Source organism: Podarcis raffonei, chromosome 5 (genome assembly GCF_027172205.1).
Source record: "Podarcis raffonei isolate rPodRaf1 chromosome 5, rPodRaf1.pri, whole genome shotgun sequence".
Lineage (NCBI taxonomy): Eukaryota > Metazoa > Chordata > Lepidosauria > Squamata > Lacertidae > Podarcis > Podarcis raffonei.
The window spans coordinates 94764879-95049665 of record NC_070606.1 but is presented as its reverse complement, the minus strand read 5'-3'; the positions used below and the strand labels follow the sequence as shown (position 1 = coordinate 95049665).

The following is a 284787-nucleotide window of genomic DNA, read 5'->3' as shown; positions in this document are numbered from 1 at the left end:
GCTTGTTTCCTTGCTCTAAGCTCTCGAGTATACCAGGGAGCCAAGTGGGAGAGGTGCTCAGGGGTGATCGTGTCAACAGCCCGAGCCATTGGGATGTTCCAGAGGTCAGCCAGGGCTTCAACAGGGGTGCCAGTCTTATCAGCTGGAAAATCCCCCAGAGCCATTTGGAATCCCACTGGATCCGTCAGTCTCCAAGGGTGAACCTTCCTAATAAGTCCTAAATCTCAACAGGGAGTGATTGGGCCATGACAAGGGACTGATGTCAATGTCCCCCACTTTCAGATCACCTTGCCCTGTTGAGAAAACCATAAGTTGTTAGAGGCTGCTCTTATCCCTGACCACTGGCCATGCTGGCTGAGGCCAATGGGAGACGGGCATCTGGACAGCCATGAGTTCCCCACTCCTGATTGATGCACAGCTCCCTGAGCCCCAGTTGCTCTGCTCTCAGCCTATTGTAGGTGTGATACAGTGATTAGTATCTGACTAGGACCTGGGAGATGAGGGTTCAAGCCTGCAATCAGCCTCGAAGCATGCACCACCTCGAGCTCCTTGCAGAAAAGAGGGGGCGATATAGAGGCAATAAAAGAAGCTCAAAGTTTAATTCCTCCCATAAAGGGGGGATATAAATGGAGTCTATCAGGTGACATGGGTGGCGCTTTGGGTTAAACCACAGAGCCTAGGACTTGCCGATCAGAAGGTCGGCAGTTTGAATCCCCGTGATGGGGTGAGCTACCGTTGCTCGGTCCCTGCTCCTGCCAACCCAGCAGTTCGAAAGCACGTCAAAGTTCAAGTAGAAAAATAGGTACCACTGTGGCGGAAAGGTAAACGGCATTTCCGTGCGCTGCTCTGGTTCGCCAGAAGCGGCTTAGTCATGCTGGCCACATGACCCGGAAGCTGTACGCCGGCTCCCTCGGCCAGTAAAGCGAGATGAGTGCCGCAACCCCAGAGTCGGACACGACTGGACCTAATGGTCAGGGGTCTCTTTACCTTTTAAGGTAGTCTTTATGTGAGTATATTGTATTCAATTATGGGGTATCGGAGTTTTTAGGGGCTAACCAGGCTGGGATAGCAGGCTTTTGAATGTCTGATGTAGATTTTTTCAATTTTGTTGTTCTGCATGGGACAATGACAATAAAGATTATCGTATCGTACCCCCCCAAGGGACATCTAGTCCAGCCCCCTGCAATGCAGGAATCGCAGCTAAAGAATCCCCAGCAGATGGCCATCCAACTAGTCTTATAACCCTCCAAGGAAGGAGAGCCCACCGCCTTCTGAGGGAGTCGAACAGCTCTTACCATCTCAATCTTAGCACCCTTTTGGGGTTATCAGCAAAGCACCTCCCCCTCTCCCACCCTGTCCCTCTTTAGGCGTTTGGAAATGTCTGCAGTCCTGTGGTTAGTCATCCAGCTGCCTCCCTCGTCTTTCAGCTCTTCCAAAGATGCTCTGCTGCAGCTGCCAAGCTGATGCTGCACCACCAGAATTAGGTGTGAGGTGCCTGGCCGCCCACACAGGCTTGAGCATCAGAACGATGATGCTCCCCTTGTATTTCTATTAGCTCTGCATTACAAGGAGGGCGGGGGGAATAAGACTCTGTGTGCACAACACCATTAGTGTCGCTCATGACCTAGATTTATCTCTCTTTTGGACTGGGCTAGTGGAGGAAATGTAAGCCTCACTCTTCAGCTGCCACTTTGGGAGCAGTTGGCGTTAATTTGGTTCCTTTCCCATGTGCTCTCTGGGGATTTGTCAATTCATCGCTGAAGGTTTGCAACAAGCTCGTTTAAAAGGGGTTGGAGAAATCTTCCTCAAGGTGGGCCGTGAAGTCTCTGACAGGGAGCTTGGAGGCCGGCTGGCATGAATGTGGACCCCATTGTTAGGGTACGGGCAGGACAGTTCCTAAAAATACAAGTAGAGCCCTTCTGGATCAGGCCAATGGGCCATGTCGTCCAGCATCCTGTTCTCGCAGTGACCAACCAGATGCCAGTGGGAAACCAGCAAGCGGGATCTGAGCGCAAGAGCAACTCTCCCCTCCTGTAGTTTCCAGAAACTGGTATTCAGGAGCGTCGCTAGAGGGTCGCCATCATGGCTAGTAGCCATCAGCAGCCCTCTCCTCTGTGAATTTTTATAATCCTCTTTTAAAGCCATCAAGGCTGGTGGACAGCACTGCCTCTTGTGGGAGCAAGTTCACGATGCAATGCATGAAGAAAGGTTTTATGTTATCTGTCCTGAATCTTCCAGCATTCAGCTTCATTGCCTGCCTACAAGTTCTAGTTAGTACTGAGGGAGAGCGAGAAACTTACCCACTTTTGCTGTGCGATGCATAACTTTATAAACTCCTATTGTGTTGCTTCTTACCTCAGGCACTGCAATGTTTTATCGTAGGGGAATTGCTCCATCCCTGTGAACACTTTTAGTTGCCCTTTTCAAACTCTGTAATATCCATTTTGAGGGGAGCTGACCAGAACCGTATACAGTATTCCAAATGTGGTTGCACCATAGATTCATATAATGGCATTATGATATTGGCAGCTTTATTTCAGGTGATCCCTAGCATGGGATTTGCCCTTTTCACAGTCATAGCACACCAAGTTGACATCTTCACTGAGCTCTCCATCATGATTCCAAGGTCTTGTTCCTTGTCCATCACTGCCAGTTCAGACCCCATGAACATATATGTGAAATTACACGTAAATGATGGTGTGTTATGCCCATGAAAGACACACACACACACACACACACACACACACACGCTGGATCAGTCTTTGAGCTGGTGCACCCTTGGTGGGTGAGAGGCATATAGTGGGAACTCTGTGACAGGGAAGTCATGACCTGACACCGCCTTGCTTAAAACTCGGCTGCTGTAGTTTTCGAAGCCTTGGCAAGTGCATGCTGGAATCTTCTCCGGAACGGAAGCTGTGGGCAGCACACAACGACTTCACTGCTGTACTCCTGTGTTAAAGTAGGTCATGTGAGTCAGTCCTGACTTGGGACATCTTATAGTCTGATTGAAGCATTTTTCATTTGAATCTCAATTAAAAGGCTGTGAGAGTAGGTGGCAGATGGGGGTTGCGTTGCAGGGATGGGACTGGAATATCTCCCGGAGGGCAGGGGACTCAGAAGGTATTGCATGTGTCACTGCTTAGCCCATTTGCAAAGCTTTGCAATGGCCTTTTCTCAGACTCTTATTTAACAACTCGCCATAGGTGACCAGGAAGTTCATGCAGGTGAGTGCAAGGGATTCTATGTGGGCAAGTGAGCAGGCTGGGGGGGGGCATGGGCCACTCCATCCCTCCTCCATTAAGCTGCTTGGTGTTACATGCAAATGAAGTAATTTTGTTTTTCCTCTTACAGCAGCATGGAAAGTGAATTACTTTATTCCCCCTCCTCCAGTCTGCTTGGTGGAGGGCTTCTATTTTTTTAGGTAATCCCTTAAAACACTGGTAAAAAGACAACAATTCCTAGATTCAGGTAGGTAGCCGTGTTGGTCTGACGCAGTAGAAATATATTTTAAAAATTAAAAAAAAATTCCAGTAGCACCTTAGAGACCAACTAAGTTAGTTCTTGGTATGAGCTTTCGTGTGCAAGAACAAACTTAGTTGGTCTCTAAGGTGCTACTGGACAGGTTTTTATTTATTTATTTATTTATTTATTTATTTATATTTCTACTGCGTCAGACCAACACGGCTACCTACCTGAATCTAGAACCATGGTAGGCACCACATTGAGCCACATGAAATGGAAGTCCATCAAGGTATCTGAAGAAGTGTGCATGCACACGAAAGCTCATACCAAGAACAAACTTAGTTGGTCTCTAAGGTGCTACTGGACATTTATTTTTATTTTTTATATATATTTCAACAGCAATCCCTGCAGGCTAGTAACTTGCATGTGTTAATTTACAAAACTGGCTTCTCTAGCTGTCATTTGCCACCTGTAGGCAGTCCATGCAATTTACTGGAGTATAGTAATCTCTCTGCAGATAATCTGATGCCTGTCTTCCACACAGCTATGAGGCTCACTGGGTGACCTTGGGCCAGTCACAGTCTCTCAGCCTAGCCTACTTCACAGGTTGTTGTGGGGATTAAATGAGGAAGGGGAGAACCATGCATGCCAATATGAGTTCCTTGGAGAAAATAAGTGGTGTATAAATGCAACAAACAAACAAATAAAGGACTCTGTGTTTAACTCCTCCCATAAAGGTTGGTTGCAGGCAACCTTTGGAGTTACACAGAATGGTTCCTCAGCTTGGATGTTCAGGGAAGGAGGGGGGAAAGGGGTCTGTTTATGATGTGTTGGGGAGAAGAGACACGCTTGTGGCAGGTGATGGTGGCTGCTCAGCATTTCATGCATTCCCAAGCATTTTTCTGCCTTCTGCACTGAGAGGCTCACAGCCATAGCAGAGCATCACTGAGGTGACAGCAAGCTGAGGGAGCTTCATTTGTAAGTACAGAACCATGTTCTGTCAGATTCTTTCGAGAACGTTTGGAGGTGTGTGTCAGGACCCTGAGAAAGTGTTACTACCATCCCAGCACATGATGAAGACTTGGCTTATTTAATGACACTACGGTCCGGAGTTATCGTTGATCACAAACCAAACCCCCAGAGATGCTGTGATTCAGGACAGTCAACTTCGTCACAAGCTGAATAAATTGTGCAGCAGGTCTGGGGTTTGTGCTAAAGCCCTTTAGAAGTGTTCAATGCCCACAGCAGGAGAACAAGGTGTAGCTGTTTTGTCCTGCGTCACCCGCAGAAGAGGAAGGGGCTTTGTTGGAATGTTCCTTCAAAACACAAGTCCCTGCACCTAGAAAGCTAGCGTATTTTGGGGGAAAGCTAATCCAGAGCTTGTTGGTTTTACCTTGCTAGTTTTCTATGGGCAGGCAGGGCATGGGTGAGGTGAAATATAGGAAACTGCTTTATATTGAGTCATTTCATTAGCTTGTTTAGCTCAGTATTGTCTGCAGTGACCAGAAGTGGCTTCCCAGTGATTCAGGCAGGGGTCTTTCCAAGCCTCACCTGGCAGTGACAGGAATTGGACCTGGGTCCTCTGTACCCTTGATTCCAGATGTGTGCAGACTGGCAATGATCACATTCAGTGGCAAGGGCGGTTGCACTTTGCATATGCTCAGAGTTCTGCTTGCCTCTACTCTTGCCTCACCATGTCTTCCAAGGCTACGGTCTACCAGCAAAAAGCAAATTCTGGGGCCGAATCCTGGCTAAATGCAAGCCTTGGGCCTCGCCTGCCCAGGATTTGTTTAGCAGCTGAGGCGGAACAGAGCAGCTGGTCTAGTGAGAGTCGGAAAGCCATGAAGGGCAAATGCTGCTGGGAATATTTCTCGCCGCTGGAGAGAAGCTTTCCCTGCTGTTAACCCCGCCGTTTCCATCCTTCCTCTGCTTGCTTGCAACAGTCTTTTGAGGGTGTGCTGCAGGAAAGAGTCTCCCTCTCCACTGGCTTTGTGTGAAACGTGACCTAGGCCACATTACTTCCACTCCAAGCGCAACGGGGAACCCGGGCAAACATTCAGGATATTCCATGGAAACTGCCGGAAGCCACAGCCAAGTCAATACCATCTATTGGTGCTTGCTTGTGCGATGGAAGTCCTGACGGGTGATCTATTAACAGGGTTAGATTGGGGAGACAGGTGTGGGTTCCTGTGTTTGTGTGTGTGTTGTGTTTGCTTTTGAGACTGTGCTTATGACTTGCCTGGGTCTTGAGCTCCATTCTCAGCATTCTGCAGCATCTTCCCAGAGGGATGGAGTAGCTTATTCTCCTGGCTTTTGCTTCTTTGTCCTGCTTTGACTCGCTGCCTCCCCGATGGAAAGAGGCTGTTTAGAAATGCACTGAGTTGTGAAGAAAGCTTCCATGGTCCCAGGGTGGGGAGAGGGAGAGGAAGAGATGGAAAGGTCATGTGCGCTTTATCCCTCTCCCCCACCCCCAGTACATGCCCTGGGATAAACGGGGGTAGCTGTAACCCTCACTATTATCCCAATTTATCCCAGGGCATGTACAAGGGGGAAATTGTTAAGTGCACAAGACCTTTCCTTCTGCCTATAATGTGCATATTTCCTACCAGGATCTGTGTCCTGCCCAATAACTAAGGCTCTCTGGGCACTGAACAATGCAACTTCGAAGCCACAGCATTTTAGAAAAGTGAGTGGCAAAGCAATGATCAGAATTGAAAAGAAAGGAAGAGGCGAGAGAGAGAGAAACCACCAGCAGCAAACCATATTTTTTAAAAACCAAAGAAAAGCTAACCCAACGAGCCTTTTAGGTGGAGATTTTTATCCCAATCTGTTATCTGTATTGGATCTGGAATGATTTTTATATAGAGAGAGGTAGCATTGTTTTAATTGGTCTTTAAATATACGACATTAAATCTATGTTTTTGCAGGTTTATGTTTTTTAATTGTTTTAATTTTTATTGTTAAACGACTTTAATATTTTTCAGAGGAAGCTATTCAGAAATGAAAAGAAATTCTTCCTTCCCCTGTGTCAATAAAAATATATTGACCTGTGTGTGCTATTCCATATAATGTAGAAGACCATTTTGGCATTAAGTGGTACATTAATCAGAGGATGATGATGAAAACAAATTTAATAAATGCATCACACCCATTCCATAACTTGGGGCACCACACCTGAAAATAATGCCCTCTTCCTAATGGCTTCCTCATTTGGCAAGTGCATCCGGAGAAGGGCCTTTGAGATGACCTAGGGTTTGAGCAGCTCTTTGCGAGAGGAGGTGGTGCTGTGGGAAACACAAGAACATTCCTAGTGGATCAGCCCATCTAGGTCAGCATCCTGTTCTCACAGTGGCCAAGCAGATGCCTGTGGGAAACCCTCGAGCAGGATTCTAGCACAAGAGCAACTCTCCCCTCCTGTGGCTTCCAGAAACTGCTATTCAGATGCATTATTGTGAGGTCCACAGTTCATCTAAGTGCTGCCTTAAGACATCTAAAGCTTCATAGATTAAAATAAAAATCCACATTTTGAATTGGGCCCAGAAATGGACTAGTGTTGGTGACAGGAAAACCCTGTTGTGATATGATACCCACAGTCAGTCCCTGTTGATAACTTTTCTGTCGAGTTTTGGGCCAGCCAAAAGGGGTACCGTTTTGCCTCGTGCTAAAACACGTGGGGGAGGGAGGGATAGATTAATTTACCTTCACTAACCACTGTTTAGAATTTGGATTGCTGTTCATTAGAAGTAAAATGCAGCAGCAGGTATATTGAGATGCGCCAACAGCTGCGGTATAAAGGTTTGCCCATAAAAACCCAGGTTCTGTGATTTTTAATTTTGAAAAAAATAAATAACTAGGGCAGTATCCAGCTAAGCATTTTTGCTAGAAACCTTTGGCTACAGAACACAAATTCTCCTCCTCTCCCTATATGCCCCCTGTGAGTCCCCTAAACCTGCTCTGGAGGGCTGGGGTTAAAAAAACCCAACCTAATGTGTTTTAGGGGGAGGATTGCACAGGGAGAGGAAAGGAGAGGAAGAGGAAGTTTTATTTCACAACAAGAAGTGTTTGCGCAAGAGAAACTGTTTAGCTGAATACTACCAGTAGGTTGCGGGGGGCGGGTGGGTGTTGCATCGATGTGTGTACAATCTGCATTTCTAAACTAATCAATCAATTAAATTTATATACTGCCTTCCATCCAAAGGGTGGTTTGCAACATAAAAGCACAAATACATCACATAACAATAATGATAAAAAATACCCCCCCACACACACACGCACAAAGAGACACATTTAAAAGGCCATAGATTGTTTTACAGCCAAAGGCCTGGCTGAAGAGGAATGTTTTCACCTAGTAGGTCGATAGCATTTTTTCTGGGTGCAAGCTTAATGACAGGGCCCTGGGGCTGAGAGCAAGTGACCTGTGTTTGGCTACACAGTGAGTCTAGGCTAAACGGGGACTTTTAAGCCCAGGTTGAGGAGGACCTCTCTCAGCTGTACTTTCCTCACTGAAACTGCCCAACACATTATGAAGTTGAGATCATTTGGTAGAGCGCTTCCATGGTTCAAGGTGCATCAAAGACTGACTGCACAATCAATAATTGCAGCTTCTGTGCTTCTCTAGTTTTGGAGAAGGACACAACTCTAGACTGGGGGAGGACGGGACCTGTGGCTACTATTCCCAAAATCCCTGATCAATGGCCAGGATGGCTGCGTCTGATAGGAGCCAGAGTCCACTAACAACTGACGGTCTACAAGGTCCTGCATCCTTCCTCTAGTGGGGTGGGAGGTGTCCTGCTTGGTCAAGTTCCACCCACCACCATTAGGAACCCCTTTCAGATACAATACTTCATTTATAGGTGCCTCAGATATTTCATGTTTATACAGTGGTACCTCAGGTTAAGAACTTATGGTAATTCATTCTGGAGGTCCATTCTTAACCTGAAACTGTTCTTAACCTGAAGCACCACTTTAGCTAATGGGGCCTCCTGCTACTGCTGTGCCGCCGGAGCACAATTTCTGTTCTCATCCTGAAGCAAAGTTCTTAATCCAAGGTACTATTTCTGGGTTAGCGGAGTCTGTAACCTGAAGTGTATGTAACCTGAAGCATATGTAACCCGAGGTATAACTGTATTTTCCAATGGAATCATGAGGACTCAAGCATCATCTTCATCAGGGCCTTCATTCATTGAGACCTTTAGAGACCCTAAGTACCGTATTTTTTGCTCTATAAGACTCACTTTTCCCCTCCTAAAAAGTAAGGGGAAATGTGTGTGCGTCTTATGGAGTGAATGCAGGCTGCGCAGCTATCCCAGAAGCCAGAACAGCAAGAGGGATTGCTGCTTTCGCTGCGCAGCGGTCCCTCTTGCTGTTCTGGCTTCTGAGATTCAGAATATTTTTTTTCTTGTTTTCCTCCTCCAAAAACTAGGTGCGTCTTGTGGTCTGGTGCGTCTTATAGAGCAAAAAATACGGTACTTAAAAGATTTTGGTGCCCCCATATATATCTAATTCAAAATAATAATAAACCATAAAAAATTTTTTACTTTTTTGAAATGAAACAAGACCTACAATAGAATGGAAAATAATACTAATTTTTGTATACTTCCACTTTATTTATATTGGGGGTAGGGGCACAGATCCTACTTTTTCTAATGGCAAAGTCTTTGATCAGATCCTCAAAACTAATCTTAAATAACACCTCTGCTTCTATACTTAGTAGAGATAAGGAATCCAGCCTGCATTGTTGCATAGTTGTTCTGTTGGGATTTTTAATATACTTCCACTGAGAAAATGAACGCTCAGCTGAGCAATTTGTGACCATTAATATTAAAAATCAGGCAATGGAAAAATTTCTGTGGTGTCCCCCTTCCTTTGATGCCCTAAGCGTGTGCTTATTTTGCTTAATGGTTAATCCAGCCATGGTATTGATACCCACACATATATATTGGGAGCCATTGCACCTCTCTGCTCTTAAACCTAGGGCCTATGACCTGTTAACAATTTATAGATGAGGGTAGGCGGGGGGTGTCTCACCTTCTGAACCAGAGTGTCTACTGATCTATTCTCTGCTCATTCAACGTCTCAGTTCCCCTCTTCTATTCCTGGAAGTGGCTACTTGCGTTTCAGGCAGCAAACTCCATGCAGGGAATCTGGTTGGCCTTTGGATTTCAAGCTTAAAGATGTGCTATGCACAATGGTGTGTCCTAGTGTCTTGGAAGGCCAGCTCCGGGCATCCCCATTTCAATTCTCACCAGAAGCAGCATGGGGTGACCTTATACCAACCCTATTTTCTCTCAAGCCCACACTCACTACTCCTGTATGTATAATGTGGCAATGCCTAAAGTTTTATGGAAGGTCCGTAGCTCAGTGGCAGAGCACATGTTTTGCATGTCATAAGATTTCTAGTTTAATCCCTGGTGTTTCCAGATGGTGGCGATGGTTCGAGCCCACCCAGGGATGGCTTTGGGCAGGATCCTGCATTGCAGGAGGTTGGACTAGGTGTCTCTCGGGGTCCCTTCCTACAATTCTATGTCTCTTATCTTCTGCTAGTTCAGAAAAGGGGAACCTTATTACTTCTGATGGCAATTGGAGGCCGTATGCCAGTGGGTGACTGGAACCCATATGACCTAGACTGGTGGTTGGGGTGAGGCCATTCACACGCACACACACACTTTTTCTTAGATACAAGCTCATGAGGCAGATGTGCATGGGGAGGAGGGGGTTAACCCTCCTCACACACCGTCCTCCAGCATACAAGGTTGCCTCTTTGCAGGAGGGATTCAAGCACATAGCAGAACTTCAGGTTTGCACACTTAAAGTGGATTGAAGCTTTCTGCCATCCCGCTGCAAGAAATTAAAACAACTTTTTATGCTTTGGAAAGTGATGGAGAAATGCACCTAAAGGTGTGGGAGAAATGAAAGACCTGCAAACATACACACCCTGGACAATCAGGGTGAATGCTTCACAGTCATAGAACTGCCCCACAAACAAACCAGAATGAATGTTCAGTAAAGACCAGACATAAGCTTTGTGCAAGGAAATCTGAATAAGCAGGTCATCTGGAGGACCCTTACGGTGCATTCTCTCTAGCCTGCCCAACAATTGTTTGGTGGGCTTGGGGAGAATGCAGGGACCCTCCCTCACACCATCTTCCATATCACAGTTGTGAAGGTTGGTGGAGCACACACTCAGCAATGTCTGGTGGCAGAGGGCAGCTTGAGCCCTCCTGCACTGAGGCACCCCAAAGGCCCTACAGGGCTCCCCATGTGTGCTCAATGGACCAGTGGTCTGAAACCATCCAAGGCAATAGGTTCACATGGGGGCTATTATATTGGCCTCCTCTACAAGGCTGCTGTAAGAATTATCGAGATAATGCATGTGAAGCACATCCGTCACTTAAATGTCCTATACAGGGAGGCTAAGTACTTATTTATATGCCTAACCAACTGGTGCCTTTGGAAGGTAAGAATAACATTATAACGGCTCAGCCCAAGGTCCACTCTGTTCCCAGCAATGGCCAGGGAGACATCTTGGCACTTCTAAGCAAGGTGCGGAGGTTGATTCTTATCTCTTGTCTCCAGGATCTGTATTCAAGGGGATATTATCGCTGGACCTGAAGGTTCCATTTAGTTCTGCTGGCTAATAGCTGTTGATAGGGTCTATCCTCCCATTGGTTTATCTAATCCTTATTAGAAAGCCATCTCCGCTACCATCGATCTGTCAAAAGATGGGCTGCTGATCTTGGAAAGGTCTCTTTTCCCTTCAGACTCAGCAGCGGCCTGTGATGGGTGACTAACAGAACTTCAAAAGTAAAACAACAACCACAGAGGTTATCTAACCTCCTTATACTTTGGTAGAGCTGCTATCAGCTCCTTATTAAAGCGGGGGGGGGGGGGGGATACAAATCTGCAAATCCATGGTGTGTCTTGCAGTATTAGAAGGCTTAGGGATGTGAGGCAAAGCAGAATCCATTTAAAAGAAAACATGTACAAGTAACTGGTATTTAGGAGGAGGGGCAGAAAAAGAAGAAAGCCCTTTTAAAAATTGCACAATGTACAGATTTACACTTCATAATAAAAGGAAAAGTTTTCAAAGTAAAAAGAAGAAGAAGAAGAAACCCGCCTGCCCAAGATGAACTGCTTGAGGTGAACAACGTGATGGTGCCCTTCCCTTGACACATATAAAAATTGACTGGGTTACCAGTTGAACCAAACTTCCATATTGGTGATGGGGCAGCCCCCTCCCTTGTCATTGAGGGGAGTGGGTTGGCTTAGCAGGTGAAGGGCAGTTTTACTGGCACATGAAATTCTGCTCACCAGCATTTCTCCAACATCTTGCTCTCACCACCACTGCCATCATCTGCTGTCTGAGGCAGCTGCCTCGCTTTGCCCAACAGTAGGGCTGGCCTTGGTGAAGTGAGAAGAGAAGAGAAAGCATACACACATTATCCTCTTGCTTCTTTGACTGTCAGGACAAGCATTCACCCTCATTAGTTACTAGAAGTTGCTTATTCTATACTTTTCATGTTTTAGATCAGGGGCATGGAACATGTGACCTTCCTGTCATTGTTGGACTACAGTTCCCATCATCCCTGACCATTCATCATGCTGATGGGAGTTAGAGTCCAGCAACATCTGGAGGCTTCAGGCTCCCCATCTTTTCTTTTCATCATGAAGCAGCAGCAGCAGCAGCAGCAGCAGCAGCAGCTGTGAACCCCCAAAATCCAAGTTCTGCATCTACAGCCTCCTTTCACCACAGAGACAGCCCAAACAAAGCCTCAGGAACACATGATGAGGTCCACACTTGGCAGAGGTGGATGGCCTCACAAATTATGTGATTTCCCATACTGAAGTAGGCAGCAATGTTAATTTCCTCAAGGGAAACATAGTAAATATGTAGCTTTCAAAGTCCTGCTCCCAGTATAAGAATTCTACTAGGATTTATCAGCTGATGACCCACCAAGATTAGTGAAGGGTGACTGTGATTGTCCACAAGCACACTTCCAAGTATCTAAACAGCTGTTATGAAGACACAAGGAAGACAGATGGTTAACACAGATCTATAGTCCCTGAATGGAGGAAGTGAGTTTTTTGTAGCTGCTGTTTTGCTGAAAACAAGCAGCACAATTCTTAACCATCATTACAATCTCATTGAATTTTGTCATTAGATCAGTCCTCTTAATGCTACTGTTTCACGATGCCTTCGCTGGATCTCATGCTAGTGAATTCTACCTGCTAATTATGCATTGTGAGGAGAAGTAAGTGGGATCCTGAGTGTTAGAAGTATCACATCTTTTTGCTGCTGGTGATAGCTGCTTGCTTTAGTCATTAGAACTCCTAGGAAGAGGTGTTCAGTGGTGACTGTCTGGGGATCTCGGGTGCCAGGCAATGTGATTAATTAAATATTGCTATTCAGGAGGGGGAAACTGGCCTGTGAATAAAAATGTCTGATTGTAAAGCACATCCCTGTGCTATACCAGCTGGGGATGAGAGAGCCCGAGGCATTAGGAAAAGCATCAGCAGAGACTGCAGCATGACAGGGAGATTGGCACAGAGGCTGAAAGACAGGGGCACACTCTCGTGGAGCACACAATGACACCCCCCCCACTAAAACAAAAAAATCCTGTAGTCACAAATAATTTCCCCCAGCCTATCTGCCATATGTTTCACAGGGTCTGAAACACATACACTAGTATTTTTGGAATTGCAATGGTAGGGGTGTTCAGAGACTGCAAATATAGCTTGATTAGAAACAGGAGTGTTATGTTTGTGATTTCTTGTGGGGGGGTTGTATGTGCATGCACACACATGACTCTGTTGATGCCTATGGCTGTGTGTGCAATGCTGCACATTTGTTTGCAGGAGCGTATGTGCACACTTACTCTGACTATGAATCAGTAACCTTTTGTGTTGTTCTCAGTACCTGCATCGATGTCACAGCTGTCCAGATATGGGTATGTGTGTGTGTTGGCATATGTACCAACTGATTTGTGTGATGAATGGTTTGCGTTGCCTTGTGTGCAGGTGTGTGTGCTTGGGTCTGGCCCTGAATGGGCATGTGTGGTCAACAGCAGTATTTTCCCTCCCCGAATGCATGTATGGAGCTTAGTGGCTCACTGTGTTGCATTATCAGATGCATTGGCAGCGACTTTCTGCCTGGAGGTGTGCAGCATGAGCATTTTCGGACAAAAACAAACCAACCAAACAGTAGCTAGGTTACACTAAATAAATCAGACTGGTTTCAGTTTTGTGTGTGCATGTGTTTTGTTTTTTATGGAGACCAGATCAATCCCAGGGTGAGCAGAAGGAGAAATGAACAGGCCTTTCTCTCCCTAGAGTCCCTTCTCACTGCAAACATTTCATAAGGACATTCTCAAGGCCTCCCGCTTGGAATGGATCCATAATCTCACGAATGGCTCCAAAGGTATGAAATCCCACCTGTCCCCAAGCAAAACTACCCAAGGACCTGCTAACCATCATGATAATGTCTCCCTGCTCCCTGGGCCACCAGGTTCTGTTATGCTGCTGTCAGCCCACCTTCCTGATAGAGACTACAGACAAAAATGCAGCAGTATTGTCTTGTTGGGCATCTACTCCCTGCACAATGCAGATGCCTCTGGGACTGGCCTCCTAGCAGAGTTCTGCACCACCTTCTGTCTCCACAGAGTCCTTTTCCTCTCCCAAAGGCAAAAAGGGCAGCTCCTTTGAGAGGCTCTGCTGAAATATTTAACATCCACAAGCTGCTCAGCTGCTTGAATTTCTATTTCTGTCTATCAAGCAAAACTAGGTCATTTAGTTCTCGACATCCCAATCAGGCAACTGCAGAGATTTAGGCTTCAATAGCTGAAATATCTGCACAGTTGAATGCCTGGGTCTATCCACACAGTTCATACACACTAAGCCTCTTGCTCAAGAGAAAAACGGAGAGGTGGTACCTTTTTCCAAGGTCTGCAGCCCAGCAAAGTTCTCAGCAGGGTTTCTATAGGATTCCTCAGGAGAACACAGTAATTGCTTTTTAAACAACCTCTCTAACAGGGATCTGAGCCCTTGGCCAGTGGTAAAGTTGCAGTGGCAGGTTTTGGTCTGATATAAGCTGGCTTGTAGATCATGCACAATCTTTGCCAAGGAAGATACCCAGAACTGGCTGCTTCCATTTCAGTACATGTATGTATTTATTCATTAAGTTTTGTTCACCAGTACAGTGAAAAATGGCATTAAAATTTACAATGGGTCATTCTTAGAATGTCATGACAATAATTTTTGTTTTTTTGCTTGTCTTCATAAAATGTCGTATATTATTGAAAAGATGAAGGTTTCTCATGCACAACGGACAAGAATAAGCTTATTTTAAAAAATAAATAAATTAAAGTACAAAATTAAAAACAACTCTGAACATCCCCTTCTAATAAAGAGGCATCAAATAACCAGCAAGTTATCTGAACACATTCATAAACAGTGCAATAGTATTTTTTTTTCTAAATTCTTCATGTTCCTACAAAGTCCATCAACAAAGCCATTGATCACAGTATAAGACTCTTTAAATACATTTCTTGTTAACGATGATGTGTGCAAAACCTCAAACACATTCAAGAAGTCCTGTCCAATACTGATATATAATTAAGAGCGCCAACTATTTCTCTATATCTGCCTTCCAAGGGGGAAATCCATCTTATAAAACCTTTCCTGTCTTGCCTTTATGGGGAAGAAAAAAAATACAAACAATCTTTTGATGCAACGTTTTTGACATTAGACATTAGCAGATTGTTGTTAACAAATATTCAGATATAAAAATACAAATATGAGGAGTTTCTGTTAAAAAGAAGCGTGCCATAGTGGGATGACTAGTGGCACCAAGACGTGGCACCAAGACCAGGAAGCTCATGCAAAAAAGATGGAGCAAAAATGTCTCTCGACAGCAAAACAATCACTGTCTTTTATGTTATAGTCCATCCATGTCAGAACCTCTGTCTTCCACTCAGCACTGCTGGCTTTGGGCTTTGGGTTTGCTGGTATTTTGCAAACGGGCTGGGGTTTTACAGGTTGGTGTTATATTTCAGGGGGGGAGCTACTGTGTATTACGGGATGGTTGCCGGTTTGGAATATAGACGCCATGACTGCAAACACGATGAACCTGTTATATTTAGAGAAGTGTGCGCGCAAGTGTGTCTGTATAAGTGTGTGTATGTATATTCGTTTCTACGTCTATGCAGATGTCAGCTACACAGCCACCCCGAAAATGTGAAAGGCGTAAAGTGCATCGCTACAGGAGACCTCCCCCCACCCTTAAAAATGGAGAGAGCTGGGCAATCCAGTGGCTCAGAGCTCTCAGAGGAACAGCACCTTCAAATCGTGGCATGGAGGGGGTCGCCCAAGCCAAAGAGGGGACTCTACACTGCTGCTGCTGAGGGCTGGACAGAAGGAATTGGGAGGGGGGAGGGCGGGATGATGGAAGGTTCGGGCACATGGGAAAACAGGCAGCACCCCAGCACGGGCGCAGGGAAAGGCGCTGCTGCAATGGACGGCTCCACAGCAAGAGCCTCCAAGAGGATGGTGCTGCAATGGACAGCTAGCTCCCCGAGCTGCAGGCGCGTCGGAAAGATGGTGCTGGAGCGGACGGCTCCGCGCGTCAAGCGATGGTGCTGAAATGGACAGCTCCCCAAGGCGCAAGAGCTCCATTCCGCAACGGAGGAAGGAAGGGGCAGGTTGGGGGAGAGAGAGAGGAAGCCCCTTCAAGAAGGGCTGTTGTTGAAGATGCAACTCCGGGGATGGGCATCGTGCATTGGTAACCAGGACAGAGTTGGGTGGCAAGGTCTCTTTGTCCCTTATGCTCTCCGTTGGATGCGGAGGAGGGTGAGATGGTGGCCCCCGTCAAGTGACCTCTTCGGGCTGGGGGTCTGCGTTGGGGGTGGAGGGTGTTGCCAGCAGCCTCATCTCCTTCCTTTTGCTTTCCTTGTTGTCCACAATCCCAACAAACATGCGCAGCCAAAAGTGCTTTAAAAATTCAGGGATCAGTCTGCAGCTGGGTGCAGGCGCCTTCCGTGCTGATTTATACCCCAGAAGGCGACTTGTCTGTCATCCCCTTCAAGACCTCGTCTATTCTATCGTCTTCGATCACCACTGCAGGGACAGGAGAGCAAACGCAGAAAAAACACGCCGTCAGAATGGAAAGGGGGAACAGACACGCGGGGTGGGGGCCTCATCCTGCGTACTTAAAACCTGGCGTTGGCCACACTTAAAGCACCCCCCTCCCTCCCCAGCCTCGCCGCTCCTTTGGGGCAGCCATGGGGCTGGATCTCCCGCCCTCCCTCCTTCGACATCTGGTAATGAAACCCGCTCCAGGAAAATGGCTCCCCATCCCTCCCAGATGGTGGCTGGCTGCGGAGCGCAGAGCCAGCGGAGGTGATTAGAGAGGGAGCGCAGCCAGCGGAACGTGCGGGAGGAGATGGGGACCGAGGCGCGCCGGCTCCGGGGCAGCTCTATGGGCGCTTAGCCCTGGGGGAATGTGGAGGGGTCTGGGCTGGGTGAGGAGAGGAATAGTGATGACTGGAAATCTTATGGCAAATGGCTCAGATCGGAGCTCAGCTTAAAGAGTGCGGTGGAGGGGCGCTGAACGAGGGAAAAGACTCCCCACCAAAAAAACCACCCTTCTTTCTCCCTTTCCAGCAGATTCCGCCTGCGGCACCCCAGCTAGGATATGTAACCACAGCGACAGGAAAAAGCGGGGCGCGCGGGATGGGGGGTGGTCAGCCTTGTCGAGGTTGACTGAAGTCCGGCTCTCAGGGGTGGGGGTGAAACACTTCCCTTTTCCTTCTCCTGCGCTGGCAGCAGATGGGCAAGAGGTGGGACTGGAGAGGGAGGGGTGTTGTTGTTGGGGCGCACGGGGACGGTGCCCGGAGGTGTGTACCCAAGCAAGCAAGCAGCCGCGCGCGGACGATGCTCCTTACCTCGCTTGGCTCTGCCAATCTGGCCCAGCTTGGGGGGCCGCTTGGACTGGTTGCCCCAGGAGTTGGTGTCCTGCAGGCGGCAGCTGAAGGAGATGTCTCCGACTTCCGAGTCGGTGCCATAGCGGGCCACTTTGTCGTCGTTGTAGGGCAGGATCTCAGACATGGTGCTGGCGGCGGCGGCGGCGGCACCTGGGTCACTTTCTGCTCCACGCAGAGAGAGCGAGACAGAGGCGGGGGCGAGGCTCCGAGAGGATCAAGAGGCGCTGAGCAATTGGGGCAGGCGAGCAAAGGAGCCAGCGAGCGAGCGCGTGCGGCGTCCAGCAGCCTCGACGAGCGTCTGAGCAGAGCGCTTGGGACAACCCTACACCATAAAGGAAACCCAGGCGGAAGGATGAAGTCATGCATCCGGGGCTGAGCGCGCGGCTCGGCGGCGGCAAGGTCCTCCCTCTCCCCCCTTTCTCCCCTCCCCGCCGTGCGTGGCAGGGAAGGGAGGCGGTGACATCAGGAGGCGAGGAAGGAATGACAATGAGGATGCAGCAAACGAGCCCCCCCCAGCGGGGGAGGGGAAAGAGGAGGGGGCGAAGAAGGGTCAGAGAGGGGGAGCCCGCCCCTTTCCAGCACCCTGGGAGCCCAGACCCCCTGCGGAGCGCGCCCTCTGTCCGCCCTCCGCCGATCCCCTGGGGAAAGCCCTGCTGGGAGCCGCTGAGCCCCTGCCCCCCTCCTCCTCTTCCTCCTCCTCCCTCACCCCCCCCCCTTGGTTCCAGGCGTCACTGTGTGTTTCCCACTTTATGCAACAACAGGCAATAGGGAGCTTCGCTTTCTCTTCCGCTTGGGACTCGCTTGTCAGCAGCAAAGAAGATTCCTTGGAGCCGTAGACGCGGGCACGGCGCGGTCTCAGCCTGCAACGGCTGCAGTCACCCGCTGCTTCTGAGCATGGGCAGAGGGCTTTCCTCTCACCGATGAATCGCTACGGGTTTCCCACTCAGGCACAGTCTGGAAAGTCGTCCAGGAGTGAGGGATGAATGTCCAGGGTCAAGTGGTCTGGAGTGGAAGTGGGGGAAGGGAGTCCAAGCAGATCTGAACCCAGCACTTAATATAGTGTTATGAGTTCGGGGAGGGGGGTCAGTCTAGATGATACCCTGTGCCCCTTCCTAACCTGTGGTCCTGTGGGGGGGGGGTAGAATCCATAGGAGGAAATCAGCCCATCCAGCTCCCTTGTTAAGGTAACATCTTTGTCTGGCTTGTGAACTACCATGATGCATCATAACCAAAGACGTTGCTCTATGCCACAGAACAAATAGGTGGGACTCCCCACACCATCCTAGCTGCTACCTGCAGAACAACAGCCAGATAATTCGTCATCATCATCATCTCTCTGGTGATCACTTGTAGCCGAGTAAGATTGTCTTGCATGAACACGGTCTTAAAAGTGAGTGAGTCAGTAAGTGACTGTGGAGGCCAATTCTGGATCCACACGTCCTTCCACAGTGGGGACATAGGTTTCTGGGTGGGAGTTGATCAGGGTGAGGGTTTGCCAAAAGTGTCTTCCTCTTAGCACGTTTCTCCCTTTCGTCCTGAGTTCATACTTCGTCAAAGTCTATGACACCTTTGGTAAAAGTTGTTCTCCAATTGGAAGGCTCATACCCATAAATGAAGAGCACAAAACAATACAGTAAGACGCAATTCCCACAGCATCCAGTGATATAAACCCATTAGTATCAGCAGCAAATGAAGGCTTGGATGAACAGAAAGGTGTTCAGCACACAGGAAGCACACAGTGGTCAGCACATTCCTTATTTCAAAAGGAAACCTGTCCCACATGGCAGACGCCTTCATGCTGAAGGCCCCGCTCCAAGTATTGAAAAATGGATTTCAGGAGAATGTGGCGCCATCAGCAGGGCCTCATCAGATGAATGTAGTGGCTGCACAGGTCTGTAAGGAGCAAGGCAGTCTTTCAGGTAACCTGACTGATTTATTCAGAAAACAGAGAATATAAAACCAGCCATTTATTTTGGTGATTTTTAATACCAGTAGCCAAACTTGGTGTTAATCTTAAAGAAGGGTAGAATGGAAAGGTATGAAATAAAATGCATATAAAGTGTCTGGCTGCATCTCTGCAGGGTTTCAGACAGAGAAGCTTTCCAAAAATTACCTGGAAATGTAAGGGATTCAACCTTCTGTATGCAAAGCAGTATGGTAATTCCTGGATACCCCAATGGGATCCATCCCAAATCTTTGGGATGGGGTTGTAGACCTTTTGCCACCAGTTCAGCTCTAGTGGCATGCAAAACAAGCTGTCAATATGCTGTAGAGGGAATTGAGGGGCAGGTAGGGCTCATGCACCCAGGGAGGCAGCCCACCTAGAAGATGGGAAACTGTGGGACATTTTTGGGAGAAGAAAAGGCTAAGGGGTAACCCCTACACAAATCCAGAGAGGAGTCCCTAAGACAGTTGGATGGTGCCTTCTTGCGGCAGCTCCTTCAGCCAAGCTAGCGCCAAATGTCTTGCTCTGCTTTCCTTTGGACCACGTCAGTGTGACTGAGAGGGGAGTCTTGTTGTCTGGGCAGCCAGACACACTGACCAGGTTTGTGCCTCAGGGAGGTCACAGGTGCTGCTCACACAGAGGTTTGACTTCACCCCCAGAGGTGCACTCTTTCGAGACAGACAGATGCCAGCAACAACTGTTGGATGGAAATGTGCCAGGAGATGCACATTTGAATGCAGTGCACTGGAGACAGCTTTGCAGTCTTACTCAGGTGCAGTAAAATATGCATAAGACACCTGGGCTTGGCAACTGCATGTGACAGCATGTGCCAATTCATGCCTGTACCCCAATTCATACCTATAAACAAGCCTGTTCACATGCACAGATCTCTTTAGTTGGGTCAACGTATCAAGCAACAAAAATAAGGAGCATAAGTAGTGCTTTTTTCTGTGGGAATGTTAAGGTAGGTAGGAGAGGATATATTGTTTTCATATTATGTGTCCTCACTCACGCTAGTGAGTAAACAGCAGAGCACATTCCCTTTGCAACTTATTGGTAGCAAGTTGATGATTCATTAGAATCCTTTGATTAAGCAATCCAGTCCCAGGCAAGTCTCCCCTTTATTCCCCTCTTAAAATAATAACAATAATAACATAATAATAACATTACCCAATCTTCTTTAAAAGTAAGAATAAAGTTTTACTCACATTCAGTTCACCGCAGTGATCTGAAAGCAGGCTTGATCTCGTGGTTACAGTGAAAAGAACCCTGAGCTACATCTCAGACTTTCTGCTTGTGGGCTCCATCCTATGTGAAGCTTGAGCCATGCTCTGGCTAAGAGCCAGGAGAGTCCAAGAGTAAGAGTAAGAGAGTAGGAGTCCAAGAGAGAGGTGGTTGCGTGACAGGCCCTTTCGGTTTGAATCTGTACAACGGGGTGAGCTCCTGTTGCTCTGTCCCAGCTTTTGCTAACCTAGAAGTTCAAAAGCATACCAGTGTGAGTAGATAAATAGTTACCACTGTGATGGAAAGGTGAACGGCATTTCCACACGCTCTGACACTCATCACGGTGTCCCGTTGCGCCAGAAGCAGTTTAGTCATGCTAGCCACATGACCTGGAAAAAGCTGTCTGTGGACAAATGTCGGCTCCCTCAGCCTAAAAAGTGAGATGAGCACCGCAACCCCATAGTCGCCTTTGACTAGACTTAACTGTTGAGGGGGTCCTTTATGTTTTACCTTTTTACCTGGTCACATACAGGGTGAGGAAGCTCCAGAGCAGGTATGACAGGAAGTCCTCCCTGTCTGGAGCCACATTCCCCTGTGTGTCCATTCTAGGCAACAGGAAGATGTTGTACTTGACAGCTCTAGTAGTAATACATCCCACATTTTCTGGGGGTAAAGGTAAAAAGGTAAAGGGACCCCTGACAGTTAAGTCCAGAAGCGAATGACTCTGGGGTTGTGGCGCTCATCTCACTTCACAGGCTGAGGGAGCCAGCGTTTGTCCACTTCCGCAGACAGTTTTTCTGGGTCATGTGGCCAGCATGACTAAGCCGCTTCTGGCGAAGCCAGAGCAACGCACGGAAACCCCATTTACCTTCCCGCCGGAGCAGTACCTATTTAACTACTTGCACTGGTGTACTTTCGAACTGCTAGGTTGGCAAGAGCTGGGACTGAACAACGGGAGCTCACCCCGTTGTGGGGCCTCAAACCGCTGACCTTCCGATTGGCAAGTCCAAGCGGCACAGTTATTTAAACCACAGCGCCACCCGTGTCCCTTTCTGGGGGTACTCAAATGTTAAAACTGTGACACTGTAACAACTTCATGGTGAGTACTGGAACCTTTGTGTGTGTGTGTGTGTGTGTGTGTGTGTGTGTGTGTGTGTGTGTTTTAAGCACTGGGCATAAGTAGCAAGACAATCTGGGAAACAAAAGCTTGCTTGACAGAGGTTCAGCTCAGGTGTCTGCCTGCATGTGTATATAACACTCTTACTGTTCATTGTATTTTAAAACTTATCCTCCAAAAATAGACCCATGACAGCTTGAAATGCTTTGGGGGCATCAACCTTTTATATTAAAGCTCTGATGCCCCTTTTGTGGCTTCCCATTCCCCCAGCTTTTCCACTGCAATCGAAAGAAGCATCTCTACAAATTACCAATTTCCCTCTGGATTATTTTTATACATAAGAAGGAGAGGGTAGGGGAGAAAAGAGGGGTCTTAAAAGCATTTCCCTGTCATTGTCTGTGATGTGCCCTTAGCACCTGCTTTTTTTTGTATTATTATTATTTTTGACAGAGACACATGTCCAAGAATGAAATTCAACAGCCCTGAGATTCTGGAACTCAAGACCACTTTTATGTCAGAGATGGAGAAGCCAGCTGTTCTTTGTGAAATCTTTTTGTGAAGCACCAGCTTGAAACACAAAGGCGGCAGAGCGATGAATCAGGCCTTGCACAGCAGGGGGGCTGGGAGGGGAAGGACTTGGTGATGTCAGGAAAACTCTTGAACTTAAGCTCCTACTGTTATCATAATGTCCTCGGACCCGCTGTCAGGTGGGGAGCTCTTTGTGCTGCTTGCAGCCGCAAATGAATCTCTCCCTGCACATATTTGTTAACAGGGATGGAGGGAGAAGGCAGACAAATGCTGGGCTTCCAGAAGAATTCATGCTGATCCAGTGCAAAAATAATCTCAATGTATTTATAATGTGCTTTCATACCTAAATGGAGAACTCTGTTGAGAACACTCATCTCTAACCAACACTCTGTGCTTTGTTCTCCAGAGACACCACTGTCCTGCGATGTGGTTTGAGCTCAGCAGAACCAAAGCTGTCCAATTTATTTCAGTGGAAGGAACTGATGCACACATGTGCAATCCTTTGCACCCTTTTCCGAGCTGTTCTGATCTTTGAAATGATAGGTGCAGCAGTCTACACGTGCAGAAGTTGCAGATACACATTGACCTGTGTTCACACGATCTGGGCATCTAGCTCTGCCACTGTTGGCTTCCCTGCCTCTCTCCCGCTCCCTATGGGCACAAGCCACCACTGGCAGAGGAAAGACAATAGGCTCTATTGCAGCTGCTCCATTTACAGCAGTGATCCAATTTAATTATGACAGCTCAGGCAAAGACTGAACATCTGACTCATATCATTTACTGATTCATTGAACCAGAATCATAGACTTGTAGAGTTGGATGGGACCCCAACACTGAGTGTCATCTAGTTCAAACTCCTGCAATGCAGGAATCATACATGAAAGATGGCCATCCAAAGAGAGTCCACAACCTCTTGTGGGAGTCTGTTCCAATGTCAAACAGCTCTTACTGTCAGAAAGTTCTTTCCAGTGTTTAGATGGAATCTCCTTTCTTGTAGCTTGAAGCCATTTGAACCCTACCCTCCAGAGCAAGAGAAAACAAGCTTGCTCCATCTTCCATGTGACAACCCTTGAGATATTTGAAGAAGGCTATCATGTCACCTCTCAGTCTCCTCTTTTCCGGGCTAAACATATCCAGCTCCTTCAACTGTTCCTTATCAGGCTTGGTTTCCAGACCCTTGATCATCTCGGTCATCCTCCTCTGCACACCTTCCAGCTTGTCAACATCCTTCTTGAGCTGGGGTGCCCCACACTGGCCACAGAACTCCAGGCTGGGTGTGGCCAAGGCAGAATGGAGTGGGACTATGACTTCCCTTGATCTGGACACCGTTGGGCATTGTAGTCCAACAAGGACACCACATTGTCTATCCTTGCTATGAATTGTCACGTTTAGAAATCACAGGCGGTGAAGCCTGTGAACTTGGTGACTCGGCAGGCACCATTTGCGCCCCCCCGACCCGCGAAGGAGCCTTTTTAAAGGCTTCGGAACGGGGGACGGGGTGAGCGGCGCGGTGCTGAGAGTCGACTGCTTCTCCTGCGGAGTGAAGCCGCATGCCATGGTCGGAGAGCGCTGACTTCTTCTTGTGAACAATTGGACATTAAAAGCAACAACCCGTGAGTAGTACGGAAATTGGATTTACAAAGAAATTTTTTTTTGAATTAGGCACGATCGGGGAAGGCGCAAACAGGAAGTCCGTCTCCCCGTCTTGTAAATAATCTAAAGCAAGGATCAGCTAACTAAGATCGTGAGAATTTTTTCTTGTTTATTGGGCAAAAGACATTAATTTCACGATTTGGCAGTATAAGTAATTTTACTGGAGGATAAGAGCTAATTTTGGGAGCTGAAGTGCCACCCCCCCGGACCCGGGAGGGATCCACGAGAGAGCCTGTTGAAGAGGTATTGAAGAGTTTGACAGCTGTCAAATTAGCTGTCAAGACTGAAAAAGAGAACTTTGTTTCTGTTGTCTCTGCTGGTTATATTTGTTACAATTTGGTTATAATTTGTTGAAAACAAGGAAGAATTGATACAAACTAACTTGACTTTTGGATTTGAACTGGAAGGAATTTTAAGTAACCAAAATCCCTCTAGAGGGGGTTTTGGGACATTACAAGAATGGCTGAAGGAGGGAAAATACATGCTAAATTGGACAGAGTTTTTGTTCTCTTGGGAAAGTTACAAGGCCAAATTGATGTTTTGGCTACAAATGTTGCAACTCTGGATTTAACAGTAAATAAACTCATTGAATTTGATAAGGACTTGACTCAGGAAGTCCATGCAGCTGGACAAGAAGAGAAACTTGAGAACTTTGAGAGTGTGGAGAAAGAGATATATGTTGTTCCTGAGGAAATGGAAGGAGGAGCTGTAATGCTGCAGATGACAACGGAGAGCCAGAGGCCTGACATGATGGCTACAAAGGAAAATAAGAACTTGATGTTGAAAATCTGGTTTGAATTGGAGATTGAAGAACGGAGAGATCTCCTTATGTGGAGATCTGAAGATCCAAGGATTACAAATCTGATTAAGATGGAAGTTGGAGCTTTGGGGACATTTGGACTTGAAAGGAGTAAGAAACAAGATTCGGGCTCCACTTTTAAGTATGGAGGTCTGGCTGGAAGAAACATGGATCCCAATCGGCTAGAGCTTCTCCGAGATCTGGTGTTTAATATTAAGGACTATCAAAAAAACCGGCAGAGAGGAATTGAGAGAGAATTAAGAGCCTCAGACGTGAGATCTCCAGGCTGATAGTAGATTAAGACTGATGGACATTTGTTGGGGATTGAAACCGGGAAAGGGGGGATGGAGTTTGGGGATCCAAAGGGTGCATAATTACAATCTGTTTTTGCTTTTACTCTGTTTTGCTATTCGTATGAAAATTGGGGAAGTCATGGAAGGGAATTTGGGTCGACTATAGAAAGAGGTTTTAAGAATGAGTATTGATATATAAATATTGATGTTTATAAGGTAAAATTGGCTTTTTTAAAAATGAACTAAATAGAAAAAGGTCAAAAATTGGGGATAATAACTTGTTGAACTAACAATTTGAATTGGAATATAAGAAGGGGAGGTGTGGGGAGGTCAGGGAAATATGTTATAGAAAAATAAGGATTGTAAACTTTATGTGTTTTTAACTTTTTTGTTTTTTGATTTTTTAATGTATTAAAGTGGAAAATTTCAATAAATATCTTATAAAAAATTAAAAACAATTGTCTATATAAGGGCTTGTGGGATGCGTGTGGCGCTCTGGTCTAAACCACAGAGCCTAGGGCTTGTCAATCAGGTTGGCGGTTCGAATCCCCGCGATGGGGTGAGCTCCCGTTGCTCGGTCCCAGCTCCTGCCAACCTAGGAGTTCAAAAGCACATCAAAGTGCAAGTAGATAAATAGGTACCGCTCTGGCAGGAAGGTAAACAGCGTTTCTGTGCACTGCTCTGGTTTGCCACATGCCTGTGGACAAACACCGGCTCCCTTGGCCTAAAGAGCAAGATGAGTGCAGCCACCCCAGAGTTGTCCACGACTAGATCTACTGGCCAGGAGTACCTTTACCTTTTATATAAGGGCTTGCAGGCATGGCTCTGGGTCCTACTCCTCTCTCCTGCGTGTCGGGGAGCACCCTGTTGCAACAGTTAATAAAGATCAGGCTTACTAGCTGCTTTGCTTCTCAATATACTCTGGTTGGTCTCTGTTATTTTCTCCTACTGATAGAGAACCTACAAAAGGACTCCATATGGGCTCTTGGGTACCCCATAAGGGAAAAGGAGCAGTTTTTTTCTTATATCATCATATATTTTACCAGTGCTTTTTTCAGGGGGTACTCAAGGGTAAGCAGTACTGGTACCTCTCCCTCCCTCCCTCCCTCTCTCTCTCTCTCTCTCTCTCTCTCTCTCTCTCTCTCTCTCATTATTAAAAAGTGTGGCACTTACTGTAACAACTTCATGGTGAGTACCGGCACCTATTTTTCTAAAAAAAAGCACTGTATCTTAGTCACTTTTTGTCTTAAAAAGTGAGACTGAAAGCAACTTAGAAAAATGAACACTGAAAACAAGGATATAAAGAAGGACAAACAATCTAAAATAGGCAATATATAAACATAACTGATCCAATTTTATGTGAATGCTGTTGTTTTAATCTCTCTTTCTCTCTCTCTCTCTCTCTCTCTCTCTCTCTCTCTCTCTCTCTGTGTGTGTGTGTGTGTGTGTGTGTGTTCTCGTGCTTGGGTTTTTCATATTGTTTTTAATTTTTATTTTTTTGGGATGACTCATAGGAAGCAGTTAATAAATGAAACAAATAATTAACACCATCATCATTAATAAACAAAGGCATCCTGTCTCAGTACAGGTGCTTGAGATTCTGTCCATTCATTGCAAAGCTCTATTAATACTTTAAAACACACACTACTTTAAAAAAAGAAATTACGTAACTGCAAACTAAGCACCCTGTTGAGTTTTGTCTCTTAACCTTCCCACCTTCTTCTGTCATGTGGCATCTCCTCCAACACAGCCATTGAGAAGAAGTTTTTTTTTATTTCATTTCTTATTCAATCCAGCAAACAAAGCTATCAAAAGAATGACAAGTCTGTTGCAGGTTCCTGAGAATCTAGGAGTCCTTTGATTGCAGCTCTCCCCTATATTACCTTTGCTAGCCGGGTTGTTAAATGCACAGCACAAATAGACAGAGAATTGGATGGAGGTCTGGAAGTCAGATGCTTTTCTTCCTTTAAAGCATTGATCATAGATAAAAAAGACCGAGAAAGCAGCTGAAGGTGGGGGCAGAAAAGTACTGCAGAAAGAGTGGGAGAACCTCCGTTTGACCCTCAAAACCATTCCCAGGCAACACTCACTCCACAAGACTTGCTCCATGCCATCCTTGAGTGCTTTTACAGGTCTTGAATGTGTCCTTGAACCAGGAATGACTCTTGCTCACTTAGACAGAGAATGGAGAGAGGAGTGTTTGTTTTTGTGCAGAAAACTCTGGCTTTGCAGTGGCTGGAATGTACCTGAAATATACTCAGAGTCGCAAAGTGATTTCATGCTCTTTATTCAGCTCATAGTGGTGAGGAGGAATGAATGAAAGCCCCCTCAAAGTATCTGCTTTATATACATTATTTACACAATGGGCTGCACATGATTGGCTAATTCCGGAATTCTACTGTAAGCCAATCAGGTTGTGGATTCACTTCTATCTGGAGCATGATTGGGTAGTTCCTGCCAACCAGTCATACTGCTGCATTGTTCTAGGACCAATCAGACTGCTGCAGTTTGGATCCTACTGTTCTAGGACTAATCAGACTGCTGCCTTTTGGATCCTATTGTTCTAGGACCAATCAGACTGCTGCAGTTTGGATCCTATTGTTCTAGGACCAATCAGACTGCTGCCTTTTGGATCCTATTGTTCTAGGACCAATCAGACTGCTGCAGTTTGGATCCTATTCAACTCAGTACATAACAGTACCCTAGTGCACAAAGGTGCACTATGAGGTTCTGCATCAGATTGTGCCTAGTGGGGAGAAAGCAGGTGGAGAAAGTATTTTATCCCTCTCCCATATACCAGAACTCAGGGGCATCGGATGAAGCTGAGTGACCAGGGTGGATAAAAAGAGCAACTTTTTCATGCAGCCCATAGTTAAACTATGGATCTCATTCCCACAAAGAGTAGTGATGGCCACCATCTTGAACTGAACCGAGCTGAGATTAGACAAATCTGGGCTTAAGCTCTACGTCCGCTGGAGACAGCATGCCTCTCAGTACCAGCTGCTGGGGATTGCAGGTAAGGGTTGGGGGTGCAGGAAAGTTGAGGCATACCTAGGCTCCCCTGTGCCCATGGCAAGGAGTGTCTCCAAATCCAGAAGAGACCAAGGATCAGAAACTCAAAAAGTTGGCTTTTCGCTGCCTTTTGCACTCTGCCAGTGACTTCCTCCACAGTCACTGGGGTTGGCTTGGCTCTGCCCCACCTCCCCTCCTCCTTCTCTGTGGTTGGTCTGCCTGCCTTCCTGCCTTCCTCCATCCCTCTGCTCCCTGCTTTCCCTTCTGCCTCCTTCCTCTCTTCCTTTTTCCTCCCCCTGCAACTCTCACCTGCTCTCTGTCTTTCTTGCCTTCAAACTTTGCTGGTTTTTGCTTTGCAGACCTGCTCTCTGTCTTTCTTCCCTTCAAACTTTGCTGGTTTTTGCTTTGCAGACCTGCTCTCTGTCTTTCTTCCCTTCACACTTCGCAATAGCACTGTGGGACAATTAGTCATGGGAGGTGGCCCCTGCAGGACTGCTGCAATGACCCACTGACCTTTTGGGCCCTGAAATCACATCCCTTGAGTCATGTTTAGAACTCAGCTACGCCACTGGGTGTGCAAGGGGCCACCCACACTTAGGGACGCTACTGCAGATTTGTGGAGGGTCTATTCCTTAGCCTTTTCTTCCTAGTCAAACTAATCTCTTAATCTCTGGGATTTGTAGGGTGTGAAAGTCCCCTTCCACTATTCTCTTGAACTGTCTGCCTTAGACTGCAATCCTAACCTCACTTACCACTAAATTCAATAGAACTTACTTCTGAATGGACATGGTTAGGAATGCCCTTTTAATTGGCTGCTGCTGTGTTTTTTAGGCTGATAATTTTTGTTTTGCTAACTGGTTTTACATAACTGCCGTGTGTTTTACATTTGATGCAATGCTCTTAAAGGTAAAGGTACCCCTGACTGTTAGGTCCAGTCACGGACGACTCTGTGGTTCTGCACTCATCTCTCTTTATTGGCCGAGTGAGCCAGCGTTTCTCCGCAGATAGCTTCCGGGTCATGTGGCCAGCATGACTAAGCCGCTTCTGGCGATGCTAGAGCAGCACACGGAAACACCATTTACCTTCCCGCCGGAGTGGTACCTATTTATCTACTTGCACTTTGACATGCTTTCGAACTGCTAGGTTGGCAGGAGCAGGGACCGAACAAAGGGAGCTCACCCCATACGGGGATTCAAACCACCGACCTTCTGATCGGCAAGCATATAAATTCAAAACATATATATTTGTAACCTGCCCTCTTCTTCTCCGGAGCACCTATCAGATGCTGGTCTTAGATATTTCTATGTACACTCTCAATGCAAGCAGGCAATGTCTGATGAGGTTCTGACAAGGGAGTGAAGAGTGTTTTGTACTTGAGACCTATTACATTTATACCCTGCCCTTTCCCCACAGGGTAGGTTGCCCACAAGCCAAACGCCCCCCTCCCCAGAGGACGAAAGGCAAATGGTGAAAATTATATGGATACTCCCCCCCCCCCCGAGCTAAAAGGCATATGTTATGAAGCCTCTGAGACAGCATCAGGTTGCTTGGCTTCCGCTCAGACATTGAGACGAGTCCCATGATACGTAACTTAATTTAGCATTATAAAATCGACGAGGTAATTGCATTTCCTAAAACAAAAGAAGTGTCAGACCCTTCGTTTCCTTCTCAAGCACTGTGCCTTTGGCTGAGTTGCTGCCAGAAATAGCCCTTTTCCCTCTTAGACTTTGCCTAAGAGTGAAAGCATGCCACTGTCGCAACTGTTAGGAGGAAGCAGATTATCTGGACCCATTCCAGGCTGAATTTGGCACACACTCAGCTCTGATTGCCCTAACAGATGACTTCCTTTGAGCGAGAGACAGGGGGCATGCACTTCTGCTACTGCTGTGGGTTCTCACAATAGCTTTTGACACCATTGACCATAGTAATCTCCTGGGCCAACTCCATGGGTTGGGATATGCAGGAACTGTTTTACAGTGGTTCTGCTCCTACTTGCATGGCCGGTAACAGAGAACAGCATTGGAGAACTGAAGTACATCTTCACAGTTTAGTTGTAGGGTGCTGCAAGGCACCACTTTGTCCCCAATGCTATTTAACATCTAGATCCATTTGGGCTGAGGCTCAGGCCATGTTTCGGCACATAAACCGACTGCTTTGGTCACCCTGTCTGATGACCTCTGCTGGGAGATAGACAGGGGAAATGTTTCCTTGTTCATTCTTCTCAACCTTGCAGTGGCTTTTGATACCATCAACCATGGTATCCTTCTTGAGTGACTGTCCAGGTTAGGCGTGGGTGGCACTGTTTTGTGGTGGTTCAAGTCCTACTTGGATGGTTGTTTCCAGAGAGTGTTGCTTGGGGAGGGATCCATGGCGCCTTCAGTTGGGGGCTCCTCGTGGTTCAATTTTATTTCCCATGCTGTTTAACATCTGCATGAAACTGCTGAGTGGGGTCATCCAGAGTTCTGGAGTACGTTGTCAGCAATATGCTGATGTCATACAACTCTACTTCTCCTTTATATCTGCAGGTGAGGCAGTGGATGTGTTAGACCCTTGTCTTGGCTTGGTAATGGACTGGATGAGAGCCAACAAACTGAAAGCTCCATCCAGATATGACTGAGGCACTGTTAGTGGGCAGTTTCCTAGACCAGATGGATGGGAGGTTGCCTGCTTTTGATGGGGTTATATTCCCTATGAAGGGGCGGGTACACAGCTTGGATACTTCTAGATCCACTGCTGTTGCTTGAGGCTCAGGTGATCTCGGTGGCATGGAGTGCCTTCCATCAGCTTTGGCCGGTGGCCCATATCTGGACAGGGATAGTCTAACTTCTATCCTCTTTGCTCTGGTAACCTCTAGGTTAGATTACTGCAGCTGCTCTTATCAAGTTTGCTCCTCCTTAGCCTCACTGTTGCCTTTGTAGCACTCAGCAGAGGAAGGGACAAAGCTAGAATCAGTTGGCTCTGACTATTATTGATTCTGCCTCCACTTATCATGGACTCTGATTCCACCTACTCTTGGCCTCTCTGCCTTCTGCCCTACCAGCCCAAATGAGCACCAGCCTCCATGACGGACACTCCTTTTCTTGTCTCTTATCAACCTCCAAGGCATCTGCTGGCAAATTAATGGAATATAAGACTACCAATGGCTGCTGGCCATGTTCTACCATCCGCTGCTGGAGGCAGTATGCTTCTGAATACCAGCTGTTCAAAACCACAGGAGGGGGAAGGTGCTGTTGTGCTCAGGTTGTGCTTGTAGGCTTCCCATGAGCATCAGGTTGGTCACCCTGAGAACAGGATATGGGCAGGTTGGGCCTTTTGCCTGATCTAGCAGCCAAACTCTCCTGAAGTTCTTAATGATGAAACAGATTTTGCTTCTAACCTCAGACACCTTTCAGCTTCCAGAATTCATTGTTATTTGATTATGACACCCACCCACTGCAATGAAAAACAACAACAACAATTGGGCAAAGGTCTGTTGATTCACTGCATCCCTTTGCATAAGAAAACAGACACAGGTGTGAGATTTCTTCCCTGCTGTGGCTCTGATAGGCTGTGTAAGTGGCATTTGGAGTGGTTAATTGGAATGGGAAAATTCCAGCACTGCCAGTCCAACCGTGCTCTAAACATGACTCAAGGGATGTGATGTTGGGACCCAAAAGGTCAGTTGCCATTTTGGCTTCTTTTAACAGAAACGCCACATCCAAGATTCAAGGCATCATAGTACCTGCCTACACAGGAGCGCTGGAAAGGCATCCTTTTGGCACTCAGACCCTGTTTGCCCAGCGCAGAATTTCTGAGAGGGGGCTGACAACATGCAAAAGTGTGGATGAATGCCACAAAGAATCAGAGGAAATCAGGGGTTGCATCAAGCCTGTCTATCTAGCTATTGAGAAGCACATTGATTATCTTAAAGTACAGGATGGCTGCTTGGTTTTTTTAGTTTGTATTGAATAGTATAGTTATAAATAGTTGTATGGTTTATATTGAATGGTATCATTTACCTTCTGCTGCAGTGTGTATTATACTGTGGAGATGGCTTGTTTGCTTTTTGTTCATATTGTATTTTAACTATTTATTAGTGACCATTTAATGATTTTTTTGACCAAACTGCGGGAGGTAGTGGAGGACAGAGGTGCCTGGCGTGCTCTGGTCCATGGGGTCACGAAGAGTCGGACACGACTAAACGACTAAACAACAACAACAACAACAACAAATTTAATGATTTTGATGTAAGCTGCCCAGAGACCTTCACTGCTGGGGTGTCGTAGAAATACTGTTGTGAATATAGAGGAAGATGATACCAAGAAAAGAGAGAGAAATCACTTGAGATCTAGTGAGGACTGGGCATGTAGTTGCTTTTATTCATATTCACCCCTGTCCTGGAGCATCGCCCATTCATTCCATCTCCTTCTCCTCTCTGCCATCCATAGTTAGCACCAAGTTCAAGCTTCTCCATCCTGGTGTGTTCTGGGTGTTTTGGACTACAGCTCACATCAGCCCCAGCCACCACAGCAAAGCATGTGGATGGCACCAGGTTGGGGAAAGCCAAGCTACAGTGTACGGACCTATTGTTGTTGCTGTTGGCATCCGTCTGTCTCAAGAGGCAATGGGGTGCGCCTCTAGGGGTGAAGTTGAAGTGCTGTGGTAGCAGCACCAAAATGACCTCCCTGGGGTGCAAGACTGGGCAGTGGGTATGGAGGTCCTGGGCTGCCCTGACAACAAGACCCTCCTCTCAGCCTCACTGATGTGGTCCAATGGAAAGCAGAGCAATACGTTTGGCACCAGCTTGCCTAGAGGAGTTTCTGGAAGGAGCACACAAGGAGTCATCCAACTGCCTTAGGGACATCACTCTGGATTTGTGTAGAGTTTACCCCTTAACCTTTTCTATATATATACACACACACACATACACACATTTTTATTGATTTCTAAACATATCATTTCCAACAAGTATTTAACATAAATTCTATCTTATACAATATTTTAGACTTCTATCAACTACCTCTGAAGATTTTCCATTCTTTATCACTTGTTCTGCATTTCTTAATTTCTCTATTACTTTTAATTATCATTAACTAATAGTTCTCTTCATAGTCTTCCTTGCAATATTTCACATAATCCTCCTTACAGAACTTCTTGCAGTCCTACTAGCATAATCTGTTTATTACAATTGCTTTTTAGATAGTTCAGCTATTTACTCCAGTCTTCTAAGAATCTCTGGTCCCGCAGGTTTCAAATCCTTCCTGTTAATTTGTCTAATTCTGCATAGTCCATTAATTTCATTTGCCACTCTTCTTTCATCGGCAATTCTTCTTGTTTTCATTTCTGTGCCAGTAATATTCTTGCTGCCGTACCCCTTAGCCTTTTCTATACAGAAGATGTCCTGCAAAGCAGCAGAGGTTTATGACCAGATTTTCCTGCATGGGCTCCTCTCCCAGGTGGATGAGCCCCATCTGCCCCTCACTTCCCTCTACACTACAGCATGTGCAGAAACCACCTTCTTGACCGTTGGACCTGCTATTGGTTTTGTCCACTCAATCTGCCAGAGCCTATTTTCTCATGCAGGGGAAGTCCCTAACTCACCAAGGGTTTGAGTCCCATCAGCTACCCTCACCTGGTTTAGCCAGGCAGTCGAAGCCATTCCTGGGGTGCGGCTGCTGTCACTGGAGGCGCAATGGATCTTGGTGGGTACAAGTGCCATTTTCCAGTTTGGCTGTTAAGACAGCCACAGGCTGTTCTGGATCTGGATAGCTTGACCACCAGTTGTCAATGCATTGGTAACCGCAAATTTTGATTACTGCAGTGTGCTTCATGTGGGGCTGTGAGGTTGGTCCAGAGGCTGCAGCTACTGCACAGCCACTATCTAGGCTGCTTGTAAGAGGAAGCTGCTGCCAGCATGTAATACCTTGTTTGTGGGATCTGCACTGGCTGATCATCTGCTCCTAGGCCAAGTTCAGGAATATAAGGCCCTCTACAGTTCAGGATCAGGATACTTGAGAGACCACCTTGTGCCTTCTGTGCCCTGTTCGTCTCTGCATTCTGCAGGACAGTATCTCCTTGAAGTCCCTAAAATATCAGGAGGCCGCTAATTCAGAGCAGAGCAATTCATTGTGGCCTCCCCTGTTCTGTAGAACATCATCACTACTGAGCTACAACAGGCACCCATTATCTGTGCTTTCTGGAAATAATTGAAGACATTCTTGTTTTGACAAGCTGGGTGAAAAGATCCCTCTGCCTTAGGAGTTATTCTGTATTGTTTTCAAACCTATCCTAAGTCATTGTTTTGCACTGTTCTTAAAACTATTTTGGTTGTTTTTCTGCTATGTCTGTAAATCATCTTAAATCTTGTGTGGAAGGCGGTGACTCAATCAATCAATCAATTGTTCAGGATGGATGGTTGATGGCTTCTTACTGGGGAAGGGTACAGGAAGCTAGTATACCTTCCACCACATCTCAGCCAAGGAGGAAGGGCAGATCTAAGGCTGCTCTGTGGAATTTCCAGTTTGGGATGGAGGGTGGGAGAGAGATCAATTCTGAGTTGTAGGCTAGAAGACATTTGAGGATGTAGGCAATTCCTTCTGGGGATCTGATCTGGGCTAGGGGATCTTCCACTTGAGATATATGCTGCTTGCTCTATATGAATTGTAGAATCGACGAATTGTAAAGTTGGAAGGGACCCTGAGGATCATCCAGTCCAACCCCCTGCAATGCAGAAATATGCAACTGTCTCATACGGGGATTGAACCTGCAACCTTGGCGTTTTCAGCACCACACTCTAACCAACCAAAGAATCCCTGAAAAGTGATGCATATAGAACAAAACATTGCAATTACACTCTGAGTCCCCTTCCAAAGGAAGTCAAACTTTTGAAAGCCGTACATTGGGACCTTTCAATGCTGGAAGAGGGGAAACATGCACCAACAGCAGCAGAACTTAGAAAGTTGGCTTATACTGAATCAGACCACTGAGTTCAGTGTTGTCTACACTGCTTGGCAGTGGGTCTCCCACATTTCAGACGGGAGACATTCCAAGCCCTACCTGGATATGCCAAGGATTGAACCTGGGACCTTCTGCATGCAAAGCAGATGTCCTACTGAGCTATGGCTCTTCCCCCGTGGCTCAGAGTCAAGAAGAGATACTAGCTCCAGGATTGGGGGTAGCCTTAGGAAAGGCAACTCAGTTCCCCCCTGAACATGAAAAGGTTGGGTGTGGAAACTGAGTCTGGTCCCACAGTTCTGTTGGGGATGCTCTACTCCCTGGTAATATAAGCACAAACTGGCTGTGTAGGTAGGCAGAAAGGTCACAGCAATGGACACTGCCAAGTTTCCTCTTTTTTTAAAAAAATAATAATAATCTGCTGGCAGTTAATAAAATATGCAGAACTGAATCTTTTCCAGCTTGTCAGCAACGATATCAAATATTGAGCCCCAAAATGAGCCTATTCCACCCCCGCCTCCCGGTTCCATTCTCACGAGGCAAATCAAAAAGTCCAGGAGGAGATGTACAGAAGGCACAGCCCACATTTACGGAAGCTGCACAGACCGTCTGCAGCATTCAAGCCACAGGGGGAACTCACAGATACCGAATGTTCAGGGCAGGAAATGTCATCACAGCTCATTGAGAGGTTCTTCATTTGTCGAGCTAGGAAGAGTCAGCACTGGTGGGGAAAGGGCTTTGGAAGGTTTGTTATAGCCCATTAGCCCAAGACAATTATAGGGGGACGGGTGAGTGGACAGCATGCACAATGTATGCTCCATCAAAAAAACATTGACAGCAAAGTATCCCTGGGCAAGTACAGTAGCAGCTGCCTTCCTTTTGCTCTTGCATTCCTGGAGACAAGTCTACAGTAGAACCACCTACAACCCAGCATTTATCACTCAGTCCTGCTTAGAACCAGTGGCAGTGAATCCACTGGGCAAATGGGGCACTGCCCCGACCACCTCAGCCTTGGTTCCTCAAGGCTCACCTGCCTTTGTGCCTACAGACAGGTTTGACTCCTGTCAAACGGGTAGATTCAACTTGCATCACTACCACCATAATTCTTATTGTATGTTATCACCCATCCTTCAGCCTAAGGTCCCAACATTTTTAAAGGACTTTATAGTCGTCCAATCAACTTTTGCATTGTATACTCCCATCAAAATATCTTTGATGGAACTCTTTTCATGTGTGTGTTAAACATAAATGGGTTTTCATAACTGAAGTTATGGCTGTAAACCACTTAGAAGCCATTTTGTGTTATCTGTCTATCATCTATCTATCATCTATCTATATCACACACAATTGCTCTCTTAACTTCTGACAGGCTTGACTCTTGTAAAAGTGGCAAATCCAACTTACATCCCTACCATCATAATTCTTATTTTATTTTACCATCCACATATCATGCCAAGGTCCCATTGTTGTTGCACAGATGAGGGGTTAACTAGGGTTCAGCATTTTGACTGCTCTTACTGGAAGATTGGTTTCTAGGCTGAACTCTCAGCAGAATCATATGACCAGAGCTGATCATCTTATGAGAAATACAGACAGGGGGAAATACCATTTTTGGGCAGGAGCAAACGGAACCATGGTGTTAATTACCTGGATAAGAAAATAATTGCCTCATTCTTCAGAATCCATGTCTCTGTTTGAAGTGGGGGCTTGGTAAATAGCAACCTTCCCTTCCGCTTTGCATTTGCTCAGAAAAATGACAAATGAACAACACAACACAATGAACCTTTAATACAGAACATCCTCTAAGTGACATCAGCTTTGATGGGAAGGATGTGTTGCTTCAGGTATGTTTTAATGTTCTAACATTAGAGAGAAAAATGTACTGTGCTGTGGTGACAAATACTTCCCTTTCTTTTCTTTACTAAGTACTAAACGGTTGGCGATGAATGTCTAACGTTGAGCAATTGGTGAGTTGAGATATTTGAAGCCCTTTAAGAGAGACAGATGGGACGCGGGTGGCACTGTGGGTTAAACCATAGAGCCTTGGGCTTGGCGATCAGAAGGTCAGCGGTTCGAATCTCCGCAACGGGGTGAGCTCCTATTGTTCAGCCCCTGCTCCTGCCAACCTAGCAGTTTGAAAGCATGAAGTGCAAGTAGATAAATAGGTACCACTCCAGGGGGAAGGTAAACAGCGTTTCCATGTGCTGCTCTGGTTCACCAGAAGCGGCTGAGTCATGCTGGCCACATGACCCGGAAGCTGTACCTCAGCCAATAAAGCAAGATGAGGCAGGTCCCTTTACCTTTAAGAGAGACCAATGTGCAGCAAGACAGGGTGGTGTAGCAGGACCCCCCCCCATCATTCAGTTTGTACAAACTTCACTCACACTCACACACTACATACGCTACGCTTCTGTTATAAATTCATAGAAAATCAACCATACATCGGATTTGCACTGTTCCACTTTTATTTTACTCCATGAAGGAAGGACTACAAAATGGGGAAAGTTTGATACAGGCCAGCATAATCCCTTGAACATCCCAGCACATCCACAGGAGCCCTGCCCAGTTGCTATGCCAACCCTGATGATCCCAGACAGAAGACAATCAAGATCACAAAGAACTTCCATTTGGGAGTGGGTTCAGCATGGACTGGAACAAAGGACAATGATCAGATCTTCCCTCAGGGGGCAGGAAACTGTGACTACCTTTTGTCTTCAGAAAATGACTCATGGGGAGGGGGAAAGGAGGAACCAGCCAGGTGACAGGACACTCAGGTTACCACCACAACTCCTCCCTCAACCCCTCCTTTCTGTAATGTATGCATGATGTTTCTGGGGGTGGGCTTGACCTACAGGATGGGAATTTCAAAAGTTTTTATAAGGTCTTGCACACCATTTTTCTGTGTCTTTTCCTCTCTCCTGCAAGTGAGGGGAACACCCTGTTGCAACAGTTCAATAAAGGCCAAGCCTACAGGCTGCTGATTTGCTCCAATTTACTCTGGTTGGTGTCTTTACTTTTTGTCCAAGGGAGCCCTCGGATTTTTCCGGTAACAGTGGTACAATGCACAGCCCAAGGGCCACATGCAGCCCTCAATGCCTTTTTCATTGGCCCTCAGCAACATTTGATGCCCCCCCAGCCCTCACACTGTCTTCTCAAAGCCAGGTAAGCAAAGCACTGGGCTTTGAGAAGAAGGCGTGAGGCTCTGACAGGGTCCTAGAGTCCTTCCACCTCCTTCCCAAAGCTGGAAAAGTGATGAATAGACTTTGGGAAGGAGAAAGGAGGGCTCTAGGACCCTGCCATAACCTCATGCCTCCTTCCCAAAGCCCAGCTCCTTGCTTAGCCAGCTTTGGGGAGGCAGTGTGTGGGCTGAGGGAGGGGGCCTGAAATTTTTGCCTTCCTCCCCCCCCCCGCCCCGTGACAAAGCAGTGTGGGGCTTGCAGGTTTCCTGTCAAAGTATCTTGCAGCCCACTTGGTATGAAAATACACCATCAATAATTTCACATTTACTTACTTCAGGTTCTGCATCTGCGTGACTTCCTGGACCACTTTGGTCCTTCTCCTCCCCAAAACACATTCATGAGCAATATAAATACGTTTGGTTGACCTCCATCACTAACTTGAGGTGTCAGTCAGGGGCCAGTGTCCTTAGGGCATCAGAACATAAGAAAAGCCGTGCCAGATCAGACCAAACACCTCCCTAGTTCAGCGTCCTGCTTCTGCTATGGCCAACCAGATGCTCATGACAGGGGTGGCTAACCTGTAGCCCACCAACTCCCACCAGATCCAGCTAGCAAGGCCAATGGTCAAGGATCATGGGAGCTGTATTCCAACAACCTATGGAGGGTTACAGGCCAATCACCCCTGGCCTCTGTGATGCCCACAAGGAGGTCATGAGCACAATAGCACTCCCAGCAACTGGTATTCAGAGGTAATACAGCCATGATGGCTGGTAGTCATTTCCACAAAATTTAGAAACCTGAACTGCAGCACTTATGCAGTTGAAGAGGCTCAGGTTGTGAATGGAAGTCTGAAAAGTGATCTTTGTGCAGCCAGCAATCAAGATGCAAGGCATGATGTTTACCCTCATAAAAGAGTGAAGCAGTCCAGGACAGAGGAAGCAAATCCACCCTGCTGGACTGCACAGATTCCATTCCCCGGCCGCACACTTCGAGAGGAAGGGTTTCCAGGTGCACTTGGAAAGGCCTCCTGGATACAAGGGAGTTTATCAATGCACATACTCAAATGGCCACAATGCCACAAAATCCACATTGCAAGATAGATCCAGCGACTTGCAGTGCGGCGACAGCTGTGCAGACCTCCTTCCCTCGCAAGTCTCTCTGGAGTCACTCTCCACGCTTGGAACAGCCTTGTGGCTTAAGGTACTGATTTGGGAACGCTTGGTTCTGGCTCAGATTCCCTGGACAGTGCTTTGACTGCTGCATTGCTTTCCCGGCTGCTAAATGAGGTGGTGGTGATGAGAAGAGGGGGTGCAGCTCTCCCCTTAGCTGGCAGAGCTGCTGTGACGATGAACATCCCATTAATACCTTAAGTCTCAAAGCGCTACATTGGCAGGGACTGAATAAACAGCTGCATGCCATTCATTCCCTTCTTCCGGTTCAGACTGCAGAATCATCGAGAAGAGGCAAGAAGGCAGGACTGCCCTCGCTTAGTCCTAGTGAAGGTCACACTGAAGGCTCACTGTTAACACCCACTGCAGGAGGAGTGCAGACAGAGAAGTAGCAGCAATCACTTCTAAAATCCTTCCCTCCCCACTAATCTGCAAATTTTCTTTTTCTTCGTTCCTTCCCTCTATCGCACTGTGATTGGCAGCTGTCTGTGAACCTTCATTCTTTATTTATGTAATATTTCCTGATGAGCATGCATGAAAGTTTGGAAGAGCCACCAGCTTCCCAGTATGTGTGCAGGGACATGCTGTTTGCATGTCGATCCTCCAGTTAATAGGGGGTGGTATCCTAATTCTGCAAAACTTTGGGTCATTTTTATTAAATGGGGAGGAAACCACAACACATCCTCCCCTTCCCACCCAGGGTTTTGTTTTGTTTTTTGAATGGGCCCCCTTTTTTGGGGGGGAGCCTCATTCATCTTTTCCTGCATTGTCACCACTGCCTCTGCTGGATTTTTAAGGAAAAAGTAATTAACATCTGCATCACCTTGACGCAGAGTGAGCTGTGTGTAATAGTGATGATAGTGGATCCCTTTCCCGCACTGCTGACAGTGATCAAAATGTTGAGCCCATTATAACCACACAAACAGAAAGAAATGTCAACCAGCAATGCCTCTGATCCTCAGCATGGTTCTCCTGCCACGCCTGTGGATTTAACATGCCACTTAGGGGCTCAGCAAGCTACCCCTCTAACAAAATACAACAGAAGTCAGCATGAGTGGGGTCCAGCATATTCATGCTCTCGGCATCCAAAACAAACCTCTGCTCTTCATTTTTAGGTTGTTTCATGCTCTGCTCTAACTGCGGGCTGGTTCATTCATTTGCACAACAACATGCAGGAACTAACAAGGATGCCTCCCCACTCCCAAGAAGCTTCCAGTCTAGATTCTGCCAGTAGCAGAGACAACACAAGGAATAGGTGGGGATAGCAAAGAACAGAGAAAGGGAAGCAGTGGGAGAGGGCAACAGGAAAAAGGGGCAGTAAGGTGAGCACATGCAATTCCTCTTCCTCCACCACCCAATGCCCACATCATTTATAATAATAATAATAATAATAATAATAATAATAATAATAATAATAATAATTTATTATTTATACCCCGCCCATCTGGCTGGGCCTCCCCAGCCACTCTGGGCAGCTTCCAACAAAGATCAAAAATACATGAAAATATCACACGTTAAAAACTTCCCTGAACAGGGCTGCCTTAAGATGTCTTCTGAATGTCAGGTAGTTGTTTATCTCTTTGACATCTGATGGGAGGGCGTTCCACAGGGCGGGCGCCACTACCGAGAAGGCCCTCTGCCTGGTTCCCTGTAGCTTTGCTTCTCGCAATGAGGGAACCGCCAGAAGGCCCTCGGCGCTGGACCGTTTAGGGTCAGCACCGGTGTTATATGGTCTCGGCGGCCGCCCCCAGTCACCAGTCTAGCTGCTGCATTCTGGATTAGTTGTAGTTTCCGAGTCACCTTCAAAGGTAGCCCCCCGTAGAGCGCATTGCAGTAGTCCAAGCGGGAGATAACCAGAGCATGCACCACTCTGGCGAGACAGTCCGCAGGCAGATAGGGTCTCAGCCTACGTACCAGATGGAGCTGGTAAACAGCTGCCCTGGACACAGATTTGACCTGTGCCTCCATGGACAGCTGTGAGTCCAAAATGACTCCCAGGCTGCGCACCTGGTCCTTCAGGGGCACAGTTACCCCATTCAGGACCAGGGAATCCTCCACACCTGCCCACCTCCTGTCCCCCAGAAACAGTACTTCTGTCTTGTCAGGATTCAACCTCAATCTGTTAGCCGCCATCCATCCATCCTCCAACTGCCTCCAGACACTCACACAGGACCTTCACCGCCCTCACTGGTTCTGATTTAAAAGAGAGGTAGAGCTGGGTATCATCCGCATACTGATGAACACCCAGCCCAAACCCCCTGATGATCTCTCCCAGCGGCTGCATGTAAATGTTGAAAAGCATGGGGGAGAGGACAGAACCCTGAGGCACCCCACAAGTGAGAGCCCAGGGGTCTGAACACTCATCCCCCACCACCACTTTCTGAACACGGCCCAGGAGGAAGGAGCGGAACCACTGTATGACAGTGCCCCCAGCTCCCAGCTTTGTCTTCATTTGCAAATTTGCTTTGTCTTCATTTGATTGCTCAATACCTGGTGAGCCAAGTGTCTGACTGTGCAGAACAGTGACTCTTCCCTGTTTATCCAGTGAAATCTGTTGTCTGAAGGAAAGTGTGGTTTGTGGCGGCTTATTTACACCCAATGCACCTGAGGATGGTCCTGGTGTTTCACCCTTGCTTTTTTTGTCCTTGACCACTCTGCTTCTCCTAGGCTTCTCTGCTATTAGTGCCTCTTGTCCTGCCTAATCTCCCACTTCTGCCTCTTTGACTTCTACCAAGGCACTCACTGTACAAATGGAGCAGCCTTTCCCCATTAGTTCTCCAAGCCACGTTTATTGTGGTTCTTCTCAAGACCTTCACCAAAGACTTTGCTAGACCAACATACCTCCACCTTGCCCTTACCAGGCTCACCTTTGGTCCATTAATCAAGCACCAACTTCCTCCTCCACGTCAGATATGCCCATCCAAAGCAGGCTGTTAAGCCCTGTAATCAGGGCCCCTGTCATGTCATTGTTTCTTACAGGACCCATTGGCACCAAATATATTGTGCAGCCATCATTACGAGTTGTAGAATGTCGATTTGAGGTTCAACCACTGCTTGGCCATCAATTTATTTGCTGGCCTTGGGTGAGTCATCCTCAGCTTCATGTTTTCTTTCTGTAAAATGGGAATAGCAATGGATATCCTAGATGGTCAGGCAGGCTAGCCTTCCCCAACCTGGTTGCTTCCCAGACGTTTTAACTTCAACCCCCTTAAGCCCACACCACGTTGGGTAAGGCTGAAGACTTTAGTGCAATAAGGACAGGGCAGTCTCAAAGCATGATGATAGATAGATAGATAGATAGATAGAGATGATAGATAGATAGATGATAGATGATTGATAGATGATAGATAGATAGATAGATAGATAGATAGATAGATAGATAGATGATAGATAGATAGATAGATGATAGATAGATAGAGATAGAGATTCTCTAAATCACAGCAAATAATAAGTAAAGCAGTGACCATATGGCTGTCCAATAGATCTGAAAACCAAATCCCAAATTCTAAGAACCCTTTCCCCCAAATGTGAGCAGAGAAATAATGAGAAAGTGTTACATAAACACTTACATAATGGTATAGTCTTACATAAAAACTTTGCCAGGCATGCCTCAAACTGCCACCCAGATCACCTGTCTGATGTCATCCATCTCTTGTTTCGGATTCCTCCTCCAATCCCACCTTGTCCTTGAAACCTTTGGTATGACCCCTTGCATCATATGCTCTACTGGAACCAACTCCAAGTAGGTGCAACTGAAGCAATCCCTTAGACTTCCCAGTCTCCTCCTGCTTCCCCTCCTTGGTTATCCTTGGTGGTGTTGAAGTTCACATAGCAAGCTCCTTGGGGGCAGGGACCTTTCCTTTTGCACTCTCAAACACCATGGACATTGATGGTGCAGCAACATAGACAGGCAAACAAAGAACAAAGGCACATCGTCTTACATAAAGCTAAGAGCTAAAGAAAAAGGTCTGCCCCTTCTCAAGAAGTTGTGGTAGTGGGAAACCCATTCCTTTCAAAGCTTTCGTAGAAAAGGGCAGCTTTAGGCAGATGATGTGGAGCTCTCTAGGACAAGGGCTCCGGGTTGGATTGCATAACCTGCTTAGGTCTTTTTCTCCGTTCTGTGACTCCTTTCCCTGCAAAGGGATGTTGATGTCGCAGAGGCGGCAGGCAGGGATGGTACTAGAGCATTTTATCAATGAGAGCCACAGAGGAGGAGGAGGCTGCTCCTCTCCCCTCTCCCCCACCCCTGCCCACTTCCAGCCTATCTCCTAACCAGGACGGAGAAGCTCCAGATTTTCTTTTGCCGAGGATGCTACCTTTGGCGCAAACGGGCTGTATTAATATTCAGCACCACAGCCAGCTCCTTAACGCACCGCCGCCTCGTCTGCCAGGCTGCATTGAGAAATTCCACTAAGGCTCTGGTAGGACTGCAGCAAGGAGCTCGTTATCTCCCTATGATCTCTGTCACAGAGGGACAGAGCAAGAGCAGAAACGCCGCTGGCAAGACCACTTCTCCTCCTCCAGCTGGTCAAAGGGGAGCAAAGACAAGGCTCAGCTGCAGGGCTGTGGGGCTAGGAACCCTCCCGCTTGCTTGGTCCAGTGGAGAAGCAAACTGCGAATTTCTGGGGTGCAGAGAAGACAAAACTCCAGTAGAGTAGCCATGTGAGGGATATGTGCAGCAGCAACATGGGATGTGTCTGACATGGCAAAGGGGTAGCGCATCTGTTGTACATGCAGGGGGTGTCAGGACCAAGCCAGGGCACTTCCAGGCAGGGCTGGGGGAGGACCCGGTCTGAAAGCCTGGAGAGCTGCTGCCAGCCAGTGCAGGCAATGCTGAGACAGATGGACCAATGGCCTGACTCAGTATAATGCAGCTTCCTAGGATAACACAAGTGTGTGAGAGATCTTATGAAGAGTAGATGTGCAATGGAAGGAAAGCAGTGTATCTGTTGCTGGAGATCACAGGAGGGGAGAATAGGCAAATTCTGGAGCAGTAGCTGTGTTACTTTGCTAAATTTATTGGATCAAAAATTACACCGCAATAAAATCTGATAGTCTTTCAAGGTGCCTTAGAAACCTCTGGGGCAAGGCTGGCAGGGCCAGCCCACCCATAAGGCTACGTGAGGAGACCACCTCAGGCAGCAAGATCTACAAGGGCAGCAGATCCTGATACAGATATTTGTTCCCCCTTTGTTCCTAATGTCGATCTTCACTCCCTGCTTCTTCCCTGTCAGGGAGGGGAGGCACCATTTTGTGGTTCGCCTCAGGTGCCAAAATGTCTTGGGCTGGCCCTGAAGGTTGGGGAAGGCAAATCATATGGGGAAGAAAGAGATTCTGTCTGGGACCAAGATGCTGTGGGTTTGCAAGAGCTCGTGACTTTTTGCATGCCTGAATTGCTTTATGAAGATCAAGCAACAGAAGAAGAGCCCTGCAGGATTGTGTCCAAAGGCCAAAGGACTCAGAGTTCTCTTTCTGCCCAGGTGCATCCAGGACGTTCTCAAGCAGAGCGTGAAGGTGACAACCACCCAGCACCTGATATTGCATGGTACACTGCCTCTGAACAGAGAGGTTCGATTTAGCTAGTAGAATAAAGGCCTCCCTGGTGCCTAGCAGCTGGTTGAGGAGAGAAGCACTTGCTGGGAGTTTACGGGGCCAGGTGGGGGTGGGGGTGGGCAAGGGGCCTGAACAAGCAAAAAAATAAATAAATGTGGGGGAGGAGATTGTGCAACTGTGTGCAGCAGTGTGTCCCTTTGTTTTGTGATCCTTTGTGCGGGCGCCTTTTTCATGTGCCCGTGCCAAGGGCTGCATCTGCAGCAACTGGCACTGGAATGCCTGCAAGCGCCTTTCACTAAAACCCTGAGTGTATCCATTGAAGAGGTAGCCAGGCACGTAGCCCATTTTTATTCATAAAATCTCTTGAATGAGACTGCGACTCGGAGCCCCGCCTCCTCCTCCTCCTCCACCTCCACTTGGCATTCTGGAGGGAGGCCTGCCGCTGACACCGCTGCAGCTGTAGGGAGGAGGGAAGGCATGGAAATGTAAAGAGCTCGCTTCACCCAAAGCTGGGAGGCGTTTTGGTCCGTCCCCCCCCCCCGGAATAGCATGGATGCGGTCCAGGAAGCACTTTCACACAGACTATAGAGCTGAATTCTATGGCCTGCCCTCCATGAGAACTAGTATGGTGTGATGTGCAGTGTCAAGGTTTGAATGCAGGTGGTGCTGTTACACATCCTTGCTCAGCCAAAAAGTGTGCTGAGCTTTCCCAGCTGTGCCATACAGTAACAGAGGCAGTGTGGTGTACTGAGTGGGGTGGGGTGTCAGACTTCAACCTGGTTCAAATCCCTGCTCAGCAATGTGTGGGATATTCACAATGCAGTCAAAACAACAATGGCACATGGTAGGAAGAGTTTTCCTGTAGGTTTTCTAGAGAGAGCTCTGAGTGCCACATTCAGTGTGCCCTGGCAGGGAGAGGATGTAGCCACACATAATCTTCCTCTTTGCTCTTTGCTTTTTCACTTCATTCCAGCAACGTGAGAATGCATCTGAGCTCCAATGCTCAGACACCATCTTAAGCTAGACTAAAGTACAGTGGTACCTCGGGTTAAGAACTTAATTCGTTCTGGAGGTCCGTACTTAACCTGAAACTATTCTTAACCTGAAGCACCACTTTAGCTATGGGGCCTCCTGCTACTGCTGTGCCGCCGGAGCCCGATTTCTGTTCTCATCCTGAAGCAAAGTTCTTAACCTGAAGCACTATTTCTGGGTTAGTGGAGTCTTTAACCTGAAGCATATGTAACCTGAGGTACCACTGTATGTCTTTGTAACTGAACTGCCATTTTAAGCCTGTCTGAACAAAGCTGCTTTATCTGCTACTCCTCAGCAAGTACTCTGAGCGAGTAAATGTTATTTTTAGTGAAATATACTCGGAGTCGTGTAGTGATTTCATGTTCTTTATTGCAGCTCATAAAAACAGTGAATGAAATTTTTCCCAAACCTCTGGCTTTATATACTTTATTTACACAACGAGTCCCATCTGATTGGCTGATTCTGCTTCCTTCCTGGAGCCTGATTGGGCTGCTCCCGCAGGCCAATCAGTTGTTGCATTCTAGGATCCTACCTGCCTAATAGGCTGATTAACTTCCTCCTGGGGCCTGATTGGGCTGCTCCTGCAGACCAATCAGGTTGTTGCCTTCTAGGATCCTACCTGCCTATTGTTCTAGGATCCAAGCTTGGTACATAACATTTAGCTTTTACAAGACGGTTTGTGTGATTGTTGTTTTAAGGGGGAGAAAGGGAGGAAATACTAGGAGAATCTAGTCTGAGACATCCACTGGAGAAACAATTCACTTTCTTCTCAGAACCAAATCAGTCAATGTCAAGAATAGATCAAATATGGGTCTCAAATGAGTTGACTCCTAGAATATCACAAATTGAGATCCAACCAAAAGTAATTTCAGACCACAATCCAATAAAAATGGAAATAAAAGGATTTGAAGAAAGAACTTTTAGATGGAGAATCAATGATTACCTATTGGATGATCAAAAAGTTATAGAAAAAGCACAAAAGAAATTAACTATTTTGTTGACAACAGCAACAAAGGTACAAAAATGAGTATTGTTTGGGACACAAGCAAAGCTGTGATGAGAGGCTTCTTTATCCAACAGAACTCACTGAAGAACAAAAATAGAGAAAAAAGTAAAAAAGAAATTCTAAAGCAGATAATGGACAATGAACAAAAACTGATTAAAAAACCAAATAATCAAAAAATAAGACAAGAAATTAAGACTTTGCAAACCCAATTTGCAATGATAATAAATAAAGAAGTCGAAATAAATATCAAAATGTTAAGACAGAAAAATTTTGAATTTGCGAACAAATCAGGAAAATGGCTTGCGTGGCAAATTTAAAAAAGAAAGGAACAGAATACAGTTAAAAAGATCAATGTTAATGGTGAAGAAACTGATAATCCAAAAGGTATTAGAAAAAGGTTTTCTAGACTTTTATAGGCAATTATACAAGAACAAAGAGAGGAACAATATGAGGAAAATAGAACGATTTTTGAAAGAAAAAAAGGTGCAAAAGATCCCGACGGAAAGAAAAGGACAACTGAACGCCCCAATAAGCAGTGATGAAATAAAGGAGGCAATAAAAGAATTGAAGAGGGGAAAAGCCCCAGGACCAGATGGATTTACATCAAGATATTACAAAGAATTGAGAGATGTGTTGATGATACCGCTGAAAGAAGTCATGAATAATATCTTAAAAGAAAGAGACATCCCGGAAACCTGGAAAGAAGCATTTATTACATTTATCCCCAAACAGGATTCGGACTTAACACAAGTTAAGAATTATAGGCCTATCTCACTACTGAACATGGATTATAAGATATATGCAGGGATTCTAGCGAATAGGATGAAAAAGATTCTACAAGAAATTATACATGAAGATCAAGCAGGGTTTCTTCCTGGCAGACAGTTGAGAAATAACATAAGAAATATAATAAACACTTTGGAATATCTGACTGCCAGGAATGAAAAACAAGCTATCCTAATGTTTGTGGATGCAGAGAAGGCCTTTGACAACATTGTTTGGGATTTTATGCTTAAGAACTTAGAATGTATGGATGTGGGGGAAGAATTCTTTAATGGGATAAAAGCTATATATACAGAGCAAAAAGCAAAATTGATTGTCAACAATGTTGTTACGGAAGATATACAAATAACAAAAGGAACTAGACAGGGATGTCCTCTTTCACCATTGTTATTTATAACGGTCCTGGAGGTCCTGCTGAGGGCGATTAGACAAAATGATTTAATAAAAGGGGTGACAGTTGGTCGGAATGAATATAAAGTGAAAGCCTTTGCAGATGATCTGGTAATAACAATTGAAGAACCAACAGAAGGTGTAATAGAAGTATTGAAGGAGATGGAACAATTTGGAATTGTAGCAGGGTTTAGACTAAATAAAAAGAAAACCAAAATAATAGCGAAAAATATGGACCAAAGTATGATAGAAATAATGCAACAAAAAACAGAGATAGATGTGGTGAAACAGGTAAAATATTTGGGAATCTGGCTAACTCCCAAAAATATTGATTTATTTCAAAACAACTATATTCCGGTGTGGAACGAAATAAGGAAAGACCTGGAAGTATGGGGCAGACTGAAACTATCCTTTTGGGGTAGAATCTCTTCTATAAAGATGAGCGTCCTTCCTAAGATGTTATTCTTGTTTCAGACTATCCCTATAATAAAGGGGGTATCAATCTTTACAGAGTGGCAAAGAGTGATATCAAGGTATATCTGGCAGGGCAAGAAGCCGAGAATTAAATTTAAGTTATTAACAGATGTGAAGGAAAGAGGAGGCTTCGCTCTGCCAGATTTGAAACTCTACTATGAAGCAGCCTGTCTCTGTTGGTTCAAAGAATGGATAAAATTAGAAAATAAGGAATTATTAGACCTTGAAGGTTTTGATAATAGATTTGGATGGCACGCGTACTTACGGTGTGAGAAGAAGAAAATACAGAAAGGGTTTGGGAGCCACATATTCCGAGGTCCACTAATAAAAGTATGGGATAGGTATAAAAACCTATTAGAACCAAGAGTTCCGCATTGGTTATCTCCATTAGAGATTATGTCGGTGAAGAAGGTAAATATGAGAAGTAATTGGATTACATATGGAGACTTAATAATTAAAGAAGGAGGTAAATGGAAGATAAAACCATATGAACAAGTTAAGGAACATGTTTATGATTGGTTGCATTATTTTCAAGTTAATGAAATGTTTAAAAAAGATATTAAAGAAAGTGGTTACACGGAAAAAGATTCAAAGTTTCAAACAGATATAATAAATAATGATTGCAAAATTTTGTCAAAAATGTATAAGATATTGTTAGATTGGTATACGAAAGATGAAGAAGTTAAAAGGGTAATGATACAATGGGCCAGAGATTTTGGATATAATATACAATTTGATGATTGGGAAAAATTTTGGAAGGAAAATTTAAGATTTACTGCTTGTACCGCGTTAAAAGAAAACGTTATGAAAATGTTTTACAGATGGTATATCACACCGGTAAAATTAGCAAAAATGTATAAAACCTGTAATAAATGTTGGAAATGTAAAGAAAAAGAAGGAATGTTTTATCATATGTGGTGGGAATGTAAGAAAGTGAAGAGCTTCTGGGAGATGATTTATAATGAGATGAAAAAAATGTTGAAGTATACATTTGTTAAAAAACCAGAAGCCCTACTTTTAGGCATTACAGGAAAGGAAATAAGAAGGAAGGATTACAAACTTTTTCAATACGCAGTTACAGCAGCAAGAATTCTACTGGCCCAGAAGTGGAAACAAGAGGAAATACCGACAAAAGAGGAATGGAGGATGAAACTAATAGACTATGCAGAACTGGACAAGTTAACAGGGAAAGTGAGATACCTGCGAGACCAAAAGTTCATCGAGGACTGGGGGAAATTTGTGGAATATCTGAAAAACACATGTGAAGTACAAACAACGCTAGTGGGGTTTAAAGAAGCACTGTAAAAACTGAGGTATATTGTTAAATGAAAAATGGATGATTGGAGGGGGGACTAATGGCAACAGAGAACAGAAGAAATGCGTAAGTAAGAGTTAAATATGGATGATTGTCAGAGAAGTTGAAGGAAGTCCAAAAGTATGGAATTTGTTAAAATTTGGATTAAAACTGTTTATTTATGTTAAAAATCAATAAAAAATATTTTTTAAAAAAGAATCTAGTCTGCCTTAAAGCATCCTGGATTGCTTAAACCAACAAGCTAAAACTAGCCTATCTGAACTTCCCTTTTAACCTGCCAAGGGATGCACTCTGCTGAACTCATAAATGTGAGGAAGAAAGGATAATATCTAATACATATATCCTCTCCTAACATCTACATACATCCCTAAACCATGAAGTTCCATGGATAGCCTTAAACCAGTCAGTCAATTCAAAATCCTTTATTAGGCATAGCACACCACACATTATCAAACAAACATCATATACAGACTGTATAAAATACGGGCTCAGCGAACACAATTTATCCCAGTCCTATTCTTAACTCCAAGAAATAAATCGATGTACATAGATACTATAATACAACACAGCAACATCACCTACCATTAAGAACCACTAAGTCTCTTTATCATGGCCCATTCTTTCTTCATGGACAGCACTTAAAAATTCAGTCACTATTAAAGTAATTTGATCATCGCTGTCCGCCAGCAGGTCCTGAACAGTTGGTTGTGTAAAAATCTGTCTATTAAATTTTAGGGCCTCAAATAATTGTCTTCTGGCATAACTGCCAAAATCACAGGAAAAGAATATATGCTCTAGAGTATCGGGTTCCTGTTTTCTGCATTTGCAGAGACGCTCTGATTCTGGGATAGCTAAATATCTTCCTCTCACTACCACCGAGGGAAACATGTTAAATCTGGCCAACATAAACAGCCTACACGATTCATGTTTCTTCAGATTTGTCATGTATCCCTTTTGGAAATCTCTACACAAAGGGAGATTTAAGTGGATAGGAGAGCAGGTGCTGTGCTTTGCAACCTCAAGCATGGCAAGAACATTTTTTTCTGTAAGAGTCTTCCTGATAATTTCCCATGTATCTTTGGGATCAGAGATTTCAAAGTCAGTCAGAGTGAGCCCTATCGAATCCAGTTTTCTCCTGCAAGTCAATGATAGATTGTAGATTGCACTATCACTTAAAAGATCGTAAAGTAGGGAATTAGGGGATAGGGCTCTATAATGGAGGAAGATCCAATATTTCAAGGTCCTCAGCCATGCTCTTACTGATAAAGGCAATATTCCCAGCTCACAACATATTGTTTCATATTTTACAGAGTTTGCAAGTCCTAATAATGACCTCAGAAGGGATGCGTGAAATTTATCCAACCTCTTGAGGTCACCTGAAATCCACACTGGTGTGCCGTATAAAAGTTGGGCACAAAGTTTCATATCAATCACTTGCAATACAGCTGGAATAAATCTGTTTCCTACTGGAGAAAAAAAATAGGATTTAATATGGTGGGCTGTCACTTTGGCCTTAACTATTGCAGCACATATATGTGTATTCCAATTCATATTATTTTTGAATGTGATTCCCAGATAATTGAAGTGCTTAACTTCCTGTATTAGATGTCCATTAATTATACAGCCTTTTGGGTTCCCTCTCTTTCTGAATTGCATAATCTTTGTCTTATCATAATTAATTTTGAGATTATTGAGAGAGCAGTAGTTTGAGAAACTCTTAAATAATTTTTTTAAACCCAAAACAGAGAGTGAAATAATTACAGCATCATCTGCATAAAGTAATAAAAAGAGTGGGCTATTGTTTAAATAAGGAGTATGAGTGGTTGCATTTTGAAGAAATAATGGTAGGTCAGATAAAAATAGATTAAATAGGGTAGGGGCCAAGATACAGCCTTGCCTAACTCCTCGATTATTCAGAATAGGACCTGCTAGTCTACCATCTTTTGATACTTTAACATATATTTGGTTATTAGAATGTAAACTTTGAATCAGTGTAAGTAGATATGGGTCGATCCCAAGGTGTTCTAGTTTAGTCCATAGTTTGTTGCGGTCGACCGAATCAAAGGCACTTTTTAAATCTACAAATGCCACAAAGAGTTTTCGTTTATTTCTCATGACATATTTATCCACAAGATGACTTAACACTAGACACTGGTCAAGAGTTGACGAGCCTGCCTTAAAACCAGCCTGCTCTTTACCAGGTAGACCTTTTGTCAGCATCCATTCTTCCAATTTAATAAGCAGAGATTTGGCATAGATTTTACTTATGCATGGTAACAAACTTATAGGCCTGTAATTCTCTTGGCAATTCCTATCACCTTTTTAAAAGATCGGTACCACTATTGAGTTGTTCCACGACTTAGGTACAAGGGCTGAGTGATAGATAGAATTAAAAAGTGGCACAAGTTTAATGGCCCACCATTCTACATCTAATCTCAACAGGTCTATTGGAATGCCATCCATACCAGGTGATTTCCCTTGCTTAAACGAAAAAATTATCCTTTTCATCTCCTCAACAGTAATTTGAAATTGTGTGGTTTTTGCCAGAGAAAATTTAAAATTTTCCTTTTTACAAACTTGACAGCAGTAAAATGTGAAATCCAAGCCTCATCGCTTATATTAGGGAAATCGGTGATATCTTTTATTGAGAGAAGTGACCAAAAAGTTTTGGTATCTTTAATTTCTAATGCAGTAACAATTTTAGACCATTTGGCTAGTGCGAACTCAGATTTTTTTTCCAGGAGCATGTTCTTAAAAGCATTTTTCATTTCAAAATAAGTCTTCCAGAGACCTTGGGAGTTGGTAATAGAGGCTTCTTTTAGACAATTTCTAAGTTCTTTCTTATAGTTAATACAATCTTTATCAAACCAGTTATACTTATTTAAAGGTTTGTTGCTGAACTGAGGGTCTAAAAAAGAAGAAAATAATTCCTGGATAGTCTTATAATAACAATCATTGTCCTCCAAGGGCATCAAATTTTGGTTAGCCACAGGTTCGAGAATAACTGGGTAATTTTCAAATACTGCTAATAGATCCTCCCTATTTTTATCACTTATATAAATTCTTTTGGCATAAATAGTCTTATCAATACTAATAAGAGGACAAATATCATTATTTCTAGAATTCCTGTACATCTCTAAAACTATTGGGAAGTGGTCACTCTCTGAGCGAGGTACAATTGTAAAAGAGGCAACTTCATTTAACATTTCGACGGAAACTAGAGAATAGTCGATTACGCTCCTACCCCTTTTGGAGCTGAAGGTAAAATTTCCTGGAATATCCGGCCACATTGAGCCATTCAAAAATGAAAGATTAAATTCTAAAACCAATTGTAAAAGTTTTCCTCCCGCTTTATTAATAATGATGTCCTTTGAATTCCTCCCTATTCTCAATGGAAGTGGGGCATCTTCAGCTAGATTTGAGACATAGCGTTTATAGAGAGCTGTATTATCTGATCCAATTCGAGCATTGGTGTCTCCCATTACAATCAGGGGGATATTTGGAGATTTACTGCGTATTAAATACAACTCTTCAGAGACTATATTCCAACCATAATCTGGTCTAATTTCCAACTCTATGGGAGGAAAATATATATTTAAAAGAAGAATTTCCCTGTAAACAATGGAAAATGATAACAATTGTGCATACTGTCCAATATTTCTGATATAATTAATTTTAAGGTTAGAAGACTGTTTAATACCACAGATCAAACCGGCTTTAGGACGTCCTTTTGTTTACATTTTAGTAGCGGGTAAATTATAAGTAATAAAATTAGGAATATTTAAAGGTTTATGAGACCAGGTTTCCTGAAAAAGTATTATATCATAAGACACAAGAAAATTTATAAAATCAGAATCAGCTAATTTACATGAGAGTCCAGCTACATTCCAGGACATAATAGAAAGAGTTTGGAGAGATCTTTCATTTAAGGGTGCTAGTGAGGTATGCGTGGTGCATTCCGGATGTCACACCAAGTTCCTCTGGTTCTTACTATTAGCCCTTTCATAGAATCATAGAATCATAGAATCATAGAGTTGGAAGAGACCACAAGGGCCATCGAGTCCAACCCCTGCCAAGCAGGAAACACCATCAGAGCACTCCTGACATATGGTTGTCAAGCCTCTGCTTAAAGACCTCCAAAGAAGGAGACTCCACCACACTCCTTGGCAGCAAATTCCACTGTCGAACAGCTCTTACTGTCAGGAAGTTCTTCCTAATGTTTAGGTGGAATCTTCTTTCTTGTAGTTTGGATCCATTGCTCCGTGTCCGCTTCTCTGGAGCAGCAGAAAACAACCTTTCTCCCTCCTCTATGTGACATCCTTTTATATATTTGAACATGGCTATCATATCACCCCTTAACCTCCTCTTCTCCAGGCTAAACATGCCCAGCTCCCTTAGCCGTTCCTCATAAGGCATCGTTTCCAGGCCTTTGACCATTTTGGTTGCCCTCCTCTGGACACGTTCCAGTTTGTCAATGTCCTTCTTGAACTGTGGTGCCCAGAACTGGACACAGTACTCCAGGTGAGGTCTGACCAGAGCAGAATACAGTGGCACTATTACTTCCCTTGATCTAGATGCTATACTCCTATTGATGCAGCCCAGAATTGCATTGGCAATTTTCAGTGGGTTCAGATAATTCAGATGCTAATTTAATGATGTTTAAAGATTCAGTATGCTCACATTTGAGGAGGGTGGAATGCTAGGGTTGCAACCTGGCGCACCCATGCTGGGCACTTTATTTGGGGAGCCCAATTCAGTCTCATTTAATTCTCTCATTTTATCCCATGCTAATGTAGTGATCAGGTTTGCCTCTGGGATGGATTGCATGCGAGTTGGGTTATAGGAGGGGCGTTTCGGCTCCAAGATCTGAGAGGATAGATTCATCTTCGCAGCAACCAATTGGCCTGGGGTAACGGAGGGTTTCCCGACCCATAAATCCAGCTCATGACGATAGAAGCATGAAGCCTGATCTGGGACATAATCAGATATGTTTTGATTGTGTGGTCCCGGTTGGTCCTTCGTCAGATTTGTCAGACAAGAACGAAGGTTATTCAGTCTATAAAGTATTTTGTTCTGAGTTTCTTGGGGGAGAGCGCAGTAGGAGTAAACTAAGTTATTTTCAAAACTTTCAAACCCGTTACCTTGGCTCGCCTCATATAAAGTCCCGGGAGAGTCTGGTCTTTGTAGATCATTAATAAGTAACTCTGGGTGGTGATTAGGCGAGTCCTCAGTGGATTTTATATCAATTAAAGTGTGGTATTCAGCCTTTTGATGAGGTGCTGCAGTCGAGGTTGCAGAACTGGGGAATAGTGGGATAGGAGAGGCCTCATTTTTAAAGTACCTTGATATTTTTACACCACTTGTCTTTAGGTGTTCTCTGTGTTTATATATCAGTTTTGCCAATCTCCGATCATGGAATGTAGCCACCGCCCTGGCAAGCAAGCCATCAAAATATAGATATTCCACTTGGTCCAACTCCGAGGGATTACTCAAAGTACCTGGCATATATGCCTTAAGGAAGTTCAGTAGATGGACTTTGCGATCCTCTTGAGATAAAAATCCTGGAGGCTTAGGATAGCTTGAAAAAACAAGCTTGTTTTGAAGCAACACCAGCTTCCAGTTCTTATTTGTTGGAATGCTCTCCTTATTGGATTTGGAGTTGTCTATGGTTAAAACGTAGGACCATGGATCTTGGGGCAATAAATCTAGCTTAGAGCTTGGTGGTGGAGCAAGCGCTGAAGGTTTTAGACAATCCAGAGCTTTATCAGCACAGACGTTTGGGGGCAAATCCTGTTTAACTGACTTCTTGGCTAAAGACTTCACCAGGTTCCCTCTAGTCCCAGAGGCTGATGTGCTCTCGAGTAGGTTAAAAAGCTTTTTAAAAACCATTTTTTTTATAATGCACTGTCTTAAAATTTTTTATGTTTTTACTTTTTTAAACATTTTTTACAACTAAGGATCTCCTTTTACAAGCATTAGCTCTGCAGGCTTTCTTACCCTTCCTTACTGGGCCACTCCTACAGAGGGTGGAGGCGAGGCCATGATTACTTGACGATTCTGCAGGCATTCCGACGAGTTTTCTCCAGAGAGTTTTACAGGAGTCAGCCATGATGGTAAGAATTTTTGTGCAAATGTCCAAGTAGGACTTTATGGATTCAATGTCCTCAGTAAGGAGCACTAGCCATTTGATGATTGAGAGACCCTCTTCATTTGTCTCGTGGGAATGAGAATAAGAGTCTTTCGAAGGTTTAATATTTTCCGAGGCCAATTCTGAAATTTGTTTTAACATTAGTTCCTCCATTTTTTGATCTAACGATGGTTCGGGGGGGACTTGGGATTTGGCTTTCAGTTTCGGGGATGCCTCATCGGCTGTATCAAGGATATTTTGTGTTGCTTCCAATATGTTCAGGCTTTTATCGCTGCTTTTAGTACACTCCTTTCTTTGCATAACCAGTCCTTCACTATGGCTGTAAGAGAGATTGGTAGGAGAGAGTAGGATTTCTCTTCCCTTCTTGTTCTTGTTCTCATTCATTTCAGTCGTTTCCTCATTTGTTCCACATTTTGCTCTATTCATACAGAAGCGAGTGATTTTTGTTTGTGCTTTCTTTGGAGTGGCTCTTTTAAAGGTGGGTCTTACAGCCTTCAGAGAAAAGCCTGAGGTTTTACAGCCACTCCTGGTCGTCACCATTGTTTCTTTAAAGTTGTAAATTATTTCTTTATTGTTGTAATAAACACGCTACAATGCATTGACTGAGATAAATGGACAGGAGGTATTTGTAAAAGAGAAGAAAGACAACGTGGTGGAGAAGCAGGGGTGAGTTTACTTCTTCAATTGCTACAGAGTGATTACCGCAGAGGCTCTGGTACTCCCCCGGTAATAATCAAGAGGCTTAAAAAGGATTTTAAAATATATATATATATATATCTTCTTTCAGGGTCTCAGTACCTTAAAACTTTGAGTTAAAAACTTAATTAAGCTAAACTAGGATCATTAGCTCCGTCGCAGGACTCTCCGCAAGGCAGTTTTGGGTAAAAGGGACAGGTTCCAAGGCCTCTCCATGCCCTTATCAGGTAAGCGATTTTTCTTTCCTCCCAAGGATTTCTCTCTAGTCACGTTCTTTTCCTTTAGGGAGTTATACTCACTCAGCTGCAGTAAAAGTTCACAGCAGGTTTCCTTCAGCTATTAATCCTCCTTATCACTTAAAAAAATAATAAAACACTAATAAAATAGCACAGATAACACAATACTAACGCGGAGCTGCTGGCAGGATAGTAACCGGCAGCCATTTCCTTTTCAGGAGAGGAGGCGATGTGAGGGCGATCTGGCTGCGACATCTGTCACCCCATTGATCGCCAGGGTTGATTTGGCTGATCTGGCTGGCTAGGCGGGTGTCCCCTTCCTCCCTCACCGCTCCATGTGCGTCCCTCCCGAAGCTGCGCGCTCGGTGGAAGAGGACGACCATCCCAGATAGAAGGCGTGTACCGTTCTTTGGTCAAGGGTATACGATAGCTGCGCTCCCTGCTAGAACCTCCAAACAAACCAGTCAGTCTCTTAGCCTGAAGAGGCTTAGAGAAAAAGGATGGAAGGGAAGGGAGTCAATCATACTCCTGGCCTATTATGCCGATATGTGGAATTGATACTCAGTTTGGATGCTTACCTCCCAATGCAATAAAAAGCAATACCCCTAGTTCAGTGATTTGTGGCAAATAGGTCCTGTAGAAGAGGGATAACCAATCAGAGGGAGGAGTACGTGCTTTGTTGCACTCAGTTCCTGCTTGCAGGCTACCCATAGACATCTGGTTGTGTAACACCCTGCTTGTGGTTAACGCTTAGCTGGAATGAAATATTCAACGCAGCAATAGAGAAATTAAAATAATAATTTATTTGTCAGACAAATAAATGAGAGGCACAGTGGTATATGGTTACCAAGCTCTGCCCTGCTCCAGCCATGATGGCCAGCACTTATATTCCCTCAGCCCAGCCCCCTTGCTCCTCCTTTGGCTGCCTCTGTCCAATCAGCCTGGTTGAAATTCCTATTGGCTGTTTGCTAGAACCAATCATAAAAGATACACCCATTTCCTCTTACCTTTTATGGGAGACAGAGAGCTATATTTTCTTCTATTTATAAATGGCAAACAAGTAGCCATACATCTTACATTAGCCTCGACAAGGCACCTTAATTACCAGATCACCTTTGCCCCCTTCATTCTAAAATAGAGCAGATGGCTAAAACAGATGGTGGGGTATTTTTATCTGAACAGATCTTTTGTTCACCTTTTCACACACAGCATCAATGAAATAAGTATCTAACATAAGAATCTAACATTTATCACTTTCCTTTGCTTACTGCATTTAGACAACAAAATATCATACATAACATAAGATAAATAACTTTTTAAAAGGAAAAGACCTTTGCAGAGTAAAAAGTCTCAGTTTAAAAGGAACAAGGAACAGCTTTAAAAAACGGCTCTTTTACTCCCCCTCTTGCCAGCCAGATGCTTTGACCTTTTGGCTCTATATCTGATGAGAGGCCAAATGGTATTATTTTCTGTTAAACAATAAACCTTACTATTTACCAACTCTTAATTTAGCAGCTTTTATTACAGCTTAATTATATTCTGTAATATGTAGGGTCAGTGACCTCAGCCTTTTTATGACCGCAATAAACCAGAGGGGCCCTCTGTCTAAGAGCTTGCCAGCTGCCTGCTGGTTTCCTGCCTCGAAAGAAACATTTGTGAATTTAAGCTCATTTTTAGAATACAGGAATCTGATCAAAATATAAACCTTGATCAAGAATACAGGCTTTGATCAGATGCCTCAGCTGAACACACTGAGAACAGGATGCTGGACTAAATGGGCCACTGGTCTGATCTAGCAGCCTATCAGAATGTTGAGGGTGACAGGAGAGCATATATTGATTATTAATACCCTTCCTAACTTGTGCTAGCAATTTTCTTCACTTAGCAGAGTGCATTCCCTTCTTATGCAGCAGAAAGCTGGTTGCAAACTCATATGAGTTTCTTAAGACAACAAACAATTCAATCTGGCTTGCCCAGATTGAGATATGTTCTAATATTCCTGGTAAGACCCCTTTGAATCCCCCCTAAAAGAATAAAGACACCACAGTCTTATTCATAAGTAACAAAAAGTTGTTTTACTCAAAATCAGGCAGAGCACAGTGTGATCCCTGAAGGCAGACTTTAGGCTTAAAGTTACAAACAAGTACAAACAGGTTTACCCCATATAAGAGATAACCTAGGGGACTGCTGGTTGGCAGCCAGCAGTATAGTCCAGGTGAAACAGGATGTTTGCATGATGAAAAAGAAGACCAAAGAGAGGGAGTAGCTGTGTGACTTGGCCTTTTACCTGGTCTGGAAAGGTCACGCCCACCTACTAGTCACATGCAAGGAAGGATTCTCCAGACCAGGAGGAACAGGAAGTTTCGACTGGCTGGAACAAACATTCCCTTGCATGTCCATTCTAGCAAAACAAGGAATGTTGTATTTGACTGCTCTCAGTGGATTACATCCCACACAGCCAGGCTCTCCTGATGTTCTTGTGTAGATGTTCTGAACTACTATTCCCATCTGCCCTAGTCGGCATGGCCAATGGCTATGGATTATGGGAGCTGTAGTCCTAAACATTCTGCTGTAGAAAGAACCGAAAGGGAGAAAACTGTAACATACATTGCATTTTATGTATCTCATTTTTTAAAAACTTACATATTCTATCTTTATCACAGTTTTTCTAGATGTATGCATAGATGTGCTTTGTATGTTATGCTCCAGCATTTATTTGTTTGTTTGTTTGTTTGTTTGTTTTAATGGAGGATACAAGAGGGTATGTACACATCTGCTCCTTGATCTCCTTTCAGGGATGAATGGGCCAGAAATGTAATAAATAAATTGAGGTAGGCTAAGGAGGTGCGATTTGAGGTAGGCATGTCTGGGCTCTTGTGCTGCTTCCAGCAAAGCTGGTCTCCTAAGCAAACTAGGGTCATATGGTGGGATTTCCTAGTCAAAATCACAAAGGCATGGTTGCAAGACAGGCACGTAAGGGGCTGGCACTAATAGAATTCCTGAATCAATATGGAAAGGACTTTAATGCTTTGGTGGTGTTATAAAAATTTTAAGGTCTTGTATATATAAAATAGATGTTCATAAATGTACCAAGCAAACACATACAAATATGTAAACCACATGTCTGAAACCCACAGAAAAGTCCTGAAACCATTTTCTCTCTCACAAAATGACCTCAAATATTTCTCTGCAAGGTCAAAGGAAATGGGAAATCTCCCCATTGTCTCTTTCACAAATCCTGCCTTAAGGGCACATTTAAGATATGAATAGGGTGTGAGCCTGTGACCTGTGGCCTGGATTCAGAAACTGAGTAACAAAAGAGTGGCCAGGATACCCACGTAATCCAATCAAGCAACCTAGCAGACAAGAGAAAAAACAAAATAAAAAAATTCTTTCCAGTAGCACCTTAGAGACCAACTAAGTTTGTTATTGGTGTGAGCTTTCATGTGCATGCACACGACTAAGGCAGACCAACACGGCTACCTACCTGTAAAAAGAGAAAAAACAACGCACTCATATTTCTGTTGTAGTCAGCCCCTCCTGTGATGTATGTATGATGTTTCTGGGGGTAGTCTGGAGTTTGAGGGTGGGCAATTTAAAAAGTCTATATAAGGGCGGGCACACCTTTGTTCTGGGTCCCTCCCCTCTCCTTTCTGTGAGGGGAGCACCCTGTTGCAACAGCTTTAATAGAGATCAGGCTTACTATTTGCTTTGCTTCTCAATATTCACTGGTTGGTCTCTGTTATTTTCTCTTACTGATAGAGAACCTACAAAAGGACTCTATATGGGCTCTTGGGTACCCCATAGGGGGGAAAGGAGCAGTTTTTTCTCATAACAGGTGGGAATTTCTGACAAAGGAAATGATCCCCTGCACTTCCTTCTTGTGTGAGTGCGCTCTCCCTCTCTCTCTCTCTCTCTCTCTCTCTCTCTCTGTGTGTGTGAGCTGATGTGCCTGCCTTGGTTGTGGGGGCCACCTAGATAGGACAACAGAGCATTCATCAGAGAATTGGGCAAATATGTGACAGGCATAGGTTGCCCATTTAAAGTGGTAGGTTCTAACTTCAAATAACCCATTGCTTGCCATTATCCAACTCTAATTTGGTGGCACTCTGGAGAAGTGTGCATGCACACGAAAGCTCATACCAAGAACTAACTTAGTTGGTCTTTAAGGTGCTACTGGAAGAAAAAAATTTTTTTTGTTTTGACTCTGGTAAAGATTATTGATTCCACTCCTGGTGTCTGTGCCCTGCCCCCCATGATCAGGCATGTTCCCTGCCTCTCTCCTCCTGCCCTCACTCTCCCCAAAATGTGGAATCCTATATGGTACATTGGACATGAAGAACAAGCAAGGCGATTATCCACAGTCACTGAGCTGTGTTTCCTGCACCTTAGGCTGCCTCTTGTTCTCTAGGTGACAGGCAGACTCAGAGCTGTCCATCTGGAGTCCCCTTGGGTGCGATTTCTCAGTGGGTGGAAACTGCGCTCTAGACAGCTGGCCATCACTTGTGAGCAGAGGCACCTCAGCCTCACCAACTGGAAACCAGGGCAAGGAAGAGAGTAGATTCCGGAGTGAGTGGCAGAGGGCATTTTGTTCTGTTCAAGACAGTGGTTGACTGATGACCATCTGACACAGGCACAAACAGAAAGGCTGCAGATGTGCATCTTGGTAGCCTCCAGGTGTTTTGGACTACAACTCCCATCAGCCTCTGCTGGCTGGAGTGGAAGGGGAATTGCAGCAAAACTGGGTGAAGTGACAGCTGCAGCTTTTTACATTTGCACAATGGTAGGATTCTCCAAAGTGAAAATTCAGACAATGTCGTTGTTAAATTGTTTTGCGAACATCCCCCCCAAAAAAAATTATGGGGCTTTTGGGGGGCTTTTAAAAAGCATTTTTAAAAAATCGCCCTACTTGCCATACGTCCGAGTTTTCCAGGACATTTTGTCAATTCAGCAAAAATCTGCCCAGACGCCATTTTGGCAGCCCGATTCCTGGATGTGTCTGGGAAAACCCAGACATATGGGCAGCCCTACACAGTGTGATAGTTTCAATGCACATGCAATCCCCTCTATCATCCAACACTGATGCTGAACACTGGAAGATTCAGGCAGTCAAAAGTGCTGCACACAGCACATGGTTAAACTGTGGCATTCACCCCCACAAGAGCCAGTGGCTGCCACCAACTTGGATGGCTTTAAAAGAGGGCTAGACAAAGTCATGAAAGAGTAAGGCAATCAATGGCTGCTAAACCTGACAGCTGTGTTCAACAGTGGAACAGACTCAGGAGGTGGAGGAGTTTGGATTTGATATCCCGCTTTATCACTACCCGAAGGAGTCTCAAAGCGGCTAACATTCTCTAGGGATTCCCATCTAGAAGTAAGATCAGCTGCTAACCCTCCCGGAGGGAAATAGACATTTGTAACCAATAAAGAGAAGTTTCCACCAGAGATCAGTCCAGTAGTAGCATAAGGCGGAAATGCATGCACTAGTGAAAGTTTAGCCCGAAGTTTGAGGGAGATACCAATTGTAAGGCCACCTTTAGGGCGGCCACCATTCGTTGACGGGCTAGCAGGCAGACATATAAACTCAAAGCCATTTAACTCAATTTCCTCCTCCACCCAAGTTTCTTGTAATAGTATGATAAGAAAGGAATTAATATATTTTTGGAATTCTGGATCTAATTTTTTACTTTTCCAAACATTCTCCTTTTCCTTCCTCCCCCACAACAAACACTCTGTGAGGTGAGTGGGGCTGAGAGACCTCAAAGAAGTGTGAGACGCGAACCTGGTTCACCAGATTATGAGTCTACCACTCTTAACCACTACACCACACTGGCTCTGGCGGTCTCTCCTTCCTTGGAGGTTTATTAGCAGAGGTTGGATGGCCATCTGTCCTGGATGCCTGAGTCAAGATTCCTGCCTTGCAGATGACCCCTGGAGGCCCCTCCAACTCTGCAATGGGACTTCCATTTTGAGCCAGTTTCCGTGATGGTGGGATTCTTGCAATCATCCTGCTTTTTGATCTGCTGGCTGAGGAGGGCTGGATGGGAAGCAGCAATCAACACAGCCGTGTTCTCCATAAGGCAGAATCAACACATTCCACACAGCTCAGACCCACTCACCCCCCATCACGCTAGCAGAGTGGTGCTAAAACTGCTCTTGGCTCCAGAAAGGCTTTTCAGCACCCGACTGCAGCTCCTGCCCTAGCAAGATTCAAAGTCTGCTTTTCCCAGCCAGCAACACAAACTTCTCATCCACTGGATGTGTGTGTGCTTTTCAAAAACGTATCTGAGTAGGAGGCAATTAAGGACAAAAATCATTTGTCATCGTCCCGTCCCCCCTTTGTTTTTAGGAATCACCTGATGCTGCTCAGAGAGCTCTGGATGGAACTACAAAGCACAAATAATCTTTGGAATAAACTGTATATGGATTTTGGAATGCCTGTTTCGGGAGTTTGGCATTTTGCTTCTGTGGGAAATGAATATTCTGAAATGGGACATGGATGTACCATCTTGCCCTGCATAGGACAGAGAAAGCTGCCCTCTACTATCGGCCAGACTATTTCTCCATCCCAGTGTGGTTTGCTCAGACTGGCAGTGGCTCTCCAGGGTCTCTGGTTGAGAGAGTCCCCACCATCTCTTACTACTAATTACAAGAAAGGAGATTCTGACTAAACATTAGGAAGAACCATCTGACATTAGGCGTTGTTTGACAGTGGAGCAGACTCCCTCGGGAGGTGTGGACTCTCCTTCATTGGAGCTTTGCAAACAGTTTGGCTGGTTATCTGCCAGGGATTATTTAGCTGTGATTCCTGCATTGCATGGGGTTGGACTAGATGGCCTTTGGGGTGCCCTCCAGTTCTATGATTCCATGTCATCAGACAGATTAGACATTGCAAGTGGATTCTTATTTTTATTTTTGTAATTTTAAACCAGCCTTCGCCAACCTGTTGCTCTCCAGATGTTTTGGACCATGACTGCCACCATCTCTCTACTGGTTGGGGCTGGTGGGCATTGTTGTCCAAAACATCTGAATGGCATGGGGCTGGTGTAGGATGCTTTAAACACAAGGATTCCAGAAGGGCCAGTTTGTACTGTTGCGAGTTTGCAAGGGTGGTGGTGGTGTTAATAATAATAATAATAATAATAATAATAATAATAATAATAATAATAATAATTTATTATTTATACCCCGCCCATCTGGCTAGGCCTCCCCAGCCACTCTGGGCGGCTTCCATAGAAACAAAAAATACAGTAAAATAGCACACGTTAAAAACTTCCCTGAACAGGGCTGCCTTAAGATGTCTTCTGAATGTCAGGTAGTTGTTTATCACTTTGACATCTCGTGGGAGGGCGTTCCACAGGGCGGGCGCCACTACCGAGAAGGCCCTCTGCCTGGTTCCCTGTAGCTTTGCTTCTCGCAATGAGGGAACCGCCAGAAGGCCCTCGGCACTGGACCTCAGCATCCGGGCAGAACGATGGGGGTGGAGACGCTCCTTCAGGTATACTGGACCGAGGCCATTTAGGGCTTTAAAGGTCAGCACCAACACTTTGAATTGTGCTCGGAAACGTACTGGGAACCAATGTAGGTCTTTCAAGACCGGTGTTATATGGTCTCGGCAGCCGCCCCCAGTCACCAGTCTAGCTGCTGCATTCTGGATTAGTTGTAGTTTCCGAGTCACCTTCAAAGGTAGCCCCACATAGAGCGCATTGCAGTAGTCCAAGCGGGAGATAACCAGAGCATGCACCACTCTGGCGAGACAGTCCGCAGGCAGATAGGGTCTCAGCCTACGTACCAGATGGAGCTGGTAAACAGCTGCCCTGGACACAGATTTGACCTGTGCCTCCATGGACAGCTGTGAGTCCAAAATGACTCCCAGGCTGCGCACCTGGTCCTTCAGGGGCACAGTTACCCCATTCAGGACCAGGGAATCCTCCACACCTGCCCGCCTCCTGTCCCCCAAAAACAGTACTTCTGTCTTGTCAGGATTCAACCTCAATCTGTTAGCCGCCATCCATCCTCCAACCGCCTCCAGACACTCACACAGGACCTTCACCGCCTTCACTGGTTCTGATTTAAAAGAGAGGTAGAGCTGGGTATCATCCGCATACTGATGAACACCCAGCCCAAACCCCCTGATGATCTCTCCCAGCGGCTGCATGTAAATGTTGAAAAGCATGGGGGAGAGGACAGAACCCTGAGGCACCCCACAAGTGAGAGCCCAGGGGTCTGAACACTCATCCCCCACCACCACTTTCTGAACACGGCCCAGGAGGAAGGAGCGGAACCACTGTATGACAGTGCCCCCAGCTCCCAGCCCCTCAAGACGGTCCAGAAGGATGTTATGGTCGATGGTATCAAACGCCGCTGAGAGATCCAGCAGAACTAGGAAACAGCTCTCACCTTTGTCCCTAGCCCGCCGGAGATCATCAACCAGTGTGACCAAGGCAGTTTCAGTCCCATGATGAGGCCTGAATCCCGACTGGAAGGGATCCAAATGGTCCGCTTCTTCCAGGTGTGCCTGGAGTTGTTCAGCAACCACTCACTCAATCACCTTGCCCAAGAATGGAAGATTTGAGACTGGGCGATAGTTGGCCATCGTGGCCACATCTAAAGATGGTTTTTTAAGAAGCGGTTTAATAACCACCTCTTTCAGCAGGTCTGGGAAGGCTCCCTCATGGAGGGAAGCATTCACCACCCCACGAAGCCCATCGCCCAGTCCTTCCTGGCTAGCTTTTATAAGCCAGGATGGGCAAGGATCCAGGAGACAGGTGGTTGGCTTCACTCGTCCAAGCAGCCTGTCCACATCCTCGGAGGTAACAGATTGGAATTGATCCCACACAACTTGACTAGACAGGTCTCTAGCACTCTCCCACCCCGGCCCTGCTCCCACGGTGGAGTCTATTTCTTCCCGAATCTGAGCGATTTTGTCTGCAAAAAACTTTGCAAAATCATTGCAGGAGAACATGTGGCCCGTACTGGGCCCCGATGTTGCAGGTGGTTCCGCTAAATTGTGAACCACCTGAAAAAGTCTCCTGCTGCTGTTTTCTGCAGATGCAATAGAGGCAGTGAAGAAATTCTTCTTCGCCGTCACTATCGCCACTTGGTAGGCTAGACGTTGAGCTCTAACCTGTGTCCGGTCAGATTCGGAATGAGTTATCCGCCACCGGCGCTCTAGCCGTCTCAACGATTGTTTCATTGCCCTCAGATCCATGGAAAACCACGGGGCTGTCCGGGCTCCATGCAATCGGAGAGGGAGCTTCGGAGCCAAAGAGTCAATGGCCCTGGTTAACTCCACATTCCAGCGGGCCACTTCGGAATCAGCTGAAAGGCCATCAACATGGGATAAAGCATCCCCTACCACTCTCTGGAAACCATTTGGATCCATTAAGTGGCGGGGGCGGACCATCCAAATTGGTCCCACCTTCCTGCAGTTTAGGCAATGTCCCTGAGTCCCTTCTAATTCCTGAATCCAGCAAAGATTCAATTGTTGAATTAGCCAGGCATGGGCTAATGGCCCCCTAAGTATGGGTAAAAAAGGTAAAGGTAGCGCTGACCATTAGGTCCAGTCGCAGACGACTCTGGGGTTGTGCGCTCATCTCTCTCTATAGGCCGAGCGAGCAGGCATTTGTCCGCAGAAAGCTTCTGGGTCATGTGGCCAGTATGACTAAGCTGCTTCTGGCGAACCAGAGCAGCGCACGGAAACGCTGTTTACCTTCTTGCTGGAGAGGTGCCTATTTATCTACTTGCACTTTGATGTGCTTTTGAACTGCTAGGTGGGCAGGAGCTGAGACTGAACAACAGGAGCTCACCCCGTCGCAGGGATTCGAACTGCTGACCTTCTGATCGGCAAGCCCTAGGCTCTGTGGTTTAGACCACAGCGCCACCCACATCCCTTTAAGTATGGGTACTTAAGGTAACAAAGGAAGTGGCTCTGTGCCAGAAAGCAAATGGGTGGGGGCCCTTCCTTACCTGGCTGGTAGTTAAAAAGACAAGGGCCAGTGTTGAGATGTGTGTGTGAGCTAGAAGCAGGATGAAGGATGAAGCCCATGAGGAAGAGACATGCTTGATTTCTACTGGACTCCAAGGCTGTGGCTAAGGCAGAAGCAAGACCCTCTTGGGGTTTTAATGCTGTGAAGCCCTCCACCATAGACCCAGGCTGTAGAAATGTATAAATAAACCCTGAGTTATTTTTCTAGAAAGAGAAAAATAGGTGGTGCCACCTGAGAGGTTCTGGAACTGAGTTCCAGCGAGTTCCAGCTGGAAAAAAGCCCTATAGAAACACCACAATTGCCTCTCTCCCTCATTCGGAGGAAACGGAACCCTGAAATCTTGGAGGTTAGGATGGTGTGAAGAAGCACATTTGGTGGTGAGTCACCAAGTTTGAGTCCTTAACTGATGAGTAATCCAGCGCGGGGGTCCATCAGGCATGTCAGGAGTGACCTGCAATTCACCCGACACCTGCAAGTCGGGGGCCAGAGCTTGTAAAGCTGCCTCTTCATCTTTGAAGTCTCAACCCGGCCTCCTCCTCCTGGACTATCACATGGAGCAAGAGATGCTTCAGCTCAGCAATCTTTCACCTGCTGCTGCTTCATATTCATCAGCTGCGATCTCACCCTGTCTGTCGCCATAACTATTGTTGCCGTAGCAACAGACGGCATGAGGGTTAGCGAGGGGAGGGAGCAGCCAGACGCAACAAGGGGTGGGTTGCTGGAGGCTGGGAAGAGAGAGGGCGCAGGCTGGCACATAAACGAGGGGGGGGACAAGGTGGGGGTGGGGTAGGGACAACCCATTCCTTGTTTACAAACACAACCTGATGCTTTAGCACATGTTCTGGAAATCCCAAAAGGTTTTGTCTGCTCAAAGATGGGGCAGCCTTTCTGCTTGTAGGCTGGGCCAAACAAACCCTGAGGTGCGGCCAATTGACACATGCATTCTGCGCCAGTCCATTTCTGTACATGCTATGTGATTGTGAACCCCTTTAATTTCCCTTGCCTATGTGATGTTCATCTCCCTACTAATACTGCCCCATACTTTGTTATCCCCAAATCCAGGTATCCCCTATGCCCTGAGAATCCGAAGAGGAGAGCTACGTCCAGTGCTCTTTTTCTAGAAAAAGAGGTGCCGGAACTCAACCTGAACGCCTCCCTTGTTCTCTTAGAATGGCAATGTCGCCCACATGAGAGGTGCCAGAACCTAGTTCCAGTGAATTCCAGCTGAAAAAAAAGCCCTGGCTATGTCACTTGCACAGGGAACCTCCAGATTTAGGGAGGAGAAAGTGTGAGGCAGAATTAGTTGGGAGGAGAATCTCACATGGGTGAGGGGCAATGAAAGGAAGCACAAGGGGTTCACAATCCACATGAAGCCAGGTATGGCTGGGCCCTCAGAGTGGTCCATTATGCACTCCTAAGCACAATGGCAAAAGGGACATGGGTTTGCCTAACATGGACATATCCAAGGACATTCCCAGGCCAACTACCTGATATTCTGATGGGTGGAGATACCAGAGGCTGAACCCAAGACCTTCTGCATGCAAGAATGGGTTCTGCCGTTTCTGCCTTCCCCTGGGGAATGAGGGGTGGGGCCTGGGAGATTCTGACAGGGGAGGGAAGCAGTGTGGCGTAGTGGTTAGTGTTGGACTAGGGCGTGGGAGACCAGGGGTCAAATCTCTACTTGGCCACAAAGTTCACTGGGTGACCTTGGTCCCAGCCTAGCCTAGCCTACCTTCCAGGGTTGTTGGGAGGATAAAATGGGTGAAGTGGTTCACACCTGTACACTGCTTTGAGCTCCTTGGAGGGATGGTGGGAAACAGGTGTAACAAAAACAACCACCACCTGTTCGTTTGCCTTTTAACAGCAGCTTGATATGCAGGAATCAGCAGGTGAAGTTCTTCACGGCATGGAGGTGGACAGTATCACTGACCACTGGCTGCCTATCTCATCTGTTATTAAATCAGGGATGGAAAACTTCAGGACCAGGAGTAGGATACAGCCGCCAAGGCCTCTGTATCTAGCTTGCAGGACTCTCCCCAGACCACACCCTCTTCTCCAGCCACACCCCTTTCCAAAGGCCACACCCCTCACTATCCATGCATCTCACTCTTTGAAAGTTTTGGCCTGGCTGGAATGTGTCCTTGAACTCTGCAACTGCTTATTGCTTGCCTGGGTGGAGGCTAAAAAGGTATCTGCAAGCAAGTGTTAGACACAACCCTACTGTACAAAGGTAAAACTAACATTCCTTGTTCCAAACACTTTGAGATTTTTGACTCTGCCCACAGCTTGTGGGAATGTTCAGGGTGGCAGGAGAGGATATATTGTTTATTAATATCATTCCTAATTAGCGCTAGCAAGTTTCTTTACTTAGCAGAGTTTACATTCCCCCTTTTACAAGCACAACAGATAGCTGGTTGCAGGCTCGTGTGAGCCTCTCACCATCTCAGATTGAATTGTACATTCCTGGTAAGTTCCCTTGAATCCCTCTTAAAATAATAAAGATGCTACAATCTTATTCAATGTCAATAAAAAGAACGTTTACTCACAATCAGGCAGAGCACAGTGTGATCCCTCAAGGCAGGCTTTAGGCTTAAAGTTACAAATATGTACATGTGGAGCTACCCCATATGGGGGAATAATCCCAGTGACTGCAAGCTCACACAGTTTAGGTCACACCCACCTTCTATCACATGCAAAAGGAAGGATGCTCCAGCCAGGAGGAACAAGGAAGTTTCGACTGGCTGGACCAAACATTCCCTCGCATGTCTTCTCTAGGAATGTTGTACTTAACTGCTCCCAGTGGATTACATCCCACACAGTTGGCATTTGGCCCTTGGAAAGTTCCATAGAGGGTAATGTGACCCACAAGCTGAAGAAAAGGATCCTCACCACTGTGTCAAATGCTACATCTACAGAGGCCGGTTGAAAAGTCAGCAACCTTAAGCCCGGTAGGAGAGAAGCCTGGGAGAATTTGCAGTTTCCTGGGCTCTCAGACCCAAATATGACAGTTTTTTTGTTCAGACCAGTAAAGGACTGGCTGGCTGGCAGCCTATGCTGGGGAGTGGGCACTCAAGCACAAGGACCTAAGAAGAGCCTGCTGGATCGGGCCCATCTAGTCCAGCACCCTGATCTCATAGGTGCAAGGAGTCAAGCGTAAAGGCGCTTTCGCCTCCTGTAGTTTCCAGCAACAGGTATTCAGAAGCATTGCTGACTCCAGCTGTGGAGGCAGAACATAGCTATTGATAACCCTCTCCATCTGCCAGAAGCTTGGCTCTGCCCTCACCGGTCCTGGAAGGGTCCTTTTAAAAAGTCCCATATGCTCAGAGACTTCACACCTGTTCATTGGGGGGGATAGGAAGCCCAGAGCACTTGTTCTTTAGATGTCCCTTTTATGAAGAGGCACGTAGTGAGACCATTAATCCCCTGCTGGTGAGGCTTGCTGACCTCCGGAAAAGCAAAAAATTTACTTCTTCCTGTTAGGCAAAGATCATAAGATGACCGGGGTGGTTGCCAGATTCTGTGTACAGATCTGTAGGTGTAGACCATCCCCTGACCCAAACTAGTTCGTTAAGAAAATCCCAAAACCCTGTTCCATGGGTGACTCTGGCTCATCTCTCTGCGGCAGCTCATCTTAAAGTTTTAAGTGTCTATACGCTTATCAAATTTATAAATTTTAAATTTATTGTTGTACATTGTTTTAAATGTTTGTTTTCTTTCTGGGATTGTACCCCGAAGTGTGTTTTATAAGCTGGTCTCCGACCGTAATAATTTATCTATCTAACCCTCTCCTCCACGAATTTAGCCTAATCCTCTTTTAAAGCTGTCGAGGCAAGGAGGCACCTTGGGTCTTGCACGCTGAAAATTGGCTCCTTTGCTCCTCCTTGAGCTTTCAGTCTCTTATACTGGGTGCAAATCGGCAGAAGAATCAGTGGCTATGCATGCACAAGAGTGATCACCAGAGGCGATCGCTGCCCGCCCCTCTCTCACGTATGCACGGAGCCGACTCACTTTTTCACACATCAGACATTCTCCGCCTGTTCCTGACAATCAAGCGCTGCCTCCCGCATCTGGTGTTTGTTTCATTCCTGAAATATCTCGCGCTGGAATGTTAAAAAGTCTTAAGTGCTAAGGGAAGCGGGAGGGAGGGAGGGAATGTGTCTCCTTCCTCTGCACACCACCCTCTATCCCAGAAATCCTGCTGAACAACCCTCTATTCTGGCTGGACTTGTTTCCGTTTCAGGTCTGGCAGAGGGCTAAAGGGATATCAGAAGGGCAGAACAATTCAAAAAGGGCTGGGGATTTGGTTGCATGACAAATAGGACTCCAGCTGATTTGAAAACAACACTTCTTTTTTGACACGTTAAGAACACTTTCTTTTCTTGCAGCTGATGATTTGATTGGCACTTTTTTCTAATGGATACTTTTAACAAGGGATGGAAGAAAACCCCAAAATTAAATGGTAGGCAAGCAGTGTCTTTTAGGCATCCTTAGTCCTGACTCAAAGTCAGGCAAACGCAGACCACTGAATACATAACAATGATTATATCCTCTCTCTCTCTCTCTTTTAAAAGAAGAGTAAAGGGATTTGTACATTGTGGCCAGACAGACTTAATGCACGTGACAGCCCAATCCTTTGTATGTTTACTCAGGAGTAAGACAACTGTATTACATGGTGCTTATTCTCAGGTGTAGATTATTTCACTGTTATACACTCTTCCTCCCAAGGCTGGCATACATGACTCCACCCCCCACCCCAAACCTGTGAGGAAAACTAGGGTGAGAAAGTGTGACTAGCCCAAGGTCGTTTTGAGTCTCCAAACCAAGACGGGGACCCTGTGACACCCCAAATGTTTCAGGATTACAGCACTCATCATCCCTGACCACTGGCCATGCTGCCAGGGGCTGACGGGAGTTAGAAGTCCAAAAAGATGTAGGGCCTCAGGTTAGGAAGCTGAGTTACACACTTGGTGGATCAGAGGAATGCCGTGGACTTAGTGTATCTTGACTTCAGTAGAGCTTTTGACAAAGTCCCCCACGATATTTTTGAAGAGAAGCTGGTAAAGAGTGGGTTGAAAGGGCTTACTGTTAGGTGGATTCGTAGCTGGTTGACTGACCAAACCCAAAGAGTGCTCATTAATGGTTCCTCATCATCCTGGGAAAAAGTGCCAAGTGGGGTGCCATCTGTCATGGATGCTCTAGCTGAGATTCCTGCATTGCAGGGGGTTGGACTAGATGATCCTCAGGACCCCTTACAGCTCTAAGATTCTATGGCTCTTTGATTCAGAACAATGTTCCACCTACCTCTGTTCTTGCTTGTCCTCTCTCTGTATCAGCTGCATGGCAGGAACATCTCAGAGACTCCTCTCTCCGAGGAGGTTAAGGGGGGTCTCTGAGAAGGCATGTTGGGTCACCCTGATGCTTTTGTGTCCTCTCCCACTTCCCTAACCCACCCACCATCCTCCTCCCTCTCCAGGTCTTCCCACGAGCATCCCCACCACAGAAACCAAAACAAAACAAGGTACGAGGGCTTTGGAAACACAGAACACCCAGGGATGGGTTGCCTGGGCAACGGAGGTGCCAAAGCGCTTCAATCAAGCGGCAGAGCGCTGGAGATGATGAGGAGTGTGGCGTTGCCTTGGAAACCAGGAGAAGGAGCATGGCGCTTGCCCACATTGTTGCTCCAGAGGCAGATCCCTTTAACTCTTTGGCAGCTGGGAGGGGGGAGCACATGGACTCCTGCAGGCAAGACGAAAGAAAGAAAGAGAAGTAGCAGCAGCGCTGTTTAATGCAGGAGGTTTTGCTTTGTCTCTGCAAACTAACCTCTCTGGTTTCTTGGGTAAGGAAGCAGAAGAGGAGTCACGGGAGCATCAAGAGATGCCAACCTCCTTCCCCAATTTGTGAATAAGGAGTTTTGGGGTCTTCCCACCAGCTGTGTACAAGTATAGTGCCTGACACTGGAATCAGCGACTGTGCGAAGCAGGGGTAGTGAACCTGTGGCTCCCAAGATGTCCTTGGACTCCATGTCCCAGCATTCTTGACCATCGGCCATGATGGGCTTTGTAGTCCAACAACATGTCCCCCGTCCCTGGTGAAAACAGTTCCCAGACCAAATTTCCGAAGAACCCAAGAGGTTCACCTCAAGACCCACTGCAATGTTGCAGAGGATGCCAAAGTGAAATCCTTGGCTTGTGTGCGGCCTGTTTCTTCATTGGCACCACCACCTCATATTGGAGTCCTCAAGCAAAGGAATGGGGAACCTGTGGACCTCCAGGTGCTGATGGACTCCAACTCCCATCAGCCTCAGCCAGCATAGCCAAAGGCCTGGGATGATGGGAGCTGTAGTCCAGCAACATCTGGAGGGCCCTCATCTGAGCCTTCTTCCCTTGGTAGTTCCCCAGCTGGTTCCTCCCACCATTCCTCTGCGTCCAACCAGTCCATGACACCCGACAGGGAGGAGGAAGATGGGGACAAAAATATAACTATTGGGTTCTGCCTGTTATTGGTGCCAGCTCCACCTACTGTTGGAGTCTCTGCCCTCTGTCCCACCACTGCCAACCTGGTGCCCCCACTCCAGTCTGTACACAAAAGTAGTGTGTGCATCCGTAGGGCTCGAGTTGCTTGCAAAATCAGGCCGGTACCAAGTACAGCACGAACTTCCATGGACTGCTGCCGTCAGATGTGGGGTTTAGATTTGGAACAGGATAATGCGCCTAGACACAGGTCAATCTGCCTGCCTGCCTACATGCATATGAAGCTTGGATTCTGCAGACCTAGGAATGCATTCACAGCGGCTGCTAAAACTCCTTTCCTCTCCATCCTCACCTCGAACCCATGCCTGATTCAAGAGTGCGAAGTTGCCCTAAACTTCAGAAACCTGTCTGTCACAGCACCCCAGGCGTGACTTTGCCTTTCGTACGGCCATTTTCAGTTTTGGATGGCTTTGTGACTCAGATTCTTAGTACAGTGGTACTTCAGGTTAAGAACTTAATTCGTTCTGGAGGTCTGTTCTTAACCTGAAACTGTTTTTAACCTGAGGTACCACTTTAGCTAATGGGGCCTCCCGCTGCTGCTGCACCGCCGGAGCACAATTTCTTTTCTCATCCTGAAGCAAAGTTCTTAACCCGAGGTACTATTTCTGGGTTAGCAGAGTCTGTAACCTGAAGCATCTGTAACCTGAAGCGTCTGTAACCCGAGGTACCGCTGTACTGGGTGAGAAAACCTCCCAATACCACAGCTGCTCTTCTAATGAGTGTGTTTGGGGCTGTGTACCAGATTATAGATTTTTAGTAACGTGGGAAAGCATTCATCATGTTCCCCATTTTTGAGGAAAAGAGGTACAAAACGTCGCTCTGGCAGATTGTCCCAGTTATCAGGCTGCCTTTGACTACGTGTGTGCTGAATCTCAGCTTTCTAGGTCACATGAAAATACCTTAACAACTACAGTATATAATATCCTCCATCAGTCAGTTGCCAGTATCCTTATATTACTCGGGGAGGTTTGCCTTCTTCAAACGTCCCTCGCTGCCACTGACAACCCTCCCCAAAAGTAGTTATCATGATCCCCAAACGTTAGCTGCCTTAGTTTATATTGATGTCTAAAACGATCTTTACTAATTGTTCAATGTTACTTCAAAATGTGGGGTTTTAATTGTGGTTAATTGTATATTTGTGACATTTTAAAAACGATGCAATCTGCTTAGAGATTTCTTTGAAGTACAAAGGTATATTTATAAATCACCTGGATAAATAAACAAACAAATGCTCTGGCAGGAGCCTTTTAAGAACAAAAACTAGCCTAACCTTCCAGCCCATGTGTGGCCTGGCTTGTTCTGTGATGGAATGCTGGGCTGTCCTATGAGATAAAATTCATGCTCTTGTTTCATGATGAGATATATATAAAAAATCCCATGTTTAAAGTTTCCTGGAGATCTGTAAAGTACCAGATATCAGTTTTCTAGGTGGCCCAGAATTACCTCAAACATTTCAGGATACACTGCTTGCCCTTTGTTTCTGATTTGTCTAAATATTTACCAAATGTCAGCTTTGTGAATTGTCCGGAAGTACCTTAACATTTGGGCTACACATCTGAGTCCCTCCTTTTACCAATTATTGATGAAGATGAGTCTGTAGAAATCCAGATCTGTTAACAACAGCCACCCATTATAATACAAAGGCTGTCTTCCTCCCCCTGCTGGAAGCAGCCAGTATTGCTTCACAAGCCAACTTACGGGACCAGCTTTTTCCAACTCCCTGAACGCCACACAAATATTTATCCAGCCCCGTTCCACCTGGCCCTCCAAGTTTGCTAATGTGGGAAGCTTCTGAATGAGGAAAGGGGAAAAAAAGGTTTTCCTTTCAACCAATCATTAAAAGCAAGCCTGAAAGGTATTTTTAACACAATAAATCTGTTTGCCTTTAAGGAGGGTTTTGTGTTGTTTTTCTTCTTGCTGCCACCCATGAACACATGACTACCTTTCTGGAAGTCAATTTATACAAATGGGACCCACAACCATTCTCCATTCCTCTCCCCACTGCACCCCCCAAGCCAGCCATTCAGTGTTGTGGGACCACTAATAATGTGCAGCGCTTACTGGTCTGATTTTGCCTGTGCTTTTATTCTGGAGTGGGTTACTTTTGGGGTTTGCCAAAGACTGCAGACAGTCACCTGTATAAAACAGATGCCTGTTTTCCAATCATAGCTGAAATAATAAGCCAACCATCTCTTGCTCAGTTCTTGCTTAAGCTGGTGTTCTCAGACTTTGGGGGTTCAAGCTCCCCCTTTGAGCTCATACTGACTGGCTCCCCCAATCCCCCTAATCCCAGCCCCAAACCATCTATTCCAGAGGTGAGGGTGCAGAGACTCTTACACAAAGTCGTGTGCTTCCAGCCTACCGAGGCTTGTGGGTTGAACCAGATGACCTTTGGAGTCCCTTTACAATTCTCTGATTCTAGGACTGACATTAAAACAGGACTAGCAAAATATACCCCACATATTTAAACCATGCGCTGGAAAGTCACCATCAGAAAGCAACAGCTCACTCTCAGCTCCCTAGCTGAAATGGGAAGTGTGTTGTACCCACAAGGCCAATGGGATCAACTAGGGTTCCTATGCCGGGGATGGGGGCATTCAACCCTACAAGGACGAGGCTAAGGGGGAGGGGAAATGAAGGATCCATCTGCCTCAAGCATCCTATCATCCCCTGGAATGTCGCAAACACGCTGTCCCAAGTACTCTGCCCTGGAACTCGCTGGTGTTAATTTCTGCACTAGGTACCCTTTAAGCTAATTTTATTATTTTTAATCATTTATTTATATCCCACCTATTTCACCAAGGAGCTCAAGGTGGTCTACATGGTTCTCTTCCCCTCATTTAATCCCCACAACAGCCCTGTGAGGTAGGCTGGCCTAAGGTCACCCTGTAAACTACATGGCTGAAGCAAGTTCACAGGAGGGGGGAAGATTGCTCTTGCGCTCGAATCCTGCTTGCTGGTTTCCCACAGGCATCTGGTTGGCCACTGTAAGAACAGGATGCTGGACTAGATGGCCCATTGGCCTCATCCAGCAGGCTTTTGTGGTCCATTTTTGCTTCCAATTTCTACAATGCAAATATTTCTGTTTTAAAACAATGGCAAGCCAAGGACCCCTAAGGCAGGGACAGTGAACTCTTGGTCCTCCTAACCAGGTTAGGTTTTAGCTCCCATCAGTCCCAGCCAGTGGAGCAAATGGTCGAGGATGATAGGAGTTGTAGTCTTAACAGGCTCCACGTTCTTGTTCCAAAAGATGGGTCCTGGTGCTTTAGTACTAAACCCGGAACATCCACAGGGAGGCTGAGCCTCCATCAATTTATAGGTGGATTGGTGCCAGTACAGCTTCTATCACTGGGCTCTGCCTGGACCTACATCTATACACAAGAGCAACAGACTCCCCCTGCTTGCGGTAGGAGAATAAGAGGCTGGTTTGGGATGCCTCAGACTCAAAGTGCAAACCTCAAGCCACCTCTGCAGCTCATGAGCCTTCTTTGCCAGCTCCACCCCTAGACATCGCATTAAGCCTGTCAGTTTACGCGGTTGTGTTTGTGTGTTCTCTTTTCTTTGCACTCAAATTTCTCCACCTTCTTTCCACTTAAGAGGCTGCTGGCTTTGCTCTACAGACCAATTTGATCATGTGGCTTGGAAATTGGTGTTTTAAGAAACAAAACCCCCAGCTCCTACAAGGGAATAATTAGGCAAATTGACGCCTTCCTGAACTTGCACCACTGCTTCTTCTCCAATTGTTCTTCAGAGGGTGTTTGTTTGCTTTGCAATCGCGGGGTGGAGGCGCAGCTCAGGGACGCTGAGTCAACTCTGCGCTGGATGGACTCCCCCCCCCTGAAGCCAGCTGGGGGCATAGTGAGCTCACACCCACAGAAAAGCTGAATCATACGATTGCTTGAAATGGATCTTTGCTTCCCCTCAGTTCACCCTCAAATCCCTCTCTCTTTTCTTGGCCCCCTCCCTTGCCAAAAGTGAGCTACAAATCAACTAGAACGAAGTCCTGGATTCAGCAATCGCACAAGGAAAGTTCATACAGAAGCCTGCCACGCTCCTGCCCTATGTTGCAAAGAGAACACCAGCAATGTATAGGCAACACAATGACCATGTACATATGCAATAAAAAATCTTTTATAGAATAACTTCAAACCATAACAAGTCCAAAATGAAATATTTAGTCTTTAGTCTCAAAGTTGTAGAATTCTTCATCAGCGTGGTGGGTGGATATAGAATTGCTTCATAAACCCATCTTATTTTGAATGAATGTATGTAAATGAAAATATCAAATGCTGTGGAACAGTGCTTGTGTAATAATGTAGTCACTGCAGTGACTACATTATTACATGAGCACTGTTCCACAGCATTTGATATTTTCATAATTCATTCTATATCCTCCCACCACGCTGACGAAGAATTCTACAAAACAGTATATATCCAGAATCACTGTTTCAGTGTTGGACATCATATTTGAAGAATACACAAAGCTTCACAGCTTGTCTTTCATCGTACAAAGTCTGATACCTCGCTTCATTTAAAGATTTTCAGAGACTTTGAGACTAAAGACTTCATTTTAGGCTTGTTATGGTTTGATGTTATTCTATAAAAATTGTTTATTGCGTATGTACATGGTCATTGTGTTGCCTATACATTGCTGAGGCTCCTGCCCTAGTCAGCCTCCCCACCTGTCCTCTGGGACCCCAGGTGCTTTGGCCCACAAAAAGTAAGGAGAAAGGCCAGGCCCTTTGCTGCTTAAGAAGCTTGGAGACAAGGAGCCACCCACCAGCCAGCAGCTGCCCAGGAGTGTCTGAATTTTGGTCATTCCAGCAATTGCTGGACTACCAAGGAGAGCCGGAGTGGTTAGTTTGCTCGACTGGGAGACCAGGGTTCAAATCCCCACTCAACCTTGAAACCCACTGGGCAGCCTTGGGTGCCAGTCACTGCCTCTCTGCCTAGCCTACCTCACAGGGTTGTTGTGAAGATTAAATGAGGCCCGAGCGAATCCGAGAAAGTGCTGAATTGGCATCCCCAAACTAAGCCTTATGAGAAACGGTTGAGGGAGCTGCGTATGTTTAGCCTGGAAAAGAGAAGACTGACAGAAGATCTGATAAGGTAAAGGTAAAGGTACCCCTGCCTGTACGGGCCAGTCTTGACAGACTCTAGGGTTGTGTGCCCATCTCACTCTAGAGGCCGGGGGCCAGCGCTGTCCGGAGACACTTCTGGGTCACGTGGCCAGCGTGACTAAGCTGCATCTGGAAAGCCAGAGCCGCACACGGAAACGCTGTTTACCTTCCTGCTAGTGAGCGGTCCCTATTTATCTACTTGCACCCGGGGGTGCTTTCGAACTGCTAGGTTGGCAGGCGCTGGGACCGAGCAGCGGGAGCGCACCCCGCCGCGGGAATTCGAACCACCGACCTTTCGATCGGCAAGCCCTAGGCGCTGAGGCTTTTACCCACAGCGCCACCCGCGTCCCCAGAAGATCTGATAGCCATGTTCAAATATCTCAAGGAAGATGGAGCAAGCTTGTTTCCTCCTCTACGCCCCTCCGCCTCCCAAAGTTCTGCTGCTTCATTCTTGCTTTCCAAAGATGAGGACCCTCCCTTCAGATACTCCTGTCCGCCCTTCCTCCCCCCTTTGCTTCGATTCCAGCGGTGTTTAGATTAAAGAGACAAGGCAGGCTCTGAAAGATTCATCAATTTATCAATAAGCCTTGATTCCACATTTGCTCAGTGAAACTCTGCCAGCGCTCAGTTCATGCCCAGAGGAGAGCAAACACATCAGTCCAAACAGCCAGTAAAGAAAGACTAAGACAAGCCGAAGGACTGTTGCTAATCCACCAGGAGCTCGATGCCAATAATCCAGGGGGTGGGAGATGCCAGCCCAGGAAGGCAAGTCCCCACCAGCAAGACATCAGCCAGTTGAACTTCACATTGGGGTGCTCACCCAGAACTTGCCTGACTCTCTGCCTCGAGTGCTTCTGCATGAAACGGGAAACAGATCCAAGTCATTCCAGGATGAGCAAGGGGACTACTGGCGGATCATGACTGAGCAACAGCCTGCTGCTCAGGGATTGGGTCAACTCAATGGGGAAAGGAATTGCCCTGAGCTCCCAGGTGCAGTACTGCAACCGTAAGGGATTAGAGCTAGAGTACAGTTGGCACATTTCACCTAAAGCCGCCGGCCTGCTTTTAGCAGACCCCGGCTTGCCCCGTTCCCACCTTGGCTACCTGTGGGATGATTCTCTAGGTTAAGGCAGCTAAAATGAGGCTCCTCCTGGCTGGTGCAATGCTGAAAACCTTCCTGCCCAAACGTGAGGCCAGGTCAGTCATCCCCACAGATCCTGCAGCTGCAGTAGTAGTCCCATTGCAGAGGCCGCGACATTACACCAAGCAGGTAAATGCTCCTGTGTCCTGCTTGCTAACAGAGGGAGGTGCTCCATAAAAACAAAACTCTACTACGAAATCTAAATCCGGCTTACAGTACAGCACGAGAACAAGTGGCTCTTCCAGCAAGTTTTTTTTTAAAATGTGTTGCCTTTAACCCACTGTGACCCTTTTTCCTTGGGGGCCGGGGAGGTCAAAGCAGGGAGAGATGGTGGTCAGCTGGGCTCACAGAGGTAGCCTCAGAGTGGAACGTGGCCCAGATTCCAAGAAGTTGAAGTTGGGGGTGAAGATTCTCATCCGCTGCCGAATCTGCAAGGTCCTCCTCCTGTCTCTTGCGGCAACTTGGCACATGGGCAGGAGAGGTCCAAGTAGCTCAGGGGCTCCTTCCATGCCTCTGGGCAGAAAGTGCAATGGATCAACACAGATTGCAGCTCCTTCCCAGCCTAGTAGTGCTGAGATGATGACCTAACTATTGCAATATCATCTTTGGATACACCTTTTAGGAACAATAATTTTTGGGTGGTGGAGGAGAATGTGCATCCAGCTCAAGAGGTGGAGATTGCACCCCTCCATGGCTAAAGGACACCCTTGCTTTCCATGCAATCGCATGCCTGTTCTCTTAACCTTCGCAGGCTCTCCTGGGGGCACCTAGTGGGACGCTTTCAACATCACCCAGAGCTGTGCCCTCAGGCTTGATAGAGGGGGACCACCCGGTCTATGGGGCTCCTGCAGATGGGGCAGGTGCGGTTGGGGAAGGCCTGGAAACAGCGGAAGCAGCAGCAGACGTGCCCACAAGGGAGCAGGACGCACTCGCGGAGGCTGGTGAGGCAGATGACGCAGGCATTCTCGGGCGGCTCTTCCGACAGATCCAGGCCGGCACTCTGGTGGCGCCGGAGGTTCTCAAACTCCTGCCGCTGTGCCTCCTGCTCCTGGTGCACCTTGTGACGGTGGTAAGCTCGGCAAAGGGCACGGAGGATGACAGCCACAGCCGCCAAGCCGCACAGCAGCGAAGCCCACTTCCAGAAGCTGCTGACTGAGCGCAGGTCAGCCAGGATGGTTTCCCAGTCCCCCAGGCGCAGGAAGTAGCCGGTGCCATCCGCCGGGGGCTGGAGGTGGAGGGAGCCGTCCCGGTGCAGGGTGAGCTCACCAATGCCCGTGAGGCTGCTCCCCACCAGGAGCATCTCTTCTGTCTCCAGGAAGCCCTTGGGCTTCTCCCCGCTCAGGTAGTGGCTGAGCAAGTCCTTGAAGCCGTGAGAGGTCTGTTGGAAGCGCTCGTACACCGTCTCCACGGGCAGCTCGACGGCATGGAGGGGCGACTCCACGCACACCTGCCCCGAGGCCTTGCCGCTGGGGGACGCCAGGACGAACGGCACCGTGTGGACTTGCTCCAGTACCACCCGCTCGCTGTCCGTCCTGCAACGAGGTAGAGAGCTCTGAGGAGAGGGGCTGGGGCAGGGTGGCCGAGGAAGAGGCCTTTGGAGCGGTCTGAAATCTCCCCCAAACAGCACCAGGGGCGTTCATGCTGCAACACTTCTGCTGGGATGCAAGGCTGCACTGATCTAACCATTTCTCGTCTGGCACATTCTAGACTGCTCCACCCTGAGGATTAGGCAGGGTTGCAACCTACAGGCAATGGGCATCCGTATGAAAACCAGACTCCCCATGAGCTGCAGCCCCCAAAACCTTGTGATTTCTGCATTGCCGAAAGGGAACAAATTCTGCACCAAGAATAATTTAAATCTGTAAGGTGCCTTGGTGATGTAAACAAAGTATGTTTGCATCTGCGTCCTTAGTCATTTTTTCTTTGCAAGTTATGGGGAGGCAGAAGGACACTAAATAAAGGACACTTTATTAGGACACTAAATAAAGCCTTGCTCACTAGAAATATGGCCGCCAAATGATGCTCAATTGACTGTGAGGACGTTTACACAGCCAAAAGGGCTATATGCTTGGTTTCCCTTTTCTTTTTAAAAGCAGAGATTCTTAGGACACTGAGCTGTGGTACCTGGCATCCGACTTGGGAGGGTTTTCTGCTCCCCTCCACTGATAAAGATATACCTCGAGCCCTGCCAAAAACCAAATAGGGTCTTGCAGAATTTCTAGAAAAATGCTCAGAAGAAGGGCTTGGTAATCTTTTCAGGCTTTAAAGGCCAACTTTGGCAGGTGGGTGGATCAGCCCATCTGTCAATCACATATCATCATGATGTCACATGATGGACAGGTTGGTTGTCCCATCCTCCTGTCAACATCGGTTGTGTGGCATTCCCAAGCACTGAGGAATCTACTCCTGCCTTGATAGGCCAGCGCACCTCCCACCTGAGGAAGGACCACAGCTCTGCAGCAAAGCATCAGGTCAAAGGGTTCAACGTGCACCATATCTAGGCAGGGCTGGGAAAAGCCCTCTCTGCCTGAAACCCCTGAGAGCCTCTGCCAGCTAGAGCAGGCAGCCGATGAATCAATGGTCTGACTCGGGGTAAGGCAGCTTCCTATGTACCCCCAATGCTCTCCTTGGGCAGCCTGATCTACAGCACATGCCAGCCAATGGGGCTGCCTCAAAACAGCTGCTTCCGAGGCTCCTGTCTTGCTTACCAGCTGCGGGCCAAGCTATTCCAGATCAGTCGGTGCTCCTTTAGCACCAGCCTCTCGATCACCCCCTGCAGTTCTTCATGGTATGGGCTGGTTAGAGCCGCCTCAACGGGCTGGACTACTCCTAAAGGAGGAGAGAAGGAGACGGGGGGTCAGGAAAGGAAGGTGTTCGTTGCAGAGTCTGGCTATCAGTTTGGTATCACCAGCACTGCCCAGCAGCGCCTCTCCAGGGTTTCGGAGAGGAGACAATTCCCATTTCAAACTGGAGATGCCAGGGGTTGAACTAGAGACCTTCTGCATGAAAAGCAGGTGCTCTACTTTTATTGCAACATCGTTTTTGGACGTGACTCATAGCAACAACATATTGGGCAGGGGAGAATGTGTAATCCAGCTCACTAACCCCAAGAGAAGGAGATTGCATCCCTCCATTGTTAAAGTACAGCCTAATTCTCCATGTGATTTACAGGTGTTTAAGAACCACCCCATTCCTACCCACTTAGATGGAACCCAAGAAATGAAACAGGGACTGAGAGAAGATGAAAGAATCAGAGAATTGTAGCACAAGGGTCCTTGCAATGCAGGACTCTTTTGCCCAACGCAGGGCTCAAACCCATGACCCTGAAATTAAGCGTCTCATGTTCTACCAACTGGATCAAGATTCCAGGCAATGCATATAATAAGCCTGGGACTCCAAACAGAGATGTGCCATTCAGTTCTCCTTCTCTCTCATTTACAAAAATTTCTCTGCCTGGTCTCTGGAGGCAATTCCTGCTCACCACAGCTGACCATTTACAAACCTGCAATAAATCCCAACAGCAGAGATTTGCTGTTTCTCCTGGCAGAATTTGTGCAAAGAACTCTGAATGCAATAGAAAAGGGTTGAGGTGCTCTGATGTGGCCCTGATGGCTTCCAAAGCCAGGCAAAATAACCTCAGGGGCCCCTTACCTTCAATGGCAACATAGCCTAGGCAGCTGCTTCCTGTGGCAGAGAGGATGCTGGGAAGACTGTCGTTGACTTGAAGCTTTGGCGCTTCCTACATGGAAGAAGAAAAACGAGTAAGGGTTTAAATGGAAGAGGCAGTATAAGAAAAAACGTTAAGTCCTGAGTTCAAATCTAAGTTCTTTCCTGAGTTTCCGATTCAACCGTTCTAGTCAATTCTCTATGTCATAAGAACTGTATTTCTTATGTTCATCAGTTTTCTTGTGCAACGAGCCTCTAGGTGAGAGATGATCCAATATAGAACAAACGTTAAAATATAGCAAGACACCAGCAGATTGCAAACATTTCAAAATAACACAGCTAATCGGCAAGGGAGGAAAAAGTATCTGCACCAGTGCAATAATATCAAAGCTAAAACCCCAAATGCAAGCTAAAGCTAAACACCAGCAAATTATATGGAGGCTGAAACTGGCGATATTATAAATGTTAAAAGGCCCAGAAAGAATCCAAGCCCCCACCATCCTCCATGTTAGAGTGGGATGGATTGACATGGGGGTGCCCCTCCACCCACCTGCCATGGCAGGAAGCCTTGTCACCAAGGGCCCTGCCGCCCCAGTGCACCCGACTAAATGGCAGACGAGCAGAAAGTGCAAAAAGCTGCCTGTAACCAGCGGAAACCCCTGGAATAGGATGTGATGATGCCAGTAAAGGGTCCCTAGTGTCCTGTGTGAACTCAGATGCTGTCACCTAGTGGCAATGTGCTTGCACCAGTCCTCTTTGTCACACCAGCCTGGGAGTTGGCACAACACCTCCATCGTACAGCCCAGACACTGAGGTCCCGCTCAGGGGGCCTTCTGGTGGTTCCCTCACTGCGAGAAGCGAAGTTACAGGGAACCAGGCAGGGGGCCTTCTCGGCAGTGATGCCCACCCTGTAGAACGCCCTCCCATCAGATGTCAAGGAAATAAACAACTATCTGACTTTTAGAAAACATCTCAAGGTAGCCCTGTATAGGGAAGTTTTAAATGTTTGATGTTTTATTACACTTCTATATTTTGCTGGAAGCCGCCCAGAGTGGCTGGAGCAACTCAGTCAGATGGCTGGCATATAAATAATAAAATGATGATGATGATATAAAAAGGGGCATTTATCCACCCCCACTCTTCTGCTCTGGCCAGGGTGAGCCGCAGGACTGCAGGTGTGGTGCTGGCTGTGCTATTTTAATTTTAATTTATTTGAATGAATTTTGGGATGCATTTTAATCAATTGCTTGCTTGTTTTTATGCATATTGTATTATTTATATGATGTTAGCTGCTCTGAGCCTGGCTCCGGCCAGGGAGGGTGGGGTACAAATAAAAATTTATTATTATTTTTATTATTATTATTATTACTCCATCAAGCGGTCAGGATTGCAGCCTTGAAAGGTCTCTGTCCAGGACCAAAGTGGCATTAAAGTAGGTATCAGGAGAGCCTCTTTAGAGACAGAGTTCCATAAATGGGGGGCCAGCACCGACAAAGCCATCTCTCTCATTGCCACCCTGTGGCAGAATTAGGTGGCAATCAGAAGAGGGTCTCCACAGATGGTCTCAGAGCAGAGGTAGCTACCTAAGCAAACAGATGTCCCATTAGGGACAGGGGTCCCAAGCCATGTAGGGCTTTAATGGTTAAAAGCAGCACATTGATTTGGTGCTGTGTGGCTTGGAAACTAATGGACAATCTCTCCCTGTACATTCCTCCCCATGCCCCAAGGTCATCAACGGCAGGGATGGGGAGCATGCGGTCCTCCAGAAGTTGCTGGACTACAACTCCCATCATTCCTGACAACTGGTCATGTGGGCTGGAGGTTATGGGAGCTGGAGTCTTAACAAGATCTGGAGTGTCACAGGCTCCCCAACCCTGATCTATGCAATTTTTTCTGCGAGTGCCACCTTAAAAACTGCCCAATTCACACTTCAAAATTTCTCTGCTGATTTAGGCCAAAATCCCATCTAGCTGAGCATTCAGTTTCCAGCCACACCCTGCAAGTTGCTTGGCAGAATTCTACCCCTCCCCTGTGAATTTGACCGAACCCTTGCCAAAGCCATCAAAGCTCATGCCCATCCCAAAATCTCAGGGTAGTGAATTTTGCTCAGTTGGTGGAGCATGAGACTCTTAACCTCATAGTTGTGGGTTTGAGCCCCACGCTGGGCAAAAGATTCTTATATATGAAGACTAGATGATCCTCATGGTCCGTTCCAACTCTACACTTCTATGCTGTGCAAAGGGAGGCTATCTTGCGTCTGCCCTGAAGTGACAACCATTGGGAAACCCTTCTAACCACCCTGGTTTCTAGCACTCCACTCCCTCGAACTCCAGCTACAATATGTGGATAAATACCAGACTATCATATAGTACTATCGTAAAGATGATTGAAGCAACATAGGAAATGCTTTGAATACTTGAGACAAGCTGTACAGATGCTAAATATCACTCTGATCTGTTCTCCCAAGAGCAAGGGAGAAGCAGGATGTGCAACAGCATACCTGGATCTTGGTCACCACCTTGGCCTTCTTCCTGTGCAGGTAATAAAAGAGACCAGAGAAGGCCAGGCTAGATCCTAAACACACCAGCTCTCCTGGTGTCAAAGGCAAAGTATCCATCAGAGCTTCTTCCTGATAGCTGGAAGAGAAGCGAAATCAGATACCGACTTACACAGGAACAAGGAAACACCTCTCCCACCTAGAGTGATTCTTTGAAATGGTGTCCAGAAACACAGTGTCCAGAAACACAGAGAACAAGCACTGTCTGAATAACACCAGAGGAAGCTGCCTTCTAAAGTCACCAGACCACTGGTCCACGTAGCTCAGTGCTGTCTATTCTGACTTGAAGAGACCCAAGATCAAACATGGGACTTTCCCCCTCTATGCTAAGTCTGCCTAGCCCTTTATAGATCTGTAAAATCACTTAGATTATCCGGGGAAATTCCACTCACGGCACCACTATACTATGAAATGCCCTTCCCTCTGTAATACATGAAGATCAGACCCACAAGGTCAGGTGCTGTCTTTATTCTCTAGAACATCCACTTTCGTTTTTAGATGATTCTTTTACTGCGGCTGTTTTTAGTGGTTTCTAATTTTGTTGGTGTTGTTGTTCTCATGATATTGCCTATCACTTTTATGTTGTACACACTGCTTGGAGATTTTTTAAGCAGTTTACAAGCACAAATAAATAAATAAATGCACTGCAAAACTCTTGCTGACATGCCACCCTCCGCTTTATGCAGAAAGCTGGTCACATGACAAGGGAGGATCACCTAGGCCGAGATACCGCTTTATCAAGTCTGAACAAGGAAGAAGGCAGTGCCAGATTGATTTTTCTGCAGAGCTTTGCTTGGTGTCCTATGCTCCGTTCAGAGTTCCCTTCAGTTGTCCTGCTGATATCAAGGACACCCAAAGAGCAGCCTCTCCAGGATGAAAGCAGGATTTCTGGGAAGTGGACAGGAATGAGAAGTTCAGCACTACTGCTTCAACACCTCCACTTTTACTCCACAAAACCACCTTAGACCGGTGACCTGCCACACCTTGGATTGCATTCTACAAAGTTCAACTCGGAGCAGAAATGAATGAATCTACACAATGGTTAGAATGTGGAGTTACCCTGGGAGAGACTTGAGTTCAAATTCCCCACTCAGCCACCAAGTTCCCTGGGCTAGTCATTGTCTCTCAACCTAGCCTCCCTCACAGGGCTGTTGTGAGGACGAACCAGAAGGTACCAAGTACGCCACCTTGACCCCACGGGGGGGGGAAGGTGGGATATAATTGTAAAATAAATAAGCTGGCTGCTGACTTCAAAGGGTTTACCCAGCAGGGCTGGCCTTGACGTGTGGAATAGAGAAATCTAACTGCTGCACCAGGAAACTACTTGCTCCAGAGGAGGGCGCAGAGGGCTGGTAGGTCCTGGCAGCAGAGGAGGACGCCACAATGCTTGCCCACCCAGGGAAAAGGAAGTCCCTCCATGCCCAGCCCTGCCCCCCACCCGAAAAACACGTGCTCCGAGGCACCCACGCCCGTCCCCTCCACCCAACTCCGCGTCCAGGATCTGGGTTCAAATCCCGCCCCAACTCAAGCCACGAAGCTCGCCGGGCGACCTGACAGCCTGTCCGCCTAACTAACCCACCTCGCAGGGTTGCGGAGGGGGGGGTGAATGGGAAACGAGAAAGGTGGGGTACAAAGGCGACGCGGACATGCAGGAGCAGGTACCCGGCGGGTCTCGGGCCCACCTACCTCCTGGCGCGAGAGCGGTCACCTCCATCTCCGCGGACCTCTTTCCCAGCGGAACCAAGCAACGCGCATCAGATCCCCGGCCGAGCTGCCCAGTGCGTTACACCCACGCTGCTCCGCCCCTCGCCGCGGTGGCACACGGGAAGCGAAGTCCAGCGGCCCTCGCGCCCTGGTAGCGACGCGGCGAGCGCCTCCTGGGACGGAGACTACGACTCCCGGCATGCTCTGCATCGCCCAATGGAAGGCATCGGCATACGCTGAGTACGTTCTGATTCGCTCCGAAGTTACATGGGACTACAAATCCCATCAGGCGTCGCGGCGAGCTCAATTGGTCTGTCCAGCAAGCATTTAAATGGCCTTAACAGCGATTTGGAGGCGTGGAAATGGACGAGGGCGACGGGAAGGTTATTTTTTACCTTGCCCGGAGTTTACCCCGTTTATCCGAACTTGCACAGGGGTCTGGCAGAGGAGTTTGTTGCATTTAATTATCCTTCTCTGAGCCCCTTTCCGCACCTGCTAGAAACATTCCTGCTTAGAAAATTGAGGTGGTTTTGATCTGCTTTAGCATTTCAATTGTTTCTATGTTTTTAAACTACGCCTGCAACCCCACCAACCTTGTATTTTCTTATCCTATTTATTTTTTTTGTAAGCCGCTCTGAGGTGCTTTTTTAAATGTACTGTCAAGCGGTGTATAAATTTTATGAAATAAATAAAAACAATAAATCAATTATTGTTAAAGCCATTCATATGCCGGTTTAATGTCATCCCCTCTCTTATTCTAGACTGCATCAACAGAAGTGTTGTGTCCAGGTTAAGGGGTCCCTTCAAACTATGATTCTATCTAGTTGAAATTAATGCTTCACAGGTGGTTGGACTAAATGACCCTTGAGGTCACTTCCAACTCTACAATTCTGTGATTCTAGTGTTGCTCTACTCTGCCTTGGCCACACGCAGCCTGGAGTTCTGTGGCCAGTTCGGGGAACCCCAGTTCAAGAAGGGTGTTGACAAGCTGGAAAGTGTGCAGAGGAGGGTGACCAAGATGATCAAGGGTCTGGAAACCAAGCCTGATGAGGAACGGTTGAAGGAGCTTGGGTATGTTTAGCCTGGAAAAGAGGAGACTGAGAGGTGACATGATAGCCTTCTTCAAATATCTGAAGGGCTGCCATATGGAAGATGCAGCAAGCTTGCTTAATGCTGCTCTAAAGGGTAGGACCCAAACCATTGGATTTGAATTACAAGAAAGGAAATTCTGACTAAACATTAGAAATAACTTTATGACTGTAAGAGCTGTGGTGGACTGTCCTTCATTGGAGGCTTTTAAACAGAGGTTAGATGGCCATCCTTCAGAGATCCTTTAGTTGTGATTCCTGCCTTGCAGGACCCCTTACAACTCTACAATTCTATGATTCTGTGTACTCTGGAAAAGAAACATATCTAATAATTATTATAAGTAAAACAACACAATATGGGTCTGATGCTGCATGCAGCCTACTGGTGCCATTAAACCCTACACACAAAACTTGTAATGTTATGTGAGGAAGGATCCAGATAGATAACTGTGGGATGCTGTAATCCCCCCCAACACACCAGTGCAAAAATACCATTGAAGAGAGTGGGCATTTTCTGACCAAACGTGTATCGGGTATATGTCGTTGACTATCACCATTATCCCACCCTTTCCTGCCATGTTTTCTTACCACAAAAATTCCTTCCTCCTCACTTTTTCGGGGGGAGCATGCTTATTATTCAAGTGTATCACTTAAATGGTGCAACTTAAATTTGCCAGTATATGATTGACTCACAAACAGGGACAGGCTGGAAATGACCTAAGGCTCTACCTACCAGAAAGCAATGCCTATTGAGCATGGCCACAGAAGAAGAAGAAGAGTTTGGATTTGATATCCCGCTTTATCACTACCTGAAGGAGTCTCAAAGCAGCTAACATTCTCCTTTCCCTTCCTCCTCCACAACAAACACTCTGTGAGGTGAGTGGGGCTGAGAGACTTCAGAGAAGCGTGACTGGTCCAAGGTCACCCAGCAGCTGCATGTGGAGGAGCAGGGAATCGAACCCGGTTCACCAGATTACGAGTCTACCGCTCCTAACCACTACACCACACTGGCTCTCATACAGCTCAGTGATAAAAGCATCTGCTTTGTGATACAGGAGGTCCCAGGTTTCCAGGGCTGGGAAAGACTTTGGAGAGTCACTGCCAATCAGTGTGGGCAATATTGAGGCCGATTGTCTAGGGTATGCTCCTAATCCCGATTTCTAGCCTAAAAGCAGGAGGCTGTGCTTGCCATTTCATGAACCTCCTTTCTCCAGATTTCATTTTTCACCAGACATTATCCAGGACCACTTTGAAATAACCAAGCGGAAAGTGCTTTTAATAATTAAATACACCAACAGCATCCCCCCCTCCCCAACACACACACACACACATACACACACACACATTCTAATCCAAGGCACTATTCCCCACCAAGCTTGATAGATGGGAAGCAAAAGTTTGGAAAATCTCTAAGCCAAGCTAGTTTTGGATCAGTAATGATCCTGGAAAAGGGGTGAAAGGAAACATCTCCGAAGTGATCTGGTGGGTCCTCCCTCTCCCATCTCTCCTGGGATCAGTCTCCTTAACGCCCAGCTGCTGCTGTGGATTTGTGTGCTTTCAACAAGGTGGTCTGGATCTGCCCAAGGGATCTGGTGGCAAGAGGTGGGGATTTCTCTTTGCGAAGGAGTGGGGTGCTTGGTAGGTGCAACACTAGCCAGAAAGAGGCTCATCATTCCACAGTGATTTGGGTGGGATTGTGCGCACACGTAGGTGATGCGGCACCTCCCTTTGCTGCACAATACCGGCGAGATGGCACCATAGCCCAGGCTAGCAAGAGAGGAAGGTGTCCCCTGGCCAGAGGCTTGCTGCTGCTTTGGATATTTGACTTTGTAGGAAAATGGAAGAGCCACGTCCCTGCACTCGCTGTTGTGGCCAGGCACCCATACTATGGTAAAGGTAAAGGTACCCCTGACCATTAGGTCCAGTCACAAACGACTCTGGGGTTGCGCACTTATCTCGCTTTACTGGCTGAGGGAACCGGCGTTTGTCCACAGACAGTTTCCAGGCCATGTGGCCAGCATGACTAAGCCACTTCTGGCGAACCAGAGCAGCACACCGAAACGCCATTTACCTTTCCACTGGAGTGGTACCTATTTATCTACTTGCACTTTGACGTGCTTTCAAACTGCTAGGTGGGCAGGAGCTGGGACCAAACAACGGGAGCCCACCCCGTCATGGGGATTCGAACCGCCGACCTTCCAATCGGCAAGCCCTAGGCTCTGTGGTTTACACTACAGCGCCACCTGCGTCCCCCATACTACGGTATAGGCATACAAATCCTAGCTACATTGCACACCCTTGCGCTGCATGGGAAAGCCACTGGATGAAATGGCAATTTATTTGTGTGTTTAAAAAGAGAGAGATAACGACAATGAAGGATAGATCTGCTTTTAGTTAAGTGGGACCTCTCCCCATATGAACTGACCCAGACCCTCTGATCATCATCTGAGGCCCTTCTTCGTGTGCCTCCTCTGCAAAAAGTTCTGGAGAGCGGCAACGTGAGAACGGGCCTTTTCTGTGTTGGCTCCCCATTTGTGGAATGGTCTCCCCAGGGAGGCTCGCCTGGCACCTTCATTATACAGTGGTACCTCGGTTCCCAAATGCCTCTGTTGTTGAATGTTTCAGTTATTGAACGCCAAAAACCCGGAAGTAAATGCTTCTGTTTTTGAACATTTTTCAGAACTCAAACATGCGACGCAGCTTCCACTCAGTGCAAGAAGCTCTTGCAACCAATGGGAAGCCGTGACTCAGTTTTCGAATGTTTCAGAAGCCGAATGGTCTTCCGGAACGGATTGTTTGAGAACTGAGGTACCACTGTATATCTTTAGGTGCCGGGTGAAAGTGTTTAACTATAACCAGGTTTGCAGCTGATTAAATGATCTTCAGCCTTTTAAATGTATTTGTTGGGCTATTGGGTTTCTTTTTGTTTTAATATGTATTTGTGTTCTCATTTTGTATTTTTTTGTTGTGAGCCACCCTGGGGTCTTTGGCTGAAGGGTAATATACAGATATAATATAATAATTTCCATGTTGAGCCAGTATACCTCCATGCCAGGAATGGGTTGCTGCCTTCATGATCTGCCTGTAAGCTCCCTAGCCTGATAGAAATAAAACACTATCCTGGATGAATCCTGCAGAGGTTGGATGGCCATCAATCATGGATGCTTTAGCTGAGATTCATGCATTGCAGGGGGTTGGACTAGATGACATCTGGGGGCCCCTTCCCACTCTACAATTCTCTGATTATATGCTCTGATGCAGCCAAAATCTTCCAATGCACCACTCCCTGCTCAAGCTTCAAAGGCTCTTTTGCTATACCTGGAGCTTTCATAACTAGTCCCGCTATATGGTTGGAAATTCCTCGACTGAATCAGCATTGCCGGCCTCCAAAGAAAACCCCGCAGTACCTAGCTTGGAGGTCAAGAACCTGTAGCCATCCAGATGTTGCTGAACGACAACACCGCCCATCACCCCAGACTGTTTGGCCCATGCAGGCTTGGGCAGATGGGGGTCAGAGCCCAGCAGCATGAAGAGGCGCACAACTTCCCCACTGCTAGTCGAAGTGCATTAGTAGACGGTGGTACCCTCCTTTGCCTGGCCACCCCAAGACCCCCCACCCTTAAAAGTAGCAGTTTACAAAGACCGGGGGGTCCATCCTCTCTGCAGCTGCTGCAAGCGGTCGAGCAAAACAAAAGAGAGCGAGAAGCCAAAGGCATTGGGGCCAGCCTGGTGGGGTGTGGAGGAGGATCGGGGAGACGTTTCCTGGAGAAGCTGGAGACAGGAGAGCTATAGCTGAAGGAGGAGAGCTGGAGATCCTTCGCAGAATCCACGGAAGATGGATCAGGTAGTGGGGCGAGCTAAGACAAGCGAAGCTGTGCTTTTGCACACCACCCCATGAAGCGTGGGGGGGGGGAGTTCACGTTAAGCTCACCTTTCTCCTAGGGCCGTAAAGGGAACCAAAGCTGATGAGGCAAAACCGCCAGTAGCACCCCAAAAATGTGACTGCCGGCCCCCACCCTCCCCCCCATGGGCTGGGTTTTGAGCACAGGCAAGTTGTGTGTATGTACAGACTCCTGCCAAGGGCCGCCTCTCTCTCTCTACCACACTTCGCAGTGCTTCCCAGGGTTCATGAGGGAGCCGACAGGGCATTTAAAGTGCTCTACAAAGTCCCGCGAGTTGCTGAGGGTGCCGATGACGCGGAACTTGTCCGGGCTGTGTGGGTCGGTCACCAGGCCCTCGTGCGAGCTCTCCGGGGTGCGCACCGAACACCAGACCTGCACCAGGAAGGAGATGCTTGTTTATTTTATTCATTTGTTTGTTAGGTTTATATCGTCTAGCCCAACCCCCTGCAAGGCGGGATTATGCAGCTGTCCCATACAGGGATCGAACATGCAACCTTGGCGTTATCAGCACCATGCTCTAACCAACTGAGCCATCCAAGCTGATCATGACTGGCCCAAGGTCACCCACTGAGTTTCATGCCTAAGTAGGGATTTCGGACCTGATCTCCCAGGCCTCAGTTTGACACTCTAACCACTGCACCACACTGCCTTTCTTTACCTGGAGATGCCAGGGATTGAACCTTAGCTCTCCAGCACTGAACTATTGGGGTGGGGGGCTCTCCTGTACTCCTGAGATGGCTTTTATGCCCATTATCTTCAGTCCTGCCAGGAGGACTGTTAACACAGCGGTACTGGCAGTGGCAGACAGAATGTGCATGGATGTGGGGAGGGGGATATTGGGAACGGGAAGTTTCTGTTTCTCATTTCCCCACCTCCAAGCCATGAGTTACCTGTGCAAACCCTAAGAAGAAGAGCTGGTGGCTTGTGAGGTCCATGGATGGCAGGCGCTTCTCCTCCCCGTTCTTTTTCAGCCAGACTTTGTAAGCCTGCAAGGAAAGCGAGAGCAGAGCCTGTGCTTCCAAGCGCAGGAGGGCCCAAGCGCCTCCCTTGCCTCACGGCCACTGGGAAAAAAGACACCTCGCAGATACAACCAGCTCAAGACCTTCCAGGCCTCTTCCCCCGGGCCTGCCTTTCCGGTGGGGGGCACACAACCTTTCCCTGGACAGGCTACTTACGTTGTAGGCTGCCTTGAGCCCCCCGTTGTCAGCGATGTTCTCGCCCAAGGTCTGCTTGCCATTGACATGCTCCCCGTTGACAAGGTACTTGTTGTACTGCTCCGTCATGCATGCCGTCCGGTTCTTGAAAGCCTCCAGAGATGAGTTCTGCCACCAGGGACGCAGGTTCCCTTCTTTGTCGTACTCGCGGCCTGGAATAAAATTGCCTTGGTATACTGGGCTGAAGGTTCGTCTGGCACAACACCTGAGCTCCCACAGCGGCCAGCAGGTGCCCCCAAAGAAGCTCAAAAGAGGGGCTTGAAGGAGAAAAGAACCCCCCCCCTTTCCTTTGTTCCTAATCAGGTGTTTACTGGCTCAAGAGACTGAGTTACAAAAGAGCAAGGAACTCTAGGAAGCTGCCTTATTCTGGGTCCACCTCTTGCAATAACGTGGATTCTTACTGCCAAAGTGCCTGCGGCAACCCAGTCAGATGGGCGGGGTACAAATTATAAAATTATTATTATTATTATTGCAGTACAAGGGACTGATCCTTCATTGTGCAGATCAGGTGCTGGAGGTTCTTTAATTGGCAATGCTAGGGTTTAAACCTCGGCTACTGGCTTTGGTTCAGCTACAACAAACTTACGACCAGCAAGCTGCTGTTTGGGTTTTTCGGTTCAGTTAATGCTGTGCATACTTTGCATTTTAAAAAAATCAGAATTCCTGCTGAATTGAGGAAACCCACACTTTACACACAATCCACACGCAACCAATCTGTACGCATTTTCTTTTTGCACAATTTGTTCAGCTCCTACAAGGCACGGAGAGTGCAGAGGAACCAAATCCTGCCCCTCTCACCAATGCAAATCCAACTCAGTCACTACCTGCTTTCTGAGTTTTCTGCCAGGCATTGCCCATACACTTTCAGGCGTAAGAGGTAGAAACTTGCTGTGATTCAAAAACAAAAGCTCAGATGACCAGGAGCAGAATTCTGTGCCCAATGCTGCGCTCCATGCTTTATCTGCGCTGAAACATTGATGTGGAATGCACACAGTCTTGTCCTATGGCTCCTTGGCAGCTGGCCTCCACGAGACCTCTGAGCAGCTGCTTCTTAGTCATTCCCCCATACATTAGAGATCCTCAATTCCATTCCACCATACAGGAGGGATTATCTCGGATCCAGGAAGAGTTGTGGCTCAATGGCAGAGCATCTCCTTTGCATGCAGAAGGTCCCAGGTTCAATCCCTGGGATCTCCAGGTAGGGCTAGGAGTGAACCCTGTCTGAAACTTTGGAGGGCCAGTCACTGTAGACAATATTGAGCTAGAAGGAACACAGTGGCTTGGCTCGGTATAAGGCAACTTCCTATATTCCGAAGTTCCCTGTGATTCACACCCTCCTTCCCTCCCAGCAAGGCACAGTTGCCCTTTGGGTCCTGCACCATCTACAGCTGTTGAGCACTGCAATGCTGGAAGAGTTGAGTTGCCCCAGGCAAAGGATTCCCCAGCTTTAAAGGAAAGGGGACCTGGGGGTTGCTCCTGAAGTAGCCTTAAGCAGCTGTGAGTTAAAAGGAGAGGAATGGATCGGTGGGGTTGTGGTGGCAGCGACCTCCCTAAGCTGCCAGCTGTGGCAGAGATAATGCAGAGATAGTGCAGAGATAATGGATGCTCACCAAGCGGATGGAGCAGGAGCAAAAGCAGCACAAAGAAGCCGGGGAAGATGACTGGAGGTGTCACCTGGGGAGAAAGGATTGCAAACAGGTAGGGAAGCAAGTGGACCGCAGAAAGGAAAGGGAGGCTTGATAGCAATGGCGGAATGGAAGCTACCATGGAGATAGGTGCAAGTGGGGAGCAGGGGAAATGAATGGACAGGCCACCAACAGGAGTCTTTCAGACGGGTCAGGCTCAACCCTATAAACCAGGAAGTGGGAACCTGTGGCCTTCCAGACGTTGTCGGACTCCCACGCCCATCAGCCCTGGCCAGCTGCGTGGGATGTTTAAAGTGAAGCCAAACCACCAATTCATGTTTTGCTAGACAGGCACATGATAGGAGCTGAGTTTTCCTGTGAACTTGCAAGAGTTTTTTATTATTATTATTATTATTATTATTATTATTATTATTATTATTTATACCCCGCCCATCTGGCTGGGTTTCCCCAGCCACTCTGGGCAGCTTCCAACAAAATATTAAAATACAATAATCTTTTAAACATTAAAAGTTTCCCTAAACAGGGCTGCCTTCAGATGTCTTCTAAAAGTCTGGTAGTTGTTTTTCTCTTTGACATCTGATGGGAGGGCATTCCACAGGGTGGGTGCCACTACTGAGAAGGCCCTCTGCCTCATTCCCTGTAACTTGGCTTCTCGCAGCGAGGGAACCACTAGAAGGCCCTCGGCACTGGACCTCAGTGTCCAGGCAGAACGATGGGGTGGAGACGCTCCTTCAGGTATACTGGACCAAGGCCTGTGAGAAATGCTCCCACTGTGCCCTGACAGAGGGAGGGCATACCTATATACCTGCCTGGGAACACCCTCTTCCTCTATCTTTTCCCACTCTGCCAGCAATGTGAGAGCCTCTACATCTTAAGCTAGACCTAAGTATGTTTTTGTAAATGAATTACCCTTTTAAGCCTGCCTGAACAAAGCTGCCATATTTGTTGCTCTTCAACAGGTATCCAGAATGAGTAAATGTTATTTTTACCTTTGACAAAACTGAGTGATTGTTGTTTTAAGAGGGAGAAAAGAGAATCCAGCCTACCTTAAAGCATCCTGGATTACTTACAAGGCTAAAACCAGCCTATCTAAGCTTCCCTTTTAAGCTGCCAAGGGATGCGCTCTACTGAACTCACAAACATGAAGAAGGAAGAATTATATCTAACAAATAAATCCCCTCGTAGCATCTATTCACATCCCAGGCATGGCCAATGGTTGGGGATGATGAGATTTGGGCGTCCAACAAGATCAGCAGATCTGCAGGTTCCCTAATGCAATCTGGAAGATGTCTAGGGAGGCTCACAGCGGAAACAGTTCAAGCTTTGCTCTGTTCTGGTCATGGCTGATTTCCCAACCGCCTCCCATAATCCTCTGCGACATCAAGGTGACCTTGTCTGCCTAGGGTGGCAAAAGCCCTCAACTGCCCTTGCTGTCGAAAAACCTAGCTAAGGCACGAGATACTAGGAAGTCTAATGGGATGGAGCCAGAATAACTGGGGAAGAGATGCCCAAGGAACATAAAGAGAGGTTCATTCCACCAGCTCTATCATTTGTTACAGATCTAAAGGCGCATGCAAGGCAACACCAACCAAAGGCCTCCCTTGTAGGAGGACAGACAGCACATACATGCATGACACAAGAAGCCATGAGAACTGGTCCAGCGATCCAAGCGCCTTGCTCCTACCTTGGTCATCAAAAGCGTGGGTGAGCTCGTGCCCCATCACAACGCCAATGCCTCCAAAGTTAAGGGCCCTCGAGGGAAGAAACAAAGAGAAAGCAAGAGGTTATGACCCTAGCGGACAACCTTTGGTACACAGTTGATGAGAGGTAATGTGAGCTCATGTCTGAAATAACATTAAGGCACCTTTGGACACAGCATCAAAGGGGTTAGGCGTCTTGCATCACACATTGTGTAGCACAGGTATGGGGAACATATGACTTGACTGATGCTGCTGGGACTGCCAATTCCCATCAAAAATGGGCAACTGGCTGTTCTGGGTAGCCCTAATGGGTGCTGGTGACTAAATATAATATCTGGAGTGCCACAGCTTCCCCATCCTTTATGTAACAAACATTTCTTCGGCTCCCCCCCCCTTTTATTAAGTATGGATCACCAAATGTAGAGCCTCTCTTTCATTTTCAAGTTGCGCAACGGCGTTATTTCACACTATAAATAGATGCAAAATAGTGGAAGAAAGCCTGAAATTAAAGCCCTTCCTTCCCCCTTCCGGGAACGAGCACTGGCTAACTATAGGCCAATTATGGTGCAGTTAAGTAATGCTGGGTCCCCTCTGATCAGGAAGCAATTACTGGGGCAGGAACCACAAGCAAGAGATTTCTAGTGGAAGGCGTCAGATGGATGGGCACTGCGACTCCGCTGCAAGTCTGGGTGTGTGTGTGTGTGCCAGAAATAGCCACACACAGGAAGGCCACCATCATGTGCCCTTCTTGGTACAGATCTGATTCCCCTCCTTGCAAGCTAGGCAGTTGCAGACCAGAGAGGTCAAGTCTGAGCATGCCCAGCACACCACCACATCCTCCCCAGCCCCCCCCAGCAAGCTTTCTTTTCCTACCAAACAATCAAAAGACCCAGACATACTTGGGGTGGTTGTGAGCGTAGAAAGGAGCCTGCAGAATTCCTGCAGGAAAGACAATGCCGTTCTTGGTGGGCAAGTAGTAAGCATTGACTGTCTGAGGGGTCATGCTCCACCTGGAGAAGGAACAACAACAATAATTGGTTGGGAGGAGGCATTGTTTGTTCAGGACCGACTTGGTGCCCTCCACTTGTTTTGCACTACAGTTCCATTTTTAAAAAAAATGTTTTTATTAAACAATTTCAACATAACAAATTGTCAAACTGTATAATCACAAACATAGTTTTCCCCCCTCCTCCCTAGGACTTTCCTCAGCTCCTCTCTCTGATTTCTCTGCATGTTATAAAATTGTACACATCCTTACCTTATCTATCTGTCATGTTATCAACCAATAAATTTGTGTATGTTTCTTCAAAACCTGCCAAGGAGTCCAGTTCATTTTGTTGCCATTTTAAATAATTTGTGAAAAGCTCCCATTCTTCCTTAAAGTCACAGTTGTCCTTTTCCCACAGTTTTACACTACAGTTCCCACCAGCCACAACCAGCGTGGCCACGTTGCCCTAAAGAATGAGATTTAGGCCTCAACTGCACCATGCCTTTAAAGCACTATGATGTAGTTCCCAGGAATTGAGAGCTGTTAGGAGACCAGTGTTCCCCCTTGCAAAGTCTGGAAATCTGGGAAGAGGTTTTGACAGTTTCACCACTCCAGAAACAGTAGCTCTGTGACTCTCCACACCCATAACACACTACAGTTCCCGGCATTCTTCAGGGGGAACCCAGGGCTGTTGAAAGTGGTATGATACAGCGTTATAGTTCAGATGGGGCCTAAGAAATTGCAGAAATGACACGACAGCAGAGCTCTTTCTGGCCTATGCTGGTTGAAACTCCTTGCTTGAATGCCCTGTCCTGTGGAGAGGGAAAAACTCCCTTCATACGAAAAGCTAGCATGACAAGATGATGTTTAGCCTCGCCTCTCCCTGAGATGCTCGCTTTCCACATGCAGCGTGGGCGAGTTTGCTTGCTTTCGTGTGGGAAAGAATTCTTCATGAAATCAGCCACCTTCAGTTGGATGTGATGCAATAAAAAATGGTTATTTGATTGTGTGTGGATTTGAATTTTCTGGAAGTCTCGGCTTCATCCTGACCGACCCCTCCACACCATTCTCCTGTTCGAATTAAAACATGACCCTAAACTCAATCAGTGTAAAACCAGATCATTCCCATCTCCACCCCCCACCTCGTTTGCCTGCATTGAGGTCCAGTTCCTAGGCTGCAATCCTGACCGTGTCTACTCAGAAGTAAACCCCATTGAATTTATTGCGAATTACTCCCAGGTAAATGGGATTAGGGTTACCACCCTAGTTATGTAAGTCTAAGGTGTTCTAAGATATTTTCAGAAGCAATCATTCTGGAACAGGATCAGCCCCAAGAAGATCTGAGTGTGGACCTTCCCCTCTCTGTGACACTCTTTGTCAGGCTTGACACCAGTGACGCCATCTTGGGAGAGCTGGAGAAATTTAAAATGGCAGCAAGTGGGTGCCCAGTGCCACTGCCAGGCAAGCTTGCTGCCAGGGGGCTGACCAGTGAAGCACACTTTGCCGGGGCCTCCTCAAATATTCCCTATGCTCCACCAAGCTCTGACCCCCCCTGCCCTCCTTCTGCCATCTCTCAGTGAATGATAAGGGCAAGAAATGTATGGAGAGAAACCTTACTGGTCCCGGTTGGGGGGCTTCCTCAGCTGGTCTGCCATGAACCTGGCCGAGAAGTTGTAGAAGTTCAACATGTTCTGAAAGAAGGAGTCTTCTGAGACTTCGTACTAGAGAGAAGAGCAGAAAGGAGATGTCAAGGACTTGCTGGACAAAGAAGAATGGTGGGAGGCACCAGCTGGCGAACCCCCCAAGGGAAGAAGGCTCAGAGCCCAGGGAGTGGTGGTGGGTCGATGATGAGCGGTCACAGGGAGCAGACTGGGAAGAGGATGTGACAGAGGCTGAAGAGGTAACAGGGCTTAGTGAGCAGGGGGAGTCTGTGCCAGAGAGAAGCAGAAGCAGGAGAGGAGGAAGGCCAAGAGGCAGAGATGAGTCTGACTGGTGAAGAATCCAGGGTGTTTCCCCTTCCTGCTGCAACAAGCTCCTGTGCCCCTGGTCTCCCAGAACCAGTATAGGCATGAAGAGGGCGGAACTGAGACACGCACATTGGCGTCTCAGATTGCTTGGGAAAGACCTGGGAGAGGAGGAGATTGAGGCAGCCATGGGAAGGTGAGGCTCTTCAGCCTCCACAACTGCCCCATAGGGGCAAGACCAACCAAGAAGAGTTGCTTTGCTCCCTGGGCCTTTGAGAAGGGTGCAGAGTGGGATCAGCATGTAGTGTCATCTGGATAAGAGGGATTCCTAAGGGCTGGATACACAGGCCTGGAGGAGCACATTTGGCCCCCAGGCCCAAGGTTCCCCACCCCTGAGGTAACACGATCAACTTATTTTTTATTACTAGAACCCAAAGACCCAATGGCTGGGGAGAGATGAAAAACAATGGACAACACAAGGGGTACAGATGCCAAATGCCAGCTGCACTTGATGAGCTGCAGACAGTGGAATGCTCATGAATACCTGCCTCCTAATAATCATGAATGATAATGTTATGCTTGCACTCAGGTAGGTTCATATGGAGAGAATCAGTCCTTGAGGTAATAATTATGTTTCCTAAGATTTTTTTATTTTTAATTTGCAACTGGTGTAAGGTTTGAGTAGAGACTTGTGTAGGGGAGATGGTTGAGCACAAGAAGCTAAATCTGCTTGCGTGGCTGCCCTCCACAACTGTATGTGGGATGTAATCCACTGGGAGCAGTCAAGTACAACATTCCATGTTTTGCTAGAGTGGACATGCAAGGGAATGTTTGGTCCAGCCAGTCGAAACTTCCTGTTCCTCCTGGCCTGGAGAATCCTTCCTTGCATGTGACTAGTAGGTGGCCAAGTCACACAGCTACCTTCTCTCTTTTCGACCTTCCTGTTTGTCCTGCCTGCTTTCTGCATCACCTGGACTGTACTTCTGGCTGCCAACCAGCAGTCCCCCATCTCCCATATGGGGTAAACCTGTTTGTACACATAAGTAACTTTAGGCCTAAAGTCTGCCTTCAGGGATCACACTGTGCTCTGCCTGATTGTGAGTAAAAATACTTTTTGTTACTTATGAATTAGACTGTGGTGTCTTTATTACTTTAGGAGGGATTCAAAGGGGTCTTACCAGGAATATTAGAGCATATCTCAATCTGGGCAAGCCAGATTGAATTGTTTGTTGTCTTAAGAAACTCACATGAGTTTGCAACCTGCTTTCTGCTGCGTAAGAAGGGGAATGCACTCTGCTAAGTGAAGAAACTTGCTAGCGCAAGTTAGGAAGGATATTAATAAACAATATATTCTCTCCTGCCACCCTCAGCATTCCCACACTGTATTTTCCCATTATTCTTTCCAAAGAACACAAGGCCATTGAAATGAAACTTTGGGGACCTCTGCTGGCATGCAGCAAGTTAACAGCTACCCAGAGCAAGATGCATTAAGTGGGTGGGATAATGCAGACATCTGGCCAATGGCTATCAGAGCAGCCAGGCAGGTGTTCAAGAAATAGACAAGGCTGAGAAAACCCACACTTCTTTTGAGATTAAACTGCCCACCAGGAGGCTGCTTAGCTGCAGAGGGCCTTCTCGCTAGTGGCACCCGCCCTGTGGAACACCTCCCACCAGATGTCAAAGAGAAGAACAACTACCAGACTTTTAGAAGACATCTGAAGGCAGCCCTGTTTAGAGAAGCTTTTAATGTTTAACAGACCACTGAATTTTAATATTTTGTTGGAAGCCACCCAGAGTGGCTGGGGAAACCCAGCCAAATGGGCGGGGTATAAATGAATAAATTATTATTATTATTATTATTATTATTATTATTATTATTATTAATGTTGTCACCATATATTTTTTGGAATTGGAAATGGTCATTAGTCTGATGTGTAAGTGAGCAACCTGCAGCAACCTTTCGCTCTTAAACAGTTCAAAAACCACCAGAAAAAGGAGTCCTGGGTACTCTGTGGACAATCCAGTATCGCCTCTCAGCCTATCGGCTAAGATCAAGTGTAATGTTTGATATCTGATAAATCCTCTATGGCCACTGGTCCCATCACCTCCTGGCAAATAGAAGGGGAAGAAATGGAGGCAGTAAGAGATTTTACTTTCTTGGGCTCCATGATCACTGCAGATGGTGACAGCAGTCACGAAATTAAAAGACGCCTGCTTCTTGGGAGAAAAGCAATGACAAACCTAGACAGCATCTTAAAAAGTAGAGACATCACCTTGCCAACAAAGGTTCGTATAGTTAAAGCTATGGTTTTCCCAGTAGTGATGTATGGAAGTGAGAGCTGGACCATAAAGAAGGCTGATCGCCGAAGAATTGATGCTTTTGAATTCTGGTGCTGGAGGAGACTCTTGAGAGTCCCATGGACTGCAAGAAGATCAAACGTATCCATTCTTAAGGAAATCAGCCCTGAGTGCTCACTGGAAGGACAGATCTTGAAGCTGAGGCTCCAGTACTTTGGCCACCTCATGAGAAGAGAAGACTCCCTGGAGAAGACCCTGATGTTGGGGAAGATGGAGGGCGCAAGGAGAAGGGGACGACAGAGGATGAGATGGTTGGATGGTGTTCTTGAAGCTACCAGCATGAGTTTGATCAAACTGCGGGAGGCAGTGGAGGACAGAAGTGCCTGGCGTGCTCTGGTCCATGGGGTCACGAAGAGGCGGACACGACTAAAGGACTAAACAACAACAACAAGTCCTCTGTTTGAGGATTACACATTAAATGGGTTTTTGGAAATGGGAGATGGAACAGGGACTTCATACATTGACCAGGTATGGCAGTATCTCCAGGACTGCTGCATCTCTCTTGTTGGGGAGATTATTTCTGTTTCAAAAAACAGATGATAAATAATGGAAACCTTGGAATAGTTCTCTTTAGAATTCTAGGTCGCCTTTGTGTGTGTGTGTGTGTGTGTGTGTGTGTGTGTGTCATCTCCTAACATTAGAACTCGGTGACATCCAATGAATTTTGGAAGATTCAGGACAGAAAAAAGGAAGGACTTCTTCATGCAGCGCATAGTTAAACTATGGAACTCACTGCCACAGCATGGCCACTAACTTGGATGTACATAATTAATTACTATACCACCCTTCTTCACAGGTCCCGAGGCCTGCAGGTATAGGGTGGTATACAAATTGAACAAATCATCATCATCATCATCATCTCAGAGAGGTTTGCAGAATAAAATACAGTACAAGGTAAAAACACAAGCAACTAGTTAAAACAAAGCAATACCCCCACTTCTCACAAACACATCTTAAAGCCTGTAGAATATCACTCTTACCCCATCATAGACATCATCCAGCTCCTTGTCATCAAGGATGAACTCCGGGAAGCCGATCATGTCGTAAATGGAGTCAGCCTGTAGAGAAAGGAAAGCATGGGCAGCCAAGGCTTGCAGGCTGCACAACTGCAATAAAGGGTTAGGATGAGGAGGGGGGAACAGGCTGTGCAGGTGGCGCCACATGCAGCAGGTAAAATCTGCAGGTGCCACCTCCCAATGGCTGGCAAACATGGAACCTCCATGCTCAGAGGTAGTCTGTCTCCAAACAGCAAGAGGATTCACAACCAGGGATAGCCATTGCTTTCATGCTCTACTTGAGGCTTAGGCCCAACCTATCAGAAGGACTGCATTCTCCCACACGGACCTTCGCATATCTAAGTTCTCATAATGTAAAATGCACAGTCATAAGGACTAGAAACTTCCTTTAAAAATTAAAGCCATGATTGTCAGGAATCCGAAGTCGGCAGCAAATAAATATCTGGGGCACCTTCTCCTTAGCGGCTTGTTTCGTCTTCTCGTCCATCCAGTCCAGATGGTCCAGCGATTCCTCGAAAGCAGTGCGTATCTCAGCAATCATGTCCTCTGCCTGAAGGAAAAGACATAAGAAGTCTATGGAAGGGCATCAGTGTGTTCCCCTTCATTCATCTCATCTCCAGCTTGTCATCACCAGAATACCATCTCATTCACTATATGCCCAATGAATCACTGTGCTCTTCAGGCGAGGACATCCTGTAAATACCAGCCTATTGGGAAGTCTGTTCTGCACCATGGGTAGCCTTGCCTAAACATGAAAGCGGTTAGCAGCCGCTGAAAACAATGCAATGAAGGTGTCTGCCTAATATCAATAGGCAGGGAGTTCCAGAGAGTTGGTGCTGGGCTAGCTCTCTCGGTGGAGCATGAGACTCTTAATCTCAAGGTTGTGGGTTCAAGCCTCACGTTGGGTAGATGACCCTCAGGGTCCCTTCCAACTCTACAATTCTATTGATTCTATAAATGACTGATTCCTTGCAGGTTAAATGTCGTTCCGCGATTATTTATGCATGTAAGTTCCATCCTTCCCGAGAAGGATGAGCAGAGCAGCTATAGATGGTTTCAGGTTGAGTGACAGGCTGGCAGGTTGCAGGGAGGGAAGGAGCTGCTTAACCCTCCCCTTCCCGGCTGCGGCTACTGCATCCTGTCCCCAGCTGTTTTTCTCCCAAGGAAGAAAAATATGTAGGGGCCACATATAGCGCACGGACAGGAGAACTTGTCATCACGGGGTATTGTTAAAGGTGGGGACATTCAGAGGGCAGCTTTGTCGACATGCCTGGGGATACTCACAATCTCCTTGCTGTGCCGGTCGAAGGTGGCTTTTACGAACAGAGCCCCCAGGGCAAAGCCCAAAGTGTCATCAGTGTTGGAGATGCAAGTTTGCCAGCGGGGTGTGCAGGACTCCAGAGAAACGAGAGAGAACGAGACATAAGTGGGACAGCTCATGTGGTGTTGTGGTTAAGAGTCTTATACCTCTTCACCTAAGGGGTGTGGGTGGTGCTGTGGGTTAAACCACAGAGTCTAGGACTTGCCGATCAGAAGGTCAGCGGTTCAGAAGGTCAGACGGGGTGAGCTCCTGTTGCTCAGTCCCTGCTCCTGCCAATCTAGCAGTTTGAAAGCACGTCAAAGTGCAAGTAGATAAATAGGTACCACTCTGGCGGCAAAGTACAAGTAGATAAATAGGTACCGCTCTGGCGGGAAGGTAAACGGCGTTTCCATGCGCTGCTCTGGTTCGCCAGAAGCGGCTTAGTCATGCTGGCCACATGACCTGGAAGCTGTACGGCGGCTCCCTCGGCCAGTAAAGCGAGATGAGTGCTGCAACCCCAGAGTCGGTCATGACTGGACCTAATGGTCAGGGGTCCTTTTACCTTTATCTTAACTTTTACCTCTTCACCTAATCTACCTAATACTCTAAAATATCCTTAGAGGCAGGATATTAATGCAATAATAATAAATAAGTAAGGGGGAGCAGAGCTGGGCGTGTGTGTTGCTCTGTAAAGACACTGGTTGGGTGGTGATCCTGCCCCAACAAACAACAGGCCTCCCCCAAAACAAAGAGCTGGCCAGGTGGGCTGCAGCTGGTTCTCAGACTACCTAACCAGGAGGCCTGGGGTGCCGACAGCTCCAGAGGCCTACAAATCAAATCAATCCTTAGATGCAGCCCCAAAGGAAGATTCGCTTACCTTCTTGGTACCATACAGGGTCTCCAAAAGCTTCTCCTGGGCTGCCTCAAACCGCTGATCCAGGCTGGAAGCTGTCTTCTGAACCAGGTTCCAGATCATGTAATTGTTTAGGACGCTCAAAGAAGGAAAAGCAAGAGAAGAGGACCCAGTTGAGACCCAGGATTGGTGGCCAATGGGCTGGAGTGCTTCCTGCCCTCTGCAAAGCTCAGACACTCTCCTCCCAGCTGCTTATTTATGGGAAGGCACAGCTGTAGGCTTAGTTCCTACTTTGGCTGGGCACCTGCATGCCTCAAACCCAAGTGCGACCTGCACCATGCTGAGGAAAGTTGGAAGAAAGATACCTGCATAGCAGAGGGGTTGTACTTGGATGACCCTCGCAGTCCCTTCCAGCTATACAATCCTATGGTTCAAAAGCTCCAGATTTTTATATAATCTGAAAGGCTACACTGGGCTGACAGAGGGTGATGATTGGAAAGACTTGAGCAAAAAACCTGCTTCCACCAAAGATTTTTGTGAAAAGGAAAGTGATGGGAGAATGCACTGGGAAATGTGGGCTAACACTTGCTTCGATGCATCGTCATCTAACCTTCATTCAAGCAAATGATCAAAAAATGAATGCTCATTAAATAGCCAGTGTTGCCTAATCTCCCTGCAAACAAATCAGGATGAGTGCTCAGTAAAGAAGTCATCTGGGAGCATTTATTGTGCTTTCTCACATTACCTGCTTGCATGAGGGGTACTGAAGGGGAAGGGGAGGAATAGGACAGGAATGCAAAACAATATTTTCTATACTGCCCTCCATCCAAAGATCACAGGGCAGTTTACAACATAAAAACACAAAAATGCAAATAAAAACAATATCTTAGAAGGCCATAGGTTGTTTAATTAGCCAAAGGCGTGGGAGAAGAGGAATGATCTTGCCTGGTGCCTAAAGGTATGTAAAGAAGGTGCCAAGCAAGCCTCCCTGGGGAAAGAATTCCACAAGTGGGGAGCCACCACAGAAAAAGCCCTGTTCTCATCTTGCTACCCACCATACTTCTTTGGTAGGAGGCACACACAGAAGGGCCTCGGGTGATGGTCACAGGGTCCAGGTTGGTTGATATGGGGAGAAGTGGTCGTTGAGGTAATAATTATGCTTTCTAGGGTTGTAGTTGTTTTTTGCAAACAGCATAAAGTTTGAGAAGGGACCTGTGTAGGGGAGATGGTTAAGTACAAGGAGCTAAATCTACTTGCATGGCTCCCCTCCACACTCATTGCAAATTCCTTTTTGAGCTGCTTTTTCCTTCACAAAGAGGTGACACATAATAGCGCTCTGGGTAGAATGAAACAGAGCGTATGTTGATGTTTAGTAAAAGCTGGGTTGCCGTGGGATAAGGGCACACCACTGTGTAGAGCGCCAAAACACACTTGCATCGTGCATATGTGGGCAGGCATTGTAAACAGCCATGACGAACGTCCCATTAGCTGCAAACCTTGCCTGCGATCTAATCTGGTTCCTGAGCCTTCGCTAGTAAACACTCACAGAGCTGTGAGCTTTGCCACATTCTAAAAGAGGCCGCTGTGTCAGAGGCGCCAGAGGTTGATTCAGCCAAAACCAAAGCATACCAAGGATGCTGAAATCTGTGGCCTCCACTTGTTGTCAGACTACAACTCCCATCATCTATGACCACTGGCCACTCTGTGGTATACAATCAGATCAAAAGAAGGGTCAAAGTAAAAGTGCAGGCGAGCCCTTAATTGCTGTTCTATGGTTCAACCTGACTTGTCAAATGGAGGTTGCTGTTTTCGGATTTTCTGATAGAATTCCATTGTGGTGTTTTATTCTTTTAAATTGTACACCTGCCCTGGGAACCTATGACACGGGGCTGCTCAAACATATTCTAAATCAATCTCACAGCAGCACAATATTCTGCACCCAGCATTACAGGCAGAGAATATATCTGAGAAGAAGGCCACTGAGCCAAGGTGCAGGAACAGATTGCATCCAGGCCTTCTGGGCATGAAGAAACACACAAACGAACACACACACACACACACACACACACACACACACACAGGCATTGTGTTCCTGCTGCATCCCCACCTCCTGGTACCTTTTGTCGGTGTTATTGATAAGCTGGGACACCTGCTGCAAATATTCCCTGCCATAAACCACCACAGGCTCAGCCTCGGTTAGCTCTAGTGGTGAGAGGAAGTAGGAGATGAAGTCTAGCCAGTCAATGGCAGGGGCAAGAACCTGCAGAAAGCAAAAAGAAACCTAAAGCTTAGAAATGAATTTAGTGAAAAGGAGCTGGTGAGACTGCCTGGCTGGCCACACCCTCTGACCAGTTTTCCGCTCCCATGCTGCAGATGCTAGAAACTCATGCATTGTGAGTTATATTCCAAAAAGCAGAGGAAGCTGGAGATGCATCTGTGTAACTGCTGGATTTTGTATTTTAAAAACATCTGGTGGGGGCTCAGTCATCTGTAACCCAGCTGACCTTAATGCATAGCAGAGCTTAATCCAATGATGTTTGCAACGTGACCTGTCCGTCTTAAGTTACGTCACATCTGCAGCATACATTCTTTTTTTTAATGAAATAAATTTTTATTTGATTTTCAAAAATATAAACATACAACAAAACCAATTCTGAATCCAAATGTCGAGATTACTCTGAATCTCCTGACTTTCCCCATCACTTCCATGGGCCCTAGTAATCCTATTTTTAACTGCATATCACTACTTCTCCTGTTTTTTATCTTCCTAAGTTATTCATACATACTGTTACATTACAAGCGTATTTAAAATCCTGCCAGTGTTTTAACCTGCTTACAATAATCTTGTATATACATTATAAACTTTCCCCATTCTTTTTTAACGATCTCGTCTTCTTGATTCCCAGTTAATTTTGCCAAGTTGTCTATCAACTTGGTTTGCCATTCTTCTCTGGTCGGGGTTGTCCCTTCTTTCAATCTCTGGGCTAGTAACGTTCATGCAGCTGTTGTCGTGTACATGAACAGTTTTTTCTGGTCCTTTGGGATCTCGGTACCTATGCATCTGCAGCATACATTCGAAACACATCGCTCTCCCTAAAGAATCCTGGGAACTGTAGTTTGCTATGGGTGCTGGAAACTGTAGCCCTGTGAGGGCGTAAGCTACAGTTCCCAGGATTCTTTAGGGGAAGGCCTTGAATGTTAAAAGTGGTACAAACATGCTTTAAATGCACAGTGCGGATGCAACAAACTTTGCAACTTCACCGAACCACCACCTTAGCACACATCCCCTTCCAGTTTTGCCCAAAACCCAGGCTAATGTTCTGCAGGACTCAAAAGCTTGCTCCCTACCTGTGACACTTTGGTTTGCTGCCATATGCCCGATTGCAAACGTGATTATTTGGGTGGTGGCAGAAATGAACTCTGCACGTGCCTGATTTCCTTCACATTAGTCCTGTATATGTCCTGGCAATCAGCTCCAGCACCAAAGACAAGTTCTGGGGCCAAGTCCTGAGCGAGATGCTGGGCGCGTGAGTGAGCAGTAAGTGATTTCTCTTCCTTGCCTCAGTTTACAGCCCTGTCCTGATGCAGACCCGCCCCCCATAGCAAGGGACCCGTTCGTTGGCTCCTGGCTCCTTTCCCCCAGGGACCAAATCCAGCTCTAGTCACTAAAGGCCAAAGCCTGGACTTCCCAGAAGTGACACTTCTACAATCAGATTTTATTTGTCTCTCTCTCTCCATGTTGCCATGGCAAATAGTTGCTTGGCAACCAATGAGTGATGAAGAAGGTTGGCTTCCCGTTTCACTGGGAGGTCCAAGGGATGGGAGGGGGACAAAAAGAACAAAGAGGAGCAGAGGAACAGAACACAGAGCTGAGGGGGGAGAGAGAGAGGCCAGGGTAGGGGAGTTAAACATCAGGAATACAGTTGTGCCCAGTGGGGTGGGAATGCCAGAAGCCAGTGGACAGAGGTGCAAAAACAAGGGGTTTTTTTGGGGGGGGGGGTATGTGGAGTTTCACAAGCTAATCCAGCCTTGTGAATGGCCCTACCCTTGTCTTAAAAGAGCTTGCAATGCTTACAGCAACCTTCCGAGGCGAGTCACTATTATTTGTTTATTCATTATTTCTTTATCACACATATATTCCTCCATGGAGCTAAAGGTGGCTTACGTAGTCCTCTCCACTCCTCGTTGAATCCCTGCAATAACCCTGTGAGGTAGATTAGGTGGAGAGGCAGCAACTGGCCCAGCAGCACCCAGGGAGCTTCATGTAGCTCAGCGGGGGGTTCAAACCCTGGTCTCCCAAATCCTAGTCCAACAGTCTAACCACAACACCACTATTTGGTTGAGAGGACCTTGCCTTAGTGAACTAGTGGCAGAGACAAAATTCAAGCTGGGATCTTCCTGATTCATGCTTCAGTTCCCTAGCTAGTACATAAAAATCTAAGCAGATCCTGGATGCTGGATCAGGTCAGACCTAGCCGATCTTTCTATGATTTCAGGTGCCTCTGAAAACCCCACAAGCAGGAAGTGAGAGCCAGTTGCTGCCTCTCAGTCTAACCTGCCTCCAGAGTTGTTGCGAGGGTGAACTGGAAATGGAGAGGGCTGCTTGAGCTCCTTGGAGGAAAGGCGAGATATGAATGTTGTTGTGGACCTGGGAGAGACCAGGACTCAAATCCTCACTCAGCCACGAAGCTCACTGGGTGACCTTGGGCCAGCCACTCCTCCTCAGTTTAACCTACCTCACAAGGTTGTTGGGGGGATTAAATGAGGATGGGGATAACCATGTACGCCAGGTGGAGCTCCTTGGGCAAAAAGGTGAGATATAAACAGATAAATAAATGCAACATTTCTGTTGCATTTTTGCTGCAATGGCCCTTTTGGGAAGCAGTGATCCCCAAGAGGGTAGGTGGGGAGGATGAACTGTGTACAGTGCTCAGTGAAATATTTGCAATAGCACAAGGATCAGCACAGGTGCAATGGGACTTTGCTCCCTGCTCCTCCTTCTGTGTGTGCCCAGACTGACTCCAACTACAAAAGCTGTGCCTGCTGAACAGACTATCGGGCTGGAGTTTTGTTTAGGGTTTTCGTTGTTGCTGTTACTGATATTAATTGTTTCCATCTTTCTTTTAAGAGCTTATTATGTGGAAATTGTTTGATTTTTTTTGTGTGTGTGTGTGCACGCTTGCTTGATGATGTGTTCCATTTACTGCTGATGGCTGCTTTTGCAATTATGTAAATTGTTGAAAGCCGCCTTGAGCCTGGTTTTAACCATGCAAAGACGGCGTGCAAATGAAACGACAATGATGCGCCATCCCCAAATTTGCCCCAGAGGACTGAGGGAGCCTCCGGGACAGAATCAGAGGGCGTACGAGGGGAGGAAAGGGGGAGGTTGTCCCATGGCTGCAAGGAGGAACACTGTGCGCCGGTGCGCTTACGTCGAACACAACCCTCTTGCCTCCAGGAGCAGAACTGCATCTGAGGAGGGCCTGGAGGCCAGCCTCAGCATCACAGCTGCAACTCTGGGCTCATTGGGATGCCGATCAGCTAGCCAGGCTCATGGGCGTGACGTTCACAGCTTCACAGCGGCTGAATAGCGGCACGGAGATGGAATCCTAATGAAGGGTCTGATGACGGTGTTGGCTGCCGCCTGTGCAGTGAGGTCTTTGCTTATGCAACAAAAGCTGGTTCTCTGTTAAGGAGGATGCAGGAAACCAGGATGAGGGAGAAGGAGGAAGGTGGGAGAAGAGGGTGCTACTGCAAGGGAAGGAGAGAGGAAAAGTTGGTTGGCTGGGGACCTTTGAAGGCACTGCTGTATGTCCCTATATGTCTGGGGAACCTCCCAAAGCACCTGCACGACACAACTGCAGCCTTCAAATATCACAGAGAAGGGACCTTAGAGGCTCTCAAATCCAACCCTCCTTGCTGAGGCAGGAGACCCACTGCTGCAGCATCCCTGAGAGGCGGTCATCCAGCCTCTGCCCACAAGCCTCAGCTGGCGGAATGCTTACTAACAGGGTGGTTGATGCCCTTGTTAGAGTTTTTATCTATCAGAGCTGCTCCAGTGGAGGGTACTATGTTTTATGAGTGTCTGAGAGAGCGTGAGAAAGGAAGTCTGTCCTATCTCTTCCTTCTGAGTACTGTTGGAAGTTGGTTTTACTTCTGTATGTGTCGCAGTTCTGTACTGGGGTTCAGAGAGCACAGATGTACTGATGCAGTCTGATGTATATAAGACTGTAAATAAAGTAGTTTAGAACTACGACTGAGTCTTTCTTCTGCTATGATATACCAGAAGACTGGCGTGCTCTTTTCAGGAGAGAAGGGTCGCTTATTACCGGTCTCTCAGGACTGAGGGAGATTTACAACCAGAGAGGACCACTGGAGAGACGCTCCAAAGACTTGGGAAGTTGGCAGCCTTCCCAGGGCATTTTTCCAACAGCCCTTTGGGACTGGCAGGGCAGGGGGCTGTTGAACTACAACTCCCAGCAGCCCTGGTTGCTGGCCACACCTCCAGCAACAGTGCCTGGAAGGCCACAGGCTAGCCATCACTGGCCCAAGGAATGACCCCACCTCTCTCTGCTCAAATTACGCAAGATGTCCCTGGTTGCCAAAGAACCCCATTTAGAGCCAGGACCAAACCAAGAGACCAAACAAGACCCCTCCCCACCAGATCCGCTCCTCCCCAGGGCCTTATCCAGGCAGGTCCCACCTGCAGCCCGGCGATGTTCAGCTTGTGGTAAATTTTCTCGTCATCCCGCCGCTCGTCTTGGGGGACAGTAAGGTTGGCCAGCTCGGTCTCCAGGTCCAGCACCTGCTGCATCTGCTCTTCCGTCGAAGCTCTGGCCCCGCCCAGCAGCATCCCCAACTCCACCATGTAGTCCAGGTAAGCAGCCAGCACCTGCCAGAGAGGGTGCAAAGCACCTGGGTGATTCCAGGAAATTTCGCCAGCCAAGGAGAACAAAAAGTGACAGCAGCAACAGGCCACCTTTCCTCCCCGCTCAGCTCTTATCTTATCCAGCACCTTTTTCAAACTATGGAAGCTAAGGAGCTTTAGGCTGGGCTGCCACTGTCTCCCCCAACCTTATTGCTATTATTTATGAATCTCTTCACATGAAGCATCCCTAAGCAATCCCACAAAGCAATGAAAACAACTGCACATATTAAAAACACACACACATCCCCAATGCAATCGGTTAATGTCTGGGATAAAAATCTCCACTTCAAAAACTTGTTCTCCTCCTTTCACCAGGATGAGGAATGATGGCACACCTCCAAAACTGAAATCTTGTAAAACTTAAATCTTTTGTTGTTTGGGACTGAAGTGTCAGGAGCTGTGGGGGGTGGAATGAGGATCTATGCTGGTGCAGTGCAGGTGGCTAAAGAGATGGAGCTATGAATGAGGAAGTCACCAGTTTGAATCTTGCCCCTGCAATGTGCTTGCTAGGTGAGCTCAGGCAAACTGCTCTGAATCAACAGCCTCCACCTCCACCAACACTGTCTTGTCTTGCAGGGCTGTTGTAAAGATTACTTCTGAAGAACACAAGTCAAGCACTTTAAACACATGTGAAATGTTAATAAAATAACAACAACAATAATAATACTATAAAATTATTTTCGTTTCTGCACGTGGCTGCCTCCAGCGGTGAGCAATCAGAGGTGCTTCTCAAAGCATCTTCTCTCTGCTATGAAAACATCTGGGGGGTGGGCCTCCAAGCTGTCAGTGTTTGCAAAACGCTTTATTGCCCAACCCTTACCAGAGGTCCTTGCAGGCTCCGCCAGTTGGATGATTGTCATGTTTGAAGCCAGTGCTTTGAAAGGGGCTTCTGAAGGCCCTTGCAGGCAAAAAGAAAAGTCACCTGATGTCATTGTGACATCAGGTGTGATTGGCAGGTGGGCGGAGTTACCCACCTGTCACACTTGGCCCACGAGGGGTGAGGGAGACCCCTGGGATGGACCAAAGTGCTGTGCTGAGTTCCCCACCAGTTGTCCTGGCCTCTGCATCAATTCCCTTTCTCTTCACACCTATCCTTTCCATTTAATTTACCTTGAAATGTACAGAAATTATTAATAATATTAATAATTAATAATAACAATAACAATAATAGCAATAATAATGCTGCTGCTACAGTTCTGTTTGGGCACAGAATCTCTGCCCCAGCCAGAGAATCTAAGCAGTTTATTTGTTTGCTTAAAGCAAACTTCTAGCTTCTGATAGCTGCTGAGACATGCTAGACGGCATTTATTTCTCTATTTAAAGTACCTGTTCTACCATCTTTCAATTTAGCCAAAAACTCACAAGGCTGCTTCAAGGTGACAAAAAAACTCACACCAAGCTCCCAAAACAACAAAACCATAAAGCATAATGTTTTTTTAAAAAATCAGCACAAGGCAGCATAAAACCAGGTGAAATGCCCATAAAACGCTGCAGGAAACAAGCTCAGCAGCAGCGTAACCGTCGCCATCGGTGCTCAATTAAAATCCCAGGTAAAAATACTTATTTTGACCTGGTGCCTAGAATTGAATGGAACTGACAGCAGGCAAATTTCTCAGGGAGGGTGTTTCATAAACTGAAAAGCCCCACCACTCTGTTGCTGCCACCCACCTCTGCCCTGACATTAAGGGCACTGATAGAATAGCTTCCACAGATGATGATGATTTATTCAATTTATATACGGCACCACCCTTTATCGAAAGATTCCAGAGCAGCGTGCAACATTAAGAACACATTTTACAGAGCATCAATAATACAAACATAAGAACAAGCATAAGAACAGACAGAGCAATAATAAAATAATCATTAATAGCAGTCTCCCAACCCCCAGCAGCCGGGCAGGATTGTGGGCTTCCTTCAGATTCCCAGTTCCTAAGCTTGAAATGGCTATAAAGGTTAAAACCAGCATTTCTGAAATTGTGTGTGAAAACATACTGGAAGCCAGCAGGGCTGTTTTAACACCGCCAACGTAGTTTTAACTACATTCCATGCGTAGAGATCTGTGCACACACTGTACTTTTAAAGCACATTCAAAGCGCCAAATAATTCTAGGCACTGTAATTTACCCCTCAGGGAGCTACAGTTCCCAGAAGCCCTTAGAGAACAACAGGGCCCAGAATTCTTTGAGGGGTGGAGGGGAAAGAACTCTTCTTTGAATATGCTCTAAAGGGATACCATGAACACAGTCCCAGTTAATCATCTAGCTGTACCAGCTGAAGTTTGCAACACTTACGGCTTTGCTTGATGCTCAACAAGGCAGGCCACTGACAATATCTCACCTGTCAAATTGTGAAAAATAGGAGGGGGAAGCTGCAGTCCTCTAGATTTTGTTGGGCCCCAACTCCCATCAGCCACGTGGCCAATGGTCAGATGTGTCCCACACATCTGTCATGGATGCTTTAGCTGAGACAGGGGATGGGATAGATGACTCTTCAAACTCTGCAATTGTACTCTGTTTATGATTTTATGATTCTGTTTATGATCCCATTTTTCTTTCCCTATTTGCTGCTGCTTCTGTTTCTCTTTCCTCCTTCTGCTGGCTTCTTGTGTCTATTTTTGGATAGTAATCTGCCTGGGGCAGGGACTTGTCACACACCTGTTCTTTGTAAAGCATTGACCTTTGCAGAGCCAATGTGGCTTAGTGCTTAAGAGCGTCAGGTGGTGTCCTGGGGGTTCGAATCCCCACTCAGCCATGAAGCTCACTGGGAGACTTGAGGAAGATCAATGTCTCTCAGCCTAACCTACCTCACAGGGCTGTTGTGAGGGTGAAGGGGGGGGAGAACACTATGTGCTCCCTTAAGCTTCCTTGGAGGAAAGGAGGGATATAATAATAAATGTGCAATGTACTTACATGCGGTGCTATATAAATATTTAAAGGGCAGCATTCACTGAACCAACCCTGTCAGTTAACACCCGTCGTAAGGACCTTCCACTTGCACAATGGGGCTTTTCCTCCCCCCTCCCTGAAGTTGGCTGGGGGGTAGTTGGGAGAACAGCTTGCGGGGAGGAAAGGTCACTCTGTCTAGCAAGCTGCAATCCTTGCTCAGACAAAACATTTGTCATGGTGCGTCACCAAATTCCGCCCTGATCAATATTAATAAAACTAATATTCATGCACAGAAGCCCTGGTATACAGAAAAGAATAGGCACCTCTGCTTATCCTCAAGTATCTGTGCTTTATTTGCCAGCTCGATAAAGGAATGCCTACCAATGAGCAGCTATTCAGAATGTCAATCAAAGGGGTCTGTCCCGCCCATCCTCACCTCAGAAAGCATTTTGACATTTGCCTTAGAAGAAGGAGGCACCACCCCCCCAAAATAAAATAATTTTCAGGGTCTGAACAGAGCCAGCAGAGTCCTACTGCACAAGCAGCTCATTGGGCTGGAGAACAAAGATTTATTGGTAAATGTGACGAGCAATGACGAAAAGCAGACCATTTCAGAGTCGGTGGGAGCGGGGTATTTATTTACTAAAGCATTGGCGGAGAACTGGCTGCCCTCCAGATGTTGCTAGAACTCAGCTTTCGTGAGAGTGAGAGAGCGAGGGCTCATCCACGCTTCAGCTTTCCTTCTGCCTAGAAAACATAGATCCAAAAGGTTTTGCACTTGTCATGTGCTTCCTAGGCAAGGGCCTGAGCGGTTTTTCGTGCTCCCCACCACTTTCCCCAGGGAAATTCACTGTTTACCATTGAATTGGAGTGAGTGTTGAACCACAGAAAAACTGATCAGTGTTCATTCACCAGTAAAGAGAAGGTTTCTCCAGGGGAAAGCAGCAAGACAAGTGGAAGTGTGCATGACCCAAAGTGAGAGGCAGGGGTTGGTACCTAGTGCGGACTGCGACCACCTTACCTTTTCGTTGGCTGTCTTGTTCAGGTAGTAATCCCGCGATGGTAAGAAAAGTCCTGACTGGTCCAGCTGCCGTGTACAAAAGGGAACCAGTGAGTCTATGTGGCAGAACACCCAGCCCTTAGCTTCCCCTACAGCTCCTTCTAGCTCCCTATAACACAGGAGAGGGAGATAAGGAAGGTGCCTTGCGCAGGTAAGACCATAGGCCCATCCAGCTTAGTGCTGTCTACACAGACTGGCAGCAGCTCTCCCAGGTTTCAGGTACATTCTCAGCGCTACCTGGGGGGCTGAACCTGGGACCTTCTGCATGCAAAGCAGAGGCTCTGCTATGGAGTTATGGTGCTTCCTGATGAGATCAAGATGCCGATAGAGATTTCCCTCCTCCAAGCTCCTTTTGCACAGAAATGCTCTCTCAGGTAGCGAGGCTTACCTGGATGATGTTGCTGTTGGAGCTCTTGGAATCAGCACCCACAAAAACGGTGAAGAATGGAGAAGCCCGGTATGTTCCCGAAACCAGTTTCAGGACTTCCATGAAGTTGCTCTGATTCCATGGGCCGGTGATGTTCCAGCCTCCAATCTGGAGTTTGGGGTGGGGGAAGAGAAGGAGGATGCAGAGAGTAAGATGAAAAAGAGAAATTGCCACCAGCATCTTGCCTGCATTTTGAGATCACCTGCTGAAATTCTTTTATAAGTGCCTCCTTCATCAGAAGTGTGCAATGTAAGGCGATGGAATCCTGCATACGGAATGCCCAACCCAAATGACACTGGCATTTCCATTTTTATAGCCCCATGCTAAGATTAAAAGTAATAATATCCCCTGGCATTTTAAAGAGTGTCTTTCCTTAACTTGCTGCATGTTCTTGCTTGCTGCCTCATTTTATTGTTAAAATTATGGATTTTATTATAGATATTTTAGCGTTGTGTTATCAATTGTTTACACTTCTTGTTCACCACCCTGGACTTTGTAGGGCAAACGATGGTATACAAATTTCTTAAATAGTCATTTCATAATCTCTAGTAACAAGAAGGAAAGAGCTACGCAAGTTGCTAACAACCCAAGCTCCTGCAAATCCTCCCCTGCCTCGTTTTTCTGGCTTCTGTGATTTCACTAAATTCTGCCTCTCCTTCCCATTGTTTTTCTCCTGGACCTCTGACAACTAGAAATGAAAGCAGCGATTCCCAGGAGGGTGAATTTCGCATCTGCTGCTGTTTGGATCCATTTGAGCTCTAACTGAATTGTCACTGTCTGCACTTTTCACATTTCATTTCCTCACTTTCATCCCACTGTGTTTGTGTGTGTTCTCTCTCTCTCTCTCTCTCTCTCTCTCTCTCTCTCTCTCTCTCACACACACACACACACACACACACACACACACACACACACACAACTGCAACTCAAGAGTACACTCCAGGCATCTGATGAAATCTAGTCTATAAAGCTTATGCCATAATGATTAAACTTTGTAGTTTTTGCTGCAAAAGCAACCAACACAGGGAAAGTTCCCATTTCTTCTATCCTTCTTTTGGTGCTAACATGGAAACTGCCATTCATTGACTTCATACCCAGCCCAGCCCAGTGGCAGGAGTAAAAAGAGGGCCAGTTCTCACGTGCTGCACTGAGACCTTCCCTCCTTCTCTGTACATTCTGCTTGTACCCATTTCCCTGCCAGGCTCACCTTCTCAATGAGCTCCATCAATGGCTGGGAGCCCAGTTCCTCAATCTTCTGCTCTTTAAGGCAAGACAAGTAATAGCGCTGGGTCTTCCTCTCTGCCTCGCTGCTGGAGTTGAAAGTTGCATTCTCTGCCAAGGAAAGCACACGGTTGATGAGGGAGTGGCAAGCGCTAGTCAACCTGAAGGCGCCAACAACAAGGCACCTGTTTCCTTCAGTTTCCTGGTTCCCAGCATCTCAAGATATTCCAGTGCTTGGGGTGGGGGACCAGCACTTCCAAGTTGCCACTATTTGGGGGCAGGATTCAGTCACATACCAGCAAATCCAGATCCTGCAATTAAAGTTGATTTGGAGCACTTGAGCAACGAACCAGTTCCTTCTCCACAAAAATCAAACTTTTTTTGCAAGAAGGGAAGTGGCAGAAAAATGCACTGGAAGAAGAAGGTGAAGAAGAATAACCGCTTGGTGCAACATGGTCTCACCTACCAGAAACCAGTGTGGTGTAATGGTTGAAGGGCTGGACTAGGACCTGGGAGAGAAGGGTTTAATCCCCCACTCAGCCATGATGCTGCTGGGTGACCCTGGGCCAGTAACTGTTTCTCAGCCAAACCTACCTCACAGGGTTGTTGTGAAGCTAAAATGGAGAGGGGCAGAATTGCTTATCACACCTTGAGCTCCTAGGGGGAAAAGGCTGGGATCCAAATATAATACATGCAACAACCATCTGGTGTGGAGGTTGCATTCCTGGCCCCCGTGCATATCAGCGGAGCACGCTTAAGTGCCCCCATCCCCCTTACACCCCCCATCCTGCCCTTTTCCAGGTCCAAAAGGACCCACTTGATGGTGCATCAATTGGAATGTGCCTAAAATGGTCGGTGCGTGCAATTCAGGTTGCTCAATTAAAGGTTTGGCTCTCTTGTGCAACAAACTCACTCCCCCCCCCTCCAACCACCCCCCCACCCCGCATCAGACTCTGGGGAAATGCACTGCAAAGTATGGGATAACATTTGCTTGGCCCAATATCAGCTAGCCTCCCAAACAGATCAAAATGAGTGCTCAGTAAATAAGGCAGAACCCTGCATTCTTTGCGAAAACAAGTCAGGACAGATGCTCAGTAAACCAGCTGCCATAAAAGGGACCTTACTTCTCCAATGCTGATATTAAAAGGTGGCCCAGAGAAGAGAGATTGTGTGTGTGTGTGTGTGTGTGTGTGTGTGTGTAAAGGAGCACCTCACCTAGCAGGTGTTTCATGATGGCCTGGTTTTGGTCCCAGATGCTGTTGAAGGTGCTCCACTTGGAACGCCCATCGGGCAGTGGATTCCGCTTGATCCAGCCCCCACATGCGTACTGGTAGAAATCGTCACAGGGGTTGATCTCTCGGTCCAGGGCCTCCAAGATTTTGCCAGCCACAATGATACAAGCTTCAGTCAGGCAAGTGGTGTGCGAGGGATCTGGAAGGAGCACACAAACAAGCGCCGGGCAGCATGCCTCACCGAGAAAGAAGACCTCCTTCTTCAGCCCTTGCCATAACTTGGAAGAGCACTTGCCATGTGTGTGTGCCATGGGGGGAGGGGAGGAAGTCCTGGCACGGCCATGCATCGCATTGTGAGGATTCCCAGGGCACAACGGCAAGGGGGCAGCAATAATTTACCACGGGTGGCTCAGCTCTACTTTGGCCCAGGCAAAAACTTGCCACCACGAACGATGCCACAGATGCCAAAAGGTGTGGCCCAGTGGTGAAAAGGTTATAGCCAGCCCTGCTCCAAAGACCACCTTTGCCAATTGCCCCCTACAATTTACAGCCACTTCACGATGGTCGCTTGGTTGCAACAGCAACTCAGCCTAAGTATGTACAAATGAAGCAGCCATAAATTGCTCCTGACTCCATTCCCTGCCCTTTAGCTGTTGTTTCTCTGCGCTGAATTTTAGATTGTAAGCTCCTCAGGGCAGGAACCCATCCTCTTGGAAGTGCCGTGTACACAAATAATGCTGTATCAATAACTATTGTGCACTAGAAATTGGCTTTTTAGTGTTGCAGCTAAGCCCTCTGGAATCAGTTACCAACTGAAATGAGACAAGCGCATAGATGGCAACTAAAGGCACTCTCAGTAGTAGAAATGCTTTTATTGCCTTTAGTTTACTGAGTTGTGATATTTCCTATCTTATTTTTGTTATTATACACAGAGCCAGTAACTCTTCGTTTCAAGGGGGCTTAAAGACCTGCAAATAAATAAATATTAATAGTAACGTACAGGTCTGACCCGTGACTCTGAACAAAGCGGACGGTGTTTTTCCTGCAGCAGGAAGCAGCTGTGCAGATTCCTCAGTGGAAAGGTTAATGTCCAAAAGAATCCCTGAACGTAGGTGGTTCAAAATCCCCTGGCTTAAAGGAATAATCTTGCAGCTCTCCCTCCCATGCACTCAGTTTCTGTACCTGCCCCTTGCCATTTTGCTTCCCAGCAGACCCGGGATGTTTAATTGTTGCAGGTCCAAATGGGGTGGAGGGTGATATGCGGCTCGTGGAGGATGCTCAAGTCCTCTGTGGCCACACCAACTGACCGCCGGCAGAGGAACCAGCCCCCACGGCAGGTTGCCAGGAATGGATAAGACAAGGGAAAGTCCTCACCATCTGCTTTTATTCAATACAGTGGATGCTTGGGTTGTGAACGTGATCCATGTGGGAGGCACGTTCGCAACCCGCAGTGTTTGCAACCCATGACCCGTGTGGGTCATGATTCGCTGCTTCTGCACATGCGCAAAGCACAATTTAGTGCTTCTGCGCATGCGCAAGCCCCGAAACCTAGAAGTAACTGTTCTGGTACTTCCGGGTTCGGTGCGGTGCACAACCCAAAATCGTGCAAGCCGAAGCATCTGTAACCCGAGGTATGACTGTATTTACAGAGAGAGGCTTTGGAATGTAGCCTCTTGTCTCAAGTAAATATCCCATCCCCTCGTCTCCCACTTCCTCATTCATCATCTCTTCACAGGTGGCGCTGAGGGCCCATTGCTCTCCTACTTTTAAGGCCTGCCGGGTTCTGTCAGCCAGCTGCTCCAGCTCTGCCTCTTCCTCCACTCCCATTATCTCCCAATTTTCCACCTCATCTTCCTCTGAGCTGTGATCTCCCTCAAACCTCTGTTGTAATTCTGAACTGTCTTCTTCTTCTCTGGACGAGTCAGGCTGGAGAGACGGTCTCCACCCTTCATCCTCTGCCCAGTTCCTGAGACCACCTCACCTACCTTTCCTGTACTGGATGCCCATGGCAATGACCGAACTCAGCAGCAGCAGCAGCACCACGAAGAGAGAGACGGCACAGAGCACCAGCTTGAGTTGGGTTCGGGAGCCCAGGCGACTCAGCAGGGGGCCATCGCTTTTCCTGAAGCCCACCTGGAAAGGAAGCAAAAATGGAACCAGGAAATGAAAAGAAGAAAAGGGCAAGGAGAGGTGGGATGGGTTATTAGAATCAGCTGGAGAAGTGAACTTTCTCCACAGACAGCAAAGCCTCAGACAGAGCATTGCATCAGGGTTGGAAGGGGCCTTGGAAGTCCAACTCTCTGCTCAGCACAGGAAAACATCCCTCTGCCCTGCCTCTGCTTGAAGACCTCTGATCTCAAGGGCTGGAACTGCTGACATGCATCCCTGGACTCCTCTGCTAGGGAAAAAGACCCCAGCTCAGTGGTAGAGCCTCTGTTTTGCACGCAGAAGGTCTCTGGTTCAATTCCTGGTGTCTGCAGGGAGGACTAGGAGAGTCAACAGTGTGATGCAGCAGCAAAGAAGCTAATGGTCTTCTAGGCTGCATCGACAGAAGTATGGTGTCCAGATCAAGGGAAGTCATAGTCCCACTCTATTCTGCCTTGGTCAGACCACACCTGTGATACTGTCTCCAATTCTGGGCACCACGATTTAAGAAGGATATTGAAAGCTGGAAGGTGTGCAGAGGAGGGCAACCAATATGATCAAGAGTCTGGAAACCTTATGAGGTTTATGAGCCTTATGAGGAGCAGTTGAAGGAGCTGGTATGTAGAGCCTGGAAAAGAGGAGGTATGATAGCCATCTTCAAATATCTCAAGGGCTGTCAAATGGAAGAGGGAACAAGCTTGCTTTCTTCTGCTCTGGAGGGCAGGACTCGAACCAAAAGTAACAAGAAAAGAGATTCTAACTAAACATCAGGAAGAACTGTAAGAGCTGTTCAACAGTGAAATGGACTCCCTTGGGATGTGGTGGACTCTCCTTCCTTGAAGGTTTTTAAGCAGAGGTTGGATGGCCATCTGTCAGGACTGCTTTAGCTGACTCCTGCATTGCAGGGGGTTGGACTAGATGGCCCCTGGAGGACCCTTCCAACTCTACAATTCTAAGATTCCTGCCTAAAGCCCTGGAGAGCCACTGCCAGTCAGTGTAGACAATGCTGAGCTAGATGGATCAGTGGTCTGACTCAATATAAGGAAGTTCCCAGGACCTGCGTGTTGGTGGCCCATCACTGCCAGGGGGCAGTGACATACCTGACAACACCAGCCTTTCTCACCAGCAGCACCACCCTGGCATTCACACGGAGCACCCATGGGCTAAGGCCTCTCCAGGAAAGGGGCAAGTTGTCTGCCATCCCTTTTTCTGGAGGGGACATAGCTCAGTGGCAGGGCATACATGTTAGAAGTTCCCAGGTTCAGTCCTTGGCATCCACGGCTAAAGAGCTAATCTTCATTTGGTGGGTTGTGGACCTACGGTGGGTTGCAGGATCAATGCTGCCTTTTGAAATGAGAGAGGGGGAGAGAGAGAAGAAGAAGAGGAAGAAGAAATACTGGCAGAGAGCTCTGAATAAATTTACTGAATAATAGATCCCCCTGCCCTATCATCATCCCATACCCAGCCTTTTCCCCTCATAGGACGCAAGGCAGCTTACAGATAAAAACAAGAACCATATAGATGGTATATAACACCCGTGAAGTTAGCAAGAATGCATAAAGTGTGTAATAAATGTTGGAAATGTAAAGAAAAGGAAGGGACTTTTTATCATATGTGGTGGGAATGTAAGAAGGTGAAAGGCTTCTGGGAAATGATATATAACGAATTGAAAAAAATGTTGAAATATACATTTGTTAAGAAACCAGAGGCATTTTTGTTAGGAATGGTAGGAAATGAAATAAATAGAAAAGATTATAAGCTTTTTTTATACGCAGTAATAGCGGCAAGAATACTGCTAGCCCAAAAATGGAAACAAGAAGAACTTCCGGGGTGGCGCCATCGGTAATGGCGGACTCCCTCTGAATTGGAGGGACCAGCTCCGCATGAAACGGGTCTTTTCCGCTATGGCGAAGCGGGGACCCTTCTGGAAATCACAGGCGGATGAAGCCTGTGACCGTGGGACTCGGTGGGCACTCTTAGCGCCCCCCCCAACCCGCAAAGGAACCCACTAACGGGCTCCGAAGCGACGAGGGGGAAGTGGCGCGGTGCTGTGAGTCAATTGCTTTTTCTGCGGAGCGAAGCCGTATAGCCGTTACCGGAGAGCGCTGCCTTTTTCCTGGGACAATTTGGCATCTAAAATAACCACCCGTGAGTACTGAAACACTGAATAATTGGACTTGAATTAAGAACTGGCAAAATAGAAAGGAATTTGGACTTAAAATTTACCCTAATTTGGTACTGAAATGGGAAGGTCTAAACAGGAAGTCAGCCTTCCGTTTCCTTGTAGCCAGAACAAAGCAAAGACAACGTAAACTAGAGCTTTGAAAATCACTTTTAAAGGATTGGCTTTCATCATTTAAAATTGCTGAACCCCCCTTCGGCAGCAGGAGAAGGGGGATCTTTTTTGGGCTGTTTAAACCTGCAGAAGTGAGTTTAAAACAAAGTAATTTTCCACCGTCCTGATCCTGGAGCGGGGGGTCAGAATTGACGTTTGAAGCTCATTGACCAGAAACAAATGTCTCTGACAGATAGTTAAGAGAAGAGAAACATAGTGATTCCATTGTTTCCTTTCACATTTTAAAAGAACAAATATGGACAAAATATCACAAAAAAGAAACTTTGTTGCTATTGTTATCAAAAGAAAGAACAACTAGAAGCCTTCCCCCTAGAGGGGGATTGTGAAATTGTAACTAATTCCTGGGAGCTTGCAGCTGTCTCAGATCACAACTGTGGGAAAGGATTTGTGACCTTGCAGGACAATGTCTTCAGAAGCACTGTTGGGTGCTTTCTGTAAAATAAATGCCCTATTGGATCAGTTAAGCCAGAAGACAGATTTAATGACTAATGTGGCCAGAACCCTTGAACAGGTAGTGGGAAATTATATGGAACCCACCCAGGAACTAAAACAGGAGTGTGCCATGACAGAACAACTGAAAGAAGAGGATGTTGCTGAATCTTGGGTGCCAGAGACGGAGGGAGCAGCGGCCCAGCAGGAACATAAATTTTTGGAGTTGACAAATGAACTTGGAAAAAACCAGACTTGGAAAGATAAAGTTTGGTTAGGTTTGGAAATGGGGGGCTGGATAGACCCCCCTTTACAGGGAGATTTGGACTTTTCGAGTCTGGCAATGGGCCGTCAGATGTCTGGAGCTGTGGGGGCTCTCAATTTTGGAGGGAATCTGGAACATGTTTTTAAATACCATATGGAGTCCAGTCTGGTTTATGGAAAAGGGGCTGATTTGTTGAAAAGGGTCCAAAACATTACCAAGCTGGAGTTCCCGAGAATGAAAGGAAAATATGAAGAAGAGCTGCGGAAGGGACATGGAAGAGACTTGAGGGCCTCGGATATAAGGTTACCAGGTTAATGTGCTAGATTAATAGGTTAAAAAGGACTGACAAAGCCCGGGACCAGGAGGAAGAGACGCTGGATGAAGATTGGATTGTTTTTCCCTTTTTATATATATATAATTAAGATTGTTCCATAAAATTAATGAATGTTAGAAAAATGTTGAAATGAAATTACTTGGCTCTTGTAAAAATGTCTAAAGAATTAGGTAAGAATGTTATGGTTAGGAGAAGTTGGTAAAAATAAGATTTAAGCTTTAAACTTTAATGTTTCTATATGATAAGATGAAAACAGAATTAAGGTAATGTAATGACAGAATATTATGAATTAAGGAAAGGATTTGCTGTGATTATTATTAATCAGGATACAAGAAAAGGGAGGAGGAGGAGGTCAAAGAAAGAAGGTATTGAAAGTGGGGAATCTGAGAAATGATGGTTTTATTTTTTCTTTTTCTTTTTCTGTCTTGTTTTTTTCTTTGTGTGTGTGAAATTTTTTTAATTTTTTTTCAAAAAAACACACCTTTTTTCCAATAAATATCATTTTAAAAAAACAAAACAAAAATGGAAACAAGAAGAATTACCGTCGATGGAAGAATGGAGAATGAAGTTAATGGAATACGCAGAACTTGATAAACTAACAGGAAGGATCCGAGGCCTACGAGACCACAGATTCACTGAAGACTGGAGTAAATTTGTAGACTATTTGAAAAGTATTTGCAATGAACAATTAACATTTGTAGGTTTGCAAGAGGCTCTGTGAAAATATTAGAAATATTGTAAAAAAAGGAATAAGAGGGAGGAGGTTTTTAATAAAAGGCAATATTAGATTAAGAAATGCGGAAGAAGGACTAAAACGGAGGATTTGCAGAAGAGCTGAGGGAACTCCAAAAAATGTATTTGTGAAAAATTGTGTTATGTGTTTTTATATTTTTGTATTGTAAAATGAATAAAAAATAATTCAAAAAAAACCCCCAAGAACCATTAAAAACAATAATTAAAAAACAATGGGACGTGAATAGAATCAAAACTATATGCATACCAAAAAAACCCAAAAAAAACCCATGACCCATTTAAAACTTACAAATGATTACAGTGGTACCTCGGGTTAAGTACTTAATTCATTCCGAAGGTCCGTTCTTAACCTGAAACTGTTCTTAACCTGAAGCACCACTTTAGCTAATGGGGCCTCCCACTGCTGCTGCGCTGCCGCCATGCGATTTCTGTTCTCATCCTGAAGCAAAGTTCTTAACCCGAGGTACTATTTCTGGGTTAGCAGAGTCTGTAACCTGAAGCGTATGTAACCTGAAGTGTCTGTAACCCGAGGTACCACTGTATAATAAAAATAGTACAGCACCAGCCCTTTTAATAAAAAGAGTCATTTCCCAACAGCCTGTTGGAACAAGGAAGTCTCCACCTGCCGGCAAAAGGACAACAAGGAGGGAGCCTGTCTGTCATTTCCAGGGAGGGAGTGCCAAAGTCTGGGAGCGGCCACCGAGAAGGCCACTGCTGCATTGCTAGGGTTCAAAGCAGTGCACATATACCCTTTCGTTGGAGGGGTATGTTGGTGATGTCTGAACCAGACCAACCATCTCCTTCCTCTGTGAGCAACCCACACATACGATGCCAGTGTGAACAGAAGCAATGTACCTTTTGAGTATCAGGTGCATTAAATGAATGCACATAAAACCTCTGAAAGAGAGAGAGAAAACTCCTGTGGACAAGGCTTAAGGCAGGGTTCTCAAAAGCTGTGCTCTGTGGACCACGAATGCTCCATGAGGTTCCTTCAAGTGGTCTGCAGCACGTCTGTGAATTTGTTGCTGAAACCAGGAAATGGCACATTTCCGTCACATTAAATAATCACATAGATTTTTAATTGCATTTGTACTGCTTCTTTTAGCGCCTGGGCTGTATTGTCTTGGGACTACCGTTTGAATTCAAATTGCAATGCGACAAAATACAACATATAAGAAATAAAGAAGCAATAAACATACAACTGAAAACCAAACAACATCAGGCATAGTGCACTGCAATTGCTACAACAAGCAAAAAAACCCATTAAGTTGTTTGTCAAGACATTCCGCGATTTTCAAGTGATCCATGGGGAAATGGTTTGGGAACCGCTGCCTTAGGACTCAGGCGCAGTCCTTGTTTCAAATTCCAGGATTTAGTCCTGGAACGTGTAAATAAAAAGGGGAGGAATAAGAATGTAAGAACTGCCTTCATTGGAACATCCCAAAAGATTAGTCTGGCTCTAATAGTGACCAGACCAGCTGCCACCAATTTGGTGCCCTTCAGATGTTGCTGGATGATGGTCAACCCTGAGCATTGGCCATTCTCCCTGAGGCTGATTGGAGATGGAGTCCAAAAACCTATAGAGAGCACCAGGTTGTGGAAAGCTGGGCCAGAACCGTGGGAACTTCACAGGCCGGTCATGCGGGAGGCAAGAGTCCTCTGTGAACTGCCCCCAGCAGCCCATAATCAGAGGTAGACAACTCCTGACCACTGAAGTTTAATATGGCAAAAGCCTGTCATAAACCTCTTAAATAACTTTTATTTATGTAACCGGTAGATGGAAAAACGGCAGTCCTTTTTATCTTTCTTTATTGCTTCTTTTCGCTTTCCCTTGCACTTCTTTTTCTTTTCTTCTCTCTTTCATTTCTTTTTCTTGCTTCTTTTCCTTTCCTTTTTTTCCTGTTTTTGCCTTTGTCTCTTGTTTTCTATACCTTACCATATTATGAAAAGCTTTAATAAAAACCATAACACATAAACTTTACCTCCATACATAATCTTTTTCTTTTTTTAAAATGATTAGCTTAAAGATAATAAATTATATTTCCACCACAATTTCTTCCAAATTTCAAAGTGTATAGCTTTTCTGGGCACCATGAGACAATTTCAGTATGCGTGGTGCTACCTTTTCTAGATCCCAACGAAGATCTACTACACAATCCTGTGCAGGTTTACTCAAAAGTAAGCCCCAGTGATTTCAACAGAGCTAGCAAATGTGTTTAGGAATGGCATTTAAAAATGTTCAAGCTATTTCCCCCCAGTAGTTTTTACAGATGCCTTTTAAAAAAAGTCTATCTGTCTTCCTCCCTCCCTCCCATGCCTGCTCTGAAGTTACCTGTACCTTAAATGCAGTTTATCGCGCCCATCTGGTTTTTAATTATTTCATACATAAGCAACCATATCATCCAAAATAAGATCATTGTAGCTGAGACTATTAAATTTGCCCCATAAGACAAATCTCCCTGGCTTCTCTTGAGGATTAAAGGCATAATCATAAATCACTGGTAATACCGGTGACTCTGGAGGGCAATGAAAGGTTTTGGCAAAGCTGCTGCCTGTGTCCTTTATGCAAGCTCTTTCGAAAGAGCTTCCCTTCCCTTTAGAAATAGCCTTTTTGCTCATCTATCTCCTACCCCCCCCTTTCAGGCTCAGCAACTGGCTTTGGTACGGTAATTACGTAGGCAGCAGAGACAATGCCTTTATTATTAATTTAATATAGTAATTGTGCTGCCAGGCGGCAGCAGGGGCAAGTCCTCTGGGACGACGCAGGGATGCTCTCCAAGAGCCTTGCACAGATTGCTCAAGCACCTGGGAAAGGCCCGGTCTACCCTACCTCCACGCTGTCAGGAGAGATGCTTCCATCTCCAGCCGTGTCTGCTGCTTCGTCGTCCTGAAACATAGCTCGCTTATACTCCGCCATCTGAAGAGGGAGAGAGAGAGAGAGAGAGAGAGAGAGAGAGAGAGAGAGAGATGCTAATTGCTGGAAAAATTAACAGGCCCGACTCTCAGGCTCGCAGGCAGCACCAATTCCATTAAGGCTCCGTCGGCACGGCTGCCAACACAATGCCATTCATAGTCCAGTCTTCACCAAAGGAACCCTGGGAGTTGTAGTTTAATTACGGGGTTCTCTGTCAAGGGAACTCTGAAGTGCACATAACCAAGCCTCTATGACACTTGCTTGGCATTAAATTCTGGGCTTGAGATTCATTTTTGTTCTCCCCCCTCCCCGGTGTTCGTTAAGAAGAGTTTGGATTTGATATCCCGCTTTATCATTACCCGAAGGAGTCTCAAAGCGGCTAACATTCTCCTTTCCCTTCCTCCCCCACAACAAACACTCTGTGAGGTGAGTGGGGCTGAGAGACTTCAGAGAAGTGTGACTGGCCCAAGGTCACCCAGCAGCTGCATGTGGAGGAGCGGGGAAGCGAACCCGGTTCACCAGATTACGAGACTACTGCTCTTAACCACTACACCACACTGGCTCAAGCTTTTGCATATTGGATTGCAACTTAATTTCCCGTGATGAAATGCATGGCACATCTTGAAGCGCAGCTGAGCTCTTGAGTGCCTTTGTCCACGGGATATCTCCTTTCGCACTCCGCTATTCTGTTTTGAAACCGCTTTGTTCAGCTGAAGGAATGCAAATCTTAATGGGTCTAGAACAGGGGTCAGCAACCTTTTTCAGCCCTGGCCCGATCCACCATCCCTCAGACCATGTGGTGGACTGGACTATATTTTGAAAAAAAATAATGAATGAATTCCTATGCCCCACAAATAACCCAGAGATGCATTTTAAGTAAGAGCACACATTCTACTCATGTAAAAACACCAGGCAGGCCCCACAAATAACCCAGAGATGCACTTTAAATAAAAGGACACATTCTACTCATGTAAAAACATGCTGATTCCCGGACTGTCCTTGGGCCGGATTGAGAAGGTGATTGGCCGCATCCGGCCCCCGGGCCTTTGGTTGCCTGCCCCTGGTCTAGAATCCCATGATTTTAAGGAACAATCCAAAACTGAAAATGCAGATGTGTGGGGAAACAGTAAGAACAGCACAGGTCTGTCTACTCTAGAAATGCAGGGTTGCCACATTTTCTCCTGACAGATGTTTCACACTCTTAAGTAACAGGCAGAAATTCAACAGATGCTGAGTTTTCTGGTTTGGAGATGCAGTGATGGAGAAAGAGGCAGTGGCTGAATTTCTGCCTGTCATGCAGCAGTCAAAGGGATATAACTTCTATTTTTTTAAAAGTGGCAACTCATTTTCTCTCTGTGTTACAGACAAAGTTATTTTCTTTACACAAAACACATGCGCTTTTAAAGGTATCTAATCTTTGCCAACCATTGACGGCAGCTCAGGACAGGCATGTAGCAGAGAGCAGGGCTGTTTGGGGTGGGGGGTCACTATTCAAATTAGGTAGGAAGAAAATTCAAATTCTATATTCAAAAGAAATGACCCAAAACAACATTTGTCAATCTGTGCTTCCTCACACTGCATTCTCAGAATTTGCTGTTGCTAAATTTGGTCCTTCTGTTTGAGTAAGTTGCGCATGTAGGCAGTTCCACAGCTGCTCTTCCACTTCTGCGATCGCCAGCTTTTGAATCTGCTCCTGAAACTGTGCATTTAATAACTGCAGGAATTAGCAGGTGATCATGTCAGAGGTTTCTAAGCTGAGGTTGGATGGCCAGATATCTGTCATGGGTGCTTTTGTTGAGATTTTTGCATTGCGGGTGGTGGTGGTGGCAGGGTTAGACCCAGGGCTATTTTTCTAGAAAAAGAGGTGCCAGAAGAATTCACTATTAATGCCTCCCTTGTTCTCTTATAATGGCAATGGCACCCACCTGAGAGGTGCCAGAACTGAGTTCCAGTGAATTCAGGCTGAAAAAAGCTCTGGTCGGACCAGATGACCTTTGAGGTCCCTTCAAACTTCTATTGTTTCTACCTCTATGCCATTAAAAGTTTCCTTCGTTAGTATCTGCATCTCAGGCTGCTTCTCAAAAGAGCAGAACGTCCCACTCACACACACACATCCCAGGTCAGTTGGCAACCCTCTTTACTTCCATGGTGTCCATCACTTGCAGAACCTCCCAGAATTCCTTGCACCCCAGCTGAAACAGACACGTAATTTCTCATCTCTGAAGATGATGGTCCTTTCCAGTAAATTAAAGGCCTCAGGTGTGCTGGGAGTTTTCATTTCCCCCTGCTGTGCATGGTGGCTGGCCCAGAGGGGTCGTTTGCACCCAGTCCCTGCCAAATGCACAGGTCAGCCCCAGCCTAGGTGCCAGTTTGGTGAAGAGGGAAGCCCAGCAGGGCCTCACAAGCTGAGAGCCCTTTTATCTTCCTCAGGTTGTCATGACTGTCTTGCTGGCTCTTTTGTCTCCCTGACAAGTGTCACACTTGCTTCCGAGAGAGAGGCTTATCCTCCATTCCTTGGCAACCCAAGGCTCTGTCCCCTAGCAACACCATCGCGGCTGCCGGGGCCTCCTCCTTCTCCTCCTCTCTCAGCACCTCTCCTCAACCCACCATGCTGGAACTTCCCATATAAGCAGAAAGGTGCCACACTAAGGAACCAGCCGAGATGGAGACAGGCAAAGGTGGCTTGAAAGGGAAAGGGACCTGAGAGGGCATAGCTGAGGGGCAGCGCAGGAAATCTGCCCTCAGTGTCGAGGACATTTTAGGTCACTCCTTGGCACTAGCTTTCCACGGGTCTCAGGAGGAATATGCAGAAAAATAACCCGGTCCACGCACACCCAAGCAGTTAACCACATGCAAGCAGTGATGAGTCATGGGAAGGAGAGATTTAAAATCACCCCGGTTTACTAATATTAATGAATACGATTAACAATTTATGTTAGTGTTAATTTGTACTAATATTGGGAGGGAGGGATGGCTGTCATTCTAATTAACTACTTTTATCTCATCCTTCTTCTGAAGAAGCTTTTGCTAGTAGAGGTGGAGTTGTCCCTTTTTATCCTCCCAACCACCTAAGTAAGGGAGGGAAGAATGAGATGTAAGTGTGCTCACAGGCCCTGTCCCCCCCCAAACACATTTAGGGGAAAGCAGGGCCAGGGCTGGCCCTAACATTAGGCAGAGTTGAAGGGGTCAGCATAAGTGTAGCCATGATTGTTCCTCTGACCCAGATTCTGCTTGCAAACCACATGACCTTTTTAGCTGACACCTGTGCCTCATAGGAAAGGTTGTGCTGTTAACCTGGCTGACTTGGGTGGTTGTAAAGTTCCTATTATTCTTTGAAAAACAAAGCTCGGGAGGGAAGGGGTACAAGAAGCGTGCTTGAACCTGCTTTTAGAGGAACTAAGCCATCAAGTCCCTTTGGAGACAGACCACAAAGTTCTCCTCTTGACACCCTTTGCCTATGCTTGATGCTAAAGGGTATCAAAACAGCACATCCTCCAACATTTCTCTGATGAAAATAGCGATGTCCTATCCCATAATAATAACAAGAATAATTTTATTATTTATACCCCGCCCCTCTGACTGGGTTGCCCCAGCCACTCTGGGCAGCTTCCAACATACATGAAAACACAGTAACACATTAAAAAACTTCCCTATACGGGGCTGCCTTCAGATGTCTCCTAAAGGTTGTATAGTTGCTTATCTCCTTTGCTCAGGGGTTGGATAACTCCATACCCTCCAGTATTTCTCCGATGAAAATAGGGACGTCCTAAGGAAAAGTGGGACATTCTGGGATCAAATCAGAAACCGGGATGGCTTCTGTAAATCCGGGACTGTCCCTGGAAAATAGGGATACTTGGAGGGTCCGAGGAAGCTTTATATAGGGCCCTCAGCCTTTCAGAATGTGAAATGTGAGCTGACATGATCTGAGATCTTGCAGATAGGAGAAATTGACTAGCAACGAGAGCTTTAGGAGCTGGGGGGGGGGTTCCCAAGGTGCCATCTGACACTGCCCCATGGATTTGCAGTTCTCTCTCCAGAGATAATAAGGGCTAGGAAAACAGGACAGGCGAAAGTAAGAAAAACAACAAGTGGGTCTCAAGGTATCAAATGACATGTTTTCATAAAAAACAGGCACAGGCCCTATAACTGAGGACAAAATAGTAGCTCATCCAGTATCACAGTTATTCTCAAAAAAATATCAGGCACAAGCGAATTTAAGCATTCATAACTTGCTGTGTTTCCTGCTTCTCTACAGAAGTTTACTTAAATCAATGGGCACAAACCTGATGTCTGAAGTAGCATTATTCATAAACCAGTAGGGGGACATTTCTTTTTAACCAGGGCATTCAGAGACTGATCTTAAGTTAGCCATAATATGAACAAATGGATTTCAGAGGGAGGCTGCAGTGTGAAACTGCTGAATTACAATTCATCAAGACGTTCAGCTCCATTCGTTTGGGTCTGAATCAAGACAACGGTTTCCTTTCCCAGCACAGGTGTTCATTAACTCAGCACTGCTGCCAAGGGGATGGTTCTGTCACCTACCTCTGCTGTTGTAAAAGGGTCGCTGTGTTTGTCTTGCATGCATTCTAGCCAGGAGCGGCTGCTGCAGTAGTGTCGTTGCTGTGTAAGAGGATGGAATGCATCACACACCACTAGGAATGCCAGATTGCTTCCACCACCAGTGTGGTTGCAGAGCCCTGGTTTCACTGCTGTGCTGCACCAGCGAGTGGCAGTTCTGAATCCAGTTATAATTGAATTGCCAGCATCAGTACTTCTTCCATTTCTCTTCCCTCTGACCTCACTGCTTACAATTCACTGCCACCACAATATGCATGTAAAATACGTATTTATATTTGAGGATTACGCTTCCTGCATCTGCTGAAGTGGGCTCTTGTCCACGCAAAAACTTGAAGCTTGTCACCATAACACATTTCGTTAGCATTTTAAGACTCTTTGTTGATCTTGCTGCAACAGACTAACATGACTGGATAGTAAGAAAACTAGGAGGTTCGTAGGGAAACAAATATTCCTGGGCATCCCTAAAGGACCAGCATCAGAGAACCATCTATTTATGCATGCAGCAGTCAATGAGAACAGAGGCCCATGGAGGGATGTAATGGTTCTTGCAAGGAGGGCAAGAGCACCCAAGACTGTAAGCTAGAATTCTGTCTGCCCCAGGGAAGAGAGAGGCACATTTTTCAAGTGGGGTTTGGCTAAAAAATAAAAAGTAGAAAAAGATCAAGGATCTGGAAACCAAGCCTTATGAGGAACGGTTGAGGCAGCTGGGATTGTTTAGCCTGGGAAACAGGTGACTGAGAGAACATATGATAGCCATCTTCAAATATTTCTAGGGTTGTCAAATAGAAAATGGAGCAAGCTCGTTTTCTCCTGCTCTGGAGGGCAGGACCCTAACCCATGGATTCAACTTACAAGAAAGGAGATCCGACTAACCATCAGGAGGAACTTTCTGCTGGCAAGAGCTATTCGGCAGTGGAACAGACTACCTTGGGAGGTGGTGGACTCTCCTTCCTTGGAGGTTTTTAAGCAGAGGTTGGATGGCCATCTGTCAGGGATGCTTTTAGTTGAGATTCTAGCATTGCAGGGGGTTGGACTAGATGACCCTCGGAGTCCCTTCCAACTCTATAATTCTATGATTCTAGGTGCCCTATGGAGGGCAATTATACACTGCCCCCTTGTGCCTTTAAGAAAAGACATTGCAGCCACTGCAGTTTATTTCTTTTAGAGCAATTAGAGCCCACTGTTTCCCAGGTTCAAGGGGCATGATGCTATTCTGTATTCCAGGCATCCTCAACCTCGGCCCTCCAGATGTTTTGAGACTACAATTCCCATCATCCCTGACCACTGGTCCTGCTAGCTAGGGATCATGGGAGTTGTAGGCCAAAAACAGCTGGAGGGCCGAGGTTGAGGAAGCCTGCTGTATTGAGAGTGTTGGATTCTCTTTCATTGCAGGTTCTTAAGCAGAGGAGGGATGGCCATTTGCCATGGTTGCTTATTTGAGATTCCTGCATCGCAGGGGGTTGGACCTGATGACCCTCAGAGTCATTGCTCTGGACTAGCCTTTCTCCACATCCAGAAACATACCCAGTACCCAGAACCAGTGACTAGGGTTGAAAAACGCAACAGTTGGGTGGGGTAGGCTCCTTTGAGGGAAGGAGATTCTTACTCTTCCACACTGTAAAAGTCAAATTTGGATAAAAACTGAACAGCGGCATACCACCAGCTATAGAGAGCAGTCATGCCAGGCATAGGCAAAGTCAGCCCTCCAGATGTTTTGGGACTACAACTCCCATCACCCCTAGCTAACAGGAGCAGTGGTCAGGGATGATGGGAGTTGTAGTCCAAAAACATCAGGAGGGCCGAGTTTGTCTGTGCCTGAGTCATGCAGCGGGATGGAATCAAAAGAAGCACTGAATGCTAAGGTGGCTCATGACTGTTCATCACAGAGGTGACAACCTTCTACAGTAAACCTCTTACAGTAAACCCAAAGTTCTGCAACACACACAGCTAGGTGGTTCAAGCTGCTCAGGTCAGGAGTCCATCTGCTGTTTCTTTTAATACCAAGTTCTTCTCGATTCTGTTTCGTCCCCAAATCTAGTTGGGCGTTGATTTATTCAGGTTGCTGGTGGTGTGCAATTCTGTGCCCTGGCCCCTGGAAGAGCCGCTGGCATGTATCGAAATACCACGTCAGGCTTGCAGGGCAGCACCTGTCAGTTCCAGCAGTGTGGACAAAGGCAGGCCTTGTTAGATTTCTTCCCTGGGGTTGACGGGCCTTGCAGAGGGTAAATGAAGCCCCAGGGGTTCAAAAAGGGCATTGGAGAGGAATAGTGCAAGAAGGAGGAGGAGGAACTACGAGCCTCCGAAATAAAGGGGAAGAGTCACAGCTCAGTGGCAGACATCTGCTTTGCATGCAGAAGGTCCCAAGTTCAACTTACAGCATCTCCAGGAAGAGATGAGAGAGAACGCTTCCTAATACTATGGAGAACTGCTGCCAATCAGTGTAGACAAATTGAACTGGATGCCCATCAGTATCAGTGGAATGAAGCCACTGATGCACCTTCCTTGCCAACGAAGAATCTCTGTGCTTAATGAGATGATCCCACAAGGCAATAGTATTTCTTGTTTTTGTTTTGTTTTTACATGTTTTTACATCCTAGCGATGGTGACGAGTGATAAATGCTGATTGTATTTTGGTATTTCTTAGCTTTATTTCATTCACATCCCTAAGAATTTGGGTTGGGGGTCGATTGCAGGTTAATAAATTCATCAAGTTTGGGAAACCCTGCACCAAAATGTGGACATAGCTCTCGTCCATGTGCAGAGTTCTGGGTTTCCAAGCCTGCTGCAGCCTCAGGGATGCCGGAAGATGGAAAACATGACTTGCTTTCCTCCTCACAACCATGACCTTTCCATTCCAGTGCTGTTGTTTTTCTTTTTCTTTTCTTTTTTTTGAAAAAAAGAGAGATTACATTTTCAACCCTTGCGTCCTCAGCATCCAAATGGCAAGAAGCCAAAGCCCAAGGAAGTGTCACCTTCACGTAGCACCGTGTGCAAGGCTTTGCAAATATACAAACACCTTGCTGAATCAGGAGCCACGCTCAGTTTTCTGATGAACAAACAGTTGGCAGGCAAAGGAAAACAAGAGTCGGCGAAGGAAGGTTCCAGCGAACCGTTGGCATCTCGGCATATGCCTCGCCAATATGTTGCTAGTGGAAATGGGTATCCCCACCCTGCCACCCACTCAACCAGCTTGAGGGATGCCCATCTTCTGGGGGCGGGGAAATGAAGGATCCATTCTCCCCCTCACTCGACAAGGCTGCATCTCTCCCTCTTGCCCCTTCTCCTGTGGTTTGTATTTCTTCGACTCCTTCCTTCCCTTGCCAGTAAAAGGCCAATGAAAATTAAGCTACTCACTTTCCTTCCAAATTCCCACACCTGATCTCAATCTTCCCTTTTTGCCCCTTGTGTTTGCCCAACAGAACAGTTGTTTTCTCGCAGTCGTCGTCCCCACCCTCAGCAAACTGGGTTCTTTCAAGGGGAGCTTGTGCTTCCTTCAAAGCTCACCCACAAGAAGGTGAATCACGGCAGACAAGCTTCTCTAGAAACATGGCAGGTCTCCTGCGGCTGCCATCCTTCCTTTGCTGCGAGGAGCTGCAAGACAGCATAGGGCAGGGCTTGCCCACGCCCACAGGGATCCCCTCCCCACAGCTGAAAGAGGGCTTGGAAACATCCTGTTGTGGCAGTAGAGAAGGGTGTGGCGTGTGCTGGTTGCAGGGCTTGTGTGTGCCCATGACAGCCTCACCTTTTTGCACATGTGCTAAAGGGCTCCAGAACACTGGCAGCGCTTGGCATAGGGTGTCGTGCAAGACTCATAGGGGCAGGCCAGGCCACTGCATGAGCCAACTGTACACTCTAGGACAGGGGTGGGGCATTTCCTTGTGGCTAGCCTTCTGGGAGTCACATGACAGTGGTGGTTGGGGCCAGTGGAAAGTGGGTGTGGCCATCCACTCTCATACAGAGGGATAGCTCAGTTGGTAAAACGTGAGACTCTTAATCTCAGGGCTGTGGGTTCAAGCCCCACATTGGGCAAAAGACCCCTGCATTGCAGAGGGTTGGACTGGATTCCCTTCATGGTCCCTTCCAACTCTATAATTTCCATGATTTCTATGATTCTACACGCATCCCCATTCATACACAGGAATACCCACCAATTCATATAAATGGAGACATTCACACGTAACAACGGCACATTCATTCTCACATAGAACACAAACACACACTCATCCATCCATCCATCCCCACTCACACCCATTCATTATCCTCTCTCCATCACACACACACACACACACACACACACAGGATACTTCAGGATTTCCTACAATATACAAGAGTAGTCAAAGACTCCCTTGGGAGGTGGTGGACTCTCCTTCCCTGGAGGCTTTTAAGCAGAGGTCGGATGGGGCCACCTGTCATGTATGATCCAGTTGAGATTCCTGCATTGCAGGGGGTTGGGCTAGATGACCCACAGGGTCCCTTCCATCTCTGCAATTCTATTATTCTAATAGGTGCCAAGTGAGCTTGAACACGCATTGCATTTTACATTCCTGATGCCACAAAGCTCGTTCCCTACCAGTTGCCCTCCTTGCACCTAATTCTCTACCACTGTACCTTCCCCATTCCCACACATTCCCGGCAAAGCACACAACAACAAAGGAGACTGTTTGTGAAGCTCCCGGCCACAAACACCAGGGCAATTTGTGCTTGGGAGGAGGACGTGCCTGCGATTAACATTTGGGCGTGGGCAAGGGGGTGTGCATGGGGGAGAGCATGCTGTTTGAGATGTGGGCCATGAAATGTTGGCGAAGAGATCAAGATGCTACTTGGATGCAGAACCTGTGGTGCTGAGCTGCCAGCTTTGGGGAGGGGGAATCGAAGGCTACATACAGAAACAGCATCCCAGGCACCAATCCTCTGCACACATTTTACCTGTGAGCAGGGCATGGGTGAATTTGTCAGTTTAGGTTTCTGGGGGGCTCTCTCGTTTTCCCACTCTTAAGTTCAATTCCCCACATTCCCACATCACTCTGTGAAAGCTATTTTTTTCAGCCTTCTGGAAAACCCACCAGCATCTTAATTCCAATTTCTCCTAACATGCACAAAACAATTCCTCCCCCCCCCAATATAACGCACGTTATCTTCAACAATATTTGCATTCTTGCACGCGCTGCTTGGCTGGAGGGCCGCATTGCAAAATTCGGAGAAGAGCGGATTTCCAAGGGTGGCCACGATTCCGTTCTTGAATTGGCGATATGCAAACGAGGCGGGTTCGCCTTCAGACGAGAAAACGAATCGGACCCCCTGCCTTATCCCTTCGTAGGGTTTTTCTTTCGACCAAACCTGGCAGGATCGGTAGATATTAAGCGGCAGAGCCAGGATCGGACCGGGGTGGGGGCATGGGAAACAACCACTCAGCGTCCACCTCTGGCACCCACCTCCAGAATGAAAAGTGTCTCTCTGTGTGCGGCGTTACAGAGGATGGTGATGGAGGTTTCCCTTGCTAAAAAGGTGGAGGCGGAGTGCGGGGCTGAGGGGGGAAAGTTGAGGGTGGTTCATTTCTCCATCTCTCACCCCTTCGCCCTCCCTTCCTCGCCCCCACCCACCATCACCACCGCCCTCCCGCGGGGCTTACTTGCATCTTCGCCTGGGGAGCGCAGGTGGCGAGGGGCGATTACGCGCGGGCCGGCGTCGCCGCGGGGCTTCCTGCTTGCCCCGCCCGGCCCTCCAGGAAAACAAGCCCGCCCACCCGGGAGCGGCCAGGCGAGGACCCGGCTCTCCTTTCCCCGAAAGCAGCAAAGACAAGGCGGTAGCTGCCGCCACTACTTACGTTGCTGCCAAGATCCTGGAGCGCTACGTTCATGCTGGCGATGGGGACCCGGCGGGCGCCGCCGCCTCCTAGCGCCGGACCCAGCCACGGGCGAGCCGGCCAGGAGCTGGAATAGGAACGGCGGGGTCCTCCGCCTCGTGGGCCATGCCGAGCTGCTCCACCAGGGGGGATGCGAGCCACCGTTGGGCGGGCCGGGCCCTTCAGTCCCTCCCTGCCCAGCGCGCCACGAGGAGAGGAGGCGCGCAGTGAGCGCACGCGGAGAGTTGCTATGGCGAGCCGACCATCGCAGCAGCAGCCGTCGGGCCCGCAGCGCAAGCGGCGCGCTCAGCTCCTCCCAGCGCAAGGCAGACGCCGGGCCTTGCAGTGCCGCCGGCGGCAGAGAAGGTCAGCGAGCGCGGGCTCTGCCGCGAGGACCGAGTGGGTGGGCGAGCGGTGTTGCTCCGGCGCGCTCCCTCATCTCTCCATCTTTACGCACGGGCACACCCAGGCGGTGAGTTGACCGCCAGGCTTCCAGAGCTCTTTTTGGAAATGAGACCGACTCTTTCGGAACAAACCCTTCCTCCAAGTTGCTAGTCCTCATGGAAGCAACCCCCCCCCAACAACCCCAAACCAACAAGCCAAAATAGCCAACCAGCACAAAACACTTGGGAGCGTTCGGGCGTGGAATGGTGAGCTCCGGTTCTAGGGATGCCCAGCTAGAAGGAACAACCCCTTGCAGGCAGCCTGGTATGGCAATTTACCTCGTGTACAGCCTGAGCCTAGGAAGAGTTTCTTATTAACAGGGAGAAGACTTTCTGCACTTGCTCTTCATCTAGTAGAGTAGGAGAGCTGGAATTTCCCCCCACACCTGGTAACTTATGCACCCCTTTGGTTTCAGATAGTACATAGGTAAAGGGACCCCTGACCATTAGGTCCAGTCATGGCCGACTCTGGGGTTGCGGCGCTCATCTCGCTTTACTGGCTGAGGGAGACAGCGTACAGCTCCGGGTCATGTGGTCCGCTTCTGGCGAACCAGAGCAGTGCACGGAAACACCGTTTACCTTCCTGCTGGAGCAGTACCTATTTATCTACTTGCACTTTGACATGCTTTTGAACTGCTAGGTTGGCAGGAGCAGGGACTGAGCAACGGGAGCTCACCCCGTCGTGGGGATTCAAACCGCCAACCTTCTGATCAGCAAGCCCTAGGCTCTGTGGTTTAATCCACAGCACCACCTGCATCCCTAGTACAAGGGTAGATGAGTCTAAAAAGCCTGAGACACAATTTTCATGGCCCTCTAGCAGCTATAGTGGCTCATTGGTTGCCAGATGTGAAATATTTTGACATTATTTTCCTACCCCACTGATCTGCTCCTGCTCCCACTCAAACATTAAAAACAGGAGCTCTCTGTTGGATTGTTTAGCTGTGATTCCTGCATTGCAGGGGGTTGAACTAGATGGCCCTTGAGATTCCTTCCAGCCCTACAATTCTATTACTACAGCCCTGGGGTGATTTTGTGCAGGGCAGCTATGCATCGTCCTTTGTGTTTAATGCGTGTGCCACATGATGTTCTTGACTGATTCTTAACAGTAGGGATCTTTACCTGCAAAATCAAGACTGAAACTCTTGGTGCCTTAGAGACCAAAGGCCCATCTAGATTGGTGTTTCTCCCCTCCCCCATCTGGGTGTTTTCTGCAACATATAATTGTGCATTTTTTGGTCTTTACAGCCACAGCAGATGCTGTAACTCTCCAACAGCTTGACTTCACCCCCAATGGTGCACTCTTCCATTGTCTCTCAAGGCAGACGGATGGCAACAATTTTCCCTTAGTGCTTGGCTTATACTGGACTGGACCACACACCATTAATCTTTAGTACTTGCTCTGTGATGCTTCCCCAATGCATTATTGCTATATGGAGGGGCACTCTTGCACTACAACAAAAGCGGAACAGCAACAAACAAATCAGAACCTGGAATCTTCGAGGGGTAAAAAGTTGCGGGAAGTGAACTTCTCTAAGCCTTCCTTCTCAGGTCTCAAGGATCCACAGACTGTCAGGATGTCTCTTATCTTCTGAGGTTTTGACTAAGCCAAGGGCTTTGGGGCTTGCTGATTTAGGCTGCTTCCACCCTGCACACCTGGTCTTGGGGAGATGCCACAGCTAGGTGGTAAATCACATCCTTTGCAAAAAGTCCCAAGTTCTCATATTTAGCAAGATTTTACAATGTCTCCAGCAGACACTATTGTACACAAGTTCCAAGTCCTTGCTAAAACCAGCTCTCCTGCTAAGGAAGTTTCTCATACCCCTTCCTTTCATCTACCTTGCCTTTTATGGCTCCTCTGCGGAAACCCTGCCCAATTCCTCTTGGCCTTCCTGCTCTGTCCTCCTCCTTTCTCTCTTTCCTTGTCTGCTTTCCTCTGTATTTATGTCTCTACTTCTGGGAGCCTTTCACTAGCAACTCTGCTGATCTCCATTCCTTCCCCTCCAACCTCCCCCTTCCTGGGACCTCTCTCTGACACACTTAACAGCTGCCGGTTTACTCTGCTGCTCTTTTTTCCAGCGTGTGGCCTTGCCACACCCCTTCTGGCGCACTCCATACACAGCTCTCAGAGCGCCTGGTACACAACTGTCCCGGTACTTCCTCTCCCAGGACTTCAGTAGGAAGCTTTGGGAGATGTGCTGATTGCAAACAAAGCAGAATGACCACCCCAAAACGTTGCAATCAGTACTGAAAGCGGGATTGTGTATAACCTTCATCATGTGCACAAATAGTCATGAATGCGCAATATAAATGCCATATGGAGAGGCCCTGGCTGGTTTTGGCAGAAGCTAGTGTGGACTAGGGACCACTCTGTCAGGTGCACAATGATCTCTTCACCATCATCTCATTCGTAGTACTTCACTGTTTGTGTATCCTGTACCCACTTTTCCTCCTGCAAAATTAACAGCTTGCCTGGAGTCCTGGGTCAGAGACATCAAGCTTCTGAGAGGCTCAGCTAGAAGGCATTATTTTTTTAAAGGACTGGGGTACTTTTGTAAGCTTTAACAGTGTACTTTTATTTTGGTTATTGGATGTTCAGATTGTATAACAGTTGCTTTGTGAAGCTACTTTCCTAAAATGCAGAATACTAGTCTGTTCAATAAATTTAACAAATAAGGCCTAGGCAAATAAGAATGAAATCTCTATGTATGATGCTGAAAGTTCAGCCAACCGACTTATTTTTTTAAAAAAAATAATATTTATTAAGAGTTTCAAAATTACAAAAAGAAAGAAGAAAAAAAAGAAGAAACAGCAAAAAAAGAAAAAAGAAAAAATACATAAAAAACCAATACAACAACACAACAACAAAAAGAAAAAAATACAAATCCCATTTTGCATATCTTTACCTTTCATTTGCTTGTTTCATTGACCTCCTCACACCTCCCTTTTTGTATTCTAGCTTAATTAGTTGTTTCAGCAAATTCTTTTCATCTTTCTCAATTTTTACTAAATAATTTATCTTAACAGTCTAACCTATTACTTAACTCAGCAGATCCTTTCCATCTTTCACCATATTCTATTATTCAATTTGCCTTAATTTATTTAACCTTATCTTACCGTAAAATACCTTAGAGCTTAAAACTTAATACTTATTTATACATAACTCCTTATATCATTTCTACTAAAGCCAGATAATTTCATTCCAACATTTCCCCTAATATTCATTAATTTACACTAATTCCCAAAATAACAATTTTTCTTTATAAACTTTCTTCCAATCTCCATCCAACGTCCCTTCTTCCTGGTCTCGGGTTATGTCAGTCCTTACTGTCCATTCCATCTAGTCCATCAACCTGGTAATCTTATGTCCGAGGCTCTTAAGTCTCTTCCATGCCCCAGTTCAGCCAACCGACTTAGCCCCAGGAACGTCTCTCCAGGAGGGGCATTCCAAATGTGTGGGGTGGGACAAGTGAAAAAGCCCTTTCTCCTGTCACCTCCCACCTAACCTCAGAGGTTGGGCAGACTTGCTTCCAAAATCTGCTCCGGTGCCCACAGGACAAAGCAAGCCTGTTGCTCAGCACCAAGGAGAGTTCCTAGTGAGCAACTTGCTTTTGACAAGGCTTGGAAATGAACGGAAGTCTTTTGAGCCTCTGCATAAGAACACAGGAAACTGCCTTAGAGCAAATCAGACCATTACCTTCAGTGACTGGCAGAGGCTGTCCAGAGTTTCAGGCAGCAGTTTCTCCCAGCCCTACCTGACAATGCTGGAGGTTGAACCTGGGACCGTCTGCATGCAAAGCATAGGCTGTACCACTGAGCTGCAGCCTCTGTGACAGGAGGGAGCCAGCAGGAAACCACACTGAGAAAGTTGGCATCAACTCTTTATTTGCAGAAATAGGATCTACAAAGGAGTGCCAGGCCTACTGAGCACAGCAACTCTTCTCTGGCAGGTCTTGCCCCCATGAAACACATGCGAAGACTAAAGGTCCCCACCTCCCCACAGCTGCCTAAGTCACTGCCTTTTCAGGGTTTTCCCCAAGCAATCTGAGACCGTGCCTGAGTGAAGCCTACTTCTCCACTCTCTTCATACCTCTTCTGTTTCTGGGAGACCAGCAGGGAGGGGAGCTTGTCACTGTAGGAGGGGGAGACACCCGCGCTTCACCAGCTGGATTCGTCTCTGCCTCTTGGCCTCCCTCCTCCCTGTGTCAGCTTATGCCTCTGATTCTGGACTTCTCTCTGACACAGACTCCTCCCGCTAACTAAGCCCTGTTTCCTCTTCAGCTTCCGACACCTCCTCCTCCCAGTCTTCTCCCTCTGACCACTCATGATCACCTACCACCACTCCCTGGGCTCTGAGCCTTCTTCCCTTGGGGGATCCCCAGCCGGTTCTCCTCAACATTCCTCTGCGCCCAGCCAGTCTGTGACACTTTGCTTCTATTCCACCTCTCCTGCACTCCATGGACGCCTGAGCTGGATGCTTCCTACACTGTTGGGCTAGCAAGGTACTTTGGGAAGCATTTCCAAGGGAAGACACGCATGTTTATCCTGGTTTGGTTTTATGGACTCTGGTGCTGTGGTCTCTGGTTCAGTAGGTTTCTGCCGGCCAGCCTTGGGTTCAGTGGTCCTCTGATAAGCAAGAACATAGTTTGACTCCTTAGCTGATGACACTGTATTCTCAGCTTAGTGTCCCGTTCGCTGCTGGACTTTAGGATCACGACACCGATGATGACCAGAGAAGTCACAAGGTTATGACTTCTGGGCATGAGTGCTGCAATGGAATGTGGCTGCACTTTTTTAAAAAAATCAAAATGGGCACGGGATGAATTAGTTGCTGGCAGCCTTGTCACACCCCGAGGGGAGGAAGGGAAAAATTTAAGTGCACCATTTATTTACAAATTTATAATCTGCACTTCCATAAATATATAGCAAGGCAGAGTACCAACATACAAGAGTAATAAAATCAACGAGATGCATAAAAGCACCAACAAAACATCAATAATTCTAGCTGACAACTGTCCCCCTCTTTAAAATGGTTGTGTGACTCAGGTGGTAGCCCAGATGTAAATAATAGCTGGGAGGGAGGTTTGAGCTGCAGCATTTTTTGCCATCATCAGCTGGGAAGCTTGATGAGTGCCATCTGGTGGAGCTGCGGGTAAACAGAAGCAGATTGTGTTGTAGAGCAGAGCATCATTGAGGACAAATAAAATAGCTGAGCCAAGAACATGGGAAACCTTCTAGTGGAACCATACATGGCAAATAACTCCCGTGGCACCTCAAAGCCCTCCAGATTTATTGAGGCAAAAGGCTCTTGCAGACTTTTGTTGTTGTTGTTTAGTCGTTTAGTCATGTCCTACTCTTTGTGACCCCATGGACCAGAGCACGCCAGGCACTCCTGTCTTTCACTGCCTCCCGCAGCTTGATTAGAGTCATGTTGGTAGCTTCGAGAACACTGTCCAACCATCTCGTCCTCTATCGTCCCCTTCTCCTTGTGCCCTCCATCTTTCCCAACATCAGGGTCTTTTCCAGGGAGTCTTCTCTTCTCATGAGGTGGCCAAAGTCTTGTAGCCTCAGCTTCAGGATCTGTCCTTCCAGTGAGCACTCAGGGCTGATTTCCTTCAGAATGGATAGGTTTGATCTTCTTGCAGTCCATGGGACTCTCAAGAGTCTCCTCCAGCACCATAATTCAAAGCGGACTAGACAAAAGTACATAACCACACTAGCAGAAGTCAGTGGAATGATGTCTGCTAGTGAAACAAGACTTCCCCCCTTGCCAAAACTGCTCTGGAGAGACAAGATAAGTCCCCGAACAGCATGCAGGGGGAAGAAGATAGGAGATTGTTCCATCAGGCAAGCATAATGCAACCCTTAATTTTAAAGTCACAATTTTAATTTTAAAGCCACAGGACATGTCTGAAATTTTACTGCAGTTTTTGCTTTACTGCTCTCAACTCAGCTACTCATGTTATTTGAGATGAGTAAAGCAGCATACTGTATCCTCCAACATTTATCTGACAGGGAAGTCCCATTCCATAATGATAATTTTAGTATCCATACCCTACACATCTTACTGGGTTGCCCCAGCCACTCTGAGCAGCTTCCAATATATATAAAAACATAATAAAACATGAAACGTTAAAAAACACACCTTTCCTACACAGGATTTCCTTCAGAGAGCTTGGGGGTTGGATAACTCCATACCCTCCAACATTTATCCAATGAAAATAGGGACATCCTAAGGAAAAGCGGGACATTCTGGGATCAAATCAGAAACCGGGATTGCTTCTCTAAATCAGGGACATCACTGGAAAATAGGGACACTTGAAGGGTTTGAAGCAACAGTGGCAAATACAAAGCAGAACAACCTTATCCAGCTATTGTTATAACCTTTAATTTTTAAAAGTGTTCAGTACCTGGGGCTGTAGCAGAAGCAAGGAAGCTTTGGATGCTCAGAAGAGTTATTGAACCGAGGAAGCCTGCATTTTACCGCCTCAACATGAAATAGTGTCTTATGTTATCATTTCAGACCTTAGAATCATAGAATCATAGAGTTGGAAGAGACCACAAGGGCCATCGAGTCCAACCCCCTGCCAAGCAGGAAACACCATCAGAGCACTCCTGACATATGGTTGTCAAGCCTCTGCTTAAAGACCTCCAAAGAAGGAGACTCCACCACACTCCTTGGCAGCAAATTCCACTGTCGAACAGCTCTTACTGTCAGGAAGTTCTTCCTAATGTTTAGGTGGAATCTTCTTTCTTGTAGTTTGGATCCATTGCTCCGTGTCCGCTTCTCTGGAGCAGCAGAAAACAACCTTTCTCCCTCCTCTATGTGACATCCTTTTATATATTTGAACATGGCTATCAAAAGACACTCCTCCTTAAATTCTTCATTCTTAGGCTGTAGTCTTAAACAGTGAGTCCTGATTTCAAACAAGCATTGATAGGGTCTGAAATGTTAATGCTACTTTCATTATGTTCCAGTTAATGTGCGTTGGATCAGCAAACCAGGATCGAGTGGTGGAGAACATGACCGTGGAAGGTACTTTGAGGCAAAATGGTAGTGAAATTATAGAAGCAGGGGACTGGGGAGGTGTATGTGGAAAAGTAAAGGCATTAGGCTTTAGAAATGCTTTTCTTTTTTTGCAAACCAGTAGGTAGGATGTTTATTAAATTATACACATATAATTCAGATTTTACTGAGCTACGCCATTTGGGGGGGGGAGGGAGAAGTTGCATATTTTAATGCTCTGCAGTATATAAAACCTTGTGCACCTACAAAGGAGCATGTCAGAGAGAAAAGTCCTAGTCTAGCATTCTCACTGACATAATCACTCTGGCATGCAAAATGCCACTGCAGATGTTAGTGGGCTTCAGATGCTGCCATCGCCAGCCAGCATGGTCAATAATTAGGGGAACTAGGAGATGAAGTCTAGCAAATCTGAAGGGCCATAGGTGCACCAGCCTGGCTTTATAAATAAGCCTCTTTCCTGATAAAAATTGGCTATCAGAGCCCGTATGGAATATATTACCTCCCCCACCCCAACCAAGGCCATAGAAAGCATTCTGACTCCTGATGCTGATTATAGACCAGGGCTAGGGAACCTCTGGCCCTCCAGATGTTGCTCCATCATCCTCAGCTGGTCTGGCCAATGGGACTCAGGGCTGATGGGAGTTGTATTCCAACAATGCCTGGCCAACAGACCTGGCCTACAGGATCCTGCCTTGGAGCATTTAAAGGCACCAGGACGATTAACAATGGAGCGGTCAAGGAGAAGATGTGAATGGCCTTTGTCAGATCAAGGCCAGGAAAGTAAGCGTTTGCCAGATCTATTTCATGAGTCCATCAATACAAGCTGCCAAGGCTGGGGTGACAGCCAATTAATAAGTGCAGCAGAGCCAGACAGCCGAGCCAGCAGCAGAAAAAGGATGCCAGTGCTATGTAACAGTGTCTCGGGAAGCCAAGTCAAAAGTAAGGGCTTGCAAGGGAGGAGCTTGGGGAAACCAACTCCAGAAAGCAGGAGTTTGGGGTCAAAGAGTCATAGGATGGTGGACACAGAGGGATTAAAAAGCAGACAGGGAGATTTGAACTTGAATATATAGAAGGTGAATCCTGGGATTCTTGGGGAGTAGCCTTGGGGAATCTGCTTTGCTTTTGCCTGCCTGAAATGTGTCATTGAACTCTGATGCCTCTTGCATATTTCAACCATGTCTTCGTGCACCATCCAGATTTTCCTGAAAAGTTTCTGTGGGAAGATTAAACTTGGCTGTCCAAAGTGGGAACTTAACGCACACCAGTAGCTTCTCATGTACAATGGTTCCCAGACACTTCAATATCAATAACAGCTCTGTTTTAGGAGGAACACTCTGGGGGTCGATGCTGCCCCGACCCCAAAGCATCTGCCACCTCTGGCAGGTACTGCTTTCCAGTGGCGTAGCATGGGGGTGCCAGGGGTGCCGGCCGCACTGGGCACAACATCTGGGGGGGCGCGAGTCCAGAGGGCCCAGCCGCATCGTGCCCTCGGCCCGCCCCTATTGTCAGAGCGGCCGGCCAGCCTCCGCCTGCTCCTACCTTGCCCACCCGAGGACTGCGGCAGCGCCCGCCCCCGTGGCCACCTACCCCCGCCTCACCCATTGGCTTGCCTCCCTCGGCCCCGCCTCTCTCCGATGGCCGCGGGGGTGTCCTGCTCGGCGCCGGCGCCTTTTTTCAGGAGGTAGGGAGGCTGGACGGGGAGGTGGGGTCGGAAGCGGGCAGAGAAGGAGGGGAGCTCGTAGCCAAAAGGGCTGCGCCGGCCGGCAAAGGGCCGGGGAAAGTTTGGAGAGGAGAAACGCACCGTCATGATTTCCCGGTGGAAGCGGCAGGATTAGGGATGGCGAAGCATAATTACGCACGAATTTCGCTGGGTGAGAGCTTCGGGGATCGATCGGCGGAAATGGGAATCAATTGGAATATGAGAAAGAGAGAGAGAGAGGGACCATCATTCATAGGCATAGATTTGTAGGGTTAGGGGGCGCAAATTACTTGCCTTGTCCCGGGTTAGGGGGCGCAAATTACTTGCCTTGCCCTGGGTGCTGACAACCCACGCTACGCCGCTGCTGCTTTCTGGCTAACGGTAGGGCTGGCCCTGTACAGCTATAACATACAGCTCGGAACATACCCATAGCTTTGTGATAGCTGTATGCAGGGTGGGCTCACCCATGAGACAAGGTGAGGCAACTGCCTCAAGCAGCAGGATCAACAGGGGCAGCAAATCCTGTTGTCAATCTTTCCGCCCCCCCCTTATTCCTGAAGTAAATCTTCTCTCACCCCTTCTTCCCTGGTGGGGAGGGGGATGCCATTTTGGGGTCTGCCTCAGGTGCCAAAATGTCTTGGGCCAGTCCTGGCTCCAGGAATCAGTCTCTGGATACCAGTCACCTGTGGGCTTTCCAGGTGCACCTGACTGCCCTCTGGAGGTAACAGGATACTGGGATTGACATCATCACTGTAGTCCTTTGGCTACAATTAAACAAAGTATGGGCTTTAAAGCTGTGTGTGATTTACTGTTTCATTCATTAACAGTTTGGGGCCAGGTCCCCCACGAGATTGCCTTACCCCACATGTGCCCTCTCAACTTCTTCGATTGGCGAAATTAGCACTACTATAGGTGACACATAATACCCATTCCGCATTTGTAAGAACTCAGCTGCTTAGTGTGGCAGTGTCTACACCTTGGAACTCCCTGCCTATTGAGATCAAGCAGCTGCCCTTCACTGTACTTTTTCTGGCGCCCGTTAAAAACATTCTTGTTTAGCAGATGACCTAGTTTTGACGTTACAGGAGCCAGAATCTAGTACGAAAAGAGTATTAGAATTGATTCAAGAATTTGGTCATGTGGCAGGATTTAAGTTGAATAAGCTAAAAATCAAAGTTTTAGAGAAAAATTTTACACCAATTGAGAAAGAGAGGTTTCAGAAGGAGACAGGTTTAACATTAGTTAAGAAAGTAAAATACTTGGGGGTTAATATGACTGCTAATAATTTAAATTTATTTAAAGATAATTATGAGAAATGTTGGACAGAAGTGAAAAAAGATTTGGAAATATGGTCAAATTTGAAGCTTTCCTTGTTGGGTCGAATTGCAGCTATAAAGATGAATGTATTGCCAAAAATGTTATTTCTGTTTCAGTCATTGCAAATTCTGGACAAGATGGACTGTTTCAAGAAGTGGCAGAAAGATATTTCTAGATTTGTCTGGCAGGGCAAGAAGCCCAGAATAAAATTTAAAATACTAACTGACGTAAAGGAAAGAGGTGGATTTGCCCTGCCAGACTTTAAACTTTACTATGAATCAGCAGCATTCTGCTGGTTGAAAGACTGGCTGCTTCTTGAGAACACAGACATTTTGGACCTAGAAGGTTTCAACAATGTTTTTGGGTGGCATGCATATTTGTGGTACGACAAGGTTAAAGCACATAAAGCATTTAAAAACCATATTGTCAGGAAAGCATTGTTTAATGTCTGGATAAGATACAAAGACTTATTGGAAAATAAAACCCCAAGGTGGTTGTCACCAATGGAAGCCAAGGTTCAGAAAAAGCTCAATATGGAGGCCAAATGGCCGAAATATTGGGAAATATTGGAACAAGATGGAGACAAATTGAAATTGCAGAGTTTTGAGAAATTAAAAGATAAAGTGCGAGATTGGCTGCATTATTATCAAATAAGAGAGGCCTATAACTTGGATAAAAAAATTGGCTTCCAGGTGGAAAAATCAAAATTGGAAACAAAACTGTTAGATCCCAAAACTAAGATACTTTCAAGAATGTATAACTTGCTGTTAAAATGGAATACGCAGGATGAAACGGTTAAATCTGCAATGATTAAATGGGCACAAGACATTGGTCATAACATTATGTTTGCTGACTGGGAACAGTTGTGGACCACCGGTATGAAATTTACGGCATGTAATGCCTTGAGAGAGAATATTATGAAAATGATATATAGGTGGTACATGACACCAGTCAAGCTTGCAAAAATCTATCATTTGCCCGATAATAAATGTTGGAAATGTAAAGAGAATGAAGGTACATTCTTTCACCTTTGGTGGACGTGCCCAAAGATTAAGGCTTTCTGGGAGATGATCTATAATGAAATGAAAAAGGTATTTAAATATACCTTTCTGAAGAAGCCAGAGGCCTTTCTCCTGGGCATAGTCGGCCAATTGGTGCCAAAGAAGGATAGAACGTTCTTTATGTATGCAACAACAGCAGCAAGAATACTTATTGCAAAGTATTGGAAGACACAAGATCTACCCACTCTGGAAGAGTGGCAGATGAAAGTGATGGACTTTATGGAACTGGCGGAAATGACCGGCAGAATCCGAGACCTGGGAGAAGAGTTGGTGGAAGAAGATTGGAAGAAATTTAAAGATTATTTGCAGAAACATTGTAAAATTAATGAATGTTAAAATGATGTTGGATTGGAAATAAGTGGTATTAGCAACAAAGTTAATAAGAATATGCAAAAATGAATTGATAATGGATGAAAATATAGAGTTATAAAATGTTAAGATATAGAGTTAAGATAAATGAAAGAGGGTAAGGATTTGCTGATTTGATTATTTAAATGGGAATACAAGAAGGGGAGGTGTGAGGAGGTCAAAGAAACAAGCAAATGAGTTTTAAGTTATGAAAAATGGAATTGTTTTTAATTTTTCTTATTTTTTCTTTGCTTTTGTATGTTGTATCTTTATTTTTCTTTTTTCTTTTATTATGTGTTTTTGTATTTATGCTTTTGTAAAACTTGAATATTTCTTAAAAAATAAAAAATAAAAACATTCTTGTTTAGACAAGCCTGTCCAGACGCTTAAAAGTCGAGGCAATCTTAATCTGTTTTAGTATTTTAACGTTTGTGTATTTTAAAAAAGGGTTGTGAATTTTTTCTTGATTTTCTTGTATCTTTTTGTAAATCACTTTGAGAGTTTTCTTTGTTTACAAATGGTGTATAAATTTTATTAAATAAACAAACAAACACATGTGTTTTTATACTATACACTCCCCTATGAACCTCATTTCAAGGGCGACGTATTAATGTAATGAATGAGTATTTTTATGTCAAACTTCTTGTGGGCAAATATATACAGTGTACATCTTTTATACCTTCTAAATGAAAGAATTTTTTCTTTGCACATATGCATATGTACGCAAATAGGCTGCCGTACGTCGAGAATTTCCCGGACACATAAGGGATTCGCCCGTCGAGAACAGCGCCCGGGAGGATTTTCCGAAAGTCGGTTACAGTGTCCTTGAAAACCCGGGCGTATGGCAACCCAATTTTTGAGGCGAATTTCCTTAAAATTATCTCAAAAACTTCATTTTTGAAACATGGCAACCCTGATTATACAAAACGCATCACGTGCTTAAAAAAAATACTGTTCTCTAATTTTAGCCAATTGGAAGCGGGCAGCCCCCTGGAGGTACGGAACGATCTCCACGTGGTCTTCGCCGTCGCCCCGACCCTCCTCCCCGCTCGCCAGGCTCCTCCCCTTCCCCGCCTTACTTCCCCCGGCTTTTCTGCCTCGTAACGTAACGCGTCACTCGGCGCGCGCGCCCCGCCGCTCTTTTTCATTTTTTTTTACCTTACCGCGCCGCGGATTGGCCCGCCTAGGCCCCTCCCTCCTCCCTCGCGCCTGCGCAGCTCCCCTCCCGTCCCCTCAGAGGAAGCGTTCGGCGATGGAGGACGGTGGCGGCGGAGGGAGCAGCAGTTGCCAGAGGCGGTCTCAGTCGGGAGGAGGGTCGGGCCCCGGCGGCGGGGACGACAAGCCGGCGGCGCTGTGGAGCAAGGACAAGAAGGACCCCAACGCCTCGGCGGCGGACAAGGAGCAGGAGCTGGTGAGCGCTGCGCCGGAGGGAGCCGAGCTGAGTCACCGCCAGGCCCCGAGCCGGGAGTTAGCGGGGACGGCCGTCGCCTCGGCGGCGCGTGACGTCGGGCCCCGATCTCGCGAGGGGGGGTGGGCCACATAACCCCCCCGCAACCCCCCCTCCCGCGCGCAGTTAATTCCCTTGTGGGCAGCGATTCATGGCCAGGGAAATGTCAGCTCCGGAATGTGGGAAGAGCCGAAGGAGTATGTGCAGAGAGAGCTCTCTGGCAAGCCTACTGCTTCTGAGCATGTGCAGAGTTCCGCACAGAGCCGAGTTCTTCTGAATATGTGCGGAATGCTTTTTTTTGGGGGGGTTGCCTCTGACAGCCACAGCTGGGATGTGGATTTCATCCCTCTTTCCTCCCCTCTCCAGTTTTTAGTGTGAGTGGTTTATATTGTGCTTTTACGGCTTTTTTTGTTTTGTTTTGAGCTGCCTAGAATGACTGGGCGACAAACAAACTAAAAATAATTACAGTGGTACTTTGGGTTACATATGCTTCAGGTTACAGACTCCGCTAACCCAAAAATAGTACCTCGGGTTAAGAACTTTGCTTCAGGATGAAAACAGAAATCATGCTCTGGCGATGCGGCGGCAGCAGGAGGCCCCATTAGCTAAAGTGGTGCTTCAGGTTAAGAACAGTTTCAGGTTAAGAATGGACCTCCGGAACGAATTCAGTACTTAACCCAAGGTACCACTGTAGTGTTGTTTCCGCGGGCACTCACAACCTGGGTTTTCCTGGTATGCCAAATGAGACCACTTGCTCAGTGGAGCTAGTAGGTGAGGTAATAAAAATGCTGACAATAATTAGTGGTACGTATTTGGCAATACTTTGGGATGGGTTATGTCTGCCACAGTAAGAAGTGGGCTTGCCCTCCTTCTGCTGAGAATATTATGATTGGGAGGCCCTCCTTCTGTTCCTAGGGGCAGGAAGGCTATATCTGGACATATGAACCTGAGCAGGTGTGTTAAGAGTTTAGGATCTGATGGTTTCTTCCTAGGTGAGCAAAATTAAAATGAGTTAGATATGGCATTATTCCTTAATAGGAAAGGGAATTGCACAGAATTAAGGCTGGTCCCTCATCTAATTTAAATGAAAGTCCCCTCAAGTTGGTAGTCAGTCTAGTCCAGTGCTGGCAACAAATCTGTTTAACAACCTTCCTAGGTGTTTTAGGCAGTCTCAGTGCTTCCTGTCACTTCCCCCCATTTTCTGAAAGTGTTCATCAGCAGTTTTGCCCAGCAGCTGAGGATCTTTTGGGCTGGGAGAAAGCGAGCACCCCCTCCCACTGCATATTGCTGCAAACATCAGTTGCACTTCAGAGCAACTGAAAGGTCTAGTTGATTTTCTAGTACAGGAGGAGAACATTTTGCATGGGGGTGTTGTTGCTGGCCCCTGCACGTGTTGGTAGAGCATGCAGAAGCTCGCCCCTGTTCTGCCCTCTTCCGGGTCCAAAAGGATCCGCACATCGTCAATTGGACATGTGCAAAATGGTCTCCAACAGTACAGGTTTTCCAAGAGGCCTGAAGTTTCACATCTTTCTTTAATTCCTTACAGTCTGAAGAAGACAAACAGTTACAGGATGAGCTGGAGATGCTTGTGGAGCGCTTGGGGGTAAGTTCCCTGTTCTTGACTGGGAGCATGTGGAAGTTAAATAGTAAAGCATTATGCTTTTCTACATCAGTAGTATAGATCACTGTGCGGTGCAGTCATACTCTGGAAAGGTAGAGTGCATGGTGGAGTCTGCAGGCTGTGTTGGTCACAGTCCTCATTCTCCCCACTCTACCTCCACCAGTCAAAACAATTTCTCTACTCTTCTCTTCTCCCAGGCCTTTGACTAATTAAACAATGTATGGCCTTTGAAATTGTGTGTGGGGTTTGTTTGTTTCCTAGCTACTATATTCTGTATTTTTATGTTTTGTAAACCACCCTGTGATCCTCAGATGAAGGGTGGCATAGAAATTTAATTAATAATAAAAAAGAAATATACAAATTAGATCAAGTAGTAGCACTGAAAATGAAGCATCACAGAATAAGTGCTCAGGTAAGGAACAATGTATGTAGACGTCATCAGTAGAAAAAATTAGATTTTGCTGCATGTTGAAAGCTGCAGCAAATTAAAAGGTATAATCAACCTGTTACCTACAGTTTCAGATAAGGCACCTTGTAGTCCATAAGTGTGGTATCGTTACCAAAAAAAAAAAAGAAGCTTTCCCTGGTTGCCACCTGGATCACCAGGAGAGAGTCTGATGAAGATCTCAGGGCTTGGGCAGGTTCTTAAGAAGGTTATTGGCTGCAAAAAGTTAGCTGTGTCTGTTTCCAGTAACTCTATGTGGGTTTCTGGTGGCAAAGATGTGTGTTGACCCACGTTGACACTATTACATATAAAGAGGCGGTCTTGGAAGTGGTGTTTGGGTGTTGTTGTTGGCTCCCCTCCCACTCCTGATAGCAACTGATTTTATTGTAGGAGCATGACACCGCTCTCTATCGACCTGCACTGGAAGAGCTACGCAGGCAGATCCGCTCTTCCACAACCTCCATGACTTCTGTACCCAAACCCCTGAAGTTTCTGCGGCCACATTATGGCAAGCTGAAGGAGATCTATGAGGCTATGGCTGCTGGGGAGAACAAGGTATGTAATATTGTTTGGCCTGAGAAAGTGTTAGATGTCATCTCAAGTCTTGCTTTCATCTCTCCCAGTGCTGCACGAGCAAATGTGGATTGCAACTGCATTAAATTTATTTGAAAAGAAAGAAGGAAGCCCTTCTGGCATGGATTGCAAGCCCACTTCCTATCTTTGCTGTGGGAGGACTAGTATTTAGTGGAGTTGGTGCTGTTGTTTGTTCTTTGGAAAGAAGTGAACAACCTTTACCTTGAAGCATTGTGCCTTAGGTATTTGGTTGGCCCCTATGGGAACAGAGTAGTGGATTAGATGCAGCTTTGGTCTGATTCAGGGAGACATATTTTGAACTGGGGAACATGCAAATTATAATATTGTTTTCAATTCTGCTGTTCTTCAATTTATACCAACCATATTCATGGTTGACCATATGAATCATCTCTGACACTTGCTTTCTGCCCACAGCGATTTGCCGCTGACATAATATCAGTTTTGGCCATGACAATGAGTGGAGAGCGAGAGTGTCTAAAGTACCGGCTGGTAGGATCCCAGGAACCCTTGGCCTCGTGGGGGCATGAATATGTCAGGTAAGCAACAAATTGAGATATTTTACTTTACTGAAACTCTGGGGTGTATTTTTTTGTATTTTAATTATTATTAACTGAAACACCACCTTCTGGGTAACCCCAGGAGGCATGCATAGGGTTCCCAGGTGATCTCCCATCCAGGAACTAGGTGGACCAGCTTAGCTTCCACAGAATTGCTTCATCAAATTCTTACAGCAGCTCAGTGCTGTTTTCCATTGCCAAGCTAATATGCTTTTATCAGCTCAAAGAGTTAATTATTTAATTATAAAATTTATACATTGCTTGATTGTAAAACACACCCAAAAGCAGTCTATGAAAAGATAAGACAATAAAATCAAGATAAATTTACACTTCTTTAAAACATACAAAAGCTAAAATGCTAAAGCAGATTAAAATTACCTGAACTTTCTAAGCATCTGGGAATCTTTTTAGCAGGTGCCAGAAAGTGTAAAATGAAGGCACCTCCTTGATCTCGATAGGCAGGGAGTTCCAAAGAGTAGGTGTCACCACACTAAACAATATTTTTTTTTACAATAATTTTTTTTATTATTGTTGCTGTTGCTATAATTTTATTGGCAGTTTTGCTTCATTTGCAAACTGCTTTGAGAACAGCTGGTCAAACGTAGGTTATAAATCCTGCCAGAAACGAGATGAACCTGCCAGAAAAGAGGTGAATAAATATTGCTTCTGGTGATCGCTCAAAGATTTAAGGGATATTGCCAGGGAGGAGGACATAGCCTGTGTGAAACCTGGGTTGTTTCTGGGGGAGCAGTTGTATCGGGGTACTCCAGCTTGCTACCTGGCGGATATCCACTACGTGGAATACTGCAGACTATTTACTGCGGCTAGGCTGAATGTTCTTGACTCGGCGGTTCTGAAGGGAAGATATAGAGGAGTCCCATATGACCAGAGATTATGCCACTGTGCATTGGGTGAGGTAGAATCCACAGAGCACATTTTACTGAGCTGTCCCATTTACAACGATTTAAGACAGTACCTTATAACTCCACACTTACCCCAGCTCAGTTCCCGACAAAGAGGAAAGCAGACAGCATATCTGCTAAATAAATCTTCTGGGAAAACAACTTTGGCAGTGGCTAAATTCCTTTTCCTGGCACTCAAGTGTCGGAAACGTATAACTGATTGCTTTGATGTGGGTTATCTGTGAGAGGTCTAGTACTGTGGTCCTACCTTATTTATGTACCCCTATGATGTTATAGTTTATAATTTTTGTCTAATGTTTTATTTCTGACTATCGGTCGAATAAAGGAAATTGATTGATTGATATTGCTTCTGTTGTGACTCTTCCTGCTGTTTTTTCCTCTACAGACACTTGGCTGGTGAGGTGGCCAAGGAATGGCAAGAAATAGATGAGGCAGACAAGACCCAGAAGGACACTCTTCTGACCCTAGTGAAGGAGATTGTGCCATACAACATGGCACACAATGCAGAGCACGAGGCCTGTGACTTGCTTATGGAGATTGAGCAGATGGACATGCTGGAGGAATATATTGATGACAATGCCTATGCCAAAGTCTGCCTCTATCTGACAAGGTGAGGGAACTGTGTTGTTTGGTTCTGTGGTCAGTGTGTCTGTGAGTTTGAGTCTGAGCTGCTCCCCGGGGCTAGGATGCTAGGATGGAGACTTGGGCTTAAGGAAGTTGGTGTATTCAGAACCTTCTTGTCTCCACAGACTGGTTCAACTATTAAGTGGAGGACAGCAATAGTGAGATCTAGTTCTTTGGTTTGGTAACGTAGAGGATACCTAGTATTTTAAAAAAATCTGTGGAACTAAGAAAGCCAGCCTGTCAATCTTGAGGTCTAACTGCATGAGAGGCACCTGGTATGGCAACAAATAGTTAGCCAAGACCCTGTAGGATCACACAGAAGGACTTGGAAAATGGAGGGGAGCAGCCTGATGAAGAGTGGCGGGTATAGTATATTTGCAGGTATAGAGGAGGCCAGAGAAGAGCATTCTGGAATACAGCAGCTGAGGGCTAAAAGGAGATGAGCTTGTGCAGGGTGGGAAGTGCAAAGGTTTAAGAGAGTACAAGATGGAGAGCTTTGAAAGTGGAGGTATTGTTCTGTCACTTCACAGTCAGCTGATCTTTGCATTCCAGTTTTGATTCTGACACTGCAGTGCACTTCAAACGAAGGCTGGAACCACATGGGCTAACTTGTGTTTCCAAATGCCCACCCATCTCTCTACCTTTGCAATGTATCATTTGGTAGGGGACAATTTACAGGACTAAAAGGGCAATTGGAGGAGGGGGTTTAACCCTTGCTTACCTCTTTTCCTGTGCAGTTCATTCTATTCTCTACAGTTGAGCTTCCAAGTCTCTGTTGGCGATAAAATCCCAATGGGGGTCTTGTGGAAAGGTGATGGATGGAGGCAGGGTTAAATACCTTTCTCCCATTCACTGCTTCACCCTCTTGTAAATTGTGCCATCACCACCTTGCAGTGGAAAATTTACAGTTAAACAATAGGAAATGTAAGTTGGCAAATAATGTGTAGCTTTGGCCTAAGAGTGTCTGCAGAGTGAATTGATCTCTTTTCTTGGCTCACAGAACTGAAGTTCTTGTTGAATATTCATTGTGGTGTAGCTAATCCATCTTTAAGTAAAGTGTTTTATTGCCACAATTTGAACTGGGATGCCCCTTGAGTCTGGTAACACTCATAAACGTGGATCTTATTTACTAGCCATTGAGATTTCTGGCTGCTTCAACAATGGGTGTGGGTGTGTGACGGCAAATATTTTGCTGTGCATACAGTTACGGTGTCCCCCCGAATGTTGTAGTGTTTGCCTTCTCATCCATTACTGAGGAAAGGGTTTGCCCACCATGTTGATACCACCCAAACTTCATTATCTCCTTCCCTGTCTCTTGCAGCTGTGTTAGCTATGTCCCTGAGCCGGAAAACTCTGCCCTCCTCCGCTGTGCCCTCAGCATCTTCCGAAAATTCAATCGCTACCCAGAAGCCCTGCGCCTGGCTCTTATGCTGAATGACATGGAACTGGCAGAGAACATCTTCATCTCCTGCAAAGATGTGTATGTGGGGACCTTGTCTAGGGCTGGGTGTTGTCACAGAGGTCCAGGTTGCTGGAGGAAAAGGAGAGCAGATAAGTAGTGAGAAGGCCAGATGCAGTGAGCAAAGCTGTTGTGGTTATTCTCACTTAAATCACAGGTCAGGGCAGGGAATGGCCTTAGAACTGATAAGCAAGGAGTGGATGAACTGCATCCCACAGGCCACATCTTGGTTCCCAAAATGTTTTCTATGACCCTACCAAAGTTTTCATTTAGTTTTTTTAATTGCCTTTATTTTTTTGCTGACCACTGACATTGGTCCCCTGCTGTGATTTTGTGATGCCAAAAGGTTTTTGTGAACCTTCCCCTCAAAGTTCTTCCAGAATTTGATTTTTAAAAAATTAAAAATTGGCCATGACCACTTAAACTGGCTATACCTGAAAGGTCCTAGTTTAATGGTAGAGCAACTGATTTGCATGCAGAAATTCACTCGTTCCATTCCTGGCATCTCCATGATGCCTTAAATACACAAATTGCTTGCTCTACTCCTGATCTATAGTTCTTTTGTTGGCTGAAATCTAGGAAGATACTAGTGAGGTTTCCGCAAGCCTTGTTATGTGAGAAATGGAATGTTGCATGCACGGTTCCTTGTGCTCATATGCTTGCATTTTCTGCACTTTACTGCAGGGTTGTTCAAAAGCAAATGGCCTTCATGCTGGGTCGTCATGGAGTCTTTCTGGAGCTAAGTGAGGATGTAGAAGAGTATGAGGATCTCACAGAAATCATGTCTAACGTCCAACTCAACAGCAACTTTCTGGCCCTGGCCAGGGAGGTGAGTGCCCTGCAGACTGCTATGAGCTCACTCTCATGGATGGATTGGATCATGAGGGGAGCAGTTGTCTGTGGTGATTTGCAGAAGACACATTTAGAATGGAGCTGATTGGTGAACATTGATTGGAAATACCAAATTTATTAGAGATGTCTGGGAATGCTTACCGAGGCAGTGAGGTTTAATTCAACAGAAAACCATGTGAACCTTTGTTTCCTTTGTCTTTTGCAAACAAAAACTGAAATTTATTGTTCTAATAATAATAATAATTAATGATAATAATTTGTTATTTATACCCCGCCCATCTGGCTGAGTTTCCCCAGCCACTCTGGGCAGCTCCCAATCAAATGTTAAAAACAGTACAGCATTAAATATTAAAAACTTCCTTGAACAGGGCTGCCTTCAGATGTCTTTTAAAGATAGGATAGCTGATTATTTCCTTCACATCTGAAGGGAGGGTGTTCCACAGGGTGGGTGCCACTACCGTGAAGGCCCTCTGTCTGGTTCCCTGTAACCTCACTTCTCGCAATGAGGGAACCGCCAGAACGCCCTCGGCGCTTGATCTCAGTGTCCGGGCTGGACGATGGGGGTGGAGACGCTCCTTCAGGTATACAGGACCGAGGCCGTTTAGGGCTTTAAAGGTCAGCACCAACACTTTGAAGTGTGCTCAGGAACATACTGGGAGCCAATGCAGATCTAGGAGTCAGATCTAGGAGTCTTGGTTGACCACAAACTTGACATGAGCCAACAGTGTGACGCGGCAGCTAAAAAAGCCAATGCAATTCTGGGCTGCATCAATAGGAGTATAGCATCTAGATCAAGGGAAGTAATAGGGCCACTGTATTCTGCTCTGGTCAGACCTCACCTGGAGTACTGTGTCCAGTTCTGGGCACCACAGTTCAAGAAGGACACTGACAAACTGGAACGTGTCCAGAGGAGGGCAACCAAAATGGTCAAAGGCCTGGAAACGATGCCTTATGAGGAACGGCTAAGGGAGCTGGGCATGTTTAGCCTGGAGAAGAGGAGGCTAAGGGGTGATATGATAGCCATGTTCAAATATATAAAAGGATGTCACGTAGAGGAGGGAGAAAGGTTGTTTTCTGCTGCTCCAGAGAAGCGGACACGGAGCGATGGATCCAAACTACAAGAAAGAAGATTCCACCTAAACATTAGGAAGAACTTCCTGACAGTAAGAGCTGTTCGACAGTGGAATTTGCTGCCAAGGAGTGTGGTGGAGTCTCCTTCTTTGGAGGTCTTTAAGCAGAGGCTTGACAACCATATGTCAGGAGTGCTCTGATGGTGTTTCCTGCTTGGCAGGGGGTTGGACTCGATGGCCCTTGTGGTCTCTTCCAACTCTATGATTCTATGATCTCTCAGGACCGGTGTTACGTGGTCCCGGCGGCCAGTCCCAGTCTGTTCTTGAGATGAAATGCCTCTTAATTAAGAGCCAAGTGCCACATAGGCTATTCAGTTATCCCCTGTGACTGGGGGGTTTTACTTGAGAGACCACCTTATCCTTTAAACTCACAATAGATTGCTGTGATCTGTGGGAGAGTTTCTCCTGCAAGTTTCCAAGGTCTCAGGAGCCTGCTCTGCAGTAATTCAGAGCACGGCTTTTAGTGTGGCTTACCCTGTTCTGTGGAATAACATTATTTGTTTTATGTTTTTAGTTATTTTCAATGAACATCACCTTGAGATGGTTCTTTAGAAGGCAGTTAATAATTTGAGGATAATAATTATGGTAATGATGATAATGCAGCATGGGCTGCAGTGTTGTGTGGGCTGGGCTGGGATGCAGAAGTCAACTTCAGGGACCCAAGCTCATTAGAGGCAGAAATCTTTCTTCTCAATCCTTTTTACATACCTTGGTCTCTGGATTGGAGGTTTTGCTGTGGTGTCTTGAGGAGGAAGAGAAGGCTAAGACAGGCTTGCAAGTAGGTTGCTTGCACTGCAGAGCGACTGGGGTTAAAGGACTGACAGCTTGGGAGGTCAAGTGAAAGTTTGCTTGGGTGGGGTGGAGTGGGGTGGGTGGGTGGAATGGGGTGGGCTGAACAGGAATGGCTTCTGAAAAATGGCATACAGTCTTTTTTGCAAAATGTGTATCATGCCAACTGATTGGTCCCCAGTGGAGATGAGCTATACAGTGGTACCTTGGTTCTTGAACATAATCCGTTCCAGGTGTCTGTTCAACTCCCAGAATGGTTTGAAAACCAAGGCACAGCTTCTGATTGGCTGCAGGAGCTTCCTGCACTCAATCGGAAGCCGCATTGGGCGTTGGTCTTCCGAAAAATGTTTGCAAACCAGAACACTTACTTCTGGGTTTGCGGCGTTCAGGAGCCGATTTGTTCGGGAGCCAAGCCATTCAAGTACCAAGGTACCACTGTAATGCTTTCCTGTAAAGTTAGGAAAGCCATGTTATGATGCTGTGGCATCATATGGCTAAGAAGAATAACCTCTTCTTTTCCTTCCAGCTGGACATCATGGAGCCAAAAGTGCCAGATGATATTTACAAAACCCATCTAGAAAACAACCGTAAGTGTTCTACTCAGAGCAGTGGAGTAGCCATCCAGGCAGCTTCATCAGGGTCCTGATGGCAGAACCAAAGTTTATTCAAGTTACAGTAAAGGAATTTCACTTATAAAGTAAATAAAAATGGTTTCATGCTATGTTACATATCTACAGTGATACCTCAGGTTACATACGCTTCAGGTTACAGACACTGCTAACCCATAAATAGTACCTCGAGTTAAGAACTTTGCTTCAGGATGAGAACAGAAATCGTGCTCCAGCGGCGTGGCGGCAGCAGGAGGCCCCATTAGCTAAAGTGGTGCTTCAGGTTAAGAACAGTTTAAGGTTAAGAACGGACCTCCGGAACGAATTAAGTACTTAACCCGAAGTACCACTGTATTAGATTTTGAATGAAAATATACACATTAGCATGTACTTTATATGAATAAAGTAGATGCTAATGTGTATATTTTCATTTGTATACTGCTATTGTCTTTAGGCACTCAAAGCAGCTTAGATACCAGTATCTATAGCATATTGAGACTGATATCTCGATCATCATAGCAATTTCTAAAATTCACACATTGTAATATGTAGCACCTATAACACGGCATCAAATCAGTGAGCTTTTATCAGAGCTAGAAGAGACCTTATGAAATAGGCATGCTTCTGAAGCTCTTAGTAGAGTGGGCCTGGCAAACTTCCCTTGGGAGGGAATTCCACCACACAGATATCACTGCTGAAATGGCTCTGTTCTTAAGTAGATGCTAACTGTAAGCAGATGGTCTGGTTGAGTTTAGCTATTGCTACTGTTCATTGAGTTTGTATCCTGCCCTTCCTCCCAAAGGAGCCCAGGATGGCAAACACACCCACAATTTAAAAAGAAAAACAGTCTACTCTACAACAGTTTAAAACATTTAAAAGCAGATTCAGTTAAAAACATAACTTTATCCAGTGATCTTGGGGTTGTCAGGAATAGTATGATTAAGCTGCCAACAGGTGCTTGCTGTAATATTTGCACATTTATTTTGCGACGACTGTGGGTTTGGAATAAAAAAACCTTAAGAATTAACTGCAGGCAGTGGTGGCACCTGGAGCAATGTCTTGCCTGCTTAATTCATAGGGATGAACTGGTGTTATATGTAAGAGCTGGGGTATTCCAAACTTTTCGAGGGTTGTCCACGTGCAAGGTATTATGATAGTCCAAGTTGATAAATAAGTAGTTCTGCCCGAGCTCTTAGACTCACCAAATCACTTGTGCTTTACTTCAAAATGCTGTGTCTTGTCTTCATTGTTGCTTGCAGTTTTCTATATTAATCAAGCAATCATTCAGCTAGAAAGTGTAGGTGTCTTTAATAGCTGGTGAGTGCTCATCCTGCAAAAATGCTGTCTTTCCTTGACTGCCACGTGAGATGAATGGGAGAAGTGTGAATGGAGCACTGGCTGAGAGGAGGACCTGTTTGAGTAGTTCTAGGCTGACACTGGAGTCTGTCATCCTCAACTGGCTCCCTCTTGTGCGTTCTGCTCCTTCAGGGTTTGGCGGCAGCGGCTCTCAAGTGGATTCGGCTCGCATGAACTTGGCCTCGTCCTTCGTTAATGGTTTTGTGAATGCTGCTTTTGGGCAGGACAAGCTGCTGACAGATGACGGCAACAAGTGGCTGTACAAGAACAAGGACCATGGTGAGTCAGAAGAGCAGCAGGCAGCAGTTGGTCTGCTTGGGAGCGTGGGGGGTGGGGGGATGGGGGTCAGAGAGCTCTCCCCTACTATTTTTCTGTGGCAAAATTTGAATGACCTTCTTGACAAGGGCCTGGTGATAATTTTGTATGTTATACTTTCTAACTTGGTGCTCTTGGCCAAGGACTTCATTCCTGAGGTTTGAATTCTTTTGGCTGTTATGGGCTTGGAACATTTCGTTCATTGGTCCTGGGAGTACTGCATGTGTGACATTCGCCCAGTTAAATTGTTTGCTTCAGGCCAAACTAGGGATGAGGGGTTAGCCACTTTTGTTCATTTTCATATTTCATTCATGGCATCTGCATGGATGATAGGTGCCCAGGAATTGCTTTTAATTATAGATCGATCTGGCATAAAGCAGAGGGTGGGAAGCAGTTTTTTACAAAGAAATGTGTGCATAGGTGTGGAAGCATCCCCTGCTTTGTCTCCCCATCCTCTGTCACCTCAGGCACTTTACTTCCCCAGCCTGGATCTCTGAACGTGGTGCGTGATGGTGCCTCACACCTTTTCATTTTAAGACTTAGGACCCCTCCCCGTACTTTATATGTGAACAGGAAAGGCATAAAGGAACGAGATTGCTGCTGCCTTGCCAAGATTGCTCACTCCAACCTAGGCGTGAGCCATGTTTTCCTCTGGGTTAGTTCTTCAGAGTGTGAAATCCTCACCATTTGATGTGGGGTTGGTTTGACTTTGCACAGCTGAGAGTATTCGAGTTAGATCATGTCTTAGCTGAAAGACATCTCATTACTGTGCCAAGCAGTGTCTTGATGTAAAACACCTAGCTTTGAAATAAGAGCTAGTCTCTTGACCTTTAAGGCTCTTTGACTTTAACACAAGGTGTTCTCTGAAAGCCTGGAATATTTTTGGTTACTGCTATCATCTGTTAAGCAGCCTTTGCCATAGCTGCTTGCCCCTCCTAGTTGTCCTGAATCCCTTTCTTCTTCCTCCCCGGTGTAAACTCCCATAACCCCAACAAGACATGCATCCTCTCATTCTCTTATAAGAGTGTCCATCTTCACCCTAAGCAGCTTTTACATTTATTTTATAGGGATGCTGAGTGCTGCAGCCTCACTGGGGATGATCCTGTTGTGGGATGTGGATGGGGGGCTTACACAGATTGACAAGTACCTGTACTCCTCAGAAGACTACATCAAGGTGGGTGACCTTCCTTTCAGCCTGAGTGTTAACTGCTCACAGCAATCCAGTCATATCAAAATAACAAGACAGACTCTTTTTAAGAGTATAGGAAGTTTCTTTACACTGAGACCACTAGTCCATCTATCTCTGCATTGACTCTTATTATCAGGTTGGCATGTGAGGCATCCGAGTGACAGATCATCTGCCCTGATTCATCCGGGCAAGGACTACATAACTTCAGTATTTAACATAATGCCACTGTCCAGTTACTTTAACCCTTTTAGCTTACTAGATACTGTATGACATGTGTTGTACTTGACAGTGCCTCCCCACTTCCTATTTTGTGTCCTGTAGTCGGGGGCTCTTCTGGCTTGTGGTATTGTGAACTCTGGCGTGAGGAACGAGTGTGACCCTGCCCTTGCATTGCTCTCGGACTATGTCCTCCACAATAGCAACACCATGAGGATCGGCGCCATCTTTGGGTGAGGACCTGCCTAGGCTTCCATTTCTTTCTCCGCAGAGCATCGCATATATCATTCTAAGTGACATGGTATTCTCTTGCAGGCTGGGGTTGGCATATGCTGGTTCCAATCGAGAAGATGTCCTGACCTTGCTGCTTCCTGTAATGGGAGATTCCAAGTCCAACATGGAGGTGAGGGAGCAGTGCCACAGCTATCTTGCGCTTGGGTCAGCTGCTTGCCCAGAGGTGGATGGCTGGGGCTGTGTCTTTCATGGAGTGTAGATGGCAATTAGAAGCAGAGTTTCTGTGTTCTAGCTTGGAGTTTGTCTTTGTGTGAATGGCTGAGGGCCATTTAGTTGACTCAGACTTTTATGTTGTAATATTGGGGTGTGTTCTTCCCAGAGTCCAAAACAGAATACTGGATCTAAAAAGTAAGTAACCTAGTAAAAGCCTGTTGGTCTATCCTATTGATAATGAGAAGGCGGGTGGACCAAGACCTCTCCAAGTGACCTTGGGGAGGTTCATATCTCAGTGCCCTCAGCATGTTGCCCAGCAAAATCAAATTTTGATAGGAAGTTAGTACAACTTTAAAGATGCACAGGACTCCAAAAGCATCCATGTGGAGAGTCTTCTGCTTGACTCTTGGCTTGGGAGGATTAGTGAAAAGGTTTATCCATTTCTTAAGTTTGCAGAAACACAGACCCTGAAGTGTGAATGTCATCGCAAGCCACTTAAACATTTTTGCCATGCAGTAGGCAAACAATGCTCAAGGCCAACCTAGGAGTTGTGTAACCTTGAGGTTCTGAATGTCAATATATGTCAAATCTAGGTTTGAAAGATGATCTTGACACTCTTCTTCTCATGTGGAATGTGTCAGAGTTCTTGGCTACCTGAAAATCCCATCTGTAGTGGTTTGTTCAGGGGCACAGCAAAGCTATATAAACCTTGAGGAAACCAGGGAATGCTGAACCCGTGAAATGATGTGTTTCCTAGTTTCAACTGCTCAGTCTAGTAAAGTGTGACTAGTTTTAATGGCTGCTTCAGACCTTACCCTGATAGATTGGTGGCTATCACTTGGAAAAAGGGGAAAGTTGCCATGCATATTCTTCCCTTTGTGTGCTGCAGGAAAATATCAATGAGCAGGTGTTTCAGTGATTTGACTCTTGGGAAGTAGCACCGTTTTGCAGGAATCTGGTGGATAACTTTCACTCTGTGGTCTCCTTCAGGATGCTGCTTACAATATGCCTCTGTCAGAAGCATTATGCATCTGAATTCCAGTTACTGAGAATCATAGGTGGGGGTAGGGCTGTCCTGCTTTGGGGCTTCCCACAGGCCACTGTGAAAACAGGATTCTGTAAGCCTAGCCGAGCCAGTGGCCTGATCTAGCAGGCCCTTATTGTGTTTTCCAGCTGCAAGGATTTTGGTGTGACACTATTTTTCTCCCCAGGTGGCTGGTGTGACAGCCCTGGCTTGCGGAATGATTGCTGTGGGCTCATGCAATGGAGATGTTACCTCCACCATCCTCCAAACCATCATGGAGAAATCTGAGACGGAGCTGAAGGACACTTATGCCAGATGGCTACCTCTTGGCCTGGGCTTGAACCACCTTGGTAAGCACATTCACTATGGCCAGATCTGTCAGGCACACACTTGTGTAGTGAGGAGGAAGGGTCTCTGGTCAGTATTTTGGGCTTCTCTTGAGCTGCTGTTGTGATGTTTCCTACAGGAAAGGGTGAGGCCATTGAAGCAATCCTGGCAGCACTGCAGGTCGTGTCGGAGCCTTTCCGCAGCTTTGCCAACACACTGGTAGACATCTGTGCCTATGCAGGTGAGTCTGGGCTCAGCATTGTTCTGGCTGCTTGTGAACTGGGTGTTGGAGGCCCCAGTCCCATTTTACTTGTGGTCTTGGGTTTTTTCTCCAGGATCCGGCAATGTGCTGAAGGTGCAACAGCTTCTCCACATCTGTAGTGAGCATTTTGACTCCAAAGAGAAGGAAGAAGAGAAAGAGAAGAAAGAGAAAAAGGACAAGGAGAAAAAAGAGAACTCTGCCGACATGGGGGCTCATCAGGTAGGGTTAAGGTTCTGGGTCTAAGAAAAGGTGAGAGGTCTCTCTCTCTCTCTTGGATGCTGTGAGTGGGAGAACACGAGCTTGTGGGCAAGGCAAACATGTGGCATATGCTGTGTGTGCAGAGGTTCCTAGGCTCAATCCCTGGCATTTTTACTCGAAACATCAAATAGCCAATGATGGGAAAGAGCCTCTGCCTGAGACCCTGGAAAGCCACTGCCTGTCGGAACTGATTCTACTTGGTTGTTCAGTTTGGCTTTGGTATACGGTTGATTCTTGTGCTCCCAACCTAGGCAGATGGGCTGACAGCTGCATAGACAAAGGTGATTCTGCTCCTTGGCATTGGGATTGACTGTGCAACAAGACACACACACAAAAAGTCTGGTTAAACAATTTTAAATTGTTGCCTTGGGTTTGTGCGTGAAATAAAACCACCAGCTTAGTGATAAGTTCAGAAATGATGAAAAAATAAATCCTGAACAAATGTCATTGGTTATTTGCTTGTAGGGTTGTATAATTGTATATGCATAGTAACAATCACCACCAAAAGCTGGTCTTAAAGTGCAGTTTTGGTTGTACCAGCCCAGAAGTCTGGGTCTTTGTTCCTAACTGAGGAGAAAATGTGTTTCATCCATGTCACAAGGTATCCTGTGGTTTCAGAATTTTTATTTCCCTCTGCAGGGCGTAGCTGTACTGGGGATTGCACTCATTGCTATGGGGGAAGAGATTGGGGCCGAGATGGCTCTGCGCACCTTCGGTCATTTGGTGAGTAGGATAGTGTGGGGGAAATGCTCTCTCCATTTGGGGGCAAAGATTGCCACTTGGGATCCAGTGTGCAGCCAGGGATCGTTCTGTGTCATTGGCCAGCCCTGCCGTAGTCTGAACGGAAAAACAGAATAAATTTGCCTGCTGTTCCAACCCCTTGTCTAAATTCCTTTCTCAGTGAAGCCAAGTTTACCACAATTTTGAAATAGTTTTGCAGGACCAATGGAAAAGCGAGAAGACCTTCCAGGATTACAAGCCATATTCTTCATTTAGCCCTAGAAATAAGGGATTGGTCTGCTCTTAAATTTGAGCAGCACCTACCATTAAGTCATGACAAGGGAAATACTGTTTGTTGGAACGGTGGGGTAGAGGAGAGCCTTTTGACTAAAAAGAAAAAAAATCTGTCTTGTGTGAATAATGCAGATCAGACTAGGTCTCTGGAATGTCCCTAGCTGCCTAGGAATGTGTTGCTTCAACATGCCTTTTTTTTGGTGTTTGTGTGTAATACAGCTAGATATATTAAGTCTACCCTGAGAGAAGAATTCTGAACTGGAAATGTGTCTCCTAAGGGACTGCACTGACACTGGGGAACAAAGTGAAAGTCTGTCCTATCCCATTCATTGCCTGCAAGTTCCAAGATCTACATTCCATGTATTCCAAAACATTTCTTGGCCCTGGTTCACATCACAATTTATACAGGCTTGCTGGGTGGTCTACACTCTGGTGCACCACTGTAAAGGGAGGGTGACCTCAGCCAAGGAAATGCTGCTGTTGCCCCTGTGAGCTGCACTGCTCCCACCCCTAGTCTGCCAGCCGTATGCAGGGTGTGAGCTGTGAACCTAAATGAACATTGCATTCCTGAGAATTTAGGAGGGGCAGGAGTTGCAGTTTGAAACTACAAAGCTTTGCACTAACACATTTTGTTTTAGGGTTTGTTGAGACTTTAGCTTTGCTTTCTCTGTGGATAAACTGGGTGGTTGCTACATATTGTCTGTGTGAAGCCCTTCTGCTAAGAGTTTGGAGTTACTTTTTGTTACTCTTGCAGCTGGTGGATGCTCTGATGCCTCTTGGACTGCTGCTGCAACGCTCAGAAAGGCTGCATTTTTGTCTTTGGTTGCGTGTGTCAGAGTGTGCGTAGTGCTCTGCAATCCTGGCCTCACCTTCTCCTCTTCCTTCTACAGTTGCGGTATGGGGAACCCACTCTTCGCCGAGCTGTCCCCTTAGCCCTGGCCCTCATCTCTGTCTCTAACCCCCGCCTCAACATACTTGACACCCTCAGCAAGTTTTCCCATGATGCTGACCCAGAAGTGTCCTACAACTCTATATTTGCCATGGGCATGGTAGGCAGCGGTAAGCATGTTCGAATCTTGGATGACTGTGCAGGCCATGGGCCAATGAGGAATCCCTGCAGTTGGTCTGAAATGCCTTCTGACGATCCAGAATGCTCTGGTGTTTAGAATACAGCATTGACAAGTGCAGAGGAGAGGTTGGATTCATGCAGGCGCAGTCTCCAATTGCTTGGGGGAAAGCCCTGGAGAGGAGGTGGCTATAGGGAGGTGGGGACTTTCAGTCTTGGCAACTGATCCATGGGGCAAGACCTACCAGGGAGGAACCACTGTGCTCATTAGGCACGGCAACCCGCCCAGTCTGTGCAGATCGTGTTCTTGCTGATAAAGAGTTAACTCCAACTTTGAATGGTGTGATTTACTGTTGGCTCGCTTCTGACACAGTGTTAAGTCTATTTCGGAGAAAGCGGGAGGAAGTATTTTGTGGCACTTTAAAAACCTAAGAATTTATTTTGGTACGGCATCATAGGAAGCTGCTGTACACATGGTCAGACCATTGGCCCACCTGGCTTGGTCTTGTCTGCTCTGGCTGGCAGCGACTCTGCAGGGTTTCAGGTGGAGGTCTCTCCTGGCCATACCTGCAGATGCTGGGCTCTTGCATGCGAAAACAAACTAAAATGAAAACTGAAAATATGTGGACCACAGTGCCCCTCTATGCATTCACTTCAGTTTTTCTTCTCCCCCATTAAGCATGAGTTAAAATATGTGCAATAACAAAGCTAAAATCTTTTGGATCTTTCTGCGATGGGAGATTAAGGGCTCTACCACCCTGCAGGCTCCTTTACATGCCCTAAGTTGCACTCCCTATGGAACCTCCCCGTGCATACCTTTTCATTTTGTCTAGTGGTGGGAGGAATCCCCCTTGTTCGCAACAGCAGTCCTGTCCTACCCAGAAAGTGATTGTGGGAGCTTGGACTTTTTTAGTTGCATCCTGATCCCTCCTTTCCGGACCTCACAGGTACCAATAATGCTCGCCTGGCTGCGATGCTTCGACAGTTGGCACAATATCATGCCAAGGATCCCAATAACCTCTTCATGGTGCGATTGGCCCAGGTAAGTGGCTCAGCTTAAACTCTGCCCCATGCTAGAGGGTAGCATTGTTAACTTTAGAGTTGTTAAACAGCTAGATTAATATACCAAATATTATTAGGCTGTATCTGTGATTAACATTCTCAGCAGAAATAGTGACTTTTGAAATTTAGTATAGGTGGGTTTTTGTTCTGCTTTTGTGCTGTGCCATTATTCCTAGGCAGAGATTTCACAGCAGCAGGACTATGTTAGGGTTGCTAATGGGCTTGCTTTGAAGTATGGCTGCAGGGTTTTGCAGCAATGGCAGAAGGGGGGCAGCAGAGGTGTGTATTCAGGGATGTCTGTATGGGATTGTTGTGTGTTTTGCTGTGCTGATGTTCATCTCCCTTGGTGTGCTTCCATCCCCACTAAATATTACCAGAAGACAGATGCATTTTTTTCCTCAGAGGAGAGAAATGTATTTGAAAATCCCCCCATCTCAGTTTTGCCTCCATCCTGTTGTTTTCCGAATACCGTATTTTTTGCTCTATAAGACTCACTTTTTCCCTCCTAAAAAGTAAGGGGAAATGTGTGTGCGTCTTATGGAGCGAATGCAGGCTGCGCAGCTATCCCAGAAGCCAGAACAGCAAGAGGGATTGCTGCTTTCACTGCGCAGCGATCCCTCTTGCTGTTCTGGCTTCTGAGATCCAGAATATTTTTTTTCTTGTTTTCCTCCTCCAAAAACTAGGTGCGTCTTATGGTCTGGTGCGTCTTATAGAGCGAAAAATACGGTAATATTTTTCCAATGCTGTCAGTGCCCATGGCATTTTAAAGAGTAACTGCAAGAAAAGGCAGTAAAATAATAATAATGCATCGAGGCAGTCTGTGACTTGTAAAAGATTGGGCAGATTGGGCAGATTTACAGTATTTTTGCACTGTGTAATCTGCTTATGTTCATCATTGGGTGGAGCAAGGGCTATGCAGAGCACCAAAGCCCCTGCTCTGAATCCTGGGGCCCATATTCAGCTACACCCTTCAGTCTTTCAAGATTTCCACAAACATTGCCCATGCATCAAGCACTTACAGGATCATGATGCATTTGCAACCCTGAATGGGAGTTCAGGGGGATGTATAGAAAAGAGCAATTAGAACTCAAGCAGCTTATCAGCTTTCTGAGAAAAAATGGGATTTGGGGCTTTGCAAAAATAATAATAATGATGCACTATAGTACCACATGAAAGGTTTTCAGTCTGTGAAAATTATTTGGAGTCTTGGGACCTGCATTTCCAAACAGTCCCTGCTGTGACCTGTATCTCTGTCATGGCGAGGAGGGTTGTCTTCCTGTAGAAGGAAGGAAAGCTAGGAGAGAGGGTGGAGGGAAAGGGAGCAGGTCTGCAAGGGTTGGTGAAGCACCACCACCGGGCACTCGGAGCAGATCTATGGTAGCAGTTTGGAATGATAATGCATATACACTGCTGACTTCTTACACTCCTCACATAGTGACAGCAAGTTCCGAATAGCCAAATGTTTGGTGTTTATTAAATGTTAGGTTTATATCACACATTTAAGTTGAATGAACCTCAAGACTGATTGCAAGTGGTCCTTTGGTCCCAGCCATGGATTTCCCCATCACCAATATATTTTCTGCTTGCTATGCAGGGCCTAACACACCTCGGGAAAGGGACCCTCACTCTCTGTCCTTACCACAGTGATCGGCAGCTCATGAGCCAGGTGGCCGTGGCAGGCTTGTTGACTGTGCTGGTGTCCTTCCTTGATGTCCGTAACAGTAAGTATTGGCCCCTGGAGTTGGGGAGTATAATTGGCTGGCCCCTCTAATGGTGAACTCTGGAATTAATTACTTTTCAGTGGTTAAGAGACTTAATTCATTTTTACTTGAGGCAGGTGCCATCATTAATGTTTTTGGCCCCCGTTTTTCAGCCATCATTCAGATGTGAACAGTTGAGAGTAAGTGGAGGAGTTCTAGGTGTCTAATTCTGGAACTCCTTTCCTCTAGAGATCCACAAAGCTTCAAGGGAGAAGCCTTAGTACACAAGATCCTTAATTCGGTGCTCCTAGAATTCTCCTTTCTCTTTAGCGTGAGATCCTGGAGAGCTTTTGTAAGTCAGGCTTAACAGTTATCCAGTTCGGTGTGTCATTGTTCTGACATACATAAAGGATTCCTTCGTATGTGTCTGAGCCTAGGCTTCCGGGCCATAATCCTGCTTTGGTTTTGTACTGGAGTATAGATGACAAAGAGCAAAATTCATGTACCCAGTGGCAGTAGAGAATAGCACATGCACATTTAAATTGCCACTTGGAAAAAGACAGAGAAATATGGTAAGTGCTCTCCTTTGTCTTTTGCTGAAAAGAGCTTGCTTGGCTGATGAGGACTATGTCCTTTTTGTGTTCTAGTTAAATAAAAAGTGAGAAAGTGCTGTTGATGATCAAAGGACGATACAGTGGCACCTCGCAAGACAAATGCCTTGCAAGATGGAAAACTCGCAAGAAGAAAGAGTTTTCCGTTTTTTGAGGTGCTTCGCCAGACGAATTTCCCTATGGGCTTGCTTCGCAAGATGAAAGCCCATAGGGAAATCTCCGGGGACAGCGGGGAAGCGCAGCACGTCTTCCCCACTGTCCCCGGACCTCTTCCGAAGGCTGGCGGTGGGGCGGAGAGACCTCCTCCCTGCGCCAGCCTTCAGAACAGGTCCGGGGACAGAGGAGAAGCGCAGCGCACCTTCTCCTCTGTTCCCGGACCTGTCCTGAAGACTTGCGGTGGGAGAAGGGTTTTCCTCCCCACCGCCAACATTCAGAATGCTGTTCTGAATGTTGGTGGTGGGGAGGAAAAACCCTCCTCCCACCGCAAGCCCTGGGAACAGAGGAGAAGCTCTGCGCGCCTTCTCCTCTGTTCCCGGACCTGTTCTGAAGGCTTGCGGTGGGGAGAAAAGCCCTTCTCCGCACCGCCAGCCCGGCAAGCGGTTTCCATAGGAACGCATTAATTGATTTTCAGTGCATTCCTATGGGAAACCGTGCTTCGCAAGACAAATAACTCGCAAGAAGAAAAAACTCACGGAACGAATTAATTTCGTCTTGCGAGGTACCACTGTAATGATATTTCTGTTCTATATTACTGTGCATCAAAATGGTGGCTGAATCAATAGACAAGATTTTTTTTTTTTAATGTGGTTCATTGATCCCTTGAATTCTGTCTCTGCCTTCTACTGGTGAACAGATTTAATCAAGTATGAGGGCAGCTTTGGATTGGATAAGGGAAACTTCCTTAGTGGACCAGTCTCTGCAGGCCTTGACTTATGTTTTCCTTTCTCTCCTAGTAATTTTGGGGAAGTCCCACTATGTACTGTATGGCCTTGTGGCTGCCATGCAGCCACGCATGCTTGTGACCTTTGACGAGGAGTTGCGCCCCCTGCCAGTGTCTGTGAGAGTGGGGCAGGTAAGTAGGCTCTGAACAGTACCTGGGAGGGTCCCTGCTTTGCTTGGGGATCCCATGGGGACTTTGGCTGTTTATGGGTTACTAGGGGTAGCCTTAGTGGAGAATGGGGATCTGGGGCTCTTTTGTTTCCTGGCTTCCTTGAAGGCTTGAGGACCAGAGGGTTGGGGGAACAACTTTCCTGTTCACTAGCACTAACCTCTGGCCTTCCTCTCAGGCGGTAGATGTGGTAGGCCAGGCAGGCAAACCGAAGACTATCACTGGCTTCCAGACCCACACAACACCAGTGCTGCTGGCCCATGGTGAGCGGGCAGAGCTGGCCACAGAGGAGCACTTGCCAGTGACACCCATCCTGGAGGGCTTTGTTATTCTTCGCAAGAATCCCAACTATGATGTCTGAATTGCCTGAGGTTTTGGGGTGGGGTGGGAGTGGGGAGTAGGATGTGGCACTGTGAGGAGGGACTAGCCTCCTCCATCTTTTTTGTTACAGAAGGAGCTCTTCTTAGGAAAATAAATTGACCGGAGTTAATTTGGCTTCCCGTTTGTTCTGTTCTGATCTTCCTATCTGTAGAATGGCGGTAACCAGAAATCCCTTGGCCTTTACTTAGGAATAGGGAAGGTAGGTTGTAAACTTGTTGGGCTGTGCATAGGCTGCCTGTAGTCTCCCAGGAGCAGCTGCAACCTGGACACTGTTATTAAGAGGTTTGTGTAGCTGACATCTATTGATGACTGAACAAAGTGTCTCATATTCATCACTACACTTGAAAAGGGCAAGGAGAACTTAGGTGGTTTTGACAGCTGGAAAACTATTTGGCGAAGATTGTAATGCTTGAAAAGAAAGTATTCCCTCGAGAACACAGGCTACAGAGGTTTATAGATTACAACAAACTGGGCAGAGGGCTGAAGGCCCCTAGCCATTGGAAGATTCCAAGTCTTACTGTGTCATATCCTGTCCCCCTGCTTTGATTACAGGGTCACTCCACGTTGCCAGCATGCCTTCTAGCTTGGTGGTAAGCGCAGGTCTTTAAAAATGCAAGACTCTTGCAGAAATTGTTCTGCTGTGGCTCCCACACTACCCAGTATTAATTCACAGAATACTGCTAGATCCTTCCAGACCAATAAAGTGGCTGCATTTCTCTAGTAAAGAAAGGCAGCAGTTCAAGGGAAGGATGCAATTTTTCAGTCACTTTGTTTTCTAAGATGAATAATCAAAGAGATACAGAACGGCAGAATCACATTTCCAACCACGGAAAGGTATTTGGGGCTGAGGAGCTGGAAGAAACAGTGGGAGACCATGTATGGGTGAGCTAGTAAACTGCTGTAATCTTTTGTGTGCTGGATAGAAACTCAAGGGAATCTTCATATGATAATCATATGGTGCTGCTGTGCTATCCTACATTTTTACAGAATCAGATGAAGTAGGTTTGCCTGAAGAAATGTTTCAACTCAAAATGTGCTGGACTACAGCAGGACTCCTGAGCACAAAGCCTAAAGGTCTTGCCTGGCCCTTGGTTGCCTCTGTAGCCTATGGCATCCCCATCTCCACATTAATTCACCAGAGAAGTGTTGAGGGGCTGATTTGGCATCGGCTTGTCCCAGCATTAACAGCACAGGTGTCAAAATGAGGGCAGAGTGCAGTGGGTGGGAGCTGGCATCTTGGGAGGCTGATAAAGGCAAGATGATGCAAGATGGCACATCACATAAATGCTGCTGTGCCCCCTGGACATTGGTTAGATGTGTGTTGGGTCCTCCAGCCCCTCTGAGGTTGAGACAGATGCTGTCTCTGAGTCTACAAGCATCATATAGTATTTATAAAACTAATTCGGTGAGTTAGTTTTAAACAGATTGGCCAAACTTGGCCCTCCAGATGTTTTGGGACTACAACTCGCATCATCCCTAGCTAACAGGACCAGTGGTTTGGCCATGTCTGGATTAGACAATGTAAATGGGTGGGCACCACCACATCTTTGAGAATACCAGAGTTTAACTGCACCATGTGAAGAAGTAATTCCTTCTGTCTGTCCTGCATCTCCCACCATTCTGCTGTACTGGATTCTAGCTTTGGAAGAGGGAGAAAAAGCTACTTTCTCCATGCCATACGCTTCTATTGTGTCTTCCCTTCCCTTGCCTTTTCCCCCTAAACAAAATAGCCCCCAAATGTTTTAAGTTCTCCTTGCAGGGGAAGTTGCTGCACGGCTTCTGAGTATTTTGGTTGTTCTTCCCTGCACCTTTTCCAGCGCTGCACCTTTCAAGCTTAATATGTTGTAGATTCATTTGATCAGGGAATACTATTTAAAACATGTATATGTATGTATGTGTGTGTGTATATATATATATAATTATACACACACACACACACACACACACACACACACCATTGTGGCTGTAAGTACTTTTCAGAAATCGCAAAAGGATGCATTGCACCAGTCTCCTAAATAGCCAAATTGTACCTTTATTTCACTATTAGAAATACATCAACTGAGGCTTTTTTTTAATAGCTGTAGGTCACAAGATAAGTCATCCTTGCTAACCACACAGCTATATGCATTGTACTGATTAGAAAGTAAGCAGATGGAATCTCCTCTATTATTCCCCTCATGGCTGTGGGGCTGGGGGATTTATTTTCTACTTCCTTTCCTTAAATCCTGATACTGACTATCTCAGTGCTATTATATACCTTGGGTGTCTACATTTCTTTTTTTTAAAAAAAGTAAATTCGGGACGACATCATGCCAAGGCTTAAGAATCACTTGCTATAGAGCAATGCAAAAGCCAGAAGTTTGACATGTAAGAAACCAAATGTTGGGACAATTAAATGGTAGACACTCATTTTTTGGGGACCCTGTGGTGAGCTTATTCAAATTTACATTTGAGTCTGCTGGCCAGGGAAGTGAAAAGAGGAGCAGGCAATGCCTCATGAAGGCTCTTGATCCATAACTGCTAGAAATCTTACTTTTTCCTCGTCTTTTGTTTGAAGAGTTCACCAGAGTGTCTGCAGATTCTGACATAGCCTGTGTTTCCTGTTTTATCTCAGTTCTTAGGGGTCCTGATGTTGGCAAGGAGTTTTCTTGAGCATCTGTATACTGCAGCTTAGGCAATGAGTTCAGATCTCTTGTAAGAGCAATCTCTGGCAGCACTGCTAACAGGGAGGAAAGGAATGGTAGAAAAAAATACAAAGGTGGCGGAAAGAAAAGTCACGTCTACTTCTGACGCTGCCTACCCGGCCCCTGTGGAAATGTGTCCCTCTTTAGAAAAAAAGGTTCCCCACCCCTCATGTAGTGAATGACAATAAAGGAGGAGTTTTTAGTGGTTGGGGACAGAACACAAACCTTACAAATTAAAAGGGAACAGAAAGGCACGGCAGAGGAGTGAGTGGGTTTCATATCTGACTCTGGGCTAGGTTTTTTGCAGAGGTAGTATGGGTGGCTGAAGGGAAGTAAAGGGAATTACATGAGTCAGTGCTACAGAAAAGACTAACCGTCCCTCCTGACTTGAACACTGGGTGATGGTGAATAAGCATGATCTCATATGAAAGAAACACTTCAGCTCATTCATGCTCAGGCTCATTTTGCAAGAGGATGGTGGGGTGAGATGACTACTGCAGAGTGTCTGCCTCGTTATCTGTCACCATAAGCAACATTTAGCAATTATCTTGCTTGCTGACTAACCAACAGTGTGATTTTGAAGCATCTCTTGACAATTGGATTCAACTGCTGATCAAAGCCAGAATTCAAGATACGGGTGTACTATGTTTTTTTAAAAGTGTCGTTTCTGACTCTAGCTTGTTCAAATTCCACAAGTGTCTAAAAGAACATTTGATGGCTTTGGGTTCAGGCAGGTTCATGGCCTTTCCTTTCCTCTGCGTACAAACTTACGTCCAAGAGAGGGCACTTTTCAACATCTGCAAGCAAAGGCCAGCATAATATCTGCAGGGCACTGTCAGTTGATGTTTTTCATTACTGTCTGCTTCATTACGCCATTTTGACAGGTAGGTAGATCTTTCATAGGAAACAATCATTATTTTTAAACCAGCATATTTGCACAGAGTATCTTCATGCAATCTTGTTGTCTAGGGTCAGTCAATAAGTACATAATTTACTCACTTTTAAATCACCATGCAGTTTATTATTAGTTGGAGCTTAGTCCTTGTGAGCCCAAGTCATAGAGGTGAGTTGAAGGAAAAGTGAGAAAATACCCCTAGAGATTGTGTTTTTGAATAGGGCCAGGGAGAGGGGGGAGAGGAACAAACCGATTTAGAAAGAAGCAATATTTGGAGGGAAGGTGTTAAGAGTGAACAGCTGGAAACAGAAGGAGATGGTTGCTCAGTCAGCATGCACTCAAGCCACTTAGAACTTTAGAAGTAATGACCAGCCCATTTACAAACTGCCAACCAATGAGTGCAGCTGCTGTAAGATAGGTATAATGAGCTCCCGTGCCCAAGCACCCACTTGCACCCTTGCTGCCACATTCTTTGCCAACTGAAGTTTTCAGACACTTCAGAGGCACCCTCTATATGTTTTTATCATCCAAGACCTGCAATCTGGGATCAGAGTGCCTCTGAACCTAGAAGTTCCATTTAGCTCTTGTGGGTTAAACTTGATACAAAGGTGCCATGAGGAAATCCAGAGGCGGGGTGGAGGCTGTAAGGGAACAGCAGGGACCACCGACAGAATGTCAGTCAATCATTGGCTGGGAGCACCGCATTCTGAACCAGGTGGAAGAGAAGAATGAGCTGACGCCGCCCTTGGAAGCCTGAAGCCACCAGCAGCTCCTGTTACTACGTATGCTGGTAGGGCCAGTCCTATTGGAACACTGGGATGTTTAGTATAATTATTGTGCATTTATTTATATCGCAGCTTTCCCCCATCAGGTCTCGAGGCGGCGTACATTTAAAATAGGAACAGCTAAAAACTTATGGAGAAAAAAATTATTAAAAACAACTAAGCATTAATAGAATAAAAACATTATTGCTCTCCAAAATTACTGTTGTGCGTGTGTGTGTTTATAATGTACATATATACAAACACACATATATATTGATTTCCCTGTGCTTATTAAGAAGAGCGAGGAAACTACTCCGGGCCCGATCCCCTCCCCCACCACCCACACGTGTCACGACCATAGAGTGGCACCGGGCGGCGGCAAGAACGCTTTTCGACAAGGAAAGGGGAAACGGAAGCTCCTCTCCCCGCCACGTGACGCAGGTGCGCGCGCCGGCCGGCCAGCCCGCCCGCCTCCCTGCCTCGCGTGGAGGTCACGTGCCCAAAAGGCCGCGCCGACCGCGCGGGGGTCACCTGACCGCCTCTTTTCTTTCTCTCCCCTTCGTCCCCCAATACCAGAGCATGGCGCGAGCCACGTGACGAAGGCGGGGCGGCAGCTCACCCCACCCCCTCCCAATTCGCCCCACCTCCCTTCCCCCTGAGAGGCTTCAGGCGAGCCCCGCCCCCTCGCCGCCGTCCTCCCTCGCCCCGTGACCGACCCTCCTCCTCCCTTCCTCTTGCCCCGCCCCTCCCCTCGGAGAGCGGCTCCGGAAATGGTCGTGCTGGGCTGCGCTGCGGCTGCGTCGGGCCCCGCTCCCCGGACTGAAGGAGACTGAAGGTAACCGCGGTGGGGGGAGGGGGGAAGGTGCGGCGGGGGGGGGCGAGAGAGAAAGCCAGAGTAGGCCGCGGTTGGCGCGGTGGGGGTGGGGGGATGGGAGGAGAGAGGCGGGGCCTCGCCGGTCTCCTCCCCCTGCTGCCCCCCTCCCGCGACGAGGGCATTCCCCCCCCTCACCCCCACCCCCCTCGTCGCGCCCTGACTGGGCTCCGGCCGCCATTGCCTCCTCGCCTTCCCGGCCGCCTGCCTGGCCCTCGGAGGCCTCGCCTGAGCACCACGTGGGGCGGGAGGAGGAAGGAAGGAGACGCCGGCCGGGCTAGGCCTCGTGGTCCCCGCGCCCGGGTGAAGGGCGGCTGCCGGGAGAGAGAGGAGAGAGACCCGGCCTTTCCCCGGTTCCTCCTCCTCCTCCCGCTGACTAGGCTTTCTCTGGGAGCGTGGAGCCGGCCTTTGTGCTCCCGCTTCCTTCGGCCTGCGCAGGGTGCTCCTGGGCGCGTGCAGACGGCGCTTCTCTCTCGGCTTCCTCGCGTGCGTGCGAAGCGCAAGGTTACGGAAAGGGTGTTTCCGAACAGGGGCGAAACTGGGCTTCCATTTCACCCGGGTCAAAGACCCAGTTTGGTATCTCTTCGCACGCGCATTTGGGTAGACACACGCAGGCTGAGACTCTCAGTGGCTCCCCTCGGGGGGCTTCACCAGGGCCAAAAAAAGCCTGGCTAGCCCCCTCGTAGCTACGCCTCTCATTCTGAGGCTCTGTCTGCTCCACCAAACAAACCTTTCTTTCACATAACGCCAGTATCTTGTTTTTAAAACGTCTCCGCACCTGGAACAGATGTGAGGTTTTTCGGTTCTGAATTCGTGCCCTTTCTCTCGCTCCCCACCCCAAATGCAAACTCCACAAGGCAGCCTAGTCTCCTATAGGTCATGCCTGTGGTGCCTGTATTTTAATAAGCAGTAAATTTATTTTTTGCCCTGCATCTTACTCAAGCTGTGTTTTAAGAACGAGAACTTTCCAAGCAAATATGCCCTTGGCACAGGCCAGTAGTGGGGGACAAAGGTCCACCCTCATAGCCAGCCTCCTTTCGGAGAACGCCCTGAAACTTAGAGGAGCCTTTCCTTATCTATCCAGGTACTGAGGAGGATTTTGACCCTAAAACTTGAGCCCTTTATATGTGCTGCTGTTATAGGGCCTTAGTACTGGTACTAGGCCTCTCAAACTGCATATGAGCCCGGAAGAGAGGCCTGTGCTCTAGAAGCATAGCCAGTCTTGCATAACTATCAGTAGGAACTCAAAACTGTGTCTTTCCAATGGGCAAACACTATAATAAACAGACCCCTCTGCTGCTCAATCTGTATAATATTTATGGAGCCCAAGGCCTTTCTATGCAAGCTTCTTCAGGGTTTCTGCTATACGTACAGTTAACTCTAGATAAGTACAGTGTGAAGAAAGTCTGAAGCCAGTGTGCCATGAATAAAACATGCCTTCTAAATAATTTTGCACTATGAAAGTGTTAATCAAAATTACCGAAGAAACAGAATTTCCAGCTCCATAATCAATTCTCTCCCACAAAGTATGGGGTCAACAAATCCCTTCTTCCCATGAATTGTGCACTGTTTAAGACATGAAATCACATTTTCTGAAAGGATACCTGAAACCAAAGGGGCCTTCTAGAGCTTAGTTGCATGACAACTTTGGCATGGTAGCGCAGTACTACAATGTCTAAAGTTGAGAACAGCTGCTATCTCATATAATTCTATTTGCTGCTGAAACTATCAACCAACTCATTTCTGTACAGTTAGACCTTGTTAAAGTCCCCTCCCTGCTTATCTATAGAGCCCAGTATCTAGCACACACAGTATTTAGGGCACCATTTCCACAATTTAGAAGGAAGTGTGGAGCTTCTAAGGCCTCCAGCTACCCCTATATGCCATATTTATGATATTTGTAGCATTTGATGGAGATTGAGCTTTAATTTTATGCGAATTGAGTTTAAATAGCTTGAGGTCTTAAACCAGGTTCCCTTCTTGGCCAGTAGCCATGAGACAAACCAGGTCTGTCCCAAAATGTACTGGCAGCTTGTATTTTATGAGGTTATGCTCTTCTGAGGCCTGAAATTTAATATCTTCAACTAGCCCCCACCCTATTTGGACTATTAAAATACAAGACTGGACCTTTATAAGGTTCTTATACTTATAGATTATTTCATTTCCTTATGATTATTTCTCTTTGAGATCCTTTACATCTGAGCCTTTTAGACTGCATCTGGAAGGTCCAATCCTGCTTTCCACTGAATTGTAACTTTGTCCCAGACAAATCTTTTGTTAACACCCTCCTCTCATTCTTTCCACAATAGTATTGTTGGTATCACTTATTAAAACGTTTCTACTCTACTTTCCTTATAGAGTTCAAGGTAGCTAATGGGTGTCCTTGGATTTACCACTATGCCTTTTTGGTAGTTTAATCCATCATCTAGCCCTTTTCTGAACTCTGTAAAGTAACATGGATTAAAATAACTTCATTAATGAACCTGAATAAAAGGGAGGTGAAAGCTGCATAACCTTGAGTGGACATCTGAAGATCTTCTGGCACATAAGCTTTTGTTCTCCTTAGTACATATAGGCAGGAATCAATTGTTTTGGTACATGCTTGTGACATTCCAGTCTCCTATTGTGCATGTATAGGACTGAATGTCCCCAGACAGAATACCTTTATTGAGAGGACCAGTCACCTCCTGGATGTTTTGGACTACAGTGATGTTTGCCCATGTTGGAGAAGGCTGATATTATGCAACAAAACAGCCACTCCTCTGAAATGCGCCTGCCCCATATAAGGCTGTGATGTGCCTGCTGATTGTATATACATTTCCTTGGAAGTAAAACCCATTGAGCTCAGTAATTTACTTACAAGGCCTGCCTGCGTTCCTCTGTAGAGGTTTATCATGTGGTGGTGTATTTAGATTCCTGGATCCTGTACCCCGCTCCATATGCTTTGAAACTGGGGCCCAGATCTGCCGATAACTACGCCCCCCCCCACCGCCTCTGGAGTTTCCAGTCCCAGTATACGACCTCATAAAATGTGGTACTCCTCTCACCCCACCCCGCGTTTGAAACCTGCAGGGCTCTCGACCCCGCATAACCTGTGGTATCTAAGGCTACTGTTGTGCTTCGTAGGCAGTGTTTTGGTTCATTTGGCATAGGTAAGCACCCCGCGCAGTTCAGAATGCTCCTGCCCTAAGTGCATAGGACCTGCGGGGTCTGCATTTATGGAACACGCTGGGAAATGTAGATCTTCGCTCTTGCATCCAAACATATCAGGGGTGCTGTGGGTGGGTGCACGCCTTAACGGGGCGCAGCAGCTGCCCGCTTTTAGGCGAAGCCGGGAAGCTTAGGATCGCCCCGTTCTGTAGTGGTATTGGGGCGTGGGTGCACCCTCCTCTAAAATTCCAAGCAGCCGCACCCGGTAGGGTCTCCCCTTCCGTGGCCTCTGCGCACGTGGGAACGGGGCGGAATCCGGGCGAGAGCTGCGCGCCCACATCTGCGGAGCACTCGCCGCGCGCAGGGACCCTGCGGCGCCGGATCGGCCTTTCCCACCCCGCTTGTAGGCCCGAAGCCCGCCCGGTGCCTGCATCCCGCTGGGCCCACGTGTTCGCCTCTTCCTTCCTTGCTTGCTCGCTTCGCCCTGCCCTAGGCCGCCGTCGGGGCTGGCCCTGCTGCGGCTCCACCTCCTCCGCTCCCTCCACCTCCTCCCTCGCTGGCTGTGGCTGCTACCGCGCCGGTGCTTGGCGTCCGCCTCCGAGAACCGGGCCAGCCCCACGTGCTTGCGGCGCAACTCGGGTACGGTCGGAAGCGGCGGTGGGGGGACGGGGCCCCGGCTACGCCCGCCCGCCTGCTTTTCTCTCGCCGCCCGCCGCGGGCGCTCTTGCGGCCAGCGCGCAGGGCGCCCGGCAGTCGCCACCGCGTGGGCCGCGGCTCCCTCCCTCCCCTGCGGGGCCGCCCGGCTAGGACACGTGTCCTTGGAGCAGGCGGGCCAGGGCCTGGCTTCCTGCTTGCCATCCTGGCCGGCGCGACGCGCGGGGGAACCTCGGAGGGGAAGAAAGGCCACCCTCCACCCCCGGAGGAGGAAGGTCTCGAAGTTTGGGGTTCTCTTTTTTTGCGCCCATGTGCCATCAACCGAGGTGCGTCCGGGTCCTTTCTCTCTCCAACCCCCGACCTAAGTTCCCTTTACCCCTCGCTTTCCGGTTGCGGCTGGGTTTGGGGCTTTTGCAGAGCAGGAGAGAGGGGGAAAGGGCTTGGGGTGGTGGGGGATCTTGGTGCTTTGTATTTAAGGCACCCCCTTCTCTGAAATATTGCCTGGCCCGCCCTTATTCGCCGGCTGCTGCCCTTTCCCCAATGGATGGCTCTTCATGCTTGCCTTCCGGCCCTTTGTACAAAATAAAATAAATGCGGAGGGTAAATAAACCTTTGCATCTCCTTTGTCTTGTGCCCTCTGTTAGTTTTTGCGTGTGTTCCCCCCTCCCCACGCCCGCGCACATTGGTTGTGCCTTCTTTCCCCCAAACATATGTTAGTCCTCTTACCGCCTAGAACAGACTTAAAAATTACTCAGCAATTTCTTAAGCAACCCAATTTTACTTGTGCACATTTAAACTTTCAGATTTTGTTGTGTTGAGTTGTTGGGTTTTTATTTTGAAAACAACAGCAACCCATATTAATCTGTTTGTTCAGTCCCTGAAAGGCTGCCACTTGTTTGCGCATTTTCCTTTTAGGAAGGCGGCTTGCTGTCATGGTGGGTTTGGATGGTGATTAAAGGAGATCTTACTGTGTGGAGTAACACCAACTGTCTCTGAAAGTGTGGGAGAGGGAGGACATCTTGAACCTCGATTGCACATTTCCTGGTTTTATGTAGTTTGCCCTACAGGGGAGGGTGGAAGGCTTGTATGGTAACAGTCCACGTTCGCATTTCATGCTAAACAGCGTTTCTTGGGTTGCTTCTGGCAATGGTGGTGGGTGGAATTCTCTGCTATTTTGTCTGGGAGTGTGTTTGTGTTAAGTGAAAGGGTGAGGGGAGTCAGGGAATAAGGGTGCTCAGTTCACATCTGAAGACTTGCTTCACCTTTCTTCATAGTTGAGTGTGGGGCCTTCTGTAATGGAGGAATACTGTGGCTCTTCTTCTTTATAATTGCAGAACACATGGGTGTGTCCCTCAAAAGTAGGGCTAGGAAAATATTTCAAATTCCTAAGCTCTAGAATAAAAATAAAAAATAAAAAAATAGGAGCCAGCTCTGCCCAGGAGCAGGAAGTGTCAAAATGCAGAGCAACTACCACCATGTTTCCCCACCCTATCACTGGGCAAATGTGAGAATCACAAGTCAAACTCCTAGTTTGATGCCTCCATTGTACTTCTGGGGCTATACTGTGGGGCAGCTGCTGGCCTTGTCCTCTGGGAAGCAGTTTCCCCTCTATCCAAAGTGGTTTCCCCCTTGTTGTCTAGCATGTTACGTGTCCCCTGTGCTTATCTTCTTTCACTGTTGGCATTTGTAAATGGTTACAGGATTAAGCTGTGACCCATGAAGGTCCTGGTTCAAATCTCACTCTACACAATCTTAAAGGCACAGGATGCCTTTCTGAAGGCAGGTCTGTATCAGTGCTTGGATGGAGGGCCACCTGAAAGTCCCTTATCTACCCTATTCCATGATGGACGAAAGGCAGAATATGAATGTAATACATAGTCGCTTGCAGGGGAGGCCTTTGTCAAGCCTCAGACATTTGTGGATAATGCTAACCTACCTTACATTGTTGCTATTTTTGAAAAATACTGAGATAAAATGTGGAAAGGTGCTACATAAATACTAAATATTATTGTTTTCATTACGCAGTTTAGGAGCTGAGGCTGAGAGTGTGACTTCCCCAAGGCCATTTGGTGAGTTTGTGGCCAAGCTGGGTTTTCAGCCCAGGTCTTCTGAATCCAAGGATACAAGTTTGTTCATTTTAACCACGCTACCTGTAATTCATCCGAGATAAAGATTTGTAATGGACAGTAGCTTCTGTGTAGAGAATTGTATGTACCCTGGCACATAGTGGTGTGTGTGTTAAATGGTCAAGTTTTGTATTTTATTGAATCTGCATGCAGCAAAAAGCCTGAATTGGTCAGTCTGTATACTGGTGAAGTATACAAGTGCTCATTGCATGCAGTGATGCCTGTAGAATTCCCTATACAGAAGTCCTAAAACACCCCTAAGAAGTTCAGAAGAGCAGTTTATATTCTCAAGACTTTCCCTTTCACCCAGAAAGGTCCTCCCTCAATTAACTTCCCTCAGAAATGGTGCCTGTTGCACTCTGTTCCCTGTTCACTTCCTGTCACAGAGAAGAAGGAACAAAGTTCTGCCTTCAGGAGCAGTGCAAGGAAGGGACTAATGACAGGGTGGAGGTGCAAAATGCTTCCTCTTTCCCTTTCCCCACCTCGTCATCTGGAGAGAATCCTGCCTTTCCAGGTTTCTTTTATCTTCCCAAATCCCTTCAAATCCAGCATTTTGTTCTCACCCTGGCCAACTGGATTCTTCCAGTGCCTACAAGTTTGACAGCCTTGAGTGTTCAGATGCAGGTTTCATATAGCAATGATAACTAATAGCCAGAGATAGGCCCATCCTCCCTTAATTTGTGCCGTCCTCTTGATTGTATATCTGCAATTTGCGGTGTGATAACTAACCTAACAGTTGCCGGGGTCACTTAAGGTAATGTATGAGAAGTGCCTAGATGTTTTTACATCAGTGCAGATAAAACAAGCAGCTTGAGGTTTCATATCCGCAGTCACCAGAACACAACAATACTCCTAGATCCTTGTTTTGCCCATAAACATTCTTTGAAAGGATGGGAGAGTATCTGCTTTTGCTGGGAAAACAACAGCACAGTTGGCAGAGTAACTGAACTGCATTAAATGAACACGAGGACAGAGCATTGCTTTGGGATTCCCATGCCATCATTCCCTTTTGAAATGGGGATCTAGGGGAAAGGACTTAGATGTTAGGAGATGGGACCTAAGTCTGTTTAGATCTGGAGCAGGCTGCTTTTTGGAGTGCTTTTGTCGAAGGCCAGTTGGGCATCTGCTGAGAAGTTGCATAAAAGGGCACCATCTTTGTATACTTTTGTTAAGTGACGGAAGATATGAAAGGTTTAAGAATAATGGGTTGGAATCGTTGAATTGTAGAGTTGGAAGGGACTCCAAGGGTCATCTAGTCCAATCCCCCCTGCAGTGTAGGCATCTCAACTTCTTCATATGTGACAAATGGCCATCCAACCTCTCCTTAAAATCCTCCCAAGGAAGGAGAGTCCACTACCTCTCATGAGAGTCTGTTCCACTCTCAGACAGCTGTTACTCAGAGAGTTCTTCCTGAAGTTTAGTCAGAATCCCCTTTCTTGTAACTTGAAGCCATTGGTTTGGGTCCTACCTTCTGGAGCAGGAGAAAACAAGCTTGCTCCATCTTCCATGTGACAGCCTTTTAGATATTTGAAGATGGCTATCATATCGCCTCTCAGTCTCTTCGACACCCAGAATATGTGTGTGACTTCTGGTTTTGGTTGTAAGCAGCACTTAGACTTCGCATTAGAGAGCGCAATACCACAACTCTTTAGGACTAAGTCATGCCCCTCCAGAATTAGGCAAAAATTTGTTGCTCCCTTAACAGGATTTACAAGCGAACAACGAAGGAGAAAATAAGCAGGGTGCCTGTCCAGACATCGCAAGAACCCAAGGTAAATTGTTTCTTCCTGCCTTGTTTCTCTCAGTGGCAGCAGGGCACCATGCTGCTCATTCTCAATAAAGCACAGTAAGCTAGGAGCCCTTCCCTACCATGATGTGGTCGATCAAAAGCTTTAAGTTGGAGGTGTCAAAGGAAAGGGAGACAAGCAAGGTCTGAAAGGGAACAGTGGGGAGCAAATTTGATTCAATGTGCTTGGGCTTTATTTTTGTTAGGATAGGAGTTATGGTGTTAACCCAGCTTTCTCCAACTTGTTGCCTTGTAGAGGTTTTGAACTGCAGCTTCCATCTGCTCCTGATAGCAGTGCACATATCTCATATCTTACGCAGGGTTTAGGTTCTGGGGGTGCATGTATATAAATGCGTACTGCCAGGAATTTCCGGAACCAGGCTCCCTGCCTGGTGGAGGACCTCTTGCCCAACTTCAGGAAATAGGCGGAAAGGGCTCTGGCAGTGTCCCAGAGCCCTTCCGTGGCCGCTTTGTTGCGAGGGTTTTGGCAGGATCCTAGAGTCCTCCCACCTCCTTCTCAAAGCCTAGTAAGTGCTTGCCCAGCTTTGGGGAGGAGGCAGGAGGCATCTAGGACCATGCCAGAGACGTTGCACCACCTCCCCAAAGTCTGGAGCCTCCCTTTGCTGGCGAGGGCTCTACCTGGTAAGCCCGTAATGGTGGGCGGGGAATAAATAAAATGAAGAATGGGTTTCCTCCGTTCTCCATTTTATTTTTAATTTCCCCCACCCACACAAAGCTGTGAACACAAGTAAAATAATGTAAGATTGTGAGTTATCTGTAGTCCTAAATATCTGGAGCACTCCAGGCTAAGGAAGGCTGGGTTAAGCAGTTGGCTTCAGTGGAGAAAGGTATTTCTTTGAGAGGAGATTTGTAGGAAGATAGACTAGTCAGGGCAGTTGCAGTGCCTGCCTGAGCACCTGTGGAAGAAGTTTTATTGAACCAGTGAATAGGAAGCTGCTGTAAGCAGCCACAAAACAAAGAGTACAATTCCTGCTTTGTCAAATGCTACTTACGAAGTCGTGGGCATCTTGCATTCTCCATCGGCCGTTTTCCATTTGTGGCATGTTCACCCACAAATGGAAATTCTGCAGCCTCATTTCCTAAACTCCTATTATACCTGTTCCTTATTGCCCATTTTCAGTGCTTTGAGGCAGAACTCTCAACATGCCAACCCCCACGTTAACCTACATTGCATGGGTTGCAACACATGTAAGTGAAGCAAGATTGAATTTAATGTCTGCTCGATTTTAGCACAGCCCAGATGAGCCAAGCAAGTGAGCTAATTCAGTGTTCCCATGCAGCATCCTTGGGCAGCTGGCATGGGCCCCAGGGCCCTGGCATAGCCTGTCACCCTTAATGTCCCCAGGGACCCTCTTAATGCTCCCCCTTTGTGTTCTATACTGGTGGCCACCATGTAAAATCCTTTGAATGGCCTGGAGTGATGCTAAATCAAGAGCATCATGAAAAATTAAAATGGTGGCAGCCTGGTGACAAATCAAAAGCGTTCCATCCCAGTTAGCCCTGGCAGGAGGTGTTTATCAGAGTGCACCCTGTAAACAAATTATTCCCAAAATAAAACTTTCACCAGGGTAGAGGGGTTGAGAAGGAAGCCATGCCATATCTCCTGAGCATTTGCAGTGCACTGGCGCCAATCCTCAGTAGATGGGTTGCTTGCTGTTTCTTACAGATCCTGGTGAAGCCAATTGCCCTGGACATCACAGTCCCCACCCCTTCCAAAACTTAAGTCGTTTCTGAGGGAGCATCAGGACCTTCTGTCCGTCCTTGCTGTTAAAGATGGAATTCATTTCCTTGTTCCCCTCAGTCCTAGCACAGAAACCTCCCCAAGTTTCGGGGTGGGCGTTGCAAGCTCTTGCACCACTACAGGCCTCCTTGGTGTGCTTTAGGTCATGTACTGCTCTCTCTGAGCCCCACTTTCCACCCGAGACTTCTTGCTTGTGCACCTGAAAATGTAGAACGCTAGTGCAGCAGATGTGTTTCTTCCACGTAATGTTTATTGGGTCCCTGAGAGCTGTGTAACATGATGATGATATGATAGAATCATAGAATCATAGAGTTGGAAGAGACCACAAGGGCCATCGAGTCCAACCCCCTGCCAAGCAGGAAACACCATCAGAGCACTCCTGACATATGGTTGTCAAGCCTCTGCTTAAAGACCTCCAAAGAAGGAGACTCCACCACACTCCTTGGCAGCAAATTCCACTGTCTAACAGCTCCTACTGTCAGGAAGTTCTTCCTAATGTTTAGGTGAAATCTTCTTTCTTGTAGTTTGGATCCATCGCTCCGTGTCCGCTTCTCTGGAGCAGCAGAAAACAACCTTTCTCCCTCCTCTATGTGACATCCTTTTATATATTTGAACATGGCTATCATATCACCCCTTAGCCTCCTCTTCTCCAGGCTAAACATGCCCAGCTCCCTTAGCCGTTCCTCATAAGGCATCGTTTCCAGGCCTTTGACCATTTTGGTTGCCCTCCTCTGGACACGTTCCAGTTTGTCAGTGTCCTTCTTGAACTGTGGTGCCCAGAACTGGACACAGTACTCCAGGTGAGGTCTGACCAGAGCAGAATACAGTGGCACTATTACTTCCCTTGATCTAGATGCTATACTCCTATTGATGCAGCCCAGAATTGCATTGGCTTTTTTAGCTGCCGCGTCACACTGTTGGCTCATGTCAAGTTTGTGGTCAACCAAGACTCCTAGATCCTTTTCACATGTAGTGCTCTCAAGCCAGGTGTCACCCATCTTGTATTTGTGCCTCTCATTTTTTTTGCCCAAGTGCAATACTTTACATTTCTCCCTGTTAAAATTAATCTTGTTTGTTTTGGCCCAGTTCTCTAATCTGTCAAGGTCGTTTTGAAGTGTGATCCTGTCCTCTGGGGTGTTAGCCACCCCTCCCAGTTTGGTGTCATCTGCAAATTTGATCAGGATGCCCTTGAGTCCATCATCCAAGTCGTTGATAAAGATGTTGAATAAGACCGGGCCCATGACAGAACCCTGTGGCACCCCACTAGTCACTCTTCTCCAGGATGAAGAGGAACCATTGATGAGCACCCTTTGGGTTCGGTCAGTCAGCCAGTTACAAATCCACTGAGTGGTAGCATAGTCAAGACCGCATTTTACCAGCTTCTTTACAAGAATATCATGGGGCACCTTGTCAAAGGCCTTGCTGAAATCAAGGTAGGCTACATCCACTGCGTTCCCTTCATCTACCAGGCTTGATGATAATTATTTATTTATTTATACCCCACCCATCTGGCTGGGTTTCTCCAGCCACTCTCAGTAACCCTGAGAAAAGAATTTAAAAGTGAGGAAAGAGCAGAGAAATGTGCCCCTCTTTTTTATTTTTAAAAGGGAGGAGTCTATATCCCTATTCCTAAAGTTTTATGTTGACTGTGCTCTACCACCTTCATAGAGCCTCGCTCTCAGTTTCTGAAAACATAAGTGGGAAATTCCCATACCATTTTACTGAAAATAGCCTTTTCTCCTGGGGATCATAGTTCTGTCCATTGAAGCATAAAGACAAGCCCCCCAGAGCAAGATCAGAGATGCCTTGCACCGCTTCCCTTCGATCGGCAAGTACTGATCATGATATATCAAGGTGAATTTGGGAACCTCACAGTTCATTTGGCAAAAGAAGATTCTAATGTGCCTGTCACCCATGCCCGCCCCCAAATGGGGTGTAGTTTGTGATGGCTGGTGACCTAGTCCATGCAGACTGACCTGCTTTTGATTTGACAGGTTTGGGAGCGTTTGGGCAGCCTAAGGTCAGAGTGGCTATTGATTTTTGCCAGTGAAATAACCAGTGCCACTGTGGTCTCTTCCCAGAGGTGCTTGCATCATCATTGGACCCCAACTCTGACAAACAGGTCGGGGAAGTTTCCTTTTCCCGCATGTGGGTGTTGTCTCACTTGCTGCTTTGCTTTGGTTGGCAATTAGGGTTTGGGTTTTTTTTTTTAAAGGAAGGGGATCTACACCAACAGCAAACCGTAGCATTTTTGTAAAAGTTTAGAATTTGGAAAAGGTGTTTTGCATTCAGCACCTCAGCAATTTTGCGGCAATCCTGTCAAGGTAGGCCAGAATTACTACCAGTGCGTGGCTGATGGGAGGACTTGCAGAAAACACAACAAATTCCTGGCACGCGTGTGATTTGGATCTGGTGGCAATAAGGTCCGCTGCTGCTTGGTCCCTGTGCTCCCCTTGCAGGGAAGGGCCAGCATCTGGAGACAGAAGGGGGGGGGGAATCAGAGAATTGTAGAAGGCACCATGAGGGTCATCTAGTCCAACCCCCTGCAATGCCCAATGTGAGGCTCGAACCCACAACCCTGAGATTAAAGGGTCTCATGCTTGTGCCCTACTGACTGAGCTATTGCTGGTCTCAACTGGACAGGAAGAGCCGGGATGTTGACAAGGAATAAAGAGGGGGTGTGTGGCAAGTAGAGTTCTTAATTCCAAAGCTTGTTAGGAAGGAGGTGAAGCTTCAGTCATGGGTGTGGTGAAGCTGGGCGGAAAAAAGCATTCACAGCTGAGAAAAGGGGCTGGCGAGGGAATGGCTATCTGTTCCTCCCATTTGTTCCTTGATGTGCTAATGGACCCTGGAGCACAAGGGAGCTACCTCTCTTAAGTCTCCGCCTCCCTGCTTTGGCACTCTTTAACCTTTGAGGTGTTTGTTTAAAGGGCTTGGCCATGCTAATCGATATGCCAGCAGACCTTGAGTGGCTGAAGACCTTGAGTGGCTGTGAATTCGCCAGCAGCCAGCTGGCCGGCTTTTGTGGGGAGCAGTGTGTCTTTTCCTTCCAATACAGGAGAGAGGAAGACCCACTGCTTGGGGTAGCAGTTGGGTCAAAGTCCTGGAATAGCTCCCTTCAAAAATATGACCTGCGTATCCCTTTGATGGCAATGATCTTTGTGGATTGGTACTAACACCTTAATGGTTACCCTTAGTGATGGTAGTGGAGCTTTTTCTTCTCCTCCTAACCCTGCAATATTTTGGACAACTTTTTCCATTTATATCATGCCCTTCCTTCAAAGGATCTCAGGGCTGCAAACACAGCAGCGATAAAACAGTTAAAAATAAAAGCATAGTTGAAAACAGTCGCCTAATCTCACAGCTGATAATTTCAGGGTTGCTGGGAATGCTATCTTTTAGCCATTAAATGCCTGAGTAGACTGGAGCTCTTTAAAATTCCTCCTAGATGTGACTAATAAGGAATAGCTACACACCTCAGCAGGAAGGGCACTCCCCAAATGGAGAAGTGCCACCGAGAAGGCCCTGCCACTGGTCAATGCCACCACCAAGTTGGCTTCCCCTGCCAAGTGTAGGGCCCCAAAGTGTGTGATACTGGGGCAGCCGTTCTTTAAAGAACTTGAGTCCAAAACCTTTTAGTGCTAACACTGTAGCTCATTGGTAGGCAGTGGAGGACTGGTGGCAAGGGATCCCAACAGGCTGGACCACTTGCCAACCTGGCAGTCACACACTATCCTGGCTGCAGTCTCTGGACGTGCGGCAGCCCCATATAGAGTGCAATGCAGTGGTTCAGGTGGGAGGTCACCTGAGATTGGGCTGGTCCAGGAACTTCCATAGCTTGTGAAACAACCTAAGTTGGGCATAAGCACTCCTAGCCACAGAAGCCACTTGAGACTCCAGTAACATGTTGGAATCCATGAGTTCTTCCAGGCTACAAACCTGTTCCTTCAGGGTTGTGCAACTCCTCTCATAACTGGTTGCCTACCTAATTCCCGGACACAGGAACCACCCACCCACAGAACCTCCATCTTCTCGGGTTTCTCCCAGACACAGGTCCTGATGTCCTCACTTTCCAAAATGTATTTAGTGTACTGTCTCTTGCTGCTCCTGAGTTTTTTGCCTTGCACCCTTCCATGTGGAGCTTGAATGCTCTAGACCTGAGATGTCTTAAGCAGGGACTCAGTGTGGTTGCAACCCAAACTGTGAAATACCTTAAGTCTTAAGTATTCAGATATGCTAATGAAGAACTGTGATCGTAGAGTTGCTGAGTTAGGAGGCACCACAAGGATCATCTGGTCCAACCCTCTGCAATGCAGGAATTTTTTTGCGCAATGTGGGGCTCAAACCCAGCACCCTGAGACTAAGAGACTCGTGCTTTATTGACTGAGCTACCTTTCCCACCTTCTCCAAACTCCCCTTCTTGGCCTTGTTTGAGAAACATTGGCCCATTCAATGGGACCAAAGAAAGAAGTGGTGACTGGCCATTGGGGAGAAAAAAAGCATTGTTGTCAATGCTTCAATTGTGGCTTGGGCTGTAGTTGTGTGCAGTGTGTGGTGCTGTCTGTTTCATGTATTCTGTGTTGGGTTCAGGCCTAAAGCTGGCTGATGTGATGTATTTGCAATGTTGATTCTGCTGTTGGCTTGTCCCTTTGTGTGTGTGTGTGTGTGTGTGTGTGTGTGTGTGTGTGAGAGAGAGAGAGAGGGGGGGGGGGAGGTCTTTTGTCTCATGTGAAGAGAGTTTGCCTCTGTAAGGCATCGGGTTCTCAGGTTTTCTGTAGGAATTTGAGCATGGGAATGCGGCTTTCAGTCTTTCCTTGTGCATCTAATTATGATGATGATGATGATGATGTTGCCCATCTGACTGGGTTGTTCCAGCCATTCTGAACAGATTCCAACAAATCAAAACATCCAACACTGTAAAAACTTCCCTATGCAGTGATACCTCGATTTAAGAACAGGCCTGTTTATGAACTATTCAGTTTACAAACTGCGCAAAACCCAAAGTTCTTTCTTAAACCGAAATCATTCTTAAACCGAGGCGCACATTCCCTAATGAGGCCTCCTGCTGCCGGTGCTCTTCCATCGTTCATATTCCGTTCTTAGACTGAGGTAAAGTTTGCAAACTGGGACACCACTTCCGGTTTTGCGGAGTTTCCATAAGGAGGGCACCACTGCCAAGAAGGCCCTCTGCCTGGTTCCCTGCAATCTCACTTCTTGCAGTGAGGGGACTGCCAGAAGGCCCTCTGAGGTGGATCTCAGTGTGATTCTGGGCTGAACAATGGGGGTGGAGGCGCTGCTTCAGGTATACAAGGCCAAGGCCATTTAGGGCTTTAAAGATCAGCACCAAGACTTTGAATTTTGCTCAGAAACATACTGGGAGCCAGTGTAGATCTTTCAGGCTGGTGTTATATGGTCCCAGCATATGTTCCTAGTCACCAGTCTAGCTGTCGCATTCTGGATTAGTTGTAGTTTCCAAATCGCCTGCAAGGGTAGCCCCGCATAGAGTGCATTGCAGTAGTCCAAACAAGGGATAGTCAGAGCATGTACCACTCTGGTAAGACAGTGCATAGGCAGGTAGGGTCTCTGATGGAAGTGACCTGTGCCTCCATGGACAGCTGTGAGTCCAAAATGATTCCCAGGCTATGCACCTGGTCATGAACTGTTATTTACAGGTAGATTCATGAAGCCTGCTTGGCTACAAGAAGCCATCTGTTGGTGGGACAAGGTTGTTTGAGAGAAGGCACTGAGGAAATGGTACCTTCTGGTGATTGCTTAAGTGATTCCTTTAGGTTCCCAGAGTGTACGACAGTCTTCTGTTGTGCAAGCTGGCGCATGGGTCGCTGCTGTTCCCAGTTTTCAGATGGGGAACTGAGTCTGGGGGTGATCCTCGCCTGAAACCACGCTGCGTTTATAGTTGTCGTGGGACACGCAACCCCAAGTGTCCCAGGTCCAGCTAGTGAAGTACTGAGACAGGAGCTGCACCAGTGTCTCTCCATTCAACCCCCCCCCAAAAAAAACCCCCACTAGGGCTGCTGCTTTGCAAATTCCCTTAGCTACTTTACTCCTCTCCCTCTTAAGGCAAGTGTGGCTGCCTCTTGCTGCCCCTTCCCCATTCCAGCCACTGCTGCTCTTGCTGATTTTGAAGGGCAGAGTCTGAAGGGTGTGCAGCTCCCTCTCCTTGGCCTGCGTCTTCTGCACTTTGGGATGGGGGTGAAGCAGGGCGCCTTCCCGGGCGCAGGGAGGCTTCCTGTGGGTGTAGGCACCGCGAAATGGCGCAGCACCCGGACTTCCTCTGCTGTCTGTCTCATGCCTGCATTGGCAGCACAGGTGGGTGCCTGGTTGCTTGGTCCTGCCAAGAGGGAAGAGGCTGGGCTGGGCTGGGCCAGGAGCCTGCCTCCTTCCTCCTCTTGCCTGTGCAACACGAGTGACTCAGGCGTGTAGGCGTGGGATTTTCTCCGACTGGTTTGGGCAGTGCTGGGGCCGAATGGCTGTGACTGTGGGTGGGGTTTTGGGTGCTCCCTGGTTCTCTTCAGCCTGCCTCTCTCCTCTCCCTGTCTCGGTGTCTCTGCAGTGCAGCAGACTCTGCGATCTGACACCACCGGCAGCTCCCGGCACTCATGTTCCTGGCCTTTCCAGGGAGGGGGTGGGGGGCTGTCCCCTGCCTTGCCCATGTTTGGCAAGCCCGACCCTCCATGCCGCTCACCAGCAGGTTTGCAGGCTGATATTCCCCCCCCCATTCCACCCCACCACCCTCTGTCGTTTGCTCAAAGTCTGGCAGATGAAAAGTCTCAGCTGCTTGCAAAACTGGCCTGGGGTTTTTCCTACTTAGGGGTGAGTATTTTGCATCTTTTCTGTGCATGTTTTGAGGATGGCGGGGTGAGGTGGGGAGGCTGTTCCACATTGAGACCTCGACTTTCTGCTTGCCCCCGTTTTGGGAAGGGGGTGGCATGGAGCAGGGTGGGTGGAGGAAAGGAATTGCATAGCAAATACCTTTTCTTCGTTGCCGGTGTTGGTTTGGGTTGGGCCTGCTCTTTGAGAATGCCTCAGCCTGGAGAGGGAAGGGTGCTTGGCACGGGAGCTGGCCTGCCTAAAGAATTAACTGGGCATATTTGGAGCGCCGGGGAAACGACTCATGCTCGCAGTTGCCTCTCCCCAGACCTTGGGGTGGTGCTGACTGTCTGCAAAACTTCGCGTGGGCTTTTCAGGGGAGACTAGCTACTTCAGCTGGGCCTCCCCTAAAGCAATGACCTACCTTCCTGTACCTCCTCTGGGGCCTCTGGCTTCAGTTTTTTTGGGCTGGCCCCTTTTCTTTCTGGGAGCATGGCTGTCCCTGCAGTTTGGTTTTGCAAGAGGTGTGGGGGTGCTTCTGTTTCCATGTCTGGAAAATTGAGAACCGTTTGGGGTGGTGTCTCCTGGTAGACGTGGCCCCATCAGGCTGTGTGGAGCTGCTTCCTATAGGAAGGGCTGCTGCATGCTCCCTCCTTGCCTGTCTGCGTGATGCTGCACCACACTGTGTCTAGATGCTCAAAGGTGGGGGGGGGGAATAATTGTTGCAAACTGTGCAGTTGTGGTCTGTGCAGCTTCAGCTGCTCCCCCGCTCCTAAATCTGCACACACACACACACACACAAATACACAGAAAGGTAGTATGCACTAAATGCTGGTCCTTAAAAAAAAGTATCCCGTTTTAGTAAGGGCTGAGGATACTGGGGAGAAGGGAAGTATGAGAACTGGTGGCTCTTAATTCCGGGTGGAGGTGAAGAAATTTGTGCTGCTGTGCCACCCACACCCAGGACCACCACATATACTTAAGGTTTTGTTGTTGTTGTTGTTGCCAATGCCCTGGGAAATTTTCAGAATCAAAAGGCTTGGGGAGTTAGGGTGCCCTCGGCAAGGCCCACCCAGCAAATATCTGGCCACACTGTTCTTGTGTGCTGAACTGGAGCCCTGCAGAAGCCTCCTGATCCTGTCTTGGTTTTTTGCCTCCTTTGCATTGCATATGTTTCCTCCTCTCTCCCAAAGTCTTTAGTCGCCTGAAACGCTGACAGCAGCAGCCCAAGGGTCAGGTTACGCCAGGGCTCTGGGTCTGTTTGGGTAGAGTGGCGCTACCTTGCTTTGTGCTGGAGAGGGCACTGCCCCTGTCCAGACCAAAGGGATCCTATTCCCATAAGGTTCCACAGGGCAGCTGTAGGACTGTTTACTGCCTGGTGTCCTGGAAGAAGTTCCCTCTGCCCTGCCAGCCTGGCCTATGCACCTTCGCCCATCTGCGTGTGCTTGTGAAAGCTGCAGCCAGTTAGCCCTTGCTTAGGCTGAGGCCTGTAGACCAGGGGTCAGCAAACTTTTTCAGCAGGGGGCCGGTCCACTGTCCCTCAGACCTTGTGGGGGGCTGGACTATATTTTTTTTGGGGGGGGGGAATGAACGAATTCCTATGCCCCACAAATAACCCAGAGATGCATTTTAAATAAAAGGACACATTCTACTCATGTAAAAACACACTGGGCCGTCCGTGGGCCGGATTTAGAAGGCTGTTGGGCCGGATCCAATCCCCAGGCCTTTGTGTGTCTCCCCATGCTGTAGACCATTAGGAGGCTTCTAAGCCCACCTTAGCCCAAGCAGGCACGTGGTGGAGCAAACCTGGGGTGGGGTGGGGGGTCTTTTCTTGTCCTATGCTGGAGCTGGCTGCTCAGATGTTTGCTCCTCATTCCCACTCAGGTGAATTTGGCTGCTTTGTCATATAATGCGATGCTGGGTGGGCTTGCAACATGGTTCCTTTTTGACTTGGCCTATTGCACTAGGGAGCACAATAGCAAGAAGAGCTGGCATAATACCTCTGCAGGAAATGTGTGAGGGGCTCTCACTTGCCCCTTGCAGTGACCGAGAAAATGGGGAGGAAGTGTTGCGAGGGGGTAGTGGGGATCACCATGGTGCATTGGATTTGTGTGTCTGGTTTGGAGGCAGAAAATGCTGTGGAAGTCCTTGGCCGGCCAGCCAAAATATCTAGAGTTGAAGCTCCGGGGTTGGCTGGAGGCCGTGCGGGGAAGTGGTGGGTGCTGCTGCACTACCCTGTGTGTGAGCTGTTGGGCGGGGAGAATGAACAGTGTAAACAAAGTCTCTGTGTGCCTCCATTCTCCTTGGGGCTTCCCCCACCCTCCCTGGGCTCCAGAGAGGGTCTCCTGATGAACCCTGAGGACTCTCCAGCTCTCTCTCACCATTTCCTGGTATTCCATTTATTTATTTCCTGGCACCATGTGTATATGCAATCACATGGAAGGTGGGGGGATGCCTGTATGGTGGAAGGCCCCAGAGCAAAGGCCAAGGCCGTGTTAATGAGTTGACTTCCTCACATTATTTGTATACGGTCTAATGGCCAGCAAGAGTCGATAGGGAGTAGAGTTGGGGTCAATTCAGAGTGTGGGTTTTAGGTGGGTGGTTCTCAAAATGGTTTCTTACTGTGGCCGCAAGTGGGGCCAAAGACATGCATGATAGCTGCCCTGATAGCCCCATGCATCCATATCCCATATAGATCAGTGGAACAAACTGCGGCACCTTAGCAGTTGCATTCAAGACATACGGGGGTCTTGGATAACCTCCATCCTTCAGCTTACCCAGAGAGACTTGGCTCCGACATTGGTCCAAAGGCATTTTGCATATTGCACATCTCTAAGTGCATCTTTTCGTTGGGTGCCTCTTTGATGCGCTTTAATGTGAATCTTTCATTGAGTGGTGCTGCTTTGCTTTCAAGGACTGGGTGGGATTGATCTCAGCTTCTCTGCTGGATGCCTTTCAGGTGAATTGGGGTAGAAGAGTGCAGTTTACAGCCAATTTGAGACCCTTTTGACACTACCGCAGCAACTTTTCATCTGAGAGTTGTTGGGGTTTTTTGAGAGAGATGATTAACTTAGGGCTGAATGCAAGCTGGCAAGGTTTTGTGCCCAGAATTTTTAAAAAGTCACTATTTTCCCCCCGGTTACTGTGTTTGGGCAGGTGGGAGATGATAACTTTTTGAAAAGGCTTCTTAAGAAGCAGAAAACATAGAAGAAAAGAAGACAGAAGCCATTCATCAGATAGCCCTATGTTTCTCTGGGAATTATGGGTACTAATGAGGGTTCAGAAGGTCCCCCTTCCTCATTCATAGTTGCTGCAGGCATGGTGGCTAGAAACTTGATTAAAAAAAATATGCATATATTATAATGTTTCAGTTGCAAATGGATACCTGCACTTCCTAGGTGCCCTCCAATCAGCCCCAAGCAGCACAACTGATGGAAGTTGTACACTAAAACAGATGGAGGAACCAGGTGTGTGGCCGCTGGAGGCCCATGTGGGTGTCTCTGTAGCAATACAGAGCATCTTCAGGTGAAACTTAAGCCAAGGCACTTTGCGCTAGATGAACATCAAGCTGCCTAAGAATGCACAGGCATAAGGTTAGGGAGCGAGTCTACAGTGGGGTGGGGGCTGCACCACTAAAAAAGTGCGTACAAGCATAAAGTGGGGTGGCTATTTATCTTGGTACCAAAGATGCAGTTGCCTAGGAGTCCTCTGGGACTCTCATTGGCAACATCCATTATAGCCCCTCCCCTGAATTTTGCCTGAAGTTGCTGCTGTTCCATTTCTTCTCTGATCCAATCATCATGCGGCGCCATGAGATCCGTCCGTGCAGTGGCACTCATGCTACTTGGAAGTGCGGTCTGGAGGGCTGACCATCCATCCTTGCTTGGGCTGCTTCTGTTTGCCCTTCCATTCTGCTACGGGGTCCAGTTTTAGCTTGGAATTTCCCCCTCCGCCTCTAGTTGTGTTGCGTTCCTTCCGTGCTCATTTTTACCATGCCTCTTTTTCTCTATCTCAACAGGTAGCAAGGGGATCCTTATGCAGCACCACGTGAAATGAACAAAACTCCACAGCCCTCAGGAGGAACCCCATCAGCCCCACACCCCTCCCCCTCTCCTGGACTTCCACAGGTAAAAGGATTCTCCCTCCCAAGCTGCCATGTCCCCCTCTGTTTTACAATATGTAATAAAAACTATCATCCTTTCCCCGTTCGCAACCTCCATTGGCTGCTCTGTCTTCTCTGGTGGCTCCTCTTCAACACAAGTTGTCCCACACACACATGCACACCTTTCTGCATTTCTCTTGCCTTTTGCTTGTGGGTCAGTTCTGCACTGTGGGTCCAAACAACCTTGCAAGGCAGGATTTGATTGGACGACCCTCTTGAGCCCCCTTTGCAAAGTTTGCCTTAGGCTCTCTGCGTGCGCCGAGTGTTCGCACAAATTCTCCACGCACCCCAATCTTGCTCTCTAGAGGGTGGGGTTTGGGTGTGGGTTGGGGGCAGCTACGGAAGCTGCTAACTTCCTCTTCCTCCCTTCTCCCCCTCCCCCAGCAGTCAGCATTTCCTCCTGGCCAGACGGCACCTGTGGTTTTTAACCCAGCGCAAGCTACCCAAATGAATACGCCTTCCCAGCCACGACAGGTAAGGGGGTGGCCGCTCTTGCCACTGCTGCTCTTCGGCCGCGAGATCTCTGGGGTGGCAGCCAGGCCTTCTCTGAGGGGCTGCCAAACAGGTTCTTCCATGTGGCTCGGGGATTGCCGGGCAAATGGAGCCCTGGAGGCTGACTCCGTCTGCAGGCGCCGCTGACTCAGGAGTTCATCTGCAGCACATGCTGGGTGGATATGTCTGTTTGGGTGAGCGCAGCTGAGACAGCCATGAAGGCAGAGGTGTGGTGGAAACTGCCCTATCCTTGGTCCTCGCACAGTAGGGGGTTGGGGGGGTTCTGAGAAGGCAGGTAGGGCGACTAGATAACTCCGAGGAGTGAGTTGGTGGCGGTGGCGGGGGGATGCTTGTTTCTGTTAGTGATGTTCTGCTCTTGTCTCCTCTCCCCTCGCTCTTTCCTGTCTTAGTTTCCAGCAGGGCCTCGTGCTTTACATCAGCAGGTACTAACCCTTCTCTACTCCCTTCACCGCATGCTGTGTATGCAATCCGGGGCTGGGCTGGGGTGCATCTATGTTGGGGAGGGGGTTTCCTTGGACACTGCAGGGAACCTGGCTGGAGAAGTGTAGAGGCTGCTGGTCGTTTGTCCTGGCTGGCAAGGCAAGAACAGCCTGAGATGTGTGGTGCACATGCTGTAAAAGACATAAGCTGTGAAGCCCCTGGTCCAAAATTTTTGGCTGCTGCCTGAGGTCGTCAGGTGGCCCAAGGCAAGCTGCGCTCACTTGCCCTCAGCTCTCTGCCCTCAGTATGAGGATAATGACACCAGCCACACCTTACAGGGGTGTTGCAGTGGTCACACGATAATAGACGTGAGATGTTCCGGATGTTCTGAAGTGCTGGATGAATTGCATTCCTAAAGAGAAGCATTTTAAAGCACACACAGAGGAAATGAATTAAGTCAAATAGGAAAATGAAACATGGGAAGGCAAAACTATATCTCAGGTGCTCGGCTGTGTCTGCTGATCCCAGGGGTGACCGGGCTGCTAGGGTCTGTTTGACTGCAGTGTCCAAGGCAGAGGACTCTCTCCCCTTCCCATGTGACTTGCATGACATGCTGACTCATGACAGCTGCTGCTGCTTCTGCTTGCTTCTTCCTTGTTCTGTGCCACCCCTTCCCTTCCTGTGGAACAAGCTGCCTGTCTGTGCCAAGAGATTGGTTTTAGGACCATTTCAAAACTGTCGGCCTTCTTTCCTTTCTCGGCCCCCCCCCCAGTTGCCCTTTGGGGTGCCATGGAGAGATGACGAGGCCTCATAGTGTTGCCCCCCAGACATTCTCTCGAAAGCTTCAGTTACTGTTAACTTTAAGGGGATCTGACCCAAAAAAGGTTGGAGGTCTTATTCCAGGGGTGGGGAACCTCTGGACCACCAGACATAGTTGTAGTACCCTGGTAACAGGGCCCATTCATTGGGGGTGATAGAAGTTTTAGTCCAGCAAAATATGTAGAGCCATAGATTCACTCATTCCCAGAAGTTACACATTCAGGAACTGTTTCCTGTAACCCTACATGCTTGGTTAGGAGTTTTTAAAAGGTGTCACCTAGGATTTTGAATCTGGTCTCGTTCCTCCTCATTGGTTCACTCTGAAGAGCCCAATCCACTTGTGGTCAAATAGCACCTGTAATGCTAACCGAAGAGATTTGTATCCTGGCTGCCCCTGTGCTAACCTTGCTGGACCTCAGATTGTATTCTCATTTGAAGCTGGTGTCCCAGTGCCTAGTCAGAGCTCCTGACTCCTTGAGTCAGCCCCTGGCTGCGTGGGTGTCATACACACCCACAGTGGACAAAACATGGGAGTATGGTTTTTCTGTAGAGAATCTGTGGGCCGCTTCAGATCCCCTACTACAGTGTTTCTTAAACTTGGGTCCCCAGCAGCTGCTGGACTACAGCTCCCATCATTCCTAGCTAGCAGGACCAGTGGTCAAGGATGGTGAGAGTTGTAGTCCAACAACAGCAGGAGACCCAAGTTTGAGAAACACTGGCCTACTGTGTCTCTTGCTAAAATACTGGGCTGGGAATGAGGAAATCTGGGCTTCAGGTCTCACCTCTGCCATGATCTCAGTGTGTGACTTTAGGAAGCCACCACCTGTCAATATCAGCCTTCCAGAGAAGATGGTATTGGCCTGTATTACAGTACTGTTGTCAGAGTTAGTGAGATTTAAAAAAAAAAAATTAGCTGGGAATACTTCTGTTCCACAGTTCAATTTCTGAAGATGACCTGTTAAGAATTATTGCTACTCTTTATCAACTCAATCCTGGTCCCCTTAGTTCAGAACTAGGTTCACTGTGTTAAATTACACATTCTATCAGTTTTCCAGTTTGCATGCCCAGCATCTTAAGGAACTGCAGAGTAAAGAGCACCTTCTGGGTGCATAGAGGGGATTGCCCCAAGGTGGCAAGTTGATGATGCAGGGGGAGGCAGCTCCACCTGACATCTATGTTGATGACTATCTAGAATAACCCTTGTCCTCAATGCTTGGATGGCTTTAGAGCGGATAGGACAAAATCCGTGGAGAACAAGGCTCTCAGTGGCTGCAAGTCTGGATGTCTGCATAGCAGCTCCAGTATCAGAGGCATTTGGCTCCTGAATACTGGCTGCTAGGGATCAAGAGCTATCATGCTCATGTCCTACTTGTGGCTTCCCAATGGTTGACCTCTTTGGGAAACTGGAGGGCAGGTTAGACTGGCCTTTGGTCTGATGCAGCAGGGCTGTTACCATTCTTCACGTCTGCCCCCCGCCCTCTGGGGATGTCATTATGGATCTGGCTGTTGCTAATGAAGCCCATGAGAAATAGCTCGGCGAGAGGTTCCTTGTCACGGCTAGATGTGCTGGTGGGTCACTGGTAGCCCACTCCCATCTGTGATCTCCTCTTCTGCTACATTGCCCCTTGTCCCTTGGGGTTTGAATTCCCCTCCTCTTTACCTCTTCCAATTTGCACAGCACTGCCACTTTGCTAACCACTGAGGCCTTTAGCTGCTTTGGGTTCCAGGCTGTGCACATGCGCATGCAAGTACACATTTGAAGTTATGGCTCATTTGGGCTGTGCTTAGAAAGGGGTTGAGGGTGGCTTTGCCCTTCGTAACCACACATGGCCTCCTTTGTGATCCCAAAGCTTCCCCTCCCTCACCCATCGTCCCATTTTTTGAGGGCCTGTCCAAGAGTTTAGAAAGCTGGAAAACTGAGATAGTGTTATGCACTGGCTCCCAGTTTGTTTCCGAGGACAATTCAAAGTGTTGGTGCTGACTTTAAAGCCCTAAATGGCCTCGGTCCAGTATACCTGAAGGAGCGTCTCCACCTCCATCGTTCTGCCCAGACACTGAGGTCCAGTGCCGAGAGCCTTCTGGTTGTTCCCTCGCTGCGAGAAGCCAAATTGCAGGGAACCAGGCAGAGGGCCTTCTCGGTAGTGGCACCTGCCCTTTGGAATGCCCTCCCACCAGATGTCAAAGAGAAAAACAACTACCAGACTTTTAGAAGACATCTGAAGGCAGCCCAGTTTAGGGAAGCTTTTAATGTTTAATAGATTATTGTATTTTAATATTCTGTTGGAAGCCGCCCAGAGTGGCTGGGGAAACCCAGCCAGATGGGCGGGGTATAAATAATAAATGATGATGATGGTGATGATGATGCAGGGAGCACGACAGCTGAAAGGTGTTTCTTTCCTTCAGAAATGGGGCATGGGTTCCAGCAAGGAAGACCTGCTCATTCATGGAGGATAAGACTGCTGATGGTTATTGGGCTCATTGGCTGCATTCTGCCTACAGTGTTGGAGGCAATATGCCTCTGAATCCTAGTTGCTGGTAAAGATTTTAGGGATAGTGCGATTCCACCTGGTTGCAGGTTTCCCATTAGTTGGCCAATGTAGGAACAGGATGCTGGACTAGATGGCTCTGTGGTCTGACCCTACAAGGCTCTTCCTACGTTCTTACATTTTAGTCATGGGGACACTTCAGGTATGCAGTTAAAGCTTTTATTGGCTTCTCCTCTTTCTGCCCCCCCTTCCCATTTGTTGGCATCTGTCTGTCTCAAGAGACAATGGAGTGCACCTCTGGGGTGAAATCAAACCACTGGATTGGCAGCACCAAAATGACCTCCCTGGGGTGGAAGCCTGGGCAGAGTGTATGGAGGTCCTGGGCTGCCCAGATGACAATACCCCTCTATTGGACTCTGATGTGGTTCAAAGGAAAGCAGAGCAAAATGTTTGGCACCAGCTTGGCTGCAGCAGTTGCTGGAAGGAGGCGTACAAGGTGCCATCATTTATTCCCATTTATTCATTACAAAATTGGAAGTATTCGTGCAAATATCCAATCATATACAAAGAAAAGGAACCTTGCGTTCAAATCTGTATACATCTATTTCCAGCAGTGCTGTCATTATATAATGCGCAGTTGAACTGCAAACATCTCCTTACGTTTTCATACTGTATCTGCTGGCCTAACCAAAATAAACAAATCCCATCACTTCCTTAAGCAATCACTTTTTCCTGGTGCAAAGATCACTTTCCAGTGTTGTGCAAATTCCAGTCAATGAGAGCAGTGTTGGATCACATAAAGAGGAAAACCGTATTTGCACAGTTCAGCAGAAATAGAAAGTTCAAAAAATTAAATGAACCTTTCAGAGCCGTTCTACAAAAAGATTTTTAAAAAATCAAGAAAAATGTACAATACTTAAAAACATGCAAATGTTAAAATGCTAAAGTAGATTAAAATTACCCAACTTTCTAAGCATCTGTGTAGGCTAGTCTAAATAATGTTTTTTAGCAGGTGCCAAAAAGAGTACAGCAAAGGTATCAGTAGGCAGTGAGTTCCAAAACATAGGTGCTATCACAGTAAACAATCAAGTTCTTACAAATGTGGAACAGATATTATGTGGCATCTGCAATAGTGCCAATTCCGCCCATCGGAACGATGGAGTGGATATGTGGTGTAAGCTGATCTCATAGACAAACTGGTCCCAAGTTGTTACAGGCTTTATATGCTGATACTAACACCTTGAACTTGGCTCAGTAGCAAATGGGCAGCCAGTGCAGGTCACTGGACACAGTTGTTACGTGCTGACAAGGCCTCATTCTTGTCAGCAATTGTGCTGCAGCACTCTGCAGCTTCTGGATCAAGCACTAGGGAAGCCCCACATAGAGCGCTGTGCTGGGGTGCTACACCCAGATGCATATTCTTGTAGGACTTGTAAAGAACACTTTTGATTAATGTTTTCAGCAACTTCCATGACTCTTGAGTGCTGTCGCGCGCCCATCTTACACTGAAGTTCCCAAGGATGTGTTCCAAGTCAATTAACTGATGCCATAGGTGACATGTGCCATTTCCCCCTTCCTCTTTCCCTGAGTCTCCAATAAAGACATTATTATAAAATAGTTATTAGTAAATCCACACTGCCCTTCACTCAAACATCACAGGGCAATTTAACAGCATTAAAAAACAAAACCGTAGTAAGAACAGCAAAAACTGCAATATCATCTTTTCTAGGTTACAGGATTTCATGCCTCTAGTATGGGAGATGCTGCGGATGAATCCCTAGTTCAGAGTTCTTACTCAGGGCCAGCAGTGTTTTGGGCGCTGTGACAGTCTCTGCCCAAAGGCCAGAGCAGGAGATGCCAGGATGTGAGTGTGAGAAGGAGGCAGATTATATAGATGAGCTTGGCAGCCAGTAGGAAAGAGGCAAGGGGAAGGAAGACGAGTCAGAATGCAGAGATGGAGAATGCTTTGCAAGTGAGGGCTGGACCACTTGCAAGTTAAATGCAGAGCATGGCAGTCAGTGTAAAGGAGGCCGGCACCATTTGTGACTCACGAGCTGATCTGAACGCAGCACAGCTGCACATTCTGGCCTGCCCAGCTGCTTGATAAACAACACCCTCCGCAAAACACACACACACACACTTTTCTGCAGTCAGGTTCAGAGTTTCATTGAACCCTTGGTGGGAAGTGGTGTAAGGACTTTGCAAGCAGAGTTGTTCCCCAAGATGGCATTTTCTTGCCTCTGGTCATGCATCCCAGCCTATTTCCCTTTTCTCCTTTGAGCCTCCTCCTCCTCCTCCTTCCCCCCGCCCCCAATTCCAGTTTCCTTCTCATGGCACTGCTGTTGCTTTCCTGCTCAGCATTCCGCTGTTCCCCTGAGCCTGGTAACTTGTCTGGCTGTAGGTAACTCCTGTCTCTTTCTCTTTCTCTGTGTGTCTCTCTTCTCTCTCCCTTTTCTCCTTGTGTGCGTGTGTGCGCGTGCGTGCTTGCTAACAGGGAGGATTCAGGTCTCTTCAGGTAATGCCTTTTCTATAACCCTACTCTGGTTGGGAGCGGGAGGGTCCGAGCATTGGTGCAAGTCACTTAGAGCCCACTCTAGTCTCCGATCCGTAGCTCTGCACAACTAAAACAGAAGTCAATATATAGGGTCAGTCTTTGTGGAGATGGGGAGAAGCACAACTCCTTGGCTAGAGTACCACTTTCATTGTGCAGAGGGCTGAGAAAGAGAGTCACGTGAATCGGCGTGATCCATAACGGGCTTCTTTTGCATCCTGGCAAGGGGTGGAGATGTTCTGTACAGATCTGGCTGCCTCTGGAACATCCTCTTGCTCTTGTTTAATTTCTTAAAAAATATTTGCTCTGTGGGTTGCAGAATTCACTGCTCTTGTCTTCTATTCCCCCCCACCCGCTACCTTGCCTTGCCCATGTGATGTTGCGTTGCATCCTGGGGCTTGTATGCGTATGCCGTAGCACCTCTAGAAACCCCAGGTTGGCTGCCGATGAGCTTCATGTGTTAGTTCTGTGAAATTCGGGAGAGGCAACCCAGGCTTGAAATTGCCTAGTGTTGCCAGTTCCTGCTGGATGTAGTCAACTATCATTTGATCTTGAGTTTTGAAGAAACTTGACTCATTTGTAGTCAGGGTAATTTGCATCATGTATCCACTCTGCACATCTTGCATTGAGTTTGTTTTGTTGAATTTTGGTTCTGTTTATTTGATTAAGGAGGACCTACATACATAGAACAGTATAGCATTGAAGGTCTGCAACAGGAGACCCCAGGCTAAATTGAACAGTTTTCTCTGCCCCTTCAGCTATATTTGTGGACAAAGTGGTGGGCCACTCTTAAGAGGTGGAAGTGCCAACCCACCACCATTCTCCTTCTTCTCACAGTGGTCCTTCAGGTAAACTAGGTTGCTGCCTAGGGCCGCTGGAGGATTGTGGCCTCTGCCATCTTATCATAGAGACCCTGTAACCTTCCATCTGGAAGACCAGAGCAGGGCATGTGGAAATTGGCCATGTGTATTTCTCTGCAGCCTTCCAAGTCCCGAAACTTGCTTTCCTTCTTCGAAATAAAAGCAAAAGCTTTGTTTGCAGAGAATCCAGGTTTGGCATTGGCAGTCCCTGTGCCATGCTTTTATGGGTACAGGCAGATTCTTGTGCGCCACCTTCTCCACGTAGCCACAGCCAGAGTCTTTGGGAGGTGGACACGGGACTGGCAGCTGTGTCTCTGGGGTCTCCTCAGGCCAGGCCTTGCTAACCAAGCATGCCCCTCTCTCTTCTCTCTCCCTCTCTCTCTTTCTTGAAGCATTTCTACCAGAACAGGGCCCAGCCTCCGACAAGTGCTTCCCGGGTGCAGAGTAATACGTCGGCTCGGCCTGGCCCACCCACTCATGTTTATCCAGCTGCTTCCCAGGTGATGATGATCCCCTCACAGATCTCCTACCCTGCTTCGCAAGGCTACTACATCCCTGGACAGCAGGTGAGGGCTAGAATGGGGCTGAGAGCAGACCTGGAGAGCTCTTTGCACTTTCCCAAGCAAGCCTTGTCTCCGGGAGCCTGCTGCTGGCTTGTTTTTCCTCGGGCCTCTTGATAGAGTTGTGGGTCGGGCTTTGGACCCTCGCTCCTGGCACCCTCACCTTGACTGCGTACCTGTTAACCCCCAGCACTCTCCTCCTGCCTCCAACATTTCCTGTGGTTATCTATGGGCACTGCTGTCTTTTTTCGTAAAATAAGATTAATGGTAACCCCGCTTATGCATGTGCACATATTCCTGGCAAATGTGCTGGTCAGAAACAGGGCTCCGGCAAGCCCTGGGAGCAGAAGGGAAATGTCCACAGTCCTGATGAGAGGGGGCAGTTGCAGAGATTTGGCATGTCTGATGTGATCCATGTCCCGCTTATTGAGCGGTAGGAGCTTAAGAGGTAGCGAAACTGCTCTTACAATCCTGCGTGTGAACTATTTACTTCATGGGATGCGTAATCCACACTATCCCAAGGGCTTGGGGTGGGTAACCTGCTATATATGCTGCCCTCTCCCTCCTCGTTCACCCCAAATGAGTTTGAATAAATAGCATCTTGCACCATTTAAGGAAACCATGAAAGGCCGGGCTTGGGTGAGTCAACCAGAACTGAGGGATGACCACTGAGAACATTTTTGTGTGTGTGCACGCTTTCAGGCTGGTTTGATGCACCTATGATGTCTGTATGGGCTGCGAAGTTTAATCAGTTTAAACCATTTTGATCAACTCAAAAAACAAAAAAGTGACCCCTGATTTTGTCAGGTAGCGGATCTAAAATGTAATGTTGGTTTCAGGGTGGATAAAAATCAATGATTAAAAAAATGGATTTTTAAAAAATTGGCTTTTTAAAATTTAAATCGAATTTTTAAAATAAAATGCTTTTGGAGGAAAAAATCTTTCTAAAGATAGTTTTCTATTTAAGTTATGTTATAGTCCAAAGGCTGTTAATCAGGAAATAAGGATTTGTTTTAAGTTTTTCATGTGTGCTAAAACTCAATCTAAGTTTTTTTAAAAAAAGATTGTTTAACCACATCAGTTAACAAACATGGATACATATGCTATAATGTTATTGTTTGAGTTAAATAAATTGTTTAATTTGTTATTAATGAAATGATTATTTTTCTCCTTCCAGTAAAGTACAGTAGAAAAGTTGTCCAAATATAAACAGTTAACATATTAAACCTCACAATTTCCATAATTACCTGTCTATGTATTTCTAATAGTAAAACCAAATCAGTAATTTTTTATATAACGGTAAAGACTACCCTGAAATTTTATTATTCCAAAAATGAAACCTTCATCTGGTTGTAAATATTAAGATTATACCAGCAAGAATGAGTCTTTGTGTAAAAAAATGATTTAAATCAAGTCTTACTGACTTACTGGTTAGTTTTAATACAAGACTTTTCAAAAGCTGCAAAGGGCAAGCCTTGTTTTTCAGAAAGCATTAACTTGTACAGGAAGGCAGGTGGGATCTCTCATTGGTGATGCCTGCAGCAACTCCTGGGCACACCATAAAACAAACAAACTAACTGTGCTGCTGTTTTCTTTTGAACTGGTGTGTATTCTTGTGTGAAAATATATACAGAAAGGATGTTGACAATTTATTTCACTTGTACTGTTTTTATCAATTTGAGATCTGATCCACTTGCAGCCCTAAGCTCTCCTGGGCTATGTGTCTACTATTTATTTAATTTCTATGCCGCCCTTCGTCCAGGGATCACAGGATGGTTTGCAGTATAAAACCACAAAAAACATAGGAACAAACGAAAACAACTCCTGCTCCCTCTATGTTTTAAAAGGCCATGGATCCTTCCACTCCCACATTTTCACCCCAGATGCTGGAGTGGAGAGGCTACTGATCTGGGGGTGTTGTTGTCGAATATGTGTGAGTAGGCTGCACATGTAATTATTTCAGGTGATGGGTATCCAGCTACTGGATACCTTCCAGCCTCACTTTATGCCAGCATCCATCATAAAAGTGGGAAGGAATCTCCCTGATTGCCTTGTCTGATGTCTAGGGTAAGGTACCCAGAGCATCAGTGCCATCTGAGCTTTTATTCAAAAGCAGATTCCACAATGCTAGACCACAGGTTCTTGATTTTCTGTCACTGTGAGCCTCCCGCTGCCCCAAAGTCAGGGGGTTGAGAGGGGTAATGATCCAGTTTTTGAGATAGTACCCAGACATGGCTGGTGGAGCTCACTGCCATGGCACACAGATTAAATGCAGCATTATTTATTTCATTTCATTTCTATACTGCTTTATATTTTCAAGAAAAATCTCAAAGTGGTTTATAGAATATTAAGATATCAATAAAACAATCTGAAGGAAGTCAAATGTAGAGTAAAAATATATAGAGAGAACATGAACAGTGTGCCTATGTCTGCTTTTAAGCTGGTGGGGAGAAGCTGCGGAGGATCAGAAAGGCTGTAGACAAATGGTATCAGGCGGCTTCTGTGTCAACCCTTATCTAGGATGGGGCATAGAGTTATGTAGTACTGGATAAGGGATGAATGAGCAGGTGCTTCGTGACTCATTAAAGCAGATGCAAAAGAGTCAGAATTTGGAAACACCCCCTTTAGTTAGAAAATGCCTTCACTACCTCTAGAGAGGTTGGATGTAAGCTGTGGAAAGCCACAGCTTGGTCTCTCCAGGTTCACGCGCCCCTTAGTGGGGTTGATGGTGTCTTTTGTTCTCTGTGTTTATTGCGGCCTTGCTTATGGCCTGCCGGTTCCACTCCTTGATCTGGTGCACATTACTGGGGCATTACTGCAACCCCTACCCCATTTGTGTCAAGTCTTCCTCCTCCAAGCTTAATCTCAGGGACTTACTTGCTACCCTTTTCTTCCTTTTCCTCTCTGACCCAGGGCCGCTCCACATACGTTGTTCCGACTCAGCAGTATCCTGTTCAGCCAGGTGCCCCCAGCTTTTACCCTGGAGCCAGCCCCACAGAATTTGGCACCTATGGTAAGGGGATGGGTATGACTGTCATTGTGTGGTGTGTGTGTTGGGGGGGGGGATATATCACTACATGTTCTGTTTGTAGCATTTCAGGGGGTTGAATTTCCAGTTCCATTAGGGTCCCTTCCAGTTTTAAGATCCTGTGATTTTGGTGGTGCGTAAAATTGCAGGGTGGGAGCAGCTTTTTCTTTGCCCTTCTGAGCGCTGATGGCATCCAGTGTGTTTCTGCTCTTGATCCTGTTCTGCAAGTTCCATCTATGTACAGAATGTCTCTGGGCTCGAGTCACCTTTGCAGTTTAGCCTTGAGCAGTGGCTTTACTTGCTGTGAAAGTGTGGAAGTCAACTGATGTTCTCCTTGCTTGATTAAGTTAGAATTCCTTTTGCCGCAGTCATTCTGTGTCACGCACAGTCAAGACAATCTGGGGTGGGGTGGCGTGGGGAGAGAGGATGTTGTGGGAGGGAGAGAAGTCTAGTTTGACTTAGCTCTTAAACTACAAAATGAAAGGAGGGTCTCGATTGCGGAAAGCCTCAAATTGAGTGTGGTTAAGAATTTGCTTCTACATCACTGTTTGTTACCCAGGTTAGGGACCAACTCTTAAATAAAACACAGAACCAAGGAAACTAATTCAAGTCCTGCATCTAGGAGGGACCTTCAATAAAAAGTATTTATACTAAACATTTGGCCCAAAATTCTAGTTTTCTAGTTTTGCAGATTCACTGAATAGCAACCCAGTGTTCTGATTGGAAAATCATTATAAAATTAGTTCAGTTACAGCCCGATTCAAAATTGCTTCTGTTTTTCTGATTGTTGATTCACGTGTGTGTGTGTGTGTGTGTGTGTGTGTGTTTTCCAAGTGATTCTCCTCTGCCCCTCACTCCCTTCAGACTAGAATATGGAAGTGCAGGAGTATGTAATCACTGAGCAAAAGATGTTTTCAGAAGAGACTGGGGGAGTCCCATGTAGTTGGATTCTTACCTATGGACTGCTAGCCTCTATTCCCTTCCTGTGGCTGTGCTCTGGAAATCTAGCTAACAAACAAGCAAACTGAGTGGTGCAAGAGATTTTTGTTCCAGAAGGTTGAGCCTATGATTTTTGACAAGATTGTAGGCTGTGCACGATTGTAGGCTGTGCTCACTATCCCAATTAGTTGCAAGGTTAGACAAAGAGAGACGCTGTAGAAGGAGAGTATATTGGCTCAAGATTACACAGTAGATGCAGTTGCAAATAGGTGTGTCATTGTTCCATTTTCAGTAGGGGATGAGAATTAAGGGCCTTAAGAACAGGGTTCTGGGGAGGGCAGATGAGAACCTCCCTGTGTGTGTGTGTGTGTCAAAGAGACCTTTGCTAGTATGAAAGGAAAGGCTGCAGCATAGTTATTAAGGGATTGAGCTATGAGACAGCAAGTTGCCCTGTTCAGATGTCGTCTCAGCCATAAACTTGCTAGATAGCTGATAGCCTGAGGCAAGCTGCCGTTTTTTGCTGTCAGCCTCCCTGCCTTTTTACAGGACAAGGGGGTAGAATAGTGGCCTACGTTAAAGGGCCATTGTAAGGATCGCTGAGATATAACGTACATGAATTGATGTAAAAGTTCAGAAAACTCTTAGCACTTTCCCCATAAAAGCAGACTTAACTGTGAGATGATCAGGTCTGATGGAGTTCTGGACAGCACCATTTAAGATCACAAAAAGGTCTGAGCAAAGGACTTTCTAGTCCAGCATTCTCTTGCCTACAGCTGCTTGCCAGATGCACCTTGGGAGTCCTATCAGCTGGTTATGAAGGCAGTGGCTTTCTCTTCCACAGTTGCCCCCCAGAAACTGGTATTCGTTGTATGCTGGCCCTGATACCAGGACTTGAAAGAGTGCAGGGTGGGGCGGGTGTGTTTATGCAGTGCTTTTTTCCTAAAAAAAAATGTTTTGACTCAAGAAAATCACCATTTTTATAGTTCAAATTGGGAAAAATAAATACAGTAAATGGACAAAAGATTCACAAAATGTTTAGGGGTATGCGTCCCCCCAGAAAAAAACTTTTTCATGTGCTAGTTCACACTACACACAGGGAGCTCTTTGTATTGGTAGCGTGTTTGAAAAATGTATGATCTTCCACTGTGATTTTGAAGCGGTGTTTATAGGAGCAGGCCACACAGAATTGGCACTACTACAGGTGCCGCAGAATACCCATTCCAGATTTGTAAGAGCTCAGTCATTTAGTGTGGCAGCGGCTACACTTTGGAACTCCCTGCGCATTGACATCGAGCAGGTGACTTGATTTTACTCATTTTGGCGACTGCTAAAAATCTCCTTGTTTAGACGAGTCTACTCAGGTGCTTAGAAAGTTGAGACAGTTTTAATTTGTTTTCGTATTCTGTATGTTCTAAAATGCGGTTGCCTTTTTTTTTCTTGTTTTACCTTTATTGCTTGGGGGATTTTTGATTTTTCTTTCTTTTTTTTTTACAATCAAGTAGTGTATAAATTTTATTAAATAAAGACGTGCTTGATAAAGATAAACATAAGGGAGTGTGTGCATGTGCTGGAAGGAGGCCTAGTCTAAAACTGATCGATTTCCAGTTTAATTTCCTCTCGCCCCCTTGCTTTTTACCAGATGCGCTGATTCTCACACTTCAAGGAAGGGAGCATGCAGTCCCAGTAATAAGATTTTTATTAAAGTTTTTCATACTACAGTAAGATAACGGTGTGTGTGTGAGAGAGAAGTAGAGCCTTAGCTCTTGCTGGGGTGGCAAGCCTGTGTCTGTTCTTACAAGACGTTGCATGCATTTTTGGGGCTGGTGGGGGATTTCATTGTATGGACGATTGTTAAAGCGTGGGAACCCTCACCTGCAGTCTGAAAATGTACAGCTGCTACCCAGGTTAGCTACCACAGCAAGAACTAGGCCAGAGAAATGGGTAGCAATGTGAGAATAAGAAACCCCACCACGTGGGACTTCTCTGAGAGGCCTCCTGCTGGTACTGTTAAGAACAGGGGTGGCCTTAAAAATGTTCCACCACCCATCTGCTCACAAGATGGCTCAGCGGCCAGGGAGGATGGCAACTGTAGACCAGCAACACCTGTGTGGATGCTCTCAGTTTCTCCATCTCTGGTCTAGAAACTCAGGGAGGTCTTTGGTTAATTGCAAAGCAGAGATTATTGGGAGAGTCAGAGTGAGCAGGTAAGGAAATATATTTGGAGCGAGATGTAAGGGTGAAGCCTAACAGGGAGGAAGTGTTATGCCAGTCCTGAGCTGCACATTCAAATAAATAAAAAAAAGAAAACATGCAGTGGAATGGCCGAAGAATTGAAAAATCTAGAGCCAAGCTCCCAGGTCAATTTCCCCCTTGCCAGCTTTGTTGGTGCAGATTTTCTTTCCAATCCCACTATTGCCTTAGGGATACTTAAAGTCCTTAGGCACCCACCCAAATGGTTTGGTCCAGATTTCCTCTGCTGATTCTGGACCGATGGCCGTTGTTATTTATTGTCAAAGGATATAAGGCAGGGATGGGGAGCTTGTGGCCTTCCAGGTGTTGTTGGACTCCAACTCCCATCAGCCCCAGTCAGCATGGCCAATGATCAGGGATGATGGGAGTTGGAGTTCAGAAAATATCTGGATAGCCACACGTGTCCCCATGCATGGCATAAGCCTGGGAGGTTCACACATTCGTCTCTTGTCTTGCTACCCCTAAATGTCACAGAAATGGGACATTTTTGAAGCCCGACTCCTGTTGGAAGTGATCCTGAGCTGCGAAACAATAGCTCTGATGGCAAACCGAGGCCGTGGTTGCCCTGGCAAGAGGGCGTGGGAAGCAATCTTGCATGACATTCCCTCAGAGTGACTGAGAACTGTGCACACTTGTTCCCTTCAACTCCCGTTTGGTCTCAATACTTTTATTTGTTTTGAAATAATTTAGCCCGCGAAAATACAGTTCCAGGAGCGACTTGGCACTAGAGTGTTGGATCATGCCCCCTGTGTGCTTGGGCAGGTTGGGTGCAGGATCCGTCTCGTCTCATCTCTAGGGGCCCCTCTCCTCTTCTCCTTTCTGATGGGGTCAGTTTAATCTTTAACTGCCCAGCCAGTGGCTGCGCAGACTTTAGCCTCAGCCTGGCTTTGGATTGCTGCGGCAGCACAGTAAGGGAGCTATGGGTTTGATAGCGGCCCCTGACCCAGTCACCCCTGAAGTGGCTTTTATTCTTACGTTTCCAAGCCACAGTGGTGGGTGGGTTTGCACATGCGCAGCAGGGGAGACAACACATTCTCAGCTCTGCCTTGCACAGATTTGCTGCTGTTGGAGTACACACTCTCTTCTCACAACCCGAGGATTTAATATTTCCCAAAAGCTCTTCTGTCAAGTTGCCTTGAGTGTTTGGTCCTCCTCTTCCTCCCTCCTTCCCTCCCTCCTTCCCTTCCCCACATGGGGCTCACATGTTCACTGAGCACTATTGCTATCTTTAGCCTGGACCTGTCCCAGGCTGCTCCTGCAGACTCAGAAATGTGAGCTGAGGCCTCCATCCCACCCCAGTCCTGCATGTCATAGTTCTTTCAGTGCTGCAGAGGTTGCAAAAAAAACCCCCTCCTGCCCACACCCTTTCCCGAAAGGTAGGTGCATTCAGCTTCTTCAGAGGGCTGAGTTGCAGCGGGTGTGCCGAGCCTGATATGCTGCCTGCTCCCATCCCTTCTGTGCAGAGTTGGGGCCTCTAGGAGAGAAGCTTGTGTGTTCAGGACCCCAATCTGACTCCTGTGCCTTGGGACCTGGAGAAGCAGGAAGCAGTTGATCAATGCGCAGTTTCTCCTCTTGCAAGCCTGCGGTGATTGGAGGAGGTGAGCTTGATGGTCCTCTCCCCTGCTGCCCATCTCCCACAGGCACCGGCAGCTTCCCTTTCCAGGATCGCTGCCTGCTTGGGCAGCCTCATGCCACGGCCGGCTTGCTGCGTGCTTCTGCGACTGCTTGCTTCGGGGGTGACGGTCAGCTTGTGAAAGTGCTGCACTGCACTCCCCACCCATAAAGTTTATTAGGCCAGATGACTCAGCACAGGCAGAGGGCTGCTTCCATGTGCTCAGAACAGGCTAGACTAGTCGGTGCAGCAGCTCCTCTCTATGGTCTAGCACATGCAGGCAATGCGCAGGCTGCGGGGTTGGTGCTTAGGTGCACCTGTGGAACTTGGGGCATTCGGGGTGGAAACACCTTGACTATGGAGAGAGAGTCCCACAGGAGGTCTGGAAAGACACTTCCTCTGTAGCTCGTGGTCATTTTTGCTTTGAATTTCTCCCACCCTTTAGAAATCCTTTGAATGCCTTCTTTTGTGCCTCCACTGGTCCAAGCTACCTTAGCTCTGACGATATGCATCACACCTCAAGGGTTTCTTGTTCCCACCCCCAGTCTTGTTCCTTCTGATATCTGATTAGCCTTGGCCTGGTTGTTGGAAAGACTGAGCCACAGTTGCTTTGCGGAAGGTGTGGGGAACGAGATGTTGCAGAACTACTGCTCATCTTAGCAAGCATGGCCAGTTGTCAGAAATGATGGGAGTTGTAGTTGAAGAACATTGGGGGGGGGGCAAAGGTCCTCCACACTAGGGCTGGGAAATATCTGGTTTTCAGCTTCGCGATATATCACCAGCTAAACATTGTGATATACTGATACATCACAATGTCTGAAATAAGGATGGAGCTATGAAGAGGCATTGGCTAGCTTCACAATTTTTACCACATTGTGATTTTTGCATAGCACACATGTACATACATACACACACATACATCATGATTCACAGTATATTGCCAGGTCAAAAATTATGAAACCAATATCGTGGTATGGGCTTGAAAACGGTTTTTGACTCTATATTGATATATCACTCAGCCCTCCCCTATGCTGTGCTGCATTGCTTCAGTTCTGTTTGAGGAAACCACAGCAATTAAACTGCTTTTGAAGCTTCCCTTGTAGCACAGTTGTAAATCGGAATGTTTTGTTCAGTTATTATTAATCAAGTTGGTAACCCCTTGGATGTGCAGGACAGCCAGGAAGTAAACACTAGCAGTGTCTGGAAGCTATGCCATCTGGAGTCTAGGTTCCTCCCAACCCAGATTGCCTGGATTGCACACAGCTGTAAGGGTCCTCAATGCCTAAGGAAGTGTGGGAAACGTGACAAGAATCCCTTTCCCTGTTTTATTTCCCCCCTTCTCTTCTCCATGGGTTCTGTCTTACCACAGTCGTTAAAGGCTGTCCTCCCATCATTTGCCCAAGCTCTGGTCAAGGCATAGTCCAGTTTCATGGTTGTCTCCCCTGCCAAAGGCACTCTGTCCATCATTACACCTTAGCATCACATTTATCTTGGGGCTTTCTGTCTGCTCAGCCCCAGAGGTCAACTAGGCGAAGCTTTTCCATTGCTTTCCTCACTTCGCATCAGCAGGTGAGATGTTTGGGAGAGCAACCTTGGAAATCTCTTGATAGTTCCTCTCAAGGCTTTGCTGCAAATGTCCATTGGGATTGGGTGGCCCACAGTTGAAATATCTCATTCTGCCAGGAAGATGTCTGTCTGGCAGATTTTGGGCGGCCAGAAAGAAAGTACATCTTCATATGGTGCTTAATATCTTACGGATTTTTTTGCCACAAGCTGTAGGAGGTGAATCTGTCTGAAGTTGGCTATATGGTGCACCCTTTAGTAGTTCTGCTATTTGTTTGCTCCGGTTTTTCATGTTTTCTACGTATTGATGTTTTAAAATGTGTCTTGGTGAGTTTTTATGGCAACTTTTCTCCTTTTGAGTTTGCTCTAGGGCAGGAATGGCGAACCCAGTGCCTCCCAGATGTTCAGAGCCAGCAGGGCCAGAGGCTGGGGATGATGGGAAGTGTAGTTCAACAGCACCAGCAGAGGCCACAGGTTCCACATCCCTTCTGTGGAACCTGTAATTCTCAGCATGATTGCTTCTCCACTCATTTCTAGAACTCCTTGCCCTCCCCTAGACTCTCTTAAGTTTTGTCTCCCAGAGTCTTGGATTCAAAATAGTCTGCCCAGTGGAGAGACTAGGTGGGTGCTATGCATGCTGGACAGAAGATAAGGCCACGAAGCTTGGGAAGGTGGCTGGGGGAGGAGATGCCTAGAGCCAGTCCCTGCTTCTGTACAGTCTTCCTATCTCTCTTGTTTGCTGCTTACAGAGAGAGTTGCTTTGGAAGGGAGTTTGGAGAAGAGCTGAGGAGGTGGCCCAGGGAATTCTGGGGACACGCAGTTTTAGACCACAGCCATACTTTTCATTCCCCCCCCCCATGCAACCAGGCAAACGAGGCCACAGATTTAGCTAGTTACAGCAGTAGCTCTTCAGCATGCCTTAATTTAGGATGGGGCAGCCTCAAAGCAAGGGGTTGCCCCAGGTGGGGAAGTGGGGTGGCTTAGGGACGCTCAGGATCATGGAGAAAGAATGCTGAGGTGTCGCTTGCTGAACAAGTTGGTCCGGTTTTGACATTCCTGACCAGGTCTAGAGGCGAACGTGCCACCCTTGAGCCTCCTGCCTCTTTTGGGAGTTCCTCCTGGGATATTCATTCTCTCTCTTCTTGTTCGTACGTGTGTGGAGGGGGAGCTGAGCAGTGACTTGCCCCAGTGCTAGTTGGGGGATTATTTCCCCCACTGAAAAAGGTGCTTGGCAACATCGCCTGATGGCTCTGCCCTGCGGTTCATTCCTTTAAGCTTGTGAGATGAGCTCAGGAACTACACCTGCAGATGCATGATTTGCCCCTTGGAATTCTGGGACAGCAGTTCCTTAACTTTCCTCCTTTTCTCCCCTCTCCAGCTGGTGCATATTACCCTGCTCAGAGTGTGCAGCAGTTCCCTGCTGCTCAGGTCATCATGAATCAGCAGCCACCGATCCCGCCAAAGCGAGAACGCAAGACGGTAAGATGGGAGTTGGGGGGTGGCCGCTGGGCATGAGTTAAAAGTTTATGTTGTACAGAGACTGCATTTTGTTGGGTGGTTGATGCCTCTCATATCGCCCTCCCTCTAATTCTACCTAGTCTTGGGTTTGAGGCTGTTGAAAGAGAATCCCAGGCATTGTGGTTCTCCTGGAACCTAGGAATTTGATGCTGGCATCTAAAGTGCAAATTATAGACTTAGCCCATGTCTGTGTGTTTATGTTCCAAGGGAAGTGGCTCAAAGTAAAGGTGAGCACAAGTATATGTGCCAGGCACTGGGATCTTGCATAGGTTTATTTAGAAGTAAGCTCCATTAAGGTCAATGAGACTTGGGCTCAAGTTGGGGCTGAGGGGCTTGTGGCCTTCAGCTTCAAGTTAAGAGAGTTGAGCAGCTTCTGCAAAATTGATATGTTACCGCAGTTAAACAGAAAACACACACAGCCTGTAGTATTACTGAGTAGGGCTGGGTGATACCTGGTTTTCAACACTGTGATACATTACCAGCTAAACATCACGATATACTGACATATCACAATGTCTGAAATAAGGATGAAGCTGTGTAGAGGCATTGGCTGGCTTCGTGGTTTTTCCCGCATTGTGATTTTTGCATGGTGCATGCACACACACATATCGTGACTCCCAATATATTGCCAAGTGAAGAATCCTGATACTGATATCATGATACGGACTTCAAATCGGTTTGGGGCAATATATCGATATATTGCCCAGCCTGATTACTGAGATTATGAGGGCCAGATGAAGATAAGACATTATTTCAGTATGCCACAGCCGCCGCCAGATTATTAATTGCCCAAAATTGGAAAAATCAAGATACCCCGTCAATTAGAGAGTGGCAAACAAAATTATTTGAATTTGTTGAACTTGCAAAAATGACACAAAAAATCAGAAACCAAAAAAATACAAAGTTTATTAATGACTGGAACAAATTTATGATATACATTGAAGGGAATTACAAAAGCCTAAAAACTATAGCAGATCTGATATAGATAGATAGATAGATAGATTCTTTATTGTCATTACACACGTGCAACATTGCACAAGTGCAACGAAATTGGATGCCATCCCTTAAAAACAACAAAAGCAAAACAACAACAACAACCAACAAACCACATTCCAGCCACACCCACACCCATCAATCTCCCAGGTCACACTATCGAGTTACAGCATTCAAAAGGGCCACAGCTCTCGGGTAAAAACTGTTTTTCAGTCTATTTGTCCTTGACTTGCAAACTATTAACAATTATTAGCTGCGGGGAAAAATAAATTATGTATATTAGAAGCCTGAAAGCGGGAGGGATGGAGGTCAACAGAGTGTAGAAGAATGATTTAAGTTCTCAAGATATAAAGAGATAAATGTGAAGACAAAGAATTGTAACGGAAATGGATAATACTTATGTTAATGTTTAGATATTTGTTTTGTATTTTTCTCTTTTTTTCTTTGTAACTGTTGAAGTGGTTTTTCTTTTTGGTTACTTACTTGAAACTTAATAAAAAGAAGTTTAAAAAAGAAAAAAAAGAAAAAGATTATGAGGGCCAGTTGGATCTTCTAAAAGGAGAATGCTGGAGTTCAGGTGCCAGAAAAGAACTGTAGCTCAGTAGAATAGCATGTGGTTACAGCATCCTGGCAAATCCAGCTGAAAAGATTTCAGCTAGCAGGTTTTGACAGATTTGGAGAGCCACTGCCAATCAGGACGTAAAGGTAAAGGGACCCCTGACCATTAGGTCCAGTCGTGAACGACTCTGGGGTTGTGGCGCTCATCTCGCTTTATTGGCCAAGGGAGCCGGCGTACAGCTTCCGGGTCATGAGGCCACCATGACTAAGTCGCTTCTGGCGAACCAGAGCAGTGCACAGAAACGCTGTTTACCTTCCCACTGGAGCGGTACCTATTTATCTACTTGCACTTTGACGTGCTTTCGAACTGCTAGGTTGGCTGGAGCAGGGACCGAGCAACAGGAGCTCACCCCGTCATGGGGATTTGAACCGCCGACCTTCTGATCGGCAAGTCCTAGGCACCCACAGTGCCACCCGCGTCCCAATCAGGATAGGTGATGCCTATTTATATGGCTCAGTAAACTGACAGGGTCTGTGGCAGCATTTGATATGAGCCTATCAGGAAGCCATTCCCTCTGCCAAGAAAATCCTTCTTCTAGAAGGGTGCGGTAGTTGGCCTTGGCTGTTTAAGTGGTAAGGACATCTACTTGGAGCCATTTTATGGTTTCCTCTATTCTCTAGGTTTAGCCCTGGCACTGGCAGTAGGTTTCCTGTCTCAGCCAGGGAACAAATTTAATTCCTGGTTGACTTTCTCTTGGTATCTGTCTCCCTCCCTAGGTGGAGTCATGGCTGGCATATTGACATCTATTATGTTTTAGAGGTCTATCTAACCTTCCACACACCCCCATTGCTGGGTTTTTGTGCAGTTATCTGAAGTTGCCTTCGTGCGGAGAGCTCGCTTCGCCTGTCCCCTGCCGCTGAATTACTTGCGAAACTCACGGCGCCATAGGAAATACACAGCTACACTCCCAGTTGAGTGCAAAAGACCTTCAGAATCTCTGTGAAGCCCGATGGAAAAGTGTAGCTGCTCACCTTTCCTCAATGGATTTTGTGTGTGTGGATTTGGGAGGGCAGGGGAGCAGGGCCCACCTCCGCATGCTCTTGTGTAATTTCCGGCCGAGGGGCATGTGGCAATCTGGGTCAGAGTTCAGCAGGGATCAGGAGTCCGGAATGCAGCTCGGCACAACGTTGAGAAATGGCAGGGGAGAGCAGGCTGGAGCTGTGCACAGGCTGAGGCTGCGGCTAGGTGTGGCTGCACGCACCCTGGGCTGGTTATCCTCCATTACTTGTGTGGTATGCTTCTACACGGTCCATTTCCACCCTGTGCCAGTTAATGTCTCTGGAGAAGAATCGGGTGAGAAGAGCAAATGCATTGATTTCCTTTCTCCAAAGGAAGATCCTGGCTTAATAGTAGCTTTTGCAAGCGTCTCGCCCCTTCTCCCTGTGCTTCTGGATATCTTCTTTATGCCAAGCCAAGGTGATTGGCGACAAGGGGCGGGGCCTTCTCTGTAGTGACGCTCTCAGCACAGAACTCAGCCCCTAGACCAACCTCGCAGGTAAATCCTTACTTTCTCTGTTTAGGAGGATGTCAAAGGGGATTTTCTTCTGGCAGGTGTGTTGGGACGTGGCATGACAGTATCTCTTTCTCTTTTTCCTTTTAATCGAAAACCTCTGAGCTTACCGTAGTCCTGTCCATCTAATGCTATTGCTTTAGGTAGTTTGGTGGCTATATGATGATGCACTTTCATCACGTTTTTGAAGTTTGGTTTATTTCAGGCTGCCTCTCTGGAGCCATAATAGCAGGGTGAAAAATTGCAGCAGCTATAAATAAAAAGATGCAGTACTGACAGGGGCTGTCAGCCATGCAGGAGCCACATCCGTGTCACTAGTACAACCACCTGGTTCCCTCTAGATGTTTTGTACTACAATTCCCATCAGCTCCAAACAGCATGGCTGTGTGATGCTGAGGCTGATGGGAATTGTAGTGTCAAAACATCTAGAGGGCACAAGGTAGGTGAAGGCAGCACTAGCATTAATACTTGATATTTTATTATGTTTTTATATGTGTTGGAAGCCTCCCAGAATGACTGGGGCAACCCAGCCAGATGGGAGGGTTATAAATATTAATAAAAATTATTATAGCAGCATATGGATGGGATTGGAGCTTGCTTATTCTTGGAGGACATCTTGCCTTCCTTCTCCATCACACATTGCACAGAACATAACAGGTAGACCTAGAGGCACAGACCGTGTGCATGTAACTACATGTGGCTCGTCCTGTTTCAGAAGATGCATTCCATGTTCCTGGGGGGAGAGAAAGATGTCCTGTCGGAGCCGCACAGATCATAGACCCATCTGGGCTTTTCCTCCTGTAAAAGTTTTGGGGGAAGTGTTGTGCAAAATGCGGGGATCTTCTGAAAGTGTTCCACCCACCACCCCTGTATTTTGCTAGTCATTGTAACTGTCTTGTGAATCCTAGTCAGGCAGGGTGTCCAACAAGCACCTGAGCTGTTTATAGCCACTAAGGAGGGGTTGTTAGAGCAGAGAGTTATGCTAGACACTTAAAATAGTAGCATTTGCGTGCAATGAGTTACGCCCGTGTAGGCGACTGGTTGTCGCGGTCTGTGTGCCTTGTGTTGACTGAGTCGGCTTTTCTTCCATCGGCTGATGATGGTTGTATTTATGGGGATGTGAATGCGAACTTCACTTCTGAGGCTGTGTGATGTAGGCATGAAGCCCCTTTTTACGGGCTTTGGCAGCCGTTTTGCATACATCAGTGAAGGTGGCAAAAGGGTGGGCCCCTCTCTCCCCATGTCATCCCTGCCTTCCAGTGTATATAGTAGAGTCAAAGACCATCTTAGTTGGCTGCTGAGAAGCATTTACAAGCAGTGTTTTGTATAAATCTCCTCTAGAACATGGATGTGGGAGCCTGAGACCTTCAAGAAGCAGCTGGACCACAATTTGTACCATTCCTGATGTTTGGGAGGGTCATTGCTCAGTTGAGAGGGTCATAAAGTAACTGAGACCATACCCTCCAACATTTCTCTGATGAAAATCGGGACATCCTAAGGAAAAGCAGGACATTGTGGGATCAAATCAGAAACTGGGACGGCTTCTGTAAATCTGGAAATGTCCCTGGAAAATAGGGACACTAGGAGGGTCTGTGAGACCTGCCAGTCAGATAATGGTGGTGCAGGAGCAGAGCCAGTAACAAAATGGAGGCAGAGGTTGGCATAGCCAGCTGGCAATTGGAAACGTAATTTTCTACTGATCTTCTCCTCTGATAGATCCTGCCATTCCCACCCCAACAGTTGTGGGGCAGCATACAAATGCCACCTAACAAATAACAAGCAATTTTTTTATTTTTGAGTAAGCAGATTTGATTGGTGTGAGCTTGGTGTAGCATCCATGTGCCTGGCATAGGTCACTGTGACTCTGTTGCAATGTTTCTCAAACTTTGATCCCCAGCTGTTGTTGGACTACAGCTCCCACAATCCCTAAGCACTGGTCCTGCTAACTAGGAATTATGGAAGTTGTAGAAACACTGCTCGCGTTCAAGCCGCCCAACTTTGTGGCCATTGCTGCCTCCTGCAGCAGTGAATTCCGAAGGTTAACTATGCGTTGCGGGGGAAAGTACTTTATTTCGTCTTGTCACAAATCTTCCGACATTCAGATTCATTGGATGCCCCCAAGTTCTAGTATTTTATGCCCTTACCTTACTCAGCTTTTCCCTAAACCAAAAACAAACAGAAACAACAACAAAACCCACAAACCCAAACCCAAATGTTGTAAGCTTTCCTCGTAGGAGCGTATGTTTGGTTGCCCTTTCCCAAACCTTTCCCAGCTCACCTTTTTGAAGCAAGGTGACGAGAACTGTACACAGTATTCAAAGTGTGGCTGTGCTGTAGGTTAGTAGAACGACATTATAATATAAGCAGATTTATTTTCCTTTCCTTTGTTTATGATCCCTGTCATTGCATTTTTCACAAGTTGCCACACACTGGGTCAACTAACCACCACAAACCAAGTGTCTCTTTGTTGGTCAGTTGCTGCCAGTTCAGACGCTGCATATATATGTGAAATTTAGATATTTTGCCCCGAAATACCTCCTGTCGCCTCCCACCTCACCTCAGCTGACCCCTTATAAATGCTGGGTGCATTACTGTTAGGGTCTCTTTACGGACCGAGTCTGGGTTGCAGCCATCTGTTGAAGGAGCAGGAGAAAAACTGGCCCATTTAATCTTTCGTCAGCTCCTCTGCGAGCATTGAAAGGGTGTCTGAAGTGCCTCATTCATGTTGAGTCATCTGGAGTGCCATGCCCTGGTGTGAATTTGGCACATTGATGCTGCAGCCAAGAGTATGCGCTCATTCAGAATCCAGCTTGATTGTGTGTGTTTTTTTAATTACTGTTTTATGTGTTAACTTCCTGGAGCTCTCTGTTGTTGCAAGTTGGGAAACTATCGCCATGGCACAGACTACAGGGGAAACGGGATCCTGTGTTGTCCAGGGCAAATGGACAGTCTGTCCTTAGTAGGCCAGAGTCCCTCCCCTGTACTTCCGGATGTTCCGTTCTACCAGAGGGAGATAATTCACTGCACGTAACTGCTTGCTTTGTGGGGAACTGTGCATTACTCTTGTGGCAAGGTGCCATTATCATTTGCAAGGCATCATCGATGCTGCTGCCGAACTCTGCACAGTGAATTAAACAAGCTGGTCCCTGCCCTAAGAAGACCACAGTTTAATTTCCAGGAGTGGAGCAGAAACAAGCAGGAAAGGTGAAGGCAGCGTTAGAAACTCGAATGTATAAGCTAATTGCCGAATGGCACTGTAAACCTGGGTTATGGAATGTCTAGGAGCTATTTCCCCCCGATGGATTTTTTTTATTATTCATTTCATTTATATAATGCTTTATATTTTAAAGGGGAATAAATCTCAAAGTGGTTTCAGCTCACTAAAGCATCAAATAAAACCAGAATAAAACAAGTTAGAAGTTTTAGGGATAATATTTCAGATCCTTTTCTAAGGGACATTTTGCTTTCCCCATATTTATTCACCTACTTAATTGGATATCACTGCCCCATGGCAGAAAAACTATAGGAAGCCAGTGTGATGTCTTCCTAGGACCTGTGAGAAACCAAATCCCCACTCAGGAAGCTCACTAGTTGACTTAGGGCCAGTCACAGCCTTCTAACCTACCTCACATGGTTGTTGTAGGGATTAACTGAGGAAGGAGGAGAACCATGTGGGATATAAAGGCAATGAATAAGCCCTTCTGCTTGCCTGCTTAAGAAAGCTGGAAGGGCCAGCCAGATGGATGATGTCACAGTCACCAATCTGGCATCCAGAGATCTCCCTGTGGTTGCGACTGGACCGGTGCCAGTTGCAAAATGCGCCTGGCTAATGTCTAACACTGGGTTAAAGTTAACAGGAATAAATGCCAGCTGCTGTAGGTACGTCAAGGCAGGCTTCGTTTTGGTTGGAGACCTCACAGGAGGGGAAGGTTTTGGAAATTGGGGGGGGGGGAGAGAGATGGTACTACAACTGTGTGCAGCAATGTCCCCATTTTGGCCTAAAGTTGCATCCTTTTGTACATGTAGTTAGAAATAACAGTTGGTGCACTCTGGCTCCCTCACAGAAAAGTTCTTTTTATTTTTCTGCATGGGAGCTATTTATTTCCCACCCCTCTTCCCTGAGCCTTAACAGACCTTTGGTTCATATGAAGCCTAAGTGACCGTCTTCCTACTGCATTGAACCATTAGTAAACCAAACTCTGTTGTTACCATTGTCGTCATTGTCATCTGTCTGTTTTGAGAGAGAATGGAGTATGCCTTCGGGAGTGAAGTCAAGCCATTGCATTAGCCTCTCTAAAGTGACCTCACTGGGGTTCAGACTGTGGGCAGTGTGTATGGAGGTCCTGGGCTGCCCAGGCGACAAGACCCTCCCCTCTTTGGCCTGGCTGATGTGGTCCAAAGGAAGGCAGAGCAATATGTTTGGCACCAGCTTGGTTGCAGGAAGGAGGCATACAATGCACTACTCAACTGCCTTAGGGACTCCACTCTGGATTTGTGTAAGCTTTATTCCGTAGCTTTTTCTTCTCCTGAAGATACCCTGCAAGGCAGCAGAGGTTTAAGACCAGTTTTCCTTCTCCTAGAGGGGCTGCCTTCCCAGGTGGATGAGTTCTTGTCTACTTTATCTGGTAGCGCCTGCTCAGCCTTGCTTTCTGAGGTGCAAAGGGCAGAACTTGTGAGGCTTGTGCATGTAGAACAGAGGTGGTTAAGCCCTGGGCCTCCAGGTGTTGGAATCTCAACTCCCATTAGCCCCCATCACCATGGCCAGTAGGCAGGGATGTTGGGAGCTGGAGTCAAACAACATCTGGAGGACTGAAGCGCCCCCCCCCCCCGATTTGAAGCATTTTCTCTAGCTGTGGACTATGGCACATTTTGAACAGCTTCAGCACAGACTGAGCCTATGAGCTTGTGGTGCTGCTGCTGCGAATATACTCATAGCCACAAGAGGGAAGTATATGGATGCAACCCAAGAGTATTACGTAGCTACTGCATCTAAGGGCAGAGCTAGCCAATGAGTGTGCACCTTTCTCAGAGCATTGTGACATGACTCAGGTCACGTCAGAATGCATGGACTGTCCTATTGGGAAAGGGGTGTGGAGGGTGGGGGGCGCTGTCCCATTGGGAAGAGGGCAGAGGGGGAGGGGCCCATGTCTTGTTCTCCCCCAGGGCTTCGTTTTGCTGCTCTGGGTTGCCTCTGCCTTGGCTGCAAGCTCAGGCCACTCTGGAAGAAGGGCTGGTGCCCAAGCCTTGCCCTTGCTCTCTCAGCTGCTGTGTCCAGAGCTGCCAAACAGAGCTTGCTTATGACCTCATCGGCTGCTGCTAAGGACCTGTCTTCCCTTTGCTCCCTCCAGCAGCCACCCACCCTGGGCGCTCAGGGCCAGGAGGAGGAGCCGGCTTCCTCCTGGCCTCAGCCCTGTGGTCGGGAGGTCGGAAGGGATATGCGCCAATCTTTGAACGGCATGGCAGCTGGCTTTAGCGAAGTTGCCCCCCTGACATGGGTGGTCTGAGGTCCTTGCCACACACGAGTTTTTGCAGGGTGACTTTAGGCCTCCGCGTAGACCTCTGGAAGCTGGACTGACCCTTTTCTGGCTCTCTGCCTTTGAGGTTCCCTGCACCTGTGAGGTTTTGGATGGGCCAGGGATCTATAAGGTGTGAAGCTGGCTACAAACTCTGAGATTAGACAAATAGGTGGAGGTTTACATCCGAGTGTCATTTAACAATGCTTAATGGATGTTCAGCGGCAACGTATCTCTTGAGTACCAGGCGCTGGGGTCAAAGAAAATGAGAAATTAAAGCTGGGAGCTTTAAACCTAAGTTATGGGCACAACGACGGAATGTCTAGATGCACTTTTTTATAACAAGAATACAAGGCTGAAAATGAATGAACTGTAGCTAAACTATTATGTTCATTTTCACACCCCTAATATTCTTAAGAGGGTCTCCTCACCAGTCTTCAGAGAGTAGCTGGAAGTGGGGAGGCAGAAAAAGGTCCCTGTTCCTTCCACTCTGCAGTTTTAATATGAAATTTTAGGCCCAGAGCTTAGAAACTGCTCATGTTAATGAAATTCCCTGTTGCAAAATGCTGCTAGAGTAATGGGCATTTCAAACACTGACAGCAGGAGATGGTCATCAGCTGCTTAGGAGCTTCCACTGGCCAGTCTTGGAAGCAGAATTCGATGGAGCTCTGTCTGATTTTGCTAGGCAGGAGGCTGCTGCCTTCATGTCCTGCATGTGAGCTGGCTGGCCCTGTTGGAAACAGGAAATAGAACGAGGTAGACGAGGTTTTTTTGATCCAGCACAGGACAGTTATTTTACATTGTTAACCTAGTTGTGTGCATTGCTTGGGTGTGCTGGGCCAGACCATGCACTCGACTCCAAAATGAATTGTAGGTGTCCTTCTGGGGTTATCTTGAGGGTGGGGAACCAGGCATGGTTCAGCAGTCATTATTGCTTAAGAAAAGTGACAGTGGAATGCCCTCTCTCCAACAGCAGAACATATACAGTCTTTATACTTACAGTGCTAACAGCAAGTGCCTCTTTTCTTCCTGTCTGGCAGATCCGAATACGAGATCCAAATCAAGGCGGCAAGGATATCACAGAGGAAATAATGTCTGGCGCTAGAACTTCCTCTACCCCCACTCCTCCACAGGTAATGTTGATCTGCTTCTTTAGCTTTATTCCTCTTCATCTGCCCTTGTACCCTGGGAAGGCACGCTGCCCCTTTCTGAAGAAGCAACAAATCTGGGGCCAGTTCACACAGCCAATTTCCTCTGCAGGTGAGCAGTTCTGGCCCCCTCCTCAGAGTGAAGTTTGTGCAGGAAGAGGATGTGAACACGTCCGCACACAGCCTTTGCGATTCCTGTGATTGTGGCGGCTGGGGGAATTGCTGCAGGCACAGAAAGCAGCTACCGGCCATTCCCAGTACATGCTGGTTCATGCCAGTATTTCCACACACAAAACGAAGTTTATATGCTATTTGATTGTAAGGAGAACTTCAAGCATACTACCAAACGATCTAAAGCTAATTTTGAATCTCATACATAACCAGTCTCTCTCATGAATGCAACCACAGTGCCTTGGAAATCTTTTCTGGAGGAGGGATGGGAATAATTTTGTCTCCTGGAATTGCAGAAATGAATTCCACAAGCTATATTTGTAGAGGTGTTGGGTCTTGCGTTAAGAGGTTCTCTCTGCGTTGACTGGGTTGCATTGCGTGAAGAAAACGTGACATATCTGAACTCAGTTTTTTAAGACTCCTTTCCTTAGAAGAAACCAAGGTCATGGCACAGTGATAATGGCACAAGCCATTTATTTATTTCCATCTCTTTATATATGTTGGCCTTTCATCTATTTGATGAAATGTTGAAATCTACATATCAGTTTTGAGCTGATATTTGAGAAAGATATAATTGGGAAGGGGAAATGGAAACTTTAATAATTCAACCCCTCGGTTTTGCGGGAAAGGCTTTGCAGCTAACATTTTTCACTGGAACCGAAACTTAAGCTAAAATATAGTCAGTTGAAGCAGACTTGGGCAGGTAATCCTATAATAAAATTGTTCTACTTTTTGTCGCCCCTCCCCTCTCTTACAGGCTGGAAGTGGTCCAGAACCACAAGCCAACGGAGAGACATCACATGTAGCAGTTATTGTCCGGCCAGGTATGAAATCCAATTCAGGGTTTGGGTTTGGCTAAATCAGACAAAGGAAATGCTGAGGTTTCTCTTTCTGTGTGTGTCTCTCTGGCCCACTTATGTGAGGTGGACAGAATGAGTGGTCGGGGGGGGGGGCGGTTTCAGTTTGCTTTCAGCCCAGATAAAACAACCTGAGGTCCAGCCTCATTTAACGTGGCTCCCAGCAGCACCTGAAGCTGCCTTGCTCCATCAGAATGCCTTCCTGTTTTGTTTCCTTCTGATTTCTGCCTTTTAAATATGCTTTACTCTGTGTGTGACTTTATAATAAGGCAAAGCGGAACTATTTCACCTGTTAATTTTGCTTGTTCATTTTTTACTCTTTTCCTGATTTGGATGGCTTGGAGGGTAGGTAAAGTTTGTCTGAGAGCAAAATTAGTCACCTGCCATTTATGCCTTGCCTTATCTATAGCACACTAAAGTCAGAAAGCAATTATTTTCACTTGCTTTTCCAGAACAGTAGCTGTATTGGTCTTAAAAAAAATAATCTTCCTGCATAATTGTTTTGAGAGTAACCCCATCAAACCCAGCAGAGTATATGTCTGAGCTGACCTGTATAGGATTAGGAATTTTCATCTGAGGTGGCTGTAATGAAATTTTGAAGCGGGGCAGATTTGTCAGCCGCATTGAGCTACATTTATTATGCAGCATAGCCTGATGCATGAAAAGTGCTTCCTGAGCATATTTCCTACAGGTGGCTAAATTCAGCTTTTTCTTTGGGTATATAATTTTGATGCCATGCTGGACTGATGCCAAATGGCATTCAGTTTTCAGACCGGCATCTGAGAAAAGTGGAGCTTAAAATGTATATCTTTGAAGCTTGGCAGACGGCCTCAGAAACAATAACTGTGCAGTTGGCCTGACAGCTGGTTCTTTGAGAACCTTCCTGGCTCTGCCAATTTTGTTCTGCTTCTGTGATGGAATTATTTAAGGTTTTGAAAAATCTAAGCATCATCCGTTTGTTTGGCCGGCCAGAGGGGCCTGCCTTAAACCGAGCAAATGCTCTCGCGTGGTCCCATTTGCACCATTAGCAAATTAAATCTTTTAACTCTGTGTGCAAGAGTCTGTGTTTTGCTGTTGCCCTCCTGGTGTTCTTGGGCTGCAGTTCCTAATAATCTCTGAACGTGGGCTGGCTGGCAAGGACTGATGACAGCTCGAGTCCCAACAGCAATGCAAGGGTCACTTCTTCCCTGTCCTTTGCACACCCCTTTCAGCAATTACAGAAGTCAAAAGTGGATTCACAGCAGATGTAGATATCTCCATAGGTAATGAGTTCATTGCAAAAATGAGTAAATCAGTCACTGAGCAAGTTCAATATTGAAGCCAGTACTGTACAGCCATACCTCGGCTCCCGGACACCTTGGGAGTCAAACTTTCCGGCTCCTGAACGTTCTTTAGGAGGCTGAATGTCTGATGGGGCTTCCGATTGGCTGTAGGAACTTCCTGCAGCCAATCAGAAGCCGCACTTTGGAAGTCGACTGTTTCGGAAGTCGAATGGACTTCCGGAACGGATTCTGTTAGACTTCTGAGGTACAACTGTACTCTGTTCCTAAGAGTCCTTTACACTTTCGAGCCTGTCACTGAATTAGTTCATTCAGAATTTTGCCTTACTTAGCAGAAAACCCTTCTGGTTTGGAATTGTGCAGGCTGTTCCTTCGGATGAAGATACCCATATTAGAGCTACAAATTAAGATTAATAACAACAGCAACAATAACAATAATATTCAGGGACTTAAGCTCACTGTCCACCTTTTAGCAGAACTGAAAGCTTTAGTTGTCCTTAATCAGTAGGTCAAGCAATTAATCATTGTGGGTTGATTGATCTTTGAGGCTGGAATTTCATGATACAGTTCTTTGTGTGTTGGGGCTGAAGCAACCAATGTGGTGGCCAACAGATGTCATAGAATCATAGAGTTGGAAGAGACCACAAGGGCCATCGAGTCCAACCCCCTGCCAAGCAGGAAACACCATCAGAGCACTCCTGATATATGGTTGTCAAGCCTCTGCTTAAAGACCTCCAAAGAAGGAGACTCCACCACACTCCTTGGCAGCAAATTCCACTGTCGAACAGCTCTTACTGTCAGGAAGTTCTTCCTAATGTTTAGGTGGAATCTTCTTTCTTGTAGTTTGGATCCATTGCTCCGTGTCCGCTTCTCTGGAGCAGCAGAAAACAACCTTTCTCCCTCCTCTATGTGACATCCTTTTATATATTTGAACATGGCTATCATATCACCCCTTAAATGCCTCTTCTCCAGGCTAAACATGCCCAGCTCCCTTAGCCGTTCCTCATAAGGCATCGTTTCCAGGCCTTTGACCATTTTGGTTGCCCTTCTCTGGACACGTTCCAGTTTGTCAGTGTCCTTCTTGAACTGTGGTGCCCAGAACTGGACACAGTACTCCAGGTGTGTACTGTTGTTGGACTACAACTCCCATCCCGCCCAGCCAGGCATGGTCAGTGTTCAGGAATGATGGGATTCTCAGTCTAGCAGTTACACATTGGCTAAACCTGTGATAGAGGGTTATCGTATATCAGCACTGGTGAAGTTGTGGCCTTTCATGTGTTGCTAGACTCCCAGCCACCGCCACCCCTGGCCATGCTGACTGGGGCTGAGGAGCGTTGTAGTCCGAAAACATCTATAGGGTTGGAGAGTTCCCATCCCTCACTTAGCACCTTCCATCAAGATCTCAAAAAATAGCTCACAGTTTTGCCCGGTAATGGCCTCAGATGCTAAATATCCTCTGTTCTGGGCACTGGGAGGCAGAATCTATCAACAGAAGAGTAGATGGGTTTGAGTATGAGATTTGATTCTTAGGACCAGGTACATCATGCTGTTTTAGGAGGCCAGAGGTTGCTTTTGCTTGTGTTTCTTTCTTGATTTCCATATTTCAAACCAAGTCATCAGTAGAACTCCACCCCCTGCCCCAAAATGCCTACCTAAATATGCAGCTGTTGTGCAATCCAATTATCTTGCCATTTCCAGTGTGCTTCCTTCCAGTTGTAAATTGTGACTAAGCCGGGCTTTTTTACAGCTTCACATACAAGACCCTTTATTAATTATGCACATTTATTACCTGTAAAACGTCCCAGGGCAGGTTGTATAACAAATGCAGTATATAGATCAGTGATTCTCAAACTTGGGTCCCCAGCTGTTGTTGGACTACAGTGGTACCTTGGGTTAAGAACTTAATTTGTTCTGGAGGTCCATTCTTAACCTGAAACTGTTCTTAACCTGAGGTAACACTTTAGCTAATGGGGCCTCCCGTTGCTGCCATGCTGATTTCTGTTCTCATCCTGAAGCAAAGTTCTTAACCCAAGGTACTATTTCTGGGTTAGCGGAGTCTGTAACCTGAAACGTCTGTAAAACGAGGTACCACTGTATAGTATTTGTAGTTGTGTTTGCAGAGCATAAGATCTCAGATGAACCCACCGCAGGAAAGATGCATCCTGGTTGCTCAGGGGGGAAACTACAGGGGGTTTTAGGACTAGAAAATAAATGAAAATCAGGATAAGTGCACTAAAGCGAAGGGGAAAACAACCACTCTTTAGGGCATATGGGATTCTTGTCACCTGGTGTCCATATAACTCACTTAATGATAACAGCTGTGATTTTACTCATTGGCTAAAAACATTGACAGGTGGAAACAGCCAGGTTGGCTCATTTCACACAGATCACCTAGAAAGGTATCTAGAGTTGACTTCATGGCTTTCTTACTTTCTAGGAGGGCTAGAGAAGTACTTTTTTGAAAAACGAAGGCTTAGCATCGGGGGGCCCTGCCTGGGTGGACCAGTGAAGGCCTTCATGGGTGCCAAGTTGGAGACCCCTGGGCTGAATAGAGTCGTATATAGGGATTTGCTGGAGCCAAGGCCCTGGTTCAGCCACAGTCCTATGGTGTGTGGAACGCTTCAAAAAAGAAATCCTCCTTTCTTCAGAATTGGTTATTTGCCTCTTTGTTTAAAGAGCAACTTTACAGGTCCAGAAAAGTTGCTGTGAGCAGATAAAAGTTCCCCCTGGGAAGTTTTTCTCCTTATGTGTGACCAGCCACGTGGTTATTTACAGGCCCGTATTGTGGTTTCTGTTGCCCTCCCATCTTCTACAACCAGGTGTTAGAAACATTCCTTTCCCCATTCACCTAAGCGCTAAATGCTGCCTTCTCTTCCTCTTGTTTCTGCATGCAGACGATCGTCCCAAGGCTGGCCCAGTAGTAACTAAACCTGTTTCCTCGGAGGCGAGCAAATCGGCTTCCCCGTCTCCCCCTCCGCCCCTCATAGCAGAGGCCGAGTCCGTGCTGCCAGTGGTGCCGCTGGTGCGCCCAGGGAGCCCCATTGCAGTGGACACTACAGAGGAGCCGCCCGAGGTCCCCGCCGATATATTTGAACCCGTTAGCGCCACCACTACAGTGCCAGGGGGCCCCGTGCTCCCCCAGGAAGCCCCCGTCTTGGACACAGAGTCACAGGAGGAGGCTGCTGCTAGCCCGATTTTGGAGCCTCCCCCCCAGCCGGTTCCTGCAGAAATGCCGGTGGCCGAAGAGACGGTGCCGGCGGAGACAGTGACTGTCCAGCAGGAGGCCCCTCAGCCAGAGGAACCGCTTCCTGCGGCTCCGCCAGGGGCTCCCCCGACCCCACCACCTTCCCTGGAGGAGGTATCTGAGGGGGCTGTGGAGTCTAACGGGGTGCTGGAGGAGGAGACGCCGGAGCCCGTGCCCGAGGCTGCCACATGCCAGCCAGATTCCGCCATGGAGTCCCCCATCGCTCAGCCGGAGGAGCTGGCAGCGATGTCCCATGGTCTGGATACTCCAGGGAAGCCGGCAGCCGAAGAATCCGAGGATCAGCCCGAGTCGGACATGAGCCCCATCTCCGAGCCCGAGGAGGTGAAAGCCGAGGAGCCCCTGGCCCCACTGGCCACACCTCCTGCCGAAGAGGAGGAGGAGGAGCCGGAGGAGGAGGAGGAGGAAGAAGAGGAGGAATGTGAGGAGCCGGCCGAGACCGCAGAGCAGAGCGCCCAGCCAGCAGCTGCGCCCTTGGAGGCCGCAGAGGTGGCCACACAAGGTGAGTGCGGCATTTCAGAGGGAGCCCAGTGGGAAAATGCAAGCAAATCTCCATCTGTGAGATGGGGAGGTCAGTGGTGTGCAGCAAGCCTTGACTGCTTGTTTGTAGCTCTTCAGTGCAGCTTTCTTCCTTTAGGAATCAGCGTTGGTTTTTCCCAGAGAGAGAGGGCCGTGTTTAGTAGCCAGCTCTCTGTAGCTTTGGGAAAAGACCCACGTTCCTTTCAGGAACCTTCAACGGGCACCAGCAGTCAGTTCCAGAATGCCATTCTCTGGTTAGGTTCATTGCATTGGTGGGAAAACAGCAAAGGCTGTTGGGTTGTACATTTAAAGGACCTGGAGTCTCCTGGAGCATTTTCTCCTCTGCTTCTTTGGAGTCTTCTGCCTTTGATGATGCCTTGGTTTGTCCCAGCCGTATTATTCTAGGATTCTTTCCTACCAACAGCATAGTATGTCTGCATGTGGCAAAGAAGCCAGGACATTTACCTGGCAGGTAACAGCAAGCGTGTTTTGTCACAAGCGTTAACATCCCGCAGCAAATCACTTAATTTGATTCGTAAGATTAATTGGAACTTGTTCTGTGTTAACCTCCTCCCGCCGCCACCTTGGAGCAGTGGTGACTGTCACTCTGTGGCAGGGGCTGCTCTCCTGTGAGTCCCTGGCTAGTGTGGCTCATCCTCCCCAACCCTCTTTGCAACTCTCTAGTGGCCGTATCGGTGCCAAAGAAGAAGCGGAAGATGAAGGACCTAAACAAGAAGGAAGCTGTTGGAGACCTGCTGGATGCATTCAAGGTGGGTGGCCCCCACGGTCTAGTCAGGAGCTGAGAAACATAGCCTGATCCATTACCCAGACTCAACTAGCTGGGTACCACTTCTTCCCATCACTGACTATATGCCGCAGGTTTAAAATAGTTTGACGATTCTTCCCCCTGCAGTCCCATGGAATCCTGGGGAACTGTTAACTCCGCAAGCAGCAGCATCAGTCGTGCACAGATAACACTTAAATATGTGGATTGTGAACTATGGCTTGGGGCAGGTGGCGTTGTGGAATCATAGAATTGTAGTGTTGGAAGGGACCCCTGACGATTGTTAGTCCAGTCCCCTGCAATGCAGGAATCTTGCCCACAGGTGGGCTCAAACCTGCTTAGCACTCTGACCCACTGTACCAAGTAAAAAGGAGTGAAGGGTGGGTTCTGCAACATGACCATGAATTGCGCAGATTGGCATAGCCTTAAGATTTCAGCACCTTGAAAACCGCTTGTTCAAAAGGCTGCTAAGGAGGGCTTGAGACCCTGCTGGTCAGTACCCAGTGGAATCTCCAAATCCTGGCAGTGGGTGCAGAGCAGAGTGATCAGGGAGAAGAGGTTTAAGTTGAACTGATTTATTCCCCCCTACCCCATCCCCCCAAAAAGAAGAGAAAAGAAAGCACAGCAGTATTAAACCCATTGTGCAAATCCCAAAAAAGTCAATACAAAATGACACCATTTGAAAACAACTAAAAAGTGGTTTCTCCCAAAGGAAATCCATCAACATTCCACATGGAATAGGCTGTGCTCATATTCGTTGATCACTTCAACATGCATGTTTGCTGCAACCTAATATAGTAATTTGAAGAAATCTATACAAGACTGGAAATTTGTTTCCACTTCCCCCATTGTTATTTATATATCCCTTTTGGGTTGTTACTTAAATCTCTCTTTGTTCTCCTTTTCTTGCTTAATCACCGTAATTGTAATTTTGTCACAACAACTACCTCCTTAGCTGTGATAAACTATTATGGCACCACAAATAAGCCATTGACAGTAAAATGATTCCTTCACTGGGGCTCAAAAGAGTTTGCTCAGATTGAAATAGAACAGAACAATAATTGATTGTCGACTAACCAGTCCAGCATGAAAATGTAGTATAACACTTCAGCTACCTTTTACAGACTAGACTAGTGGTAGTTAACTGTGCCCTCCCCAAAGCATTTTTTTCTGGTTTTCCCCTTCCCCAAAGAACCTCCCAGCTGGTATCCTTTGTAAATGTTTTCTGCTCAGAGCTGCAGCTTTTGCTTTTTTCTTGAGATCTTCTCTGCTTGCCCTCTTAGCCCAGTGAGGGTGGCTCAGAGATAGAGAACAAGCCTCCCGTGCCAGCCCCAGAGCCCGAGGAGCCTGCCCCCGTTCGCTCCCAGGAGGAGCCCGAGGAGACGTGGGAAGAGAAAGAGGATAAGCTAGACCCTGAGAAGGTCAAGCAGGCTGACCAGAAGTACAGCTACACAGCAGGTGAGGCTCGTGCCAAATGGCTTTCTCTTTTCTCCCCCCACCCCTGGCTGCTACCTATTGGAGCCTTCTGTGATTATCTCGTTTTTGAGCCATCGTGTCTGGGCCACTGACACACTGTGATGGAGCTGAGCATCTGAGCAGGCTTGTGACCCCGTGAACTGCTGGCTTGTCTTGGGCTGTTGGGGAAAGGCTTTGCAGGAATTCCCCTCCACTGGGTGTCCAGTCACTTCAGGATTAAGCAATAGTTGCTCTCAGCAAGGGCCGGATCACTCATTCCCCTTTCGTGCTAAGTCACTGTGTTTACAGAAGCCTCTCTCTGACTGTAATAGTTGCAGCAGCAGGCACAGGCATTCGTGGCTACACAGCCCCCTGCTAACTCACAGCAAGCCGCTCCCCTGCAGAGCAGCCCCCAGCTTTTCCTTGCTGAAGAGATCATGCAAATAACTGGGTGGTTTGTTCCTTTTGCTTTGTACTAGAATGGGACGAACGGAGATGCAGATCACCAGCACACAGAAATAGCTGCAGCTCTTACACTGACTTCCTTGTTTTCTCTGGCAAGGAAGAGCTGGGTCTGCTTGGAAACTGAAGTGCAGTGCCTTTGAACTAGCTCTTTGCTAATTATGTAGGGTGAGAAGTGAGCCAGAAGACCTTGGAAGGCATGTGCTGACTCTTGGAACCAGAAGCAAGCATGGGCACAGAGAGCACCCCCCTCCACCTTTTGCATGCAAATATTGCAGTACCTTTAAGAGCTTAATCTTAAAACAACAGCAGTTCTGCAAAGTTACTGAATGGGAGGAAAATGTCATTGCTCCATTAACAACAGTAACGTCTCATATGTTAAAAGAGCAACTGGGTCACTGCAACAAAGGAGATGCAAGGCAGTCCCAAGTTAGAGATCTGGCAGTCAGCATTTAGATAACCGGGGGGGGGGGGGCTGTGTTAGAAGATTGGGAACTCTGGGTAAGGAGACAGTGAAAGATGCAAGAAAATTTGAGTAGGAGCATTTGCCAGGCACCATGGTGGGAGGCATAATTTTGCATGCCATAGCAAGTGTCTGGGCTTCTGAAGCCCTCCATAGTTTAGCTCAGTTCTGGCGTATGGCCCCCCCCCCCCCCCCCGTTGAAGAGGAGGGCTGAGAACTGCTCCTTCCGAGCTCCAAGCTTACAGCAGGGGAAGTGGAGCAAGGAATTGTCTCTGGCCTCACTGTAAAGCTCATTGTGACGTAGGAGCAAGACCCAAGTCCTTGTGGAAGGGGTGATCTTGGCAACAACGCATTTTTGGTTGGCCAAGATTTATAAGCCCCACTCAATTCTTGCGGATGCACCATCACCCTTCGAAAATGCAGGTGCTTCTTTCCCTACTGTTGCTGGGAATTCTTGACCGCCTGTTGTGAGTGTGATTTCAATTTGGTGCTTTCCACCTTCCTTTCCTTAACAGAGCAGTGGAAGCCATTGAACCCAGAAGAGAAGAAGAGATACGACCGGGAGTTCCTGTTGGGTTTCCAGTTCATCTTTGCCAGCATGCAGAAGCCCGAGGGTTTGCCCCATATCAGCGATGTGGTCTTGGAAAAGGTCAGTCCTCCGTTTCCAGCTGGGGTCACCAGATGTCCCGCAGATGCTTCCTTTTGCTTTTCTTTGCATGGTGTGCCCAGAGAAGAAGAAGAAGAGTTTGGATTTGATGTCCCGCCTTTCACTCCCCTTCAGGAATCTCAAAGCGGCTAACATTCTCCTTTCCCTTCCTCCCCCACAACAAACACTCTGTGAGGTGAGTGGGGCTGAGAGACTTCAAAGAAGTGTGACTGGCCCAAGGTCACCCAGCAGCTGCATGTGGAGGAGCGGAGACGCGAACCCGGTTCCCCAGATTACGAGACTACCGCTCTTAACCACTACACCACACTGGCTCTCTCTGGACAACTGCACAACATGATCAGTCCAACGAAGTTGATGTCAAAGTTGATGTGGGTGGTGCTGTGGTCTAAACCACTGAGCCTCTTGGGCTTGCCAATCAGAAGGTTGGCAGTTCGAATCTGTACCACGGGGTGAGCTCCTGTTGCTCTGTCTCAGCTCCTGCCAACCTATACACCTTTAGGCACCAGGCAAAAATGTTCCTTTTTAATCAGGCCTTTGCTTAACCGATCAACATCTTACACCCTTTAAAAGGTGGCTCTTTGGGGGGGGGGCGTATTGGATTATTTTTAATTTTTATTTTATATATTGTGATTTTTATATATCTCTGGGTATAGGGCAGTATAGAAATTCAATAAATGAATGAATGAATGAATCTCATTGGCATCAGCTCATGTTAGGCCAAGACCTGTGGTGATTTCTGAAAAGTAGAGTTTTAGGCATGTTCGGAGGCAAAACTTTGAAGATTTTAGCTGCACAACCTTAAGACTTTCAGAACCTCTCTTATCTTTTGTGTGTTTTTCTCCCTGCCCCTTGACTTAACAGGCAAATAAGATGCCCTTGCGACCTCTGGACCCCGTGCGCCTGAGCACCATGAATTGTGGACCAGATTTCACACCCTCCTTTGCCAACCTGGGCCGCCCAACGCCACCTAACCGTGGACCGGTATGTACCATCACACCGTGTCTTGTCTGGCATGTATCCCCTGCCAGCTTTGTCTGCATGATGAACTCCAAGTTAGTGCCATCGTGTCTGGGCCACTGATGCTCTGTGATGGAACTGAGTATCTGAGCAGGCAGACGGGCGCACCTTCTGCTTGCTCCCCCATCTGTTGGAGCCAAGCACACTGGGAGGCAGGCTAGCATCACGCTGGCAGCGCCACCTCTATGCCAGTGCTTCTTTGTGCTGGGGGGCAGGTTGAGTGGCATCTGAAAAGTGCTGGCATCACTTCTCCCCCTTTGCTTCCACAGCCTGCAGGGCCAGGGCAGCGCCGATCCCAGCAAAGCCTGAGGAAGGAGCCTCGGAAGATTATTGCTGTAGCGTCCCTGAACGAAGATGTCAAGCTCAACAAGGCTGAGAAGGCCTGGAAGCCCAGCAGCAAGCGGGCAAGTGAGCCAGAGGATCCTGAAAATTTAAAAACCCAGGTAAGGACTTGCATGACCTCATCTGTACCCTCACACTTTCCTGATTGGTGAGTCTCTTACTAGCTGCTTACAGATTCAGATGCTCTCTCACTTCTCATATGTAAAGTTCCCCTTTTTCCTTCATGGTTTGCTCAAACCCTAGCTTAGTGTGGCCACCCACCAGCTGATCAGAGCTGAAGTCAATTACTTGAAGCCCTGATTTGCATGCACCAATTTTTAACCAACGTTTTAAACCTCAGCGTTAAACAATTGTAGTTAGCTATAACTATAATTGGTCCCAATGCTGATGAACAGTGGAACCTTGGTTGTCGAACATAATCCATTCCGGAAGACTGTTGGACTTCCGAAACATTTGGCAGCTGAGGCTCAAAGGGCTATTTCGCCGTTTGGGTCCTGAAATGTTCGGTTTCCAAGACACTCGAAAACCGAGGTTCCACTGTACCACTAAATGAGGGTAACAGCAGGCTGTATAAAGGGCTCGTGTCTCCGTAATTTATGTGGTTGAGACTGTGAATTTTACATCTGAAATAGACCACCAGGGTACAAAGAGGTGGGGAAATAACCTCTTGCTTTCCCCCCAAGTGCTTTACATTTTGCATTTTATTTCTGAAGGGTACCCCCCCCCCACAAAAGTGGTGGAAAAACAGCTGGGTGGTGGTGGATGTCATTCAGTAACTTGCATTTTAGCTCACCAACAACTTCATCTGGATACTGGTATTTTGGAAGACATTCCTGCTCCAGTCTCTGTGCTTGCCTCAAAGGAAAATGTGAGTGCTTGCTTTGCTCCCTGGAGGGAAGAAAGCCATGCCCTCCGTGGTTTTCTTCCAGGCTCCTTTCCCTGAACCTCTGGGACAGGGTTCATTCCTGCTGGAGTTCCAGCCTCCTTTACTTCCTTTGGGGTGTGAACTCTTCCTTTGAGGTGGCAGAGATTTCAAAAGCTCCCCCCCCAAAAAAAAGACACTGAAAAGAAATTGGGAGGCATTTCCAATGCATTTTATTTTTCTGTGGAACATAGTCCATTTCTTAAGTTCATTAAGGAACAATGAATAGATGGCAATTTCAAATACGGTCTTTAGGCAAGTGTGGCAGTTTGAAAGGGTTTAGCTTTGCTTACTAAATACAAGTAAAACAAACATGCTAAATTGGCACACTATAGAGAAGTGGTTGTGAACGCCCCTAGGGAGCAGTGGGATTACACAGGGGGTAGCAGTAATAGAAATCGGGGATGCTGGAGGCGTAAACGACTCTCGGACTCCGAAAAGCTGGTATCAACAGGAACAAGTTAATCAGTCTTGTTGCCAATAGTTCCAATTGGATTTTGAATACATGTGCAAGTAATTGTTACTGTTTGGAATGTTATGTGTCAGTATCTTTCTTAGTGGGTTGTGTAGATCGCTATTCTGAATAATGCCTTTTATAGGGTAGGGGGCACTGGGGATGTGTTTATGGCACCCAGGGGGTGGTGGCCCAAAATTTTTATGGACCCACTGCTCTAGAGCAGGGTTTCTGAAACTTGGGCCTTGGGCTATTTTTTGGACTACAACGCCCATCATCCCTAGCTAGCACCACCAGTGGTTAGGGATGATGGGAATTGTAGTCCAAAAGCAGCTGGAGACCCCAAGCTTAGGAAACCCTGCTCTAGAGCATCGGGGGGAAATCTTAAAGAAAACCCCAATTCAGAATTATTGGAAAACCCATGTGGCTGCTCCCAAGATTAAAACATAGAAGATAAAGGAAAACGATATGGTGGCCAAGATTCAGAAGGGGTGCATGTGTTTTCCTGCCCTCAGCAGTTGCGGGGAGACTCATGGGGAAAGGAAAGATGGTTGCCACCTTCCAGCCCCTGTGGATTTGCTTTCCTCTTGGCTTGCGATGGGCTCGTGTGTGCTCTGCTTCGCTTGCCGAGTTCATTCCAGCAAACTCAGCCCTGGGCAGAGCAGAGCAGCCAGGAGCTGTTTGCCCTCCCTACCAGCTTGCTAGGCTGGCAGGTTTCTGAGCTCCCACGTCCACACCTGCAGAAGGAAGGAACGGGTGGAGCAGGACAGGTGTCTCTGTGTGTGTTTATGCCAAGCTTACCTTGCTGACGGCGTCTGGGTGTTTCCTCCCCACAGGAGCTGTTCCGGCGTGTGCGCAGCATTCTGAACAAGCTGACGCCGCAGATGTTCCAGCAGCTGATGAAGCAAGTCACCGAGCTGTCCATTGACACCGAGGAGCGCCTCAAGGGCGTCATCGACCTCATCTTCGAGAAGGCCATCTCTGAGCCAAACTTCTCTGTTGCCTATGCCAACATGTGCCGTTGCCTTATGGGGGTGAGTGCTTCCACCTCTCTCTGGGCTGTAGAGGGCCTCGTTTTCCTGCTCGGGATGGGAAGAGGCATGGAAATGCTGTTCGTTCAGGACCATGGCTTGGCTATCAAGCCTGTATCCTCACCGTCCTTAAAGGACCTTTGGAGAGAGGCTGGCAGTGTGGCCGAAAAGCACCAGGCTAGAGGACACTGTCAGGCAGATCTTTCATCCAATCTCCAAGAATGGTTGCCTGCGGTCGGGGGGGGGGGCAGTCAGATCTCCGGTTACGAATCGGATGGGCCCCACAGGAGTTTGCTGGTTTAGAGCGCGTGAGCTCATCCCTAACTGCTGCAGACACATGAATTTACAGGTTGCATGCGAATATGAAACAGAGCTGTAGCATTAGAAAGCTGGGATAGCTCTGTTTCTTACTACGTTTCCCATGGAAAGAAATTGTAGCCAAAGTAGCACACCTTGATTTTATATATGTACAAGATAGGGTCAGAAATTGGCCCAAGGGGCCGCTTGCAAATAGTGGTTGCATAGCTTACCATTTGAGCAGTACTTTATCTGTGGTTTTGTTAAATCTGTGTCAAAAGAGGTGCCTGGGTGTAGATTTCAGTTTCAAGTTTCTGTTCTCTCCCTTTGGCTCGTTGCCGTAAAAATGCGAAGAGTCTGGAATTCACTCCTTTATCCACAATTACATGGCTGCAATGCATTGATACATTTATTTCTATTTGCTTACTATGCATTTTGTTCATGTATTTTCCTTTCGATCCTGTGTGTTTCCTCAGTGCATGTTGAAAGATGAGCTATGACTCGTGGAAAAGGCTTGTGGGTTGAGGTGGGGGGGATCAGAACTGGGGCTTCCAGCCCCCTCTGCTGGCAGTAGAGGGCCAGTTGGAAACCGTCTGAAACCGCTTCCCATTGTGACTCGTGTCTGTCCCTGTTCTAGCTGAAAGTCCCCACTACTGACAAGCCGACCGTGATGGTCAACTTCCGCAAGGTACTCCTGAACCGGTGCCAGAAAGAGTTTGAGAAAGACAAGGATGACGATGAGATTTTTGAGAAGAAGCAAAAGGAGATGGATGACACAGCTGGTGTGAGTTGAGCTTGAAACTTGGGCGGGGTGTGTGCATGAGAAAAAGGTTCCCCACCCCTGGGTTCCAGTGATTTATGGAAGTAACAACTGTGAAATACGTATGCACAAATACAGAGATAGAGGTAATCAAGTTCAGCTCTCGGATCCTCCTGACCTCTACCCCTGTTCCGTCCGCAGCCCGAGGAGAGAGCTCGTCTGAAGGAGGAGCTGGATGACGCCCGGGACAAGGCCCGTCGGCGCTCCCTGGGCAACATCAAGTTCATCGGGGAGCTCTTTAAGCTGAAGATGTTGACCGAAGCCATCATGCATGACTGTGTGGTGAAGCTGCTCAAGAACCATGACGAGGAATCGCTCGAGTGCTTATGCCGACTGCTCACCACCATTGGCAAGGACCTGGACTTTGAAAAGGCCAAGGTATGGCCTTGCCCAGTGTTCAGAAATGCAGCTTTTCATAGCACACAAGAATACACATCCCAGATTGCACTGCCCTTTCGCTTCATGCTGGGCATCAGCAGAGTGGTTTCTCTACTGCTGCTTCTCCCCTGGCCTTCCCCTGTTGAGATGCTGGCTTCACAGCTCTTGCTCAGAGCCTACAGGGTTCTGTCCTCCGTGCTTTGGTGCCAGATTGGAAATGCCAAGTATAGCTCTAGTCTGGAGGATCCTCCTGTTGTCATTGAACTACATCTCCCATCTTTCCCCAGCATTGGCCAACTTAGCTGGGGCTGATGGGAGTTGGAGCCCCAAATCATATTTGGAGGGTTGCAGGTTCCCAGTCCCTGACATGGCACCACTGCTTAACCTGGCAGGCTTTCCTTGCATTTTCCGGGAAGGTTGAAATTTGGTGCTCATAATCTGACATGGGAGAAGGGGAAAGGGAGGAATTGGCAGAGAGGCTTTAGCAGCAGAGCTGGGAGATGGCTGCATGCCACTTGACAGCCATCTCCCAGCTCTGCTGCTAAAGCTTCTTGCCTAGGAAGAAATGTGCAGCCATTGCCCAACTATACAGCTCACTTTTTTCTGTAGCTACTTGTGATGCCTATTGGAGAGTTTCAAGGGAGCAGCCTCCCCCAGCCAAGCTACTTTGCAGGGTGGAGAGAACTGTGCCCAGGACTAGATATTTCCCAGAAAGACAAAGGCCAGACAGCTGGGCTGAGGAAAATATGTCTCTTCTCACCAGCCCACAAACATTCAAGGAACCGGCTACCCCAGCCCTGGCTTCTACAGGGAACTTATATAGTGGCTGCTTGTTTCCTTACTTGAACCTCACCTTTCACCATGAGTTGGAAGCCCTCAAGGAGAACGTCTTGCCTTGGTTGCTCCCATCCCTCCCGCAACACATAGGCACATTGCTGCCTCTGTTCGTTCGTTGTCACTTCTCTCCTTTTCTCCTCTTCCCCACCCAGCCACGGATGGATCAGTACTTCAACCAGATGGAGAAGATAATCAAGGAGAAGAAAACGTCCTCACGTATCCGCTTCATGCTGCAGGATGTGATTGACCTCAGACGGGTAAGGTGCAGACTGTTGCTCCCTTATGGCCCCCTCCGGGCTAGATGAGAGCCCTGCCCCCTTCCTGGGATAGGCCGGCCTGACTCTGGGTAAGGTGCCTTTCCATCCCAGGGCAACTTGAGTGGGACCGATGGCAGCACGAGCCAACACACACTTTTCTCTCTCCCCAGCCCCTTAGACACTGTTGCAGCCTGTAGCCCTTGGCTTGTGCGGCTTATGCAATGGACTGACAATACCGCAAGTAGCTTTGTTTGGTGCAGGGAGGTTTCCAGCGCTGGCCCTTTTCTACACCAAAGGGTGCTATGTGCTCAATTGCACCCTGGGAGAAGGTGCTGCCCAGGAGCTGCTCGCCTGTGTTCCGGCATTGTTGGACTCCCGTTATACCTGGCCATTGACTATGCTGGCTGGGGCGTTGGAGTTGGGAGTTGGAGTCCAAGAATGCCTGGAGGGTCACAGATTCTCGAATCCTGATTCACACCCAGAGGCCTTAAGATTGCAGTTCCAAGTGTCACACACAAATGGCTGCTTTGCTTCCAGCATATGAACTACAGAAGCTGTAGGGGTGAGGGGTCAGGCTATTGGAAGTGCTGCAGGGGCTCTCAACTGTTGCAAGGGGAAGGGCTGCCTGCTTGGAAGGGGTCACACGAAAAGCCCCCGCTGCATTTTGGGCTGCTGAGCATTCCCCTTGCATGGGCCTCCTGCCAAGCAATGCTTTGATGCCTGGATAGCTCAGGACTCGCTTCCGTTCCATTCTCTCTTACTGCAATTACTGGACAAGTGCTCTTTCCAGAGGTGTGAAATAGAGCGGCCCTTACTTCCGGGTTAGCGCCATCAGCTAATGGCGGATTCCCTCCGAGCTCCGGAGGGAATCGGCTCCGCAGGATTGGGTCTTGACCGCTGCGGCGACGCGGGGACCCTCAAAAATCACAGGTGGTGAAGCCTGTGAACCTGGTGACTTGGCGGGCACCATTTGCGCCCCCCGACCTGTGAAGGAGCCTTTTTAAAGGCTTCGGAATGGGGGACGGGGTGAGCGGCGCGGTGCTGAGAGTCGACTGCTTCTCCTGCGGAGTGAAGCCACATTGCCATGGTCGAAGAGCGCTGACTTCTTCTTGTGAACAATTGGACTTTAAAGCAACAACCCGTGAGTAGTACGGAAATTGGAAAGAAAAATATTTTTTTTTGAATTAGGCACGATCGGGGAAGGCGCAAACAGGAAGTCTGTCTCCCTGTCTTGTAAATAATTTAAAGCAAGGACCTGCTAACTAAGGTCGAGAGAACCCTTTCTTTTTTACTTGGTAAAAGACATTAATTTCACGATTTGGCAATATAAGTAATCTTACTGGAGGATAAAGAGCTAATTTTGGGAGCTGAAGTGCCACCCCCCCCCCGGACCCGGGAGTGCTCCACAAGAGAGCCTGCTGATGAGGTATTGAAGAGTTTGACAGCTGTCAAATTTAGCTGTCAAGACGGGAAAAGAGAACTTTGTTTCTGTTGTTTCTGCTGGCTATATTTGTTACAATTTGGTTACAGTTTGTTGAAAACAAGGAAGAACTGTTACAAACTAACTTGATTTTTGGATTTGAACTAGAAGGAATATTAAGTTACCAAAATCCCTCTAGAGGGGGATTTGGGACATTACAAGAATGGCTGGAGGAGGGAAAATTCAGGCTGGGTTGGACAAAGTTTTTGTTCTCTTGGGAAAGTTACAAGGCCAAATTGATGTTTTGGCTACAAATGTTGCAACTCTGAACTTAACAGTAAATAACATCACTGAATTTGATAAGGATTTGACTCAGGAAGCCCATGCAGCTGGACAAAAAGAGAAACTTGAGAGCTTTGAGAGTGTGGAGAAGGGGATATATGTTGTTCCTGAGGAAAAGGAAGGAGGAGCTGTAACTTTGCAGATGATAAAGGAGAGCCAGAGGCCTGACATGATGGCTACAAAGGAAAATAAGAACTTGATGTCAAAAATCTGGCTTGAATTGGAGATTGAAGAATGGAGAGATCTCCTCATGTGGAGATCTGAAGACCCAAGGATTACAAATTTGCTTAAGGTGGAAGTTGGAGCTTTGGGGACATTTGGACTTGAAAGGAATAAGAAACATGATTTGGGCTCCACTTTTAAGTATGGAGGTCTGGCTGGAAGAAATATGGACCCTATCGGGACAGAGCTTCTCCGAGATCTGGTGTTTAATATTAAGGACTATAAAAAAAACCGGCAGAGAGGAATTGAGAGAGAATTAAGAGCCTCAGATGTGAGATCTCCAGGCTGATAGTAGACTAAGACTGATGGACATTTGTTGGGGATTGAAACCGGGAAAGGGGGGGGGGTGGAGTTTGGGAATCCAAAGGGTGTATAATTACAATCTGTTTTATTTTTATTTTATTTTGTTATTTGTATGAAAATTGGGGAATTCGTGGAAGGGAAATTGGGTCGACGTTAGAAAAATGTTTTAAGAATGAGTATTGATGCATAAGTATTGTGTTTAAGTTTGGATAAGGCAAAATTGGTTTTTTAAAATGAACTAAATAGAAAAAGGTTAAAATTAGGGATAAGAACTTGCTGAACTAACATTTTGAATTGGAATATAAGAAGGGGAGGTGTGGGGAAGTCAGGGAAATATGTTATAGAAAAATAAGGATTGTGAACTTTATGTGTTTTTAAACCTTTTTGTTTTTCCTTTTTTGATTCTTTTTTAATGTATTAAAGTTGAAAATTTCAATAAATATCTTTAAAAAAAAAGAAAGAAAGAAATAGAGCTGCCCTTGTCAGGCATAGAGCTTAAGAGACATAACACATGAGAAACAGGGCCGCCTTCCCCAGATGTTTGTGGTGGTGCTATTGCTTAGTTGGTAGAGCAATGTGCTTTGAAAGCAGAAGGTCCCAAGGTCAATTGCTGGCATCCCCAAGTAGAACTGGGAAAGATTCCCTGCCTGAAACCATGAAGAGCACCTGCAAGTCTGTGTAGACAACAGACTTGTCCCAGCCAGCTCCCAACAAAATATTAAAATAAAGCGTCAAACATTAAAAACTTCCCGATACAGGGCTGCTTTCAGATGTCTTCTAAAATTTGTGTAGTTTATCCCCTTGACATCTGGTGAGAGAGCGTTCCACAGGGTAGGTGCCACTACTGAAAAGGCCCTCTGCCTGGTTCCCTGTAACCTCACTTCACGCAGGGAAGGAACCACCAGAAGGCCCCCAGAGCTTGATGGTCTGACTTTGTAAAAGGCATCTTCTTGTCTTCTTACAATGTTGCTGGACTGCAAGTACCATCACTCCCGCTGGCTGGAGATGATGGAGGCTGTGGTCTTTAACAACACCTTCATCTGGCCAGATTAAGAGATGGTGGAGGGAAGGACAAAGGGTGTATGTTTAGAGCAGTGTTTCCCAACCTTGGGTCTCCACCTATTTCTGGACTCCAACTCCCATCATCCCTAGCTAGCAAGATCAGTGGTCGGGGTGATGGGAATTGCAGTCCAAAAACAGTTGAAGACCCAAGGTTGGGAAACTCTGGTTTAGAGGTCAGTTGCAAGAACAGCGACCAGGTGGACTGGCCGCTGGTGCTGTTGGCTCTGGAAGGGAACCTGAGCCCAGAGGCTGGTCCTGGCTAGACCAACAGAGAAGCTGGTGCTGCCTGTCTCTCGCTCCTCCCTTGCTGTCACATGCCAAGCGTTCTGGGTGCTGTAACCTCTCCCCTTGCTTTCCTCTTTGCCTCTTGCAGAACAGTTGGGTGCCAAGGAGAGGGGACCAGGGCCCCAAGACCATTGACCAGATCCACAAAGAAGCTGAGATGGAGGAGCACCGTGAACACATCAAAGTTCAGCAGCTGATGTCCAAGGGATCAGATAAGAGGAGAGGGCCTCCAGGCCCATCGTCCGCAGGTGGGTGGGTTGGTCGCCATCTCAGTTTCTGGATCCATTGCTGCCTTGTGGAGGCCACCCGCTTTTAATGCCCCTGGAAGAGCAGCTTTGGGACGCCCCAAGTTAATTGTGTGTCTATGTGCGTGATGCAGCCGGGCGCCACCGAAAGATGTGCCTGGTGTAGCTCGTCCTTAAAAATTAGGCAAAATTATTGATTTTATTCATTTTCATAAAATTTATACACCACTTGATTGGAAAAAGAAAAGTCAGAGTGGTGTACAAAAAGATGAAATAACAAAATTTATGGACTTTGGATCCATGGTGGTGGTTAAACAGAGCTTCCCCGTTTAGAAGCAGTATGCTACTGAACATCATAGAATCATAGAGTTTCGAAGGGAACCCAAAGGTCATCTAGTCCAACCCCCCCTGCAATGCAGGAATCTCAACTACAGCATCCGTGACAGTTGGGCATCCAACCTCTGCCCACCTCCCAAGGGAAACCATTCCACTGTCAAACAGCTCTTGCTGTCAGAAAGTTCTTCCTGGCGTTTAGTCGGAATCTCCTTTTCTTGTAACGTGAAGCCGTTGACTTGAGTCCTACCCTCCAGATCAGGAGAAAACAAGCTTGCTCCATCCTCGGTGTAACAGTCCTTGCTGAACTGAATAGGCTTTTGGGCTGACCCTGCCAGACTTTCTCTTTTTTTCTTTTTTTAAGCCAGCCTTTTTTAAGAGATAGACTCTCTTGTTCCAATAGGAACAGTAGACATGTGTACCCATTCATGGGTGGCTTGCCATGGTTAGGCTGTTACAAATGATAGACCTTGACTCAGCTGTCTCTGCAGGTGGGCGGGGCAGCCAAGTTTCAGATGACGGCTGGAACACCGTCCCCATCAGCAAGGGCAACAGGCCGATTGACACCAGCAGGTTAACAAAAATCACCAAGGTAAGCTGCTGGGTTGGAGTGGGGATTTTGGGGAATCGTGGCCTTTTTCAACTTAAAGTGACAGTTTCTATTGGTTGTGAAAGACGAGAGAATTTTAAAAACCCACTTAGGATAAGGCTACCTGCCTGAGTCAGCTCAATTCATGTGCTTGATCTGTGTCCCTCTGATGGGAATTGTAGTCTAAAATATCTGTAGGGCACCAGATTGGGGGAAGACTGTATTTAAGCTCTGGGCAACAAAGGATTGAATGCAGGCGAGCACATAGAATTGCACACATGAGTGGGTGGACCGGCTGGCTGAGGAGCAGCAGATTGTTTGTGCACTATATCTAGCATAGAAAGCAAACAGGTTACCAGATGTGGGGTGGAATCCTGTACCTCTCCTACCAGCCCTGCATCAGGCTAGTGGCATTTGTGGGCTGATTTACAAGCCTGTAGTAACTAACTTGTTTATCCTTGCAAAATTGAGTTTTTTATGACTTCTGTGGTGGTTGATGGCGCTATTGTTGACATGGAGGGATAGGGAAGGAGGAATACATATGGAGGCTGACATCTAGTAGGGGTTGGGCAATCCAGAAAGCATTCTGTCATTGTTAAGTAGATGGGTTGGGTGCTTCTTTGGCTGCCTCTGATGGTGAATGAATTGCCTCCTCCTCTCTCCTTGCCCCCTCCCAGCCAGGTTCAATCGACTCCAACAACCAGCTCTTTGCACCCGGCGGGCGTCTGAGCTGGGGGAAGGGCAGCAGTGGTGGTTCGGGTGCCAAGCCTGCCGAACCAGGTAAGTGCAGCTGGCGCAAAGAAGGGTTTGCAAAGTGGGCGGTGCTTCTGCAGCTCCTTGGTCCTCTAACCCGCTGTCTTACCTGTCCTTTCTTTGCCCAGCGCCTGACTCCAACCGGCCAGCCACAAGTACCTTGAATCGCTTCTCAGCCTTACAGCAGTCGGCTCCTGCAGAGAGCCAGGACGTGCGGCGTGTGGTGCAAAGGTCCGTCTCATTCCCACTCTTACTTAAATTCCCCCCCCCCCACTCTTGCTCCTCAGGCCTGCCAGGTCCATCCTGCTGTTCCAAGCACCTTAGGTGCATTTTTGGATTTTGCATTTGCTCAAGGGGAGGAAAGTATTTGGCTTTTGCCAACACATGAGCTCCTAAACCTCCTCACGTGCGAATAGGGCATGGCTGGCTGCAGATGTTGGGTAGGAATACCAAAAACAGATACAGTGGTACCTCAGGTTACAGACGCTTCAGGTTACAGACTCTGCTAACCGAGAAATAGTACCTCGGGTTAAGAACTTTGCTTCAGGATGAGAACAGAAATCGTGCAGCGGCGGTGCGGCAGGCCCCATTAGCTAAAGTGGTGCTTCAGGTTAAGAACAGTTTCAGGTTAAGAACGGACCTCCAGAATGAATTAAGTACTTAACCCGAGGTACCACTGTAGATCAGAGTGGGGGAATAAATCCCCATCTTGCAACTTGAATACAAGTATTCTAATAAGTTTGCGTAGTTTGATACATGTACTTTATTCTGACTTTCCCTCCTGCCTCCCCATTTTACGTAATTTGGAACTGCATGGGACACTTGAGCATCTGGGGAGAATGCAGGGAAGCAAGATAGAAATCGATGTGGGGGTTTCTTCCTGCAACCTTCCAGCCTCTGTGCCACTTGCCTCATCACCCTCTGCCGCCAGCAGTGCCACTGGTCAGGGATGAGGGGAGTTGTAGCCCAACAATGCCTGAAGGGCCACAGACTCCCCATCCTTCCTTTGTTTTTGCAGTCTTGGTACACATTGATGGCATTGTGGGAAGGACCATAAATCTGCTAGAGTGCTCTCCAAACAGAGGGTCACAGGCTCAACTCTGCCCATCTCCGGTTAAAGAATCATAGAGTTGGGAGGGACCCCAAGAGTCATCTAATCCAACCCCTGGCAAGGCAGGAATCTCAACTAAAGCAGTCATGACAAATGGCCATCCAACCTCTGCTTAAAAACCTCCAAGGAAGGAGATCCACAAGCTCCCAAGGGGGTCCATTAAGAGTTCAACAGCTCTTACTGTCAGAAACTTTCTCCTGATGTTTAGTCGGAATCTCCTTTCTTGTAACTTGAAACCATTGGTGCGAGTCCTACCCTCCGGAGCAAGAGAAAACAAGCTTGTTCCCTCTTCCATGTGACAGCCCTTGAGATACCTGATATCGTATCTCCTCCCAGTCTCCTCTTTTCCAGGATAAGCATGGCCAGCTCCTTCATCCATTCCTCATCAGGCTTGGTTTCCAGAGAATCATAGGCCTGGCAAGAGCCTCTACCTAAGACCTCTTGAGTAGGCAGAACCAGGCTGGATTAGACGAATAGTCAGCATAGGGCAGCCTTCCCTAACCTGCTGCCCTCCAGCTGCTACAATCTGCAATTTCCAGCTGTGCTAGCGGGAACTTTTAATCCACTACATCAGGAGGGCACCGGGTTGAGGGAGGGTATTATAGAACTTTGCCCTTTTCTTCCCTTCCCATCTTTCTGTTTTTCCTTCTGTGCTGGTCCTGAGTGAGACCCCAGCCGCCTGGCAAGTGTTTGTCTGGCATTCAGTGCAGTTTCACCTGAACTCTTGTGTGGTCTCCTTGCAGAAGCAGCAGTAGCCGCGACCGCTCAGAAAAGGGCAGCGAACGAGGGGACCGCTTGGAGCGTGAGCGGCCAGAGAGGGGCGATCGCCTCGAGCGGTCAGAGAGGCCGGAGCGGTCGGACCGGAACAGGACCCCTGTCACCAAGCGTAGCTTCAGCAAGGAGATGGATGACAGGAGCCGGGAACGAGAACGAGAGCGGCAAGGGGTCCTTGAGACAGTGCGCAAAGTGGCCAGCATGACCGAGGAGCGGGACCGAAGCAGGGAACCTGGTGAGTGGCAGGAAGGTGTGCAGGGTTTAGTGGGCAGTGGCCTCCCCCCGCCACTTTCCGATTTGGTCCAGGACCAGTGCTGACCTCTCACTCCCTCCTTCTCTGCAGCAAAGCGTGAACCAGTGGCCCCTGAGCCCCCCGCCAAGCCTGCCTTGTCCGAGGAGGAGCTGGAGAAGAAAGCCAAGGCCATCATTGAGGAATACCTGCACATCAACGACATGAAGGTTTGTGCTGCAGAGAAGTGGCAGGAGCAGAGCATTTAATGGAAACTGCGGAATGGGACGCAGGACATGGATATTATACTTGGCATTTTATGAGAGGGCAGTAGATAAATACGGGTTGGAATCCCTGCTCAGCTGCTAAAAGTCTTGTATATTGAACAATTTTCTTAGATAGGAAGCATAGTAGATTAAAGAACTTTCAGGTGGCAAATCATTTGCCTTTTCAATTCCAAAACTGCTTCTCTGACCCCCCCCCCCCCAATTAACTCCTGGAAGCTTACCAGTGGTTCATTGATGCTTGGAGGGCAACATGGATGCACAGCCATGGCGGAGGGGAATGCTGAGCACCGTCCGCTGGGTCAAACAGGCTGCATTGATGCCTCCTGTTAACAGAGAGGCCCCTGGAAGGACCTGTTCAGATTCACAAGTTAAGGGATTGGTTCGTTGGAGGGGGTCAGTCTTGGACCAAGGGAAGCTTGGGTTGAAATTGCTGCTTATCATGAAGCTCACTGAGCTATCATAGGCTAAGGGTGTTTTACTAGTCCAGCATAGCCCACCGGTAAAGTTAGGGCAGATGGAGAGGAAGAGCTAAGGGCGTAATAATATATCACTGCAATAAGCATGTGCTTAAATCAAAGGAGCAGTATTCTGCATGACATTCTCTTAAGGAGAGTAGCTCCCATTTTGGGCTGTTGCCCTGAAATATTGCACGAGCTGAAACTCTCTAACAGGTCCTTGTATTCCTCCCTGCAACAGTGTGGGCTTGGGCCAGATCTCACCGGCCCAAGGTGCAGCCTTTGCTATGAGATGTTTGCGCTAAGTTCTCCCCCTTCTCTGCCCGCTTCTTTCAGGAGGCTCAGCAGTGTGTCCAGGAACTGAACTGCCCCTCCCAGCTCTACATCTTTGTGCGGAACGGAATCGAGTCCACGCTGGAGCGGAGCACCATTGCCCGCGAGCACATGGGGCTGCTGCTCTACCACTTGGTCAAAGGTGGCATCCTCTCCAAGGAGCAGTACTACAAAGGGTAATGGAGCCCCACTATGAATTTTTTTTGGGGGGGGGGCATGCACAATGCAAAAGCGGCCTCTGACAGCTGCACTATCCAGTCTCGGTCCTTTGCACACGCTGACTGCCCCCTCCCTTCCTTTTCTACCCCTAGGCTGCATGAGATCCTGGAGATTGGTGAAGACATGGAGATTGATATCCCGCACATATGGCTGTACCTGGCGGAGATCATAACTCCCATTCTGAGAGAAGGTGGCATCCCCATGGAGGAGCTGTTCAGGTGAGCTGGAACCTCTTTCCTTCCCTCCCCAGGGGCTTTCCTCTCTTTTCCTCTCCCCCCTACCAGTGAATGACCTTCCTGTCGTCTTTTCAGGGAGATTGCCAAGCCTTTGGTACCTATTGGCAAGGCCACGACTCTGCTGCTGGAGATCCTGGGCCTGCTTTGCAAAGGGATGGTAAGTTGCTCTCCTTCATGCCCTGGTTAACCTTGTCCGTTGGTCCCCAAGGAGTGCATGCTGTGATTGGCGAGCAGCCATAAAAAGTTATCGGTGCCTTTCCATGTTTGGCTCTGCTTGTTTATTGAAAAACAAGCTAATTCCATCTCCCACCATGATCAGGGGAGCTCAGCTGTGGACTGGAGCAATTGGCTCCTGTCACCTCGAAGGCAAAGATGCAGAAATTCCGTGCGTCTCTCTGTTCTGGAATGGAGTGATGGAGACACTTTGCCTCTCAGCCAAGCAAAAAGCAGGCGACTGGTCTGCCGGAGCTAAGGGAATTTGCCTCCTCTGTTTCTTCTCCTCTTCACACTCGCTTCCAAATGTGGCCAGAGGAAAACTTGCACATCATGTATTTTTTAGGTGCAAAAAATAGTCACCCACAAGGAGTAGTTTGCTATCACACACAAAAAAAAATTCAAAGGTTTGTGGGAATCAAGTAGTTAATTGCAATTCGAGTTCCAACATCAACAAACATTTCAGGGTAAAAAAAAAAAAAAGGTCCAGGATGACTTTAGATAGAGGCACCACAAAGCAGCATCCAGCCCTCCTCCTTTGGCTGTGCTTGTTTTAAGTAACTTTTACCCCTTTAATTAGTTCCTTCCTGTTCATTGGCATGTCTATTGAATTGCTGAATCAGCCTTTTGGAAGGAATGTGTTAATTAGTGGTTTCTTAGTTGCTTGAGGCTGAGAATGGGGGTCTTGCCAGAACCTCCATGCACATTGCCCAGTCTTGCGCCCTGAGGAGGTCACTTCGGTGCTGCTAACGGAGCAGATTAGTTTCACCCCTGGAGGCGCACTTGTATTGTTATAATTTTGCATCTAAAAAAACCATGTATGGCAAGCACAAGGTGGAGGGGTTCTTCTTTTATATTGTGATTTTACGTTGTAACCACCCAGGCACCTGAAGGTATAGGGCGGTATACAAATTTAATAAATAATAGCTCCCTATTGAGGTTAGACGTAGTGGTGAAGCTGGGCTTGCGAGTGTCTTGGATGAAATGTTCCTAAGGTGGTCCCTGTTCCCCTGTAGAGCCACAAGAAGGCAGGGACTCTGTGGAGAGAAGGTGGCCTTAGCTGGAAGGAATTCCTGCCCGAGGACCAGGATGTCAATAAGTTCATCACAGAGCAGGTGAGCACAACGAGCTTTGTGGGGGAGATTGGGGCAGCTCCTGGAGCCGGAAGGGGCTTCAGCTTGGCCCCACAAAGCATCCTCTGCGGAGGCAGCGGGATGCCTGCTTTTGCCATTGCCTCTGGCCCTGACTCTCGCCTCCCCATTTCTCTCCTGCTGCTCAGAAAGTGGAGTACACAATGGGTGACAACTCTGACGCACCCAGCCGCAAGGAGCTCACGTCGGAAGAGCTGTGCAAGCAGCTAGACAAATTATTGAAAGAAAATGCAAATAACCAAAGAATATATGACTGGATTGAGGTGAGTTGGGAAGGGCGAGTGCTGCTGTGCAGAAGAGCATGGGGGGTGGGCCTGGGAGGTACCAGGAGGAGGAGGAGGAGGAGACAATTGGAGGGGCAAGTGCTTTCAGCAACTTGGAAGGTTTGGAAAAGGGCCCAGACAAATCCATGGCGCACAAGGCTATCGGCATCTCCTGACCACAGTGGCTGGGGTTTCCCTCTTCTGTTGCAGGCAGTATGCCTCTGCATGTCAGTTATTGGGGAGAGTGCTGTTGCTGTCAGGTCCTGCTTCTGGACTTCCCACGGGCATCTGATTGGCTATGCTGAGGAAAGGATGTTTGACTAGATGGGCCAGAATCTTCTTAGGTTCTTATAAAGAATCCCTGGAGAAAAGAGGCCTGCCGAGTGGATTCCCATCCCCCACCCCCACTTGTATTGCATTTTATATCCCACTTTTTTCTCCCAAGGAGCTCAAGGTGGTTCCCCCCCCCCCCATTTAATCCCCACAGCAACCCTGTGAGGTAGGTTAGGCTAAGAGGCAGTGATTGGCCTCAGGCCCCCCAGTGAACTTCATGGCCAAGTGGAGGTTTGAACCCTGGTCTCTCAGCCCCTTAGTCCACCACACTAGCCGCTCCGCCACACCGGAAGTTGCAGCTTCCTGAATTGGGAGTCTTGCTGCCAAGCTACTCCTGACTTGTCTGGAGAGCTGTGCTCCACAGTCATAAAAGTCCATTCCACTTGGGACTTGACAACAGCTGCTTTGGACTGAGCATCCATCAGACGCTCCGTGAAGCACACCGTTTTATATTCTTAGGAAGCTTTGCCCCTTTTCCTTCTCCAGCTTGGAGAATGGGATTGCTGCCTCCCCGTCCCCCTTTATTGATTAGATGGTGGTTGGGGAAATCTGGGTATATTGCTAAACTGGCAGGCCTTTGTGGGGTTGGCTTCCTTGCTGGCACATAGAAGGAGCAGCTTCAGTCAGGAGGGAAAATCCGCAGATGGAGTTCTGGCTCCGTGTGTGGTTGGTATGGATGTTTTTAAAGTGGATTCCCAGATACTTAGGTTGGCAACTGCAGGCGCTTCCAACCTCTGATCCTTGGCCTCTTTTTTCCCACCAGGCAAACCTGAGTGAGCAGCAAGTCTCATCCAATATGTTTGTCAGAGCCCTGATGACGTCGGCATGCCATTCCGCTGTTGTCTGTAAGCATTGGTGCAAGCCTGGAGTGGCAGGGACTGGGGTGGAGGTGGTTGTGTATGTGTGTGGTGGTTTAGTGGGAAGGGGGTGTCTCTCCTGTGAGCTGCGTCTGGGGGCTGATGTCTCAGATGAGAGCAGAGCCTAAAAATGCCTTTGGCCCACCATTGTAAGTGACCTGCCAAACCAAAAAACAGCCCCACAACATTGCAAGGCTTCTCTATGAACTCGTTTGTGACACCTGTGTGGAAACACAAAAACGTGGTGAAAACAGCCTGTCAAACAGGGAGCAGGCCATGTGTGGTGGGCGTTGTTCAGCTTTCTAACTCTCATTAGTTGATTGCAGTGGATAAATAGGAGCATTGTTTATTACATTCAGGCCTGGTGGTTTGTCTGTTTTTACAGACTCCCAGTCTAGTTTATTTGGGATTTAATCTGTTTTACTTACCTTGTTGTAACCCACCCTGAGGCTTTAGGATTAAGGGCAGGTATTCAATCTTCCTTCCTTCCTTCCTGCCATCCATTTCCGTATTTGGGGGAGCTTGGTGGCTGCCACTGGGATGCCTGCTGAGGAATGGGACCTGTGGCAAAAGCCAACTCACCTTGGAGTAAACTACCCTCTAGGATTCGGATGAGGCAACAGGCAGGGGACCAGGAGGCTCTTATTGGCTGTTTTAGGGGTGCAGTGAGTCTTTGCACAACATCCTTAACTCTGAACATCCTTCTTCCCTACCCCCTACCCTCTTCCTGCCCCTGCAGTCGAGAATCCTTACCGGATGGACAGTCCCGTGATCAAGAGCCGAGCCAAGCTGCTGCAGAAATACCTGAGCGATGAGAATAAGGAGCTGCAGGCCCTCTATGCTTTACAGGCCCTTGTGGTAAAGCTGGACCAGCCAGCAAGTGAGTGTTTTGCCTTGGGAAGGCGAATAAATGGGGGTGGGGGATGGCAACATGACAGAAATGTAATATCCACAGTTATCCGAGAAAGATAAATATGGGAAGATTCGGGATAGACAAAGTACTTTGTCACACAGAGCATAGTTAAACTGTGACATTCACTCCCTCTATTGGATTGATTTAAAAAGAGGGTTGGGCAGATTCATGGAGTATCAGCTGTTATCAGTGGATAGAGGCGTTGTTCTTCCTTTCGTCATCTAGGGCGTTGCCTTACACAGAGTCAGACCACTAGCTCATCTAGCTCAGCCTTGTCTCCACTGACAGGCAGCCGCCGCCCAGGTTTCCAAGCAGGGAGCATCTTGCAGCTCCATGTGGAGATGCCAGGGATAGAGCTCGGAATCTCCTGCATGTAACACAGATGCTCTGAGCTTATAGCTGAGTTGGTAGAGCACGAGACTCTCAATCTCAGGGTTGTGGGTTCGAGCCCCACATTGAGCAAAAGATTCCTGCATTTCAGGAGATTGGACTAGATGACCCTCGTGGTCCCTGCCAGCTCTACAGTTCTCTGATTCCCCTGATCATAGATAATAGAACTTGGGCTCAGCCAGTTACATCAGTGTTTCCCAAACTTGGGTCTCCAGCTGTTTTTGGACTAAAATTGCCATTATTGCTGCTAGCTAGGGGCAGTGGAATTTGTCATCCAAAAACAACTGGAGACCCAAGTTTGAGGAGCAGCGAGATGGGGGGCTGGTGAAGAGTGCTTTCTTATGCCTCCTGGATGGATCCTGCCCGCAGGAGTAGAGAGGAATCAATGATAAGATGTTGGTCGTAAGACCCTTCTTCCAAGCATCCAGAGGGGCGAGTCGAGTCGGCTGGCGACCTGCATTTCCCCCCCTGCGCTGTTTGACTCTCCTTCCCCCACCCTCTCTTCTGCTGCTTCCAGATCTGCTCCGAATGTTCTTTGATGCCTTGTACGATGAGGACGTGATTAAAGAGGAAGCCTTCTACAAGTGGGAGTCGAGCAAAGACCCAGCCGAACAGCAAGGGAAGGGAGTCGCGCTCAAGTCCGTTACAGCCTTCTACACTTGGCTGCGCGAAGCGGAGGACGAGTCTGACAACAACTGAGCACCCACGTTGTGGGAGGCGGGGCGGATGGACGGACGGAGCCTGCCTGCTCTGACCCCTCCTCAGAGCCTAGGACTCCCCTGGGGGTGGCAGCGTGGTGGGTTAAGGATACACAGGAACTGGGCGCCGCTCTCCGTACCTTCCTCCCACACAGGACTTCTTTCCCCCCCCCTTATTATTATTTTTTTTTTGGTTGGGATTTTTTTTTTTTGTTCTTTTGTTTCTGTTTTAACAGCCTGTATTGGTTTGTGTCTGACGATAATAAATTGATGCTGAAGGAGGCGGTAAGTGTTGCTGCTCCGCTCAGCTCCCGAGGCCAATTGCCCCGGGGCGCACCTGGATGATGATTTTAATGAGCGGGGCCCCCCCCTCGAATCTTTGGCAGGTGCGAAGCACCCGAAACACATGTCTGTGGAAAGGGGTTGGGGGTTGGGAGAGCCTGATGCCTCTGCTGCTCCCCCCCTCCCATCTCCCCTTCCTCCTCCTCCTCCTCCCCAGTTATTGCTGAAATATAGAGAGATTATATAAATATATATATAAAATATAAATATAGACTTATTAAATCTTTTGAGGTTTGAGAGGATAGGACTCTGCTGTCCGCAAACTTTGCCCTCCTGTTCCCATCCGCCCCGCCCCCCCAATCCCACTGCCCCCCCCTCGCACCCTCGGATCACCGCCTGGAATTAACACAAAAGCCTCTTGACGGATGTTGTTGCTTTTTTAAAATAAAAGGGGGGGGGAATCATTTCAAACATCCGCCTTGCTTGGGAGCTGCTGGAGAGTTGCTGGCAGAGGGAATAATATGGGGGGTGGGTGGTGTGTTTGCAGCTCTTCAGTTTTGAGGTGGGGGGAGGCTTCCTTCTTTGGGAGGGCCCTCCCACGTCCCCTCCCTCCCCCCACGCCCACACTGAGGCCACGGTTTTGCGACCTGCTTCGCCTGCGATGGATGGTTAGAAGGAGCTGCTCTTGTGATTGAGAGAGAGCGAGAAAGAAAACAAAACAAAAAAACGAAAACGCGAAAGCGAAAATGAAACGAGGATTCGGAATTATCGGTCACATGAATTTGTAAATACTTTTTTCTTTTTCTTTTTCTTTTTTTCTTTATGGAGTATTTAATTGAAGATTCAAAAAAGCATCTTTTCACCGTAAACTGGAAATAAAAAAAAGAACATTGCTTAAAAAAGGTGACGTGTTGGCTGCTGTCGCGTCCCTGCCTCCCGCCTCGGCAGGTCTTGTCGGGAGAGTGAGAGAACCCAGGGTTCCTGTGCCCCTGCTCCTACCTGACCCTATGGAAAAGGGGCAGGGAGGTTTCATTAGCAGAAAACAGGTGCTCTGGGGAAAGGCGGCCGGGGGGGGGGGAGGTTATTGCGAGGAGAGGGTGTTTCAAACATTGGTGAAGGGCTAATGCAAATGGAGTGAGCTTTGGGTGAAGTGTGTAAACAGGCTCTCCAGGGTTTGTTGCCTTGCGGGCTTCGTAAAATGCAGGAAATTTTATTTGGAGGAGAAGAGTGGACAAAAGGCAGTCTGAGGTCCTGGAGGGGCCGTAGAAAAGAAACCTGTCTCTCCCCCCCCCCCCCAAAGATGTTGGACTACAACTCCTAATCATTGGTCAGGCTGCTTGGGAGTTGGGAGCCTTTAACAGCTGGATGCATTTATCTGGTGGCAGAGTGTGGCCCAGTGGCAGAATTCTTGCCTAGGGGTCACCTTAACTTCCCCAGGAGTGAATTTGAATCTTTAATTCAGCGTTTGGAATTTCTCAAGATTCCCATTTTTAAGCATGGGCAGTGTTAGCAGGGAAAGGGGTTTGCTGCGGGTGGAACGGTCAGGATTTGTGGACTCCTTGAGGTGCTGAAGGAGACGGGGAAAGGCAGAGCATCATGACATTTTTTTTGTGACTGAGCCCTCGTGGTTTTCCACACGGAGGCAGAAACCTGGCATGAACTGAGATTCCCAAGAAGCCAACGCTGTCACTCGCAGGGTTCCCTGCTCTACAGTTCTCCAGGGCTGGAGTGGGGGAGACAGCAGAACAGCTGCTTCCTCCTGCAACTTCCATCTCTTCTCTTGAAGCGGTGGTGTTGGGGGAGTTGTGGATCTTCTTTGCAAATGTGGAACTGCTGTGTGTCCCCAAGCGATGCCTGTTGTTTTCACCTTCAGTGCCAGAGGGTGTATCATGAACGGAGTGTCCCACTTGCTCCAGGCCTCGCCACCCCCTCTTCTGGGCAAAAGGCAAGTTTCTGCACTTTGTCCTGGTAGATAGATTTTTAAAGTGCGTATGAGCAAGAACTGCCAGAGTCAGGAACTTTACCAAGTAAATCCTTTGCTCAGGAAATGAGGATTATTTTCAGCCTGCATGACTTCTGGTACCTAAATTAAAAATTCTTGTTAACCCTTCTCCAGAAATCTGATGGGATGTAGAATTATCTGGCACCCTTAATATCACCAGATTGTGAGCTGATCTGTTCACAAGACACTACAAGGTGTTAGACACCATTGTAGAATTCTGGAGAGTAGCATCTCACGACTGCAGAATATGAAGAAAGAGAGCAGGGACATGCTGCTCATTTATTTAACAAGAAATATGTACCACTTAATTAAAACCTCTAAGCAGTATACATAAAACAGTACAATATATTTATTTATTGATAACAAAATAATATTGTGGCACACAAAGACTAATGTATATGTCAGGATACTTTCCAGTTAAGGATGATGCCCAATGACATGGGCTGTGGTCCATGAAAACTTATGCTAGAAGAAATAACATCGCCCTCTCAGATTTTTTTTATATATATATATATATATATATATATATATATATATATATATATGTATATGTATATGTATATGTATATGTATATGTATATGTATATGTATATGTATGTATGTGCATATTCTACTAAAAAACAACCTGGAAGCAGTAAATTAGCACAGTGTTTCCAGCATGACCACTACATTGAGCCCAGTGTGGACTTCTTTGAGCTCCCCAGGAAGGGGACAAAACAAGAAATCGCAGAAACTGGAACAGGTCTGCCCACTGACTCAAAGTAAAAACAAGTGTTTGGAAACAGCTGCAGAAGGATGTCCCTCCACAAGGAAATATTGGGGGCCTTTTTTTTATTCAGGAAGAAAAGAGCAAACAGGCTGTCCAGAGTTGTTCTATGAAGCTGATTGTGATGGGTTGGGAGGAGAGTAAAGGTAAAGGACCCCTGGATGGTTAGGTCCAGTTAAAGGCGACTCTTGCTTTCAGGCCGAGGGAGCCAGCGTTTGTCCACAGCTTTCTGGGTCGTGGCCAGCATGACTAAACCACTTCTGGCGCAATGGAACACCGTGACGGAAACCAGAGCACATGGAAACACAATTTACCTTCCCGCCGCTGTGGTACCTATTTACTTGCACTGGCATGCTTTCAATCTGCTAGGTTGGCAGGAGCTGGGACAGAGAGGCAGGAGCTCACCCTGTCACGGGGATTCGAACTGTCAACCTGATGGGAAAGCCCAAGAGGCCAGTGGCTTAGACCACAGCGCCATCCGCATCCCTTCCTAGGAGGAGAGTGAAGAGATTCAGGCCAGGCAAAAGGACATTTTTCACTCAGCACATACAGTGACACCTCTGGATGCGAACAGGATCCGTTCCGGAGCCCCATTCGCATCCAGAAGCGAACGCAACCCACATCGGTGGGTCATGATTTGCCGCTTCTGCACATGCGCGTGGCGTCATTTTTACCGTCTGCGCATGTGCGAGCGGCGAAACCCGGAAGTAGCGCACTCCATTACTTCCAGGTCGCCGCAGCACGCAACCTGAAAATATTTATCCCGAAGCTACTTCAGCCCAAGGTATGACTATAGTTAAACTATGGAACTCTCTCCCACAAGATGTAAAAATTTGGACAGCTTACTAAAAGATTTGACAAATCAAAGATTGATATCCTTTATTAGGGAATATCGGTGGCGGAGAGGGGGCTGTGGTCTCCTGCTTGGGGGCTTCCCAGTGTCATCTGGTTGGGCTCTTTGCCTTTGGCCTCTTCTTAGATCTTAAAGGAGCAGCGGTAGCAGATTAGGAATTCCTGTCCTGGCTTCCTTGCTGGTTTCATTTCAGGTTCTCATATGTATTCTTCCTAAATGCATGAGGCTGCTTTAAATGCAGACTCAGGTTCAGGGCTTGTAATTACTGAGATGCGTGGAGTAATGGCCTTCCCTGGTATTTACACAAACAAAATAGGCCTATGTATTAAGCTGGAGATCTTTCTGTCTTTCTCTGCCCATGATAAAGACTTGTAATGTACTAAGCAGCCCTCCATGCTCCTCCTGGGTAAGAAGAACCATAGCTCCAGCGATGCCGTTGTTAAACCATCAGCAAATGCTGATAGGTTAAAAGGATAATTCATACTGCCTGTTGCTCCCGTCCATAAACAATATAGTTTTTGAAAGGCACCTGAACAAAGGCTGGTTCCTTCCAAACTTCTGGTGGCAGGGAGTTCCACAGGGCCAGGCCTGACACACTAAAGACAGTCCCTGGTGAGGGCCAAGCAAACCACAGGCGAGATGTGAAGGCGGCGGGGGGGACCACCAGAAGTGCATTATCAGAGGATTTGGGTGATGGAGGTGGAGCATAAGAAATCTACCATCCTTAAGGTACTTTGGGGGCAGTTCCAGGCTTTGTAGGTTAATGCAAGAACCTTGGAGCTGGCTCAGTGGCTGAAGCTTGTGGAAGTTTGTTTACTTGCAGCACTTTAGCAAAAAAAAAAGACCCTCAGAGCAGCTTCACAAAAATTCACTTACTAAACAAGCCCTGCCCTCGGGGTCAGAGTCTCAAAAGTCATATAACATATGAGGAAAAAGGAGGGGGGCAGGCTCAAGCGCAAGTTCTTCACGTTACAGTTATTAGAACACATTCTTTTATTTTATTCGTTTCATTTTATACGAAAGAGCTTCATTAGATGCACACAAAGTGGGAAGCAAAGGTGTTAAGTGCCCAGAATTTATTCTTACAAAACCAAAGCATTGTTCCTTGACAGGCTGGAGTCACTGGTGCAAGTGATTAGGCAAATTAAGCCCATCTGCATAATTTTAGCTGGCCATGGAGCAGAGCAAGGAGCCGCCACACTGCTTGTCCTTGCCTATCAGAAGCCTTTGGTATTGTAGGGCTGGAAAGGGACCCGAGGGTCATCTAGTCCACCCCGCTGCAATGCTGGAATATGCAGCTCTCCCTTGTGGGGATTGAACCTGCAGCCTTTGCATTATCTGCACCAACTGAGCTATCCTGATTTTGCCAGGTATTGCCACATTTAAGCATGTATAAAGGTAAAGGGACCCCTGACCATTAGGTCCAGTCGTGACCGACTCTGGGGTTGTGGTGCTCATCTCACTTTATTGGCTGAGGGAGCTGGCGTACAGCTTCTGTGGCCAGCATGGCTAAGCCGCTTCTGGCGAACCAGAGGAGCGCACGGAAACGCCGTTTACCTTCCCGCCAGAACGGTACCTATTTATCTACTTGCACTTTGATGTGCTTTCGAACTGTTAGGTTGGCAGAAGCAGGGACCGAGCAACGGGAGCTCACCCCGTCACAGGGATTCGAACCGCTAACCTTCTGATCGGCAAGTCCTAGGCTCTGTGGTTTAACCCACAGCGCCATGTGTGTCCCTTAAGCATGTATACACAGCCTTAATAAGGACTAGCAACTTATTTTGTGGTGTATGACAGAATCTTGGGAAGAAGCTCAGCTCTGCTGCATCCAGCGTCTGCTCTGTCCTTAAGCCCGTTCTCTCTTTCCTGCAGTCCTATGGTATTGCAATGTGCACATATCCCCACATAGATATTATTGTGCATAAATGTGTGTGTGGATGAAGGGTGCATGGTTTGAATTCTCTCAGGAGAGCCAAGAGTCCATTTCCCCTCTGTATATCTTTATGACATTGGGATGACGGGTGTATGCAGTTAGCAACATCTCTCACAGATGTAAGTGCACATGTAGATTTGTGTGAGAATGCAGTTTGCACCTAGTGCCACCAGGGAGCAGCAGAGGACCAGCTCTTAATGCAACTTAGACGCCCTTAGAAGTTCCTTTGGCTTGTGGCTGGGGAACATTCACAAACTGGCTAAACAGTCCTAGGTACACACACAAAGACTCTAATACCAAGCACATCCCACAAGTAAAAGGTGGATGATTCTGTTAATCTCGATTTCTCATTTCTCCAGCCTTAAGTTCTCCACATTTTCACGATATGCAAATTCTTTTTTCATAGTCCTCATGAGAATTCATCAGCATCTTAAATCAGATTTCTCCTAATGTACATGCTTTTGGAAGTAATTCTGCTTGATGTGCAAATTGGGCCAGCAATTTCCCCTAATAATAATGCATTTGGTATGTTGTTGGTAATGTATACATTTTTAATGTATGCTTTACCCGACATAGGCATTTTTGGACATATTACTTGGAGAATTGCATTGCAATATTTGGGGAATTGTGAGTGTTGAAAGCTGGCTGCCACTTGGCTTTGCGTATTGTTTCAGGAAGTGCAGCTTCACCTCACATGTGAGCAGAATTGCCTTTGCCTCCCACCCCTGCCTACAACCTAGTCTATTGGCTACAACAGAGTGCCTGTTTCAAGCCCAATTTCATTGTGGCCTCCATGCTGCTGACCCCCTGGACCTTTGGAGTGGGGGGGGGATGTCTGCTGACATGTGTCTCCAGGCAGACCACCAGACTGCCCCCATTGCCCTCACTGCAAGAAGCAAAGCTACAGGGAACCAGGCAGAGGGCCTTCTCGGTAGTGGCGCCCGCCCTGTGGAACACCCTCCCATTAGATGTCAAAGAGATAAACAACTACCTGACGTTTAGAAGACATCTGAAGGCAGCCCTGTTCAGGGAAGTTTTTAATGTGTGACATTTTCATGTATTTTTGATCTTTGTTGGAAGCCGCCCAGAGTGGCTGGGGAAGCCCAGCCAGATGGGTGGGGTACAAATAATAAATTATTATTATTATTGGGACTCATTTCTCACTACTCAAGGAGTCTTATTCAATGTTAGTGTCTTGATCAAGGGAAGTTATGGTGCTACTCTGTTGTGCCTTGGTCAGACTACATCTGGAATATTGTGTCCATTCTGGGCAACCCAATTTAAGAAGAATGTTGACAAGCTGGAAGGTGTACAGAGGAGGGTGGCCAAGATGATGAAGGGCCTGGAAACCAAGCCTGATGAGGAACGGTTGAAGGAGCTGGGTATGTTTAGCCTGGGAAAGAGGAGACTGCAAGGAGATAGGATAGCCATCTTCAAATATCTCAAGGGCTGTCACATGGAGGAGGGAACAAATTTGTTTTCTCCAGCTCTGGAGGACAGAACTTGAACCAATGGCCTCAAGTTACAAAGGAGGAGATTCTGACAAAACATCAGGAAGAATTTTCTGGCAGCAAGAGCTATTCAACAGTGGAACAGTCTTCCTCAGGACGTGGTGGGCTCTCTTTCATTGGAGGCTTTTACGCAGAGGTTGGATGGTCATCTGTCATAGATGATGTAGTTGAGATTCCTGCATTGCAGGGGGTTGGACTAGATGATCTTTGGGGGTCCCTTCCAACCCTACGGTTCCATGAAACTTTACTGGGCTGTGTCCAGTTCGGTTGCCTGCCACTAGCAGCCAGTGGGCCAAATCCTGCTCAAGGTGCATGACTCATTTAGCTTCCATCGCAAGGCGTCAGAGGAATGCCCCACAGCTGGCTCAGCCCCCAGAGCTATGGCGACAGGTCTCTGAGTCATAAATTAGGCTCATTTAGAATTCCAAGAACTTTGATGGGGTTTCAAAGCGCGCAAGTAAATTCAAAGGAAGGTAATTGGTTACAAAGGTGAACTTCAAAGGAAGATAATTGGCATTAGCAGCAGTTCCAGATACAAGAAACTGAGTGTTGGGACATAACAAAAGTTCCTGTGAATCACTTTTAACCTAACGGGAAACCAGGGCGGGGGGAGGAAAGGAGGTAAAATGGGATTACGCAAGGAAATCAACGCAAACTTGAATGATTAATAGCCTAAACCTAAATTAACTGTTCTTTGGTTGCAACATTCCTATTGACATCATACTAGCAATTAGCCAAATAAAAAGGTTGCATTCAAATAGGCTTCTGAGTGAAATAAGAGATTCCAAAACATCATTTTATGTGCGAGGCTGAAGAGCGTGAAAGCTGAGCTGGGGGTGCCATTGTAGGGTTCCCATCCGGCTTAGATTTCCAATTTCAGGTGGTTGCCTGGGAATTTTGTTTGGCTCCAGCATGGTGTTCCACTCCAATCTTATCCCCCATGCTGTTTAGCACCTACATGAAACCGCAGCATGGAGTTGTTCATAGTTCTGGAGTACGTTGTCAGCAATGGCTCTGCTTCCTTGCATCTGCACGCGAGCTGAACCAATGTCTTCTCTTGGTAATGGACTGGATGAGAGCTAGTAAACTGCAGCTTACGCCAGACAAGAAATAAGCACTGTTAGTGGGTGGTTTCCTAGACGCTGGTGGTGCTGTGGTCTAAACCACTGAGCCTCTTGGGCTTGGCGATCAGAAGGTTGGCGGTTCAAATCTGTGTTATAGGGTGAGCTCCCATTGCTCTGTCCCAGCTCCTGCCAACCTAAAAGTTCAAAAGCAAGTAGATAAATAGGTACCACTACGGTGGGAAGGTAAACAGTGTTTCCATGCACTCTGGTTTCCGTCACGGTCTTCTGTTCCGCCAGAAGTGGTTTAGTCATGCTGGCCACATGACCCGGAAAACTGTCTGTGGACAAACACTGGCTCCCTCAGCCTGAAAAGTGAGAGGAGCGCCACAACCCCATATTTTATTTTCAATCCCTTTCCTAACATTTCCAAGCATGGAATTTGCTGCTGCACAGTCAGTTGACTTCTTCATGGAGCTGTCCACTAAGAAGCAAGCAAGGTCGCCATTAGTTCAGACCTCAGGAGTATATATGCGAAATTAGGAAATTTTGCCCTAATATGCATCGCTATACACTTGTTTACTTTGAGTTGCATGTGCCACTTTACTGCCTTGTGCCAACTACTCACCCTGAGCCTAGCCTACCTCGCAGGGTTGTAGTGGCTGGCCCATGCACTTATTTAATTATTTCATATATTTCTCCAAGGAGCTCAAGAAGGCGCAATAGTCCCCCTCATTTAATACCCACAACAAACTTGTGAGGTAGGTTAGGCTGAGAGGCAGTGACTGACCCAATGTAACCCAGTGAGTTACATGTCTGAGTACAGCTTTGAACCCTGGCCTCCCAGGTCCTAGTCTGATGCTCTAACCATATAACACCGGTCCTGAAAGACCTACATTGGCTCCCAGTACGTTTCTGAGCACAATTCAAAGTGTTAGTGCTGACCTTTAAAGCCCTAAATGGCTTTGGCTCTGCACAATGGCGGAGGAACCCTCTCTGACACACAGGCTGGCGCAGCCTGTACAGACTGCGCATGTGCGGCATCCCACATGTGCGCACTCCATACAGAATGCTATTATTATTATTATTGTGCGCGGCAGCATCCCGTACGGACTGTGCACGTGCGGCAGCCCGTACGGTCGCCGTGCGAGAGGCAGCCAGTACAGACGGCATGCGTACAGATGGCCATCTTGTCACCCCTCCCAGAGTGGCACTGGGGGCAGCCCGCCCCTCCACCCCCCCTCCTACGCCGCTGGCTCTGCATACCTGAAGGAGCATCTCCACCCCCATCATTCAGCCCAGACACTGAGGTCCAGCTCCGAGGGCCTTCTTGCGCTTCTCTCACTGCGAGAAGTGAGGTTACAAGAAACCAGGCAGAGGGCCTTCTCAGTAGTGGCACCCTCCCAGTGAAACACCCTCCCATCAGATGTCAAGGTGATGAGTAACTATATAACCTTTAGAAGTCATTTGAAGGCAACCCTGAGCTGGATCTAGATACATTTTTTTTATAAAAAAAAGTTTCAGGAAAACACATTGTAAACCTCATAATGGGAGATCGCGTTGCTGAAAGGTGGAACTGGGGTCACAGTGTTATAACACTTTTTCTTTACTAACGTAGCTGAGTCCCTGTATAGGGAAACATCTTAAAGTGTAACATTTTATTATATTTGCTCAGAGCGGTTGGGGCATAAATAAAACCATCCCACCTTGAGCTCTTTAGAGGAAAGGGGAAGTGTTGGACTAAATTAAGGAATAGAGCTGAAGCTGTGTGTGCGCACTACCGGGTGGGTGCCCTGCCATCTTTCCTCCATCACCTCCCCTGCCCCATATATCACAGGCAGCTAACATGTGGCCCTCTGGGTATTGCTGAACTACAACTCCCAGCTTCTCTGGCTAGGCTGTCTGGGGTGGATGAGAACTGTAGCTCAGTAACCTCTAGGGCAGGGGTCAGCAAACTTTTTCAGCAGGGGGCCAGTCCACTGCCCCTCAGACCTTGTGGGGGGCCAGACTATATTCTGAAAATAAATAAATAAATGAATTCCTATGCCCCGCAAATAACCCAGAGATGCATTTTAAATAAAAGGGCACATTCTACTCATGTAAAAACACGCTGATTCCCAGACTGTCCGCAGGCCGGATTTAGAAGGCGATTGGGCCAGATCCGGCCCCTGAGCCTTAGTTTGCCTACCCATGCTCTAGGGAGCCTCAGGTTAACCACCCAGCCATACAAAAAGTGTTTCCCATTCTGAGTGTTTTCTGCAGCAGCCTCCTGCCTGGGTCCCACAGCCTGTATTTTTCCACAGCATCCAGCAGAGGTGGAGCAGCAAGATCCCTCGCCTGAGAAGCATTTAGGGGGTTAAGACTGGCTAGCAGGCTGAACATGAGTCAACAAAGCGATGTGTTAGGAAAGGCCAGCACTATTTTTCGCTCATATTAACAGAAGGCTTGTACCCAGAAGGGTCGGGAACAAACAGTGCCTCTCCTTGCAGCGCCACAAAGGCCTGTTTTGCTTTCGGTTCAGGGTGCTACATTTCAGGGGAAAGTGCATAGGCTTCGAGGTTGCAACTAGTTTTTGACAAAGGCCATTTTAAGGCTGACAGCCCAGCTCCAGCAGCCTTGGCGTGCCTACATTGGGGCGGGGGGCCTGAAGGTAGAATTGATATGGGGGCCCTTTCTAACCACTGTTATCTTATTCAGTTGGGTTGTTCCATGACAAACACCAAAAAATTTATTTTTAAAAATAGCTGCTACATCTCAGATTTTGATTAAAATTGCTGTACTGGATTTTCCCACATGTCAAAGTTGCTGGTGTGAATAAAAATTTCCTATGCCTTATAGTTTTTGAGTTATTGGGGGCGGGGTGTGTGTGGTGGAAATGAAAATTAGGGGAAATTAGGGAAATGTTCTATAAATGCATGGTGCACATTTTAAAGCAAAATTTTTAAAGCAATGTGCATAACTCAGATTACGGTCATAGAATCGTAGAGTTAAAAAGGACCACAAGGCTCATGTAAGTCCAAGCCATTGTAATGCAGACATCCTCTGCCCAACGTGGGGCTCAAACCCACAACCCTGAGATCAAGACCCTCATGCTTTACTGACTGAGCTATCCCTCATGCAGGGCTGTGCCGCACATGTTTCCCAGGCAAGGACTTTAAGCACAAGATGTTGTGGGGAAAGGAAGCCAGGGAAGGGCCATGGCTCAGTGACAGAGCAACTGTCTTGCAAGTAGAAGGTTCAATCTCCAGCTTCTCCAGGTGGGGTTGAGAAAGACTGCTGCCTGAAATCCCAGAGAGACACTGCCAGCCAGTGTAGACAATATTGAGCTAGATGGGCTAGTGGACTGGCTCAGTATGAGGCAGCTTCCAATGTCCCTATCTGACACCAAGGCGGAATGTCCCTTTGCACTGGGCACCAGCACTGAACTTATTGTAAAATGAATAAATAAATGCTGCACCTTGAGTCCGTTTCACTCCCCCTTCCTGGTGTACGTGCCAGACCAACGTATCCCATTGGGAAAGGAATAATAGGATCGTAGAATTCTAGAGTAGGAAGGGAACCCGAGGGTCATCTAGTCCAACCCCCTGCAATGCACGAATCTCAACTAAAGCATCCATTCCATTTCTCAGGGGCAGATGATACAGAAGACACTGCAAGTTACGGAGCTGAGTACGTATCAGTGAGCCTAACTACATTTTATGCAGCTGCATGTCCTCTTTTCCTTGTGCTTACCTAACTGCAAGCAGCTTATGCCTCACCCACCTACTCTATCTTCTACTCCGCTGCCTGCAATGGTGCACAAAACGCACGACTGCCTGGGGCAGTTGACACCTCTTGCCTTATGGTCAGACTGGCCCCTGCCTCTGCAGGTTTCAGATCTTGCACCCTATCCCTGTTCTGTGCAGACCAAGGTAGCAGGGTTACCCTAGAGGGGTCTGATAGGTCCTTCTCACTCCACCCAGGTCAGTGTGAGTGTCTCAGCTGGGAAGTGGGGTCATGCAACTTCTACAGCAGCCTTACTCTATGCTTCCCCCCATTTCTTGGAAACTTCCCTCCGATTATTGGTGGACGGGTGTTTTTGTAAAAACAAGGCTTACAATGATCAGCAGTATTTGTTCAGCCTAGTTTGGCTATATTGTTCGCTTAGCAGCTGCATCCTAAAATTCACCAACGAGCGTAATTTCTGTAAATAGATCGTTGGCTAAGCTACCAGAATTGGTAATGTCCCCTTGTCCTAATCTGCGGATCCAAGGGCTCGATGATTTGGAGCTGATCCTTATGAGATGATGGCAAACCAAAATTTTAGCAGAAGAGGGGACAAGGAAATATACTGGGGGAGAAAGCAATAGAAGAGGTGACCTAAGGCTTTGCAGTTTCTTTTACCCCATGAGTATTGGGATGAGTGTTTTGGTGTGTGTTTTTGAACTTGTTCATAAATGATTTCGAGTTAGGGGTGAGCCGTGAGATGGCCAAGTTTGCTGATGAAACCAAATGAGTCAAGAGGATGGTTAGGACAAAAAGGGACTGCAATGAGCTCTTAAAAGGATCTCTCCAAAGCAGGCAAATGGCCATCAAACTGGCAAGTGCAATTCAATCAAAGCAAAGGTAAAGTGAGGCACATTAGGGCAAAATTTCCTAATTTCACTAATACCCTAAATGGGCTCCCAACTGGAAGGGGCCGAGGACGAGACCTTGGGGTCCTAGTGCATAACTCAGGAAAGATGTTGACCAGATGTGTGGGGCAGATGTGAAAAAGACAGATTCCGTGTTAGGGAGCATTGGTGACAGGGCTGAGAAATAAAACTGCAAAGATCATTATACAAATCTACAGTGAGACTTCAGGGACCGTCTACAATTCTGGTTGGCAGACATCAAAAAGGATGTTGTAGAGCTGGGAGATGTTCAGAAAAAAGCTTTGAGCTTTTGGATGTTCTTAGAACAGGGTGGATTTTGCAAGCACTTCTCTCTCCTGTTTATTTCCCACCCCCAGAAAGCATTTGGCTCGACCACGGCAGATTCTCCCCCTCCCCCATAAACACACATACGTAAAGACACACAATCCGCTCAGTGTGCAGTTTTGCCCTCCTCTCCCACCCACCCCATGTTTGCTATTGAAAAGTCAAACCTCTTGCTTGTGTGTCGTGGCTCCCAACATCTGCTCAGTGCTGTTGTTCAGGGCAACGCAGATGATGCTATTAAGGTCCCTTTCTGTATGGCTGAGGGTGTTTATTTTTATTTTTTATAAAAAAAACCTAATGCTTCTTCGCTGCCGCTGCCTAATGCCAGGAAATCAAATTGGGCATGGGAGCACATCCAAAATGCCAGCCCATTGCCCCTTTGTGCCTTCTCCCGTTCTCCCCACCTCACTCCCAGTTGTGGCAGCTTTGCAACCCTCCCTGTCTTCCCCAATACATTATAACGGGGGCTGAACCCAGTCCTCCATCCTTCTCTGTCTGGCTCTCAGAGCTCTCTAAAGCCCCAGGTCAGGGCTACTCAGCTGACCTCCCTTCTCCTCATTCTACATGAAGAACTTTATAGCATAAGAAGAGCTTGCCTTCTGGCTCAGACAAGAGAGAGAAAAACAAACCCATCCACTTCAGCACCCTGTTCTCACTTGGGCCAACCAGATTGCTATGGGAAGCCCAGAAGAAAGAAGACAGGAGCGCAACAGCCACTTGTGAGTCCCAGCAATGGGTAAGCAGAAGCATGCTGCCTCTGACAGTGGCAGGAGCATAGAAGAGCAGAATTGTAGAGTTGGAAGGGACTCCCATGGGGTCATCTAGTCCAACCCCCTGCATTCCAGGAATCACAGCTAAAAAAATCCCTGGCACATAGCCATCCAAACACTGTTGAAAAACCTCAGATGAAAGAGAGCCCACCACCTTCTGAGGCTGTCTGTTCCCCTGTCAAACAGCTATTGGCTAGGAGGCAAATTTGTGGAGGCTAGAGCTATCAAAGCTATGCAAGATGCTGAAGAGGTGGAGAAAGCTTGCAGCATAATGGAAAACTTAGCAGTGGCGCTGTCAGAGTTGCTTGATTTGTTCAAGTCTAGAGTGTGGTGCTTTGGGGAGGGGGACAAAAATCCACCGTCTTCAATCCCAGGATCCCCTGCATAAAAAGAACACACTCTGCCACTAATCTTTGGGGCCCCTTGCTCTCCCCCTTGTCAAACATTCACCTATCTACCATACATTCGATTTCAGTCTTCGACAGCTGATCGTTTTTCCAATCGGACATGCAGCGGTGTCCTGCATTTGGCAGTGTTTTACAGGTTCAGCTGTCACAAACTTAACACCACTGCATGGTAGCTTATGGAACTTCATATCTGCACACACCCAAATATCCCAGGTTCAAAGGATTTCTGTAGGTAGGTCATGGACAGCAGGAGAGCGAAAGGCCTCCTGCCCCCTTCTAGGTTGGACAATACCAAGCTGGTGAGGGTGGCAGAGGTATGACTCCTTATAAGGCAGCATCTCTTGTTCATTTGAAGGATGCTCTCGATGAAAAGATCATTGCACCCAACGATGGCTGTGAGCCTGCTCACTGTTAGGCTTCTCAACTGCTGTCAAAGTTAATGAGGTTTAAGCAAGCTAATTGTAAGCAGGATGGCTGCCCAGATTGGTTCAGGCAGACAGTTGTCATTTACTCTCCTCCAGAGCCTTCCACGTTCTCTCCTTTGGAAAGATAAATGAATTCCTGCAGTAAACTGTGATTGGGAAGACCTCTGGAAGCAGCTGTGCCTGCTGTTAAGTCCCTCCCCCAATGGGGAATCTGTGGTCTTTCAGATGTTTTTGGATCACAGCTGCGATCAGCTCCAGCCATCAGGGTCAAGAGAAGGTCTCAGTCCTTTCTGCCTCCTCCCCAGCCAAGCCCCAGAGCAGGGGGATGTCAACCTGGTCCCTACCCCCTGTTAGGATATTGATGTTCTGTTCCACCTAAACAGATGTGTGGAGCTGTTGTATGTCATATGTCTGTTTACATTCCAGCACAGCTTTCTGGGAACTTCCGTTGTGTGTATAGCTTTTGCTTTATGCTTTTTGCTCTTGGACATGAAGAAGAGCAGACATGTTTTCTTTGTCCTGATCTATGCTGAATAAACTGCTTGTAAATATGCTTTACATACGCCTCTGTCTGCCCTTCCATCGCGAAGAGTTTGTTATCTCTGCTGGCTTGCGTGCTCAGCTTCTGAAAGGCTTCTGAAGCCCTGAGTTGCAGATTGATGCAGAACTCAGGACTGGAGTTCGACCGGCAAATGACCAGTGGGCTGGAGCCAGCTGGGGGCCTGCCAATTGCCCCCGTTCCCTTGGACGCATTGCAACACCACCCACTAGTGGGTGTTTCAGGATTCTAGGTGGGCGGGAGGGGGTTCTACAGCACAAGCTGAATCCTCCTTCCATCGAGCACTGGTGGGCGGTAAGGAAATGTTACCATCAAGAAAGATGCATTAGTGGGTGGTAGGTATAAAAAGGTGGACTACCCCTGTCCTAGAGGAACAGAATATGGGGAGGGGCTCAGGGTTGCATTTGTGCTGGGGCTCAACCCTGTAGGTCCTAAGCAGAGATGAGGAACCGGTGGCCTTTCAGGTGTTGTTGGGCTGCCATCTTCCATTGCCCCTGATGCTGTGTTCATGCTCTACTTGTGGAGAGCCAGTGTGGTGTAATGGTTAAGAGCGGTGGACTTGTAATCTGGTGAACCAGGTTCGATTCCCCGCTCCTCCACATGCAGCTGCTGGGTGACCTTGGGCTAGTCACACTTCTCTGAAGTCTCTCAGCCTCACTCACCTCACAGAGTGTTTGTTGTGGGGGAGGAAGGGAAAGGAGATTGTTAGCCGCTTTGAGATTCCTTAAAGGAGTGAAAGGTAGGATATAAAGTCCAAACTCTGGGCCTTGGATGGCAAAGGAAAAATCTCATTTTCTGACTTGCTCTGATCTACCAGGGCCCTTCTACAAACCCCGACCAGGCTGCCTGGAGCTGGTGGGAGTTTGAATCCATCAGCAACTACAGAGCTGGAGGTTTCCCATCCATGACATAAAAGGACACCCACTCTGCAATACCAATTTAGCTCTTAAGGACTTATTCTCCCACAGAACCCCTGTTGTGAGACAATAATTCTCTGTTAAATTTCTCCAAGCCTTAAGATGCTTCAGACTTCTCCTTCTTCCAAGGCCCTCTGGAGAAACTACTGTTAAAAGCAGCTTATGGTGCAGAATTGCCCTCTGAACACATGAACGTACCCTTGAGCATGTGCAGAGTTCACCCCCTACATCATCACTAGACAAGGCCATAGCGCACTATACATGCAAGTAGGTAAAAGGTAAAGGACCCCTGGACAGTTAAGTCCAGTCAAAGGCGACTATGCTGTTGCGGCGCTCAGGCCGAGGGAGCTGGCATTTGTCCGCAGACAGCTTTCAAGGTCATGTGTCCAGCATGACTAAACCTCTTCTGGTGCAACAGAACACTGTGACAGAAACCAGAGTGCACAGAAACGCCATTTACTTTCCTGCCGCAGTGGTACCTATTTATCTACTTGCACTAGAGTGCTTTTGAACTGCTAGGTTGGCAGGAGCTGGGACAGAGCAATGGGAGCTCACCCCGTCGCAGGGATTCGAACCGCTGACCTTTTGATTGACAAGCCCAAGAAGCTCAGTGGTTTGGACCACAGTATGCATTTAGTGCATTATACATGCAAGTATGTGTTTATTAACACCCACTCTCCCGCGAAAGTGGATGCTGTTTGTAGGGTAAGGATGGTTTTCTGTGGAGGGTATGCTGGTGAGAAAAGACCTCTGCAGCCAGCAGGGTTGCCCTCTCCACTCATCAGGTGGTGATTGGAGGGTTCAGACCTGTAGGGAACATGCTGGCAAATCACACTCCCTCCCTCCATCCCGTTGGCCAACTTTGACAGGGGGTTGGGACTGCCCAGCTATCATTCATGTAACTGTTCTAACACCATCCTATATCAGGAATGGGGCTGGCAAGGGCCAGGGTTGGCTGAAAGGGGCTGTGCGCTGTTCTCCCCAAATGCCCATCAGCCAGCTGACTGACAACATCAGAGCATAGGAGGATCCTGCTGGATGAGGCCAATGGCCCACCAAGTCCAGCATCCTGTTCTCACAGTGGCCAACCAGATGCCTCTGGGAAGCCAGCAGGCAGGATTCAAGCGCAAGAGCGACTCTCCCCTCCAGTGGTTTCCAGCAACTTGTATTCAGAAGCATCGCTGCCTATAAGCGAAGGCATATAGCTATCATGGCCCTTTCCCAAACGCCTGACAATCAGGCACTGTGCAAAATGCTTATGCTACATAATGTAAATTCCAATTCATAATAATAAGCAATATATAATAAATATTTGATACATAATAAATGCCATCATCAGATTCACAGGCTCAACCCAGCACCAAATTCCACCACTGGACCCCCTGAGAAATACAAGAGTTGAATAACATAAGTTACTAGAGATTTTCTGTCTCCATTAAGGGTGGGCTTTTCAGAGCAATTCCTTTGCAAACTTAATACTGGTTTAAACGTAGCCTAAAGGGGATGGGACTCCCCACTTCTCCACCTGTAGCGCTCTGGCAATAAACTACAGTTCCCAGGGTGCATCAGAGGAAGCCATGTGCTTTAAACAACAACACACTCTTTACCCTAAGGTTCCAGGACAGGTTACAGAATGATAATAATAATAATAATAATAATAACAACAACAACAACAACAACAACAACAACAACAACAACAACAACAACAACACTTCTATTATTTATACCCCACCCATCTGGCTGGGTTTCCCACAGTATTAATAAGAGTTTAAAACAATTTGCAATCACAAAAGTAATATGGGTCCTATCAGCTACATTAGTAAAGAAACAGAATTTTGAATGTGTTATAAACATGCAGCACCAGATGGTGCTGGAGAGCTTAAAAAAATTCTAAGCGGTTTTCCATAGCATTTTTTTTATTTTGTTATAACTATTTACCAGTAACTTCTGCCTTATTTATAGCGGGGTCCCCCCCGTGTGTAAGTCCAGCCCTAGAAATGGGCACCTTGCCAAATGCATGGTGTGCATGCAGCAAAATTCTCAGCGCCCAGGCTCTGCTCATCTCACGTTTGGATATCATCATCGTCATCAAACTGACCAATGTTCTTGTGCAGGCATGGGCAAACTTGGCCCTCTAGAAGTTTTGGGACTACAACTCCCATCATCCCTGACCACTGGTCCTGTTAGCTAGGGATGATGGGAGTTGTAGTCCCAAAACTTCTGGAGGGCCGAGTTTGCCTGTGCTGGTCTTGTGCCATTAACAGCAGCCTGATACACAAATTTAGCAGCTGCAGTTTGTTCCCGGCCTGGAAACCAAGCTTGATCTCCTTAGTTTCTGTTTGTCAGGCTGCTGCTAAAGGGCCAGGATCAGGGCCAGTAAATGCTGGCAGCCTCTTTCTTCTTCACCTGCTGCGGTTAGAGCAGGTGGGACGGGAGTGTTGGGGGGGGGCAGGCTGGCAGAGAAGCACAGCAGTGTCTTGGGCACTTGAATCTAAACGGCCTCGGTCCAGTATACCTGAAGGAGCATCTCCACCCCCATCATCCAGACACTGAGATCCAGCGCCAAGGGCCTTCTGGTGGTTCCCTCATTGTGAGAAGTGAGGTTACAAGGAACCAGGCAGAGGGCCTTCTTGGTAGTGGCACCCACCTCAGATGTCAAAGAGAAAAACAACTACCTGACTTTTAGAAGACATCTGAAGGCAGCCCTGTTTAGGGTAGCTTTTAATGTTTAATAGATTTTTGCATTTTAATATTCTGTTGAAAGCTGACCAGAGTGGCTGGGGAAACCCAGCCAGATGGGCGGGGTATAAATAATATATTATTATTATTATTATTATTATTATTATTATTATTATTATTATTAAAAAACCTGTCACCTAGGAAGCGGACCATCGGTCCATCTAGGTCAGTACTGCCCATGCTGGCAGGCAGCGTCTCTCAAAGGTTTCAGTCTCTCCCAGCCCTTTCCTGAAAATGCCTGGAGTTGAACCTGGGATGCTTTGCATGCAAAGCAGATGCTCTCCTTGTCACTCAGACCATGGATGAGCTTCAGTTCTCCCGCTTGGCAGAGGCTTTCCCTGCCAACATTTCACGGCTGCAGAATAGGGATGCTTCCGTGTACTCGGAACTTCCAGCTCGCTGCAGACTGTCTTCATTTACTCTGCAACTGTTTTGGCCCATGCTGATTTAATAGCAGAGGGAGTTTGCTCTTTGGGTTCACGTAAGGCCCATCTAGTCCAGCATCCTGTTCTCACAGTGGCCAACCAGAGGCTTCTGGGAAACCAGCAAGCAGCATTGAGCACAAGAGCAACTCTCCCCTCCTGTGGCTTCCAGCAATTGGTATTTGGAAACATTGCTGTGGAGAGAGCGCATAGCTATCCTGGCTAGTAACCCTTGCTAGCCCTCTCCTCTTCCATGAATTTACCTAATCGTCTTCCAAAGGTTGGTGGCCATCACTGCCTCCTGTGGCAGGGAGTTCCATAGTTCGCTCTGCGCTGTGCAAAGTCCTGCTCTGGATTCTCTGCAGAGTTTAAAAAAAGAAACCAAGCAAAAATTGCATTGAGATGGTTCACATTTTGCACATGTGAGCCATGAAACATTTTTCTTTGTGTGCTTTTTTCACAGAAAGCGCATTTTTCCACGCATTTTTTTTGAACCTGTCATTGTCAATAATAATATTGACTCCAAAGTCATGTAGGCACCAAGAGTCCAGAGTAGCCTTTTTCAGCCTTGGGCCCCCAGGTGTTGTTTGACTACAACTCCCATCATTCTGGGCCAGTGGCCAGGGATGATGGGAGTTGTAATCCAACAACACCTGGGGATCCAAAGTTGAGAAAGGCTGCTCTATGTAAATCTCTCAGATGGGGGTTTGAACCATGAGCTGCAATGTGGCACCCAGACAGAGACGGTGCTACATATTGGCCAGCTGAAGTCTCTCCATCATTGCTCTCTGGAGCTCCCGATGGCAAAATGAAGGAAATGGTTTATCTTGTTCATGCTGTGTTATTTGCTTAAAGGCTGTTTTGCTGTCTTTTTTCTTTTTCTTTTTGTGCTGTCTATTTAATAAAAGCACTGAACTTCCTTCCACTTGCGTTTTTATTGCCACTGGATTCAGAAGAACTCTTGCGTTTGGCAAAATAGGTTCCCTGCAACCAAAGCAAAGGATGCAAGATAATTGCAATGCTCCGTGGCTTTCTTTCAGCTATTAAATGAAACCTTTAACCTTCATCTTATGTGTGTGTTCATTGCTTTTCTGAATCCCAAAAGCACCTCTGTCCCTTGGCAGAACAGGGTAGCTAGTCAAAATCATGGAGAATACATCTCTCAGTGACTACTAGGCGTGAAGGATTTGTTGTGATGATGCTGTTGCTGGTAGCGTTCCTTTGAATACCTGGTTCTGGGAATCACAGGTGTAAAGAGTGCAGTTCTGGGCTTCCCATGGGTATCTGGTTGGCCACTTTGCAAACAGCATGCTGGGCCCTTGGTATGGCCCACCCAGCCTCTTCTTATGTCTTTAAGAACCACCAGTGATTTACAGGGGTTAAGTATCAGAAAACCGGCTTTCTCTAGCAATCTGCTGCAGTGCATTAAAAGCTCCATTGCATCTGAGTTCATTTGCTCTGCTATTCAAAAGCAAGGACCTGCATTCCCTCCAGCCTTATTGCATAAGAGGGAATTGTTCTAAGGTGCCTGTCAATTCAAAAGACCCATCCAATTAAAGGCCCTCCACCGCTAAGTGGGTATTGCTAAGTTTTCTCCTCCGAGGCGATGCTTCAGAGGCAGGCGAAGCCCTGCAAAGGATTTACAAAGGTGTTTTCCTTGTTTGAATTCATTTCATCAAGGCTGAGTAATGGCCTCCCCCTGGAGGAAAAGTACATTTGACGGGGCAGCTGTTTGTGTGCAGTGAACAAAAGCTGGAGCTTGGCTTGGAAGCCACTTGCTCCCCCAAGGGCAAGCGGAAGGGGGGGGGGTGCACACGCAGTTAATGAATTAATGGCAGGGAGTCGGCCTCGTGATGGAGCCGCTGCTGATCCCATGATTGGCTCTTCCTGGGGAGAAGAGGCCTCAGTTTGCAGACAGACTGAAGCAGCCACAACTGGTCACAATAGCATCTGGTTGGCCACTATGAGAACAGCATGCTGGACTAGGTGGGCCACTGGCCTCATGCAACAACCAGGGGCTTCTGACTTTCTTAAGCAGGGGAGAGGGGAAAGGTCAAAAAGAGAAAGGGAAGGAAAGTCTGTGGTGTGCAAAAGGTCCCAGGTCAGTGGCTCGGTTTCAGAGGTGCCCTGTGCAACACCAGAATTTGGTACCCACTGCCGCTTGCCTTCCATCCTACATAAGAGTTGCGGTGCCCCCAAAGCTCCACACCCAGTGCGACCGAAATCCACCTCTGCCTAAATCCACCTCTGCCCAGGTCCAATCCTCTGCATCTCCAGGTGGTCTGGGAAAGACCCCTGAGTCTGAAGCCTTGGAGAGCCATTGCCAGTCAAGTGAGCGACTGGCAGCAGTGAAGAGCAGCAGCAGCAGGAGGAGAAGCTGGTGATGGTGGAATTGAGGCAGTTGAGTCAGTAGAGTGGGGTAGGAGAGCTGGGGGAGGGTGGGGAATCACATCTGGCAGTCAATGCTCTAGGAGGCTTAGTTTGGTCATAATTTATTATACACTTCCAGAGTTGATGCTAAATACATTACTTCTGGTAAATGAGTCACCATAGTTGCTAGAGGGCCATGAAAATTTGTGCCCTGGGTTTTTTAGATTTGTCTACGTGTGTACTATCTGAAACCAAAAGGGTGCATTGCTTGCCAGGTGTGAACTATATTGGCATTATTTTCAGCTCCCCTACCCCACTAATAAGGGTTAGGGCCTCCAGTGAAGGTTGCCTTGCCTGGTAACCCTTCTAAACCTGGAGCTCACACCCCAGTCAAGCTTGCAAAAATCTATCATTTGCCCGACAATAAATGTTGGAAATGTAAGGAAAATGAAGGTACATTCTTTCACCTTTGGTGGACGTGTCCCAGGATTAAGGCGTTCTGGGAAATGATATATAATGAATTGAAAAAGGTATTTAAATATACCTTCTTGAAGAAACCAGAGGCCTTTCTCTTGGGCATGGTCGGCCAAGTGGTGCCAAAGAAGGACAGAACTTTTTTTTATGTATGCTACAACAGCAGCAAGGATACTCATCGCAAAGTATTGGAAGACGCAAGATCTACCCACTCTGGAAGAATGGCAGATGAAATTGATCGACTGTATGGGACTGGCAGAATTGACGAGCAGAATCCGTGACCAGGGAGAAGAGTCGGCTGAAGAAGATTGGAAAAAATTCAAGGATTATTTACAGAAATATTGTAAAATTTAAGAAAGTTAGATGGTGTTGAATTGAAATTGAGAGGTTTCTAGCTGCAATGATATATAAGAACATAGATGGGGGGGGGAAAAGGGGGGTTTGAAAAATAAGGTAATGTTACAAGCTGTAATGCTTTAAATGAAGGATTTGCTGAACAAATAATCTTAATTGGGATACAAGAAGGAGAAGTATGAGGAGGTCTGAGAAATTTGTTATTTAAAAGTATGGTTTATGAATTTTATGCCTTTGTTTAATGTTTTTGTTTGTTTTGTTTGTTTGTTTTGTTTAAAAAATTGGAAAACTTAATAAGTATTCTTTTAAAAAAAAGAGAAACTCCTTAAAAAAAAACAAAAAACCTGGAGCTCACATAGACCTGGCTGACTGACCACTGCTGGAGACAGAATGCTGAGCTGGATAGGCTCTGGTCCAGCTTGCTCTGCATTGCTGCATCTCTTCTTCACACACATCATCTACAGAAGTCTCCACCAAGCTGGTGCCCTCCAGATGTTTCAGATAGTAGTTGTAGTCCAAAACATCTGGAGAGCACCAATTTGGTGAAGTCTCATGTGCATCTTCTTCTATAGCATACGGGAGAGATATTTAATATGGAACACACACCCGACATCACAACTAGCCTTGCGTGCTTTGCTTTTAATGTCACTGGGAGGCATATATTTTGATCATCCAAAGAGCCAATTTTCCTGGGTCACGTTGTCCTGCTGGTTGGGCATGCAGAGCTGGGAGCGGGGGTGGGGGTGGGGAGAACCGGAGCACACCTTGCCTGCCTCTGTCCTTCATCGACTTCATTACTGGCGTCTGCCAGCATTCCCTCCTGGACCTCCTCTGACCGGACGCATTTGTCATTGTCTTTCATCATGTGACATTTTTTGTCACGAACGCATCACCCCCGTCATCAGCGCCCAGACGAGGGCTGGAGTTGGCGGCTACTGCCAACTGTGGGATGAAGCGCCTTCAAAGCCTCAAGTCACTCATTTCATCTGGAGAAGGGCGAGGATGAGAGGAGATGGATGAAGGAGAATGATCTCCCTTTGGGACAGTACCTTAGCTGGGGCAGTCATGTCAGAAAATTGCATCATCAAGAGGAATCAAAAGTTCACCCAATGCATAATTAACCTGTGGAACTCATTAGCACATCCTCTCTCCCCCCCCCCTTCTGCTTTTAAGGATTAGACAGATTTGTGGATGAAAGGGCTACTGCTAGATAGGCTAAATGAAGCACTTCGATTAGAGGCAAGATCTGTGAAATTGTTGGAAGCAAACGGCAGAGTTATTATCAAGGCTTGCCTTTAATTTCCTGAGGCATCTTGCCTACTGCTGGCGGACGATGAAAGCTGGATTTGATGGATCTAGCAAGGCAGTACCAGCCCTGTGATGGGGTATCTGCCCCAAACCAGACCACAATTTCATGCGGTTGGAGAGTATGGAGAGAAGATGCCAGCAACAAACTGCAATGGATCCAGATGTGCACAGATTAAATCAATGGTTCCCAAACCTTTCCCCCTGGGTCACACTTTAAGAATAAAAAATTGTGTGCACCACACCACTTTTTTAATGATAACAAATACAATGGAAAACAGAAAGAAACAACTCCAAGCAGTGCTTGATTTATAACATAGAACATGACTACTTTATAATAATTATGAAGAAAGTATAAAACAATGCAGCTATGTAAGAACATGAATCATTCCTAAAATATAATATTGATCCTGAATCTTATTGTCATGCTTGCAGTCCTTTCCTGCCACACGAGTGTGTCGTACTACACCCTTTGAGAACCACTGGATTAAATGAAGCCTCCATTGCAGAATTACCATAAGAAGGTACTGGCTGTTGGATTAGACCAAAGGCCAATTCGTCCACCTACCAGATGCCAGGGAGAAGCTCCCAAGCCAGACCTGAGTGCAACAGTCTTCTCTACACCTGCTATTCTCAGCAACTAGCAGTGGCGGACCTACAGTTTTGGAGTCTGAGTTATCACTGTTAACTTCAGCTCAGGACTGCAATACCTCAAGGACCGCCTCTTTCCAGATGAACCTACCCAGACCCTGAGATCATCTTCTGAGGTCCTCCTTCATGTGCCACCTCCTCAAGAGGTCTGGAGGGTGGCAACACAAGAACAGGGCCTTCTCTGCAGTGGTTCCCCGTCTGTGGAATGCTCTCCCCAGGGAAGTTTGCCTGGCGCCTTCATTATATACCTTTAGGTGCCAGGCAAAATGTTCCTTTTTAACCAGGCCTTTGGTTGACCTGATCAACATCCCATACTCTCTTAAAATGTGGATGGAGTCCCACATTTGGGACTCCATCTATAACGAATTAAAGAATTAAAGAAAATACTTAAATACACTTTTGTCAAAAAGCCCGAAGCTTTCCTTCTGGGAATGATTGGTGAGGAGATCAAGAAGATTATATAATGTTTCAATATGCAATTGTAGCTGCCAGGACTTTGCTAGCACAAAATTGGAAAACCCCAAATATCCCGACCGTTAAAGATTGGCAAATTAAATTGTTTGAATATATGGATTTGGCAAAAATGACGCAGAACATCAGAGATAAAAAAGGCATAAGGTTTATTGACGATTGGTCTAAATTCATAACATATATGGAATCAAATACTAGAGATATAAAAATTCCAGTAGGTTTAATATAACTCTTGCGATGTGTGGACGCTATAAAATGAAAAACTGCAGAACTGCTTTAACTTTCGCATAATCCAAAACCGAGATGGAGGGAAGTCAATCGTTATTTGTTGATATTTAATGTTTGTCTTATGGTGGGTGTAGGTGCTTTGCTTTG

The 284787-nt window shown here is 47.1% G+C and overlaps 6 protein-coding genes and 2 non-coding genes across 28 annotated transcripts; 5 read left to right on the top strand and 3 right to left on the bottom strand.

Moving 5' to 3' along the window:
• Nucleotides 1-14603: 14603 nt before the first annotated feature.
• CAMK2N2 (calcium/calmodulin dependent protein kinase II inhibitor 2) lies at nt 14604-17819 on the bottom strand. The gene is made up of 2 exons (XM_053390744.1): nt 17400-17819; nt 14604-16572 (listed from the first exon to the last, which is right to left on the bottom strand). The coding sequence occupies exons 1-2, from the start codon at nt 17560-17562 to the stop codon at nt 16502-16504; spliced, it is 234 nt and encodes a 77-aa protein (XP_053246719.1). The 5' UTR covers nt 17563-17819; the 3' UTR covers nt 14604-16501.
• Nucleotides 17820-79122: 61303 nt separating this feature from the next.
• On the bottom strand, nt 79123-87728 carry LOC128414839 (mitochondrial ubiquitin ligase activator of nfkb 1-A-like). Its single transcript, XM_053390725.1, has 5 exons — nt 87613-87728; nt 85870-86005; nt 83355-83442; nt 82412-82532; nt 79123-81235 (listed from the first exon to the last, which is right to left on the bottom strand). The coding sequence occupies exons 2-5, from the start codon at nt 85984-85986 to the stop codon at nt 80509-80511; spliced, it is 1053 nt and encodes a 350-aa protein (XP_053246700.1). The 5' UTR covers nt 85987-86005; nt 87613-87728; the 3' UTR covers nt 79123-80508.
• A 2245-nt stretch (nt 87729-89973) lies between these two features.
• On the bottom strand, nt 89974-139106 carry ECE2 (endothelin converting enzyme 2). 6 transcript variants are annotated; one of them, XM_053390714.1, is made up of 19 exons: nt 139013-139106; nt 128524-128610; nt 121397-121544; nt 119395-119610; nt 118166-118290; nt 116920-117066; nt 116493-116558; nt 112363-112551; nt 107777-107919; nt 105684-105798; nt 104791-104901; nt 103958-104056; nt 103471-103548; nt 99786-99889; nt 98080-98190; nt 97165-97232; nt 93796-93986; nt 93511-93606; nt 89974-92992 (listed from the first exon to the last, which is right to left on the bottom strand). In XM_053390714.1, the coding sequence occupies exons 1-19, from the start codon at nt 139043-139045 to the stop codon at nt 92816-92818; spliced, it is 2304 nt and encodes a 767-aa protein (XP_053246689.1). In that variant the 5' UTR covers nt 139046-139106; the 3' UTR covers nt 89974-92815. The 6 variants fall into 6 exon arrangements, with proteins under 6 accessions (XP_053246689.1, XP_053246690.1, XP_053246691.1 ...); XM_053390715.1 differs by lacking the exon at nt 139013-139106 and adding an exon at nt 138818-138924; XM_053390716.1 differs by lacking the exon at nt 139013-139106 and adding an exon at nt 138621-138712.
• On the top strand, nt 138406-147885 carry LOC128414838 (uncharacterized). 4 transcript variants are annotated; one of them, XM_053390723.1, is made up of 3 exons: nt 139182-139502; nt 146449-146506; nt 147694-147885. In XM_053390723.1, exons 1-3 carry the CDS (start codon nt 139182-139184, stop codon nt 147723-147725), a joined length of 411 nt encoding a protein of 136 aa, XP_053246698.1. In that variant the 3' UTR covers nt 147726-147885. The 4 variants fall into 4 exon arrangements, with proteins under 4 accessions (XP_053246696.1, XP_053246695.1, XP_053246698.1 ...); XM_053390721.1 differs by having other exon boundaries at nt 138406-139502; nt 146449-147885; XM_053390720.1 differs by lacking the exons at nt 146449-146506; nt 147694-147885 and adding an exon at nt 140719-142148 and having other exon boundaries at nt 138411-139396.
• A 4251-nt stretch (nt 147886-152136) lies between these two features.
• On the top strand, nt 152137-174416 carry PSMD2 (proteasome 26S subunit ubiquitin receptor, non-ATPase 2). Its single transcript, XM_053390713.1, has 21 exons — nt 152137-152333; nt 153916-153972; nt 154826-154990; nt 155444-155565; nt 156895-157119; nt 158455-158613; nt 159277-159421; nt 161890-161950; nt 163460-163606; nt 164710-164816; nt 165153-165280; nt 165363-165450; nt 166706-166868; nt 166985-167086; nt 167181-167326; nt 168005-168088; nt 169270-169438; nt 170393-170487; nt 172102-172228; nt 173772-173890; nt 174105-174416. The coding sequence occupies exons 1-21, from the start codon at nt 152175-152177 to the stop codon at nt 174285-174287; spliced, it is 2751 nt and encodes a 916-aa protein (XP_053246688.1). The 5' UTR covers nt 152137-152174; the 3' UTR covers nt 174288-174416.
• Nucleotides 174417-179360: 4944 nt separating this feature from the next.
• EIF4G1 (eukaryotic translation initiation factor 4 gamma 1) lies at nt 179361-259464 on the top strand. 13 transcript variants are annotated; one of them, XM_053390683.1, is made up of 35 exons: nt 179377-179485; nt 185351-185394; nt 199846-199954; nt 200374-200463; nt 200892-200924; nt 206722-206742; nt 208031-208204; nt 211112-211211; nt 218969-219069; nt 228784-228876; nt 229820-229886; nt 234094-234963; nt 235665-235750; nt 237048-237222; nt 238660-238793; nt 239673-239792; nt 240098-240271; nt 242383-242580; nt 243512-243658; nt 243836-244072; nt 245062-245166; nt 248889-249048; nt 249870-249970; nt 250645-250747; nt 250849-250951; nt 252575-252840; nt 252949-253064; nt 253913-254085; nt 254221-254346; nt 254440-254521; nt 255594-255692; nt 255857-255991; nt 257088-257169; nt 257921-258061; nt 259002-259464. In XM_053390683.1, exons 3-35 carry the CDS (start codon nt 199880-199882, stop codon nt 259181-259183), a joined length of 4869 nt encoding a protein of 1622 aa, XP_053246658.1. In that variant the 5' UTR covers nt 179377-179485; nt 185351-185394; nt 199846-199879; the 3' UTR covers nt 259184-259464. The 13 variants fall into 13 exon arrangements, with proteins under 13 accessions (XP_053246664.1, XP_053246657.1, XP_053246665.1 ...); XM_053390689.1 differs by lacking the exon at nt 185351-185394 and having other exon boundaries at nt 179361-179485; nt 200377-200463; XM_053390682.1 differs by lacking the exon at nt 185351-185394 and having other exon boundaries at nt 179361-179485.
• LOC128414987 (small nucleolar RNA SNORD66) lies at nt 237287-237363 on the top strand. Its single transcript, XR_008330791.1, has one exon. It is a non-coding gene; the product is annotated as a small nucleolar RNA SNORD66 (small nucleolar RNA).
• On the top strand, nt 239846-239922 carry LOC128414988 (small nucleolar RNA SNORD66). The gene has a single exon (XR_008330792.1). It is a non-coding gene; the product is annotated as a small nucleolar RNA SNORD66 (small nucleolar RNA).
• Nucleotides 259465-284787: the final 25323 nt, after the last annotated feature.

Excerpts from the sequence above, each read along its gene's own strand:
- LOC128414838 (XM_053390720.1), top strand. The coding sequence starts at position 138,628 with ATGAAAAGTGTCTCTCTGTGTGCGGCGTTACAGAGGATGGTGATGGAG. Across the intron at positions 139,397-140,718 it reads TGCCGCCGGCGGCAGAGAAG|CCACAGCAGATGCTGTAACT; the intron begins GTCAGCGAGCGC and ends TGGTCTTTACAG.
- LOC128414839 (XM_053390725.1), bottom strand. The coding sequence starts at position 85,986 with ATGGATACTTTGCCTTTGACACCAGGAGAGCTGGTGTGTTTAGGATCT. Across the intron at positions 83,443-85,869 it reads AGGTGGTGACCAAGATCCAG|GAAGCGCCAAAGCTTCAAGT; the intron begins GTATGCTGTTGC and ends TCTTCCATGTAG. Across the intron at positions 81,236-82,411 it reads AATAGCTTGGCCCGCAGCTG|GACGGACAGCGAGCGGGTGG; the intron begins GTAAGCAAGACA and ends ACCTCGTTGCAG.
- CAMK2N2 (XM_053390744.1), bottom strand. The coding sequence starts at position 17,562 with ATGTCTGAGATCCTGCCCTACAACGACGACAAAGTGGCCCGCTATGGC. Across the intron at positions 16,573-17,399 it reads GATTGGCAGAGCCAAGCGAG|TGGTGATCGAAGACGATAGA; the intron begins GTAAGGAGCATC and ends CTGTCCCTGCAG.
- EIF4G1 (XM_053390682.1), top strand. The coding sequence starts at position 199,880 with ATGAACAAAACTCCACAGCCCTCAGGAGGAACCCCATCAGCCCCACAC. Across the intron at positions 200,464-200,891 it reads CGCCTTCCCAGCCACGACAG|TTTCCAGCAGGGCCTCGTGC; the intron begins GTAAGGGGGTGG and ends TTCCTGTCTTAG. Across the intron at positions 252,841-252,948 it reads GGACCGAAGCAGGGAACCTG|CAAAGCGTGAACCAGTGGCC; the intron begins GTGAGTGGCAGG and ends CCTTCTCTGCAG.
- PSMD2 (XM_053390713.1), top strand. The coding sequence starts at position 152,175 with ATGGAGGACGGTGGCGGCGGAGGGAGCAGCAGTTGCCAGAGGCGGTCT. Across the intron at positions 161,951-163,459 it reads AACCCATCTAGAAAACAACC|GGTTTGGCGGCAGCGGCTCT; the intron begins GTAAGTGTTCTA and ends CTGCTCCTTCAG. Across the intron at positions 165,451-166,705 it reads ATTCCAAGTCCAACATGGAG|GTGGCTGGTGTGACAGCCCT; the intron begins GTGAGGGAGCAG and ends TTTTCTCCCCAG.
- ECE2 (XM_053390714.1), bottom strand. The coding sequence starts at position 139,045 with ATGAACGTAGCGCTCCAGGATCTTGGCAGCAAC. Across the intron at positions 121,545-128,523 it reads TCTCTCCTGACAGCGTGGAG|GTGGGCTTCAGGAAAAGCGA; the intron begins GTAGGGTAGACC and ends CTTCCTTTCCAG. Across the intron at positions 97,233-98,079 it reads TACGCTCACAACCACCCCAA|GGCCCTTAACTTTGGAGGCA; the intron begins GTATGTCTGGGT and ends TCTTCCCTCGAG.